This window comes from Lepisma saccharinum, chromosome 19, assembly GCF_977018435.1.
Source record: "Lepisma saccharinum chromosome 19, izLepSacc3.1, whole genome shotgun sequence".
Lineage (NCBI taxonomy): Eukaryota > Metazoa > Arthropoda > Insecta > Zygentoma > Lepismatidae > Lepisma > Lepisma saccharinum.
Window position 1 is genome coordinate 66,770,000 of NC_139247.1, and position 288,358 is coordinate 67,058,357.

General features: G+C 39.2%; 2 protein-coding genes across 2 annotated transcripts in view; one reads left to right on the forward strand and one right to left on the reverse strand.

Moving 5' to 3' along the window:
- The first annotated feature begins 19,306 nt into the window (after window positions 1-19,306).
- LOC146002906 (ras-like protein family member 12) lies at window positions 19,307-176,471 on the forward strand. Its single transcript, XM_083141004.1, has 6 exons — window positions 19,307-19,404; window positions 21,993-22,049; window positions 67,670-67,743; window positions 135,712-135,902; window positions 161,367-161,569; window positions 173,173-176,471. The coding sequence occupies exons 1-6, from the start codon at window positions 19,323-19,325 to the stop codon at window positions 173,304-173,306; spliced, it is 741 nt and encodes a 246-aa protein (XP_082997130.1). The 5' UTR covers window positions 19,307-19,322; the 3' UTR covers window positions 173,307-176,471.
- Window positions 176,472-208,245: 31,774 nt separating this feature from the next.
- Window positions 208,246-288,358, reverse strand: part of LOC146003046 (adipokinetic hormone/corazonin-related peptide receptor variant I-like) — a 571,777-nt gene continuing 491,664 nt past the window's right edge. The window contains exons 4-7 of the mRNA XM_083141210.1: window positions 260,882-261,072; window positions 245,757-245,831; window positions 225,296-225,384; window positions 208,246-208,491 (exon numbers count right to left, since the gene is read on the reverse strand). Of these exons, the coding sequence (XP_082997336.1) occupies window positions 208,246-208,491; window positions 225,296-225,384; window positions 245,757-245,831; window positions 260,882-261,072 (601 nt within the window). The remainder of the gene's footprint in view (window positions 208,492-225,295; window positions 225,385-245,756; window positions 245,832-260,881; window positions 261,073-288,358) is intronic.

Here is a 288,358-nt window from a genome sequence, read left to right on the forward strand (position 1 = left end):
AAATACAGTAAAATAGAGGAAGAAATAACAAAGGCAGATAAAGTGATATGAAGAGACATGGAAAATGGAAGTTGTACGTAGATAACACAGAGAGGACGAGGAGAGAGATAAATAGAACTAAAAGAGAGAGAAAAAGGGAAGAAAGGACTGTTTTATCAAAATATGTCATAAATAGGACTCTGAAGTTGAGGAAAAATACTTTTTTTTTCTAGTGCCCGAAGACGAGGCCCAACATAATATATGTTCATTTTGGGTCATTGTAGGCCAGAAAAGGGTGGGTTTTATTTGTCTTTTTTTGCCTTTTTCGGCTTTTTTGGTTATTGGTCCTTTTTAGCCATTTTTTAAGTATAACACCATTAAGCCTTGTTTCCATGATTATGAAAAAATATAAATATGCTGACCAAGGCAGTAATTTATTTTATTAAAAACATAAACTAAACGTAACGTTTCAACCTTCTAGCAAGGTCTTCATCAGACTCTGTATCAAGTACAAAAGTAACAAGATACGCAAAAAAGGGCATTATATATACACAAACATTACTCCCTCCAGGCTATTAGAAAGTTGTTAGGAACTTTCTAGCAGGTGGCTTTCACTTTCCAACTGTACTTTCACCTAAAAGGCTAAACATAATTACTTTCATATAGAATATCTCACGCTCTTTTTCCTTCATTTTTCTCCCTTCTCCTCTCCTCTTTCTCTTTTGTCCTTTCCACTCTTTCTAACACCTTCTTCCATTCTTTGTTTAACTTCAGTCCCCCATTCCATTTCATTGTGTCTTCTTCACCTTTCTTCTCTATTTCCTTGGCTTCCTTCCATTTTCTCACTAGCATTCTCTTCTCCCTTCCTATCTGCTTAGCCTCATCCCACTCTATGTCATGTCCTGTTTCTCTCGTGTGTTTAAATATCGCATTTCTCTCTCTCTCTTAAGTCGTACATCATCCCTATGTTGTTTATACCTATCTTTCAGTCTCTTTTTTGTTTCTCCTTTGTACACACTCTGACATTCTTTACATTTTACTTGGTAGATAATCCCTTCCTCTTACTCTTCTCTGTTTTCTTTTTTCTTGTTTGCATTCTTCGCTATTCCTAAGATGCTTTTTTTTGCAACTTCACCTTCTTTCGACTACGTTGTTCCTGCCCATTCTCAATTCAAATCATCATCAGTTCATCACCTCTTAAACATCCTTTCTGTAGTAAAGAAAAAAATAAATAAATATATATCAACCACTCCTGAAACGAGAGAAAAACATTTTTGGACGACTGAAGCAGGTACGGTACAAGGTCCTTTAACCGTAACTTGTCAGGAAGGTCACGCTGTAAGTGGCAACTTTCTCTTGCCTTGAAGCTTTGTTTTTTCGGACTGTGTGTTCCATACCATCAGAATGTTGAATTTTTTTTATTCATTAAATATGTAATTAAAACTGAAGTTATTAATTAATTTGGATCACATTTATACATCCTTTTTTCAGTTTTTAGGTCCTTTTTTGACATTTTCAGGTATTTTTATAGGTATTTTTTTTGGCAATTTATAGGTCTTCAACTTCCGAATCCCAGTCATAATAATTTGATGTACTCCACTATGATACTTTTCAGCGCCCTATATTAATTACACTACACATGGTCACATCGTATTTAGGCAAGTAATGGAGGAAAGGGTTTATAACCAGGATGAGGAGCGATAGGCACTGAAAACTCTCAAACGTAGGCAAGAAAAAGAAAGCACAGAAAAATAGAAAGTGGGTACTAAAATTGATCAGCATCGACAGACTTTTACATAACTTTTCCTGATTAAGCACTCAAAAAGCAGATATCTTTGATAGAGGCACTTATGACTATAATAGGCAAAAACCGCCAAACATTCATTAATTCTTATCAGAAATGGCCTAGAAATTTATTTTTAAAATATACTACATTCTCTGGTTAAGGAAAAAACAAAAAAAAGGCATTTTTAAGCATATCCTCAACCTACTCATGACCCATATCAGTGCACACAATTCTGAAACAACCCTCGTAGATCAACCCACCCACTTTTTCCTCAAAATTTGGCGCTACCCTTCCTGACACGTCACTGGTTGAAAGAAAACATGTTTCAGCTACAGAAGGGAAGGGAAGTATTTGATTGTTACATTATTACAGGCAACTTGCTCCTTCCGACGATTGATATTAACTACACCTTGAATGTATGCATCACGGGTGTGCAGTACAGGAAGCTTTCACCACGAACAGCAAATTGCATCATCACAGTTGAGCAGTTAGCATCAAAATATTTTGATTCAAAACGACGCACGCCATGCGCAAGCAAATCCTTTAGAAGCCGAACCATAAACTCTGAAATCCTAAAGTGAAACACCTTCACTGTTATGGTTTAATCTCGGTAATGCTCCATGTGTGGGTTTTCAGCTCTTCCTACAGGATTGGATTTAACTTTTCCCGGTGTGTTCATTGCAGGATTTGGCAAGGTTTGGGGTCAGGACGTGCCCTTCTTAAAAGGGGTGTTTAGGTATTTTGAAAAGAATGGGGCACAAAGGAAATTTTCCAAAGGAGAATAGGAGTGATCAAAATCCGAAGGTTGTGTTTTCTTCGATAGTCTTTTTCCTCGTCTGTTTCTTCTTCTCTTTCTTTTTCATTCGTCCTCTGTTTAAATCTCTCTAACCTCTTAACCTCAATATCTCTATTCCTCTGTTTCATTCATTCTTTCTTTATGTCGTTATCTCTATATCCATCCCTCATTCCTCTATTTTTATCTCTTTCCTTTTCACGTTCACATTCTATCCTCCTAGTCTATTTTCTTTCTCCCTCTTTCTTCTTTACTTTCACACTCATTCCTCCTTTTTCCTTTCCTTTTTTCTCTGTCCTTTTCTTTCTGCTCCTTTCCTTCATATTTTTTTCCTTTTCACTTCACCCCTCTCCTCTTTTCCTTTCTCCGTCTTTATTTCTTTGTTTCATTCTCTCCTTTTCCTCTTCTTTTTCACTCTTACCTTCAAGTATCTCTCGTTCTGTCCCTTTTCTCTTCACGTTCCCTCTATTTCTTCTTTCCCCTTTCTTTCCTCTGTCTGCTCCTTTTATTCTCTCTTCTCCTTATTCCCCTGTATCTTCCTCTCCATTTACATCTGTCTATTCTCTTTCTGTCCCTGTTTTCTTAGTTTTCTGTCTTCCTTCCTATGTCTCTTGCTCCGTTCTTGCATGTCCTAACACTTCCTCTCTCTCTCTCTCTCTCTCTCTCCATTCCACTGGAAGTGTGCTCTACTGTGAGAAAGCTTTCAGATTCAAGCGACTCGGGCACCAAGGCTACACGATGCACGCCATTGAGGAAACGATCCAGCCCGAGTAACGTGCAGCTTGTCGTGTCGCTTTGGTTCGAAAGGTTGCATTGATTACTGAGGGTTCGTTTCCAAGCTACCTAAATGATTCTGAAAGAGTTACTGCTGTCCCATTATCGACTCAATATTTTTCATACTTAGATTAACATTGAAAATACAGAAAATAAATAGTCTACACGTTGGACCGTTGAGTTTTAACTAACTCCAATTATATCACTCAATAAACGCTGCCCTTAATTTGGCTGAATTTCTTTGGTAAAATAAGTGGGAAGTGATTTCAAAATTTAAGGCAAGTACAATAATTAGATTAGGGGACGCAACGGAGAAGAGATTGGCCTTGATTACCACGCCATCTCTACTTTAGTTTTGAAGGAAATGCTCCTGAATGGAAGACTGTAGGATGACGTAGGGGAAGGAAATTGGAGGGGATAAGAGGATTTCCAATATCTTCTGCAAACGTCTCCGGCGCAGAAACGCCAATACCGATCGATCGATTTAGGGGATGAGTGTCGCGTCTATTATGCAGAGTAGATGGAAACACTTTTCCCATCCTACCATCCTATTTAGCCGATAACGTACTTCTTATGAAAGGTGTTGGTCAAAAAGTTGTAATTTCTCTCATACAAGGTCTACGTTTATAAGTAGAACTGTTGACTGACACATGAGTCGAACACTCAACATACTTGTCCATCGCAGCAGCGTGAAGGTACGGAATGTGATTTCATGAAATGTTCGGGTTATGTTGTAGCGTTCCTATATGTATTTTGCTGATTTTTCTGCCACTTTGCAGCTAGCGAAGTAGTATAATTGATGCTATAATGAGCGCACTTATAGCGTAGAAAAGAAGAGGTCATTTGATTAAACAGCCAGATTTGCCTACACTTAAAATTATGCCAAGATGCCCTTATTCCCCATTTCTTCAAGTGTGATATGCTCTTAATTCTAAGAATTTTGAATCCTAGTGTAGAAAAGAAGAGTTCATATGCCCCGATTTGCCCACACTTAAAATTATGTCAAGTACCCATATGATTTTATTGTTTATAGTGTGTTATTCTGTCAAAATCCCTAGAATCTTGAATTCTAGTGTAGAAATGAAGAACTCCCCTCAGACAGATTTGCCCATGTGTGTAAAAGCTACATCTGCCAGATTGTTGTCCATAAACTTGTCAAAAATATGCCCTCTTGATATTTTTTTTGGCTACACTTAAAACTAAGCCAAGATACACACACACACACACACCTACACACCCACACACACACACACACACACACACACACACAAAGCACATTGTTGAACCCAACTGATATTTTTTATTAAGTATAGAGTTTTGATTTGAACCCCAAGAAATTTTATATAAATACCAAAGCCAAAAATATTTACACACATACACACACACACACACTAAATATACAAAACACACTGCTGAACCCAACTGATATTTTTTTATTAAGCATAGAATTTTGATTTGAACTCCAAGAAATTTTATATAATAAACCAACAACAAAAATGCCAAACAAAAATATTGTAATCAATGCAATAAGAATATATCCAGCCCCAATTGGGTTAAGCACCAAAAGAATTGTAATCCAGATAAAAGCAGAATTCTCACAAAAATATGCCCAAAATGCCATAGAAAATATAACATGAAATATTTCACTTATACTTGTTCTGCACAGTCATCAACATTTCCAAACAAAATTGATTGGAAATATTTGTGTGATTGCCCTGTATTAATTAGATTGCAAGGCCATATTTTGTAATTTTCTAGACCAGGAGCTAGACCCTGTGCACCAGAAACAGGCCATAAAATGCCTCTCTACAAATTATGTGAGCATCATGGAGCACACAATACACTTTACAATTTTGAGAATCTCAATTTAAATTCAGGAACAAGAGATTTGGATTTGGTGTATCTGGAAATATCCCTTTTTTCAAAAAATGTTTGCATCTTGAATCAACCTGCAAACAATATTACATATTAGGCTGGGCTATCTCAACAGCAGAGGCATGCAGCTTAGTGGTTTCCCGCACTCACACTCTGTAAATACATTCCATGATTTTATTATCCTATTAAAGCACCCAATGCTGCAATTTTTAAATTTTTGCTGAAGAAGATACATGAATATCTCAGTCATGTTCAACATCTGAGAATTGTATGCATCAAAATATTGCAGGTGATGATTGAAATCTGCACCACTATACAACATCCCACTGTCTGTTGTGACAAATTCTGACCTATGGAACCTGTCCAGATGCATCAGCAAAAATCTGAAATGTTTCCAGTTTGAGCTCTGATTGGGAAGGATCTCAAAATCATAGAATCTCCCCACACTTGCATGATTTGAAAACCATCCGCCATAATAGGAAAAATCAATATAATAATAAAAAAAACAACAAACTGTCCCACAATTCTCCTGCAAGAATTATACTTGTGGCACTCAAAATCAGTGATGTATCTCAAGTTTAGATATTTGAAGCTTTGTGTGCTGTGCAGTGCCCAGTGGAACTCTGTCTTATTGTTGATTGAAAATATTGAGAATCTAATTTTGAAATCAGGAATAAGAGATTCAGACCGAATATATTTTGCAACATTTCTTCTATCAAAAAATGACATGTAGCTATTACTCCAAGAATATGTGAATATTGCTCCTACCCAAAAAACTTTGCACAAGACCCAAACTGAACAATCCCTGTTGTGGAAATTGGTACTCACAACAAAATCCAACCCAGAATATATGAATCCTGTGTTTGTAGTTATAAACTCAAATATGTCAAAATAACATATGGACAACATTACGTGCAAAATGCTTAAACTGGCCCTTCCCTTCATACTTACGGCACTCACGCATACCATAAATTTTTCTCTGAAAACCAGCCAATTTCCAAATGCATGGAAAGAAGCTCGAGTTATTCCGCTCCCCAAAAAGCAGACGTTAACCTCTCTAAGCGATTTAAGACCAATCAGCATTCTATCAATATTTTCAAAAGTCACAGAAAAGATAGTATCTGTACAATTAAAAGAGTACATTGCAAAATATAAAATCTTACCTGATTCTCAATCAGGTTTCCGTACTTCTCATAGTACAACCACGGCATTATTATCTGTCACGGACAATATTTTACGTTCGATTTACGATAAAAAACTAACTATACTAGTATTATTAGACCTTTCTAAAGCTTTCGATCTTGTCAATCATAACCTTCTCCTAGCAAAAATGAAATACTACAGTTTTTCGAAGCCTGTAATGAACTGGTTCCAATCATATCTACACGAAAGAAGACAAAGGGTTTTTTACCCTGCCGACACCGGATCAACACCGATAACATTAAATGGAGGAGTCCCGCAAGGTTCCATTCTGGCCCCCTTTTTATACACCTATTACGTCGCTGATATATCAAAGACCATCAGCCATTGTAATATACATTGTTACGCAGATGATACGCAGTTGATGATATCGTCATCACCATCGGATTTGTTAAACAAGATAGATAATCTAAACAATGATCTACATACCCTTAACAAGTGGCTCACTGCAAATGGGCTCGCAATTAACCAGAATAAATGCATATACACAATTTTAGGCTCTAACTATTATCTTGAAAAAGTAAATTATGATACAATTAACATCAAAATTAAAAACCAAAACATAATGTATGCACCAACCGTTAAAAATCTAGGCCTTACTTTTGATCCCAAATTTTCCTGGGCAGGACATATCTCAGCGCAATGCACAAAAGCACTAACAATAATGAGATCACTCTACAGGAGGAGAGACTTTTTCACTAGAGAAACTAAATTATATCTAATCGAAACTCTAATATATCCTATTTTCGATTACTGTGATGTGGCGTACGGCACGAATTTACAACGTAAAATATCGAACAGAATACAAAAAATACAGAATTCTTGCATTCGTTACGTTCTCTCGATCAGGAGAAATCAGCACATCCTACTCTTGCTCAATACATACAAAATCCTTAACATGTCTAGGCGACGCCTACTGCATCAGTGTTCTACAATATATAAGGTATTAAAATTGCAAACACCTATCTATCTCCACGAGAAACTGACATTTAGAAATTCCATACATCCATACAATACTAGAGGTCGGCGAAAAATAGACATTCCCCGCCACTCTGCTGTCAGTTTCGAAGGCTCATTCTCCCTCTGGTCTGCAAAGGTTTGGAATGCTCTTCCCGATTATGTTTCTTTTGCTACAACACCCCAAAACTTCAAAGAACAAGTCGTATTATTTTTATTGCAAAGACAACAATTGAGCATTAGCTCGTACGGCTAAGCAACAGGAATCAAGTAAAGTAAAACCATGTATTTTGCAAACACTTATCTGACACAACGAATATTTCAACCTGTGTGCATGCTATTTTAGTATCGATCTGGAAATTGCGTATGTACACGTGTGTATGTGTGTGTATGTGTGTGTGTGTGTGTGTGTGTTAATGTATCTGTCATTGTATTCTCTTATAATTTTATTATTTTTCATTTATGTCGTATTCATTCATGTTATGTTATTTGATTTCAGTATTATTCAGTATTATAAATGTATGTATTGTAACTTTTATTCACCAGAGTTAGGTGGTAGAGCAGCCCAAGGCTGAATCTCGCTCTGTAGTAAATAAAAAGACTTTTCAATTCAATTCAATTCAATTATGATTGAGTTTGAAGTCTGATCAAAGGGCATATATAAATTGTACATGCATTTGTGAACCAAGTAATTGTTCCTGAAGCCCAACAATTCTCTTATGTGTGAATTCAACCTTTCCCAAATATCCCAGATTCAGGAATCATACAATTCTGGCATATCTATTATCATAGATTTATCAACATGACTACTGTATATTCTTAATTTTAATAGCATCTGGAATTTTATCGTAATCTACATATATACTCTGCTCATCCATGTTGAAATTGCCGGGTGTGCAGGGCTTACTGTAGAGGCCTGGATCCTTGAATTTCTTACCCTGTTGCATGTTGCTTGGGGGCTGATCGATCTCAACAGGTTCTATGTTGAAACTGCCGGGTGTGCAGGGTTTATTGTACAGGCCGGGATCCTTTAATTTCATATCATGTTTCATGTTGCTTGCAGGTTGATATATCTCAACAGGTTCTATGTTGAAACTGTCGGGTGTGCAGGGCTTATTGTACAGGCCGGGATCCTTGGATCTTCTACCCTGTTGCATGTTGCTTGCAGGTTGAATTCATGTCCACTGTCAAGCAACCACCTGAACTCTGTTTCTTTCCTAACTGCAAACAGATCATATTCCCGACAAGTCAGAAAGAAAAAAAAAACAAGCCTGAAATCACACAGCAGTGAATCTGATTTTATGTATTTTGAGAGGTTCCTGCTGTCAAAAAACATTCCTACATTAACTGCTCTATAGATATGTTAAGATTTGAAGGTTGCAGAAAATTGCACCTCAAAGGTTCAAAATACCTTAAATCATGAAATTTTATCTTCTGGCTCAGCAGATACAGAATAATCTCATTTGCATTGATAACACTTGTGATGTATTTTCCTCCCCTAACAAAATCCACACCAGAAAACACCAAGCCTGTATCTGTAGTTACAAATTCAAAATCATCATAAGATTTCAAATGAATATCACAATTTAAATGTTTCCAGTTCTCAGATATGTTAAATGGGATATTAAAAATTTTTTGTTGTGAACCAGTAATTTTTTCTGTAACAATCATAAAAACCTACGAAGAGCCCAACAATTCTCCTGTGCAGCAGATATATGTATTGTTTCTTCCTGCCCAACAATCCCAGATGCATGCATCCAAATTCACGGCCACAGTCAAGCACCCACCTGAATTCTGTCACATTTCTAACAGCAAACACATCATATTCACATAAATTGGAAAATACAAGCTTGAACCTATCTACAAGTGATTCTGATTTTACATATTGTGACAAGTTCCTTCTGTCAAAAAACATAGAGCAATCAGTGCTGTGTGTCATCCCTCTAGGACAATGACACATTCAAAAATGCAATGCTGTAATTTTTTAAGGGCATGTTCAACACTATGCCTGAGGATATTGTTCCTCTGCTGCTGATAATCTCTGTTTATTTCCAAATCCCACTGCCGGGGATACATGTTTGATTGTTTGCATTGCGGGATTGATTCCCACTGTACCAACCTATGTATGTATTATTGGGAGTTTAGATAATTGTTTCCCGCACCTGCATGTTTCATTCCAAGAGGTTTTGTCTAGGCACAGTGCAAGGCACTTACTGCTGCAATTTCTGAATTTTTGCCTCAGAAAATACAGAACAAGCTCTTTCAGGCATTTGTGCTTTAAATACCCAACAAGATCCGGGTGGAAATCATCTGCACTGAACAAGTGCCCATCATCTGTGGTCACAAATTCAATATTCCTATTAAACAGATTGGGATTGGAAATTATTCTGTTCAAAAATTTAAAATGCACCCAATTTAAGCTCTGATCAGCCATGAGCTCTAAATCATAATCTTCATACCCATCACAACAATTGCTGTACCAACATTCATCAAACAATTTCAACCTGCAGAAATAACAATAGCTCCCAGTGTGGTGATGCACAAACAATCCACAAATTCTCTTAAACTTTTTGTACATAAATTGTGTGTGGTACTCTAAGCATATATACTTGAATGAGATTATTATGTATTTCATAAGAGAAAAATTCAAACATTGTGACTCTGATTGCATTGCAAAGATTCTAGGTGGGAGCAATCTCAGCGGAACATGCAATTGTGGGAAACAATTATCTAGATTAAAAATTTAATTTCAGATAGAGCAGAAACAGCAGAGAGAGAGCAGAAACAGCAGGGAAAGCAGAGCAGTGGGAGAGAGGATTGAATCAAAGGTATGGAATTTTTTGACAGAAGATCTATTTACAAATATATAAAATCAGAATCACTTGTTGGGGATTTCAGGCATAGGTTCTCTGGACTCTCTGAGCATGACCTGTTCTCTGTGCAGAATGAAACTGAGATGCAGTGGGTGCTTTCAAGTGATTTTGCTTTTCACTACCTGTCCCTGAAATCCCTGACAAGATTTGAAATATCCATGTTCAATACATGCAAAAGAATTGTTGGATTTTTTGTGCATTATTCTGTAGAGTGTTATTATTGGCATTGTGGATTTGCAATGTATGATGATTACTGGTACAACAATTGCAATAAGAATTGTTTTGTGCACAGAATGGGCATAATTATGCCGCAGAGTCTAAACTGGGTCCATTATAAAATCTCAAACAGAGTTTATGTGGACCTGAATCCTCTTGAATATGTCACTACAGATGAGGGCAATTTATACCTACCTGAAGATTTTAAGCCAGGCATGAGCAAATTTTTAAAACATACAAACTTCAATGAAATTCTCATGTTTATGTTTAGGCAAAAATTTAAAAACTGTGAGCATGAATGCATATGCCTGTCACTTGAAGCACACAACATACAAAATACATGCCAATGCGGCAGGGAATTGTTCACACTGCCATTGTGCCTGTCATAATGCAGAATGTTTTTGACAGGAGATCAATTTCAAAATACATTAAATCTAAATCACTTGTTGGGGATTTTAGGCTTAGGTTCCTGAACCTGTCCGAGTATGACCTGTTTACAGTTCAGAATGAGACTGAAATGCACTGGGTGCTTGATAGTGACAAGAATTTTCAATACTTGTCACTGAAGAGCATCAGCAAGTTTGAAAAATTTATGTACAACAAGTTTAAGAGAATTTGTGGATAGTTTGTGCATCACCACACTGGGAGCTATTATTATTTCTGCAGGTTGAAATTGTTTGATGAATGTTGGTACAGCAATTGTTGTGATGGGTATGAAGATTATGATTTAGAGCTCATGGCTGATCAGAGCTTAAATTGGGTGCATTTTAAATTTTTGAACAGAATAATTTCCAATCCCAATCTGTTTAATAGGAATATTGAATTTGTGACCACAGATGATGGGCACTTGTTCAGTGCAGATGATTTCCACCCGGATCTTGTTGGGTATTTAAAGCACAAATGTATGAAAGAGCTTGTTCTGTATTTTCTGAGGCAAAAATTCAGAAATTGCAGCAGTAAGTGCCTTGCACTGTGCCTAGACAAAACCTCTTGGAATGAAACATGCAGGTGCGGGAAACAATTATCTAAACTCCCAATAATACATACATAGGTTGGTACAGTGGGAATCAATCCCGCAATGCAAACAATCAAACATGTATCCCCGGCAGTGGGATTTGGAAATAAACAGAGATTATCAGCAGCAGAGGAACAATATCCTCAGGCATAGTGTTGAACATGCCCTTAAAAAATTACAGCATTGCATTTTTGAATGTGTCATTGTCCTAGAGGGATGACACACAGCACTGATTGCTCTATGTTTTTTGACAGAAGGAACTTGTCACAATATGTAAAATCAGAATCACTTGTAGATAGGTTCAAGCTTGTATTTTCCAATTTATGTGAATATGATGTGTTTGCTGTTAGAAATGTGACAGAATTCAGGTGGGTGCTTGACTGTGGCCGTGAATTTGGATGCATGCATCTGGGATTGTTGGGCAGGAAGAAACAATACATATATCTGCTGCACAGGAGAATTGTTGGGCTCTTCGTACGTTTTTATGATTGTTACAGAAAAAATTACTGGTTCACAACAAAAAATTTTTAATATCCCATTTAACATATCTGAGAACTGGAAACATTTAAATTGTGATATTCATTTGAAATCTTATGATGATTTTGAATTTGTAACTACAGATACAGGCTTGGTGTTTTCTGGTGTGGATTTTATTAGGGGAGGAAAATACATCACAAGTGTTATCAATGCAAATGAGATTATTCTGTATCTGCTGAGCCAGGAGATAAAATTTCATGATTTAAGATATTTTGAACCTTTGAGGTGCAATTTTCTGCAACCTTCAAATCTTAACATATCTATAGAACAGTTAATGTAGGAATGTTTTTTGACAGGAGGAACCTCTCAAAATACATAAAATCAGATTCACTGCTGTGTGATTTCAGGCTTGTTTTTTTTTTCTTTCTGACTTGTCGGGAATATGATCTGTTTGCAGTTAGGAAAGAAACAGAGTTCAGGTGGTTGCTTGACAGTGGACATGAATTCAACCTGCAAGCAACATGCAACAGGGTAGAAGATCCAAGGATCCCGGCCTGTACAATAAGCCCTGCACACCCGGCAGTTTCAACATAGAACCTGTTGAGATCTATCAACCTGCAAGCAACATGCAACATGATATGAAATTAAAGGATCCCGGCCTGTACAATAAACCCTGCACACCCGGCAGTTTCAACATAGAACCTGTTGAGATCGATCAGCCCCCAAGCAACATGCAACATGATATGAAATTAAAGGATCCAGGACTCTACAATAAGCCCTGCACACCCGGCAATTTCAACATGGATGAGCAGAGTATATATGTAGATTATGATAAAATTCCAGATGCTATTAAAATTAAGAATATACAGTAGTCATGTTGATAAATCTATGATAATAGATATGCCAGAATTGTATGATTCCTGAATCTGGGATATTTGGGAAAGGTTGAATTCACACATAAGAGAATTGTTGGGCTTCAGGAACAATTACTTGGTTCACAAATGCATGTACAATTTATATATGCCCTTTGATCAGACTTCAAACTCAATCATAATATTGTTATATGTTATTTTGACATATTTGAGTTTATAACTACAAACACAGGATTCATATATTCTGGGTTGGATTTTGTTGTGAGTACCAATTTCCACAACAGGGATTGTTCAGTTTGGGTCTTGTGCAAAGTTTTTTGGGTAGGAGCAATATTCACATATTCTTGGAGTAATAGCTACATGTCATTTTTTGATAGAAGAAATGTTGCAAAATATATTCGGTCTGAATCTCTTATTCCTGATTTCAAAATTAGATTCTCAATATTTTCAATCAACAATAAGACAGAGTTCCACTGGGCACTGCACAGCACACAAAGCTTCAAATATCTAAACTTGAGATACATCACTGATTTTGAGTGCCACAAGTATAATTCTTGCAGGAGAATTGTGGGACAGTTTGTTGTTTTTTTTATTATTATATTGATTTTTCCTATTATGGCGGATGGTTTTCAAATCATGCAAGTGTGGGGAGATTCTATGATTTTGAGATCCTTCCCAATCAGAGCTCAAACTGGAAACATTTCAGATTTTTGCTGATGCATCTGGACAGGTTCCATAGGTCAGAATTTGTCACAACAGACAGTGGGATGTTGTATAGTGGTGCAGATTTCAATCATCACCTGCAATATTTTGATGCATACAATTCTCAGATGTTGAACATGACTGAGATAATCATGTATCTTCTTCAGCAAAAATTTAAAAATTGCAGCATTGGGTGCTTTAATAGGATAATAAAATCATGGAATGTATTTACAGAGTGTGAGTGCGGGAAACCACTAAGCTGCATGCCTCTGCTGTTGAGATAGCCCAGCCTAATATGTAATATTGTTTGCAGGTTGATTCAAGATGCAAACATTTTTTGAAAAAAGGGATATTTCCAGATACACCAAATCCAAATCTCTTGTTCCTGAATTTAAATTGAGATTCTCAAAATTGTAAAGTGTATTGTGTGCTCCATGATGCTCACATAATTTGTGGAGAGGCATTTTATGGCCTGTTTCTGGTGCACAGGGTCTAGCTCCTGGTCTAGAAAATTACAAAATATGGCCTTGCAATCTAAGTTATACAGGGCAATCACACAAATATTTCCAATCAATTTTGTTTGGAAATGTTGATGACTGTGCAGAACAAGTATAAGTGAAATATTTCATGTTATATTTTCTATGGCATTTTGGGCATATTTTTGTGAGAATTCTGCTTTTATCTGGATTACAATTCTTTTGGTGCTTAACCCAATTGGGGCTGGATGTATTCTTATTGCATTGATTACAATATTTTTGATTAGGCATTTTTGTTGTTGGTTTATTATATAAAATTTCTTGGGGTTCAAATCAAAATTCTATGCTTAATAAAAAAATATCAGTTGGGTTCAGCAGTGTGTTTTGTATATTTAGTGTGTGTGTGTGTGTATGTGTGTGAATATTTTTGGCTTTGGTATTTATATAAAATTTATTGGGGTTCAAATCAAAACTCTATACTTAATAAAAAATATCAGTTGGGTTCAACAATGTGCTTTGTGTGTGTGTGTGTGTGTGTGTGTGGGTGTGTGTAGGTGTGTGTGTGTGTGTGTATCTTGGCTTAGTTTCAATTGTAGCCAAAAAAAATATCAAGAGGGCATATTTTTGACAAGTTTATGGACAACAATCTGGCAGATGTAGCTTTTACACACATGGGCAAATCTGTCTGAGGGGAGTTCTTCATTTCTACACTAGAATTCAAGATTCTTGGGATTTTGACAGAATAACACACTATAAACAACAAAATCATATGTGTACTTGACATAATTTTAAGTGTGGGCAAATCGGGGCATATGAACCCTTCTTTTCTACACTAGGATTCAAAATTCTTAGAATTAAGAGCATATCACACTTGAAGAAATGGGGAATAAGGGCATCTTGGCATAATTTTAAGCGTAGGCAAATCGGGCTGCTTAATCATATGAGCTCTTCTTTTTCTACGCTATAAGTGCGCTCATTATAGCATCAATTATACTACTCGATGAGATTAAGTGATGATTACATGAACTTGATGAAGGAACATGCTTAAAGAACACCCATGCTCAGACTTGGACTCAAACTAAAAATAATTGGGTACAACTACTCATTTCATAAGGTAGGTAGTTACAGTCACTCATTTTATAAAGTAACCGAGTTACAGTTACTCGTTTCACGAAGTATCATAGTTATAATTACTCGTTTCACAAAGTAACCGAGTTACAGTTACTCGTTCCACAAAGTAACAGAGTTACAGTTACTCGTTTCACAATGTAACCGAGATACAGTTACTCGTTTCACGATGTATCATAGTTATAATTACTCGTTTCACAAAGTAACCGAGTTACAGTTACTCGTTCCACAAAGTGACCGAGTTACAGTTACTCGTTTCACAAAGTAACCGAGTTACAGTTCCTAGTTTCACAAAGTAACAGAGTTACAGTTACTCGTTTCACAAAGTAACCGAGTTACAGTTCCTCGTTTCACAAAGTAACCGAGTTACAGTTCCTCGTTTCACGAAGTATCATAGTTACAGTTACTCGTTTCACAAAGTAACCGAGTTACAGTTACTCGTTTCACAAAGTAACAGAGTTACAGTTACTCGTTTCACGAAGTATCATAGTTACAGTTCCTCGTTCCACAAAGTAACAGAGTTACAGTTACTCGTTTCACAATGTAACCGAGATACAGTTACTCGTTTCACGAAGTATCATAGTTATAATTACTCGTTTCACAAAGTAACCGAGTTACAGTTACTCGTTCCACAAAGTGACAGAGTTACAGTTACTCGTTTCACAAAGTAACCGAGTTACAGTTCCTAGTTTCACAAAGTAACAGAGTTACAGTTACTCGTTTCACAAAGTAACCGAGTTACAGTTCCTCGTTTCACAAAGTAACCGAGTTACAGTTCCTCGTTTCACGAAGTATCATAGTTACAGTTACTCGTTTCACAAAGTAACCGAGTTACAGTTACTCGTTTCACAAAGTAACAGAGTTACAGTTACTCGTTTTACGAAGTATCATAGTTACAGTTCCTCGTTTCACAAAGTAACCGAGTTAGAGTTCCTCGTTTCACAAAGTAACAGAGTTACAGTTACTCGTTTCACGAAGTATCATAGTTACAGTTACTCGTTTCACAAAGTAACCGAGTTACAGTTCCTCGTTTCACAAAGTAACCGAGTTACAGTTACTCGTTTCACAAAGTAATCTAGTTACAGTTACTCGTTTCACAAAGTAATCTAGTTACAGTTACTCGTATCACAAAGTAACCGAGTTACAGTTACTCGTTTCACAAAGTAATCTAGTTACAGTTACTCGTTTCAGAAAGTAACCGAGTTAGAGTTCGTCGTTTCACAAAGTAACCGAGTTACAGTTACTCGTTTCACAAAGTAATGTAGTTACAGTTACTAGTATCACAAAGTAACCGAGATACAGTTACTCGTTTCACAGAGTAATCTAGTTACAGTTCCTAGTTTCACAAAGTAACCGAGATACAGTTACTCGTTTCACAAAGTAATCTAGTTACAGTTACTCGTTTCACAAAGTAACAGAGTTACAGTTAATCTTTTCATAAAGAAACCGAGTTGCAGTTACTCTTTTCATAAAGAAACAGAGTTATAATTACTCATAAGGTAACTAGTTACAATTGCTTATTTCATAAAGTAACAAGTTACAGTCACTCGTTTCATAACGTAACTGAGTTATAATTACCCGTTTCATAAAATAACTGAGTCACAGTTACTAGAGAAAGTAACTTACTTGTAAGTAACAAATAACACTTTAAGGCATTCTCAAAGGAACATGTTCCCACACCAGGATTCGAACCCAGGACCGTCGGTTACGAGATCTTGAGTGACACACTGGAAGCACTCTACAACCTAGGTGGCGACATGTTGGTATCGATACACCTCTTCATTTTATTTGCAGCTTAACTGATTGATAGATGCCAAGCGTCGTACTGAAGAACTGATATACCGCGTTATGTATCTCCTTAACCAACCCTGGTGCATAAAGGTGAGTGTCGTTTTTAGCGCCCAATCCCTCTAATGGGAGGAAATTCTCCCAGCGCGACCCACGTCACTGTTCAAGCAAACAATTTAGAGCTTGTTAACAGACTGAGTAAACAGCATGTCTCAAACATGATTAGTGCTCGTATGCAAAGTTGGCTAATTGTCTGCACACTGGGGCAACCAAGATGGACAGATAGACGCATGTGGCCTCTCGCTTCTAGGCTGATCGCGACGATGTGGATGGTTGATGAATTTGTCAAATGGTCGAGAAATTAACCACAAACACGGTATCTTATTTGATTGATTGAAATGAACATTCTGGACGAAAGAACATCCAATATATATAAAGCCCCAATCCCACCTACTCACCCACTTATAAATGTCCCCCATGAAGGAAGCCCCGGAGGCAAATAACGCTCCATTTGCACTTGTTATTTGACGGGGAGGATGAGTGCTCGTAGATGAAATTCAAGAACGGAAAATCACGAACAAGCGAAACGTTGGCAGAACCTCCCCGGTGGCGGTGGTGCAACGTCGTCCCCTTGTAATGAAGGGGTCCCGGGTTCGACACGCTGTGGAGACACATAGAGGTTCTGATCCCACTTTAAACTTTAGGTCCAGTCCCGATTAGCATAAAGTGGGCTGAAAACGTAAGTAACACTCGGCTGGTTGGTGTTTTAAGGCCACTTTATGCATAGATGGGCTAATCGGAACTGAACCTATAGTGTAAAGTGTGATATGAATCACTGTGCAATGTGACTCCACCTGGTATCGAACACAGGACCCCTTTATTACAGGGCGACGACGTTACCACTACGCCATCAGGGAGGCCCAAAAGTCAAGCTCAGAAGAACGACGACTTAAGCTTAACGCGCACGGGGACGCGGCAACAGAACTTCTGTTGTCTGCTTCTATTGAAATCAAATGATGGAACGCCAGCATACAGGAAAACTCGCAGAATTTCCATGCCAGAAGTCTGCGGTTTATCTTAAAGGTTATCTAGGTCTCGGAAGTTGAGGAAAAATCCTTTTTTTCCCTAGTGTCCGAAGACGGGGCCCAACATAATATATGTTCATTTTGGGTCATTGTAGGCCAGAAAAAGATGGGTTTTATTTGTCCTTCTTTGCCTTTTTCGGCGTTTTTTGGCTTATTGGTTCTTTTTAGCCATTTTAGGTCTTAACGGCTTTTTTTTTTTTTTGCAACTTCACCTTCTTTCGACTACGTTTTTACTGCCCATTCTCAATTCGAATCATCGTCAGTTTATCACCCCTTAAACATCCTTTCTGTACTAAAGAAATAGAAAAATGAAAAAACTAAATTCTGACCAAGGCAGTAATTTTATTTTATTAAAAACATAAACTAACGTAACGTTTCAACCTTCTAGCAAGGTCTTCTTCAGACTCTGTATCAATGTACTTGGTACAGAGTCTGAAGAAGACCTTGCTAGAAGGTTGAAACGTTACGTTAGTTTATGTTTTTAATAAAATAAAATTACTGCCTTGGTCAGCATTTAGTTTTTTCATAATCATGGAAACAAGGCTTAATGGTGTTATAAGAAATAGAAAAAAAAATAATAAATAAATATATTTGAACCATCCCTGAAACGAGAGAAAAACACTTTTGGTCGACAGAAGCAGGTACGGTACAAGGTCCTTTAACCGTAACTTGTCTGCAAGATCGCGCTGGAGTTGACTATTGTGATATACTGCAATGCCAACTAAGGTAAGGTTTACGAATTCCTATTTCGTGTAACCCTAGTGTGGTTAGGCCAAATATGATTCTTCAAATATGATTTTTCAAATTATGTTAATCTAAAAAATATATAATGTCTGAAAGAAGATGCATTTCATTCATATAGTTTTTTCGCACTGTGTGTTCCATACCACCAGAATTTTTTTATTTTATTATTGATTAAATATGTAATTAAAACGGAAGGTATTAATTAATTTAGATCACATTTATACGTCATTTTTTTCGTTTTTAGTTTTTTTTTAGTTTTTTTTTTTTTGCGTCTTTTGGATTCTGTTGCCGCGTCTCAGTGGGCGCTTGGCCACCGAGCAAGCAGAAAGAAAGAAAAACAGATGTATGGAACGAACAATTTACTTGACGAAACTCAAGAACAGAGCGTACAGCTAGCAGTACCTGCACCAACGCACCGAAAGGATTAACTGTTCCTGTCCCTCGTAGAGGGGACTGATAGATGCAGTTCGTTATTAATAATCCCAGGAAGCAAGGTGTAGGAGACCCGTTATTTCAGTCTTTGCCTGGAGTCCTGCCAGAGACCGAGCAGTTTCCGTCGAGTGCGCGGTTGGTGAGGACGTGATGAATTCGCACAGGAATAGCAACTCTGCACCCGTCGAAGTCAACATTGCCTTGGTCGGGGCCCTTGGGAGTGGGAAATCAGGTGCAGTATATCTCCACCAAGCGAATACTAACAAACAAAACGCGAATAATATTCGGCGTGTACTAAAACTCTCAAGGGTGTCGATGATTCGAAATGTGCTATTCGTCCATATTTCATTCAGGAAACCACGTTTATTTTACAACACCGTGCAAAATGATTTGCCACGTACACTCATTGACACTTGTGGGTTGTAACGATCACATTGAAAGTTAATGGGATTGTTACAACCCAGAAGTGTCCCTCACTGTACAAAAGGGAGACTTCAGACCGAAGAAACATGCGTTTCATGCTTTTTCGGATTGCAAGTACATGCAATTCAACACCGGCTGTTGGAATCTGAGAAACTCCCCGAATAATAATAATATTAAAAACATGTATTAAGTGTAGTATGCACATTAATTTAATGTAACACGGTTCCTTTGTGTCAAGCGGATATTTTCTCCTTGTATTTTCAAACCCTTGCAAAATAATTCCTGTAAAAAATTAGTCTAGAGATAGCGAAATCTGAAACCGAAGATGCACTTTATTTAACTAACTCTTCTTCTCACTAATGTTTAAATATAGTCAGTTATTACCAAGAACTATGAAACTAGAAGTACAATTGTACGGAAATATTATGTCTATTTTTCTTTAGTAAACCAACTCACAATGATAAAGCACTAAACTTGTGAAAATTGCAATTGACGTAAATACAATGCAAATTTTAACACTTTTTTGAGTTTGGATATTTCCTCTGTCCGAAGCGCAAAGATAACTATCGTGCTGCCACCTACAATTAGCCTTGCCTAACCAGCTCCATAGTATATTTAGTTACAATACTACCATTGTACTGGTCTCATGTAATACTCCAGCAGTATTTCGGGTTTCTCTTTGTTCCACATTTTTCAATCCCCTCTCCTTAAAAGACCTGGGGACTGGCGTACAAAGAAAACATATCGGGTACCCCAGAAGTCTTTCCCTGATTACAAACTTTATTCACATCCGCTATATACAAGGTAGAGATGTGAAAGTGGTGCCAAAATGTTGGACAACTAACCAAGTTTATTTGTTGCAGGTTTCAGTAATGTTGCTGTAGTGTAGTAGTGTCAGTGCCAAGAAATCCGGAATTAATGCGCTTGACATCGGGTGGCATCTTTCCATACAATGTTTCTTGGACTTGACAGGATTTGGGAATGAAGATAAATTCCATTTTTTTAATACCAACTTATTGATGTCAGATATTCTAGACGAAAGAATTCAAGTTCCTCTGCACTGTTATTGGTGACCGGGTCTCGTGATACCAGAGGACATGCTGAGCTTTTTTTTGATTTGTGAACATTTCCGGTTTCCTGGGCACTGACACTGCTACACTACAGCCACGTTACTCAAACCTGCAACAAAAAAACTTTATTAGTTTTCCAACATTTTGGCACCACTTTCACATCTCTACCTTGTATATAGCGGATATGAATAAAGTTTGTAATCAGGAAAAGACTTCTGGGGCACCTTGTATACCATCTCTTTATAGTATAGAACAGCATAGAAGAGGCCTCATGAACCCTATCCAAGCAAACCTTACTTCAATATACTAGTTACTATTAGATCCAGCGCGTGAAATAGTATGACAATAAAGATTTCTGGAAATGGTACTCAACAATAATAAATACAATAATATGCCACTATTGTGCTTTGCCTGTGCCACCTGGTGTTCAGGAAGTATAAAACATAACATGACATGCGGATGTAAAGTGACATGAATGACATCTACCGCCAGTTCCAAAACTAAAGAAAAAGAAGGAGGAAGTGAATTCTTGAATTCAAAAATACACCGCCACTAACCTAGAGATAAGCAAGGAAGAACTCTGACGTGTTTATCTCATGGAACAGACAGCAGAGACTCGAATCAAACAAAGCAGCTACAGAACCTGTTGGATTGTTTGGCAAGAGAAAGAATTTCATTGTTGCATCCTTTTTGAAGGTGACCTTGTGCATTTGAGTTCAAGAATAGAAACATTTAGCACGTGACTAAGTCGTGTTCCTAATATTCCCTTGGTAACTGATAGTTTTGAGAAAAGCGTTCAATTATTGACAGCTGTATTAGAACTATACAGTGCCTTTTTGTTCCGATGATGTCATTCACAGATATGAACTCATCCACGACAATTGATATGAGAGTTACTCAGTTGTGTTGAAAACTAATACATAGAATAAGGCAAATAGTTGCTAAAATATTTATCATAATATTTAATTTATAATATATACTTGAAAATAGTTAAGCATTTTGTGTGTGTTATTCTACTAAAAATATGCGTTTCATGTGTTTAAATCCTGCATATTGCAACACTGGCGTTTCACATTTCATTGATACATTAAATTAATTATTATTAATTATTAAATTAGCCAGCATTACGTCATGCGCACAATGAAGTGAAAGTGTCACTTCTGCGCACTAGTTACTACCCGTCGCTGTTGTGGCGCACGTGTGCAATAAAAGTATTTTAATTGCTAAAAAAGGATAACCTCTGACAATCTAATATTGAAGATGATGACTTCTTGTTAAATGTGTAATCTATCTAATATTTATTCCATATTTTTTATTGTCTTTACAGCTCTTACAGTGAAATACATAACAAGGAGGTTCATAAATGAATATGATCCGGACTTAGGTGAGTGTTTGCAATCTTAATTCCTATAGTTTTTGTGTTAAGGTAGTCACTTCTTCAAACGAAGGGCCATTGGTCGAATGCTTGACACTCATCGTGATTTCTCGAAGATTCTGGAAAAAGCTGAATTAGCTAATTCCCCCCGCATCCTATTATTCCTTGTTTCTAATGGTGTTGAGGAATATGTCTGTTCTGGCACTCAACAATTACTAGCTTACATTTGACTTTATCAGTTGTTACCTTTACATTAATATTTCACCTAAAAGCATTCAAATCAGGAGATACAAAAGTTAAGCATAATGAAAGTATTACTGCTAGCATATAGGGCGTGCCTTCCATGTCTTTATGCTAATCGTGACGATGAATGATGATCTTATGAAAGGGCAATCCACGGTTCAGTGGCTGTTCCATTCAAGGGGTTCTTGGAATAGTTCAGGCACACACAAAACTATTTACTAGCCTGTGCAATCTCACTATGACAAGGTACACTTATGGGAAACGATTTTATAGAGGCAAGACTGAATCCGAGAAAGAGAAGATGGGGAGACAAACAAAGAGGGAGGGAGAGAGAAGATAATGTTAAATTTGGAGTAACAAATAGAAAGGACATAAGAAATGACAGAGATGAGTGAAATGAATGATACACTGAAAAAAAACCTGTTGCAAAACGGATACAGTCAGTCAATGGTCACACTAAGTCTACAGAACATATTGGTCAACCATTACCCTCAGTGGTGTTACAATGGTGTTCATCACAACCACTTATCTGTTCAATTTTAAAATCATTGAGGTTAAAGTTGACTAAAATTTGGCGTGGACTTCCTGGGACCAATCTCTGTAGCCTTTAACATCATTTTTTACACAGAGATAGGTGGGAGGAAGAGTGAGAGATAGGAGGAGAAAGAGAGAGTGGAAGAGACACAGAGAAAAAGAGAGGGGAGAGAGAGAGTGAGATGGAAGAGAAGGAGATAGGGGAAGAAAGAGCGAGAAGGTAGAGAAAGAGAGAGGGGAGAAGGAGAGCGAGAGGGAAGAGAAAGAGAGAGGGTGATAAAAAAATATAAAGAGGAGGAAATTTTCGTGAGATAATTTCTAATTATAATTTAATTTAATATAATACATAATATGTAATAATAAGGAACCTCTCTTTATGTTTTTAGATTAAGTTAGGAAAGAGAAAGGGAGAGAAAGAGAGAGAGAGAGCAAAAGTGAGAGAAAGAGAGAGACCAAGAAGTGAGAGAAAGAGAGAGACCAAGAAGGGAAGAAAGAGAACGAGAAGGAAGAGGAAGAAAGGGAGAGGGGAGAAAGATTGAGAGCAAGAAGGGAGAATGAGAAACAGAAAAGGTGAGAAAGAGAGCGCAAGAAGGGAGAGAAAGGTAAGAAAGACAGAGAAAGATAGAAATGGGAGCGAGAAGGGAGAGAAAGGAAGAGCGGAAAAGAGAGAAGCACGGAGGGAAAGGAAGAGAAAAGAAAAGAGGGAAAAATAAGAAAATGATAAATTGGGAGACAAACAGAAAAATAAGCAAGAATAGAGACAAATGAATAAAGGGTATGGAGAGAGTAGAGAAAAGTCAGAGATAGATAGAAAGATACGGGAGATAAAGAAGAAATGCAGACATAGAGTAGACATGGAGACTCATCACTAACAGCAAGTGAACGTTCTAAGATCAGATACATTATCCTGTAACGAATACTTGTGTAATAAATTTTAACACCGCCGTAACGCCTCTAGGTTCAAAAAACTCTCGTCCACTGTGTATTCTTTGAACTTCCAATAGCCGGAGACACTCCATACATATTCATGAAGATCAGTGTCTTTTCTGAAACTCCACTTCCTTGTCTTCCTCGCCCACCGTCGCTCAATTTCCTTTCCATTTCGATCTCCTGGCAAGTGACAAACGGCGGGGGAAAAAAAATGTAAAAAATGGATTCTAGGTCAGCTTCGGCACGTGACTGTTCCTAAAGTAGCAGTTTTCCCTCTTTAGGTCGTCGAACCTGGAGGAGCACAAACAAACCAATCAAGAAAGCCTCTTGTGTGGACGATACGATTATTAGGTGCAAAAATTAGATGAGCAGAAGATTGTTATGTATATTTGGATTTTCAGTTTTCATACCCATCCAGAATTTCGAATTAACTAACTCACTCACTCTCACGCTTTCTCAAACCCGAAGGTTTATGGCTGCAGCAACACAAGCCTTCGTGGGCAAGATCTTTTCCATCCTTACCAATTTCCTCAACGTCATCCCTCCATCTACGTCTTGGCCTTTCTACAGGTCACTTACCATCAGGTTTCCCAACAAGAATCCTGTAAACTCTTCTTTCCTCTCCCATTCGTGCCACATGGCCTACCCAACTAAGTCTTCATCATTATTAGGTAATTGTTATTGTTTTCATGTTATTAACAATGGAAATATAATGTTTCTGTTTTTTGTAACTTGGATAGAACGATGCCAATTTCCATGGGGGGAGTCGATTGACAGTTTCGACCCCCCTCCCTTCTCGACACCCATGGACATAGTAAAATTGTTACTTCTCTGTGCCCTAGAAGATCTTACTCTCAGTTTTGAGAGCTGGTACAAAACAGGTTTCTGATTGGCTAGTAGACCTAAATAGAGAATTGACAAACACCAATTGGAGCTCGGTGGAGCTCGCCTTAATGGTTTCCTCTTGTAAGGCATGAGCTCCATTTTCTCGCAGTGTTGCCAACTCCTACCTACACCCTTTTTTTTTTTACTTGGCAAGGGCTAGAGAGAGAGAGAGAGACCTATAGCTGGGGGGGGGGGGAGTAATGAGCGAATGCACCTTATCGTAATTTTCCAACTCCGGCAATGTTCGTAGATCGTGACCTTTGTAAACCTACCTCTCTCGGGGGAACGACGTGCCACACACACACACACACACACACACACACACATGCGTGTCTTGTGACGCAAGCAAACAAACAAATAATAATAATTGTTGTTTTTAGGATGCCTGGCCCCTATAACCTCGCCAGGAGTGCGTGGTGCCCAACCAAAAATGTAAAAGTTTTCTAATGGCCTTCGAACGTAAAATTGATTGACGTGGGGGCGAATCTCTTCGGGGATGTCTTTCAATTCGTACATTTGCCCGTACATGCTATTCATCATTAATTTAGCCGTGTTCTGTTTGGCGTCTATTTCGAGCAGTTTGCCCGGCGGTAAAGTTTTATTGTTTTTAAATTCTTTGATTTTTTTATGCAAGGCCATAATCTTGCAGATACACGTAGCGTTTAGCGTGTCCTGTGAAAAATACACGTGAATATCTACTTCCATGCAGCTGGTGTGGGATTTGTGACGCCGCGATAAACATCAACTTTTGTGCCAGGCGGGACGTTTGTTCCGGCGTGGAATTCGCGCCACTCCCAAAGTTCACGCTGAAAGGGGAGAGGCCAGATGACTTTTGTTTCTGTGGTGTGGATGTAGGTCAAATCAAACACAGTAGTGTGAAAGCTTTTGGACAGAACAGTGAAGTTTTTGCGACTGTACGCGATTATACTACCATTTGTGAGTGTTAAATTGCTAGCAGCCTTTTGTAGGTAAGTTTTGTTTCTTGTTATTTCTCTTGCATGTGTGTGTGTGTTAATAATAATAATTTCGAGTGGCGTTAGTGAACAGGAAGTGTTGTTTTGATTAAACATCGAAATTTACGATAAACAAAACAAAAATATGAGCATACATAACGTGCGCTTGAAAAAACTATTCTTCATCGCGAATAACATAAAAGCGAGGTAACAATCGGAGGGAGGGGAGGGACGATAATTATGATTATGTTAGTTTACTCATGGTGGATGGTATTGACGCGTGTACTCTGGATTGGATTTGTTGTTTTAAGTCTACTTTATGCACAGTAAGGCTAATCGAAACTGGACCTACAGTGGGATCCGAACCACCTCCGCCGGGTATCGAACTTGGAGATTAAAATTATACAAGTGTACAGGAGAAACTTTATTTTTTTGAATGTGTTGATACTCTGGGCTGGATTTGTTGTTTTATGCACAGTAAGGCTAATCGAAACTGGACCTACAGTGGGATCCGAACCACCTTCGCCGGGTATCGAACTTGGAGATTAAAATTATACAAGTGTACAGGAGAAACTTTATTTTTTTGAATGTGTTGATACTCTGGGCTGGATTTGTTGTTTTATGCACAGTAAGGCTAATCGAAACTGGACCTACAGTGGGATCCGAACCACCTCCGCCGGGTATCGAACTTGGAGATTAAAATTATACAAGTGTACAGGAGAAACTTTATTTTTTTGAATGTGTTGATACTCTGGGCTGGATTTGTTGTTTTATGCACAGTAAGGCTAATCGAAACTGGACCTACAGTGGGATCCGAACCACCTCCGCCGGGTATCGAACTTGGAGATTAAAATTATACAAGTGTACAGGAGAAACTTTATTTTTTTGAATGTGTTGATACTCTGGGCTGGATTTGTTGTTTTATGCACAGTAAGGCTAATCGAAACTGGACCTACAGTGGGATCCGAACCACCTCCGCCGGGTATCGAACTTGGAGATTAAAATTATACAAGTGTACAGGAGAAACTTTATCTTTTTGAATGTGTTGATACTCTGGGCTGGATTTGTTGTTTTATGCACAGTAAGGCTAATCGAAACTGGACCTACAGTGGGATCCGAACCACCTCCGCCGGGTATCGAACTTGGAGATTAAAATTATACAAGTGTACAGGAGAAACTTTATCTTTTTGAATGTGTTGATACTCTGGGCTGGATTTGTTGTTTTATGCACAGTAAGGCTAATCGAAACTGGACCTACAGTGGGATCCGAACCACCTCCGCCGGGTATCGAACTTGGAGATTAAAATTATACAAGTGTACAGGAGAAACTTTATCTTTTTGAATGTGTTGATACTCTGGGCTGGATTTGTTGTTTTATGCACAGTAAGGCTAATCGAAACTGGACCTACAGTGGGATCCGAACCACCTCCGCCGGGTATCGAACTTGGAGATTAAAATTATACAAGTGTACAGGAGAAATTTTATCTTTTTGAATGTGTTGATACTCTGGGCTGGATTTGTTGTTTTATGCACAGTAAGGCTAATCGAAACTGGACCTACAGTGGGATTCGAATTATACATGTACACAGGGGGAAATTTTATTTTTTTGTCTGTGAAGGTTCTAAGGTTTTGTGAATATGTTGGAAAAGCACTAGTATATACATAGAGCAAAGTTACAAGGTTTTACGCCCCATAGGAGTCCTATTGGAAACATAATGATTAGTGCTTAAACAAGAACATTTTCATAGTTTCACACCTCTACTAGATTGGTAGAAAAATATACTAGTAGGCAATAAAATCTGAAGAAGTTTCGTGTCTAGCAAAAATAAGCTAAATAGAATTACACATGCATACAATATTTATTGTGTTTTTTCTATCTACAATCATATTTTTCTTATATATTTTTTTTTATTTTTTTTATAGGGCTGATTAAAGCACATATTTGAGGAAGACAACACCACCCATATATAAATAATCCCTCAAACTAACACTAATTAGAATTAGCTTACAAAATTTTCCTCATAAGGCATTTTTGTCTTGTAAACACTCTACCACCAACAGATCACATATAAATAAACATACCCCGAAAAAAAGGAAAAAAATGCGCTCCATGAAAAGTTGCCCTGTGTGCAAGAGAACCATGTCAAGCCAACATTTTGCAAGACATTGTCGCACCTGCGTGCCAGGCAAGCATTTGGCTGCCACCGAACCATGTCCCAGGTGCGACAAACATATTACTATTGGTCATCTGAAAAGGCATATCACAACATGCAAAGTCGTCGTCGGAGCACCTGTTCCACAACCGTCGACCAGCTCGACCAAGAGGAAAGCGGTAGCCGACTCGCCACCACCCGCCAAACGCGTCAAGCCTGCGATGAAAGCAGACCGGTCTGCTTTCGGAGGAATATTAGAAGATTATGTCCGATTGTCGGACGGCTCTTGCGATGTTCGTAGCTTTTTAGAGGAGAAGCGAGCAGAGATAGTTTCTATTCTTAGTAATGCACTGGCTACGCACTCCTCCACTAAATTCTACGGTACGCTATGTTGCACATACAAGAAGCCGACCGATGAAAGATACACTTTCTTTCATGCAACGAAAGCAAAAACGCTGCATCTGGCGGATGGTGACAGCATTGGGGAAATTTACGACAAGTTTACCGAAGAGCTGCTTGTTAAACAGGAGGAGCACGAGGCCACAGGCTCGGGCAGTTCGCTGTGCGGAGAACCCCATAAATTGTGTGTTACTTTTAGTCAGTTTGCACCAATGTCCGGGTCTAGTTACGTCGCTCTACCACCAGATGTTGCAGCAAAGAAGGCTGTTCTGAATATTCAGAACAGGGATAACAAGTGCTTCGTCTGGTCGGTGCTGGCAGCGTTGCACCCCGTCGACTGGAAAAAACAACCGCGTCGCGTTACCCACTACATGCAGTACGAGTCGGAGTTGGAGGATGCAATGGTGGGAATAGATTGCCCCGTGGCGCTTTCGGATGTTGGCAAGTTTGAGGCACGTGCTCGCAACTTACAATTAGCCATAAACATTTACGGTTTCACCGAGAACAAAAATGAGGTCTACCCCATCCGGGTGAGCAACGTGAGCAACAACAACGAGGCACGAGAAGTCAACCTCCTGCTCATGAAGAATGAGACACAACACCACTACGCCCTTATTCGCTCGCTCTCCCGGTTGGTGTCGAGTCAAAAAAGCAAGCATCATGGTAGCATAGAAGTTTGTCGAAGGTGTCTGATCACTTTTGACAACCAACAACAAAAACACCAGAGCTTACAAGGAGAAAACATCGCTGCCGAGAAGCTCGCTCGCCACATGCTATACTGCAGTACCAACAAACCTGCACGAACTATTCTACCCAATCCTGATGCGACAGAAAAATTTAGCATGCATAGCGCCATGGCAAAGCATCCTGCCATCATTGTAGCAGACTTCGAAGCCTTCCTCGAACCCCTCTCCACCTGCTATCCCGATCCCGAAGTTTCTTCCACCACCCCTTACCAACTCCACGAGGCCTCGAGTTACGCCTACGTTGTGGTGTGGCGAGACCGACGTGTTACCCCCGAGCCGTATGTCTATCGCGGTCCCGACCCGGTCAAGCACTTCTTGCAGAGGATGGTAGAGGAGGCCCAAAAAATAGGAAAAGTGTTGCTGTCCCCCAAGCGCATGCGACGACTTTCTCCTAAGAATAAGCGTAGGCACGAGGAGGCAACCAACTGCCCTGTTTGCAACTTGGTCTTCACCGACGATAACAGTAAAGTACACCACCACGACCATTATGGTACTGGTAGCTACATCGGTCCGTGGTGCAACACGTGCAACTTAAAAGCTAGGGACCCGCGCTTTATTCCCATCTTCTTTCACAACGGCTCGGGATACGATTTTCATCACTTGGTACCCCATCTCGGCTACGATGATAGTCGTATCAGGGTCTTAGCACAGAACGAGGAGCGCTACATTAGCGTGAGTAAGTGGGTGTCTATCCCCGAATTGGAAGCAACTATCGAGCTTCGGTTTCTTGACTCGCTGCGTTTCCTCCATGCAAGCCTTGATGCTCTTGCAGGCAAGCTTAGGGACGAGCAGCTGACTATCACTGCAGCTAGTTTTCCAAACTTGGATGTTGGGCTCATCAGACGTAAGGGGGTCTACCCCTACGAGTACGTAACGGACCCCGACAAGTTCAAGGAAACATCGCTCCCTCCACAGGATAAATTCTACAGTCGGCTGAGAGGCTCTAACATAACAGATGAGGAATACCAGCACGCCCAGTCCATGTGGAAAGAGTTAGGTTGTCGAAATTTTGGGGATTATCACGATGCATATTTAAAGCTTGACGTGACGCTCCTCGCGGACGTTTTGCAGGCGTTTCGCGCGACAGCAATAAACATCTACCACCTAGACCCTGCCTACTTCTACAGCCTCCCCGGACTGGCATGGTCGGCCATGCTGCTCACGACCAGGATTAAACTCCAGCTTCTTAATGATGTGGAAAAGTTACTTTTTTTGGAACGAGGCATCCGAGGCGGTATGGTCCAGGTGACGCAACGCTATGCACGTGCTAACAATCAATACATGGCCACCGGTTACGATCCCTCTAAAACAACAAGCTACATCCTCCACACAGATGTAAACAACCTGTATGGATTTTCCATGATGCAGAAACTTCCGTACAAGGGATTCGAGTGGGTTAATCCTTCGGATTTTGACATGAAAAATTTCGAAGATTGTACATACGGATATTTTGCCGAGGTGGACATCAAATTCTCTGAGAACCTCCATGATGTATTCAGCGAGTTACCACCTGCTCCAGAATTTAAGCGTTTACCTAACTCGAATCAACCCAAGCTTATCATGGATGTTGAGCCCAAAGAGAGGTATGTGCTACATTACCTGAATCTTGCTTGGTTGATGAGGCAAGGTGTTACAATTGGTAAAATTCATCGCATCCTCAGGTTCGAGCACAGTAACTGGTTAGTACCCTACATCAAAGCCAATACCGAACACCGCATCGCTGCAACCTCGGAGCTTGACAAAAACTTCTTCAAGCTGATGAATAATGCTGTGTTCGGTAAAACGATGGAGAACGTGAGAAATCGCGTGGACGTTAGGCTGGTTACCAATGCGAAGCGATGTCGTAAGCTGGTTGCAAGCCCGTTCTTTAAATCAAGGACTATTTATAATAAGCAGTTGGCTCTGGTCCACATGGATAAACCGGTGGTGCGCCTGACAAAGCCAATTTATGTTGGTGCTACTATTCTGGACTTGAGCAAGTTGCATATGTTTGAGACACATTATGGTACAATGTGCAAACATTATGATCGTGGCATTTCTCTTTTATATACAGATACGGACAGCTTGGTCTACCATGTTCGCACAGTTGATGCATATAAGGATATAGCGTCGATTCCACCTTTCATCGAGCTTTTCGACACATCAGGCTATCCCCAGCCGAACCAGTACGGCATCCTGCCCCGAAACAAAAAAAGTGCCCGGTAAACTCAAGGACGAGAAGGACGGGGATGTTATTCTTGAGTTTGCTGGACTTCGGGCCAAAGCCTATGCAATTCGGGCCGGGGGATCTGTCCCCAAGAAGGCCAAGGGTGTAGGTAGGCAGGTTGTACAAAAGCATCTCGCATTCGAGGATTATGTTGAATGCCTGAAAACTCGCTCACCTGTACTACGAAAAGAGTATCGAATCCAGAGCGTCAACCATAAATTGACAACCAACATTGTCAGGAAGATTGCTTTGGATGCGCGCGATGATAAGAGGTGCATCCTGAAGTGCGGAATTCACACACTGCCGTGGGGGCACTATCGCTTAGCAGAAAGCAAAACCTGCAACATATGCCCATCTTCAACAGAAAATTCATAAAAACAAAACAAAAAAAAAAAAAATCATTTTGTTACTCAGTAAAAAAAAACAAACACTTTGACTGTCATTACAAAATAAAACTTTGACCGTATCCTTAAATAACCAGCATGCCTATGAACTTGTTCGGTTTCAAAAAACAGATCATCATGGAAACTGCACCGTCCATACCAGATCATGAAGTCTTACCTTCTGTGTTACCTAAACTCAACGGTCTGTTGATCATTCACCTCAACAGCATTTGGACGAAATTGGATGAAGACGTCGGCAAAACTTTTTACATTTTCAACAACAATTTACATTTTTACGAAATTCCGATCGACGGGAAACTTCAAATCACCGTGAATCCGGAGAACGCAGGCGAAATCAAAATTTCTACCGGCAAGAACATTTTTCGAATCAAGCACGACAAGATGCTTTCTAACATTACGTACGATGTGTCTGCAGGAGATTATTTTTACATGGAACTCCTCGGAGATTACGACAAACTTATTCCTCTCTTCGTAGAATTACGAATCGTCTATCCTATTATAAATAACCGTTAACCAAAAATGCCTAACGACATTTTCGGCAACACCAAGCGTGTAGACCACGCAGAAGAGATTCTCATGTTGGACATTCGAGTTAAGAAGTTGAGGACCGATTTGATCGCTTTGCAGGAAACCTTAAACAAAAGTTTAGAGTCGGAAATCGCTACGCTCCAAACGCAATGTCTCGACCCCATTCTGAAAATCGATTCCGAACTGAAGACGCTGATAAAAAATTATGTCGACGTACCTTCTTACGACAGCGTTCAAAATATACAGTTGAGCGTGGATTCGCTTCAAAATGATTTGGCCAAATTACAGCAATTTCAATCGAAAAATGAAGATTTGGAAAAACTGAAACTCGAAATCGAAGAACGAACTTCCGCAATAGAAAAGAATTTCTCCGAACTTCAAACCGTCGTGAGCGATATAGACGCAGAACGCTTGCATGTCGTCGTTTCCAAATTACAAGAAGAATTCACCGGCACGTTGGAAGAAATTAAATCCAAGTTGCAGACTTTGGAAGATACAATGACGAACCTACCATCGTCGGACGAACTGCAGGTCATCGGTAAAAGCGTCGCGAACATAAAAATTCAATTGGAGGCCTATCAAGATTTCGAACACATTCAAACCACCATCGCTACGCTTCAGGCGTCCTTGGAATTGATCAACGAAGAAATTAAAAATATTCACGCTGAAGCGAGAGCGTTGACGAGCATTCAAGACACGTTGAGCACTGTTCAGCAGAAGATCGAATATTTAGAAAATTTAAACGTCGAAACGAATCTCGCTCATTTTCATCACGTACTGGACAACATACAGGGTGACTTGGAATCGTTACGAACGAGCGTGCCTTCGAGCGAAGATTTGGAAAAATTGAAAACGGCGGTGACGGCACTATCAGATTCGAGCGACATCAAAAGTTCGTTGAGCGATCTCGAAAGTAAAGTGGCCAATCTCCCCACCTCCAAAGAATTGCACGCTTTGAAAAGAAACATATCTCGAATGCTGAAACGACTGGAAACGGAAACGGCGAACGTGGAACAGATTCGAGACGAACTTGCTTCGCTGGTGTCGACGCTGCCCACTTCCCAGAGCGTAGCCGACCTTCACACGCAGTTTACAGAGATGCGAAGCATCGTGAACGATCTTACCGAGAAGAGCTCGAAATTGAATCAAGTCGAGAACCTTCAGAACATCGTCGTCAACATCAGAGATCAAGTTGGAGTGCTGGAATCAACGCAGGAATCGACGCTGGCCTCTTTCGGTGCCAAGTTGCAAGAACTCAACGAAAACTACAAGCAGTTGAACGTGGAAGTGAAAATCAAACCGTCGTTTTCTACCGTAACGGATACCATAGTCGAGCATTTGCTGCCCATCGAAAATAAACTCGGACAAGTTCACAGTAATCTGCTCGGCGTCGACACTAAATTCGCTAAACTGCATTTTCTGCAAGCCATCGAAATCAACAGCGTACCCAATCAACAGAGAATCTCCACGTTCGTCGAAGGTAACAAACTGTACATGTTGCATCCTTATCATCCGTACTACAAGTTTCTCCTCGATGGGACAATTCAGATAAACGAATTTTCGTACTGGTCTCACGGTAGAAAAGCTAGCGTTCCCACCATGACTTTGATATCGAATCGTGGTGTCCAGAAAGCAGGAAACATTCCTCTGGCACGTTGGAACGAAACGCGCAACATATATGAAATACACGAAGACGAAGATCTCGCCGTTTTCGACGTGAGTGCCGGCGATAAGCTGATCATTCAGAACACGAGCGAAGTGCCGCCCTCTTTGAATCCCATCACGCTTGTGCTTCTCTTGAAACGTAATCTCTAAACAAAAAAAATGTCAAGGCAAGCCATCGTCGAAGAATTGCATAAACCTGCACGCCGTAACTACGAACGTTTGGCTGTGGTAACCAAGGGCATCGACGACCTCTGGCAAAGCGACCTCGTGGAGATGAGCAGCGGCAATTTGAAAAACATACATAAATGGAACAAGGGCAACAAGTACCTTCTCACCGTCATAGACACGTTTTCGAAATTCGCATGGGCTCTACCTTTGAAGGCGAAAACGGGAACGTGCGTCACGGAAGCATTCAAGACAATTTTTCGCGAAAGCGGCGGCAGACGACCACGGTTTCTGCAAACAGACAAGGGTAAAGAATTTTACAACGCCGTATTCCAAAAGTTTATTCAAAAACACAAGATTCGACATTATTCGACTTTCAGTCACGTCAAAGCCAGCGTCGTGGAAAGATTCAATCGAACTTTGAAAACACACATGTGGAAACGATTCACGCTTCGGGGAAATTACAAATGGGTCGACATCCTGCCGGAACTCGTCGACACCTATAATGAAACGGTACACAGAACGATAGGCATGAAGCCAGCTGACGTTACCAAGTCCGACGAGCAGCGTTTAATTTCTACCGTTTACTGTCCAAAGTACACACCCACGACAAAAAAAGCTAAATACAAAATTGGAGACCGGGTGAGGATCAGCAAATTCAAACGCACCTTCGAGAAGGGGTTCACAAAAAATTGGAGCACGGAACTTTTTACCGTGGTTCGAGTTTTACCTGGAAACCGACACACGTATATAATAAAAGATAGTAGCGGCGAGATTTTGAAAGGAAGATTTTACGAAGAGGAACTCTCTAAAACGAAACACCCCGACACGTACCTCATCGAGAAAGTATTGCGTAGGAAAGGTGACAAACTGTTTGTCAAATGGCTGGGACTTCCGGAAAAGAGTTGGATCGACGCGGACGAAGTGATCTTGTGAGTACGTGGAACGTGGTGAAGCGTCTACCGGATCCGGAAAGTCAAACGAAGAAAAAGAACGGCGAGTTGCTTCCCGACAGCATCCGCTGTCTGATCGTAGGTCCTTCGGGGTGTGGGAAAACAACACTGCTCGTGGACAATTTTCTCCTCGCACCGAATTGGTTAAATTGGAAGAACAGGTACCTGTACGTGTTCTCGAAAAGTTTGGAGCAATCCAAATAGCAGCAACTGATGAAACTGTACGATGGTCTGGACATTGCAACATTCGCCTCGGAAATAAAACCACTCGACGATTGTCGTGAAAATTCAGTTGTTGTGTTCGACGACGCCATCCTGGAAAATCAAAATGAAATTCGCAACTTTTTCACGCAAGGTCGTCACAAAGGAATGGATTGTTTTTACCTAGCTCAAACGTTTTCCAAAATTCCAAAACAGTTAGTGCGCGACAACGCCAATTTCATATGTTTGTTTCGTCAAGATCACACCAACCTCAAGCATGCGTACGATGACTACGTAGGCGGAGACATGAACTACAATCAATTTTCGGAAGGCTGCTCTACTTGCTGGAACGGTGACGATTTCGGATTTGTGACGATCGACATGACGAGAAAACCCAACGATGGAAAATACAGAAACAAAATCAACGATTTTCTAAACGTTGCAACGTTGTGAGAAACGACGTATATAAATAACGTCATGACGAAACGAAAAATCGAGGATGAAAATCTCAAGCTTCGCGATTACCTCGCGAAGCGCTTCAAAGGTTGGAAATCCGAGAATCGCGGATTCTACGAAGAGAAGAAACGTCAGGATCAACCCGTGATCGATGCCATCAGCAGTCTAGGTAAAGAAATTAAAAGTGTCACGGAACAAAATAAAAATTTGATTAATGAACTCGTACCGCTCGCAGCTAAAAGTTACGCCGTACCCACACCCATTTCGAGCATTCCTTCGACGCCGTTCGAACTGAAGGATGCACCGGCACGACGTCGAGCCATTGGTAGCACGTCGTCTTCGGATAAAATCGAGTTGGGTCCTTTGGCACGAGACTACCTGAGCACGGGGAAATTCGACAAGGATGAAGTGTTCGGATTGTATCCCAGCATGGAAACCAGCGAAGGCGGCGGTGTGGTGTGGAAGATTGGGAAATCGAAGGTGACCTTCGAAGGCAACGACATTAAAGTCAATTTAGGCGACAAGGACAGTTGGAACAGGTATCCGGGTACGGTGGGACTGTGGGAACTCGTTGCCAAAAAGCAGCCGAAAGATTACACCGACGAAGATTACCAGAGTTACAAGGAAATTCTGATCATGACGGATGCCTTGTACCAGAACAACGACGCCTCGCAGAATAGGGTGAAATCGAGCAGCGGCGAGAAGTACAGGAATCTCATCAAACCGATTTGGAACCAGGTCAAAACGGGCAGCGGCGTCAAACGCTACAACACGTTACCCAAAGAATTCGTTTGGGTGGACGACGTTAGGAAACTCGTGGACCGATTGTTGGTGATAGCCGGCGAAGAGAATGCAGGCAACCGTAATTTCTACAACGAGAAGGTTGGCATCGTGGACATGATCAGCACGAAACTTTCCAACTTCATCGTGAACGACGACAAGGGCATAGGTTACCTGATCAAAATCATCAACACGCTGCCTCCGAAATTTTGGAACGTGGCCGAAGGAAAGGGACTCGTGAACGACATCATCAACAAGTTACCTTTCGAGATGCATCTACCTGGCTACCAGTACTGCGGACCGGGTACCAAACTCGAGAAAAGATTGGAAAGAGGAGACAAGGGTGTGAATCCGTTGGACGCGGCATGCAAAGATCACGACATCGCCTACAACACCACGCAGACGGATCTGGACGCACGTCACGAAGCAGACAGAAAGTTAGAGCACGCAGCTTTCGAAAGGTTCGTGAGCAGAGACGCATCGTTGGGTGAACGGGTCGCCGCACTGGGTACCACCATCGCCATGAACACGAAACAAAAATTGGGGTGGGGTATATAAATAACATACCGTAAAAAAAAAAAAAAAAACAACATGGCTTGCATAACTGATTTGCCACCCGAGCTACTATCTAAAATATTCAAAAAAGTAGTAAACGGAGATGTTAATAAACTTGTAATCATAGCAAGAACAACGCCGGAATTTCGCATCCCTTGTGAAATAGTTCTCAAGGACCATCTTCGGGAGATCAGCGGCCTGAGGTGTGGTGATCTCAACATTCTGCTTTCGGCTGCAGGGGAGAAATTAAACGATAGGTTAGATGAATTGCACGAGGCGATGCAGGGAAGAAGACGGTACACAGTAGATTGGTACAAGTCTGAGCAGGAGAAGAAAAATATCATTACGCACATCATCGCGTTCTCCGAAGCACGGACTTTCTTCCTCTGTTAAAAAAAATAATAATATATATACGATACAAATCGCAAAAAAAAAAAAACTTGATATATAAATAACACACATCGTGAAAAAAAATAATCTTCGGTATATATAAATAACACACATCGTGAAAAAACAATTAAATTTCTCTCTAACACTTTGAAATTTTTTTTGATATGACGACCGAAAAAATAAGTGATCTCCAAGCATTAAAACAAATGCTAAATTTGTCAGTCGAGTATGTAAAAATTCAGGAATTGGAAGTCGACAAACCTTACACGATAACTTCCGGTTCAATCGTTTCTACCCAGTATGGTCCCAAGGTACGCCTGTTGCTCAACGCACAATACAGTCTATTTTTACCAGATCGATACGCTAACATGTTATCCGATGAGAAGCTATCTATTTTAATCGAGAACAAAACTCGAATCGTGTACAAGGGGACAAAGGAACTTCTTGGCAAGAAAACGAAGCACGTAATAGAATTTGTGTAACGACTGCGAGGCCTTGAAAATATATAAATAACATACCGTAAAAAACTACACAAGAAAAAATCTCAGAATATATATATAAATAACATACCGTGAAAATAACACATAGAGCATCAACATGAAGCCCAAGGGTGTCGTGTACCAGATACCATACTCCAATCTTAAAAATCTAGGTGCCCTCGATGGGTTACTCACCAAGAAACAACGCGAGAAGAAACGTTCTTGCTTGTCGAAAGGACACGGAATGAAATTGCTGCTCAGCACACCTCAATTGAAAAGATTGCAGCGTTCGCGGAAACAGCAAAAGGTCGGAGGTTTCATATTCAGCATCCCGGCCATCCTGGCAGCATTGGGGGCCGTTGGAAGTTTAGCCGGCGGAAGTGCCGCCATCGCGAAAACCGTCATCGACTCGAAGAAGAACAAGGCCGAGTTGGAAGAACAGAAACGTCACAACCTGGCCATGGAGAAAAGAGGCAAGGGTGTGATGAGAAAGTTTAAAAAAAAGAAACAGAAGCACTCACCAACCGAGACATTGAATCTCTGATCGAACCGTTACAAATCAAGCACTTCAGAGGAGTTTTCATGTCCGACTCGTTACCTTCAACCGTCAAAAGAAGAGAATGCGGAGTAGTCAACTTGGACGGTCAAGAAAATCCAGGCACGCATTGGATATGTTACCACAAAAACGATAATGATAAAGCATTCGTTTTCGATTCTTTCGGAGGCGTTCCACCTACAAATTTAATTCATTATCTGAAAACGAACAAAACCTCCATATACTACAACGACGAACGCATTCAAAATTTCGGAGACGTGAACTGCGGCCATCTCTGCCTCTCCGTGCTCGCGTTTCTCTCTAAAATAAATAACCCTACGATCGAGGATTTCCAGAAAGCACTGTGGAACCTCAAACAGCATCACTAGGATGGGCGTGTTCCATCTCACGAGCGAATCTTCAATCTTGAAACTCACGCTGCACGACGACATCGTCTATCCTAAATCCGTGGCTCTGCGTGCATTCTACAGCATGTACCTCATACCTAACGTCACGCAGCACAACAACAAAATTAGCGTCGGAAGCGAACACATCGTCGTCACGCCAGGCCAATACAATCTTTCCACTTTGCAAGCTCAATTACCCAAAGGCACGTACTTTTCTCAAAATTCGGTCACGCACAGAGTGGAAATCCTATCCGCTACGGAGACCGTGGACCTGGGCACCATGGGAGAACTTTTAGGTTTCGAGAACGACACCAAACTCGAAGCTGGCATCAAGCACACGGCAACAAATATTCCTAAATTCTTGGCCATAGAGACTCTGAACGTACACTGCAACGTGGCGGAAGGTATGATCACGAAATCTTCGGACGGATTGTTAGGAAGTCACAAGCAGACGGGAATCATAGCCACTTTCAAACCAAGTTCCGAGTTCATGGAACCGATCATCTACACGCCCTCTTCGCCGATCTATTTTCCAGTATGTCGCAACCGCATAGACGACATAGAGTTGGTGGTGACGAACGAGAAAGGAGACGTGGTGGATTTCGCAGGTGCCACTACGACGGCCATCGTGGAGATCAACGTATAATAAATAACCATACATGTAAAATGGAGCAAATCGAAAGTTACGAATTGCAATCTTTCCCTCCCAACCGTCGCACGTTCGCCAATCTCAACGAGGCGAACAGGGAGATCGAATACGACGTGGACGTAGGCGATGGGTTCGTTCATCCTCACAGAGCGGACCTCTACCTTCAATTCGACGTGGTGAAGAAGGAAAGCGGAGACGCGTTTCCTGCAGCAGCAAACTTGATACTCGTGGACAACTTCGTGCCTCACCTGTTCTCGCAGGTGGAGGTGAGGAAACACAACACCGTCATCGACAGAATAGATTATCCAGGCATCACGTCGACGGCAGTGGGAACGTTGAAATTATCCAAAACGGACGCAGCGTACTACCAGGCCGGGGGATTCGAAGCCGGGACCAAAATATCGACGAAAAGTCACACGGTGCTCTTTCCCATGCGTCTGCTGCCTGGTTTCTTCTCCGATTACAAGGAGATCATGTGGAAGGGAGGACTGAGGGTTACGTTTCGAAGAGCGGCCAACGACAACGACGCACTGATGCGATACGCTACTTTGGGTCCGGACGGCACCACGCCGATAGCCAACACTCTACCCGAAGCAGCCAAGTGCGTCATCCAAAGCATGGAATTGAGAATGCCGGTGGTGGAATACGAAACGAACTACGCCCTCAAGTACAAAGCGGAGATCTTGAAAAGTCCGCAGGTGCCGATTCACTTTCACGGTTACCAGTGCGTGCAGAAGGTGGCGTCGGGAAGTCACATGGAATTCGACGTGACGACGCAGTTCAACAACATACAGTTCGACATGCCAGATTTCGTCGTAGTGCTTTTTCAGACCGGACGCGATAACGATCAGGAAAAAGATTCCAGCAAGTTCGACGACTGCAAGATCAAGAACGTTTATCTGAAGAACGGTAGGAACGAAGTGTTCCCGCGCGAGAATTACAACCTCGACGTGACCAAAGACGATTACCTCAAACTTTACGAAGCTTACACCGCTTACAAGAGGGTAACGGAGGGAAGCGTGGACATGTATTACACGCCCAGCGAATTCAAAATCCGCAGGCCGATGTTCGTCATCAACACCACGAAGAGGAAGCAGGTGGTGGTCAACGATCGCACCAACATCAAAATCGTGTGCGAGTTCCACGACGCGCTGCCCGAGGATACCCTATGCAGCGTCATCCTCATTGCAGAGAAGTCCTTGGCGTACGACGTGAAGAACGAGAGGGTGACGGAGCAGTTTTAAAAAATTCCTAAAAAAATTGCCACGTACTAAAAAAAAATCAACACCCAACACATTTTAGGTTATATAAAATTTGTGAAAAACCTTAAAATACTGAAATATTAAAACAAACAGAATCCCTTGTAGGTTAGTTCGGTGCGTAAATAAAAAAAATGATAGGTTAAGTTATATCACTTAGGATCGTAAAAAAAAATTAAAAAATCGTAAGAAAAAAAAGATAGGTTAAGTTGTATCACGTAAGATCGTGATATACCTACCAAGTATGAGTGGGGAAAAAACGAGAAAAAAGAAAAATTTTACTAAAACATCGCTAAACGCTAAAACATCGACAAAAAATTGTCAAAATATGTCAAAAACTGATATTCAATTGATAAAAAAAGACGATACCTACAAAGTATTGCGTAGAAGCGCTCAATCTCCACTACTTTGGCTGCTGGGTCATTCCATCAAATCATCCAGAATTTTGTGAAAATGTCACCCACCATCTCCGATTTTGATGAAATTCGGTATACTTATAGAACTTTTCATGCTGATTACAAAAATGACAACTTTTTTTAGATTGGTCAAGGGGTTCAGAAATTACGCGATTTTAAAAATCTCCCTGTACGCCACATGCGGCTCCACTTTGACTGACACGCATTAGGTTATAAATTATAGTATCTTCTCTCAGGTTTGCCGTAGAAACTTCAAGTTTGATTTCTTTTGCTCAGGATAGTGTAAGCTTTCATTTAAATAAGGTTTCTGATCAGTGTATCAATAATCATGTATTTTATGTGTAGTTTTATGTATTTTTTTAGAAAAATAAATGACTAACTTCAAGAGCGAATTTCGTGCAATGCCCCCCTTCAATTTCACCCAAATTTTATATACAGGTATCTCAGGGTGGATACTAATGCTTGATGGAAAAATTGGGATGGGCGGTTCAGAGAGAGGGTGATAAAAAAATCATATGCATTAAAAGTTAATCTTATTAAAAATACTTATGTATTTAGCACAAAGTCTGAAGTACAATATGTTTTGAGGTATAATATTCAAAATTTCTGTTCACTATGTGTGAAGGTAAGCATAGGCGTAACCTGGTGGGGGCAAAGGGAATCATTTTCCCTATCCAAAATTTATAGATTAATTAAAACCTACAAATAATAATTGCAGTGGTACCCCCCCCCCCCCGATTTCAAGTTCCTCGATTTTACATTTCCCTGCATTTTACATTCAATATTGGTGGTCCCAACATAGCAAATTTTCCTCGGTTTTACATTTTCTCGCATTCTAAGTTTTTTCAGCTTGGTCCCCTGAACAACGTAAAATCGAAGTTCCACTCTATCTAAGTTAGTTTCAACTGTCTTCAATTTTAAAAAAAAATATTAGAATCATAGTCATTAGCATTCCCAAACTTAGCAAATTTTCTTCGAGAACCTTCTTCTTTTTGTGCATTTTATCTCAATATGGAATTTTTTTTATACTCTTCACGGAGATACGTAATATGAAGTAAGAATAAATAATATACATTTGTGCTGATTGAAGTTTTTCCAAATGGAGCTTTTCTTGCCACATACCAGAAAAAATCTCCTTGTGATGGGGTGGTTGGAACACTTAGAAGACTTGTATAGACGTCAACAGTATCAAGTAACAAGTTCAGCAATTCCATAGAAATAGTATTAGAGGCATAAATTTCTTATTAATCACGTAAGGTGAAATGACAACAACCCACAGTACAATGTGTCAGCGATTGCAAAGTACTATACAACAGCACCAGGAAGTTTAAGTATGCACTGCTTTGAACTTAGGCTACAGGTTATTTACAGTGTTCGGTAAGTTACTTTTTACAAGTAACCGTGTTTCAGTTACTCATTTAAAAGTTAACTCTGTTACAGTTACTGGTACTTTGAAAGTAACTGAGTTACTTTACAGTTACTGTGAAAGAAACTTACAGTTAATGATCATTGATTTGTGTAAAAATTACAAATTGTGTTTCTAGTACATAATGCGTATGTCTTCATAAATCTACATTACTACTGCAAATAAATGATGAAACACAGAATCAACTTTGCTTGAACGATTTTAATTAAGAAATCATTTGAATGCTGACCACGATATTTTGAATATGGTGTCGTTGATTCCACTTGCACCTATTTCTTTCTCCTCCATTCCAAGTTCAACAAAATCCAAAGATCCACTCCTTCAACGATGACTGTTTCCTAGCTCGACAGTAAACCTAAAACACTTAAGTTTTCACATACAAGTACATATGAATTGAAGTAAAGCGTGGATGATGTTAGCATGCAACAAAGCATAGCTTCCTTGACAGGCCAGCAATTCCAAGAAAATCCTTTTACATAGCATCCAGAGAAGGTACAGATATATTTTTTTTACAGTTGGGAAAAGAAAATGTGAACGGCACAATTTATAGTGCATGAAATTTTGGCAATGCACAGAATACAATCGAGTAAGTATTTTTCAGTACTATCTTCATGGGCGTAACTTGGGAACTTGGGAACTACCTTTGGTTGAGAGAATCAAAGTTTTCAGTCCCATAAAAATAGTGTCAAAGATTATTTGCTAAATACATTTGAAAAATTACAATAATTACTCTTTTTTTGTTTGTTCCTCAAGTGCCAGGAGGTTCACAAAATATATTTAACTTGTAGGTTTTAATTAATCTATAAATTTTGGATAGGGAAAATGATTCCCTTTGCCCCCACCAGGTTACGCCTATGCTCACCTTCACACATAGTGAACAGAAATTTTGAATATTATACCTCAAAACATATTGTACTTCAGACTTTGTGCTAAATACATAAGTATTTTTAATAAGATTAACTTTTAATGCAAATGATTTTTTTATCACCCTGTCTCTGAACCGCCCATCCCAATTTTTCCATCAAGAATTAGTACCTACTCTCAGCTACCTGTATATAAAATTTGGGTAAAATTGAAGTTAGGGCATTGCACGAAATTCGCTCTTGAAGTTAGTCATTTATTTTTCTAAAAAAATACATGAAACTATACATAAAATACATGATTATTGATACAGTGATCAGAAACCTTATTAAAATGAAAGCTTACACTATCCTGAGCAAAAGAAATCAAACTTGAAGTTTCTACGGCAAACCTGAGAGAAGATACTATAATTTATAACCTAATGCGTGTCAGTCAAAGTGGAGCCGCATGTGGCGTACAGGGAGATTTTTAAAATCGCGTAATTTCTGAACCCCTTGACCAATCTAAAAAAAATGTCATTTTTGTAATTAGCATGAAAAGTTCTATAAGTATACCGAATTTCATCAAAATCGAGGTTGGTGGGTGACATGGCCTGGATGAATTGACGTGGAATGACCCTGCTTTGTTTCTCTAGGTTCGACGACGTAGAGAGGAAAAGCTGCTACGTAGGCAAAGTCACGTGCCGAAGCTAGCCTAGAATGTAAAATGAAATTATTTTCACAGCTCCACAATATTTTTTCGAGATTGTTCAATATCGTGGCGTAATTAATCAGTTGCTTTTCCTTTCTTTAGTCTTTTAATTTCATCTGCGACGAAAGGTTTCGAATGGGACGAGATTTTCGATTGTTGGCATGTCGTGCAGTTGTAAGCAATGTCGGCTCGTAACTTTCGACTTGTGAACTTTAGTTATAGTGTTGAATGATTTTAGGATTTGTTACGATTGTATGTATTGCTGTGCTACAACTGACTGGATAATTGTAAAATACCGTCAGTTTTCGTTGTCTAAAGCTTACTCATTTCGAAAATTTATTTAAAATAATCAAATTATCGACATTCAAACAAAAATCAATTACTGCGTATTTATTCAAATTATTTGGGGGGGGGGTTATGATGAACAATTGTTACGATTGAGAAATTCTGGTGAAATTTAGTGTTGTTTTAATTACTTTTCGGCAGCCCTTGTATATATATTTTTGAGAGTTTTTATTTTTACTAAAACGTATAAATCTTTCTTGTTAAAAGTTGTAACGCAGTTTCTGCCGGGCAAGAAAGAGCGCAGAGGAAGTTGGAGCTAGCATTCTTTCTTTTGTGCCAACAATGCGTTCTTTTTCGATCGGCGCTGCGCGAGTTTATCAGTAGATTTTTTCTTTATTGTGTTTCTTGTTGTGTTTCTGGAAAGGGTAATTGTTAATGTGCTAAAAATAACATCGTAGAACTCTGACATTTGGTGAATCCACTATGCAGACCATGGGAAAGAGGGTGGCGATAAATTTTCCGCCACCAGGTTGAAATGTGGTGCTGGAACAATGAATATTGAAAAACATAAGTCAGGTGTGACAATCCTTATTGTTGGTTTCTGCCAGTACAGCAGTGTTCAATATGCGTGCCAGAAGTGTGACAACTTCTGCTGCAATCGGTCGGCGGCCCCTTCCTGCTGCAACACCCAGATCTCCAGTCTCCTCAAATGTCTTCATCATCTTTCTTAAACCATGCGTCGTCATGGGCCCCTTTCGAAGTCCTTTCGCATGACTATAACCTCCCAGTACAGCTGCACTATTACTAACGGTCTGATAAAACAACTTGACTAGAAATGAACGTTATTTCTTATTTAATGGCATGGTGATCACTTCCGAACTTTTGTTCAGCACTCACGTTAAGTGATTTAGCTGAGTTATTAATTAGAAAGACATTTGTTAGTGGCTGGAAGCTGCGAGAAAATAATCTCTTGTTTTTTGCAAGATTGCAAGGTAAAGGCAAATCCATAACCAATTGGATCAGTTTACGTCATTATTACAACCCATCATGGAAGTACAGCGCCACATTTCAACCTGGTGGCAGAAAATTGAACTATTTTTATGGCCATTCTCTTCCCCATGGTCTGCGTAGTGGATTCACTAAATTTCAGAGTTCTACGATGCCTCAAACAAGCTACAGAGGACTCTGAGTTGGGTAACTTTAATTCAAACACAATTTGTATTGTAATTATTTCCAAGATAACTATTTTTATCCACTCCGTTGTCTGTACTAATAACCACACTGAGAGAATTTAGGTAAAAGAGGAATTGGTGTGTTTTCAGTTTTGCTAGCAACAGCCTCAGAACCGGTTTTGAATTAACATCTGTTACGTACCCAATAGGACCAAGTAATGTAAATAGTTTGCCAAAGAAGAATAGAGATGGCAGCACCAGGCGTGCAAGGTTAAGAATTGGCATAATATATGTGAATAATTTTATAAATAAGAACAAAGCAAATTGGAAAGATGAAAAACAATAGAATATATTATAAGAAGACAAAGAATAAATATGAAAGAAGTAAATTAATATATATATATTATAAATCAAATCAGTGATCACATGTAAGTTAATATGAAAATTAAGGAAGTCAAAGCACTGATACAAGTTTGTGTCTTTGAACAGATATTGCATCTGTTTGGTTGATTTATCATTCCCGTAGCGGAAATTTTGTTTACATCAGTAGCGAGCGCGTTCCGATCGACGCCCCACAGCACTTTTTGGTTGCGCGGTTTAACCGTAGCACCTACTTGGATGCGCATGTCAATCGGCTGCACCAAGTATACACTCTGTTGTACCTAGTTAGTGGTGGCGCGTTCCGATCGCAGCCCCAAGGGAGGATATTAGTATTATTCCCAAAGCTTAAAGGGAAAAGGGTAAAGGAATTCGTTAAATAGTAAAAACATAAATAAATTGAAATCCAGAGGGAAGTTCACAAAGAACATAAGAAGGAAGTCCAGATCCAGAACGAGGGAAGTCCAGATCCTCCCTATTGAGAAGGAAGTCCCGATCCAGACCGCCTATTGAAAAGGAAGTCCCAATCCAGACCGTCTATTGAGAAGGAAGTCCCGATCCAGACCGTCCACCAAGAAGGAAGTCCCTATCCAGGCCGTCCATTGAGAAGGAAGTCCCGATCCAGATCTGCCCATTACGAAGGAAGAATATTGAGATGAAAATTGAATGTAAACAAGAAAATTATAGAAGAAAGTAGCTTCTCATCTAAATATTCTTACTCCATGTATCATGTGTTTAAATAATATATTCGTTTAAACGTCTCCATTGGAAGGCATCCTGTCTGGTTTCGTTGTCTACAAAGAACCCTACCCTGTAGATAAGCTAGCTGAGTTTTAAGATTAAGGTTTATGTACCTTTGCACCAAATGAAGGTAGCACATCCGGTGAAAGAATGTGCATACGAAGCATTCCCAAGAATTGGCTCTCTGGAGGAAAAGCCTTTGATCTGACCTAATTATGCTGCTGAAAGTGTCACCCCAGACCTGTTTGCCCGAGTTGCCCGCAATCCGACAAAATGAAAGCCATCAATGGTTGGCCGAGCCAATTGAAAGCACTCGCCTCCAAGATGAAATTCGAGCGTCTGCAGACATTAATGACGTCCTAGATTCGTCTCCCGTTACTAGGGAGGAAACTCATTGATTGAAACTCCGCGATGCGTAGCTAATCTATTTATCGGCGGCGGGGTTTGTCCAGTTGAACGGACCGACGTGGAAGGACTTAAGTTCATTATGTGCCGCGAACGGGCGGGGAAGGAAGTCAACAGAACTAAATGGCCATTGTGTATTGCAAGGATTTGGTTGCAAGCTTGTAAAGTAGCATTAGGCTCGTGGAGAAAGGCACCCCTTGGAACAAATGGATGGATGATTTCTGTCGCAGAAGCTCCTTGTAGAATCCAATCTAATTACCAGGGCTCGAAAGTTGATGAAAAATAATTTCTTATGATCCTTGAAAACAATGCTAAATCTGGTAGTAGTTCGTTTACCTTCAGTTAGAGCCAGAAAACCAGTGGCGTGGCGTGATTTTTTGAAAGTGTTACCGGCTATCAGTACGACAACTATGCCTGCTAGATGTTATAACCCCCCTCCTCCCCAAGTAACGAAAACACGTCTTCGAGCTAGACATTTGCTCACTTCGTTCTTGTTTTGCAATCAGCACAGTGATTTAGCCACAAACACTCCTAGAAAGAACTACCACTCATGAGACAGTTACCACGAAAATCCAATGAATAGTGGTAGACCCTTGTCAATTCTTCATCTGATTCTGTTTCTTTGCAATGAGGTGCGAAGGGGAAGAAGAAGATACACACTTTTCTCTGGTCAGTTTGACGTTTATGTGGTAGGCACTGAGCAGACGACAGAACTCCGCTCCTTTGTGGAAGAGAAGCTCAGCTGTACGCACTACTGTTGCCAACTTAGTATTTTGGAGCAAGCTTTGTCCAAATCACGAATCACACCAAGGAACTATATTTTCGTCTATTACCTAACTGGTCTCAGTTGTAGTTCAATCCAGCCTTGGCTCTGCAGTCTATCTCAAGTTGCTTCACAGAAATGGTATTCCTAATTTAGGCGGGATTTAGTTCTTTTCTGCCAATCCGATGTGACAACACTGGCTGATCCGGTAGGTCTGAACGGCAACAGGGCCCCTTAACAGGTATATCCCTTAACAGGAAGTATGTGTCTGACAGACACGCATGGTTTTTCTTTTAGTTGTGCTGGCAACCCTGTATGTTTCTGTGAAGCGAGCTCCTCAATACCTTCATATTTTTTTTTCTTAGTTTGGTGGTGTGATTCATTGTTGTCGGTCGCGCTTGTGTGTTAGCTGATAAGACCTTTCTTGTAACCTACCGTGTCTGAGAGGCACATACTTCCAATAACGTAAGTTTTTTTGCGTGTCCCGTGGACACATACTTCCAGTAGTGTAGTTTTCTTACACACAAGTATTATTGATGTTGATGATTAGAACTTAGTTATAATGGAGGAAGGACCTTCTACATCTAGGAAAAGGAAACTAAGCGATGTAGCTAAACTGGGTGAACCCAATTTTTGCGCCAAGGTTTTAAAAATGTGGGAAGAAGTGGAAGAAGAAGATGGGCTAGAAGAGGAGATGGAAGATCTATTTTCTGATGATGATTCCGATGTGGACCCCACGTTCATTCCTGATACATATGGTTCTTCCACTGATGATGAAGATTGTCGTAATTTCGAAGCTAGTATTTCGTCTGTAAGTTGCAGAACAAATAAAGAGAAAGACGTTCCGGCTTTTTTTCAAGGGAAGAAAGGATATTCTTGGGAATCTAAAGAACCAATAAAGACTAGACGTGTTCCTCGTCAAAATATAATACGAGGAATTCCAGGCTTGACAAAGATTGTTAGAAATTTAGGTGAAAATCCTCAAATGGAAGATATTTGGTCTCTAATTTTTGATGACGACATTATTGATCATATTCTGTTGTGGACAAATGTAAAATTAGAGAAAACAAGAATTAAAGTCAAAGAGCATCAAAAGAGCAATTACAGACCAACTCATAAGTGTGAAATAAAGGCACTTTTAGCTCATTTTTATGCTTACATCAATTTGTAAGTCTGGACATGAGGATATGGTTTTCCTATTTTCTACTGATTCTATGGGTAGACCCATATTTAGATCAGCTATGTCAGTGAAGCGTTTCTAAATTTTGTTACTCTGCCTCTGATTTGACGACTCTGAAACAAGAGAAACACGGAAGGAGACAAGCAAAGTTGCATTTTCATAAAAAAAGAAAAGTTTTTCTCAATAATAGTTATTTTTTCTTACGTAGCACTTGCGTTGTGTATGTATTTTGAAATAAATTTTATAATATTAGATTATAAGAATAAATCTATGTAATACTTTGCAAGGAAACAAAAGTTTCGGCGTTCCGTGTCTGTCAGACACATACTTCCAATTATGTAATAAAAAATCATACTTCCTGTTAAGGGTTATGAATAACCCCATAAAGTCCTTCCCCGCTCTTCCCTTGCATTGGCGCCCTCTTCTCCCTTGTTGCCTCTTCAGGGTAGCGGAACGGCCTCCCTCATCGCTTCTGTCGGCTGCAGAAAAAATGTCCTAGGCAATATCTACTCGGCGGCAACGGTGTTCATTAACGTATTTAACAATGTTGTCATTTTATTGAAACAACTTTTTAATTCTTTACATTTTGCTGTTACCTGCTGTAACACCGGCTACATGCACGCCACGCCTCTGCAGTAGACATTGTTAATACTCCGTTGTCTTGTAAATTTTAAGCGCATTTCACAAAAAGGAACGGGTACACATAAATTGCATATATTGCTATCATTTGTGCATTGTGTCAAAGCGACGTACTTTTATCAATCGATTCGTTGATATTAGACCAATATACTACGGCGGCGGGTTTAGTAATAATACATGCACTATTGTATAATAATTTTATATTGATGGGGACATTCTCCCACTTTGCTCCCGTCTAGAATTCGGCTCAGAATTAAGGAAAGCTGGAGTATAATTCAAATTTGGAACATGTATGTTTCGGGGAAAATATTTTGCGCTTCCATAAGGACAGAATTACAAAGTCTCACCTGAACAAGTATAATGCCGCAGATTGAATTTTAAACATTAACACATTTGTATCATACGACGAGAACGTAAGGTTGATGGAAGACACATTTTGAAAGACGTTCGTAATTTTGACTGGGATTTGGCAAGTGCTGGAACAGCTCTTACACTGCACCATTGTACCTAGACGAACTGCCGAGTTCTGGCTTCAGGAATTGCAACATAATACTCCCATTACATCAAAAGCTTGGCTCACTTAACGTGGAAAGATATTTTGCCATTGTACACGCAACTTTGCCACGTGAACAATGATGGCTCCTAAAACAAAGTTTCCAACTTCGTATCCGTCAGGAATTCTTCAGAGAACACAGGGAAAGTTACTAAAATCCGTGTAATAGTCCGTAAAGAGCTCCTTTAATAAGAACATGACATATTTGATGCGAAATGGAAATACATTTTTAAGAAGTAAATCCTAAATTTGCAACACATTGAAAGTTACACGGAACTTTCTCGCATGGAGTTCTGGGAAATTTGTATTCCAGTGATCATTACTTCGCTTGACGATACAATAGGTTAGCCATGAAAATGTGTAATGTATATTCTGGATGAGGTTATATTCGGTATTTGTATTGTATGGAAGAACGTTAGGAATAAAAATTGTTTTGTTACGAACGTTATGGTAATAATATGACATGAGAATATGCTACTACATGGGAACAATACTCTGACATTCATTCAAACATTAGCAGATATAAATCAATGTTTCATTAATCAAATTCAGAACGTAATACGTAGATTGCAACAATAAATTATGGTTAAAAATTAAACTAATTAAACACGAAGAGTAATATTTCATTAATTAATGACTTCTTTGTTAAGGAACAGTTAAAATGGCTTGTACGCAGGTTAATATTAAAAGAGGTATATGTTTATATCTACGGTGTTCTGGAAATAGCACCTAAGTCACAAACTGCAATTTTCTGTTACTTCTATTTAAGCCACACTGCATCAATTACAGAAAATATTATAATTTTATATTGGACAAGTGTAAAGATACTTAACAGTGATCTCCAGCATTCCTGTAATGTTTCATATTCAAAGAATTAACATAATTAACTGCCTGCTGTAAAATTTCATTTTTCTAATTAAGTGCTTCTTCCCGAACACACCAGATGCATTTCTCTACAAATGATCAGAAACGCTGAATAAATCTTTATATCAACTCTCTTGCAATCCTAAACCTGAAGGTCTGCCAGATCTATCTGAACATTGTTGCTTCATCCTTTTCTTGTTCTAGGTCTTTTACCATCATATTTCCCAACAAGGATGTTGTTTGGATGTTCATTTTCCAAGAGTGCAACGAAGTCCCTTCATCCGATCATTTACGAGTAATTCAATTTTGATTTGATTCGTTCCATTTCACCTCGCTATTTGCGAAGATGAGGATGAAAGGTGGTAAGTGGAAACTGGCGAAAGGACAATCACAAACACACATTGACAGGACACAGAGGATTATAGTGGTTGTGAGTCCAGACGCCAGCGCTTCGCTAGTATGCAAAATGGAGTCCAGGGCGTACTACGCGGAAGCGAGGTTGACATTTGGGTGTACTGATAAATGTCACTCACAGCTTATACCCCTGACCATTCGAAACAAAGTACAACACTTTTTTTTATATATATATATATAGGTCTTTTCTACTCTTACGGCGGGCGCCCTATATGTTGGCAAGGGAAGTGGGGAGCGGGGATTACGCCGCACACCAACCAGACAACAGCGTGTCGCCGAGAACTACAAGGTCGAGGAGGGGAGGTGCAGCGCGCACCTCGTTCTACAGGCTGCCGAGTTTCTTATCGCGCTGGATTGGTCGCTTGCCCGCTCCCCACTTCCCTTGCCAGCATATAGGGCGCCCGCCGTAAGAGTAGAAAAGACCTATAACAATGTTGTTATTAACGCTAATTAGTTTTTAGAGGCATCTCCTGGAATGAGAAACCTGAGGAATTATTCGCAATGGTTTCTCTAAAAAATTCCTATTTTATAAGTTTATATATACGTATATATATATATGTGTACGTGTGTGTGTGTGTGTGTGTGTGTGTGTGTACATATAAATGGAAGTTTCTACTTTGAATTCCTGCTTTTCCATCACTGTCCTTTGTGTGTTCATGCAGACGATATTCCGAAATCTGGTTTCTTTTGCTGTGAGGGAACATAAAAAGGCTGGGTTTTTTAGGCTGATGATATTTCCTGGAGCAAAAGTAAAGCAAGTTATCATCGTCAAAGTCAGACAGATATAATTAGATGAAAACATATATTGACCTTCAGGGTCTGGAAGTCGAAATAAGTATGAATTAAATACGCGGTATAAGGATGGAAAGGAGTAAAAACTTTTAGATTCAAGAAAAACTGAAAATTATGTAGAATATTTTCTAATAAGCAGGTCGCGGATTTATATGTAAATACATATCTTTATAAGATATTAAAATAAACGCCATATTATACTTTTTCTTCAAATTTCGGTATGTAAGCTCCAAAAAATGCTATTTTTATTCTCCATATTTTTACATACATTAGCTTTAAGCATATGGTTTAGGCATTTTCCTTATAATTTTCATATTTTCGAACATTCTCCGCAATTTACTCGTATGTTCCATATTCATGTTACTACTTACCCTTTCCTTCTTTTGTTCAGTACCAAAACTTTTCTGTTCATCTGTATCTGTTAGTTTTGTGCTCTGTTTATTTTTAATCTTGACACCAGATATATTATTGTAACATCCTCCTCAATAATAGAGAATGCAAGCTCACAATTGCGCAGTGTAATCCATTCGCATATTTTAAATATCATTTCATTACCTCTCGAGACATTAGATAATAAATCAAATTTTCATTAAAATTAATGTTACTTAGGACAAATGCATTTTATTTATCTAGGTGAGTTGTTTGCTTAATAAAAATTGCCCTTTTTCACGACTAAGTTTACACAACACTTTCTTATACGTATTAATCTGTTCGTTGTTAATAAGGATTTGAGTAGTGTGATTTACAATACTACTGGCGCGAGAAAGTATGAACCCCCCTCAGGCAGATTTGCCTACACTTAAAACAAGCTCAACATGCCTATATGAGCTTTTTGCTCAAGTGTGGAACCCCGTCTAATCCAAGATTTTTGTAAAAATGCCCTCGGGAATTTCCTGAGAAAGTATGACCCCCCTCAGATTGATTTGTCTACACTTACAAAAGGCACTTCTGTGAGATTGTTGTCCATAAACCTGTCAAAAATATGCCCCTCTTGATATTTTTTTTGGCCACACCTAAAACTAAGCCCCCCTCACCCACACCCACACCCACACATACACACACACACACACACACACACACACACACACACACACACACACTGACCTTGACCTTGACCTTGAGATGACCTTGACCTTGATCTTGACTATTTTTTCGATTATTTTTTTCGATTATTTTTTCGATTATTTTTTCGATTATTTTTTCGATTATTTTTTCGATTAATATTTCCATTATTTTGATCTTGACCTTGACCTTGAGATAACCTTGACCTTGACCTTGACCACACCCACCCACATACACACCCACACCCACCCACACCCACCCACATACACACCTACACCCACCCATATACACACCCACACACACACACACACACACACACAAAGCACATTGTTGAACCCAACTGATATTTTTATTAAGTATAGAGTTTTGATTTGAACCCCAAGAAATTTTATATAAATACCAAAGCCAAAAATATTAACACACATACACACATACACACATACACACACACAAAATATACAAAACACACTGCTGAACCCAACTGATATTTTTTATTAAGCATAGAATTTTGATTTGAATCCCAAGAAATTGTATATAATAAACAACAACAAAAATGCCTAATCAAAAATATTGTAATCAATGCAAAAAAAATATATCCAGCTCCAATTGGGCTAAGCATCAAAGGAATTGTAATCCAAACAAATGCAGAACTCCCACAAAAATTTGCCCTAAATGCCATAGAAAATATAATCCGGAATATTTCACATATAAACATAAAAATACTTGCTCTGCACAGTCATCAACATTGCCCCCTCAACCATCTACATCTGGTCTGAAAAGGAAGCATGAAACACCTGTTAATGCTGAACCGGCAAAGCAGCCACGCTATGAACCCATCCATAGCAGTTTTAACGGCCAATTAAGGGATTACCGGTTTGTATCAGAGCCAAAATGTGACATTAAGAATTTTTTGAACAGTATAAATCCTGATGTGCAGGCAATTCTAAATGCACAAAATGGCTCTTATAAGCTGTCCCTCAAATTGTTTACACAATATAAGAAGCCAAATGGCACAAAATTTACACAGCCCCACATAACAGAAACTGTACCTATATATTCAAATGCAAATTCAGACAAAATAATAAGCAGTTTGATAGATCAATTAAATATTAAACACTCTGAATTTGCTGCAAAAGAGTCTGGATGGAGCCTATGCGGATCTTCACACAAGTTATATATTAATATTTCTGAATTCAACCCATTACAAGGTTCCACTTATGTGCCATTACCTACTAATATTAAAAACAAACAAGCCGTGGTTAATATAAAAAATAATGATAAGAAATGCTTTTTGGGGTGTATTTTAGCTGCTTTGTATCCAGTTTCAAGGGATCCTGAGAGAATAACTTATTATAAACAACATGAAAATGATTTTGATGAAGCAATGGAGGGTTTAGAATATCCAATGTCTGTTCAGAATATTGATAAATTTGAAAAAAAGGCCCGGGATATCAATGGCAAACAATTATCTATTAATGTATTTATTTGTTCTACTGGCCGTGGCAATTGCTTGATAGCACCTCGCAGAATCAGTACATTTGATGATGATTCTGCTGTTCCGATTGATCTGCTCTTAATTGAAGGGGATGGCACATATCATTACACTCTGATACACAGTCTTGAAGCTTTAGTCAGAAAACAATTAGACAAATCTAAGACAATATTCAAGTTGTGCCGAAGATGTTTAACTGTATTTGATGGTCAAAAAATGGTGAATAGGGTTCGGGAAGTGAATGCAGAAATTGCTAAAAACAAGTTAATTGAACAATTAAAATACTGTGGCAACCATAAACCTGTTCATATGGTGATGCCTAATCCAAGTGAAAATGCAAAATTCAAAAAGTTTGAAGCCTTGTTGGAACACCCAGCATATATAGTCTGTGATTTTGAATCAAATCTCAAACCTCTTGCATTCTGTAGCCCAGACCCTGATGAACCTTCAATTACATCATACCAGTTACATGAACCTTCTAGTTTTTATTATGTGATTGTACAGGATGGTGTTGTTAGTAAAGAATATTTATACATGGGAGCAGATGCCATCAAAGAATTTGCACATAGAATAGAAAATGAGTGCCATGACATAGCATCTAATGTCTTATTAAAATCAAAACCTATGTTGCCTTTAACAGAGAAACAGATTGAAGATTTCAACAATGCAGAAAAATGCCCGGTATGTGATTCTGAATTTTCAGATACAAATATCAAGGTTCATCACCATTCTCATACAGATGGTAAATTCTTAATGGCCCTGTGTAATAGCTGCAATATTCAGATCCAGAGACCAAAATTTGTCCCTATATTTTGCCATGGAGCATCCAATTATGATTTTCATCATTTGATCAGGTACGAGGGGTTTGACAAGCAGAATTTAAATATTTTAGCTGAAAATAATGAGAAATATATTGCCATTAGCAAAATAATTAAAGTTAATGGTGTTCCTATTCACTTAAGATTTCTTGATTCATACAGAATTTTATCGGCTAGCCTGGCTACACTGGCCACTCAATTATCTGATGATCAATTCAAAATCACATGTGCTTTGTTTCCAAATCAGGAGCTGAAATTAATTAGGCGGAAGGGTGTATATCCATATGATTATGTTACAGATTTTTCTAAATTTGATTAGTGTTCTCTGCCACCACAACAAGAGTTTTACAGCAAAATCAGAGGATCTGGAATCACAGATGAAGATTATCACCATGCCCAATTGATGTGGAACAATTTAAAATGCCAGACATTTGGTGATTATCACAAGGCATATTTAAAACTTGATGTGACCCTCTTAGCTGATATACTGCAGGCATTCAGAAAATCTTCCATGCAAAATTATAAACTGGATCCAATGTATTTTTACAGTGCTCCGGGCCTAGCATGGTCTGCAATGTTTTTAAACACTAAAATGCAATTGGATCTGATCCAGGATCAAGATATGTATCTGTTTATGGAACAATGTATAAGAGGAGGCATGGTGCAATGTTCTCAGAGATATGCCAGAGCAAATAACAAATATATTCCTGATTATGATCCAGCACTGCCATCAAATTATATACTGTATGTAGATGCCAACAGCCTCTATGGTTATGCTATGATGGATAAACTGCCATATGCAGGGCTTGAGTGGGTTGAAAATTTCAATATTGAAGATCTTAAAGATTTTGATGATTTCTGGCACTGTATATACTGTTTCTGCTGGTGACTGCTTATATATTGAGGTCCCTGGATCATATGACAAGCTTTTAAATTTTTTTATAGAATTAAGAATTAGATATTCAATAATAAATAACCACTTAAACAAAAATGCCTAATGATATATTTGGCCATACAAGACATGAAGATCACAGTGATGAGATTCTGATGCTTGATGTCAGAGTCAAGAAATTAAGAAGTGATTTACAAGCTTTACAAACCACACTGAATGCCAGTCTTCAACTAGAAATTACAAATTTGCAATCACAATGCATGGACCCTCTTCTTAAAATTGATTCCGAACTGAAAGTGCTGCTTCAAAAATATACTGACTTGGCCACATTGGATAATTTTCAAAGTTTAGAAGAGGCTGTAGCAGCTCTTCAAGCCAAATTTAAGACCCAGGCCACCAACTCTGAGCAATTGAAACAGCAATTGGAAGAGCAGATAAATAATGTCCAGACACAGCTCCAAACAATTGTCAAAAGCATAAAATCACAAGAAGATTTTGATCTAGTGATTTCCACTCTAAAGGAACAGATTCAATCACTCCAAATACCTAATCTGGACCCCTTGAACAATGCCATAGCCGAGGTTAAAGAAAAAATTGAGACACTTGAAAATTTTATGAACAACTTGCCATCTTCTGATGCTTTGAGTGCAATAACTCGGAGTGTTGCCAACATTAAGCTGCAACTTGAAACATATGAAGATTTTGGAAAAATTCAAAGTACCATAACCCATCTTGAGGGTACAATAGCAGCAGTGCAAAGTGATTTGACAAATGTACAAGAATCCCGCCTGCCCGGTATTGTAGACACTCTTGTAAGTATCCAGGAACAGATCACAAAACTTGAAAACCTCAACACTGAATCTGAGCTATCTCATTTTCATCACTTGATAGATGATATCCAAACAAAACTTGAAATTTTACAACAATCTACACCCACTCAGGCAGATATAGCGCTGCTCCAAAATGCTATGCAAAATGTAGCTGATGCTTCTGAATTAAATAATGTGAAATTGGCACTTGAATCTTTGCAAAATACTGTATCAAATCTCCCTACATCACAGGAACTTAAAAATATAAAGAGAGCTGTGAATCGCATATTGAAATCAGAAGATATCAAGAATATCCAGACAGAGATCAAACAACTTACTCAGAAAGTGGCCACTCTACCAACTAATCAACATATTAATGAACTGCATGCCCTGTTTGAGGATATCAGAAGACAGGTCCATGATCTTACTGCTCAAAATTCAAAATTGGCAGTTGTTGAAAATTTGCAACAAATTGTAGCTAATATCAAGCAACAGCTAGGGACCATGGAATCCAATCAAGCAAATGCTCTGTCTGTTTTTGCCACCCAGCTACAAGAGATTGTGCAACAATACAAGAAACTTGTTGTGGACATAAAGATCAAGCCAGGCCATGATGATGTTGTTAGGACCATCAATGAGCACCTTGAATCTGTAACAAGCAGATTGCTTAGAGCAGAAAAAGAAATAACAGGCATAATCGAGAATCCTAAACATACAGTAATTCTTGAATTGTACAGCATCCCCAACAAAGAATATGATTCACCATTTACACCAGGTGGCAAAATATATATGCTGTCCCCTGCACAATTTTATTACCAGTTTTTTGTTGGGGGCACACTGAGACCAATCAAGATCAAATATTGGCTTCAACCACAGGCACACCACTACCCCACCTTATCAATAACAAATGCTGACAACAAACCAAAAATCACCAGTGTAGAGTTAGAGGATTTTACAGATCCCAATACATTAGAAACAGCTTATGCTGAAGATGATGGCTCTCTGGAATTTCATATACAAATAGGAGACAAACTGTATTTAGAAAATCCTGTAGTATCAGCTGCTGAACACCCCATAGTTGCAATATTCTTGTTTTCATATTATGTCTAGACAAATTATTGTTGATGAATTACACAGACAAGCCAGACATAATTATAAGAGACTGCCAGTAGTTACAAAAGGCATAGATGATTTATGGCAGAGCGACTTGATTGAGATGGCAAGTGGACAGCTGAAAAACTTAGACAAAATCAACAAGGGCTACAAGTATCTACTCACTGTCATAGACACATTTTCAAAATTTGCCTGGGCTGTGCCACTCAAATCCAAGACTGGAAAATGTGTTACAGAAGCCATCAGGACAATCATCAATCAGAGTGGAAGATCACCGCGCTATTTGCAAACAGATAATGGCAAAGAATTTTATAATTCTGTGTTCCAACAATTTATTAAAAGCCAGTCAATACAACATTATTCGAGTTACAGTGATCTCAAGGCCTCAATTGTAGAGAGATTCAACAAAACCCTAAAAAATCTTATGTATAAACAATTTACACTTCAAGGTAATTATAAATGGCTTAATATTCGTCCAGAACTTCTACATAAATATAACAACTCGGTCCATTCCACAATCAACATGAAACCCTCTGAAGTAACTTCATCTGATGAGCAAAAATTGATCAGGACTGTTTATTATCCTAGATACCAGCCAACAACAAGAAAGGCCAAATACAAGGTGGGTGATCAAGTAAGAATCAGCAAATATAAGCACTTATTCAAAAGAGGCTTTACAAGAAACTGGAGCACTGAATTATTTACAGTGGTTCAAATTAAACCTGGGACCCTTAACACATATATAATAAAAGACCACCGAGGAGAAATTCTCAAAGGCCGGTTCTATGAAGAAGAACTCAGCAAAACTAAACAGCCTGACACATATCTCATAGAAAAAATCATCCGCAGAAAAGGCAACAAGTTATTTGTCAAATGGCTAGGACTTCCAGAACACAGCTGGATCGATGCAGACAAAGTGATAATATGAGCACCTGGGATGTTATAAAAAGGCTGCCAGAACCTGAACAGCAGATTAAGAGAAATGGCAAGTTGCTGCCTGAAAATATTAGATGTCTTATTGTTGGGCCATCGGCTTGTGGTAAAACTACACTAATGATTGATAATTTTTTATTGGCACCCAACTGGTTAGACTGGAAAAATAGGCACTTGTATGTCTTCTCTAAGAGCTTGGAACAATTAAAATATCAGCAGCTGATGAAGCTATATGATGGATTGGATATAGCCACTATTGAACCAGATGTTAAGCCACTCCATGAATGTCTCGATAATTCTGTTGTTGTGTTTGATGACATTATACTGGATAATCAAAACAAGGTTAGAAATTTTTTTACACAGCGGCGACACAAAAACATTGATTGCTTCTACCTGGCACAGACTTTTTCTAAAATACCGAAGCAGCTGATCCGAGACAACAGCAATTTTATATGTGTGTTTCATCAAGATCATACCAACCTCAAACACATACATGATGAATATGTAGGTGGGGACTTGAGCTACAATGATTTTTCCAAGTTTTGCAGTAGGTGCTGGAACCAGGACAGTTATGGGTTTGTCACAATTGATATGACAAGAAAACCCAATAGTGGCAAATACAGAAATAAAATCAACAATTTTCTAGACATTGAAACATATATAAATAACCATGAAAAGGCCAATCATTGATGATCTTAAATTAAGAGATTATCTTGTAAAAAGATTTAAGGGATGGAAATCACAGAACCGAGGAATTTATGAACAACACAAACAAACAGAACAGCATATTATTGATGCTATTAGTGAATTAGATAAAAATATCAAAACTGTTACAGAGCAAAATCAAAATTTGATCACAGAGCTTGTACCTGTAGCTGCTAGGAACATATTAGATTATCCAATCACCCCACTTTCTAGTATTCATACACCTAGTCCTGTTGCTCCTCGAAGAATTGAAGCTACTCAGGATCCTATTGAATTGGGTCTTCTTGCTCAAAAATATTTAAGCACACCTAAAGACAACAAAGATGAGGTCTTTGGCTTATATGCTGACACAGAGCGTGATGGTAGCATCATACATAGAATGGGCAATTTCAGAGTAACATTTATGGGAGATGATCTGATTGTTTATTCAGAATCTCATCTTGGAGAAAGAGGTGCTTTTGTTAAGTATCTTGGCACACCTGGATTGTGGGAACTGATGACTAGGAAAAGGCCTGGCAGCTATACAGATCAAGATTATGAGCATTACAAGGAAATATTAATAAAATCAGATGCTCTATACCAGAACAATGATCCCACACCAAAAAGAGTCAAGTCAAGCAGTGGAGCAAAATACAACAACTTAATCAAGCCCATATGGTCACAAATTAAGACAGGCAGTGGAATCAAACAATACAACACCCTGCCTAAAGAATTTGTCTGGGTTGATGATGTCAGGAAACTTGTAGATAGGTTATTGGTGATAGCTGGGGAGGAAAATGCTGGCAACCACAATTTTTACAATGAAAAGTTTGGAATTATGGACATGATAAGCACCAAATTGTCTAATTTTATAGTGAATGACACTAAGGGGATTGGATATCTTATAAAAATTATTAATACTCTACCACCTAAATTTTGGAATATTTCTGAGGGCCGGGGGTTGGTTAATGACATTATAAACAAGTTGCCATTTGAACTACACATTCCAGGCTATCAGTATTGTGGTCCAGGCAAAAAATTGGAGCATAGATTAAACAGAGGTGATCCTGGTGTTAATCCCCTAGATGCTGCTTGTAGAGACCATGACATAGCATACAACACAAATTCTGATCTTGACAAGAGACATGTTGCAGACAAGAAATTAGAAGAGGCTGCATTTGGTAGATTTGTAAGCAAAGATGCTTCTTTAAGTGAAAAAATAGCAGCATTGGGGACCACCATAGCTATGAACACCAAACAAAAACTGGGGTGGGGGCTGTGAATATGTATATAATAAACCTAGAATGAAGGCCAAGGGTGTTATGTATCAAATACCTTATGCAGGTCTTAAATCTCTTAAAACTATTGATAGTCTTTTAACCAAAAAGCAGCGCAAGAAAAAAAAGCTCTTGTCTTGCAAAGGGCCATGGTATGAAATTGTTGCTTAGTACCCCCCAATTAAAAAAATTACAGCAATCCAGGAAAAAATCACATGTGGGGGTTTCATATTTACTATCCCGGCCATCTTAGCAGCACTTGGGGCTGTTGGGAGCTTGGCTGGGGGATCAGCTGCCATAGCAAAAACAGTAATAGATGCCAAGAAGAATAAGGCAGAAATAGATGAATTGAAGCGCCATAACCTGGCCATGGAGAAACAGGGCAAAGGTGTTAAGAGAGCCATGAATAAGTTTAAAAAAACAAGAGCCGCTTACAAACCAAGATATTGAAGCTTTAATCAAGCCACTGGGCATCAAAAATTTTAGAGGTGTGTACATGTCTGATTCTTTACCAGAACAACCACTCAACAAAGAGTGTGGCATTGTTAATTTGGATAAGTACAAAAATCAGGGCACTCACTGGATTTGTTATCTTAAATATTTAAACAATGAGGCATTTGTGTTTGATTCATTTGGAGGTGATCCACCTGAAAATTTAATAAAATATCTAAAATCAGCTAATCTTTATTACAATAATGCCCGTGTTCAAAATTTCAAAGATGTTAATTGTGGATATTTGTGTTTATCTGTTCTTAGATTTATGTCTCAAATAAATAAACCATCAATTGAAAATTTTCAAAAAGCCTTGTGGTATTTAAAACATCATGGGGGTATTCCATCTCACCAGCCAAAATTCAATATTGAAACTTAAATTACATGATGATATAGTGTATCCCAAAACAATAGCTCTCAGAGCATTTTATGGCATGTACTTGATCCCTAATATTACACACCACAACAACACAATTGCAGTAGGGGATCAAAAAATTGTCATCACTCCAGAGCAATATAATCTATCCACTCTAAATGCTCAATTACCCAGAGGTATAGTATTAACTCAAAATTCTGTCACTCACAGAGTAGAGATTGTATCTGCTACAGAAACAGTGGATCTGGGTACTATAGGAGAGCTGTTAGGCTTTGAGAACAACACAAAACTTGAACCAGCCATCAAACACACTGCTATTAATATACCTAAATTCTTAGCCATAGAGACTCTAAATATTCACTGTAATGTGGCCGAGGGTATGATCACCAAATCAAATGGCATAGGCACTCACAAACAAACTGGCTTCATTGCAACATTTAAACCTAATTCTGAATTTATGGAGCCAATCATCTACACTCCATCCCCAACATTATATTTTCCTGTGTGCCATAATAGAATAGATAACATTGAATTGATGGTCACTAATGAAAAATAAGAATTAGTTGATTTTGCTGGAGCCACAACAACTGCAATCATAGAGATTAATATTTAAATAAAAATACATACAAAAAAAAATGGAAAATATTGAGAGTTATGAGCTACAATCATTCCCCCCAAACAGGAGGACATTTGCAAATTTAAATCAACCCAACACAGAGATTGAGGTTGATCTTGATGTAGGGGATGGGTTTATACACCCCCACAGAGCAGATCTATACATCAAATTTGATGTTGTAAAGCTCGATGGAACAGATTATCCGGCAAATTCAAATATAAGATTGGTGGACAATTTTGTGCCGCATCTGTTCTCTGAAATTGAGATCAGAAAGCATGGTGTTGTTATAAACAGAGTGGATTATCCCGGCATTACCTCCACAGCTTTGGCCACACTAAAATTATCCAAAACCGAGGCTTCCTACTACAAAATAGGTGGATTTGAGGCTGGTGATAAAATTTTATCTAAGAGCCACACAGTGCTGTTTCCAATGCGCCTGTTGCCAGGATTCTTCTCAGATTACAAAGATATTATGTGGAAGGGTGGTTTAAGAATTACATTTAGAAGAGCTGCCAATGATAATAATGCTTTGATGAGGTACAGCACATTAAACTCTACAGGGGAAGCTCTGCCCAATACCCTACCTGATGAGGGCAAGTGCATTATTCAGACTATGGAGCTAAGAATCCCGGTTGTTGAATATGAAGCCAGCTATGCTCTTAAATACAAAGCAGATATAATAAAAAATCCACAGATTCCTTTACAATTTTATACATATCAATGTGTACAGAAGCCTGCCCCTGGTACCTATTATGAGTTTGATGCTGCAAATTCATTCTCCAGTATACAATATGACATGCCGGATTTTGTGGTGGTACTGTTTCAGACTGGAAGACACAATAATCAGGAAAAAAATTCAAGTAAATTTGATAACTGCAACATCAAGAACATATATCTTAAAAATGGCAGAAATGAGGTATTCCCTAGAGAAAATTATAATTTAGACATGTCCAAGGATGATTTCCTCAAATTATATGAAGCATTTACAGCATACAAAAGGGTCACTACTGGCAATACTGACATGTATTACACACCAGATGAATTCAAAGCACAGAGACCCATGTTTGTCATCAACACTTCAAAAAGGAAACAAGTTGTGGTTAATGACAGGACAAACATTAAAATTATCTGTGAATTCCACGATACACTCCCCGATGACACCATATGTAGTGTTATTCTTATAGGTGAAAAATCATATGTTTATGATGTAAGAAATGAGAGAGTCACAGAGCAATTCTAGAAGAATTACATTATCTTAATACTAGATATACAAGTTGGGCCTGGTGTCCAATTAAACTTAAACCAGAAGTAAATATATATATATGTGTGTGTGTGTGTGTGTGTGTGTGTGTGTGTGTGTGTGTGTGTGTGTGTGTGTGTGTGTGTGTGTGGGTGGGTGTGTGTGGGTGTGTGTGTGTTAATACGTTTGGCGTAGTTTTAGGTGTGGCCAAAAAAAATATCAAGAGGGGCATATTTTTGACAGGTTTATGGACAACAATCTCACAGAAGTGCCTTTTGTAAGTGTAGACAAATCAATCTGAGGGGGGTCATACTTTCTCAGGAAATTCCCGAGGGCATTTTTACAAAAATCTTGGATTAGACGGGGTTCCACACTTGAGCAAAAAGCTCATATGGGCATGTTGAGCAAGTTTTAAGTGTAGGCAAATCTGCCTGAGGGGGGTTCATACTTTCTCGCGCCAGTAGTATTGTAAATCACACTACTGATTTGGATCTTGGTGTGAAAATTGCAGCAAATCGTTGCTTTTTATGGTAGCTGGGAAAAGAGTACACGTCCGTCCGTGTTACTCATAGGCAACTCGGAACCTACAAGGGAAGAAATGATAACTTCATCGGTCCGTTGCTCTGTCCCTGACAGACAACAACCCATTCAAGGCGACATGTCAATATATTCCAAACAAGGGAATGGGAGGATTAGGAATTGCATCGAAGAGAGGCTGGGAGGTTCCCAGAACAGCTAACCCAAGAGCTATCGGCACCAAGGGAATCCAATTACATAACCGAAATCGAACTTGGATCTCGTACGGGGGAAGACCTAACCACCGCCGTTTTATGTACGGATAATCAAATAAATAACAATTTGGGCTTTGAGATTGCAACGTGGGAATCATCTCCATACCTTCATGACGCAATAGGTATTGTGCCTTGAGGGGAAATAAATCTGCGTATGTTGAAGAATACATTCTATTGGAAAAATGCATAAGCTGGATTCCTCAATATGTACGTACCTCTCTGATTGTGTGTACAGAAGTGGGTGGTTCGCAGCGCTTGAGGAAACGACTTCTTGTTAGAAACTGCATCTATGAGGGAGGAGCATTTTACAATTTCCTTGTAACCCACGCTTCGAATTTTGTTGAAACAAACTTTAACATGCAACTTCACAGAGTTGTTTTAGTGTCTTTTTTTTTTTTTTTTTAAATGAAAGTTTCCTTTCAGTTATATTCATATTGATTTTTCATCTCTTAATTAATGATAATTTCAACAGCGACGCCAGCTGAGAACAATGAGTGGGTTGGGAAATGGTGATGTTTCCTGAAGGCCAGTCGTATTTAATGGCTAAAATTGTATTTCTTGCCACTTTTGTCCAATGAATGGTAATAAGATGAAATGGGTTTAGACACACAAATGGACGACACAAGCCCCACACCGGATTAAGCACATAGTCCACTGAGACGCGGGGAAACGCGGCAACAGAACTTCTATTGTCTGCTTCTATTGAAATCAAATGGTGTAACGCCCACTACAGGGAAACGTGCGGAATTTCCTTACCAGAAGTTTGCAGGTTATCTTAAAGGATGTCGCCCACTGAGACGCCGGAAACGGGTCTGTTGCGTTCGGTTGCAGCGTCTCTTCAGTGGGCGTTAAGCTTTACTCTCGCTCCGAGTCCAAGCGCCTGGACTTCGCTGGCCTGCAACATCACGATTACCGGAGTGTGATACGTGGAAGCGACGTTGAATTTAGGATGCCTTCAGCGAAGGTAACACCTTGCACAACTAAGAGGCATTCACTTATCTAGTTTTTATAGTTTGTAGGGGGCAACAAAGGTGGGCGTATCCCCGTGTTGCCCCCTGGTTGCGTGCCGCACTGCATCCCTGGTGGGGCGACTGCAACCGGCGAAATCAAGCGGACCGATCACCCAGTAATGTAGTGACTAAAGCTATCACCTTGCAATCGAGGGGATCCGAGTACGATTCCTTGTGGAGATTCTGTATCGATTACCCTATCTGAGTGGACTGAAGGCAAACCCTGGCGTACGCAAGTGCTAGCTGATGGGGCTACAGTTCACCAAGCGCCATAGATTAAGGGGGAGAGGGAAAATTTCCCCTAGGTCTTTCTCACTGCTGCAGCTGTCGATCAATGTTGCCAACTCCCCTCTTTGGGAGCCAGATGTGGCTCTTTCGTGCATTCGTTTGGCTGTGAACTGTGGTACCCGCTCCCTGCCCCACAAATATGATACCACTGGCTAACTTTTGCCATCAGTGTACATTTTGCATAGACGTGATATTGTTATATTGGCTGCGTCGCCCGCCCCTTACCTCTGCACCTACTTTTATATAGCGCCGTGGCTGAGGTGAAGATGACAATATTTTCATAATTCTTGAAGCTTTCCTGGTGGCGAATATTGAAGAGGTTTTTCTCTTCAATCCCTGAAGATGAGAGTCAGATGTTATCTCTCGTAATATCGGAAGCCCATCCAGAAATCACCTGGCTGATTGCCCGAGAAAACCTCTTCGACAATATTGTTATCAGGGAATCCTTTATTTTCGATTTCATATGAGCATCAGTGGATTATTGAGATGGGTGATGCCGCCAAATCACGGCAATAGCAGCGCCCCTTCCCCTCTGACACCTACATTACCCTAGGCACTTCATGCATCCTTCGTTAATCTAGCTCCTTGAAAGTAATCTTTAGCTCTATTAATGGTGAAATGTAGCTCTTTTATGGCCATAGGAGGCAAGTAGAAATGCATTAGGCTTATGGGACCATTATTTTATTCGTTCTCTCGGAATATAAAACATCCAATGACATAGAAAAGTACATGGACGGAAAAAAGGACACTTTGAACCATGTCATAGTAGTAGGAAAAGTCGAAACTCCCATTTCATTAGCCGTAATTTTAAGTTGAATTTGATTTCCCAAAAGGAATACATGGGATTCTGTAAATACGTATTAATCATATTTTTTCAAACATCGTGTCTAGCATACTAATCAACTTGAAAAACAGTTTCCACTTGCAACATGGAGATGTTGATTGTTGTTGATTTGGTGATTTAAGTCCACTTTATGCACAGTAAGGCTAATCGGGACTGGACCTACAGTTTAAAGTGGGATCCAAACCACTTGTGCCTCCACGGGGTATCGAACCCGGGACCCTTTGATTGCAAGGCAACGAGGCTACCACCGCGCCATCGGGGAGGCCCTTGCAACATGGAGAGAAATTCATACTATATTGCATACTAATCCCTTTTTTAAATAGCAGTGCCCAATCCGACGATATTGAAATAAATGCACAACTAGTGCGTAATTGTCCCTCTTCGCCTGAAGGCAACACATTTAACGCTATGCAGAAATTTGTGTATTTCAGGATATACTTCTTGTTATTTATTGCTGTTGACTGTACACCTATCAATAAACTCAAAGATAGTTCAAAACTGTGTAGTTCCTTACTTCATGTAATGCTTAAATATTCCTGCTTGATATACAGCTAACTTAAGTTCATTCTCAATTAATTTGTTACTGACAAACGAGACTGGTTTAAAATGACTTAATTTAGCTCACAGAAAGAATTTCGAAAACCGAAACAAGTTTCAGTATACATTTGATTCGGTAGTCTACTTTTAAAGTTTAACCGAGTTATATGAACTCTGGTTTGAAGCGATGATACCACGATGTCAAACATTCATGTCCATCAACAGCTACGTGAAGTTTAAAACCAATATTTGTCTCTAGAATCGTTACGAGATTATTAATATGTTCTTTCTTTATTCACAGAGGATACTTACTGCAAACACGAGGTGCTAGACAACCAGGATATTATTGCTAATATTATGGACACGTGTGACAAGGTAGGTCAAATACTGATAAAGAATATGCACGTAATAGTGCGGTTGGAAAGCAAGAAAAAATGGAAGAATATTTCACTTCCGGCGTAGAAGGAAATATATCGTAACCAGCAGAGGTTAAGGTCCCCAGTTATGCAGAGTATCTCCAAAAATGGGACAAAAGATTGGATATGGATATCAACGCTCTCCGCGCGTGCCACTGGTCCTTTGGGCGTGTGGCAGAGGCGTCTGGAGGAGAAGCAGCGTGATGACGGAAGATTGGAACCCGTAACACACGAATCATTACATTTTTAATATTTTTTTCTGCTGGGTTTGGTCCACTCCACTGCTCCCTTCCTTTTGATGAACGGTAGCAGATGTCTTTCCGTATTAATTGAGACACACAACTTATTCGATACGGCGAACCTAGGACACCGAAGGCGAAATCTGCGTGAACCGTTACCCTCTTAATCTTCAGTATTGTTGGTATTTCTGTTTTGCACCAACAGAAGATATTGTCTGAGCCCAAATATATTTTAGTGGTGATCTACCCTGATTATAAGGGAAAAAATTAAGACCCCTTTCGTTTCGAAATGTTATCCTTTGTTGATATCAGTATGGCTCTAATGAACAACCACTATTTCAGATGCCACAATTACAGGTTTTGTACTTGTGTGCTTGTGCGTATGTATGCGTGTGTGTTTCTGTACACACACACACACTTCTTACTTTGCCTCTAATTTTGCGTCATCATTCTCAATTTACCGAGTACAGAACGGTGTTTCCATAGTGTAAATGCCCCCTTAAGGACGAAGTATGTGGCAACAAGGCAATGCCAGTTCTCATTGATGTTCGTACCAGCGAATAGCCTCAACGGTGTATACTACGTTGAAAATTCAAGCCCATTATATTGAAAACCTCATATTTCCAACAACTTTCACCTCCTTCCACTTTTCGCCATCTGCACTAATATCGCAGTTGTCTTAAGGTGTCAAGACTTTTGAAACACCCTGTACATATACAGATTGTCAAAAATTGAACTATTGTTATTGTTATTTAATGGGCTTAGTCTGACATTATTTTCTATGCTACTGTTCAGTTCTCGAACATCCAAAATATGAGCAAATAGCTGAAAGGGTTATTTTTATACTTTTCGCGGCCATGTTGGCCGCCATATCTAATATTTTTTAATAATGTGGGTATTTTTAATTTCTTATTATCATAATACAGTTATAAACTGCAAATTAGGTGAAAATAAGATGTCGCAAATGATAAATAACTGCAATAAACAAAGATGTTTCATGTTTAGAATCTCCGTCATGACCGCCATTTTGAAGACGCCATTATAGACAAACGAGGGCTTAAGAACTTGGGGTCTGGGGCGTTTTAGGTTCGGGAATAAATATAGTATCGGCCCCCAAAGGGCACGTTCTCCGCCGGAAGTGAAATATTTTCCGGCATTCCAACCGCACTATAACACCAAGTGTGTTGCATAATAAACATACTTGGGCCAATCCATGACAAAGTGATCCTACCTCTAAAAAAGTAAAATTAGTGCAAATAGTATTTAAACAACATGAAACTTAAACTATAGCTTTAGCTTAGTACGGGACAGTTAATAGTTACTAATTTGATTTTTACATGTCCTTGAATGACATTAAGAATACAGATTAACAAAGAGAAGTGGAAAATGTGATAAAGGTTGCCTTTATTACATTAAGACTTGAGTGTATAAACAATGCTCTATAAATTTGTAATTTTCACAAATAAATTAGGTTATTATTAAAATTTATGAGTTCAGGAGGTTCTTTTCCCCTTTGATATTGTTCAGTTAAAATATTAGATGAGTAATATGGTATTACACGGAGTTAATAAATGAGGTATTCACATAGGTCACACCCGAAACTTTTTTTAAAAAATTAATAACAGTGAAAATAAAAATGTTTTCGCTGGAATAAAAGGCATGAGATGAAAGGTTACAATCTACATTTCCACCCTAAAAAAATATGATGGATGAAAAATTGTAAAAGTTTACAGAGTTTTCAAGTTGTGTGGTGATAGATGAAGCTTTCACCGCCATGTAAGTCACACCCGGAAATCCAGTTATTCTTGAATCGCTCCCAAACAACGTTTTTCACAGAGCTCACTCTTCAGGGCAGTAACAATGTCATGATTCTGAATATTGTAATGATGATATGGTTGAGCTCAATGTCTATGTTCACAAAATATTTAGATTTGAAGCGTGTGATTGTCACACCCGGAACTCATGGATTGGCCCATATATATAATTAAGGATGGGGAAAAAACCAATTTACACTCTTGAGGTGAAACGAAAGTTAGGGAAACCTTTCGTAAATTTAGGATGAATGATGATTTTATGAAATGATGAAGCAACACTCAAAATACCAGGTATGCATCAGATGTGTTTTCCTTCATCAATTTTGTGTAAACACAATTTCACTCTTATCGTTGCGAGTAGCCAAAAGTCACAGAAAAATTCAAAATACGTGATTAGCTGGTAAAATACAACACGTATTGTGCTAGACGTATCTCATGTTCAAATTGCATGAAAAAAACAACATAAAAAATCGCAGCTGGCAACACTGAAATGACGATTGTTTCTTTATGCGGGTAAGCATTTGCCGGAAATGGGTAACAGTGGTCAAACATCGTCGTACAGAGTATTTAGCACATTGCACATATTAAAAACGGCACGCAATCCAGTAGATATAAAACGGGCATTTAAAAACAAGCCGGTTATAACCGGTTATACAAGTGTCATGTGCCATCGGGCACTTAACAAGTGCAATCAGGTGACCCTGTGTCGGGATGTGTCATGTGCCCCTCTTGCATCTTGGAACATGCATGTTAGAACATGTTATTTCCCAGTAGGGAACAGTGCATCTTGGGCCAAACTGGTTATAACTGGTTATACAAGTGTAACTTGTCATCAGGCACTTAAGAAGTGCAATTTAAGGCTATGCCTACCCCTCTGCAAGAGGCTACCCCTCTGCAAGAGGCCACCCACATCCACTTCCGGTCCACTTCCGGTCCACTTCCGGTCTACTTCCGGTCTACTTCCGGTCCACTTCCGGTTTACTTCCGGTCTACTTCCGGTTTACTTCCGGTCCACTTCCGGTTTACTTCCGGTTATACAGTGTAACTTGCCCCTATCGGCACTTAACATCAAGTGCAATCATGCGACTCTGTGTCAAGGGTGTGTTGCATGATCCCTCTTGCATCTTGGTTCAAGTTCACCCACACCTATTTTTTGCATCTTGGGCATAAAGTTCTGATACTTATTTCATGATTATAAATAACCCAATGAAAAATAATGCCAATGAACCTGTTTGGATTTAAGAAACATATTAAACCTGTAGAGAAAACAGCTGTAAACATGGATGTAATTAAAGAAATTCATCGCCAATTAAAAGGAATAATTATCATCCATCTGAATAGTATCTGGTATCAGGTTGATGAGGATACAGGGAAACAAATGCTTGTGTTCAATAATAATCTTGCATCTTACAGAATTCCTGTCACAGGTAAAATTCAAATATCTGTTTCTTCTAGCACAGAGGAAGAGAAGCCCCCTACGGGGGTAAATATACATATAGGTAGAAATCTGTATAGAATTAAACACAATAATATGAACCCCGACAGCACATACGATGTAGAGAAAGATGATTATCTCTATGCAGAAATTATTGGCGAGTATGATAAGCTAATCCCCTTCTTCATGGAAATTAAATTAATTTATTCTCTCATGAATATATAAAAATACCGTGAACAAAAAATAAAATTAAATAACACATATTCGAAAATTAATATACATAATGGATATATTTGGAAACAGAAGAAGACAAGAAATACCAGATAATTCAAGTGACATTGCCAGACTAGATGAAAGATTAAAAAAGCTTAAAGCTGACTTGTTAATCTTACAGAATTCACTAAGTTTAAACATACAAACAGAGATTACTAATCTCCAAACTCAATTGATTAACCCCATAGTGAAAATTGATAGTGAACTCAAATCCCTACTTGAAAAATATACAAATTTAGCATCCATAGACAACCTTCAAAGCTTGGGGGAGAGTGTAGGCAAATTGAAAATTGAACTTGAGAAATTTAGACAAATACAAACAACTGCTACAGAGCAATTAAAACAAGAATTAAACAATCAAGCGAATACTCTTCGCACAGAACTGCTTTCTATTATTCAAAATATCAAAACTCAGGGGGAATATGAACAGCTCAATGCCAGTATTGCAGAATTACAAGAGCAGTTTCAATCTTTTGAGACCCCTTCACTGGAAAATATTAAAACTGAACTCCAAACAGATCAGTTGCATACAGCTATAGCAGAAGTTCAAGCTAAACTACAAATATTAGAAAATTTTATCGATAATCTTCCTTCATCTTCAGAATTAAATGCTATCGCACACAGCGTTGCCAATATCAAGCTACAGTTAGAAACTTATGAAGATTTTGGTAAGATACAGGGTACCATAGCTCACATTGAGGATACTTTGACTACTATGAGAAATGAATTAACAAATGTACAAGAAACTCTAGAATTCAAGTTGCCAAGTATAACCGAAACTTTAAACATTATTCAAGAACAAATCACCAAATTGGAAAATCTGAATACCGAAACTGAATTATCGCATTTTCACCATCTCATAGATAACATTCAGAACAAATTGCAAATATTACAGCAATCTACACCAACCCAAGATGACTTAAAGCACCTTCAGGATGCCTTGAGCAGTGTTGCAGATGCCAGCGAGTTAAATATTGTGAAAGAAGCCTTGACCACACTTCAAAACACTGTAGCTAATTTGCCCACTTCCCAAGAGTTAAGATCTGTAAAAAGAGCAGTGAATAGAATTCTCAAGTCAGAGGACATCAAAAACATACAGGAAGAGATTGGTGTAATTCAAAATACTATTAATACTTTACCTACCAACCAGATAATCAATGAACTTCATGCATTATTTGCGGAAATCAAAAATCAAGTGCACGATCTTGCAAGCCAGAGTACCAAATTGAAACTTGTAGAGAGTTTACAAGAGATTATATCAAACATCAAGCTACAGCTTGCTACTCTGGAATCTACTCAAGAATCAGCATTATCTAATTTCACCATACAACTCCACAACCTCAAGGAAGAGTTCAAACGATTGTATGTTGATGTGAGAATCAAACCTAGCTACAGTGAAGTAGTACAAATCATAGAGGAACACCTGGAACAAATATTAAGCAGGTTGGAGGAACAAGAATTAAAACATTTTTTTACTGTTGATATTGTTAGACTACAGAGTATTCCAAATACTAGAGGTCGCTGGACATATGTCAATGCAGGCAATGTTTACAAATTGTACCCTTACAATCAGTCTCATGAATTTTTCCTCGATGGTAATATTAAATTTCTCAAATTTGGTTACTTGAAGAGTGGTAAGCATTTTGAAGTACCACAGTTCACCATACAAAGAAAAGATGGTGTTCATAGAGCACTTCAGATACCTGTTGCATACTGGGATGAATCTGCAAAAAGATATAAAGTACATGAGGATGAACAATTATCTGTTTTTAATGTAGAAGCAGGTGATCAATTATTATTTGAAGTGAAACAATTATACCCAGAGGATAATCCATTTTATGTCATATTCTCTTATACTATTAGATGTCAAGACAAGATATAGTTTATGAATTACATAAGCCAGCTCGTCGCAACTACAAGCGATTGAGTGTGGTGACAAAGGGTGTAGATGATCTGTTTCAAGCAGATCTGATAGAAATGTCAACAGGAACTTTGAAAAATTTACATAAGATAAATCATAATTACAAGTACATGCTTACAGTTATCGATACATTTAGTAAGTATGCATGGGCACTTCCCCTAAAATCCAAAACAGGTGCTTGTGTTGTTGAAGCTTTTAAATTGATATTTAGCAAAGGCAGGACACCAAAATATCTACAGACAGATAGAGGAAAAGAATTTTATAATTCTACATTTAGCAAGTTAATGGAACAGTATAATATTAAACATTATTCTACATATAGTGATCTCAAAGCAAGTATAGTGGAAAGGTTCAATAGAACATTAAAACATCTAATGTGGAGGCAATTTACTCTACAGGGTAATTACAAGTGGATAGATATTTTACCTAGCCTAGTTCATAATTATAATAACTCAGTACACAGTACTATTCACATGAAACCAGCTGAGGTAACCAAAGCTGATGAGGCAAGATTGATTTCTACTGTTTACTGTAATAAATATAAACATACAATTAAGAAACCAAAATTCAGAATAGGAGAACAAGTAAGAATTAGTAAATTTAAACATTTATTCGAGAAGGGATTTACTAAGAATTGGTCTACAGAGTTATTCACTATAGTTCAAGTTTTGCCAGGGAATAGAAATACCTATATGATAAAAGATAGTAGCAATAAAATACTAAAAGGGAGATTTTATGAAGAGGAGCTCAGTAAAACAAAATATCCAGACACATATCTAATTGAAAAAGTATTACTTAAAAAGAATAATAAATTTTATGTTAAATGGCTTGGATTAGCAGAGAAAAGTTGGATAGATGCAGACAAAGTTATTCTTTGACACCAACATGGAATGTTGTACAGCGATTGCCAGATATAGCAAAAACTACTAAGAGAAATGGTGAGTTGCTGCCTGATCACATAAGATGCCTCATAGTAGGGCCTTCAGGTTGTGGGAAGACTACCTTGCTTGTAGATAATTTTTTGCTGGCCCCTAACTGGTTACACTGGAAAAATAGACACTTGTATGTATTTTCAAGAAGTTTAGAACAACCAAAATACCAGCAACTCATGAAGGTGTATGAGGGACTTAACATATCTACATTTGATTCAAAAGTAAAACCTCTCGATCACTGCTTGAAGAATTCTGTTGTTGTTTTTGATGATGTGATTCTAGAAAATCAGAATGAGATAAGAAATTTCTTTACACAGGGTAGACATAGGGAAATAGATTGCTTTTACTTAGCTCAAACTTACTCCAAGATTCCCAAGCAGTTATTAAGAGATAATACAAATTTAATTTGTTTATTTCGCCAAGATCATACTAATCTGAAACATGTTTACGATAACTATGTTGGGGGAGATTTAAATTATAATCAATTTTCAAAATTCTGCTCTTCATGTTGGAACACCGATGATTTTGGATTTGCTACGATCGACATGACAAGAAAACCTAGCAATGGGAAATTTAGAAATAAAATCAACGACTTTTTGAACGTCGAAACATTATAAATAACTATCAATCAAAAAATATAAATATGTCAAAACATAAAATTGAAGATAATTTAAAATTACATGAGTATCTTGCTAAACGCTTCAAGGGGTGGAAGGATGAGAACAGAGGCTTTTATGAGCAGCGCAAGCATCAAGATCAGCCTATTATAGATGCTATCAGTGGTCTTGGTAAAGAACATTAAAAGCATCACAGAGCAAAATAAAGATCTCATCAATGATTTGGTACCTCTCACTGCTAAAAACTATGCAGACTTCCCTCCTACCCCCTTATCTAGCATTCACACACCTTTAGCACTTAAGGAGTGGCCGCGGTGGCTCAGTCGGTAACGCGTCTGACTACCATGCTCAAGGTCCCGGGTTCGATCCCCGGCCGGTTCAAATCCGGGAACTTTTCTAACGGTGTAAGCGGCCCCGGCGCCCACCCAGCGTCGAATAACATGGGTACCTGGGGGAAACCCTGGGGGGTAAAGGCGGTCAGGGGCGTGATGCTGATCACATCACCCCCACTCACGACCGGATCAAGAAAGTGTGGGGCGTTACCCCCACACACCCTATACGCCTTCATGGCGTGGTGCTATGCACAGGGGAACACTTTACCTTTTTTTTTTTTTTAGCACTTAAGGAACCTCCTAGACCAGCTATACAACAAGAATCAGAGAAGAAAATTGAGTTGGGGCCCTTGGCAAGAGATTATTTGAGTACAGGCAAGTTTGAGAAAGATGAAGTCTTTGGACTGTACACTACTATGAAACCTAATGAAGGAGCAGTTTGGAAAATAGGGAAGTCTAAAGTGACATTCGAGGGGGACAACATAAAAGTCAATTTGGGTGATAAAAACAGTTGGTCAAGGTACCCTGGTACCCCTGGTCTATGGGAGCTCTTAACCAAGAAGCAACCAAAACATTTTACTGAAGAAGACTATCAAAGTTATTCAGATATTCTTATACTATCTGATGCCTTGTATCAAAACAACGATGCTAGTCAGAACAGAGTTAAATCAAGTAGTGGAGACAAGTACAAGAATCTTATCAAACCCATCTGGAACCAACTCAAGACTGGAAGTGGTATCAAGCAATACAACACTTTAGCTAAAGAGTTTGTGTGGATTAATGATGTAAGAAAACTTATAGACAGGCTGTTGGTGATAGCAGGGGAAGAGAATGCTTGAAACAACAATTTTTAAAATGAGAAGATGGGTATTGTAGATATGATTAGTAACAAGCTAGCTACTTTTATTGCAAATGATCCTAAAGGCATAGGATACTTGATTAAAATTATCAATACTCTACCACCTAAATTCTGGAACATGGCAGAGGGTAAAGGCTTAGTTAATGATATTATTAATAAACTGCCATTTGAGGTACATGTTCCTGGCTATCAGTACTGTGGTCCAGGTACCAAACTTGACAAGCGATTGAAGAGGGGAGACAAGGGAGTTAATCCTCTCGATGCAGCCTGCAAGGAACATGACATTGCTTACAATAGACATGCAGATCTTGATACTCGACATGTGGCTGATCAAAAATTAGAAGAAGCAGCATTTGGAAGATTAACCAGCAGAGATGCTTCGTTGGGTGAAAAAATAACTGCATTGGGTACAACAATTGCTATGAATACAAAACAAAAATTAGGGTGGGGTTTGTAATATAAATATATATAAATACCCTTAAATAATAATAATAAACAACATGAAACCTAAAGGTGTTGTCTACCAGATTCCATATCATAATCTTAAAAATTTAAAAATTAATCCAATTTTAACTAAAAAACAACAAGAGAAGAAGAGACAATGTATAGCCAAAGGGAATGGAATGAAATTATTACTTAGCTCATCACAATTAAAAAGGTTGCAAAATAGAAGAAAAAAATCACATAGTGGTGGGTTCATATTTAGCATCCCTGCCATCTTAGCTGCTCTAGGGGCTATCGGGAGCTTGGCTGGCGGGAGCGCTGCTATTGCCAAAACTGTAATAGATTCAAAAAAGAATAAAGCAGAACTAGAAGAACAGAAAAGACATAATCTAGCTATGGAGAGCCCCCTACGAGGGGGTAGTGGTGTAAAGTCTAGGGTACTCAGTGGTATGAAATCCAAAGCTCTCAGAAAATTTAAAAAAAAGAAGAAGCACTCACCAACCAAGATATTGAATCTTTAGTTAAAATATTTAAAATTAAGTATTTCAGAGGTGTTTTCATGAGTGACGCTCTCCCTAAAAATAGTTCTCCCCCCTCTTGGGGGGCTCGAGAATGTGGTGTGGTTAACTTGGATATGTCCAAAAATATTGGTACACACTGGATATGCTATTATAAACAGAATAACAATGCTTACATATTTGACTCCTTTGGTGGGGTGCCCCCTACAGAATTAATTAATTATTTAAAAAAAGTAAACATTTATTACAATGATGAGCGTATACAAAATTTCAATCAAATTATATGTGGTCATGTTTGTATTACCATGCTCAGAATTTTGAATAAAATACATAACATCAAATTAGAAGATTTTCAAAAAGCTGTGTGGTACATTAAGCATGGGAATTTTTCATCTTTCTAGTGAGACATCGATCTTGAAACTACATCTCCATGATGATATCATATATCCAAAATCCATTGCTCTCAGAGCTTTCTACAGCATGTATCTTATTCCAAATGTAACAAATTATAATAATTCTATAGTTGTGGGCAATGAGAAAATTGTTATTCCCCCTGGACAGTATAATTTATCTACTTTACAATCAGAACTTGGCAACAGTGTACTCCTATCTCAGAATTCTGTAACACACAGAGTGGAGATTGTGTCTGCGCAAGAAACGGTAGACCTGTCTAGCATGGGTGAGATTTTAGGATTTCCCAACAACACCAAACTAGAACCAGGTATCAGACACATAGGTAAATTCATACCAAAATTCTTGGCTATAGAGACATTGAACATTCACTGCAACATTGCTAAAGGGATGATTATCAAAGCTGAAGAAAATTCAGTTGGTAGACACAAGGAAACAGGTATCATAGCTACATTCAAACCAAATTCTGAATTCATGGAGCCAATTTTCTATTCCCCCATCCCACCAATCTATTTTCCAGTTTCACATGACAAAGTTAATTACATAGAGATAACAATTACAAATGAGAAGAATGAGATAGTTGATTTTGCTGGTGCCAATACCACTGCAGTAATTGAAATAAATATTTAATAAATAAATATATAAATAAATACCCAAAATGGAAAATATTGAAAGTTATGAATTACAGTCCTTCCCTCCAAACAGGAGGACCTTTGCAAACCTCAATGAACCCAACAAAGAGATCGAGTTTGAAATCACAGCAGGAGATGGGTTTATTCATCCACACAGATCAGATTTGTATATAAAATTTGATATTGTTAAGAAGAGCACTGGTGAAGAATTTCCTCCTACTGCTAATGTGAAACTTATAAATAACTTTGTACCCTTCTTGTTCTCACAAGTTGAAGTCAAGAAGCATGGCACAGTCATAGACAGAATTGATTACCCTGGTATTACATCCACTACAATAGGAACTTTGAAACTATCTAAAGCAGAAAGTGCTTACTACAAAGCTGCTGGATTCGAAGCAGGTACAAAAATTCTAACAAAATCTCACACAGTGTTGTTCCCTATGAGATTGCTATTTGGATTCTTTAGTGATTACAAAGAGATCATGTGGAAAGGAGGTCTTAGCATCATATTTCGTAGAGCACCCAATGATAACAATGCCATCATGAGGTACAAAACTTTAAATGCAGATGGTACAGCAAATGATGCTAGCTTGCCAGAGGCTGCAAAATGTGTTATACAGTCCATGGAACTAAGAATGCCAATTGTTGAATATGAAGCAAATTATTCTCTCAAGTATAAATCCAACATCTTGAAGAATCCAAAAATTCCTTTAGTTTTTTATACTTACCAGTGCATATCTAAAGCTGTGGAAGGCAAGTTTTTTGAATATGATATTACAACACAGTTTCAATCTTTAAGATATGACATGCCAGAGTTTGTAGCTGTACTTTTCCAAACAGCAAGAGATGACAATCAAGAAAAAGACAGCAGCCAGTTTGATGACTGTAAAATTAAAAACATATATTTAAAGAATGGTAGAAATGAAGTGTTTCCCCGTGAAAATTACAATTTGAACATAGCAAATCGAGATTATTTAAAATTGTATGAAGGATACTCTGCTTTTAAGAGAGTTACTGAAGGAAATATGAATATGTATTATGATCCAGATGAATTCATAGCTCATAGGCCAATGTTTCTAATAAATGCTTCAAAAAGAAAATTAGTAGTTATAAATGATAGAACTAATATTAAAATAGTATGTGAATTTCATGATGCACTACCAGAGAACACTACATGCAGTGCAATTTTAATTGTAGAGAAGTCATACATATATGATGTGAAGAATGAAAGAATAATAGAACAATTTTAATTTCTATATGTTTAACAAGTTATCAACCATCCTCCTAGCTCAATTAGGGATGGAGATATAACAATTTTTAAGTTACATCTATCTATGATGAACATTTGTTGCAAGATTTGCTTGTATTATAGTGTCCATACTCTCTTGTATGAACATTGCAATCTAATATTTGCAATTTATTATCATTGCCATTGAGTGCTATTTTGTTTTTTATAGTGGTATGGACACCATCTAATCTACTAGTAAGATGACGAGCTGACATTAATAAGGTTTCATTTTTCAATAGGCACTGTTTGAAATCTTCTATTGTGAGTTTAGCAGTACAGCTTAGACTCACACCCTTGGCCTTTTTTATTTCATTTTTGCCATCTATCTTTAAGAAGTACATTTTTGGCCTGAGGCCAGCAAATTCTGATATTATGGACCCTTCCACCTCATCTTTCATTTTTCCTGGGATCATCTGATTTTCAACACTGTACAGTGGATGATCTTTTGGATAGTTACTAAAATCAAAATGTTCTCTCATAGAAAACAGATCACTGTATAAATCATCTGTTTTTATTACATATACAAAAGCATCAGTATCCATGTAGGCTATCTGAATATTATTTTTGGGCCTCATAACATCATAATGGAACTTATACATCTCCAATTTAGCTAATTCTAGAACAGCAACACCCACAGCTATTGGTGCATCACATATTACACTGACAGGGTTCCTCTCAATAAGAGTTAGATCATCAGTGATGCTGTTAAAGCTCTTGTATGTGGGGTCATTAATAAGCTTCTGGATTTTTTTAGGATCAGACACCAAAGAGCATCTCACCCTATTTCTTTTATCCTCTAGACATTTCCCATAAATAGAGTTGTTTATTAATTTATACAGATTTTTCTCAACCTTGGAATCTGTCTGTATGCGACGATTTGTATTTTCTTGAATATAAGGGGCTAACCATTTTTGTTGCTCAAATTTCAATCCCTTGTGGATTTTGGTGAGTTTCAAACCATGCTTGACATAATATTGTAACAGTCGATAATGAAGCACATAATTATATTTGTTTTCAAAAGATAACACCAATTTTGTTTCCCCTGTACCTGGAATCTTCTGAGAAACTGGAACCATAGCAAATCCATGGTGTTCATCATGAAGATCAGATGGATATTCTAAATCAACTTCTAATAGACAACCCACTGGATGATCTTCACCCCAATTTAGAAAATCCTGGTTTTCAAGTTCTGCATTAGTCATCCATTGATAGTTCCCAATTGGGAGTGATTGGGTCATGACATAACCATATAGATTGTTCATGTCAATGTATAGTATGTATGTAGAAGATTTGCCAGGATTGTAATCAGCTAGATATTTATTATTGGCTTTTGCATACCTCAAAGGACACTGTACTATACCACCACGTTTACCAGACTCAATAAACATGAACTGCTCAATATTGTCAACAAGACCAATTTCAACTCCTGTATACTTAAACATAGCCTGCCAGGATAGACCAGGTGTTGTGTAATAATATACAGGATCTAGTTGATATATGTGGAAACACCTACTTCTAAAAGCCTCGAACACATCAGATAATAGGAGGGTATCCAGAATCAAATATTTGTCATGATAATCTCCCATTGTTCTACAATCTAGTGTATTCCAAATTTTCTGGGCATATTGATAATCTTCCTCACTACACTCCTCATCTTGAAGATGATTATAAAATTGTTCTCGTGGTGGTAACTGTGTCTCATTAAATTTATCAAAATTATCCATGTATTGATAAGGGTAGACACCCTTTCTTCTCAGCAATTTCATGTTATCATCACCAAAATATTTCTTCGTGTGAACAAATTCACTATCGGTTAATTGTTTCACCAGAGTTGCCAAGCTACTAGATAGAAATTGGTATGAATCAAGAAACCTGAGAGAAACAATTTTTCCATTTTTTAATCTAATAGTTTTCTCTATGGTGATATATTTGTCTTTACTGCGTGGTATAATATTAATATCCTCTGCATCATATCCCAATTCTGAGATAAACAAGTGTGCATCAAAATTTTGCAAATTGTGAATAAATACTGGAATAAATTTGTATCTCTGTATTTTCAAGTTACATGGATTGCAAATACTGGCAATAAAATCCCCACTATAGTGATTGTGATGTTGAATTTTTGGGCAATGGGAATCAAACTTATTGTTACAGTATGCACACTGTGTTGCATTATTATGTTGGTCTTGTTGCTCTGGTGTAAGATCATTCATCAGTTCTGTGTTATGTAAAATTGGAGCAAGTGTTTCCACCCACTCTCGAAGAGTTTGGATAAATTTTTGGGCTGCATTTTCACCTCGATAAATATAAGGGGGTGGACTGTTTGTGTGATATGTGTTTACCAATTTCAGAGCAAAACCACAAGCAACATGTTTAGCAATATGTGTTGTGTATGATGAATTTGAATCTGGGAGGCATACTGCCATTGGTTTCTGTATTGTCTCAAAATCAGCATAGATCACAAATGGATGCTGCACTAGTGATTTAAAATTTTTGAATTTTATAGTTTTGAGTGGAAACTTATAAGTCACACAGGGGTAGAGGTAACATTTTTCAATATGTTCCTTTAATTGTTCTTCTCTTGTTTTCATACTTGTGCCATGAAATATTGATAGGCAACAATCACATATGGTAATTCTATTATGATGTAATGTTATTTGGTTTCTCACTAATTTTGGGAGATCCTGTATCAAACAATAATGCTTTTGATTTCCCTCAGAAACATACAGCAATCTAATAATATGTGCATCATTAGCTGGTGGATGGTGTCTAAGTACATTAATGTGGAATTTTTCATCATAGCCATAAACAAACACAGCTAATGGTTGATTGTGGTGCTGTTCATATTGTTTTTCAAATTGCTGGATAGCTGAAATACCTACTGGATATTGGATACCAAACATTATTTGTTCAAACTCATCAAAATATTTCATATAGTGAGAGACACGATGTTTATTATTTGGTGCTGGATAAAAATGTGCTATAATACACCAAAGAAAACACATATCATCTTCATTTTGAATATTTAACACAGCATGTTTGTTTCTAATCTTTTTGGGCAGCTCAATATAACTAGACCCACCACCAAGGGGAGTATATCGAGCTAATTTAATTTCAAGTTTATGATCAGTATTACACAATCGCCATCCTGAACCTCTGCCTTCAAATTCTTGTTGTTTTAGTTTAAGTGTTTCACACATTTTATCATAAATGTCATTCAAACAAGTGATATCATCACGGTGTAAAATTGACACACGGGTACAATGAGAATATTGTTCTTGTTCACCACGAGGATTTATATACAGTGAGGATAGAGTGAAGTATATTTTGAGGGAACATTTCAAAAGCATGCTTTGAATTGCTTAATTGAATTATCTATAATTTTTTGCTTCAGTTTAGCCAGAAAATTTGGAATATCTGAGAGATCATCATCTATGTCTGTTGTAGTATATTCATTTCTATACAAGATTTCTTGTTTTTGGTTTGATCTAATTATTTTGTTACTCATTTTTTTACCTATTGTTTATTTATATACAATTAGAAAAATTTGTTGGAATAACTCACACTTAACTAAAATTGTTATAATTTTATGTTAATAAAAATTATAGAAAAAACAACAAATATCATGAAATAGAGTTTATACTGGGGTATATGTTTATTTTTATAGGTTTCTTTTTCAAATTGTATAATTTCAGGCAATAAATTATTAATATACAATGTTTAAGAACAGAGCTTTATATTCACACACCTTTAGCACTTAAAAAACCTCCTAGACCAGCTATAGAACAACAAGAATCAGAGAAGAAAATTGAGTTGGGGCTCTCGACTATAGTCTACAATGATAGAGCACTTGAGTACCAGGCAGACAAAAAAAACTGCATAGCTCTATGTCAATTAGTTCTTGAGATTTTGTATTTAGGAACCACTTTGGCCCCCCTGCCAAAAATTGGCTTTTATTGTATCAGTGTATATTGTCTCTATGACCTTACTTGGGTTATTCCGCCAAATTATATGCTTCAAGTCTCCTATACTTTGGTGGAGCCTGTTCAGGTTCTGCCCCCCACTTGTGGGTTCCACTGCCGATCCAGCAATGGTGAAGAATCTGCACTGTGCCCTGGCTTATATAGATTTACAGAGCCAATAGAAACACTGCTTATTTAAACGTAACACATAATCACATTATGTCATAAGCAACCAATCAGAAAACAACACGTATCTAATAATTTATTGGATAATAATTTGTTGCACAGCATGATGCAATATATATAAACCAGAAATAGGCCACAACTTGGCCACAAGTGGACCGGAAGTGGACCGGAAGTAGACCGGAAGTAAACCGGAAGTGGACCGGAAGTGGACCGGAAGTGGACCGGAAGTAGACCGGAAGTAAACCGGAAGTAAACCGGAAGTGGACCGGAAGTGGACCGGAAGTGGATGTGGGTGGCCTCTTGCAGAGGGGTAGCCTCTTGCAGAGGGGTAGGCATAGCCTTAAATTGCACTTCTTAAGTGCCTGATGACAAGTTACACTTGTATAACCAGTTATAACCAGTTTGGCCCAAGATGCACTGTTCCCTACTGGGAAATAACATGTTCTAACATGCATGTTCCAAGATGCAAGAGGGGCACATGACACATCCCGACACAGGGTCACCTGATTGCACTTGTTAAGTGCCCGATGGCACATGACACTTGAATAACCGGTTATAACCGGTTTGTTTTTAAATGCCCGTTTTATATCTACTCAATCCTGTAGGCTAACACTTGTTAAACTTCTGATTCATCTTATTGCGTAAGTTCTGGGGCAGAGTGTGATGATGCTCTTGTGACATTCGAGGAAGAATGGGATTCTCGCGACCGACTTGTTAAACACCCGCAGCAGATACGCTTCCAGAATGTTGATTTTAGAAGCTCGCTCGAGTTGCCGCACCCACGGCTGAGACTGCTAAAGAGAGACAGAGAGAGATTGGTTCTCCCCGATGAAGCAGTGGTAACGTCGCCTTGTACTCAAGGGGTCCCGGGGCACATTGTGGTTTGGATCCCACTTTAAACTGTAGGTCCAGTCCCAATTAACCTTTCTGTGCATAAAGTGGACTTAAGAAACAAAACTCTAAATCAGAACGAGGGATAGAAGGGAGAGAGGGAGACAGAAATAGGGAAAGAAAGAGAGAATGAGATGAAAAGGAGAGATAGAGAGAGACAGAGGTGTATATACGAGTAGATACGCAGACACACACACACACACACAGAGATAGGGAGAGAGAACAAAGATGTGAAATGTGTATGTGTGAGAGGGAGAACAGAGACAGGGAGAGACCGAGAGAGATAGAGAGATGGTGAGAGAAAGAAGAGATAGAGAGAAGGGGTGAGAGAGACAGAAATAGACACACGCAGAAAGGGAGAGAGGAAAAGATGAGAGATAATGGGAAGGTGATAGATATAGAGGTATGTAGATAGGGAGACAGACACACTCACACACACTCAGAAAGAGACAAAGAGAGCAGAAGAGGAGAGAGAGAGAGAAAGGGGGAGTTAGAAACAGAGATATACAAGGATAAAAAGAGACAGGAGAGTAACAGACAGACACACACACACACACACACACACACACACACACACACACACACGGAGAGAGAGAGAGAGAGAAGGATGGAGACCTCGCGATTTGGAAGGACTACCTCGTTACCAGGAAAATGCGTTTTCCGTCCCTGCTGATAACTCAAATATTAAACTTTTGTAAACTACTTCTCTTTGTGCGCTTGTTCCTCCAAGGTGTTTCAACATAATTTTGCTCTGCAAATGTTGTTTCCTGTCAAATTAATTGGATTTTTTTCCCTGGGAAAACCCAAGAGGAAGTCTAATAAAAATACCAAGGCAGTGCGGTTTCACATACTGTAAAACGTGCATGAAAATTAAAAGTTGGTTTGCTTCAGAAACACGGCTCACGGTAGTGACATACTGAAGCTGCTTCTGTTTCACTTTTAACCTCCTTGCTGCAAATTGTATTACATGTGTGCATGCTTGAATGAGAGAGAGAGAGATAGAAATAAAGAAAGGGAAATTGAAAGACAGATAGAGAAGGGTGGGGACAAATAGAGAAAGAGAAAAAGATAGAGAGAGGGAGAGAAAGAACAAATAGAGAGAGGAAAATAGAGAGAAAAAGATAGAGATAAATAGACACATTGATACCTAAACAGGGAGAGAGATACGTAATGTAGTTAAAGAGAGAAAATGAGAGAAGATGATGGAAGGAAGAGAGATACAGTGACAAAGGGAGAATACGAGAAATAGTAAACAAGATAAGAGAAGAATGAATATGAATATAGGGAAGAGAAAGAGACGAAAGAAGAAGAAATATTGGGCAGAAAGGTGTTACGTTCCCAGTAACTCTTCTTACCCTTTACTCCTGTACTCGTGGACATGAAGATTCTAATGGTCTACAATGAAACTATCTCAAGGTAGGTTTAATACTAGGGACGTTCAATATATAAGTTTCCCTGTGCTATAAAATATTGTATAAAGCAATGCCATTAAAAAGAAGCACATGATTGACAAGCGCCATCCTTCGTCTACAAGAAACAACAATCAATTCGTTATCAGACGTGAAGGCGCATGCGCTCAAGGGCGAAAAGTAAATGCTTGTTCGGAAAACGCGGGCTCGCGTCATAAGGAGTTCAGAAGCATGGATGGTGCATGAGTGTTGTGACAGGGAATGAGACATTTGTCCATCATTACACTCCCGAATTCACGAGAACATCCATGGAGTGGAAGCACAAACAGTCTCCTGTGAAGAAGTTCAAGACGGATCGATCAGCTGGGAAGGTGCTTGTGGCCGTTTTGTGGGATGCTAAGGGCGTTCTGCTTATGGACGTTTTGGAACGAGGAAGAACAATTAATGCTGACCGTTATTGTCAAACATTGGATAAACTGAAAAACGCAATTCGACATAAGCGACCAGGTCTCCTGTCAGCTGGTGTCATTCTTCTTGACGATAACGCTCGCCCCCACTCAGCAGTGCAAACACAATACAAAATTGAAGAATTGGTGTGGGAACGGCTGCCCCACCCTCCATACAGCCCCGATTTAGCGCCAAGTGATTTCCATCTTTTTCCGGTGTTAAAGTCTGAATTGCAAGGTTACCGTTTCGAAACAGATGAAGAAGTGAAGCGGAATGTGAGAATAGTGCTCAATAGCCAAAGCCCTGATTTTCTTGCAAAGGGTATGGACAAATTGGTGCAACGGTGGGACAAATGCCTGAATCTCTATGGGGATTATGTGGAGAAGTGAGGACGGATCCTCCTACACATGCATGTATAGTTTTCTAATATATCTTAAAAATATTTTTTTTTCAGCATACGGAAACTTATATATTGATCTACCCACGTAAGACTCCAACCAAGGTTTGTAAAGTTTTTAGATATATGTTTATCACTTGAACACTTACAATGAGTAGGTACATGACTCGTAACTGGAACTTGAAAATTATTGGTTCTTGTAGATAAAATAATACTCACTGGAAAGGTCAACACTAAGGTGGCCTAAATCTAGGTTTTACAGAAGAGCAGCTTGAACCTATAGGCTTGAACCTATATCACTTCTTCCTAGATTGACACAGACATCCTTTTCAAGCCAAAATGCGTCGTATTTATACTCAAGTTTTCAGCCTCAAACAACGGCCTTGAAGTAATTTCCTGATACAATATTCTGAATTATAACAGATAGATATTCGAAAAATACATAGTTTTGTTTTTAGTAATATATAAAGAAAGTTTACATATTAGTTTGAGTTAACAATTATTTCTTTAACGTTGATAAACTTCTTACATTTTGGAAAATATACACATTTAAATGTTCCTCCATTATCTAATTACAATTTGGTTATCTCCTTAACATTGGTAATCTTTGATTGGCGAGTTTATATTTACATCATAATAAATGCATGTTGCGTTAAACAAGCTGACTTCATTAGACTAATACATAAAGGTTAATACATTAGACCATAAGCGCCCTAGTAGTAATGCACCCGCGTTCGGGTCGATAAATCAATTGATTGGAAAAGATCGATCAAAGATCAATTGATGACGCAGCAGTTTTTTTTTTTTTTTTTTTTTTTTTTTTTGATGACGTCATAAAAGGGGCGGGGCTTATTTTGTAAGGATGAATTTGATTGGTCGTGACGTCATAAATGGGCGGGGCTTATTTTGTAAGGAGCGTTTTGATTGGTTGAAGGAATTCGGGTTTTTCCCGCGGGAGTTTCCGGCGTCTGAAAACAGATGGCGTTGATGAGTCAGAAAGTCTGGGGTGGGGAGGAGGAAAAGTACGCGGTGACGGTTGGTTTTCTCGGAATTGGAGTACGTGTTTTCGGGGTCTGAAAACAGATGGCGTTGATGAGTCAGAAAGTCTGGGTTGGGAAGGAGGAAAAGTAGGCGACGCGGTGACGGTGGGTTTTCTCGTAATTGGAGTACGTGTTTCCGGTGTCTGAAAACAGATGGCGTTGATGAGTCACGGGTTTTTCCAGTGACGGTTGGTCGGTAGTTTCCGGTGTCTGAAAACAGATGGCGTTGATGAGTCAGAAAGTCTGGGTTGGGAGGAGGAAAAGTTTTTGTTATGTTATTTTGGCATGTGACGTCATATATAAATTGGAGTACGTGTTTCCGGTGTTTGAAAACAGATGGCGTTGATGAGTCATTCTAGGGAATTCCAGGAATTGGGCGTGTCTGTTTTCTGTCTGAAAGGAACATGTTCGAACATGTTTTAGGTTGATGAGCCATTCTTGGAAATTCTTGGAATCGGGTGTGGTTATTTTCTGTCTGAAAGGAACATGTTCGAACATGTTTTAGGCTCGGTCTTCTAGAGGACTATTTGAAGTATGTTTAACGGAAATTTGACGTAGAAAAAAGGAAGGTATAAATAGAAGGGATACATGATAATAGCGTCATGCGAGGATGGATGTGTGCGGTACAAGACTGTCTGATAATGGCGTGAATTTCTACGAGGTTAGCTACGAGGAGTTCTGGGAACTTGTTCGATCTTGCGGCGACCTGGACAACGATCGAACGGCCCTGCATCGGGTGCTGAGTTATTTCCCGTTTATGTATGTAGCGATACCTGAATCTCCCTGGTGTGGATGTTACCTGTTCAACGGATTAGGAAAAGGAGTCCATCATCACTGCGAGACGTTGAAGGAGATAGAAGAGAGGAAAAGAAGAGCGGACGAGAGAACAGGATTTCCAAGTCACAGGTGTATGTGCGAACTACGTCGCAGGAAGGAAGAGGATAAGATCGGTGAAGCTTTGAAGGAGAGAGTGAAAGAGTGGCTGTCTTTGTTGGCGAACAGAAATTCCTTGTGGTGTTCTGGCTGTGATCGTCCTTTGTTACGTAAATTAGAAGGACATCCCTGTTTCCCTGTGGTTCCTGCAGAAGGTTTCGGTGTCCGCAGACGTCTGTTCCCCGACGATCCTCTGGCTGTTCCTTTATCGCCGATACCTGGGACGCCGTCACCTACAGTATCCGATTACTTCACCTTTTATGACGTATGAGAGTGTTTACTTATCACGTCTGCAGGACTCACGCCGAGCCGTATGTTATCAATTACTTATCAGTGAATTCGAGATACAGAACATACAGAAAGTGGCCTATAGGATTACGTCAGACTCCGGAAGAATTAGTGACTGCAGGATTTTACTATTCAGGCTTTAGCGACAGAGTATTATGTTTTCATTGTTCGTACGGACTTTGCGATTGGACATCCAAAGATTGTCCGATTCTAGGACATTACATGTTGGTACCCCAGTGTCCTTTTATACAGAGTGTTGCGGCGTTACATCGTAACTCCAAGAGCTGCAAGTATTGCGACAGTATAGAGACTCTTGAGAAAACGTCCGATAAACCTAGTGTGGATTCTGTGTGCAAAATATGTTTTGAGAATCCTAGCAGTGTTGTAATTCTCCCGTGTCGACATTTTGTTTCCTGCGGATCCTGTGCTTCCCAATTGGACAAGTGCGCCGTATGCCGGGGTAGCATTGAGGATACGTTGACAGTTTTCACCTGATGAACAAAATGGATGTCTGTTTTTTGGACGTTCAAGGTCTTCGAGGAGCAGGAGGAGAATTTGTGTGGAAAGAAGTCGGAATTTTAAAATTTCCTTTTGACAATGCATTTGATTGTTTAGTGAAATCTCCATATGGTTTACACTGTTTGAGTGAAAAGTATCGCCGAGTGAATTACTGGCTCCGTGCCAACAAACACGGTCTCAACTGGGGAGATGGATGGCTGCCGTATGAGAAATTAGGAGATCTGTTATATGTTGTGCTTGTGAATCAAATAGTGTACGTTAAAGGTACGGAGAAAGTGAAATGGTTTGAAAAATTACTTGGAAAAAAAGGTAAAAATAAAATATCCGTACGTAACATCGAAGAACTTGAATGTCCAAAATTGAATAGTGTGAAAAACATTTCAGGAAGATGCAAAGAACATAGCAAATGTGAAAATGTAAAAAAAACCTGTGCAGTTGAAAATGTCTGGAAGATGTACAGTTTCTATTGTAATAAGTACAAGAAATAAAAGAGTTTTTTAAAATATACAAATGTTTTATTTACAATCGGTAATATGGGTTTAAATACATAGCATAACACAAATGTTGTATTTACAATTGAATATGAAAGGTTTACAATACCTGAAGGGTTATATTACAATACATAAAATAACAGCGGTTGATGTACAATACATAAAAGAACAATGATTCATTTACAATGGCTACTTACAACATCAGATACATGAAAGTAACAGAACTTATTTACAATGTCAATGTCTGCCCAAGATTGTTCTCAAGATATATTTCAATCATCAGTTCGTTGTACCAAAGAATATAAAAATAGTTCAATAAATTGGGCACTTCTTTTTTTTCTGAAACCATATTTTTCTTGATGCAATATACAAAGGCCTCCATTTCGGGTTGCAATTTATGATAACGTTCGTTCTTTAATTTCTGCAGAGGCCAAAAAAGGTTACACAAAAATAAGTGTAGTTCAGAGGCTGTGAAAATAAAAGCATCGGATGAATGATGCTGATACATCGAGATACAACGTTTCCCGAAAAAATTTACAGCACTGACGGTGATATTTCCTGTAACCAAGTAATTGAATCGACGACCTGTTTCGACGTAATTCAGTAAGTCAGATTTCAAAGCCCACAGTTCTCTAATCTGCTTAGAATCGATGCGTACGGGTGATCTCCCCTGTTGCGAAAACTCCCACACCAAATTGAAAGGGGATTGCTTTTCGAATCCTATTGCCACGAACTTGTTTTTTTCCTTGTTCAGAAAATATGTGTTAGCAAGATAGAGATCTAAACACGCCTCTACGTTGTGTAGTCCAGGACATTCGATTGTATCTGGGGAAAAGCCGATCTCCCTACGACGTTTCATGAAATCACAGTCTGTAGTCACATCTACCCCCTCGTCCATCGGTTCGTTCTTGATAGGGACAGTTTCGATTTTGAGGGGCTGCACACGTTTGCGGGTTTTACGTTTGGAAGCATCATCCTGATGGGTCATGCGTTTCACTAGTTTATTGTGTTTTTCCATTGTAGAATCCTTAGTAGGCTCCATGATGTTTTCACTAGAGCTGTCTCGACGACACTGAGAGAAAGCTACAGCAGCACACATTTATATAGCTTTTTGCATAACACGACACCGGATCGTGTGGATGGAGCAACACGATTGATCCCCTCTCGGGCACTTGGAATGGGGTAAACATTTGAAGATCTGACGAAAACGGTGTAGGATATATCCATCTTTACTGACACCGGGCGGAAATGCTTGAATGAAATCCTTGGTCGTAACATGGCGTGCTTTGTAATAAGCATACACGCAACAGTAATGTCCGCACGTCGTGGCCAATACCCCCTGTAAGGGAATGTTGTTGTAAGTCCACACCGAGGAATGACGATTCAGGAAAGTTACGAATTCTGGATAGAAAGGATGAAATCCGTATGAATCGAAATATTCAGCAATATTGTTTTTGCCAAAATAGAAGGCCACCCAGTGTGTACCCTGGAAGTTGGAAGTGTCAGTGTTTGCGATTATCAAAGCAGGGGTAGGAAACGTCCGAGGTAAAAGATCTCTCGAGTAAACACCGTAGAAAATGTTCTTGGTGGAACAGTTTTGAGATAGAATCTCCCTGATCTGCGACGTGTTCATGCTGCCTATGTTTCCGAAAATGTAAAATGAGAGTAAGATGATATTCTTCTAATATTTTGGGGGACGGTTGCGTGTCAACAGGTTTGGCGGACAGTACTTCCGAAGAATCACTATTATAAATATCATCACAGGTTAACAGTTCGATGAGTTTTCCTATCTCACGTTACATATGTTTTCATATGTTTATAATAATATTTCTGTCTTTGGTTATTTCTATGCTCCCAGGGCTGTTGTCAAGTAGTTCGGGAAACGATTGTATGTTCACAGGTTTTGAAGTTGTCACTTTCGAAGAAACACTACTATGCTTAATAGTACGGGTTATCACTTTGGTAGGTTTCTCCATCACAGGTAGTATAATGTCTACGTCAGAACTGTCTCGATAACACTGCGAGCCAGAAACACAAGCACACATATTTATAGACAATTCGGTCTCACTGATGGAGGATAACACTTCTGTCTTTTGTTATATCTACTGCACATTCGAATTCAGCATACAGAAGGCATGTTATATTTTCCGACAGCTGGGGAGAAAATTGCATCTCGGCTCCGATGATACCTTGTTCCTGGAGACTGGTGTGCGTGTCGTTTCCTGAAGAGTCAGGTGTTATGTCGAAAATCAGGAAAAAGGATCCGTTCTCGAACATTTTCCTTGTGATCTGGTGTCCGTAATTGGCGTGGTGAATGCCTGTACCGGAAAATAGAGTTTGATAGGCACGTGTTATCAATCCTCCGTTTCCTCCTGTGGTGACCCGCAAGGGTTCGTAAGGTACGAGTTCTCCATTTTTCACAAGATGGAAAGAAGATAGATTGAAACTTCTAAAGTCGAACGGATTTTTCTTAGAGTCTCCGAGAAAGCTGGCGGTGGATACCATAGCAAAAAGAACAACATTCGGAAAAGCACCTTGAAAAGCATTATCGATCGAAATCTGCTGCGTTCCGGCAACGTAAGAATAAGCTTTGATGACGCTTCTGGTGAACGGATAATGGGCTGGAGCGTAAGAGAGTGCTCTGTCTATGGCCAAACTGGTGGTAGGAGTAGGAATGATGTGATTTATTTCGAGAACAGCCTTTAAAATTTTTATTCTGGTGGTTGGTGAAGTCTGATCTCCCCAGATGTAAAAAGCATCACGTGACCTGGCTAGATCGATACGTACTTCAACGCCGTTGACCAGGTATTTAGGCTGGTGGAAAAAATCTATGTGCAGTTTTCCCATAAGTTAGACTACGGCAGACACTTCCGTAGGACTTCCGGTTGTCGGAACGTGCTGGAAAAAGTCTTTTCTGGTGGTGAAACCTTTGTTGTCGGCTGTGATTGCATCTTGATGTCCAGGTGTGTCCAAGTACCACAAGGCATTTGTGAGATGCGTGTTCGCAGCATCGCTGCCGTAATTGATTTCTGCTTCGAAGATTGATTTATATGCGTAATTGTTATCGGCAACTGTTACAGCGATACCGTTGAGAGCCACTGTAACTTGTGAAAAAAGTGAATGGAGAGGATAATTTACGACCCCGCAGTTTTTTGTGAGGGCGTTGGAAGGTTCGGAAGCACTCATGGGAGACCCATCTTGATTGACCATCTGCGTTAGCAGACGGAGATAGGCAGATGAAAGATCTAGAAAATCTGTTCCTGCCGGCGGAACGGCAAATTGAAGTATGTTCTGATTATCGATGGAAGTGATAGGCTTGTAGGCGACCGTGTAAGTTTTTTCGACATTTTGCTGAATAGGTTTTTTGCTGAAAAGATCGAACTGTGAGATCATGCAAGTGTTATTCTCCATCATTATCCAAAAATATCTTTTCCTGCCGCCTTCTGTTTAATTTTCCTTTTGCGTGTTGTCCTAGATTTTGTGGATGTTTTTCTCCGCTTTTTGGATGCGCTTTTTTTACGGATCGCAGATGTTCTAATACGGGTGGCTGAACGTTTTAACATCGACTGAGCAATTTTTGTTGCAGGTTTTGTTCTTATACCGGAACCTACCAGAGAGTCGATTTTCCGTTGTGCTTTACTTTGAAGATTTTGACCCGCTTCACGTACACGTTGACGAACGATAGTTCTTGGAGTTTGCTGGCTTGTTGCAATGTCGGTGACAATGTTAGCGCCTGTTTTCAAAGCTTCTTTTCCGATCGCTTTTGCACCACTCCAGAGTAGAGGTTTCACCATTCTAAAGAGTCCTGCGAAGAGAGACCCCAATCCTCTCCCTTTTTGAATTCTAGTTGAACGATAGATGGGTCCAATTCCCCCACGGATCTGATTACTGTAATATTCGGTCTGCGAATTCATGGTGATTCATCAGCTTTTCGACATAGACTGAGCAAAATGATTCCTTACTGTTTTTTAAAAGGACTTTGCTTTCCTACGAAAATGTAAAACAGCTATTGTAGGTACGGAGCCGTTTCTCAAAGGCAGAAAATATCCTTTTCTATCATACATCGCAATTTCTATTGTTTCGAAAGAACCTTTATCCAGAGAAACGTAATGAATCGGATTAAATGTATGATGGGCTACGGGTACTGTGCAAGATGATTCTGTTTCCGAATACTGTTTTCGGGCAAGACGTAAAAGACGTAGCATTTCTCCTCCGACCAATTGCTGTTTCACGAGATCGGAATAAATGAATATGTAGGGGTTTTTATCCACGACGTTATTGGACACTACGTGCGTAGAATAAATAGATTTCAATACGTCATATCGAAATTTAGCGTAGTCATCAGTTTCGTCTATGGGTGTAACAGTATTTGTTGGAACACCTTCCAATTCAGGATCGGGAACCCCTATCACGGACAGATGTTTGTTCACAGCCTCTTTAAAGAAAAATCTGAGATGAGTAGGAACAACGGCGTTAGCAGGGTTTGTTTTCAGGAACTGAATGAACTCCTCTATTGCATATGTTGCTGCAGGAAAATAAAATGGCTGCTCGTTAATATAGAGTGTATTATCCGTAGAAACAGAAGATCCCGACGCGTCCCATTGCGCTTCCAACAGAAAATGCCAGAATTGTTTAAGAACGTTTCTCCGTATTTCCAGGTCGTTGGGGAGGGATTCTTCGATGGTAGAGATCAGGTCCTCAGCACTTGCATACGTCCGAACAGGAAACGTCACCGTTCCGTAATCTGTTTCCAAAACATTGTCGTATAGAGTTGAATAATGCAGTTCTGCTAATCCGACTTCCCACAATTCTGGAGACAGATCGATCCGTTTTGCAAGTTTTACGTTGAAATGGGTCAGCGTGTTGTTCGGAAAATAATTCTCCGATGCAGATGACGGAAGGTAAACATAGAAATTATCGTCCATTCTCGTCGAACACAAAGAATTCACTGGATCGTGGTGACGATATATTTTGATATAAATATGTTTTGGAAATTATTTTTCTGATAACTGTTTTACGGAAGATGCCTTGATCCACGAATCGAAACTAGGTGGATATCCGAGCCAGCGAACCAGGTATTCCAAATTTTTACCTTTTCCCCGGCTGTTCAAAATCTTATCAATTTTATACTCTTCGTCAGGATCCGAATAAACTTTTTGCAGTTCATGTTTGTAAAATGTACCTTTTACAGGTTCTTCATTTAAATCGTCTAATATGTATACAGGTACAGGTGATCGCTGAACAAGGGAGTGGATTTTGAAAAGTTCTCGTGACCACGATTGTTCGTATCCCTTCTCGAAATGTCCTTTGACGACGGAGATTCGTACGATATCACCAACATTCAGATCTGAAGATGGCTGTGAAATATGTTTGTCAGCTTTGTTGAGACGTTTCCACACGATGTAAACGTTAGACTCGTTCACATCTCGAGGTGCCATTCCTATGGAACTGTGGATAGTTGTATTGTAACCTTCGAGAAGTTGCGGTAAAATGTCTACGTAACGTCTTGTTTGTTTCGATGTGAAATATTTCCACATTCGTTCTTTCAATGTTCTGTTGAAACGTTCCACTACACTTGCTTTCACAGGATAATTTGAAGCGATCGAAAAATTTACATCTTTATTTTTTAAGAACTTCTGGAATGTAGAATTCGTGAATTCCGTTCCTTGGTCGGTCTGTAGTGTGACGGGTTTTCGTCTGTTTCGTCCGAAAATAGTTTTGAAAGCTTCGGTTACCGAATTGCTTGTTTTATTTTTTAGCGGTAATGCAAAAGCATATTTTGAGAATACATCGATCACTGTCAGAAGATATCTGTATCCATCGTTATGTTTTTGTATCGAAGTCATGTCGTTGAGATCAGCTTCCCAAAGCATGTCTATGTTCCACACATTGTAATGATTCCGGAGGAACCTTTTTCTCGCAGGTTTGTGGAGAGTGTACGTTTCCTGGTGCATCAACCATTTTTTCACCGTATTGCGGGATATATTTTTATCCCGTACCGCGTTCCATAAACGATCTACAGATGAGAATGAAGCCCTGTGTCGGGGATCGTAATATATTTTGGTGAGGATTTTATCGTGTTTTAACTTAGGGACTCCCATGACTGATCTCTCTGTCTACGGCTTTTTCTCAGAGGAACCAGCTTGTATGCGTCAGGTGTTCTCAGAAAAGGTGTAGTTTTTCTGGAAACACGGACGGCCACTTTCTTCTTCTTTTTCTGTTTCTGTCGATGAGACGGTCCAGGGCTTTCCGTTGACGACGCTGAGAAGTTCAACGTCTTCGGATCAGGAAGTGTTTTTTCCTGACGTTCGTCTATCAAATGTTGAGCCGTAGATTGGTACTCGTCGATGATATTTTGTAACTGATGACGTGTATTACGGGGTAACGTCTCTGCTAGGTTCGGAGGAAAATACGTCGATCCTGGCGAAATAGTAGAAGAACCGTCGTTATCTTGAACAATAGGAATTTGTAATGGTTCTTGGGATTTTCGACTTAGATATAAATACTCGTCCAGTTCTTTTCTGTAAAGCCGCCATTTTTGATCGTCTGTTATATTTTTCATTTTCAGAATATCATTCATTTTCTTATCCAGAACAGATAATTTTTGAGTTACAGATAAGTCGGAACCGCGAATACGTGCTAGTTGTTCCGGTGAAAGGACGATCATCTTTTTGTAAGAAGATGCCATTTTTCAATGAGGAATGAGAGTACCGAGAAGACCCGATAACAAAGACCCTAGAAGTAAGGGTAGGAATCCTCCTTTCTGCACAAGAAGTTTTCTTCTTTTTTCGATGTTCACTTTCGGTTTCACGAGATTGCGTAAGACCGACTTGTAAGGTGTCAGACGACGTTTTGTGGACGGTTTAATCTTCACGTTTCCTTTTAAAACGTTCAGGCAGCATTCGCTGATGAAACGAATTGTCTTTTTCGGAGCACTTTTCAATAATGATTTACGGATTTTGGTCGGTGAATTTTTCAACACGTGCAAGAAAGGTGAATGTTTCTTGAAAGAAGACGAATGTCTATTCCTGTTAGAACGTGATTTGGTACGTGTCTTCCTCGTTCTCCTCATCTCGAAGTTTTAAACATTCCTGAGGAAGATATGCAGTTGAGTAATTCTGGTTAAAAATGTCTGTCTGATAACGTAAAGGATCCGGTGTTGACTGTGAAAGATCAATATACAAATAACTGAAAGGTTGAGTGGTAGCATCTATATATACTTTTTCGAGTTCCTTCATGCGGTGAGGATGAAGTTGTCGTGCAAACACAGTGAATTGGTTCATATCTCGCGGATTTTTAAAAATAACAAAATGCTTTACGTTCAGCGAAATGTCTCTGCAATTTCTCCCTTGATGAAAAAGATTCTGTGTTATGAACACCACCGAAATGTTTTTGTGATGACTGCCTTTTGTGAAAAGGTCGGCTACTTTTTCTCCTTGAGCAACCATCATAAGATCATCCAGGATTATGAGAGTAGGGGTTTTTCCGTTCCACGACTGCCAATCGACGATCCCTTTATGATATTGCACATCTCGAAGATTTTGCGGAATACTGTTTTCCTGATCGTAACACCATACGATTTTCTTGACGGGTCCTTCGACAAGATGAACGATGGAGTCGACTATATTTGTCACAAAAGTAGTTTTTCCACTTCCTGATGCCCCGCAGACCATCATGGTGAAAGGATGGGAAAGTTTAGGAAACATGTTTTATACTGGAGATTTGGAGAAAATGAAGATCTGGCACATTGTAAACACATTTTATACACTGACTGTCCGAAGAAGGGTTCAAACTCTGGACCGCTACAGACATATTTTAGTCAGCACAGTATCCGAAGGGATACGATAAATGTTCATCGTCGAAACGTCGTTTCAACAGTACCGGTTGAAACAGCTTTTTTTCATATGTACTGATTACTTGGAACTGTTTTGTTCTTCTGATTCTGAAAATATTTTCGACCATAACTTCAGGTTGCTCATTGTTTATCATGTCGCACATGGTATCAAAATTGACCAATTCCGATGTGGAGGTATTCAATGTGATTCCTTTCACTTTACAGATATACTGCGGTTCGGAGAACGGTTTTGTTATTTTCATGCTGTAACTTTTCGGTCCCGTTGAAACAAACTGTTCACAAACTGCATCGGGTCCGAAATCTGCCAATTCATCGGTGAGTTCTCCTAGTGCGTCACCTGTCTGGGGATGATATTCCATTTCAGGACTATCTACGTAAATTACAGAATCTGTATCACAATAACATATCCTGTCATCCAATTTTTCGAGAAGTTCATACAGTTTCAGACGAGCATGGCATGTTGTGAAGGCTCCGATAGGAACATTTACTTTCCTGTTCAGACTGACAGCCTCTTCAACATATTTCCAGTTCACTAAAACGGTGTCCTGATTGATGAATACGACTCCTCCAATCATTATATTTGGGTCAGTCATTTTATCCAGAAAATCTTTCGATTCCTTGATGATGGTCGTCTGGGAAAGGTTGTCCCGTTGACAGAACTTGCCCCATAAAGAATTAAGGCAAAGTTTAGCCAGAGTACGTTTACCAGGATTGACTTCGATACTGTTTTCTTCCAATAGAATACCCTCCTTATCGAAATATTTCTGTATGTACTTCTTCTTATCCTCGTCGTTCTGACACCATGAAGGCCAACCGCTCGCTTCCTGTTTTATTTTCAAGAAGGTGTTGACATAACCAGCAAAAAGTCCTCCAGTTTTTGTGACAGGGTCGTACTTCGATGTTTCATACTTCCACACTTCCGACACTGACAGTACTCTGTAGCCTAAACTGTACGCTTTACGCACCTCGGCGATGACCCAAGTCCCCGAAAATGTGCGTTGTTCATCGGAATGGCTGCATGTACCTTCACATTTTAATCTGATAGCACATTCGTTACACAAGACAAACATCAGTTTTCCATGCATTTTTGTAGGTAGAACAGGATGTAAAAGGGCTTTTGGTGGCAGAATAGTACATTTTATGAGCCCCTCCATGTTCAGAACCTCATTTACCGAAGGAATAGAAGTTCCTAGAAATATGGTAGGATGTCCGACAGGATAGGCACAGTATTTGTTCACATAAGGGTACAAACTTGTAAAATCATAGTACTGTAATTTTTCATTTTCCTTGATTTTGTAATACGTCCTGACTGTTTCAACTCTTCCTCCATATAAGGCGTCTCGTGGATTTAAAGGAATGCAGCAAACGATAGGATGCGTCGATAGATGTCTATCGAGTTCAGGATCGGCTTTCAATGTTTTGTTAAAATCACATTCCCACATTGTAACGACACGGTATCCTTCAGAACGTAGAGCCTCAAGTTTACGGCATGTTGTCTCGTATCTGAAGGCTGCTGTGTTCAACATGTCGTTATATTTCTGACTGTTACTATCCTGACCTGTTTCTTCTTCGTCGTCGTTTTTCGGATACATATCTCTGTTAATTGATATGCAGCGTTGACAACCATGCCAGTAGCATCCAAGTGCCTCGTACACTGTCTGCGTCTCCTCGTGATAGCCGTCCACTTTGTAACGCCCTCCTATGACATATTTTTCACGAGTACGTCCACCGTGAAGAATTATTAGATGATTCTGTTCTTCCACGTAGGTTAACCATTTCAATGCGAACTTGGACATCTGATCTGCATGATGGTAACCTCCTTTAGGGATTATTCCAATAGTGTTAGACGGCATAAATTTCTGTCTGTAAATTAATGAACAGACAGATGCTATCGTGATGCAGTCCCTGAAAATGTCTATTTTGCATATGTCTAGAAAATTCTGTCTCAACTTTAGACATCCTTGTCTCAACAGGGTCACATCCTTGATGCAATATTGGAGAAGTTCGTTTTTGTTGTTAAAAGGTATATTTTTTTCACATTCATTGTTGTACCAGGACATGAAACGGTGTTGATCTTCAACCGTTTTCATATATTCATATCCGTATGCAGAAGGAGGAGGTGGTGGTCCTATGTAATTTCTATTCTTGTAAGTGTTCCACAAATGCGGATAATGTCCTTTCTGCACAGGTAAACCAAACAGTTTTGAAAATCCTGCAAGATTTGACTGAACATAGTTGAGACTGTCTACAAAATGGAGATTTTGGTATGTCATGCAGACAATTTTGGTACCATCTAAGATAACACGAGGTTTCATTTCTCTTTCCAACATTCTCCGTAATAGAAATGTACAATCGTAACCTCGTGCATTGTGTGCACAGATGGTTATGTTGGAAAACTTATGTTGCAATTCCAGGTAGGACAGGAATGTATCTACAGGGTCATCCCAGAATATAAACTGCCTTGTTCCACAAACAGAACATGGAGCTGTTAAATCCTCTTTTTTGTGACATGCGTGACAGGCTGTTTGCACCACGATAAGATTCGGAACATGAAGAAAAGTTTTTTCTTTGTCAGAATAAGGAATATCGGTGTAGCATTCGAAATCGTAAAACACAAATAGAAATTTTGAGTTCTGTTTAGGTTTCGGTATAGGCATGTAGCAGAAATGATTTACAGGTTTCACACAATTACACACAGTACAATATTTCATGTTGCATCTATGTACTTTCTCATATCTATTGTTTGTGAGAATAATTCTGAAACATCGGGGACACTGTTGGATTTCGCTACAGACAGTACCGTTTCGGAATGGTGTAGAAACATGATTTGTGAAACACTGTTCATTTCTGAAATTTCGGTGACATGTCTGACATGTTCTACGGACACCTGGTTCAGGTACACACGGTGGAGTTGCACGGCACATACAACATAATTGCTTACACATGTGACTATGAGGTTTACCAAATATGAGCTGGTTACACCCATGACATTCTTGCTTTGCTGCAAATGCTCCAACACGGTTCACTATCACATCATAATGTTGTCTGGTATTATCATACAGAAGGTATATAAATTTTGAAACATGTTCAACCTGTCCTTCAAACAGAACATCTTTAGCATCATGAAGATTGTTGTATACAATAATTTTATGATCTGTGAGAACTTGCTGAAATTTTCTCAGTTCAGGAATTCCGCTTCCGGCACACGCATTGTCTGTCAGATCTACTTCTGCTTTCCGCATAAGTTCGAAAACAGGTTTAAGAAGATTTCTATTTCTTCGATACTGTGAATAGGACGGATCATTATCAGCATGGGCTTTTCCTATTACCAAAGCTTCAGCTAAACAGAGTGGTTTTTTCCTATTCGGCACACCGACGATGCTCTTTTTTTGCGTGCTTAACATGTAATTAGGTAAACAATATGTTCGTTTACCTCCACCACCTCCGACAGGTATATCGACATGGTCGGCTCGCAAAATTAACCGATCTGTAGCCGTGAATGTTTTCGCACTCTGCAATATTTTATACATGATGTTCCACACCATATCACTGTGTAACTGGTCGCTTCTGTGCCACCCGATATAAATATCTTTCACGGTTGGGTCAGATATGTTAGAGAGAGTTAAACCTATCTTGTCTTCATCCTTGGTGTCTTTCTTAACGTAGGTGAGAAGATTTTCAACACCTTCACGGATCCATGTGTGAGGATCGACATTTTCTGGAGGGTGCGAGAAACTGAATTCCACACGACGTCCTTTGGAACGGAATTTGGGATATTCACGTTCTTGAATGTTATGTAATATTATGTTCCCTATTTGTTCACGAGGCACTGTATCACGTTTTCTTTTCTTACCTCTTCTATCTGATACAGAAGCACTTTGGGATAACGGTTCTGCTGAGGGTAAAGCGTCCGGTCTCCATGACGGTCCTGGTAAAGGTTCCGGGTCTGATCCGGATGCGGTGTTTCTGGAAGTTCCTGGTGATGTGACGGCTAAATGCTTCTCCTCGGCAACTCTGGATACAGGATCAGGTGTCGATGACAGGGCTGGCGACTCTTCGGAAATATCTCTCCATCCTTCTCCGGTAAGATCGGGTACCAATGATGTCACGGTCTGTAGTAGACGGTCATACTCCTCTACTAGGGAGATACTTTCTCCCGCGATGATTTTTTGCGCGATGATCGTCAACACTTCCCGCAACTGTCCATGTGTTGTGTAATACCCATCACGATAACGTGCTAACAGATCGTCAGCGGATCGTACATCCATGATCGTACGATGACTGTTTCACGAACACTGTGTTGTGGAGAGAACGCCTTTCTTTATATACGCAAGCATGACAAAGCAGTTATTTCCGTTCCTAACGGTTCTACTGCGGCTAGTTAACCGTCTTCACCAGATGGTTTCCTGGGAGATATGACAACTCATGTAAAATCCTCAGAAATCGTCAAACGTCTTCAGCAGATGTTTTTCTGACTGATACGAAGGCTCATGTAAATTCTCGGAATCAATTAACCGTCTTTACAAGATGGTTTTTAGCAGTGACACATTCTGTTATTCAACGCAGATGTCTTCCTGACTCATATGAGTTGCAAAAACAGAAATTTTCAAATCGCTCTAGCTCCTCCCCTAATTGACGTAGAGCGGATCTGATTACATATTCGTAATCTGCACGTCGAGACTTTTCGTTAGAGTGGTCGGAAGGTGGGTCTACGGCTGAAAATAAAGAAAGTAGGAAACCGCCGGTCCTAGAACAATGAAACCTGGTTCACCGGGAAGAGGACTTCACTCCGAGTCCAACAAGCTATGAATCATCCTCCTAGCTCAATTAGGAGGCGAGATACAGCGATTTTAAGTTTTAGCAAAAAAAAAAAAAAAAAAAAAAAAAGTAAAAAAAGTCGAAATTTTCAAATCGCTCTAGCTCCTGCCCTAATTGACGTAGAGCGAATCTGATTACATATTCGTAATCTGCACGTCGAGACTTTTCGTTAGAGTGGTCGGAAGGTGGGTCTACGGCTGAAAATAAAGAAAGTAGGAAACCGCCGGTCCTAGAACAATGAAACCTGGTTCACCGGGAAGAGGACTTCACTCCGAGTCCAACAAGCTATGAATCATCCTCCTAGCTCAATTAGGAGGCGAGATACAGCGATTTTAAGTTTTAGCAAAAAAAAAAAAAAAAAAAAAAAAAAAGTAAAAAAAGTCGAAATTTTCAAATCGCTCTAGCTCCTGCCCTAATTGACGTAGAGCGAATCTGATTACATATTCGTAATCTGCACGTCGAGACTTTTCGTTAGAGTGGTCGGAAGGTGGGTCTACGGCTGAAAATAAAGAAAGTAGGAAACCGCCGGTCCTAGAACAATGAAACCTGGTTCACCGGGAAGAGGACTTCACTCCGAGTCCAACAAGCTATGAATCATCCTCCTAGCTCAATTAGGAGGCGAGATACAGCGATTTTTAGTTTTAGCAAAAAAAAAAAAAAAAAAAAAAAAGTAAAAAAAGTCGAAATTTTCAAATCGCTCTAGCTCCTGCCCTAATTGACGTAGAGCGAATCTGATTACATATTCGTAATCTGCACGTCGAGACTTTTCGTTAGAGTGGTCGGAAGGTGGGTCTACGGCTGAAAATAAAGAAAGTAGGAAACCGCCGGTCCTAGAACAATGAAACCTGGTTCACCGGGAAGAGGACTTCACTCCGAGTCCAACAAGCTATGAATCATCCTCCTAGCTCAATTAGGAGGCGAGATACAGCGATTTTAAGTTTTAGCAAAAAAAAAAAAAAAAAAAAAAAAAAAAAAAAAAAAAAAAAAAGTAAAAAAAGTCGAAATTTTCAAATCGCTCTAGCTCCTGCCCTAATTGACGTAGAGCGAATCTGATTACATATTCGTAATCTGCACGTCGAGACTTTTCGTTAGAGTGGTCGGAAGGTGGGTCTACGGCTGAAAATAAAGAAAGTAGGAAACCGCCGGTCCTAGAACAATGAAACCTGGTTCACCGGGAAGAGGACTTCACTCCGAGTCCAACAAGCTATGAATCATCCTCCTAGCTCAATTAGGAGGCGAGATACAGCGATTTTAAGTTTTAGCAAAAAAAAAAAAAAAAAAAAAAAAGTAAAAAAAGTCGAAATTTTCAAATCGCTCTAGCTCCTGCCCTAATTGACGTAGAGCGAATCTGATTACATATTCGTAATCTGCACGTCGAGACTTTTCGTTAGAGTGGTCGGAAGGTGGGTCTACGGCTGAAAATAAAGAAAGTAGGAAACCGCCGGTCCTAGAACAATGAAACCTGGTTCACCGGGAAGAGGACTTCACTCCGAGTCCAACAAGCTATGAATCATCCTCCTAGCTCAATTAGGAGGCGAGATACAGCGATTTTAAGTTTTAGCAAAAAAAAAAAAAAAAAAAAAAAAAAAAAAAAAAAAAAAAAAAAAAAAAAGTAAAAAAAGTCGAAATTTTCAAATCGCTCTAGCTCCTGCCCTAATTGACGTAGAGCGAATCTGATTACATATTCGTAATCTGCACGTCGAGACCTTTCGTTAGAGTGGTCGGAAGGTGGGTCTACGATTGAAAATAAAGAAAGTAGGAAACCGCCGGTCCTAGAACAATGAAACCTGGTTCACCGGGAAGAGGACTTCACTCCGAGTCCAACAAGCTATGAATCATCCTCCTAGCTCAATTAGGAGGCGAGATACAGCGATTTTAATTTTTAGCAAAAAAAAAAAAAAAAAAAAAGTCGAAATTTTCAAATCGCTCTAGCTCCTGCCCTAATTGACGTAGAGCGAATCTGATTACATATTCGTAATCTGCACGTCGAGACCTTTCGTTAGAGTGGTCGGAAGGTGGGTCTACGATTGAAAATAAAGAAAGTAGGAAACCGCCGGTCCTAGAACAATGAAACCTGGTTCACCGGGAAGAGGACTTCACTCCGAGTCCAACAAGCTATGAATCATCCTCCTAGCTCAATTAGGAGGCGAGCTACAGCGATTTTAAGTTTTAGCAAAAAAAAAAAAAAAAAAAAGAGCTGAAAAAACGAAATCTTCAAATCGCTCTAGCTCCTCCCCTAATTGACGTACAGCGGATCTGATTACATATTCGTAATCTACACGTCGAGACCTTTCAGTAGAGTGGTCGGAAGGTGGGTCTACGATTGCAAATAAAGAAATTAGGAAACCGCGTTGCAAAAAATGATACCAGATGTCCGTCTCTATAAGGAAGTCTTGTTCGTAGAACATGTGCTGACACGGAACAAGGAACTTCTGTGAAATTCATCAAGGAACTGTTGTGCCTCACAAAAACGTCGTGATCTCATATGCAGACTTCTAACGTACGTTGCAAAAAATAATTGCAGATGTGTGTCTCTATAAGGAAGTGGATAGAATTCCTTCTGCAGGCATCCTTCCCTCCAGTTAATCTCCTTTTCATCTGGGCAGCGTTGCAAAAAATGATACCAGATGTCCGTCTCCATAAGGAAGTCTTGTTCGAAGAACATGTGCTGACACGGAACAAGGAACTTCTGTGAAAATTATCAAGGAACTGTTGTGCCTCACAAAAACGTCGTGATCTCATATGCAGACTTCTAACGTACGTTGCAAAAAATAATTACAGATGTGTGTCTCTATAAGGAAGTGGATAGAATTCCTTCTGTAGGCATCCTTCCCTCCAGTTCATCTCCTTTTCATCTGGGCAGCAACATGGATGGCCAAGATTTATTACATGTTGTAAGTACTCTTTTACATTTCACAACCATACCTGAGCAGAATCAAACGTGTTTTTAGGGAACCTTAGTTAATTGCAGGATTCGAATCCAGGGTCTCCGTCGAAATTCGCAACCATACCTGAGTGGGATTCGAATCCGGGTTTTCTTTATGCAAACATTGGCAATTCCAGGATTCGAACCATGTCCGGAGAGTTTCGAATCCGGTACCTCTTTTATCAAAACATAGTTAATTTTAGGATTTGTGGTACTTTTTTCATTAAACTTTTAGGGTTTGTATCCTGTCTTAGGTATTCTAATATAATACTATTTATATACAAAAACAATATTGTTCTGTACAAAATCTTTTATTAACACATTGAACTTCTACAGAAAATTACAAGTTTTCTACATATACAAACTTTTTATTTCAACTCGTACTACAGGTTATTAGATATTTTTACATATTTTGTTACACTACTGGTAGATGTTAGTGTATTAGTATGTGTTTGTTACTCGTTCAGTTTTCTTTTTTTCAACATCTCCATCATTCGTTCATGTATATTTTCCCCTGTTTCCCCTGTCTTCTTATTTTCACCCTTCTCATTTCTCACACCTTTAAACACCTCCATCAATTCGAAACATATTCTTAAAGATAGATGGGAAGGTACATATTGCGCTCTTTGTATATTCTCTACAAAATCGCCAAACACTGGCGCATCTCGTTTCTTGTCAACAATGTAAGTAAATATTTTGACCAAACAGTCCACCGATACCTCGATATCTTTACATGCCTCTTCTAATTTTGCCAATAACTCTTCCGCCAGTCCATTTTCTTCACAGAAATTCACATAATTGCCGATGTGTTTTTCAACCTGTCTTGCATGTGTTTTGCTCCATAAGTTCCTTCGTTCTGTCGGACTTGCTGTCGTCTCCTTGACATCGCCGTACACCAAACTGAATCCAAGGGGAAGTGTCGACATCTGAAATTAGACAGAAAATATGTTAATTATGTTTTACACAAATTAATCACTTTCATATATTAATTCACACATATTTTTAGGAACACATAATCCATCACGGGGAGGCTCTGCGAAATGCATATTATCGACATCAGGTAGGCACTGAAGGCGCTGCGCATTTCGCAGAGGCTACGAAGTACATTGAGCGGTACCTGGAGGAAGAAAATAGAATTGAGGAGGCCCAACAGCGTGCCTCCGCTATTTTCCGGGATCGACGTACCCGGAACAGGGAAAGGCTCCACGCCAATCTCCGTCGGTATAGAGCCAGATAATTATTTTTTCAGTTTATTTCTGATAACATCGTTTATTCTAGCATGCTGTTTTTCCGATTATATATGCTACATATCTGATAACTTTTCTTTCTAGCCGATATCTACATGGAACGAAATATATTTTAATTCTTATATTTTGTTTTTCAGAATGCGTAACCGAAATGACGCTAGAGCCAATCGGCAGCGCCAACTGGTGCCTCCTGTTTCTCGTTCTATTTCTCCTACTGTTTCTCCTGTTTTGTCAGAGCAGGAAGAAGAGGACGACGTCACCGATGTGGTTCAAGAAGAGGAGGAGGATGGACGCTATACGCCCCCTCTCCCACCCCCAGCAGAAGAGGACCGGGAGCCGACCCCGCCACCATCGATCACTGTTAAACGTCATCCTCTTCTGCATTAAACTGTTGATGACACAGGTACCGTTTCTATTTTCACACCTTTCAAGCTGTCTGCTTCAAAAGAAAGATGTATTTATGTTTACGATTCTCACTGTGTGAAGGTGATGATAGTCTTTGACCAGCGATTTGCATTGTTCTAGGTAGAACATTAAAACTAAATATTTGTCTCTTACCTTTTCAAATTTCTTCACTCTCGCAACAGATGTGCCAGTCTCGGTTATGATCTCCGGTCGGTAGACTTCGATCAACAGTTCTGTGGTACGGTACACAATTTTTCTTTTTTATATAGTACTGTCTCCGTGACGTATTTTCGAATTATATTCGGTACGCATCGTTTTGCGCAGAGCATCCAACGCCCACGTGCCTCTCCTATCTTCTTCCTGCCCTGGTACACTATGCACAGTCACCCCCTCCGTGAAACCTACTTTTTTTACTCTATTTATTTTCTTTACATCTAGACGCTCTCTCTCCTTTTTCTCTTTTTGCCGTTTCTCCATCACTCAAATTCATCAACGACCGCCCGAGAAAAACATCTCCTCCCCAGAATGACTCATCAATCTAAAACATGTTCGGGCATGTTTCAGACCACACCCAATTCCTGGAATTTCAAACTCATCAACGCCATCTGTTTTCAGACACCGGAAACACGTACTCCAATTACGAGAAAACCAACCGTCACCGCGTCGCCTACTTTTCCTCCCTCCCAACCCAGACTTTCTGACTCATCAACGCCATCTGTTTTCACACACCGGAAACACGTACTCCAATTCCGAGAAAACCAACCGTCACCCCGTACTTTTCGTCCTCCAGACTTTCTGACTCATCAACGCCATCTGTTTTCAGACGCCGGAAACTCCCGCGGGAAAAACCCGAATTCCTCCAACCAATCAAAACGCTCCTTACAAAATAAGCCCCGCCCATTTATGACGTCACGACCAATCAAATTCATCCTTACAAAATAAGCCCCGCCCCTTTTTAAAAAAAAATCAAAAAAAAAACTGCTGCGTCATCAATTGATCTTTGATCGATCTTTTCCAATCAATTGATTTATCGACCCGAACGCGGGTGCATTACTACTGCCCTGATAGGTGCGTTCACGTTTGCGTCACAAACTGACCCATACAACATGTAAATTTTATCAACCTTATCACGACACTATATCTTTCTTTCATTACCAAGTACTAAGTACAGGGTGTACCAAAAGTCCCCTTACCCCCTCTTTGAATTGTACACAAACCTGCAAAATGTTATTTTAACAGCATGCGTATAATGAGAGGATGGTATCAGACCAATGGCCACTATTTACTCTGTGTGCACACCGCCATTTTCATGGCACAGTATTATTCGCCTCCAGGTGCGATGTGAAATCCTCCGTAACTTGGCTGGCGTGAAGGAAGCAAACGCACTGCGAACAGCTTCTTGAAGTTCCTCAGTTGTCTGATAACGATTATGGGCGACTTTCTGTTTGATGTGCCCCCATAGCGCATTATCACAAGATGTCAGATTTGGACTTCGAGGTGCCCATTTTAAAGGTGCTGGCGATATTCGTCCAATCCGTTTGTCTCTGAACACATCATTGAGGAATTCTCCTAAAATGGCCACCCCGAAAACCAGATCTGACATCTTATGTTACGGAGGATTTCACATCGCACCTGGAGGCAAATAATACTGTGCCATGAAAATGGCGGTGTGCACACAGATCCTCTGGAGTAAATAGTGGTCATTGGTCTGATTTAATGGTATACCATCCTCTCATCGTACGCATGCTCTTAAAATAACATTTTGCAGGTTTGTCTACAATTCAAAGGGGGGATGGGAGTTTTGGTACACCCTGTAGATGCAAAGTTGCTAATTGTGCAAGGTTGTAACAAAGGGAAGATGAAAAAGAGACAAAAGATGGAAACGAGAAAAACCAGGAAAACATAAATTTAGAAGACAAGAAATATAGAGAGTGTGGAAGAGAAAGAGACGGGATGGGAGTGAATGAATGATAGAGCAGGTCGAGAACCAACATTAAAGAAATGAGTCCAGAAACAAATTACATGTACACAATCACTAATGTTGCTGCTATTCGAGCAGTTTTGTATAAATCATGTAATAACTTCCGTAAGCAGCGCCATCTTCCATCGAATTAATCAACAAATGTCAGTGGATCCAAAGAGATGTAGGTTGATGCGGGGATACATCCTCCACATCGTATATGCAGAAACAACAAAATTGTACATGTTCTCTTACACCGGAAATTCCTTTGCAACTTCATTTATTTGTCACCCTACATAACTTTAACTTTGTGTGGGAATTTAACAAGGCCGTAACTGTTTACTTTAAAATCTCGTTATTTTTTACGTTACTTTACAATAATGATTCACAGTGTACACGTTGCAATAGACAAACAAGGTTGTAATTGTACACGCCCATGCACGTACATTGTGTAAACATAGCGAAATGTTATTGCGGGACATCAGTTTCAATTACGTAGTACGGATAAACTTTGTTTATTCTTTCTATCGTATAAACAATTTCCCCCTTAAATTGTTTGTAGTTATTTTGCAAGTGTAGATATGCATGTATGAAATGAACACTGTACAGGTGTTTGTATTTCAATCGACAGTCATAAAAAGTTAATAGTTTATTAAATAATTTAAATAACACTATGCCACTATGTCTAGCAACGGTGTTCTTTGATAGTCTCTCTTCTTCGATTTAATCACACAATCACTCATCCTCATCGTTTCGATTAGCCAAATGTGACAGAAAAGCGACGCTAAATAAATCTAAATCAAAATTGTGCATATTGCAAGAGTTTCTCAGTAGGAACTAGCAAGGGCGTAACGAAAAAAATGGATTAAGGGTTGAACCCCCCGCCCCTGTCTCCAATAAAAGAACGAAAAAATATAATTTTGAAAAAAATGTTTATGTGGAAGATATAAGTAGATATAATGTGTACGAATATACTTGCATTGGGAAATAGGTAATTCATTATTAAGAAATGTCAGTGGAGACTAAGGTTTTGAATCATTCGTGTCGTACATTGCAATACCTTGCTATGAAAAGTGAACTCTTACTAATTATTTTGTATCAGGAACTGAGCCATAGATAGGGGTTCAACACCTCATCAATCCCCTCTGGGTTTCGGTTACTAGCACAGGTCCAAAAATAAGTGGAAATCTCAGCATAGGATAGGTAATTATCGTCCATTTCATGTTCCATCCCCTTTTTTCTTACTTTTGCAACTCGAGATGGCGCAGCTGTTCTTCTTTAACTTCAAAGCATTTTTAATATCAAAAACTTTACATTTATTGGTGTGTTTCACTACTTGAACTAGTTTATTTGTTATTCAGTTATAATCTTTATTCGTTATCTTCTGAGCTTCATGTTTTAAAATAGTCTTTTCGTCGTTAACTCACTATTAGGAAAGTTAATTTTATATTTTTATGTGAAATAGAACTATAGCAGGTTATATTCTGTTTAGTTTTTGTTTATTTCCTAACGATGCGTTATTCTTAACAAATTCATTCATAGAAAGTGACGTCATATTTAACCAAGGCATTATACACACTTCGTTCACAAAGCAAACTTGCCAATTGAAGGAAGAATATGATATTGTGAGTATCCCTTAATCAATTTGTTAGTGTGTTTTTACACTTGCCAGTCTGTTCCTGTTCGATTTTCTCATTGGGCAATTCCTTTGTTCATAAAAAATGGCATTTGAGAGACAAAATAAATCAATCAATTAATCCAAAATTAGAGAGTAAATCTCAACTAACGGGTTGTTGAAGGGTTTGGTGACTGAAAAAAACTCTACTCATGTTATATGTAACACGAACAATGCATAATGTATTGGGAAAACAATATGAATAAGACCACCGATTTCGATTGGAGATGTGAAAGATGAATGTTTCCAACATTTTATCCTCATTTCGTCTCTTCTTGGTATTTCGTGCTTTCAGAAGTTTTGTTAAGTTACAAATTTCTTGGGAGACTGGAAGAAAATTTGCATGTGACTCTAGAAGCCAGACAAGACACACACACACACACAGTATTGTTTCAGTAACGCCCTCAAGTATCAACTTAACGACGCATAGCTTTTCCACCCATCTAGGTTAATCACAACGATGATGATGAATAGTGAATTGAAGAACTAGATGAAAGAACAAGAAAAATGAATTGTCACGATACGAACTTAGGACCACTGGCGTTATAGCGCTCTACACTAACCACTCTGCCATGAAGACTGGTTATGACCAAACTCTGAAATATGAATGATATAATTTATAAATTCATTATTGACATAGTGGATTATTTATACTGGCAATAACAGGCAAACGTTATTTGTATTTTTTCTTAAGCGCCGCTATTCTGCCACGTTTGACTAATCGCGACAATGATTAGATGAGACTGATGAAACCACACCCGCAAAGAACACCCTTAACAAGAAATACAGTGCCTTTCACGGTCGAGTTTTCCGCGGAGCGGTTGCTATTACACCGGGCAGCGAGAGCGCGTCTGTCGGCAAACTGGATGCTATATCCGCGTAAATGAAACCGCTAGCTATGGACCTGATGGTCGTAGGTTCAAACCCCTCCGGTGGCACAAAATTTTCGTAAGTTCTAGATATACCACATTGCGTTCTTTGTCCACCCAGTGTGAAACGGAATGATTCTGTTAGGAATAAACGATGGGGGAGGGGAAATGTTAAATAACAAAACCTGAGAAGTGGAGAAGAATTGGATAATTCTTATAAATATGAAAATTACATTCATATTTTTAGTGGGATAATCCCAGGTAGAATCAAAAATCTTACGTGGTAGAGTTTATCTCGCTCTGAACTCAGCCAAAAGGCATTTCGCACCAATCTAATACATTCTCCAATTCATTTTAAAATATTATTGAATGTCGATATTTTTATCAATGGATCAATTCTTGACGCTGAGACGATATTTTCTACAAATGCCTCCTTTCTCTTTCTCTTCTCTCCTTCTCCTCTCCTTCTCTTCCCTTCTTCTCCTATGTATTATCGCCTTCCCTCCTGTTCTCCTCTCTTGTCTCCATCCCATTCTTCTCCACTCATCTTATCTCCTCTCCTGTCTTCTATATTCTGTCACAGTGTTCCTGTGGAACAAGCGAACGAAAACAAGTCCTCTGCGTAAGTAAGACTCGAGAAGGCACGACCATTGGATGCGTGGGAGGAAAAGTGAATACATGGAGGGGAAAACGCGGTTGCAGCCACCACTAGCTTTCTCCCCTTCTCTACCGTTATGCGTGAAGTTTCTCCACCTTATTATACACTTGTGGGTATGTGACAGTGATAAAGATGTCGCCTTGTGACCAAGAGCCCAGTGTTGGATCACCGATGGATCGATATTGCAAAGTGATTCGTACTTTAAACTGTAGGCTCAGTTACTTTGCAAATAAAGTGACTTAAAATGAACTTCGACTGTTAAAACATTTGTGCCCTGAATTTTCGTATACATGCCCATATTTACGTTACAAGTGCTATATCTCGTATGTCTATGTCTTTTACGTAACTCCTTTCTTTTCGCGGGGATTGTGAGGCAGTGTGGAGATATGCTTCCCTCCATAAAACCCTTCACCACTTCCGTTGGAGAAAATCAAAGTAGATATTTTTCGACCTTTCCTTTGTACCAGTTTTCATGTCAAATTTGCAAGCGGATCATGGTATATTCTTAGACAAAATATATCTATTTTGAAAGCTGACAGAACGTGGCGAATTGACGAGACAGGGTGAAGCCAAATCAGATATCCTCGGCCACAAGTTGCATGGGTTTGGCTGTTTTCCAAGAATGCGGTGCGACATGACAGATCGCTTATCCACCCCCAACATCTTCCTTCTTTCACTTGAGGTCTCAGTTTTAGGTCTGGAGGCGAAAGAATTTTGCGTTTCACAATTTGGCCCATCTAGGGGTTATTACACGTAATAGCATCAACATCTTCTGCTTCAGTTCCCATGGGTAAGTCGATCCAAGACTGATGCATTGTATTCTTCCATGTCATCTGATGGAAAAATTTGTCATCTACGAGGCGCATCCAGAAAGTAAGTTTCCCTATTTTTTCCCCGTGAAAGTAAACATAAAGAGCCGTGTAAATTGCGCATGCGCAGCAGAGCTAAGACGTATCAATCATATGCCAGGTGGATAGATCCCGCCCGGCGCCAGTAGCGAGACAGCAGTGGTCGGAAGTTGAAGCGTTCAAAAAATTGTGTGCCAGGTGGGTGCTGAAAAACCTGACACCCGAACACAAAATGAAACGTTCAGGAGCAGCACTGACATTCCTGCAACGGTACCATGATGACGGCGATGATTTCCTCGACAGGATCGTCACGTGGATTTCGCACTTCACCCCGGAAACCAAGCAGCAGTCAATCCATTGGCGGCATAGTGGATCTCCGGTAAAGAAGAAATTCAAACAGACGCTGCCGGTACAGAAAGTGATGTGCACCGTGTTTTGGGATATGAAGGGCATTTTGCTCATTGACTTCCTCCCAAGAGGTGAAACGGTGAACGCTGACCATTACTGTGAAACACTAAGGAAATTGCGACGTGCCATTCAAAACAAGAGGCGTGGCATGCTTACTACAGGTGTTGTGCTCCTCCATGACAATGCTCGTCCACATACGGCTCGGCGCACAGCAGGTGTTTTGACGGAATTTGTCTGGGAGTTGTTTGAGCATCAACCTTACAGTCCTGATCTGGCTCTCAGCGATTTTCACGTTTTCTTGCACCTCAAGAAATTCCTGTCCTCCGGTGAGCGTTTTGGCAACGACGAAGAGCTGAAGACGTCTGTCACACGCTGGTTCCATTCACAGGCGGAAGAGTTCTACGACAGTGGGATTCAAAAGTTGATACCACGATACGACAAGTGTCTCAATTCTGGTGGTTGCTATGTTGAAAAATAGCTGAACCTTTGCTGTACCTGTTGCCAATAAATGGTTTCCTGAAACTGTGTTGCTTTTTTTTAAAAAAATAAGGAAACTTACTTTCTGGATGCGCCTCGTAGCATCGCTTTTCTGCCACTTTTGGTTAATCGCCACGATGAGGACGAGTGATGAAATTGATTAAGGGACCCTCGCAAATATCGCCCATGGAGAGGTGCAAGGGGCGACCCTCTGGTAAGGCAGCCAGAACTCCACCTCAAGTCCCCAAGTACACCCCGATAACGGCTTCTTCCAGACCAACGGGGATCTGGTGGCTGGATCCACGGCACGGATAATAATGTGGTTGTCCGTTGTCACGGGGATGATATCTAAACTTCCGAACAGTTGGATTGGTCGCTGTGGATGTGGTCCGTATGGTCTCCGGATTATGTACTCTGTACCATTTTTTGTTTGTATTTTGTTAATTTGCGTTGTTTTCCGCTACCTTTGCTAATCGCGACCGTGAAGGTGAGGAGATGAAATTATAAAGGGACACTGTACACCCATGACCAGGTCGAGATTCGAACACGGGAACTTCGGTGGCGACATCAATAGCCGAATATTTGGCGTACTCGGCCACCGAGTTGGGTGTTTCGGTTTTGAACAACGCTTTTTCATCCCTTTAGACTAATAGCAACGGCGAAGATGAATGATGATTACACAATGAATGAATGAATTATTTATTTTACTTCGCGTTTGTACCACTTTTGGCCAATTCCAAAGATGAGGATGAATGCTGATAAGATGAAATAGATGCGGGGACTACAAAGACATATGGACAGCACACAACCCAAAGCCCACAGAGGATCATACTTGCTGTGAATCCAAACGCCAGAGCCTCGCTAGTCTGCAAAAATGCAGTCCACAGAGTACTACGTGGAAGTGAGGTTGAAATTTGGGTGTATTCGGATAGGGTAGGGTCACCCTTACACCCCTAATGATTGGACGAAAGAGATAAGAATATGTCCTGACAAAACTGAGAATCTTCTGTTGCCTGCTTTTCCGAATATGAGTTACTACGTAACGTTCTGCAAGGATCGTGGGATCGAACCAGGAACCTTAACCGTCCTGGTGGGTGATGTAACTCAAGGTTTCATTCATCGTCGTTATTTGAGCACTCGCTTTTCATGGTAAGCTTGATGGTAATAAGCTAGAGGTGACAATCACACACACATGAATGGCAAACCACAATTATTTGGATCTTACACTTTCCAATCCGGATCACACATGGTTATATTGGGTTGGTGCGAATGAAATGTCCGCTTTGACGTCTGGTGGGAAACACACCTCAACAACACAACACATGGATTGACTGAGGTCACGGGTCTAAGGTCATAAACTCTGTATACGTCCAGCAAACAGGCTGGAGCACCCAGACAGTCAGGAGGCAGTGTGTTGCTGAATAGGGTCGTCTGAAAGTGCACCATGGAGAACACACAATTGCGAGTGATTTGTCTTTACGAATTCAAACTGGGACATTCTGCTCAGCAAGCCGCCAAAAACACTAACAGTGCATTTGGGCCAGGAATGGTAAATGAACGAACCACTCGCCGCTTATTTGTCAAATTTCGTTCCGGTGACACAGCATTGCAAAATGAACCCCGTGGCCATCGACCAACATCATGTTCGGATGAGGTCCTCAGGAACTTCGTGGTAGTGGACCCTCGGAAAAGAGTTCGTTCCATTACAGACGAGTTAGGCATACACCATACCACTGTCGTTCGGCGGCTCTGTGCGATCGGTAAAGTGAAGAAGTTGGACTCATGGGTACCACATGATTTGACAGCGGTCAACAAGACTCGCCGTCTGGAGGTGTGCAGTTCTCTGAGTGTAAGGAATAACCGGGATGGTTTCCTGCATCAGATTGTCACTTCAGATGAAAAATGGATCTGCTGTGACAATCGTAAATGATCAGGACAATGGTTGGATCGTGATCAATGTCCAGGGCAGTTTCCGAAACCACCTCTCCACCCACGGAAGGAGTTATGGCTGGTATGGTGGTCTATGGTGGGTGTGATCCATCATGTCTTTCTGAGGCAAGGTGAAACCATCACTACAGATCGTTACAGTGCTGAACTCCATGAAATGCACCGCAAACTTCTCCGTAAGAATCCAGCAATGGTCCACAGACATGGTTTCCTCGTGTTGCACGACAATGCTCGTCCACATGTCGCGCAAAGGACGGTGCAGGCTCTCCATGAGTTGCAATATGAAACCCTTTCTCATTCAGCATTTTCTCCCGTCCTCTCTTCCACTGACTACCATCTCTTCCGGCATTTCGATCACTTCCTGACAGGGAAGACCTTCGCTGGTGATCGGGCGGTGCAACATGCCGTTGAGGAGATCTTTGCGTCGCAGACTCCAGACTTCTTTCGCCATGGAATCCAATTGTTGGCTGAGCGATGACAAGAGTGTGTGGCTGTAAATGGCGACTATTTTGATTAACCAGGTATTGTAGTTTTGATTTTTTTGGCCTTTGGCAATGACGCACCTGGGCCGGACATTTCATTCGCACCAACCCAATATATAAGGATAATTATGTTTCAATGGTCGATGAAGATCTCGTCGTGGAGCAACTTAAGCGTACAATGTTCCCGAGACTTCTCCTGTTGTTCCCTTCCTTTCCTCAGGCAAACACTGACTGCCTCCTCCTTAACCACGGACGAATTTCTAATAGCTGACCCCTCACTGTCCGTTGCACTCAATTTTATTATTCTTCCTTATATTCCTTGTGACTGACTCATTACTTTACAATACCTTTTAGGTCAGCAACATGAGCACTTGTATGCAATACTAATTTCAGGAAGATTGATTAATTACGGATGCAAGCATTCTTGAAATACCTTACAGTACAACGGCTAGTGATAAGGTTTAACAACTTTTATGCTTGATGAAAATTCTTTGACATATGATTTATAGCATACTGTTACGACTAAACAGTATAAAAAGGAAAAGAGAAAATTGTTAATACGAGGGTAAGTCAAACATTATCTACACTTTTGATACAACTTTTCTCAGGTTGGCCACACTGCCTTCAGCGGGTTGTACGTTCTTTTGTGGTCATGTGGCCGAGGTTTGATCTTAATCGCTCCATTTTTCTATCTTTTGTTACAGATTAAACATGACCGCTCCACTGGCAGTTTGCACCAAGGAAGAACAAGGATCAGTGATCTGAAGGTGTGTCAAGGACTGAAATTCATAGCAGGCTTTCAGTACAATAAAGAGACAGCACTTTATCACGTAGAATTGTGAATAAGTTGATCGAGAGGTTTAGAAATGGCTGGACAAGCGTGAAACACGAAGCGTAGGATGCCCATCAACCTCCACCACTGAAGCTTGAGAGATGATTCCGATAAACTGTTGGTCACCCATCATCCAAAGAGATTATTCTGACATCATCAGATGTACTGAAGGCCTGCGATGAATTTCAGTCCCTGACACACCTTCAGACCAGAGAAATCGGATCACTGGTCGCTGTTCTTCCTTGGTGCAAACTGCTAGTGGATCAGCCATGTTTACAAAGAAAGAAAAATGGTGCGATTAAGATCAAACCTGAGCCACATGACCAGAAAAGTACAACCTTATAGCACACAAGCGCTGAAGGCAGTGTGGCCAACCTGAGAAAAGTTGTGGCAAAAGTGTAGATAGTTTTTGACTTACCCTCGTATATTGAACATCATATGCATTCTTGAAATCTCACCAGTAAAAGAGTGTAAACTGCACGAGAGATTTTTCTGGAAGCTTTCCCAAAACTGTAGCTCGAATATCAGGGATTCTGAGGTCCGGAAAGCAGATTGCTTGTGACATCTTCCACGGAGATCACAAGTGAAGCTCTCAAGCCCTCCCCTTAGGCTGAAATCAAGCGCCGGTCGAACAAAAGTCTGCACTCATGCATGTCACTCGCAGATGTCAAGTGGCGGATTCAAAACTTCGATCTACCATCAGTTAGGAGTCAGTGCTCGCAACTCCCAGGGAATGTTTTCGGATTGATTGTTACGTTCCTCTTTCGATTCCTCACTCTCGTGAACTACATCCCTCCCGCCTGCCGACCTCCGTGGCGTAATGGTTAGCACTGAGCGATACGACGCCAGGGGTCTCGGGTTCTAATATGAGTGTTTTCTGTGAGAGTCCCTACATCAACTTCATCACGTCAACACTCATCCCCATTGTCGCGCTTAGCCAAGATGGAAGAAAAGTGACGTTAAATCACCAAATTCAATCAATCCATGTATCATAGCCGTTCATAAGGGGAGGTTCTAACGCGTCCAACTCCTTCTCACCGTTTTAGTAAATATTTTACACCAATTGTGTACTAAAATAAGAATTTCAAAATTCGTCAGAACACTACGCTGGTTGAAAATGTTTTCAAAGTTACATTAATATCACAAACACACGTACAGTCTTAGAAAAAAATACCTTGGCCACGGGACGTAGAATTTCGTAACGTCTTAAAGCCTGTTGTTTATGCAACCCAAATAACATAATATTCGCTTAAGTTTGCCTGGTGATTCTGAGTTCTCGGGAAGGATTGAGCTTTGATAGCATGAGTCACATGACTCGTGCCCCAGCCACAACAAACAGCTGGGTGCTACGATGCCTCCAGAAGAAAATTTCAGGAACTGGTTTCTTGACAAGAGCTACTCGTAAGGAAATACTATTCTATCAAGTGATATTAGAGTCATTGTCAAGAAGGTTCGCTGAAATGATGGTTCTCATCACAGACCACACGTTAATTGTTTAAGTCCAGATCATGCACTGGACCTACAGATTAAAATGGAATTCGAACCAAATGCCTCTCTATTTGGTATTGAATTCGGAAGCCTTTCATTACATGCCGAAGACGTTACCACTACGACATCAGAGAGGCAATGGAACCCCTTGAGAAAGAGATAAGCGAAAATTGCTACGTGACAAACCATATTTGCCCGTAACTTTTAAAAATAAGACAATATTTTGTACTGACAGTTTTGAACCGTGGGAGAGGCATATATTTTTTTGTACCATCGTCCATTTCACGAGTTTATAATTCTTCCTCACCGACACGAGTAACGCGAGTGGTAGAAGAAAAGCGAAGTAAAATAACTGAAACAGAAATAAAAGGAAAAAGCTAAATAAATTTTATTCATAATATTCTGCAGTCACTTGAGTTGTATTCACGGGATGCTATCTTTAAAGAAAGCCGTGGTCTCTTCCTTGTCTTTTTCGCTTTCTTTGTGCTCTTGCTTCCCCCGTCACGATTGGTCTAAAACTAATTAATGCGACGTTAATTAAACAATCCCAACAACGAAACAATGCACAATCAACTGCACAAAACAACATTCCAAATGTTTTCGAATCGGAAAACAATTGAGATGCTGTAAAATGACTTAAGATGCAGTAATAAAGTGGGAATTCGGTACCGTATAGAATTAAATCGGTAGAGATGTTGGATTTGATTGGATGTTTGTTATTTAGATTTGCTATTCTTTCACTTTTGGCAAATAGCGACGATGAAGATGAGTGATGCTATGATGAAATTGATGAAGGGACACTTACCAAGGACACCCACGCCCAAGTCGAGATTCTAACCAGGGACCCATGGCATCGTAGCGCGCTGTGCTAACCACTCCTCCATGGAGTGGACATTATAGCATATTTTGTGTGCTCAATTGGGATCAATCAATGGAATGAATAGGCATATTATATGATTAATAAATTCATACCATAATACCACGTCATATTATTCGGCACGAAGTAACATCAGACACATTGAATCTTGCATGTTTGCCTTTCAACTAATTCTTTGAATTCAGGTTAATCACAACAATAAGATAAATTATGAAGCAAATGATAGTGAATGTGGGATATTGACAGTTATTACGAATTACCTGACAGAAACAACATTAAGCAGGCTCGGTGGTCAAGCTCATTAAGTGATTGACATTCGATATCGTCGCCAAAGTTCCCGGGTTTGAGTACCGTCCTTGTCGGAGGTGTTTGACTATTTCGTCATCAATTTCATGTAATGGTCACTCGTCCTTATCGTCGCGATCATCGAACAGGGAATAAAAATTATAAAAATAAATACGATGGAAGAGTACTTATTTCATCTCTCACGAAATCTCCTAAAAAACCGGAATATATAAAATACATGTATATTCATTCACATACATTTTCGATTTCTATATTTAACTAATCGAGATCGAGAACGGAAGAGCAATTTTCAGTTCGACAAACCGAGAGACGGAGAAACTGTCAAGTCTCGTTTCTTCTTGGCATCTCCGTAATCGAGTTGTTCTGTTTGTCATTGGCTTTGTATTGGCAATTATTGTCATAATTCTTCCCCTGCAGGTAAACCATAATAGCCGCGGTGGCTCAGTCGGTAACGCGTCTAACTACCATGCTAAAGGTCCCGGGTTCGATCCCCGGCCGGTTCAAATCCGGGAACTTTTCTAACGGTGGAAGCGGCCCCGGCGCCCACCCAGCGTCGAATAACATGGGTACCTGGGGGAAACCCTGGGGGGTAAAGGCGGTCAGGGGCGTGATGCTGATCACATCACCCCCACTCACGACCGGATCAAGAAAGTGTGGGGCGTTACCCCCACACCCCCTATACGCCTTCATGGCGTGGTGCTATGCACAGGGGAACACTTTACTTTTTTTACTTTACTTTTGCAGGTAAACCATAACGATGAATTATGATGAAATGAAGCAGATAAAAGGGCAATAACAAGAAAGTCATGCCTGTTCGGGACTCCAACCCTGAACCTTATATAACGAGATTTGAAATTCTGGAGAAGGCGTCCGTGTTTCGCTTGGTTTTCTCTTTCCTCTACTTCTCTTATATTATCATACATGTATAATAAAAATGGATCTCATACGATATGTTGCGATTCATAATTGTGCTGATTAGATGCTACAGATGTGAACTCCAACCTGCAATATATTATTCCCTTTTGTTTCGTATCTGGTTGAACATGAAATTTTCTTACACTGTGACAATTTCTTTCTTAGTTTTGGTTTGGTGCACAGATATGCTAATCTGGACTCGACCTTCAGTTTAAAGTGGGATACTAACCACTATGTGCATCCATCGTGTATCAAACCCGGGATCCACTGATTACAAGGCGACGACGTTATCACTACGCCATCGAGGAGGCCCCATGACAAAATGTTATTCACTCGATCTCTACCATAATTTATTTCAGGATTTACATTTTCGTTTTCTTCTTCTTTTTTCCTTTTGTTAACTACTCTTATACAACTCTTTTTGCGTCTTCGAATTTCTTCTTGTTTCAGGAAAAAATAATACATGCAGGCTGTATAAAAATCCCCCGTTCAAATAGATAAAACGTTCACTCTCGAGAACTAATTTACATGTTTATCACTAACGTAACCATTAGAAAGCTATTGAAATGTTAACTGATATAACTGCAGATGAAACAATACTTACATCCACTAACGAAATATCTATTCTTGTGTAGCCTCACAGACAACAAGTATCTGGCGAGTCATTCACTCTTGCTGACTACGGGCGAAGGTCACTGAACTAAAGGGTGGTGGCAAGCAAGCAGGCTTCTGCTCTATCAAAGACGAGGTCACGTGTTCCAGTTATCAATGGCGTACGAAATAAGGAGGAACACAGCTATCTGACGTATGTTTTGGTCCCGTCATTGCACTAGAACACTTTATCGTCGTGGCCTTGAAGTTCCCTCAGGGCACTCCTACGTAAAGGCTTCTCAGCTAGAAGGATATCTTCCCCATTGAGTGGAGGAAAAGTGGTTGCGTATAGAGGTCCTTCAACTTTCGTATTCTTTTTCATTTCAGAACCCGTGCTGTATCGTCGACTTAATCCAATCTATCCGATGTAGGTTTTAAGTTCTGTTTGTGTTCGGTAATTTCACATTGTCTTCCTGCTTATGTTATTCGCGACGAAGACTCTGGATTCGATAATCTGGACAATAACGGGATTGTGTTGGTTGCTTGATTTGGTGTCTTAAGTCCACTTTATGTCCTGTTAGGCTAATCGTGAATGAACCTACAGTTTAAAGGGGGATCCGAACCACTATGTTCCTCCACCGAGTATCGAAACCCGGGATCCCTTAATTACAAGGCGCCCACGATCCCACTGCGCCATCGGGGATTGTGTTCGAAACGAATGAATCAAATTTGAGTGATATGATATGCAACCATTGGAAGACTATTGAAAGAAAAGCTATGGGAACCTGCCAGTTTTTCTACTGCAGACAGGAAACCATAAACATGGAAGAGAAGCTTATATTCTATGAAACCTGATGCTATGTGCTCGAATACTGGCTAAATATAATCGATAGAGGCATAGCAACGTTAAACAACCTCTTATATGATACATATAGGTTTAAAAAGGTCGAAATAGAAAGATTGTGTGCGCCTCACTGATGGCGTAGTGGTAAGGCCTTGTAATCAAGGGGTCTCGGGTACGATACCAGGTGATCGCACATAGTGGTTCGGATCCCACTTTAAACTGTATGCAGTTCAGATTAGTCTATCTGTGCCGGTGACTCAGTCGGTAACGCGTCTGACTACCATGCTTTAGGCCCCGGGTTCAATCCCCGGCCGGTTCAAGCCCGGTAACTTTTCTAACGTTGGAAGCGGCCCCGGCGCCCACCCAGCGTCGAATGACATGGGTACCTGGGGGAAACCCTGGGGGTAAAGGCGGTCAGGGGCGTGATGCTGATCACATCACCCCCACTCACGAACGAATCAAGAAAGTGTGGGGCGTTACCCCCACACCCCCTATACGCCTTCATGGCGTAGCGCTAAGCACAGGTGAGAACTTTACCTTTTTTTTTTTGCATAAAGTGGACTTAGAACAAAATTTAAAATTGCGATAAAGATTATGATAAGGTATTAAAGAATTGGGTCTAACACATTTTTTTATTGTTTACCAATGACATTGTTAACTAATATTCTTAGTTTCAGTCTCAAGATGAAATCGGCTACGAAATAAAAGGAGTGGGTTCATATTTCTGTTACGAAATTCCACTTTTGTAGTAGACCTGTGCCACACTAAGATGTGACATAATAAACAAATCTGAGACACTTTCAAAGTATTAAATTGCTATCTACGTATTTGGGAACAATCTTTCAATATAAAACTTTTTTTGGACGCGTCAAATCATAGTATTTAATTCCTGTTTTAGCAGCTTTAAGAAACCTGATTTGGGGGGGGGGGTTACAAATGCCCTTTCTGCTCCCGTCAAGTTACGCCTATGACAAACAGGAATTCAAAGTAAAAGACTGTCCCGAGAGACACGTCTGATAGATTTACAATTGGGAAAATCATAATTAAGCGTGTAGTTGAAAACAACCTATTTTCATATATTGCATGCAGCTCTACTTTTTCTGCAATGTGGATCAAGAACTGGGGACGTGGAGAAGCACAACACTCCACGTAACCAATAGTCACGTGACCCTCTTTGCTTCCCTGTCATGTTGACCTTCGCGTGGAACACATTTCTCGGTGTTAAGACAGGCAAAATCACCCGATCATCGAAGGGTGCAATATGTGTTGCCTACCCTCCTGCATTACTTGCTCCTATTAAAGCCTTATGGGGAAGAACTTTTTTCCATGACTGTACACAAAAGTAGGTTTTAACAGAAGTAAATTTAAAACACTATTGTTAAGGTAAAAAAGGTAAAGTGCTCCCCTGTGCTTAGCACCACGCCATGAAGGCGTGTAGGGGGTGTGGGGTTTACGCCTCACACTTTCTTGATCCTGTCGTGAGAGAGGGTGATGTGATCAGCATCACGCCCCTGATCGTCTTTACCCCCCAGGGTTTCCCCAGGTACCCATGCAATTCGACGCTGGGGCCGCTTCCAAGGTTAGAAAAGGTCCCGGATTTGAACCGACCGGGATCGAACCCGGGACGTTTAGCATGGTAGTAAGACGCGTTACCAACTGAGCCACCGCGGCTACACTATAATATAATAAGGTTAATATCCTCAATGTATCAAGCTAATACTTACAACATAATTGGGCGCCTCCAGGATCGCTCAACATGGTAGCAAATGTTGACCTACTACGTCACACAGTTTTATGGCCTTTCCTGGATGCAGAGTTGAGAAGTAGCGACGTTCCAGCCGATAACAATCGAAAATCGCATTGCGTTGCCTTGTGGCGTCTGCAGCGAAAATGGCAGGACGTATTGGGCTATTGAATACAGTGCCACTATTCATCGATTACGAATGGATGATGACATATATATCGGATGCTATTTTCCCAATGAACGTGTGTGGTTAATCTAGAAGTAAAGCATGAGTAGATCTAGATCTGTGACTAGAGATACAATTGGGAGAAAATTTGATATTCCTGATTTGAGAACTTTGGATAGCTACAACAGATTCTCTGTGGTTACAATTTTCTTTCTCCGACCAAAATAATACGTAATGGCCATGGAGGAGTGACGTTGAGTGTAGAAAGGTTGTGGCCAATTTTATTTAAGGATATATAAGTATGTTATACTTATAGATTATTTTCGTATAGGAGCGCAAGTTCGACACAATACTCTGCTTTTTTTGTGTGCGTGTGACCTTATTGGTTGTAAACCTTTGTTAAAACACTTATAACATACGCTACACTATAAGTGAAAGAAAGATTAATTTCGAGAATGTGCTTTGAAATAAGATCATTATTCCTTAAATAGTTTCATACCATTGTTAATAGGCCCCCGTGGTGGGCATGAATGTTTGTGAGTGTCCTTTCATCAATTTCATCATATCATCACTCATTCCCATCTTTGCAAATTAACCAAAACTGGCACGAAAGCGAAGTAAAATAAAACAAATCAATCAATCTGCCATTGTTAATAGGACAATAATAAATATGATTTAAGAACAGTAATTTTGTTTTTTATCGTCGCTTTTCTGCCACTTTTGGCTAATCGCGAAGATGAGGACGAGTGATGATATGATGAAATTGATGAAAGAACAATCACAAAGAACGCCCAGGCTGGGATTGAAACCTGTGACCCTGGCGTGGTAGCCACGGAGGGCGGCTTACGAACAGAAATGTTAAACAGTGAGTATAAGTTGCAAAATGTGTGCAAAATTGTATAACGATGTTGTGTCCATAAGAAATCACGTTGTTTTCACGCAATAATGTTTGATATAGTTTAAATTATGAATTACTGATTAGCTGCGAAAGAAAATGTAAATTAAAGCAATATAAATAAATAGATACGAACTGGCGTTTATACATGAATATGCCACAATATGTTTAGTTGTCTTGGTGATTAACTTTGCATGATCATCGTTTAAGTCATTGTAATACCACCCTCCTTCCAATGGATTTTCAAATATCACACTTCCTAAACGATGCATTTTTTTATATCACGCTTCCTTAAAAAGTATATATTTCACATAGGAAATAGCCTCGATACTTGTTGCCAATTTTTCTTGCAAAAAGAAGCTGGACACGTACTCGACATTCACAAATAACATCCCGGAGTGATTAACACATCGCGCTACGACGCCAGGGGTCCGATTCAAATCCCGGCCTGGGCATGCTGTTCCTTGTGAGTGTTCCTTCACCATATCATCACTCATCCTCATCTTCGCGATTAGCCAAAAGTGGCAAAAATGCAAAGTAAAATGAATTAAGTCAATCAAATAACATCCATGTTTATACCGGAACTCGAATCCTGAACTTAGGTAGCGATATAAAAGGTGCTCTCGACTTCAAGCTGGACACGTGTTTGCAAGAGCATGCTCACCCGTTTTGCCAAATAAACTTAATGTTCATTATTTGGGTTCATTACTTTTTTTTAACTGCGTTATTCGGTTGGATTTTTTTTTAAATATACCTCAGGTGAAGCCAGTGCATAATTATCCGTTGACAGATGACTCATTCTCCGAAAATATAGTGGCGAAATAGTTATTACTATTTAAATCTATCGGATGCGCGACCTAGAGGTGCACTTGGGCTACATAATCAAAACTTGCAAGTATATACTTTTCACTCCACGCATCTTGTTCCGCCGCGCCATGTTGCAAAGCAGACTACCACAGACTTGCAGACGACAGATGACCGCAGGCAGCGAGAGAATTTTTTGTTGAGTGAAGCCGCGGTCGCTCCTTCTCAACAACCAGGTAGCAAGCACCTCCAGGGTTCTTGCTACTCAACAATGTTGGGTTGCTGAGTGATCCTGGAGGCGCCCATTGTTTAGAGAGAACATTTTACTGGTTATAATTTAAAACTGTTTATTAATAAGTAAATAGTAACAATTAAATCAACTATCGAAGTTGTGGAATAAGTTGATTGATAGATTTGGTTTATTTTACTTCGCTTTTCTGCCACTTTGACTAATCGCGACGACAAGAATGGCTGATGATATGAAATTAATGTAGACACACTCACAAATAACACGCATACAGAGGTCGGCAGTCGAATCCGAAAACTTCGAACGGTCACCGAGACGGATAAATTTCAACCTTCAGGTCACAATTGCATCGACGAAAGTAATCTCTACACCGCAAGGCATATTTGTATTTCTTAACAATTATATAAATGACAAGATACCAATAAACTCGATGATATGATTGCTGCTATCGAACACACAAACTAACACCTACCTCACCTTGGAATGGTACATCACCTTGGACAACTTCCATCCCGTTGACAGGCATATTTTTTCTGATGAACCGCGATGACGCAGGAATGTTCTGGCTAAGAATACCAATTCACGTCATATTTCTCTTTGTGAGGTCCATTGTACCCGTCCTTCGCACTTCCTTGAATGAGAAACCAATGCCCAGTGTAGTTCAGCTTTCACTTCATGCATTTCTGAGTAAACAGAGTTGCATGGCCAGCGCCGTTGTTACAAAAAGTTAGGGACCGAATGAACTAAACAGTTCGGCCTTAACTTCGTTTGTTATAATTTCAAAGTAGACAACATCAGTAATTCACATAAAATTTCTCGCTACGGTTATGATAATTATTATCTTCATTATGGCTTTTACTGACTCTGGCTCAATTTTTAGACTTACGCACTTCAACTTTAGTGTAAATCAGGCCAACATTTGATGATGTGAACTATAATAATTGTAAGCCAACATATTATAATATACATTACAATTGTAAGCAAACAATTGACGACAATCATAACAATTCAAAGCCAACAATTTATAACCATAACAATTACAGGCAACAATGGATGGTAACCATAATAATTACAAGCCAACAATATATAGTAACCATAACAATAGTATGCCAGAAATTAGATAAACGTAACGATAAAACAACAAGCAATGATAACATAACAATTCTAAACCAATGAAAGATGATAACCATCAAAATTCGAAGCCAACAATGGATAATAACCATAATAATGACACCCCAACAAGTAATGATAACCAAAACAATTCTGTGCCATTCCCGATCGCGTACCGGTAACACAGCCTTCTTGTAATCAAGAGGTCCTGGGTTGGATACCCGTTGGATGCACATAGTGGTTCAAATGCCACTTTAAACTGTAGTTCCAGTCCCAATTAACCTAGCAGTCCATAAGACAAAATTCAATTCATAACAATTCCATACCAACACTAAATGATAACCACGTAAAAATTCAAGCCAACATTGGATGATAACCATAACAATTTCAAGCCAAAAATTAGATAACCACGACAATGAGAAGCCAAAAAGTGAAGGATAAGGATACAAATTCTAAGCCAACAAGAAACGATAACCACAACAATTCTAAGCCAACAATGGATTATAACAATAATAGGTTCGACAACACTTCGGGGAAGGCTCTAGCCCTCATTAAATATGCCCTGTATCTAACAAATAGCAGTCGCATTGTACTTACATCCATAGTCACAGTCGGTGGAATGAATCGAAGGAGAGAGTAATATTGTTGAATTGAATGCAGTTTCTTGCGTAGCTAGATCTTTCCTATTCCCTTTAAAGACTTGACGACAAAACCTTTTGCGTGTATCTTGGCTCCTTGAGCTGAAGTCCGCTTGACGAAAGCACAAGGGTGGCTGCAAAAGACAAGGAACCGCAAAACTAGACAATAGTGTCAGTTCCAGCCTTTGTCCATACAGGAAGAGACCCCCAGCGGCACGTTAGGAATCGTTTCGAAAAAATAGAGGCTGAACGTCCTCGCGAAGTAAGTATACTCAGAAATCATTGAAAATTCACCTTCACCTTGTAGCATATGACATGAAATGCAACGCTAGCGTCTGTTACGCTAGAATTGGCGTTTCAAGGTCAAACTCTAGCTCCTCACTCTAGGCTGCTTCTTTCCATCTTTGCAGTGTTGCTAGTGGCGTGCCCACGATATGCATGCTCGGCAATTTTATTGGAAACTAGCTGGTTGCCCAGGTATTTATTTATCCCAATTTTCTATTAGACAGGAAAATAATGAATTCTAACTATAGTGTAAAATGAACTTGGAGTTGAACGGCATTGGGAGTGTCACTATTCATTTTAACGACCCCGAAAACTATGGATTCCTCACTAATGTTGGTAGTTTACGGTTTTTTTTTTATTTATTTGAGAAATCCTGAATACAGAGAGAATCCATTTTATATCAGGATATCAACAGCGAGAAAATAGAAATTAACAAATGAGAAGCACGCACACATATGTAACAAGAATAATAAAATAAAAAAATTAAAATTAAACAATAATAATAAAACAATAACAAGGGTATAACAAATATTAATTTCTCTTCAGCTGCATGATGCACGCATTTCTGAAAGCATGCTTAGATAAATGGAAGCCTGGAGGATCATTTAGTGTATTGTACCTTGTTTGTAGCCTATAGAGAAATTACCTTTGTTCTAGGGATAGCCTTGAGGCTTTTGTGTAAAAGAAGTTGTTGCATTTGCTGTTGGTACGTGGGATCCGGATGTGAAGATGTGGCAAGAGTTCGTTAGTGAAAAGTTGTCCATTCGTGATTTTGTAAAGAAATGTTAGATCTGAAACTTAACGGCGAAGGGAAAGATCGTGAATTTGAAGAGTGGATAGAATTTCATGTTTGGAAAAGTTTGCAAGGGCTGGGCATCTATGCTTGACTATTCTGATAAAGAAATTTACCACTTTGTTTGTTCTCTTTATATTGCTATCACAGGCCATTGACCAAATACAAGAAACATATTCAAGAATAGGTACGACGCACGATGTAAAGTAGGTTTTGAGGGCAGAAACATGTGTGATATCTGTAAATCTGTAAATTAGCCCAAGAGTTTTCATGGCTCTCGAAGTTATGTAATCTATGTGGTGGCTGAAAGTGAGTTTGCTGTCGAAAATGACTCCAAGATCTTTGTGCTGTTGTACGAACGGGATGATTTTGTTGCATAATCTATAGGATGGTGCTGTAAAATTGGATTTGAGGGTAAACCTCATAAAAACAGATTTCTCGGGATTTATTTTCAGATTCCAGTCTTAGCACCAGCGTTCAATGTGTTTGAGCTTGTCTTGCATGCAACAAGTGTCTTCAACTGAAGCGATGCTTTTAAATAACTTACGGTCATCAGCATACAATAAAATTGAGCATTCTGGAGAAATATATTCATGAATATCGTCCATGAAAAGAGTGAAACACAGGGGCTCTAGAGAACTTCCTTGAGGCACACCGGAAACTACAGGGAGCCATGACGAAGAGCAACCAGATATGATAACCTTTTGCTTTCTATTGTGAAGTAAGATGAGAGTAATTTAAGAAGAGATCCGTGAACGTTGAATCTGTTTGAAAGTTTATGGATGAGTTTTGTATGAGGGACAGAGTCAAAGGCTTTAGAAAAATCTAAGTAAACGACATCCATGTCTTGCTTGGCACTCAGGCAGTTAACCGCGTTGGTGAGCAAACAAGCAAGGTTTGTGTCACATGAAGCATGAGGAAGAAAACCGTCTTGAGTGGGAGAGAGGAACGGAGTAGCATGCGCAAGGATACGATTGGAAATTATTTTTTCGGCTAGTAGTGCAAGTGCAGGAAGTAAGGAAATCGGACGATAAGAAGTAACGTGAGTTTTGTTTCCGTGTTTGAGTATAGGAACTATATTTGCTTGCTTCCATGCAAGAGGAAATACACCCTCGGAAAAACATTTGTTAAAGATTATGCTGATTGGTTTGGATAGAATATGGGCTAATCGTTGTAGAAATATGCCAGGGATATCATTAGGAGCGTTAGCTTTAGAACATGAAAGAGATTTTAATAATTCGTGGACTTCATTGCAGTTAGTTGAGATTTGAGAGAGTGTGTAAGGAGTGATGGGCTTGACTTCAGGCAGTGCGGTAGCGGTATTATTTGCAAAGTTGCTGTGAAAATACGAGTTAAAAAGTGAGGTGCGCTCCTTCTTTGTAGCAGACTTACCGTTCCAGGAGACTTGAACAGGAATACGGTCGTGTTGTCGGCGTGAGTTAATTAGCGTCCAGAACATTTTGGGGTTTTTAGCAGCACTTTCCGTCACAGTTTCAATGTAATTATTATAGTCTCTTTGCATTAAGTTTTTGCTATGTTTTCTTAATTGAGTAAAAGTGTTCCGTGTATGAACGTTTGGGACTTGTTTCCACAGGATTCACGCATTCTTTTTGTTCTTCAGCGTAAGTTTTGTCTCTTCACTATACCACGATGGGAATCGGGATGTTTTTGTTTTCCTTAGAGGCACGTGATCTTTAATTATGGCTTGCACACAGTCCACGAGGAAATCCACTGCTTCTTCCGCTGGGAGGGGGTCCATCATTGTCCACGGTACAAGGCTGGTGACAAGAGAAAGCTGCTCCCAGTTGACTCTTTTCCAGTTGTAGACTGGTCTGGAGGAGGGGGAGGGCCTGGGGGCTTTTCCAGGGACTCGGATTTCGGCATGGACGGGGGTGTGGTCCGAGGCGATGAATTGCTCACCGGGAGTGGCCTTGACCTTTGTGTACGAAGACAACAACAGGTCGAGAGTTTCTGTGCGTCTTGTGGGGAAGTCTACAAACTGATGAAGTCCAATCGCTTTGATATAATGATCAAAAAATCACCTGTCATCATTGTCTGTGCGTCACCCCTTCCTACCCCCACCCATAGGGGTGCCAGAGGTTCCTTGGAGTTGAACGGGATTGGGAGTGTCCTATTCAGCTTAGCGACCCCGAAAACTATGGATTCCTCACTAATGTTGGTAGTTTTCGGTTATTTTTAAATGTCACCCCTTCCCACCCCCACACCTAGGGGTACCAGAGGTTCCTTGGAGTTGAACGGGATTGGGAGTGTCACTATTCAGCTTAGCGACCCCGAAAACTATGGATTCCACACTAATATCGGTCGTTTTCGGTTATTTTTACGTCACCCCCTTCCCACCCCCACCCGTGCCAGGGGTGTTTTACCCCCACAGTATTTATTTCCATGTTGCAAGTGATACGTGTTCCAGGTTTGGTTGAAATCGCTCCAGGCGTTCGACAATTATGCCGGAACATACATACACACCTCGTATATACATTTTTATATATTAGATAAATACAGGGATATACAAAATGTATCTCTAACAACTGAAGCAAAAGAACTCCATAGTTTCCATTGTTACAATCGCTGATCTCCGTGGCGGAGTGGTTAGCACAGCGCGCGCTACAATGCAAGATATTCAGGGTTCGAATCCCGGCCTGGGCGTTCTTTCCGAGTGTCCGTTCATCAATTTAATCTAATCATCATTCGTCTTTATCGTCGATGTGAGCAAAATTGGCAGAAATGCGACGCTAAATAACATTAAATACATAAAAAGTACATATAGACTCTTAGAGTCGGTCTCATCGGCAACACCCTTGTCTCGAGTGGTAGACAGGTGTCACTTCACGCTTACACAAGACTGCAAGCAAGATAAATATGTTTAGGATGGTTGGAGAGTAACTCCCTAGCGAGAAATTCTTATAACTTACCACCACATTTTCATGAAACAAAAGGTTTTGCGATCCATGAAGTGGTAGAATTTCATTGCCGATTTCATTTCATTTTACACGCGCTGTTCGTCAATGGCTCGACATCCAATTTCCGGAACGTTGTGTGGATCGTCATGAGCCTCACGAATGGCCATCAAGGGTCCCTGACCTCACGCCATCTGACTTTCTTCTCCTATAGGGTTGGACTAGGGAAGCCAATTACCTCACCAAACCAAGAACTACAGATCAACTGAATCATCGCATTCGGTATGTTCTAACCAACATATCACCCGAGTTCTTGCTGCAATCAGTCGGAGCAGGCAATTATATAAACTTGTGGACAACGCTAGTACCTATGTGGTAGTTTAACACACCAAGCGGTCTACCATTCTACCGTCCACTTTAAAGCTTATTTAACTGTAATCGAAGATAAACTAAATAAAGTTATTTAACAATTTTAAATAGGGAGTTTCTTTTCAGCCACCCTGTATAACTATGCCCATTTGATTCCCCCAAATAAATTTTACTTTCTTCTACAAAAAAATCGTATTAGGTTGTAATCAACATTTTCAATTTTCTAAAATCAATATATTCTTTTATTTGTAGTTCATGAGACAGGTCCGATATTTCATCATTGATAAGTTTCTTGTTCTTATACGATAGTCCTGGAGAAAAGCACCAGTTCTGGAGCATACCTAAGAAGAAATGAAGAATCTACGTATTTGCGAAACATTAAAGTAACAAAATACGTTCAGTGTATCTTCACAAACAAATATTGAGTGTGGATGCTAAACTACAATTTCATACATTTTCATCACTACAATTAATTGTGAAAAGCAGTCAACCAAAATTAAAAAGAAAATATTTACCTTAAAATGATGAGTTTGCACCCTGCACATCGTCCAAACGTCCTGGACCAAGTTGCAACACATAGACAATTTTCAATGATTACGTGTAACACATTCATGAATGATGATAACATCAAATGGATGAAGCGACAATCTTAAAACATGTGTGCACATCACACAACACAGCCCCACAGAAGATTATACTGGCTGCGAATAAAGACGCCAGAGCCTCGTTAGTTTGAAACAATGCAGTCCAAGGTGTAATACATAAGGGAGGTTCGTATTTAGGTTGCTTCCGAAAAGTCATCCCTTACACCCCATATATAGGGCGAGACAGTGAAACGGGAAGATTGAAAAAATTCACAAAAAATAGAGAAAGCGAATATTAGTTAATTGAACATGAATGTACTGTACATGAGTTGAAATTGCTAGTGTACCTGAAAAATATTATTGTTTTTTTTTAATATGGTGACAGTAAGATGGCGTCCCTTGTTTTGCACACATTGTCGGGGTCGCAGAGTAAATCCGCCCATGACGTTATGCTGACATATTGGTAACCTTTTTCCTGCCTGTCCTCGATGACTATGACCCAGATGAAGAAACACTTTTCCAGCAAGATGGTGCAACTAACCATACTGCCAGAGTGTCTATGGATGTGCTTAGACTCCCATTTCATGATCGTTTCATCAGTACATTCGGCGATATTGCGTGGCCTGCACGTTCACCCGATTTGCCGGCTCCTGACTTTTCCCATTGGGGTTACCTCAAATCCAAAGTATTCAAGGACAACCTTCCAAGAACCAGGGATAATTTGAAGGAGCGAATTCGGGAAGAGATCTACAACATTCCGTTGGAGATGCTATGAAGCATCATGGGCGGATTTACTCTGAGACTCCGACAACGTGTGGAACACCTAGGACGCCATCTTAGTGACAGCATATTAAAAAATGAACATTTTGCAGGTACACTAGTAACTTCAAGTCACGTACAGTACATTCATGTTCAAAAATTAACTAATATTTGCTCTCTCTATTTTTGTGAATTTTTTAAATCTTCCCGTTTGACTGCCTCACCCTATAGGAGAAATGAATAACTATAAGTCACCGCAGTCAAAGAACATTTTGAAGAAAAGTATGATAATATTGGCAGAGCCTAAGATTTGTAACGTTTAGTTTCTAATTTTACGTTGCATTCCTCCTTCCTTAGACAAATTGAAAGGCTAAGGATGGAAGTTTACAACGAAACACTAATGCCGAGGTTCAAAACCGAACCCTTTGGTATCAAGTTCGGGACCCAATATTATATGGTGTAGAAGATGTTGCTCAAAGAAAAGACAAATTAGATTTCTAGCAATGAAAATGCTATTGACAATACGCACAACAAAAAAGGCCATGCGTCTCTTTGGTTTACTGTATCGTTTCACTGAAATTACTGACATCTCAGCCCTCACCTTGTACTTCAAATCATTCATATCCCCAATAATAGAATACTTCTCTCCTGTCTGGTCCATGGCGTATTCCACGCAACTTTCTAGAATCGATTCAGTTTTTCACTTCTTCCTATAGCTATAGTTTGATACAGGGTTCCCTCATTAGGCAATTTTTCATCTCCGCATCTCTAGTCTTTTCTAAACCTACAAACTGCTTATCAGCGACGTTTGCAGAATGATTTAAGTTACTTATACAAAATTGTGAATGGCAAAATCCGCTGCAACACACTTCTTGAGGAATTCCACTTTCGAGTACCTATGCGCACAACTCTCAACACAAGATTATTTTATACAAAGAAACCTAGACTACAAATTAAAAAAGATCCCTCTTTTACACAATACAATGACCTCCCATCAAGAATCGATATATTGTCCTCCGAGTTTGCCTTTCGGTCTTCTATTAGAACAAATGTTTGTAAATAATATCAAATTGTGCCATTTTTTGCTTACTTTTTGTCAATTTTCTATTCTCTTTGTGTTATTTTGTTACTTTTAATTATTATTTTTTAATATCTTTTTGCTTATTATTATTATTATTATTACGTTTTCGTTGTTGGCAATTTCAGTGTAATATGGCCACCTGTGCTGTATCTGGAATTTTCTCAATAAATAAATAAATAAATCTATCTGATTACCTTTCACATACAAACACTAAACTTCGAGACACACAACTTGATATTATATACGAGTAATCAAGCTTTTCATGTCAATAAAGGTTTCAACCTTTAAATCTGTAATATAGTAATTTGTGGGTTGCAAGGGGTAACTTTTGCTGAAGGCATTTAAGCGTCAACCTCATTTCCACAGAGTTCATCCAGGGAAACAGCATTCTTGCAGACTAACGAGGCTCTGGCGTCCGGACCTACTGTCAAGTACAATCCTCTGTAGTGCTGTGTGTTGTCCTCTGTTTTGGCATTATATGTGCTGACTGGCAACTTTTAACCTAGGTAAGGAAACATGCATTGAGTTTACTTATGGTAAGTGGTTTGATTCAAATATCCCAAGTGCTGACACACCCAAAGTTTCATTTCAATTAGTTGTAATTTCCGAGTTTTCAGGTCTCTCCAAAATTTAAAATTTCGAGGTATCTACTAGGATTTGCATTTGATTTTTTAATGTTGTTCATACCAATAAATGAATAACCATTCCAACGGTATAGTGACACATAATAACTGCACCAAAACATTATCCCCGAGAGATCCATTTGATCAGGTAAAGTTACAAGCAAATTATCCGAATTAAGCTGAATAATGTTAATGTTCTATCTTCTAGGAGGGCAGAGATCCCGAGAGATACCTGAAGTGGGCTGATGGCTACATTGTTGTCTACAGCGTCACGAGGAGGGAGAGTTTCGAAATAGCCCAGCGCTACTTGGAAGCTATTGGCCAACACTTAAGAAACGTCACTTCCTACGAAGCGCCTCTCATTCTGGTTGGAAACAAAGTTGATCTCGAAAGGTACAGGTAAGTCATGGATTCGCGCAAAGAAAGTACGAAGGAACGACAGCAATTACTGTCCTTCCTCGGAATAATTGTACTTTTTCTGATCCAGTTTCTCAGGAACGTATAGTACTTATTACGATTACCTAGAAATTAAGCGTCTTGACTGTAAGCGTAGCCACTCATGGACAGTTTGCTTCATCTCTTCATTGGATTTGAAACACTTTATTCTCAGCGCCTTTTTTGTGCGGCCCAAAGACGTGACAATCACTGTAGGCGAGGTCTGGCGAATATGATGGATGTTGACGATAGATCTAGGATGCTTGCAACAGCTGAACACACAGTGTAGGGTTGATAATTGTCATGTTACAAGAAACAAATTACCATCATATGGTGGACATTTTCAAGATTAGCTGTAAATTACTCTTTAGTATTGCAGTTCAATTGATTCACTGCAGTCAATGTGAACCAGAAAATGAATAATTCTGCCAAATGTGAAGTGGGAGCTGTCATACTGTCTTTTGCACGCTAGAAAAGCTCGACCTTCTAAAATTCATAGTCAAGTCACGGAGGTATATGGGGATCAATGAACTGCACTTCTCAATGGACTGACGCCAGAAGGGTATTGCAAAGATATACAAAAAAACTTCTCTCTGCTGGTGCCATGGGTGCCGATGTACGAAAATAGCTTAAGCTTTGAACATTGAAAGTAAAAATGTTTCGTTCAACTAACTTCTTTCGTTTGTATTTTTGTTTTCAAACAGGTAATACTTTCTGGACCTACCTTGTATCAACCCTTTGATCCTGCTGATACCACCCTCTCGCTCTAAAAGAACTTCCCACATTTTTTTCTTGGCTGAGAGTGGTAGAACGTCCTTGCTCAATATTCCTGGGAGAATGTTGGGCGAATTTAATTCCAGATCACGTACCCAACAGGGACCTCGGCTATCTTTGTGAACCTGTGCAAGTAGGCCTTCCCGTGGTTCTATAAATTCCCCAACCTTCAAAGGTATACAGCTGTCCTCTACCTACGTGAGAAAGCATATCTCACCTGTGTTTGCCCTTCTGAATTCGAGAACCAGCGATCTTCTAGAAAACCCACAGGCTAGTTGTACGGGATGATTAACCGGAAGTTTCCGGTTTGTTGTACCTTCGCTACATCCGGTTTCAAAACGGAAATTATATTAGAGTATGGCTTTAGTTTCCGGTTTGATAAAACTGTAACGTCAACAAATGCATTTCACGAAAGTCATGTGTATTTTGAACAAGAGCAACACACTGAGGCTGGAATTTAGATTACACATTTGTTTAATAGGAAATTCTACCCACTTAAATACGTATATTGTAATAATAATGGCTACAAATGCATCGGTTCATGGATACAAAAATGCACAATAACAAAAACTGGAAAGACTTTTAGCTGGCCTACGTGGCTAGCATAGTGCGCTGTGGCGCCACGGAGTCCCGGGTTCGAATCGGTTCGGGCTTGGCATGGATGTTCTTTGTGAGTGTCCCTTCATCAATTTCATCATATCATCACTCCTCCTCATCGACGCGAATAGACTAAAGTTGTAGAAAAGCGACGCTAATTAACAAATCAAATCAATGTTCTCAGCTTATAATATCACATGACAAATTAAGTACCGGATGATTCCGATATGTTATCCAGGTCCGGCGCCATCCTATATTAAGCTTGGGTTTTTCAACTCCTTCGAACGTTAAGACATCCATTTTTTCACACGCGTAAAAACTTCTCAGTCAATTAATGAAGGACGAAGTTAATGATAGCGTGAAGCCAGCTCTATAATTAGGATCCCATCGCAACACTCAGACCAGGACCAGGAATTTTGGCAACCGACCCAGGATGCACCACTGCAGGAATTGGTTCATTGTACCCAGAATGAGCAGCAAATTTGCCCCTGCAATTGCGCTAATAACGGGTCTAGGTGGATATTTTTAGGCGCAACCGGATTACATTTAGGTTAGACAGATACAATGAGGCATTATATTTGATTGAGTGAATTGAAAATTGTGGGTTTGCGCTCGTACATTTTACGTAGACCATCATCCCCTTACCATAACTAAAATAAACTAGTGTGTGAGTACTAAAATATTCTTACTTAGGTTAAAAGCTGAGGCTGTGATGAGGGAATCCGCACATATAAGGACAAAACAAGGACAAGATACACACAGCCCTACAAAAGATTATACTGGCCGCAGGTCCAGGCGCCAAACCCTCGTTAGTCTGCAAAATGCGGTGCCGAGTGTACTACGTGGAAGTGAGGTTGACATGTAGGTGTACTACGTAGAAGTGAGGTTGACATGTGGGTGTACTACGTAGAAGTGAGGTTGACATGTGGGTGTACTACGTAGAAGTGAGGTTGACATTTGGGTGTACTACGTGGAAGTGAGGTTGACATGTGGGTGTACTACGTGGAAGTGAGGTTGACATGTGGGTGTACTACATGGAAGTGAGGTTGACATGTGGGTGTACTACGTGGAAGTGAGGTTGACATGTGGGTGTACTACGTGGAAGTGAGGTTGACATGTGGGTGTACTACGTGAAAGTGAGGTTGATATGTGGGTGCACTACGTAGAAGTGAGGTTGACATTTGGGTGTACTACGTAGAAGTGAGGTTGACATTTGGGTGTACTACATAGAAGTGAGGTTGACATTTAGGTGTACTACGTGGAAGTGAGGTTGGCATGTGGGTGTACTACGTATAAGTGAGGTTGGCATGTGGGTGTACTACGTGGAAGTGAGGTTGACATTTGGCTGTACTACGTAGAAGTGAGGTTGACATGTGGGTGTACTACGTGGAAGTGAGGTTGACATTTGGCTGTACTACGTAGAAGTGAGGTTGACATGTGGGTGTACTACGTGGAAGTAAGTTTGATATTTGGGTGTACTACGTGGAAGTGAGGTTGACATTTAGGTGTACTACGTAGACGTGAGGTTGACATTTAGGTGTACTACGTAGAAGTGAGGTTGACATTTGGGTGTACTACGTAGAAGTGAGGTTGACATTTAGGTGCACTACGTAGAAGTGAGGTTGACATTTACGTGCACTACGTGGAAGTGAGGTTGACATGTAGGTGTACTACTTGGAAGTGAGGTTGACATTTAGGTGTACTACGTAGAAGTGAGGATGACATTTAGGTGTACTACGTAGAAGTGAGGTTGACATTTAGGTGTACTATTTGGAAGTGAGGTTGACATTTAGGTGTACTACGTAGAAGTGAGGTTGACATTTAGGTGTACTACTTGGAAGTGAGGTTGACATTTAGGTGTACTACGTAGAAGTGAGGTTGACATTTAGGTGTACTACGTAGAAGTGAGGTTGACATGTAGGTGTACTACTTGGAAGTGAGGTTGACATTTAGGTGTACTACGTAGAAGTGAGGTTGACATTTAGGTGTACTACTTGGAAGTGAGGTTGACATTTAGGTGTACTATGTGGAAGTGAGGTTGACATGTAGGTGTACTACGTAGAAGTGAGGTTGACATTTGGGTGTACTACGTGGAAGTGAGGTTGACATTTGGGCGTACAACGTGGAAGGTTGACTTTTTCTAGGTGTACTTGACTTTTGTTTCAAGTACACCTAGATAGGGCTAATTTAGGCTGGATCTAAAGAGAAAATCACACCAAATATACTTGTAATATGCTGACCAGGGGTCTTTATTTTAGAAAAAAACACTTAACTGGTAACGTTTCAACCATACATCAGGGTCATCAGACTTTAGGCTTGAAACGTCACGTGTTAAATTAAGACTGCCCAAGTCGGCACATTTTTTTTCTATCATGAAAACAAGGCTTTATCGTGATACCAGTCGACCTACGGTATAAAATAGGTTTAGAACCCGGGATCACTTGATTACAAGGCGACGTAAGTGTAAATTGACTAATTATGGTCTTGACGTTTGACAGACATACAAATTGGCTCGAAAGATAATATGGTAATTAATGAAGACTTACTCAATATACTTTTTTAATGAACTCTGGTGTATGTATGTATATATATATATATATATATATATATATATATATATATATATATATATATATATATATATATATGCATATATGAGATTCGCAGGATTAGTTCATAAAAAATATGGTGTTCAACTAAATATGAGAAATATTAAATACACTGGGAATTATAATAATAAGGATTTTCAATATAGGCTAGTCACATTTGTAGTGTACAAATCTAATCGATTTGGATAAATTCCTAAATATTAATGAACACGAATGCATATTATCTTTGCATCGAGAAGCGAACAGACAAGCAATACTCAAAAGCTTTCCCTTACCAAACTCACAGATTGTTTATCTTCACATCACCAAACTCGCTCTGAATTGCTGTTACCATAGAATCTAGCAGAGAAAGCCAGTTTCAATTAGAACACTGTGCAGTCGTCAAAACCAGTCTAGCACCCACTCTGGCAACCATCCAACCAGGTAGCCAGTCCAGTACAACTATACTCTGTCCCGGGAATTTGTAGAGCAAGCGAACGAAAACAAGTCTGTGTGCAAGTAGTGACGCGAGACGGCTCCACCATGAGCAAACATGAGAGGGAATGGGATTGCGTGGAGGGGGAAAGCGACTGCAGTTACCAGCCTTCGGAGCAGCGTGTACTGCTTCGCTCTATCCACTAAATCTCCCTCCTTCTCTGCCACTATGCCCGGCCTTGCTCCAGAGATGGCCGGGAAAGAGTATAGGGAATTCCTACTGAAAATCCAGTTCCGAGTGATTCGGCCTTTATACTCTATCGCGGGAATCTCTGGAGCAAGAGAACGAAAACAAGTCTCTGCGCAATTAGTGACTGTAGAGGGCACGAACAATGAACGCGTCAGAGGGGAAATAAGTGCATGGAGGGGAAAACGGGGCTGCAGCTATCAGCAATTCGTACTCTTTCGCTCCGCCCACTCGCTCCCTCCCCTCCTCTACCGTTAGGGGAAGTCGGGGGAATATTAAAAAACTAAAAATTCGTATTTGTTACAGTTTTAAACGCTTCTCCGTTTGATTCCTCAGCTTATGTTCTACTTTAACCCAAAACAGATAGTTTCTTGTAAAAACAATATTTTACAAAAAAATGTCAAGTTGCTCATCACATATGAGCATAGGGTAATATGGGCCACTGCAGATAAAGCTGGATATATCTCAAAAATTTTATATTTTTCCTTAGTGCACCTGGTAGTTATCACCATTTATACTCTACCCAAGCACAATCCACCACAAAAGGAAAGTCTGCATCATCACCACCCAAAAAATCATTTGCAGTTTTCACATACAAAGGTGACTCCAACTTCCTCAATGTTTACACAGTCCTCATGTAACCACTCGCTGCTATTCACACCTTAACCATTTTTCTCCATTGAAGTCATTGTTTCCTCCGCAAACAGGACACATGCAATCATCATCAGTTAAAGAATGATTAAATCATTCATTAATGTATTCCATTGTTATTTGTTTATTTACTTATTTGTTTATAATATTGTTAAATTACATTTATTTCTTTAATTTAAATGTTCTGAAGACCAGAATAATTAATCTATTAATCTAATTTTGGAATATTGTACAGTCATATTTCCCCATTTCTGCTCATATTACCCGGAACACCTCTGCTCATATTTTTTCCAGACGCCATGATTTGAATTTCCATCTCCTGTGCCACAATGCTTACAAGCAACGAAACAGTTTCATTCTCAATAGAAAGACTAATCACTACGTTTTGAAATTACTATTATGGCATTATGTCAGACTAACAACTTACATGTTATTTTAGCTTATACAAATATTCCTAAACAACTATCAAGACTACATTTTGACAAAAACCTTTCACAGACTTACATTAAAATGACGCTGACACGACAAAGACTGTCGCTAGGCTCACGACATTTAGTGGGGCACTGGTAGAGGCTTCAACGAAGTGCTGCCAACTGTCGGTCTCGGAAACGCGATTCTCCTCTTGGCGGTGTGCGCGATAATGCTTCAACCTGCTCATATTCCCCAACTGCCCATATTCCCCCGACTTCCCCTATGCGCGACCTTGCTCCACAGATTCCTGGGACAGATTATAGTTTCCTTTTTTCTGGCTTTTCCAGTCTTTGGGAAGGAGAAGAAATCGTAACAACCTTTACTTTTCCCCACCAGTTGACCAGAAGACAGGAAATGTCGCGCCAGACTCTTTCACTGGAAAGTGCTACCAGCGACACAGTTCAGGAACCTCTCACAAGCTCCCGACCAATTTGGAAAATTGGATTGGGATGGAGAGGCTGATTCCCTGAGAACTGAGCCCTCCAGGCAATTAAGTAATTGTGGAGGGAGGCTTCCCCCGCAGCTGGGTAACAGGTCAGGTAGCAGATGTCGCCACTGCTCACGAAGCGGAAGTTGGGATCAATCTGAACGCGTGGAAATCCTTGAGAATTAACTACCGTAATTTAACTGAATGGTAATAACTTTCCGTCGGTGGGCCCCGATGCAATATTCAATTACTGTTGAATTATCGCTTAGCTTACTTCCTGATAGATTGGGCGCGCGCGGGAAAATAGGTCTCTCTGTTCGAGACAAGATGCATTTGAAGTAGAGTCACGATGCAGAAATCGGGCTCGTAATTAGACCAGGAATACTCTGACAATCTTCTCATGTAGTCGTGCTCAGGTGGTACGTGGCATGCCACTTGCAAAGCAAGGTGCAGAATCAAGCGCAACCTGACACAACGTATCCACATGACCCGCCGCGCGTAGCACATACAGCTTAACCAAGATAAGATTGCTCCCAGCAAACTAAAGTTCACAGTCATTTGTTTTCTACTCTCTCGTGCCCGTTGACAATGCTGCACAATTTGGCAGTCTGTGAATCCAAGAAAAGCAGACAAAATATTAAAATCCAAGGATATAAGGGAGTTAAATTTTGCGGTACGCATAATTGATAACATAAAGGAAAGTACTGACATTTATTTAAGTCCACTTTATGCACAGATAGGCTAATCGGAATTGGACCTGCAGTTTAAAGCGAAACCCAGATCACCATGTGCCTTCACTGGGTACGGAAACCAGGACACTTTGGTTACAAGGCGACGACGTTACCACTACGCCATCTGAATGAATAAATTGATTTATTTTACTTCGTCTTTCTGTCACATTTGACAAATTGCGAAGATTAGGATGGATGTGATAAGATGAAAAGCACTAGATGGAGGCACAGGGCACACTAGTTCGGGTCGCACTTTAAACTGTAGGTCCAGTACAGATTAGCCTTCCTGTGCATAAAGTGGCCTTAAAAGAACAAATCAATCAATCATGATGAAATGCATGAAACGACAATACATTCGGACAGCACACAAGTCACAGAGGAGGTTATATTGCCTGAGAGCCCAGGCGCCTCCTAAAACCCTGGGAAAGTACTGAAGCTCATCGCCTATTAAGATATGAGAATTAATGTAAGGTACCAAAACACGTTTACACAGATCGTTAGGTGTGCGTCACATCTATGTGGATCAGTAATGATGCAGTTCATATATTTCATGCTACCGTAGAGATATTGCCCACCACTTGCGATGTACTATTTAAATAAACTTCAAGGGTGGGTATTTGCATATGAACTCCGTAAGTCATCGAAAACAAGTACTAGGATTATAACAGTTGGGCTGAAAAGTTCGTAGGCTGACTCATAGATGGCGTTACTAGAATTAAATCCGTGTGATTTTTACTTAGTACTAACCTTCAAAAGATACGTGTATAAATTTCACAGCTGCCGGATAATTAGTTCGTGAGATATAGCATTGTGAGTGAAGCAGCTTTTGTTATTGTGAAAAAATGGATAAAAAAAGAATTTCGTGTGTTAATAAAGCATTGCTTTTTGGTGAAAAAAATACTGTTGAAGCCAAGGCTTGGCTTGATAAACATTATTCGGACTCTGCACCAGGAAAATCAACCGTTGAGAAGTGGTTTGCTAAATTTAAACGAGGCGAAATAAGCATCGAAGACGATGCACGCAGTGGACGCCCCAAAGAGGCTGTTACCGACGAAAACATCAAAAAAGTCCACAAAATAATTTTAAATGATCGTAAAGTGAAGTTGATCGAGATAGCTGACATTATTACATAGCGTCGTTGGAGCGTTTAAAGGATGAAATCACGAAAAAACGGCCCCATTTGAAGAAGAAAAAAGTGCTGTTTCATCAAGATAATGTACCGTGTCACAAATCAATGAAAACGATGGCAAAATTATATGAATTAGACTACGAATTGCTTCCCCATCCACCATATTCTCCAGATCTGGCCCCCAGTGACTTTTTCCTGTTTGCAGACCTTAAAAGAATGCTCGCTGGAAAGAAATTTAGCACTGATGAAGACGTAATCGCCGAAACTGAGGCCTATTTTGAGGCTAAAGAGAAATCGTACTATAAAAATGGCATCGAAAAATTGTATGACCGCTATAATCGTTGTATCGCCCTCAAAGGCAACTATATTGAATAATAAAATCGAATTTTGTCAAAAAAATATTTTTTACTATGTTAGCCTACGAACTTTTCAGCCCAACTGTTACTTTATATAATATATATATATATATAGTATATCTTTTAATATATAAAATTGGAGTGGCCGCCGTGGCTCAGTCGGTAACGCGTCTGACTACCATGCTGTAGGTCCCGGGTTCGATCCCCGGGAACTTTTCTAACGTTGGAAGCGGCCCCGGCGCCCACCCAGCGTCGAATGACATGGGTACCTGGGGGAAACCCTTGGGGGTAAAGGCGGTCAAGGGCGTGATGGTGATCACATCACCCCCACTCACGACGGATCAAGAAAGTGTGGGGCGTATACGCCTAAGCACAGGGGAGCACTTTACCTTTTTTATATATAAAAATTGATGTATGTATGTGTGTGTGCGGGTGCGTATATTTGTTTGTTCCGGCATAACTCTCGAACGCCTGGAGCGATTTCAACCAAACTTGGTACACGTATGACTTACAATCTGGAAAGAAATACTGTGGGGGTAAGACACCCCTGCCATATCTAGGTGTGGTGTGGGAGGGGGTGACATGCAAAAATAATCGAAAACGACCGATATTAGTGTGGAATCCATAGATTTCGGGGTCGCTAAGATGATTAGTGACCCTCTCAACGCCATTTAACTCCAAGACACCCCTGGTACCCCTAGGGGTAGGGGTGGGAAGGGGGTAACATGTAAAAATAATAAAAAACGACCGATATTAGTGTGGAATCCATAGTTTTCGGGTTCTCTAAGATGAAAAGTGACACTCCCAATGCTGTTCGTCTTCAAGACACCCCTAGCACCCCTAGGGGTGGGGTGGGAAGGGGTAACATGTAAAACAATCTACATTAGTGTGGAATACATAGTTTTCGGGGTCGCTAAGATGAACAGTGACACTCCCAATACCATTCAACTCCAAGACACCACTGGTAGCCCTAGGGGTGTGGGTGGGAAGAGGGTGACATGTAAAAATAAAAAAGACGACCGATATTAGTGTAAAATCAATACTTTTCGGGGTCGCTAAGATGAATAGTGACACTCCCAATGCCGTTCAACTCCAAGACACCCAATGCATCCCTGAGGGTGGGGGTGGGAAGGGGATGACATGTAAAACGACCGTAATTAGTTTGGAATCCATAGTTTTTGGGGTCGCTAAGATGAATAGCGATACTCCCAATGCCAATCAACTCCAAGACACTCCTGTTGTTAAATTTATATTAAAATGTATTTGTAAATGATATTACTTTATAATTTGTTGTACTTATACTTTTAAATACCTGTAAATAAAATTAGTTACATATCACGCGATAGTTAGAATTCATTAAACACCCGGGCAACGCCGGGTCATCAGCTAGTATATTATACCGGGTGGTCCAAAAGTCCCGGAACGTTCACATATCGTGAGAAATACACATCGAATCGTAAAACAAAAAAAAGAGTTTAATAAGTGAAAGATAGCTACTCAATGATATCACACTTGATTCCCCAACCCCAGGGGACCTTTCAATAGAGTATATGGAAAGGGGGGTCTACCATATACTCTATTGAAAGGTCTTGACGTGCAGATTCCGAATCTGCAATTGCATTCACTCTAGCTCAATTAGGGGCAGAGCGTCCCTTTGATATTTTTTGGGGTTTTATGAAATTTTCACTTTTTAAATTTTAAAATCGCCATATCTCCGTTCCTAATTAAGCTAGGAGCATGGTTGATAGCTTGTTGGACTCGGAATGAAGTACTCTTTCCGATTCTACAATACAAAATGAGTTTCCATTTAAAAGTTTACAGTTCCCCCCCCAGGGGGCAGGGGTGGGGAATCAAGTGTAATATCATTGAATAGCTTTCTTTCACTTATTACACTCGCTTTTTTGTTTTACGATTCGATGTGTATTTCTCACGATATGTGACCGTTCAGGGATTTTTGGACCACCCTGTATATAAGTATATATATGTGTGTGTGTATATTTGGTATTATACATTATAATTGTATTGCGATATGTTTAGCGGTGGTAACAGACACAGCTTCAACTACAGTAGCTCTTTATCAGCCCAGACTGCTCAGTTGCCACTACCCCTATTTCTGCATCGTTTAGTGACACACTGCTCGTTCATTGCAGCCGCACAGACTCTTCAAAATGAAATTTATAACCCTTTTATCGAGAATCTTCCTAGGCAGGCCATGTGTTTCTGCTTGCCTTCTTGTGTTCCATGAACATAAATAACTCCAGTTCCAAGGGAGACCTTTCCCCTCTTTCCCCTCTCCAAGACTAAAGTCTCAATCTCCAACTGTGAAGGCCCTGGATCTATACCTTCTTCCTTTCTTAAATGATTTCGCCAATGCAGTACCGAAAACGTTACTTGTAACTGCGTTAGAAGTAACAGTTACTTCCAAACACGGACACCGGAAGTTATAAACACACACACACACACACACACACACACAATGGAAACTACTCCTTTAACTTCCCCTCTTCTCATAAAATTTGTATATTACAAAACTTTAGTCTATAGGAATCTTTGTTAAGTCAGAAAGCATTAACATTCCAATTCTAATAGCAACAGATATTAGAGATTAAGCATATTATTCGGTCAAAAGAGATAAATTATATAATATATTAGTAGAGTTTGGAATACCTAAGAATGTTGTTAGTATGATAAAAGTATGCACCAGTGAAACAAAGTAAAATTCGTGTGGGTATTAATGTGTCTGACAAATTTACAATTCATGATGGGTTAAAACAAGGAGATGCATTATCTCCATTGCTCTTTAATTTTGCCTTAGAATATGCTGTTAGGAAGGTAAAAGAAACTAAAGAAGGACTAAAATTAAATGGTGTGACTCAGTTGTTAGCATATGCAGATGATGTAGACTTACTGGGGGATGATGTGAATACAATTAAGAATAATGCAAAAATATTTTTCAAAACTGCTAAAGAGATAGGTTTGGAAGTTAACAAAGAGAAAACTAAATATATGCTTACAGGCCGAAACCAAGTGTTAGGTAATAATCAAAATCTAATTATTGATAACAACTCGTTTGAACCAGTTTCCAAATTCAAGTACTTAGCAGTAATATTAAGAAATGAAAATTATATTAAAGATGAAATAAATGTAGGCTTCATTCAGGAAATGCATGTTACTTCTCTCTTCATAAACTTTTGTCTTCTCGTTTAATATCTAAGAAACTAAAAGTTAAAATACACAAAATAGTAATTTTGCCTGTAGTATTATGTGGGTGTGAAACTTGGTTCCTTACATTGAAAGAGGAACATAAATTGAGAGTATTTGAAAATAAGATCCTTAGGAAAATCGTTGGACATAAAAGGCATGAGGAGACAGGTGAGTGGAGAAGGTTACATAATTTAGAACTACATAATTTGTATTCATGTCCAGATATTATTAGAATAATTAAAGCAAGATGACTTAGGTGGGCAGGCCATGTGGCACGAATGGGAGAGGAAAGAGGAGTTTACAGGATTATTGTTGGGAAACCTGATGGTAAGAGACTTGTATGAAGGCCAAGACGAAGATGGAGGGACAACGTTGAGATGGACCTAAAGGAAATCGGTAGGGATGGAAAAGAGTATATAGATCTTGCTCAGGATAGGGACAGATGGAAGGCCTGTGTTGCTGCAGCCATGAACCTTCTGGTTTAAGAAGGCTAGAGAGTTAGTTAGTTAGTTAATATATATTAGTGTTGAGCAAGCATTAAAGTAACACAGGTACACGGAAATTGCTAAAGGCTTGATTAAGATTGGAATGTGAGGAGTGAATGACTTGGAGTCAGGAAATGTCAGTGGACCGAATAAATATAAAATATAAAGTAAATAAGGGGCCTTTTGTTATTGGAATGATCAGGAGGAGGGAGTTCAATTAGTGCTCTTAAAGGTACTGGAGTTTGAGTTGAATACGGATCAGATACATTCATCTACAACAAAAACAGATATATACCTTTTACTTCATCATCGCAAGTCAGTCTTGAAGAGTGTAAAATCCATGTTTAGTGTTGCCATTCCATTATTTGTGCACCTCTCGTATTGGGCCAGTTGTGCCCTAAACTGCCAATCGAGTAGTTTTAGGCAACGCCACTCAGAACTCGATCAACATACTGCAGGGTATGATACGATCCCTCAACAAACAGGTTCATGGCTATTGGTTTAATTACATAATCTTCTATATATATAAAAATGGATGTGTGTGTGTGGTGTGTATTTGTTTGTTCCGGCATAACTCTCGAACGCCTGGAGCGATTTCAACCAAACTTGGTACACGTATCACTTGCAATCTGGAAATAAATACCATTGGGGTAAGACACCCCTGGCACCCCTAGGGGCGACGTGGGAAGGGATGACATGTAAAAATAATCGAGAACCACCTATATTAAATTACGCACAAACAGACATCCGTGACTCTATGCAATCAGCACAACAATAGTGTTTCTCGGGTTGTCTAACATTCAGGTTGATCAGATTTTGTGTTGCGAAAACGACCGATATTAGTGTGGAATCCATAGTTTTCGGAGTCGCTAAGCTAATTGGTGACATTCACGATCACATTTAAAATTACTTACATTTTACACTATAGTTAGAATTCATTATTTTCCTGTCTAATACAAGATTGGGATAAATAAATACCCGGGCAACACCGGGTAATCAATTAGTAATAAATAAGCAAATTCACGAAACAAAGATACATCTTGGATACCTTAGGTGATTATTAATTTTCCTCTATATGAATGAGTTTTGTTCGTTCCCTCATCATCCCTCCATTTCCGTGATTGGCGTAGAGAAGTAGAAATCGAGATACCAATCTAATAGAAAAATGCATTTCAAAAGCTAACAGCAGCATTGTTTAAAGTAGTATTATGAAATGCACTTTTCTTGTATTTTTAACGGGGTACGAGAGTGTTTTTTTTCCCTTCAGAAAACACTAAGGTGTCAACCAGTCTTCCACACGGTACACACTGGACTGTATTTTGTAGACTAACGAGGCCCTGGCGCCTGAACTCATCCTCTGTGGAAGTTATGTTTTGTCGTGCTTATTTGTTTGGGATTGTTCCTTCATCCTCATCTTCGCGATAAGCTAAAAAGAGGCAGAAAACTGAAGTAAAATAATGGAAATCCATCAATTGTACTTTTAATGCTAATAACGCCGCTTTTATACGTGTTGTGTTAAGGGGGATTATGATAAGTTAAAATGCAAAGGAAATGTAATGGAATACTGAATGCTATGGACGAGGCGAACATAGATCGTAAGTGAGATGACATGAAGTTAAATAGTACGAGCGACACTAACATCATGTTATCCATATCCTAAACTCATTTCCGTCTTCTCCATTTAGCTAATAACGGAAGAGAATTATTATCTACATCCGAAGTTAGGAAATAAAAGATCTCAATTATGAAGCCAGTATGGAAGCAATTTTGGTTTTGTTAATCCAATCTCCAATCCATTATCTTCTCCATCTGAATGTGTCCTTCAAACCAGGATTTCCGCATGCTCTCATCTCAATTTCAGATTAGTTCTCTAATTTAAACAAACACAAAAAAGCATCATCTTCCATTTTCGTGGAATGAGGAACCGTTGGGTACAACCATACAGAATAGTCACACCGCTCTGCACACTGTTCTTACGAATTATCGTTAAATTTAAGTTTCACTGTATGAATGAGCTGCAGTTCCCTTTTCCTTGTCGTTATAACTTCTACGTTGACTTGTATAACAATTTTATCAATAATTAAGCCAAGAACTTCCTTCTGCAATTCCAATGTCCTTCAGACGTTTCAATGAAGGCCTAAATTCATTGCATGAAGTCTTATTTTTGTTTACATTGTTGTTATTAATCGTCGCTTTTCTGCCTCTTTTGTCTAATCGCGACGATGAAGATTGGTTATGATTGGACAAAATTGATGAATGGATACTAAAAAATAACACCAAGGCCTGGAATGTCAGGTAATTAACAGATTGGAATGTAGTTCAACAAGTAGGATGTAAAATGATATTTGTATATCTACTAGATACATAAGACTGTATGTACAGCATGTGAAAAGCCGCTGTAGTTCAGCCGTTAGGGCGTTTGACCGCCAACCAAGAGAGTCAGATTCGATTCCCGGGCAGAGTATTTTCAGGTGGGAATTGCACAAGATTAAATGTCCCATAATGGAGCAGCTATGGTGTCGGGAAAAATGCGCCCGGGAAAATTGCGCTCTCGCAATAAAAGTGGGAAAAATGCGCCCTCTCAAGAGTAACCACAATGAAAAGTGGGAAAAATGCGCCCAGCACACACAACCTTCACCAATATTATAATATGTTGATTAAAGCAACCTTTACGCAGCTTCCCCTCACACTTAACACAGACTTGGGACTGTCAGGAAAGATCATTTTGTTTTTAAAGTACAGTAAAAATATTCATTTTTCTGGCGTGTTTAGAAGCTGGAGATGATGTCCGTTGTCATAATTTTTTTTGAATTTTACTTTTGTAATTTTTTTTTAATATGTTATAATTTTTATTTTATTTCATTAAAGTTTTTATTTACATTTGTATTTCCATTTCTTGTGACCTTCGTTGACGATCATTTACTCCATTTTTTGGGTGTACGCCAGACTTCTCAGGCACTTGGTAAGGTCCTTGGGTGTGCTTCTTTTGTAAGTATGTAAAATTTTGCTAATCAGTTCATCCAGTTTTATGTACGTTCGTTTCCTCTTCGTTCCTTCCAAACCGATGCTAGCCTTGTCATATTTGTATCCGCTGTATTCCGCTTCCTGCTTCAGCGTCTTCAGAAGGGTGTGGAAGTTGGGATGAAGTCGAACTTTCTCCTGCAACTTATTGTTCCACCCTTCGGCAGCATTGTTGGTGCGGTGCTTTGCATCTCAACAGTGCCACACATCAACTGGTAGATTTGGATTTTGCAGCCATTGTTGCACAAAGTAGTCAAGAAACGCTGTCAGTTTCTCTCCTGCTGACTGGTCATGTGTGCTGGGCGCATTTTTCCCACTTTCTAATGTGGTTACTCTTGGGAGGGCGCATTTTTCCCACTTTTATTGCGAGAGCGCATTTTTCCCGGGCGCATTTTTCCCTGATTCGCAGCTATGGGGTTCATACAGCAATTAATAAATGGGGGGGTAAAGGTGGTGGAGAGTGGTGTCGATCACGTCACATCTACAAATGACCGATATTGTGTGTATCTGCACATCCCCAATATGGGTTCACCTATATCGTCTTCTCCAATGACAATGAAATAGAACGAATGCACACTCCTGTTCAGATAAAGTGGCACATTCTTTAACTGTTGAAATCTATAAAGTGTGTCACTTTATGTGAACATGAGTGTACAAAATAATCAAAACCTTTACTTCAACCGAATTCAGTATGACACTGGTTCCAATGTATCTTGTGCAATTAAGATGTAAAATGTGTAATTATGCAGTATCGCCCGAACACCTCTCACTCGTTACTTTCGTTAATTTTAGCATTGATACTTACCTATTCTGCATTGCGGAAGATTCTTTAAGGTGAAGTTATGTCTTTTTCCATAAAATAGTGTGAACTTTTCATATTACGAGTCATTATTTGTCTTCCTTGTTCCGCTTGGGCAACAGACAATATGGCGTGCACTCGTCATGGATCATCGCGCGTCGTGCTTGTGTTTTGTCGATTTGCAGAGCGCAAGCAGTGTTTCAAACCTTAATGACCGAAAATTACGTACTATTACGATTTTTTTTACATATTTCCATGATTCTTGCATGATTACCTCCACGAACCATGCACGATAAGTTTAGGTTAGGTTTGGTTAGGGTAGGCAAGCACAGTTAAAATTTGAACACGTTAGGTTATGTTAAGACATAAACAGCCACTACGTGTCGAACAGATGGTTTTCGATTTCACGAAACAAACGCGTGTTTGGAAACACTGACACGGGGTTACGTCATCGAACGCAGGCAAATAGCAAGGAAATGGCTGCAATCGCCTCTGCGTGATGGAAACATTTCTCAGGAAAGAAAAGGAATTCCGGCTCAGAAAGCATAAACGATCAAAGAAAACACCTTCACGAACTTCCACAACGTCAGAGAAATTGATTGAAGTAAGTAGTTCCTTCTGTAAAAATGAAGAAATCCGTTCGGGCGATACTGCATATTTACTGTATAATGTAACAAACCCCCTTTCTCCTCATTTCTAACGAATCGGTCCGTTCACGCGTATGCCAAACTTACAGGTCAGCACAATTTGTCTCCTTCGTTTAGCGCTACCATTCCGCTATTAAGCACACTCTGGACTTTTCGCATCGCTGAATAACCTAGAGAACTGATAGATGTTTTCAACACAAAGCTGACTCAGTAGTGCAGGCACTGACACTCTATGCGAGAAACTCTGGTTTGACTCATAGTCAAGCAGTATTCATGGGAGCTAAGTTCTGAATTATGCTATACACTACATTATAATAAATATAAGTTCATTTTCATTTACGTCAGAGGAACGATATATATTTTTATTATTATTATTCATAATAATAACAATAATAGTAGAGAGAAAAACAATGTCTGCGAGAAATGTTGCCTGTTGTTACGTCTTAAAGGTCAAGGACACTGCATGTAATAACTGGGTTACTGTTAGCATCATCTTACAGAGATTCATTAGTGTGGTTTAACTAGAAGAGATATGTTCTAAGTTTGTTCTTGGTTCACAGTCTTCCTTGTTCCCAAACTGCTGCTCTCATGTAATGCATATCTCTCTCTCTCTCTCTCACCAAGAAAGTTTGCTTCTAACGACTCGTGATATTATCAGTCTTCATCAGGAAAGCTAAGGTGTCATCATCATCATCTCTCTCTCTCTCTCTCTCTCACTACATTTGTTTTACTTCACCAGCGCCTACCATTTCTCTTTGCTGTCCCTGTCTCATTAACGGTTTCTGTCAAACAACACTTCGGGTAAATTAATATAAAATGCACTGGCAACCTGAAGTACGAATGCATTCAGGAAATATTTTGAATTGACTAATTGCATAACCGACATAATACTTAACTTTTGATCTCGATACCGAGTTCGAATCCCGGTGTTCTTAGTGAGTGTTCGTACATCAATTTCGTGTGATAATCACTCATCCTCATCGTCGCGATTAGCTAAAAATTGCAGAAAAGCAACGTTAAATAACAAAAATACAAATGCGTTCGGTATATTAGGATCCATATCATCTCTAAGAATGCATTGTGGAATATGGAAACTGTGATGCGTCGGTATGACGTCATATATCCAGTCGCGATTAGCCTATCCGAGCTTAAAGTGGACTTAAACAAAAGGGAACGCATTGCTAAAGAGTGCTTCCCGTTCAGTTGAATGTAAAAAATACGTGACAGACCACCAGTTTTCTGGTAGTTTGTAGGTATCACGTAAGTCACGCTCCAATAAGTCACTGAATCGGGAAGTGGCATCAGATTCAGAGAAAAATGGTGCCAAAAATCGACACTTTATTTACTTCATTTCTTGAGAAATGTGAGACCGGATTTATATGAGATTGTGCATCCAGCGATGCAATTAGGGCATAGAAATATTTTACAAATTTCTGAACTTGGAAACTTGCACGAGAACCATCGCTGACAAATTTAGTAATGTGCTTTAAACAGCACAGATTGCATGATATCCTGCAAGGTAGACAACCTACTTAACTTTACTGTTTCCCGGGTTGCAGGCATTTCAGGGGTACATGATGAAATGTTGGCAATGCAATACGGAGATAAACCAGATATTTCGAAAGAAGCTATACAAGTTTCCGCGCAAGTACTGACGCGATGTGGTTCCACCAATGAACAAGTGAGAGGGCACCGGATTCTATGGAGGGGAAAGCGACTGCAGTTACCAGCATTCGCAGCAGCGTGTACTGCTTCGCTCTGCCCACTCGATTTTCTCCCCTTCTCTGACGCCATGTGCGGCCTTGCTCCAGAGATAGTTGAGACAGGGTACAGGAGTTTGGAGTTCCTCGCTGCAGTAGCTCTATTAACGCGCAGAAAAATATTAATTATACTTTATTCCTGAGACCAGTAAATCAAACAATGCTTACTTTTGCTAACTAGAAAATAAAAATATTTCAAGATTTGTTGAACATTTTAGAGAATTTTGCTACAGGAAATTCTGAAGATAGCCTATTTGGACTTCATTGCGAGACTTGAACCTTTCGCTAACTTGTCGACATTGGTTAATGTGTGATGTATTAATTAGTAGCGTGATTTCTAAGTGGATGTCACTGGGCTAGAGTGCTGCAGGAAGAAGATTTCGCCCTAGCGCCAAATAGTTCAAACGGATGACGCTAGATAGCGTACGGAATACACGCTCGAAGACCAGTAGTATAAAGTGGACTGAATGGAAAAAATCAACTCAAACTTAAAAGTGAATTTAATAACAAAATTCAAACTCAAACTCAAAACTGGAGTTAAAACAAAAATTCAAACTCAAACTCAAAAGTGGACTTAAAACAAAAACTCAAACTCAAAAGTGGACTAAAAACAAAAATTTAAACTCAAAAGTGGACTAAAAGCAAAAATTCAAATTCAAACTGAAATGTGGACTTAAATAAAAAATTCAAACTCGAAAGTGGACTAAAAACAAAAATTCAAACTCAAAAGTGGACTAAAAACAAAAATTCAAACTCAAAAGTGGACTTTAATCAAAATTTCAAACTCAAAATCAATAGTGAACTTAGAACAAAAATTCAAAATCAATCTTTCACTTCCTTAATGCAGTTTATGTCACTTCTTATGGTACATCCCTAACTTTTCGGCGGATATACTCGGAGGGCTACGAATTTAAATCCGTCCACTGATTTACCTCATTGGCTGTACCGCTCGAGGCAATTATTTATAATTACCCGCCATGCTTACAATTACGCGTGCGAGTCCACTAAACGACCAGCCTTCACCAACTCTGCGGCAGTCAGTCATCAACTTTTCAAGCGTCTCCATTGGGTACAGATTCTTTCGCCATAACAGAGCCAGTCCATTGTTGTCTTTGTTGCAAGACTTCTCGTGTCGCGCTGGAGCAAAATTGCTTCCCGCAGTCGGCCAAACGGTCGGCAGAGCGATACGAGTCTCAGAAACCCTGGGGCCATCATTGTTGGGGTCCCAATCTACAACTCGCCACGAAATATCTGGACAATGTCAACAGAGACCTTTGGCTTTTCGTTTGGGAACTGCAAACAATGGCATAACCCTCGGGATTTAAACAGTTCCAGCAGTCAACGCTAGAATAATATGTGGGTCTCTTTTGTTTTCTTTACAGGCAAGTAATTTCCATATTTAGTCTCGGGGAAAATCCACTCAATTACAGTTTATGTACAGAGTGTTTGATAATTTTCTGTCCCTTTTCGAGTCGCTTTCTTGAATCGTTTCCTGACAGATTCACATGTTTTAATTTAAATCTGTGCAAAGCAACACGTGAAAAAAGATTAAAATCCTTAGAAAAATATTTGGACCTAAGAGGGACGAGGAGGCAGGTGCGTGGAGAAGGTTACATACTTTAGAACGGCATAATTTGTATTCATGTCCAGATATTATTAGAATAATTAAATCAAGGAGACTTAGGTGGGCAGGCCATGTGACACGAATGGGAGAGGAGAGAAGAGTTTACAGGATTCTTGTTGGGAAACCTGATGTTAAGAGACCTGTAGGAAGGCCAAGACGAAGACGTTGAGATGGACCTAAAGGAAATCGGTAGGGATGGAAAAGATTGGATTGATCTTGCCCAGGATAGGAACAGATGGAAGGCTTGTGTTGCTGCACAGTTCGTAGTTAGTTAAAAAAAGCAACACGTCTTAATTTAGTACTATTAATTCTGAACGTTGTCAAATATAAGGTGCAGTTTGTGAACAGGCTTAGATTTGGAAGTATGCTGCCCCTGAAATATATCCGTGGTATCTTTGATTATTAATTTATTTATCAAAGGATCCATTTTACATTAGAATGTACTACCAACGACAAATGACAACATAAAAATTATATACTGTCCAGTAAATTGAACAACAGCTTTCTAAAACGTGCCTGATTTTCAAAAAAATATATTCTTCGGTAGATTAGTGTATCGGCTGGGAAGTCTGTAGAATAGGGAACGCTGGATATTGGCTTCTGACAAGCGAAAACTTTAGTGTTTCTTGTGGTGCGAGACGGCAGAATATTTCCTGGAGTAGTTGCTCGCAGCTCATGTTAGCACTGACTACTTTATGTAGAAATATATGGTCTGCCAATTTGGGCTCTTGTAAGTGTTATGTATATGGAATTCGGAGACGAATAATAACCAATAAGGAATTTTGAACAGAGTTTTGTCTATGTAAATTTGAGGGGGTATTCCATGGATCATATCCAAGACGCCGATCGACCTGTGTAAAGTTGTTATACGTTGTTAATACGCAATGTTATTCTTCCTCACTCCGACTTATCAGATTCTGGCAAAGAGGGTAACACTATTTCACTTCACATTACCATTAATATTTGTGGTAAAACCTTATCAGTTCGTGTTGGGCTCATATATGCTCATGCTCATGTCTACAACGACGAACATTCTACATTATAATCTTTCGTTCTAATTTTTAAAGAGTTTTACATACAGGTTGGTTGTCAACCATAAACTCTCAAAAATGCATCACACGGTTGAAATTCCCGTGATCACTGACAAGGCCGTTACATATCGGAGAGCAGTATTAGGTAAAAAGAAAGATTTGGTGAAAGTGCTGAGAGCAGAGATATTGTTTATTTCAGTAATATAGCAGGCGAAGCATCTTCATGGAACCCTTAGTGAGATGTGCTGAGAGAAGGAAAGTTTCTCATCAAGCCCAGATCCTTGTGTATAACGCTATGGGCCAGAAGCTCCTCGTTGGAGAGTAGTGAACCTAAGAATCGTGGGTTTGAATCAATGAGCAGCACTGAATGTTTCCTCCTACATAATCCATTCCCACTTCCGCGACCAGAAAATATTTCCTTATTCTCATTCATAATTTTGTTTTCATTTTGTTTCTTTTTGTTATTTTCTTCCACTTTTGGCTAATCGCGACGATGAGAATTAGCTGCAATTGATGAATGTAAACCCACCAAAGAACACTCATGCCCAGTCTAGGATTCAATCCGCTAGATCCCTGGTGTCGTATCGCACCAACAAGGAGGTCGGCTCCCCTTCATAAATTTAATGCATACAGCGTTCAGTCACATTCCACTTCTTCATCCAGATAGGAAGAGAACTCACGTAAAAAAATAGCAAAACGTTTAATGAGAAAAGCAAAAAATAAAACATCTAAAAAGTCTACATTACACAGAACGCATATGAGTAAAATTTCCAGAGAAGTACTAGGATAGAAATCTTCATTTTGGTGTCTAGGAGAATAATAATACCACTTGTACGTATTATGATCCTTGAAGTTGCATTCCGGACGTTTTCCGTTCCAGGAAATAAGAGAATGAAGGATCCAACCAAGGGAAATTTTTGTGAGCAAATTTCAAATTTTCATTAAAATGTTTTCCAGACTAGAATGGGTACATTTGCGACGCAAAAATAATATGAATAAAGAACTGATTCATTATGCAAGATACGAAACAAGAGAATGAGATAGAAGTTGGTGTCAACTGAAATGTATTTTGCTTTCTTTAATGAGGAAGCTACGCAAGAAAATATAAGTTGACTGATTCAAAAGAATATGAGGAAATAAAAAAATTCACAGTGAATGTTTCTAAAGCAAAATTGTTACCCAACAATGACAGAGTCGTTCGAACTTTTCCCCGTAGCTCATTTAACGAGCGTAGCAATTGTTCTGTGGAATTTAATTTTGTTTTAAGGAAAAGTCGATATCTAACCTAAACGAAACTACATATTATCTTCTTTTCCTTGTAAAACGTGAATATCTTCAGGAATCATCAACATGTTCCCGCTAGCACGAAATAGAAAGAGGATACCAACACAATGCACAATCCTACGACATCTTTCTTGCTTCCTAGAAAACCATTCACTGTGCATGCGCGATCCTCAGACCCGATGAACGATAGAGAAAACGGCCCAGACTGAGCGACACGCAAGCGACATGTATAACATCGTGGCACTACGGTAGAAGATATTCCATTTATTTCTGTAGTTTAATTTGCAAGTAACGTATGTCGCTTCGGCCAGAAAGCTCCCTGGCGGCCTCCGTGGAGGAGCGGTTAGCATATCGCGGGTTCGAATCCGGGCCTTGGCATGGATGCTTGTGAATGTCCATTCATCAATTTCAGCATATCACTCCTCCCCATTGTGACTGACCCAAATATTCACATTTATTTAATTTATTGTTTCATTTTGTGTTTAATACGCACGATATATTTGTAGGGCCTCCCGATGGCGCAGTGGTATCGTCGTCGCCTTGTAATCAAGAAGTCCCTGGTTAGATTCCCGGTGGAGGCTCATAGTGGTTCGGATTCTACTTTAACTGTAGGTCCAGTCCCGATTAGCCTTACTGTGCATAAAGTGGACTTAAAACACCAAATCAATCAATCAATGTATTTGTGTTGTTATGAATTTCTATTATGTTATGTTCGCAAAACGTGATGTATAATGAATTATGATCACATTATTGATAACGTAAAATTATGATGTACAAATTTCTATATACATTTTGACCATAGCAACGATAAAGAAACAAAAGACAGTAGATCAAAAAGTGAAAAATATATTGAAATTTTATATAGTGACGTCCGAGTTTCAATGAAGTTATCAAATTGTAATTGCTATTTGGTAAAGTGAAATACTAGGATGTTTCGTTGAAGTTCAAGTAAAAGTTCACCATCTTTGAAATTAGCCAAAAGTGGCACAAAAAGCGAAGTACAATCAATCAATCAGAACGGTCCATAGAGTCCTTTGTCAATAGAAGCAAGTTTCGACTTTTCCATAAGAATATACTCAACGAGATGTAGTATAAGTCGAAACTGGTGATCCGTTGTACTGTCTCGACCAGATTGACAGAATTCCATAGTTAGAAAACAAATGTTTCTGCTGATTACATATGCACAAGGTATCACCATACAACATGGATAAACTCCCAATATGTGGATGGCATAGGTGGACATATTCTCTTTATAACAAAGTTGCCCGTTCTGGACTGTTATCGATGTTATGAGACCTCGAAAAATAAAAGTTCTATATCTTGAATGTATACAACCGTTCGTTATGAATTCAAGGTTGACACTGCCAGTTATATTTTCTGTCGGAAATGACAATACTTAGTACACTATGTAACCAATGAATGCAAAAGCCGATCCCAGTAGTGCACCTCCATCTGTACAAAACATATCAAGCTCTTCTTTAATGAAATAGAAGAGAAAACAGCATATGCACCTTATGTATGAGTCGACATCCGTGATTAGCACAACGCGCTACAACTCCTAGGGTCGCGGGTTCAAATACCGACCTGGGCATGGGTGTTATTTGTGAGTGTCCATTCATCAATTTCATCATATCGTCACTCACCCTCTACGACGCGATTAGCCAAAAGTGAAAGAAAAGCGACGGTAAATAACAAAACTCAAATCAAAAGGTTTAACCTCCGAGTTTTCTTGTAGCATTATGCTGTCTCATACCTGTGTTTTTCGGAGGAAAAATAATGAGTGTGGCAACCTTTAATATGTGACGCGCGGTTGCATACAGGCAGTATAAAACTTCCATTCTTTACGAGCTGTTGTAAACACAAAATAAAGTATCATTGTTATCAACTACAGGGGTTGGACAAAAATAACCACACCCACCTAATATGGTGTGGGACCGCCTTTCGCTTTGAGGACAGCCTCAATCCTCCTGGGAATGGATGCATGCAAGTCATGCATGGTAGTCAGTGGGATGCTATACCATTCCTCAACAAGAAACTGCTCCAGTTCCTTGAGATTGGCTGGCGGAGGGAAACGGGCCCGTACTCTGGTTTCTAATATTGACCACAATGGCTCGATAATATTCAAATCAGGTGATTGTGCAGGCCATGGAAGATGTGTAAGTGCGTCATCGTGCTCATCAACCAATCTTGGACAGTGCCAGCGGTATGAATGGGGGTATTATCATCCTGGAAAATGGAATCCCCTGCTGGGAACAATGCCTTCGCCATTGGATGGACATGGTCACCTAAAATGCCTTCATTCACCTTGACAGTTACCCTTTCAGTGTGACAATAGGACCCAATGAATGCCATGAAATTACCACCCACGCCATTACACTACCGCCATCACTGTTCGCACCAGACAGTCTGGATTGTATGCTTCGGCCGGTGTTCGCCATACCTAAACACGTCCATGGTGAGGAATAGTGTGAAGGTTGATTCGTCGGACCACATGACATGTTTTCATTGGTCAGTAGTCCAGGTTTTGTGCTTCTGACACCACTGACGTCTCCGTTTGGCATTATCCTGCGTTACAACAGGTTTGGCAATAGCGGATCTGCCATGGATATTCTGTTTATGCAGTTCTCGGCGCACTGTTTTCGTTGACACTGCATTCTCGACACGCATATTCATCTCAGCAGGCACTTTGGTTGCGGTGGTCTTCCTCTGAGAGCCAACAATTCTCCTTAATGCCCTCCTGTCTCTCTCTATGAGTTTCGTCTTTCTGCCACTATTCTGTTTCGCAGACGTCATTTTCCCTCCACTCAGTATGCTGTCATGCCGGTAGATACAGTAGCTCGCGATACCCCTACTGACTTTGCGACCGTTGTTACGGATTCACCAACTAATCGGGCACCAACCATTTGTCCTCGTTGGAAGTCTGTAAGGTCAGACATAATGGTAGCGCAACACAACACGACGCCGTGCACAGGCTTCCTGGTGGCTCATACCTCTAGTAGAGGGATCATAGGACACGGAGAAGACAAAAGACGCGTTCCGTGCGGCCAGTGCAATCAGCACACAACTCCAAAAATGGGGCTCATCTAATCGGGTGTTCATATTATTTTGTCCAACCCCTGGAAGTCGAAAATGTTATTGTTGCTAATGGATCATTTGAATTCTTTCAGGCAGGTGAGCAAAGCGGAAGGACGGACATTGGCCAATTTCCACGACGCAGCCTTCTTCGAGACCACGGCGGCAGAGGAGTACGAGCAAGTCGATCGCGTGTTCCACGAGACGATACGCGAGATCCTGCGAGAACAGGAGCGGTTCCTGCCCCTCCGGTCGCTCTACATCGAGGAGAAGAACTCCATGTTCAGTTCCTACCAAGGTAACAAGGTTTACCTTCAAGATCTGCATTTTGCCTACTCTGAATGTTTACTTCCGTCGATGCTACTAATACAGTGGAACCCCGATTTTACGTTACCGGGTTTAAATTATCTCACCTTACACAATCACTTTTCACGGTTGCACTAAAGCAGCATGCAAAAATTCTCGGATTTATTATTTTCTAATTTTTCACCTTGATCCCCCGAAGAACTTGTCATTTGTCATTTATTAACATAAGCAATAGCAATTTTGAAAACAAAATGCATTGTATATGGAACACACACCGTTAGCAGTAACAGTGAGATACCGAAATCCTGAAAGAAGTAGAGAGTTTAAAAATCAGATCTATTACTTCTCCAACAAACCTGACTGTGATACTGACCCGACCACATTGTAAACAACTTATATGTTTGTTCATCAGATGATAGATAACATCAAAATCAATAACTCAAAATCAAATAGTTGAATTCGATCAATGTAGCACGAACATTATTACACATTTTCAAATTTTTACAATGTATCGAAAAATGAGCGTGCATACAGGTAATATTATATTCTGGTTGAATGTATACGGAACTTAATAATGGATTTGCGGGGATGAAGTCTTCTAGATCATTTAGTGTTATAGGGAATGTTATGAAGAGTTGTATTAATATTGAGAGTGAACAAGAGTAATCATTAGTCCATTGGTGCAGATATCAAGAAATAACAATCGCATTGAGATGTAAAACACACGCAGTGCCATCTGTTGAGAACTTTTGTTTATAACATAAGCATTATGTTTTCCAGGTTCAGAGATTTGGACTGCAAACGTATCAAAACTTAAAATATCAACGAAATGAGGACAAATCCATTTACATACAGACTGAGATAAAAGTCGATTTCCACAAGAATTGTAACAAATTGACATTCAAACATCGCAACACACAGAACAACGATGCAAGTTGCCCAGTTTTTTTTGTTCAAGTTATGACAGCTGTATATATGTTTACATGTGAACAAGTGCGACAACTGAAAATGAGTTTTTGGGGAAAACGACCTCTTTCTCGCCTTGTATAAAGTATAATGGTGAAAGTATATACGATGGAGGATCAAATGAAAACCTTAAAAGTTTATTATAAATTTCAAATGTTGTGGTATTGCTATGAAAGTTGGCAATATTGTTTCTAACAGTATTCTCTTTCTTTAGTAGGTGGCAGAAGAGTCTAGTCAAACATGCGCCAGCACAGGAGCAGTTTCAAGATGGCCGCCCCACTGTCCACATGCACCGCATTAGAACAGCGTTCGGTGATCCGGTTTTTGAGTAGAGAAGGTGTGAAACCAATTGAAATTCACCGCAGGATGGCAGCAAAGTATGGTGATTCGTGTGTGTCCCTGCAGCAAGTATACGAGTGATGTAGGAAGTTTAAAAGTGGCGTAACATCTGTGGAGGATGCTCCTCGACCGGGACAGGCTCACCGCGTAGTGACCGACGACAACATTGCGCTAGTGGAACAGCTTGTAAAGGACAACAGGCGTATTACCCTGAAAGAAATCTTAACAATATTGAATATGAGCTTTGGTTCAGCTCAACACATTGTGCATAATGTTCTGAATTTCAATAAGGTTTATATATATATATATATAATTTGAATACCACGTCAGTTGACCGCTGAATTGAAAGATCGTCGCGTCGACGCCTGTAAAGAACTTTTGCGTCGTTTCCACGCCGAGGGTGATGCATTTCTGGACAGGATTGTTACAGGCGATGAGACCTGGGTTCACTATCATCAACCAGAATCACCATACTTTACTGCCATCCTGCGGTGAATTTCAATTGGTTTCACACCTTCACTACTCAAAATCCGGATCACCCGAACGCTGTTCTTATGCGGTGCATGTGGACAGTGGGGCGGCCATCTTGAAACTGCTCCTGTGCTGGCGCTTGTTTGACTAGACTCTTCTGCCACCTACTGAAGAAAGAGAATACTGTTAGAAACAATATTGCCAACTTTCATAGCAATACCACAACATTTGAAATTTATAATAAACGTTTAAGGTTTTCATTTGATCCTCCCTCGTATAATGCAATCAACTTGAATTTTGAAATGATAATTCCGTGCATATCTGACACCTCTATACGAACTTGAGTTCGGTTTCTACCTATGCGAACAAGCACATTACAGAAGATTCTCATGATGGGATTGAGAGGAGAGACAGTGTCGCCATTAAAGTTAATTCCCCCTTGCATGTACTAACAGCAAACGGTAACACAAACCCAACTGTGACAACGGTAGAAACCCAGGCGAAATTTGAACAAAGCTGCTGAAATGGAGAAACAAAACACTCCATTGTTGTCGTTACCTGATGCTGATGACAAACTTTATATGCATATATGAATTTGCAATCAGATACTCCTTGCATATCTTGTACATTCCAAGTTAAGCTATCGCCGTGTTTTGCTCTTCCTTTCAGATTAGATTAAACCGTAGTGAAGAAGTACTTGTTCCGAGAACTATCGTAGCTAACTCATCCTCTTCGATATCGTGCAGAGCCTCTCTTCCTCCACCTATTAGCAATCATCAACCAAAAAGTCCCTTGCCTCACGATTTGTCACTTTTGCTTCACCTGTTCCCAAGGCAACCGTCTCGCCGCTTCCTGTAGCAAAATTTCTTTCTCAACAAAATCCAACTACAGGTCTGGGCCCGTTAGGGTAAAATTTCCATATCCGGAAAACGCATTTTTTCAAATTTACAGGAGAAATTACTTACCGAATGCAGTTTCTTTAGAATTGTGGAAGTTCGGGGAAGTGTTTTCTGGCATCGTTCATTGAATTTTGCCGGTAAATCATATATTTTTCGATATAAATGTGTGACCGATGCACGAAAGCTCTTGCATCCATTTACTTCCAGGTGAATTTATGATGACGTAATCCCGGTCAGTGTTTCCAAACACGTGTTTTTGTAACTGAAGAAGGTACATTTCCGCAAATGGTTTGTGGGGCCATGTGCCAATGGTTCGTGGGGCTATGCGTCAATGGTTCGTGGGGCTATGTGTCAATGGTTCGAGGGGCTATGCGAGAATGGTGTGTGGGGCTACGCGTATTTTTTTCGAAACCAATTTTTAACTATTGTAACCTATACGTGACCCTACCTAACCTAACCTTATCGGAAATGGTTCGTGGGGCTATGTATGAATGGTTTGTGGGGCTATGCATCAATGGTTTGTGGGGCTACGTAGGTATTTTTGGGTGGAGTGGGATGGAAACACTGCATGCCGACTACCGTAGTGAAACTGTGACCGCCATTAGCGTGTTACAGAAAGGAAAAAGAAACCAACAAAACTTACTTCATACGTCGAAAATATAGATTATTTCCGTGAAAAAAGCGAAATGCCACCTTCAGCAATGTTTCTCAATGCAGAATACGTAAGTAGGAATATGGAAAGTGACATAAATAGAGAGTTTCAGGCGTTTTCCGGATACGGAAAATTTACCCACTACGGAAAAGAATTACAGAGTTATTTGATATTTAGTTATGATTGGTTTGTTTTGAATAGTTTTGTGACACTTCTTCGGCTTAATCGCTGCATTTGGGATGAATGATAAGATGAGATGGATCAAGGACCACCCCCCGTGACGGAGTGGTTAGCACATCACGTCGTCAGGGATCCCGGGTTCGAATCCCGGCCTGGGCATGGATGTTTCCGAGTGTCCATTCATTCATTTCATCATGTCATCACTCATCCCCATCTTCGCAAATTAGCCAAAAGTTGCGCAAGATGCGAAGTAAAATAAATCAATACAATCAATCGAGATGTATGAAGGGGCAATCTTAGAACACATATGGACGACACAACACAAAACCCAACAGAGAATTATACGGGGTGTACGTTCAGACGCCAGAGTGAGGGTGTACTACGTATACGGAAGTCAGGTTGAAGTTCTTCACCGAAAGTGACTCCTTACACCCCATTTGTTAATAAACGTTGCTTTTCTGCCACATTTGGCTAACTGTCACGATGGGAATGGGTGATTATTAGACGAAATTGCTGTAGGGACAATACTAGAAATTTTTATCTATATTGTTCATATTTGCACATGGCTTTTCTGCCATTAAGGCTAATGACCATGAAGATGAATGATGAAGAAACTCATACCCAGCAAGAGTCTCGAGTCCCGAACCTTAGTTGGCGAAATCGTCAACAGATCACTATAAGGCGTCGACATAAAAAAAATGAATACAATAATTGATATTGTTGTTTTGTACGATTCTGGCGAATCGAGTGCTACTTAAAAGTGTTTTATTCTGATTAAATAACACCAATAGATATTTAAGCTATCAGCACAATCTGGCAGAGATTTCACGCAAAAGAGAAATTCCAATTAATATCCAATCTTAGGGAACAAATACAATATTTCACACATGAGAGTTTTTGTTTAAGTTCACTTTAAGCACTGATAGGCTAATCGGGGCTGGCGAATACTCTCTAAAGTAGGACCAGCACTACACCGTGTTTCGAACCTAGAATCCCTTTATTAAAATGCGACAACGGAAGGCCCATAACACTAGACAGGTGTGGTAGGTGACGTTAGCACATCCCACGCTTCCCGACTTACACTCTACGACAAGCACAGTGACCGGCAATGAAAATGGGGCATCTATAGGCCTATCCTTAAAATCTCCCTTCCCCTGCAATGCGTTAAGTGTATTGCCTAACTCAACGGCGATGAGTGAACTTCAACAGAAAATTTTCAATGGCAATTTCCATCACTGCCGTTAAGTTAGGCAACAGACAAAATACATTGCAGGGAAGCGAGTGTCAGATTATATATATATATATAATGTAAACACTGTAGGTCACGTCCCGATTAGCCTCTTTGTACAATGCATATGATGCCTTTAACGAAAAGTACTCTCACACGTCCTCACATTCTGAGGAGGTATATGGTTATACTGAATATTAAGTGCAATATGTGTTTGTGATTCTGAGCATGGTGTAAGGAATGGAGTATGTAAGTGGAGATTGAAGTCAGTAAGTATTTCGGGACTGAGAACTTAGGTCAGGACCGCAATCAGGACGTAAGTAAAGACGGAGGGAGGTTAGGTTTTTCAAGGTTATGTCCAGCGTGTAACGTACTTTCTCAATAACATCACTTAAAATCCCACAATTTTTACTTGGACACCCTATATATATAGTCACATTGGAGAAACAAGAAAACTATAATATATACATGTAACAAAATTAGATTCTACGTGGATAAGGAGCCCCCAACTTGTACATACATGACTTTTCTACAAAAGATATCAAGGAAGGAAATATCAAAATCTAATTTTCTTTCACCCCATCCGTGGGATTATCTCAGTTCCTATGAAAGGAACACGGTGTTCCAATAAAGGGGCATGGCGAGTCAATGCCTCTCAATGAAAAGCAGCGCGGAATCAATACGTCATTAAACCCTTCCCAAGGAATTCACATATTGGAACAGCTAGGACCAAATGAATGGAGAGAGAGACAGAGGAAGAGGGAGAATTTCCGTAGCTGGATTCATCTCTTCCGGAAAATGTGTCGAACAAATTTCTCCAACAAGATGGAAAGATGAACGAGTTAGTTGATGTAGGTCCATAACCCAACCAGAATCGGTGACCATTAACTGTAACAAAATAAATATGTGAAGACTTAAATATGTTTTACTTATCTTTCTCTTCATATATTTATATTATTACAACAAACAAAAGCTGGGACAAGGAATCAGCTTTGCTTTAACCCTCCCGTCGCCAAGCTTTTCGACACCTTTATTTTACCAAGCGGGGTATTTTGACTACCCCAATATAATTTTGTGATTTAGTGTAATATTTGTTTTTAGATTCTATTATTTTCAATGAATATCTTTATTTAGTATTGAAATACAGTTTTTCAAATTATTAAAAGTATTTAAACTGAACATAAACACCGTATGGTGACACTAGTGCAGCGTTGCCATGTGTGCACGCTCTAATTCAACTCAACAATAGTAACCTGACACAATAGAGAACAATATATGTTATTTGAGCTAAACAATGGATGTATGGTAAAACTCAACAATGAAAAATCAAATAACGAAGATGAATGAGAGACATATTTCGTAAAACCTTCATTTTTGACAAATAAGAAGATAAGACATTTCATACCAAGCGGGGTAGTCTCACAACCCCACCAATATATCCCGTCAATAATAACTATAAAAACAAAAAAATTGAGTCAGTCACGAGTGTGAATAGAATTTCAATCATTTTAGGACAAAGTCATGAAACCACAATTATGTAGCTCTTCAGATAAAATTATTATATGGAAAAATTAACCTGGGATAGTCAGAATACCCCGCTTGGTAATGCGAGGGTTAATGATTCTAATTCGAAAAATCCTTCCTATACCAGTGTGGTGGCATCAATTTCATTGCACCTGTTTCCTTGCCTTCCATTTGAAACTCAACAAGATACACTCCCTCGACAATAACATATCTCTGGATCGACTACTACTTAACTAATGAATGTAGCAGTCCACTGAAAACACTAAAATGTTCGGGCGCAATTAGAAATCATGAATTCTATAAACCATGGATGTTCTAAATTTGAGGTCGTCGCCTTGTAATCAAGGAGCCCCGGGTTTGATACCCGGTGGGGGCACATTGTGCAGTAGTTCGGATCCCACTTTTAAACTGTAGGTCAAGTCCCGATTAGCCTCTTTATGCATAAAAGTGTACTTAAAGTGTCGTAAATTATTATCTGTTGGTAAATTGGAAGGGCGTAAATGACCATATGTGCATATTCAGCCAGAAATATGAACTCGTTCTTTTTCCATAAATAATAGTAACTGCCTTGGTTCTTTCAGTACCGTAGTATACCGTTATGCATTTTCTTGGTCTAATGTTTTCTGTCTGAAACTATATTGGCTTCGGCAAATGGACCTAAAAGGGTTGAGTAGACAGGTGAGTAGAGAAGGTTACATAATTTGGAACTGCACAATTTGTATTCATGCCAAGATATTATTAGAATAATTTAATCAAGAAGACTCAGGTGGCTTAGGAAAGAAGAGCTTATAGAATTCTTGTTGGGAATCCTCATGGTAAGATACCTGTAGGAAAGCCAAGACGAAGATGGAGGGTTAACGTTGAGATGGACGAAAAGGTAATTGGTAAGGATGGAAAAGATTGGATTGATCTTGCCCAGGATAGGGACAGATGGAGGGCTTATGTTGCTGCAGCCATAAACCTTCGGGTTTAAGAAGGCTACAGAGATAGAAAGAAAGAAATTAAAACAACACTCGAAAATAAATTTTGGATTACCCCCACTAAGTCTAATGTGTTTGTCTTGTGTAGTAGTTCCTCCATTCATATTGGGGGTTAGGCGTAGAGCTGACAACTCTGCACTGTAAAAAGACATGTCAACAAACAGCAATATAAGGCCATGGATGTTCCCAAGGTAAAATATTCCGGAGGTAAAATAGTCCCCCGTTCGGATCTCCGGGTGGGGACTACTTTGGGATGTCCCTGGACTAAGGATAAGATCTACATTAGGAATAAGGATATTAAATTAGGCACCTGGAATGTTCTGAGCCTTTACCGGCCTGGGGCATTTCAGTGTACAGTTAAACAGAATGTAAAATTCGTGTGGGTATTAATATTTCTGACAAATTTACAATTCATGATGGGTTAAAACAAGGAGATGCATTATCTCCATTGCTCTTTAATTTTGCCTTAGAATATGCTGTTAGGAAGGTAAAAGAAACTAAAGAAGGACTAAAATTAAATGGTGTGACTCAGTTGTTAGCATATGCAGATGATGTAGACTTACTGGGGGATGATATGAATACAATTAAGAATAATGCTAAAATATTTTTCGAAACAGCTAAAGAGATAGGTTTGGAAGTTAACAAGGAGAAAACTAAATATATGCTTACAGGCCGAAACCAAGTGTTAGGTAATAATCAAAATCTAATTATTGATAACAACTCGTTTGAACCAGTTTCCAAATTCAAATACTTAGGAGTAATATTAACAAATGAAAATTATATTAAAGAGGAAATAAAAAGTAGGCTTAATTCAGGAAATGCATGTTACTTCTCTCTTCATAAACTTTTGTCTTCTCGTTTAATATCTAAGAAACTAAAAGTTGAAATATACAAAACAGTAATTTTGCCTGTAGTATTATATGGATGTGAAACTTGGTCCCTTACATTGAAAGAGGAACATAAATTGAGAGTATTTGAAAATAAGATCCTTAGGAAAATCTTTGGACCTAAAAGGGATGAGGAGACAGGTGAGTGGAGAAGGTTACATAATTTAGAAGTACATAATTTGTATTCATGTCCAGATATTATTAGAATAATTAAATCAAGAAGACTTAGGTGGGCAGGCCATGTGGCACGAATGGGAGAGGAAAGAGGAGTTTACAGGATTCTTGTTGGAAAACCTGATGGTAAGAGACCTGTAGGAAGGCCAAGACGAAGATGGAGGGACAACGTTGAGATGGACCTAAGGGAAATCGGTAGGGATGGAAAAGAGTATATAGATCTTGATCAAGATAGGGAAAGATGGAAGGCCTGTGTTGCTGCAGCCATGAACCTTCGGGTTTAAGAAGGCTAGAGAGTTAGTTAGTTAGTAGTAGTTAGATTACCCCCACTAAATGTAATCCTTACAGAAAACGCTCAATTACTCCATTAGCACTAAAGCTTTGCATTCTTAATGGTCTTCTGGTGTTGAAGCCAGCTGATCACCATTTTAGGGTTGGATCGATGGGTATTTTCCGGGCCAATAGTTCACACAATCAATTTCCCGCCTCATATCCTCTCATTGACACTTGATATGACCACAATGGTTTCCACTCTCGGTTTCGATTTTGTGAACAATTGAATATGTGGTAATCTCGTTGTATATCCGTACGACACTCAGAGCTCCATTAGTCCCCGTAGAGTTGCAGATGTTGGAAACCGCTGAGGTAGAACGAAGCTCTGGTCACGGCACTTGCACACATCGAAATCACACTCAGACGGATACACTGCAAGTTCGATTTATTGCTTAACTAACTAACTCTCTAGTCTTCTTAAACCCGAAGGTTCATGGCTGCAGCAACACAAGCCTTCCATCTGCTCCTATCCTGGGCAAGATCAGTTCAATCTTTTCCATCGTTACCGATTTCTTTTACGTCCATCTCAACCGTTATCCCTCCCTCTACGTCTTGCCCATCCTGCAGGTCTCTTACCATCAGGTTTCCAAACAACCTTGAAACTCTTCTCTCCTCTCCCATTCGTGCCACATGGCCTGCCCACCTAAGTCTTCTTGATTTAATTATTCTAATAATATCTGGACATGAATACAAATTATGTAGTTCTAAATTATGTAACCTTCTCCACTCACCTGTCTCCTCATCCCTTTTAGGTCCAAAGATTTTCCTAAGGATCTTATTTTAAAATACTCTCAATTTATGTTCCTCTTTCAATGTAAGGGACCAAGTTTCCCATCCATATAATACTACAGGCAAAATTACTGTTTTGTATATTTTAACTTTTAGTTTCTTAGATATTAAACGAGAAGACAAAAGTTTATGAAGAGAGAAGTAACATGCATTTCCTGAATTAAGCCTACTTTTTATTTCCTCTTTAATACAATTTTCATTTGTTAATACTACTCCTAAGTATTTGAAATTGGAAACTGGTTCAAACAAATTGTTATCAATAATTAAATTTTGATTATTACCTAACACTTGGTTTCGGCCTGTAAGCATATATTTAGTTTTATCTTTGTTAACTTCCAAACCTATCTCTTTAGCTGTTTTGAAAAATATTTTAACATTATTCTTAATTGTATTCACATCATCCCCCAGTAAGTCTACATCATCTGCATATGCTAACAACTGAGTCACACCATTTAATTTTAGTCCTTCTTTAGTTTCTTTTACCTTCCTTACAGCATATTCTAAGGCAAAATTAAAGAGCAATGGAGATAATGCATCTCCTTGTTTTAACCCATCATGAATTGTAAATTTGTCAGACATATTAATACAACATTAATGGCTACGTGCTAGAGGTGATAAATGTACACATAAATGGCAAAAAGCAACACTTGAGTTTTATACCCTTAAAGAAAGGATCAGCATGGTAAAATGGAATGATATATACCTGTCTCTGCTTGGAGATGGAAGTTCGGCGTTGAGCTATTATGATCGTGACTGTACGATATCTCAGGGTTTGACTTGGAACTCGCTTCTACGTTTCCTCGCTCAATTCTCGTTCTGCCTCTCTCAACGTTCTCTCTAAAACCGGCTAATGACCTCTGTTGTCCCAGATATTTATTGTCATAGATTTTACTAAGTAATGCGGAGTCAGTCACTGGTATCCTCTTCGTGAGTTTCACCTGTTTACGCCGTTGGTGACCCAGTGAAGCTTAGGTAATATCTGTCACCGCATTCCTTCTCGGGTGTGCGGATATTACGTTCCTCAGACATTGTTCTAACCTCCCAAAGATTCATCATATGTTGGGAATTGACGACAGTGTTGTAACAAATGTTTTTAGCTTCTTGAGAAGAACGGGTTTTTTTAACTGTCTTGCGAGGAACTTCTTTCATTGTGTTCTTACCATTTTAACGTGTTGTGTTCGTTCTGTGCAGGTAACTTGACAACCTCACAATTTTAACTTTTCTCAAGTTGTTCTTTACATCTTTTTTTTAACTTGAAGACAAGGGGTTTTAAATAAGATGGTTTTTTCTTGTGTACTTAGAAGGGTGCAAAATGTCCATACATGTCGACGCACACAAAAATATATTCACTGATTCATTCATATTACCATGCGGAAACTTTAATGTTTTCCTATACGCAGATGATTTTCAAGGAATCTGATTCACATCCCGCTCCACTCCAATTTTGCCAATAGACTCGTCCATCAGCGCATGCGCAATTGCGTCAATGGTATAGAGTCACGCAGACGGACTATAGATTGACCAATTATCCCTATATCGCGGCGTTTTTTTAGAATTTGGGTTAATCGCGGCGATGATGTAAAGGCAAAAAAGGTAAAGGTAGCCCTGTGCGTGTGCACGCATGCCATGAAGGCATAAGGGATGATGCGGACGTATAGAGCTCCACATATTCTTGATCTCGGCTATGGTTGGAATGACGTGATCACCATTGTGTCCGGCCGCCTTTACCCCTCAGAGATACCGATTAATACAAGGCTGAGTGGGCCTCAGAGCCACGCATAAACAGGGAACTGACTTGAAAAATTCCTGGTCTAGATCACCTGTCCCGGGATTCGAACCCGAGTCGTCCGCATGGTAGCCAGATGTTACACCGCGACGGCGATGTTGAAAGACAAGTTGATGTATGATCACAAAGGCCGGCGCTAATAACTGGTCAACTTTTTTTACAAATGTACACAATTTTTTGGACACCCTGTATATATAAAAAATCAAGAAAACATCAAACGGGTACCCATGTTGGGTCGGAGAATTTTATAAAAGTAAAGGAATGAATGCGGAGTAGCGGGGAATGATGGGTGGTTAAAAGGAGAGAAAAGAGAGAAGCGGAGAACGAAAGGTATTCAATAAAACTTGAGGTTCTTCGGAAATTTAATAATGCCATATTTGTTTTCAGATCGACGACCCCGTTCGCCTGGGCAGCGGCTGAAGACAGGGGGCATCCGGAAGGAGAGCAGGGACCACGGGGTCAACTCCAGGTTCTCCTTCCTGAAGGGGAAGGGCTTTAAAGGAATTTTCCAGTCAACTTAACTCCAGTCCGAATCCACTCCCAGCTAAGTGCATCTCGTCAGGAGACCCCTTGGAGCGTGGGGATTGAAGTCAATAAAGTTACTTTTTTTATTATTATTTCTTTTACGTTTTTAAAAGGCAAGTTCCAAGGCTCTTAAAATTCTCTTTTCAAGACAAGATGACGTCTTACGCCTTGTGCTAGAAAAGAACGGTACACGACGAACTTCTCGTTCGTATCATCAGTAGGGGTGTGCGGGATTCCGAAAAGTCGGGACCGGGACCCGTCCCGATCCCGAAATTTCGGGATCCCGAGCAGTCGAGAAATACCGAATGGACATTTTAAAAAGTTGTCAATTCTCCATGATTTCTGAATTGTAAGTGTCTGAAACTTGTCAGAAATTGTTAAGTTTTTTTTCCACAAATGCCAAAACAATCACGTAATGTGAAAATGACTTGAGGAATTCGATATTTTCAGAGCTTCGGGTAATTGCGAAATTTTCCCGTCCCGAATGTCGGAATTTAAAAAAATGTACCGTCCCGACCCAACATTTTTTGACAACTTTTGGCAACACTGAGATCACGTGAGTCCATCTGCCACAACAGCCCGCCGCCATCTTGGAATGGCTTTTCCCTTTGCTTTCCAAAAGTAATATTTTGTGTTCTTTGACATGCGATTGTATTACACGAATCAATAGCGCTTGAAGATGTAATGGTAGAGTTTAGGCCACAGATTTCTGAAAGAAATGTCAATACAGATACAGATGGCGAAACAGAACTGATTGGTAAGCACTAAGACCCTTAAAATTCTCTCAAGACAAGATAACGTCTCACGCTTTGTGCTAGGAAAGCACAATACTTAAACGATGTTCCATCAGATCTGCCACAGCGTCTGGCAACACTGTAATCACGTGACTCCATCTTCCACAACAGTCCGCCATCATGGACACAATTTTCCCCTTTATTTCGTAGAAAGATGAAGTATGTATGGATATTTTCACGTGCAATTAACCAACAGCGCTACCAGAGGTATTTGTGGAGTTTAAAACCATAGGCCCAAGATTTCTAAAAAATATATAAGTTGTTGATACAGGAAAAGAAGGCGAAACAATATTTAACTGCTACAAAAAAAAAAAATTATCACTTATCGCACGTAAGTGTAATACCGTCTTGGTATTTTGTGTTCTGACGTCATGTTAAATGCTCTCGTTGTTAACAAGCCTAGCTTAACCACGAAAACATTCCGCGTCAGATGAAATACGCCGCTTGAGCGGGAAGGTGTTTGACTCATGTGCGATGAATCATACTCTGCGAAAAAAAAATCCTAAACTTTCGACAATATCACTTAGTTACCCCCTGATGATACAACGAGATGTTTGTCAGAATAATCAACTGTAACCTGTTCTTAGGGCCTTTATTAAAAATAAACAATATCTATATTTCACACATGTTCAATGTTGCATTTAAGCAGGTTAACAAACCTGAGCACTAGCATGCGAAGTATTTTTTTTTCGAAGGGGGCTGGAATTGTAAAGGTAAATATTACATCTTTGTTCTAGGTGTTGGCCATTACACACTATAAAATATTTCGAAATTGCTTAACCTTAGTTTTAATAGTTGTTAAAAGACAAAAATGACAATCGTTTTTTTTCGGGGTTTTCCAAGATCTTTACTACTTTCCATTTCAAAATTTGATTTTCGCAAAATTTCGGAAGGGTAATAACTAGGAAACGGAACTTTATGTGCTAAAAAACTCAGAAATATTTATTTTTGTGTGTCATAAATGTTGAAAATATGTGATAAAAACAGGAAAATATGTGGCAAAAATAAAAAACATTTGGTAACAAAATAAAAATATTACATGCATTTTAAACACCTGAAATCAGTTTCTAAATTCTTACCTCTTAGCGAGCTATTTTTTGGAAGAGTTGGATCACAATAGTTTTTTTCCAAATTCTCCATTATAAATCTGTGACGATTATCTCTAAAAAGCATCTTATATTGTGAGAAAAACGCTCCACGTCACAAGAAACAATTCTTGCATATTTGAAGCACGAAATGTCACTAATGCTGAAGTTTTCCAAAGCTTTCTCTTCCTCTACTTGACCTTCCAAAACACGTGAATTTTGGCACAAAGTTTGAAAACCTTGGTTTTTTCCCCCAAAATGTCTGTACATTTAGACATTGGCACTTGTGCGTTAGATCCAGTGGGGATAATATTTTCCCCCAATAGGATCGTAGGCGAGGCGCCAGAAGTCTGCCAGCGAGCGTGTTCAAAGACAAAACAAACCTAACACTCTCGATATGAAAGAGGTTCGGAGAATAAACATTTTTCCTTCGTGGATTTCGAGGTAGCTGAAGTCAATGAGCGATTTCATGTATTTAAAATGAAAATTTGCAAAATATGTATTTACATATGGAAAACTGGAAAATATGTGTTTATTTATGTAAAATAAAATTAGCTGTGTTGACATATAAGGCTATGATCAGAATGTTGACAAAAACGAGGGTCTCTATCTTATTGCAGAAAAAAAACATTTATTTACCTAAACTTCCGTTCCCTAGTAATAACCCCATCAGTCCCCCTGCGTACGCCAGTGACTGTGAGCGATTGAACAATGTGTTTACGAAATATACATAATTTTAGTATTTTTTAACAAGGCTACAATATACTGTATCTACTTACTTTAAGAAAAATACAGTAAGTAATTATCAAAGTAACATTAAGACATAGCAATATCTCTAATATAAAACGTAAAAACAATATGACTTACTAGATAATTAGTTTGCAACTTATAGTTTTGTAAATACGTTTACATTTTCGTATTTTAAGAATTTTCAAATGGTTTTGCATTTATTAAAGCTCCTTATATTTATTTCTAGTCACTCAGAGCAACACTGTTATATTGTTTCATTTAGAATGTACATCACATAGTAGAATAGAGAAAGGCTGTGAACTAAGGAAATGTATGTTTGTACAGTATGTTGACTGACATATGATGAAACGAATTGTTATTTGTAGTACATTGTTCGCCATAAATTGAATGGTATGTCTTACATGAGGGAAGGAATATTTATTTTTGCGCTGTATAGTGGATGTTTACATATGTCGAGGAAAAACATTAAAAAAATCAAGTGAATTTTATGATTTAGTTATTCACTGGTAAATATATAATGTAGTGTTGAGTCTTTGGATCTAAAATGGATGAGGAGACAGGTGAGTGGAGAAGGTTACATAAATTAGAACTACATCATTTGCATTCATGTCCAGATATTATTAGAATGATTAAATCAAGAAGACTTAGGTGGGCAGTTCACGTTGTACGAATGGGAGAGGAAATAAGAGTTTACAGGATTCTTGTTGGGAAACGTGATGGTAAGAGACCAGTAGGAAGGTCAAGACTAATACGTTGAGACGGACCTAAAGGAAATCTGTAAGGATGGAAAAGATTGGATTGATCTTGCCCAGGATGGGGACAGATGGAACGCTTGTGTTGCTGCAGGCAAAAACTAGAGAGTTAGTTAGTGTTGAACGGGATATTTTTATATATAGGATCGTGAATTATGATACTCTAACGATAATTGTGTACTGCTTCAAAGACATTGACAAATATTAATGAAATAACTATTTATATGTGTGGCAATTCAGGACATGCTAATTTTACCCCTTTTCCCACTCGAGTTCAATGCAAGGATACCTCCGCAAATATCGAATGAAAAGTTCTCACCGTGCAATTCTCCATTAAATGTTTTCGCCGAGTAATACTACCTTCGTTTTCTTTGTTACAAACAATACTTGTTTGCACGTTACATGCAGGAGAGTTACATCTGCATTTCACATTGGTCAGCTCCTTCTACTTGGGTTAAGGAGCGAAAGCTTGTAGGGTAGTGGATACCGTTCAGGATTGTCAATCTGATGGTCGTAGGTTCAAACCCTTCCGGTGGAAGAAAATTTTCGTAAGTTTTAGACATATCACATTGTGTTCATTGTCCACGCCGTGCGAAACGGAATTATTCAGTTTGGAATTAACTATGGGGGGAGGGGAAATATTGAATTACAAAATCTTCATTTCAACGAACCGAGAAGTGGAGAAAAATTGAATAATTCTTATAAATATTAAAAATTACGATCATTTTTTTAGTGGTGTAATCGCAGGTAAAATCAAAGATCTTAAGTGGAAGATTTTATCTTGCTCTGAACTCAGCCAAAAGGCATTTCGCACCGATCTAATATATTCTCCAATACATTTCAAAATGTTATTGAATGTTTCATGTCGATAATTTGACCAATGCATCCATTCTTGACGCTCAGACGATATTTTCTGCAACTACCTCTTCTCTCCAGTTCCTTCTCCTTCTTCTCTCCCCTCTTTCTGTTCTGCTTTTATCTCATATCGCCTTCCCTACTTTTCTCGCATCTTATCTCCATCCCACTCTTCTCCACTCCTCTTATCTCCTTTCCTGTCTTAGATTTCCGACTCCACTGCACTTTTCTCTCTTTTTTCGTTCTTCTCTTTTTCTCTCCTTTACTCTACTGTCCACTTCCCTCTTCTCGTCTCCTCCTCTCCTCTCCTCTCGTTTTCCTCCTCTTTTCTCTTCTTTGTTCTTTCTTCCTCATCTCTCCTCGAATCTTTTTCCATTCTCCTCACTACATCTCCTCTCTTCGTTTATCCTCTCTTTCTTCTCTCCTCTACTTTTCCTCTTCTCCTTTCGCTTTTTCTTTCTCCTCTCCCTTGTAACCTTTCGTTTCCTCTCACCTCTTTTCCTTACTGTAGGTTCATTAGCGATGAAATACTAGAAAACCTATTTTTTTCTTTCAGAAGGAATTTTGTCATTTGCGATATAATAGTGATATTTTTAATAATTTTATACAATAATACTTGTTTATATTTCTTTCGCGTATTTTATAAATATCTATTGTGCATGTGGCAACCCTGAAATTGAGCCTAACTCTGCACGCAACCCACCAACGGCTTGCGTAAATTGGGTTGCCTAGTTTAAAATGTCGTTGTCCTAAAACTTTTGAGAGACACTGTACAACATATTATGTTTTATACATGCAACATGGAGCGGCGTAAAATCTGAAAATAGACATGAAACATGTTAACACTAAATTGTGTACGTATTCAAAGTTTCTTTACTACACACATGCATACATATGTAACGAACGAAGGGTAGAGAATAACCACGATTTCGGCTGGCATGGGAGTGTCCCTTGTGAGTAACCCTTCACCAATTTTGTACAGTCATGATCCATCTTCGAAAAGAATGACGTAAAATAACAAAAAATCGAAATGTAATACTTTCGATATGTAGGTTACAACAATTAAATAATTATCCCAAGCCGCTCCCAGAAAATGCATTTCGTATCAGCAGTGCATGATCAAGACATCACTTGAAACTAAAGGCTCGCTGACTAACTGACAAGCACAGCAGAGGAACAATGGGAACTGACGAGCGAGTCTGTGGAGTTTTCTGTTCAAATGGCCAAAACGGAAAGCAAAGTTTTGGCTGCTTTTGTTGCGAAAACTTTCAAGACTCAACCGTCAGTCATATTGTTCTCAAAGTGAACTCCTACCTTACTCTCTGCATTTCACGCCCTGTTTCACGGATCAAAATACAAAGAACTTGTCCATGTCTAGGCAAGAGCTTTTCGAAAAGGCAACTTCATATTCTGATTTCTGAAACTCACAAATCCGTATTTCCAGGATTATAGATTTTTACACTACCTCGGAAAATCATGAAAGTTCCGATTGCAAGATAAGTCTGTCGGTCTGTCTCTCTCTACAATAGTTTCCGAGTAATCAATACATCATTCATTCGAAGATACAAATTTCAGTGCTGCAGGAAGAGGATTTCGTTCGAACTTCAAATAGTTCGCACGGATGACGCTAGATAGCGTAAGGAATTAACAGCTTCTTCTCTCAAGCGAATAACGCTAGAACAGGCAAAACGAGCGGTATACATTCCAAGTCCACTAGTACACATATAACCGTAATTTGTCTGTGGTAGTGTGCCCTCAAATATGGATCGTGATGTAGAAGACACATTGAAATTGAAACTTAAATAAGCATAGTCATCTCCATGTTAAAATGTAGTTCAGTCTATCTTACCAATACACAGTGATATATGAAAATGAAATGGATGATTGTGGGCTGAAACTGTCAATACGGATATTTTACATATATATGTCTACGATTATTGTCGCATAAAAATTCCATTCCATTGTAAACGCTCGAGCGTGGGAGACTCGAACGATCCTCTTCTCTACTGCGTATAGAACCCTCTCCAATGGCGTAGTTGTAACGTCGTCTCCTTGTAATCAAGGGGTCTCGGATTCGATACCAGTGGTTGCTCGGATCCTGCTATAAACTGTAGATCTATTCCCTATTAGCCTTACTGTGCATAAAGTGGACTTAAAAAACAAATCAATAAATCAATCAACCTATTAGCCTAGTCTTAAACAACAATTCAATATACTGCGTATATGGAACGATTCATGCCCGTTTCGCCCAGTTCCGAAGAACTTCATTTATTGGCCCAAGTGATAACACGCGCCAGAACGGAAGTACCGTTTCGCCCTGAGGGAAATGTGATAGTAAAAATTTCAAATCGTGTAGAACCACGTGTCCTTAACCAACGAGGAGTTTGCGAGTTAATTCCCAATTTCAATGGCGTTAAACACAGCCTTTATAATGTGCGAGGAAGACATCGACCTGCAATATCTAGAACAGTGGAAAATTTGCCTAACCTAACCTCACTGGCTAATACTATTGTTGATATTGTGTTTGTACTGTTATTCTTATGTACATGTATCTGTATTTCTGTTATTAATGCATTAAACAATGCGACAAGGCTTCCCTTTGGAAGCCACACCTTGGCTTTTTACGTTCACATTTCCCTTCACATTCAAACCATCTTTTAAAAATTCCCTCTGGGCGAAACGGTACTTCCGTTCTGGTGCGTGTTATCCCTTGGGCCAATAAAACAAGATTTTCGGTACTGGGCGAAACGGGAAGACACGATATGGAACGTATAACAATCCTTTCACAAGAGGGTTCTTCAGTTGTTCTCGAGCGAACAATACGATATCGTTCAGAATGATTTTGATCTCTCCTCCCTTTGTGAACCATCAGCAGTTGTTCCGATCTTCTTTTCTTGTAATGTCCAGCGAAAACTCCCTCTAGAGGGCATTGATTCTCCCCAGGGATCTAAAGGAAGGATACCAGGTGTGGATGAAGACCGTTCCATTCAATGTTGAAGAGAGTTCTGGCATTTCTTGCTATAATTACTCTTCTCTGACTACTTGTGATGGTTTTCAACATTCCCTCTTGTCATGATGTAATGGACGTAAGTGTTGCGCACACAAAAATATTGATTGCTTGATCGAATATAAAATTGAGAGTGCATTAGCACTTATGCACCCAATTACATTATACGGGGTTAGGCACCTTTAACGTAGATAAAATAAATATCTGTCTCCGAGGACTAAAATGTACTTAGCTAGTAGGTATGGTCATAATATCATAATATCCGGAGAGAACAGATTTGATGAAGCATTTGTAGAAAATTCGAAATACGAAAATGACTAATAAAAGAATATGTCGATATCCCGTAAAACGAATAAAAGTTAAAATTGTCTGGATAATGTATACATTCGGATCATTCGAAACCTTGGATTTATTCTTAGAATGGGGCGGGATTTCAAGAGTATAGAGACACTAAAAGTTTTGTATTATTCATATGTAAGACCAAAACTCGAATATGCATCTGTTATATGGAATACAAACACAGCAAAGTACGGTGAAGCGATTGAAAGAGTCCAATCAAGATTTCTTAGATTTTTAAAATACACATTTCAGAAACTTTACCCCACCTTTGAACACTACCACATCCTAATATATGGAAGTCGGTTTACAAAGCTGTGTCATAGAAGAACCTTACAGGAAATAGTATTCTTGTGGAAGTTGTTAAATCACGAAGTAGATGCTGAGCATCTACTCTGCCAGATTAATTTTCGAATCCCGTCGTCGAAAACTAGACTCAAGAATGAAGTTTTTCTTATAAAATAAAATTAAAAAAATAAAAATATCCTGATAACTCGGATATTAGGATACCAGAATATCATATATTCGGATATTTGAAATACGGATAGAAAATTATCCGATATCAGAATGAAAATTTATGCGGATTTGGCCATCGATAGTTAGAAGCTGAGGGTGTTTAGGAGCACACAGTACATACAGAACAACACACAGCCCTACAGAGGATTATACTGGACGTTGGTCCAGGCGCCAAAGCCTCGTTTGCCTACAAGTCTAGTTTACCGGGGTGTACTACGTTGAAGTGAGGATGGGATTTGGGTGCCTTCTCAAAATGTCACCTTACATCCGGCAAACAAGAAAAAAGTACTACTACTTCCAATGTTAATGGGTTTCGTCTTTTGTTCATCTGTGGTCAACTGTGATAATAGTTCTCTATTACCTGTCATTCGCTGGAAGATATTAATGTAAACTTTCTCTGAATAGATGTCGATATTCTCTTCCGGGCAAATCGAGCAAAATAATATCCCAAAGTTTACATCAGGTAGCTCATTCCAGACTTATACAGCAGAATGATGTGGTAACTGGCAAAGTTTTGCCACAGAAGAAATATATCCCATGTAAACATTCAAATCTATACACCAGGATTTTAATTGTGTTCTTGTTTTTTCCTGCAGCGTGCTTGAGATATTGCCATGGCAACCACACCTACACGTGGAATCGTGCTTCAGAATCATGAAAAATGAGTGTGTTTGTGTCCTGAGACCTTTGACATTTTAAACTGACACACATACTTGTCTCTCTCTCAACGATCCTTCATATAATGGTGTAACAGACCAGGAAATAGGGACACTTGCATCATCCTCGGCATGTGTGATACAGCCAAGGCCCTTCCCTCCCTCCTATACTATCAAGGGCAAGGTTTCCGATAAGGTAACCTACAGCAAGTTTGGTGGCTTAGCGTCACCAAGGCCAGAACCTTGGCCGTGAATATTCTGGAAATAATCCTGGTGATAAGCTTACAGGTCTACTGACCACAAGCCTACGTCATGGCCAGCAAGGCCATCCCTCTCCCACAGAATGGACAGTCACGAAAATAGCCACAAGGTTGTGAGGTATCTCAGCTGGGTTGAAGATACAGATAAGGTCGTAACTTCAATAAAAAACTCCAGAAACAAGTCTAGAGTAATTGAGTCCTGGCACATCCAGAGACGCTGCTATCTTAGAGAGTAAGCCTAAAATTCCCGAAGTGGTGACACTTCGGAATTCTTACTATTATAGGGTAAGATCAAGTCACAATGGCCAGATAGAGTCATATTATAAGCATTATACTTGTTAGCCACTTAGACCAATAAATATATGTTATATATCAAGCGAGTGCGTTTATATGTCCACCATCAACTAATGTTATAACCCAAAGTAGCGCCAGTTGCCCCCATAGCGTTACAATGATTAGCATTATTACGTCAACAGTTATTGGCCTACCTTAAACAAATCAAAAACTTATATTAAAAGAGTGAAATGAAAACCTTAAAAGTCCAATAAAAATTGTAGGGCAGAATGTAGACAGCTCAAATTTACATGAGGTATCAACTGTTATTTACAAAACGACGTCAAGGTTGCAACATTGAACGAGTGACCTTCAAAACTACACTTTTGTTATTTTAAAGATGGCGCCTGCTATACACACTTGCACCAGTGAAGAGGAGTGGTTTCTTAGCTCTGTCAGTCTAAGAACTTACAGAAAATTCAATATCTCTGTGCATGCTTACCACACCAGCAAGTTTACTAATGGAGGGGAAAGTTCGACAGTGGCCTTAGTTCGCAGGCTAATGGGTGGAAAGGCCTTCGCAGTGGCTCATAAGTGACTGCACGTGGACCACAAAGACGTATTCTTCTTAAGGTATACAGGCACTAACTCAAAATTAAATATATATGTAGATCAGCAATAGGTCTGTGCTAAAATGCAGCAAACGTGTGCAACCCTACATACAGAAATCTACTGGGTAAGAAACAAAAACAAATTAAGGTTTTCATTTAAATCCCTCTTGTAAATTTCTGTAGAATTTAGATCAATGTGGAATATCGGTGTACCTTATGCAATTCTAAACCTAAACGATACAAGTACAAGTAAATTATAGAATTTAGTTCAGTATAGTATATTGACCTATCTAAAGCAATTCTAAAACGAATACATATTTTGGTAGAATTCAGATATGCTGAAATTATTGATATATCTTAAGCATTTCTAAAGCAAATATATTTTTTGAAGAATCCTTGGTACAATATTGACATATTTTAAAATTCCAAAACGACTATATATTAGTAGAATTTAGATCACTTTAGAATATTGACCTATCTTGAGCAATTCTAATCCTAAACAATCATACTTTTATATTTTAGTATATTGACCTAGCTTAAGCAATTCTAAAACGAATATAATTTTGTACAATTTAAATCATTGAAAACTATATACTTGTCTTCCTCCGTCGCCGTGCGGTCTAAAGCTGCGTCCCCACTATGCCAGGTGGCAAGGCCGCGCGCAAAAGCCGAGCAAGTGGGTACGTGTCGTCGGCCTCTGTTGACAGGCCTCTTGACAGGCCGAATCCAATCCGACTAGTAGCGGTTTTCTTCAAAGGAAATCTTGCCGAAGCTCGAAGTGGGGGTTCGCACCGACTGGCGCCGAGCATGTCTGGGAAAGGATTACGTCTTGTTTCTTCAACTTTTGATCGTGGAGTGGAGTGAAGGAGTGGACTCGCAAGTTACAGCATTATAGAAATATAGAACAACATATAACTTATTTTGAATCTTTAAAACTCACGTCATTGTTTTTTACAAATGTTTAAAACGTTTAAAACACATAGGGATGATGTACGACTTAAGAGAGAAATGCGATATTTAAACACACGAGAGAAACAGGACATGACATAGAGTGGGATGAGGCTAAGCAGATAGGAAGGGAGAAGAGAATACTAGTGAGAGAATGGAAGGAGGCCAAGGAAATAGAGAAGAAAGGTGAAGAAGGCACAATGAACTGGAATGGGGGACTGAAGATAAACAAAGAATGGAAGAAGGTGTTAGAAAAAGTGGAAAGGACAAGAGAGAAAGAGGAGAGAAGAAGGAAGAAGAATGAAGGAAATAGAGCGTGAGATAAAGAGTCCAACAACATTTTCTTTCAGGTGAAAGTACAGTTGACAAGGGAAAGTCACCTGCTAGAATGTTCCAGAACAACTTTCTAATAGTCTGGAGGGGAGTAATGTTTGTGTATATATAATGCCCTGTTTTTGTATCTTGTTACATTTGTACTTGGTGCAGAGTCTGAAGAAGACCTTGCTAGAAGGTTGAAACGTTACGTTTAGTTTATATTTTATAATAAAATAAATGACTGCCTTGGCCAGCATATTGAGTGTTTCATATCATGGAAACAAGGCTTAATGGTGTTATAATTCAAGCACAGTGTTGTAATGCTTTTCTAGACTTGTTTAAAACGCATTTTGATAGTTGATTCTCTAGTTATTTGTGAACAGAAGTCTGTTCAGTGGCTGAAAATGTAATTTCAATTAACAAAAACATATCGTAATGTGTACCCGTGGGGCACGTTTAAAACATTATTTACTTTTTTTTAGAAGGGTTTATACTATATGGATGAAACAGCACATAGCTGTTAATGTCAATATTTTGTTGCATTCACGATTAAATGTATTTCTTAAACAAGAGTAGGTAGCACGTGGATAGTGTGGATTAGTTGAAGTTTCTCGAACAGCTTGCATGCTAGATTTGAGAGTACCTTAAATAGGTATTTTAAGAAGTTAATCAAGTGTTTTCTTTATAATTAGAAACACAGTACTTCCCTTAATGATTTTGATTCGTTATTAATCATCATTCTTAGAAAATAATCCTTTTTAGCATTAAAAAGCAAAAAAAATAATTATTTGTTTAAAACATGTTTTTGTTCTTCATTAAAACATGTTTAAAACAAAAAAACTCTTTTATTTGTTTATTTTTTTTAAAAAAAACACAAATTTTCCCTCCCGTCTAGTGATGCATTTTCACCGAGTATTTCGCGCGTGCTGCCAACAAGCCGCCGAACCATACTAATGCACGTCTCCACAGCACAGTCCTGTGGGGACGTCTGTTGAGTTCGGGAAAGCAGAACGACTTTTGGGCGCGGCCTTGTCAGCTGGCATAGTGGGGATACACCTTTAGACGCTGTGCTTTGGACTCAGACTGCGAGACGGCATGGGTTCGAGTCCGCCTGGGTTCTCGGCCTGTGTATAGGACAGGTGGCAACCCACCATCGTGAGGAAATTGGGGAGCTACGAGTGAGTAGCGTTACCCGGTCTCTGAAATCTCCAATAACGGCTGAAGGTTCAACGTGCTGACCCCACGTCACCCCATTACCGGTTGAAGATCTCCACACCTCTAGGTAGGATTGTGGGAGGGAAACTGGCAGTCGGGAGATGGGCCAAAACCCTTACAGGCCACGGGTTATTATTATTATTATTATGAACTATTTACTTACCTTAAGCAATTCTAAATAGAATATAATTTAGATCTTGATAGAATATAGACCTATTTTAAACAATTCTAAAATTAATATATTTTTGAAGATTTTTGAACATCCGTGAGAGTTTGCGAGACAGGCAGAAGTTTGAGCGGGACAATTCACTAATGAGGAATTGAAAGCAAGCTGTACAGCTTTACGGAAAACCGTCTGCAGCTATTCATTTACAGGAATTAAAAGAACCAATGAACCATAACTTGTAAAACTCGACAGCTCAATTAGTATAGAATACAAAAACATTCGATTTTACATAGGTGTGCAAATGACGTACTTTCTCTTTTTTCATTTTCTAAAATAAATAACATATTATTGACTGTACAAGCAGTCCAGAATCAGAATTTCTGTTTTAGCATGTCTCTCTTTGATTACGGCCAGTTTCACCTTAATGCATTTTCACCTCCCCCAATACAATTTCGTGTGATTTATGTGACACGAACTTTCTAAGGCGAAACGGGACATCCCACTTCGCCTTACCCTGCTTCTCGCCTTACACACAAAAAAAAAAATTCCCACCGGGGAATATTATTGACATGAAGGGTAATTATTATTAGTGTATTATTAACCTAACCTAACCGACAGGACAATGGAAGCCAAGGTAGGCAACATCACTAGGTCTGCGCTACCATTATGAATATGGAATATTCGATAATAATCCCAGGTGCCGGCCCCTGTGGCGGAGTGGTTAGCACGCCGCGCTACGACGCGAGGGGTCCCGGGTTCGAATCCTGGCCTGGGCATGGATATTTGTGAGTGTCCATTCATCAATTTCATCATATCATCACTCATCCCCATCTTCGTAAATTAGCCAAAAGTTGCACAAAAGGCGAAGTAAAATAAATCAAATCACACAATATTCCAAGGAGGGAAATTTTTTGTGTGTAAGCCGAAATGGGATGTCCCGTTTCGCCTTAGAAAGTTCGTGTCACATAAATCATTTGAAATTCTATTGGGGAGGTGAAAATGCAATAAGGCGAAACGGGATAAGGCGAAACGGGAGGACACGATCCCTTTGTTGCAATTCATTATCAACTACTGTTTGCTGTGTAATCTGTCTCCGGAACTGAAACCAGGGACAAGAAAAGAAACAGGATACCGTCAATGCGTATTTGCTGAAGCCTGTCGATTAAGTGCACCGTGATATGCAATAAAAGAATTCACAGAGACGGGTCTGAAATAATAGAGGAAATGCAGAAACTAAAAAAGTTATGGTGATTACAATGTAAGGGGTGCCTCTCGTTGTGAATAAGCCTATATTTTGTAGTCTTTTCTTTCGCGTTCGAAAGTGTTGAACCCAAGGTTACGGGTTCGAAACCTTGTCCGGTCATTTCACGTATGCAATAAATAACAAACTCTAAGCTGGCACATAGACGATTTCCTTACAAATTAAATGCACGAAGTACGGACTAACCATCAATCATCCTAATCGCTGCGATTGAACATAGTCGCAGGAAACCGACACTAAATAACAGAAAGGTTAATAGAACATGTCCTTAAGGGAGACAACATTTTTGTTTGACGCCTCGTTGCGACGCTACGAGACCTCGAAGGGGGCTTTTAATCCTACACACACAATATTATATATATATACAGAGCATTCCCTGACATTCGCTACGAGACTCGGCGGCAAGCGGCCCGACGTCAGCGCTTATCTTTCCCGGTGAACGGGGTACATGACAGTCACTAGAGTCGGCTATTAAAATTACAGTTTTCATATTGTGTACTAACCTTAACTACAGAAGGTGTTGAAAATGATGTCACACATTCCTGGCATCTCCGAAGTAAATTGGCATTTACACGTGCAAGTTCGTCTACTGTAATTCTCCCGATTTCTCGTAAAGTCCTCTCTTTTAACTCACGGATGATGTGCAGATTGTCTTTGTATACTTTATTTTTTAGATTTCCCCATAAATAAAAATCGCAGGCTGATAATTTTAGCGGCTATAAATACTGTGGTTTTTGAAACACCCGTTTCTTGTGAGAGGCGGCGGATAGATTTCCGAGGAGACTGTTCTAACCTTTGTCCTATCTCATCGAGTTTTTCCTCAGTAAGTACACGTGGGTTTTTCTTTCCACTTTTATTCAGAACTGACCCTGTTACTCTAAACTTTTTTGCAAGGTTTAATATAGTGGTTCTATTTGGAACGGGAACACCAGGAAATTTCGTTGCAAAACGTCGTCGCACTCTCCACAATTCATCTTTCCGAAGTAACACTCGACAAGTTAAATCCTTTGTTGCAATGTAATCTTTTGTGGTGTCAGATTAAGCCACAATCTTCAACACACGGACACGACACAACACAACTTCCGAGGGAGGATTATACTGGCGTCAGTCTGCAACGCCAACAGAAAGGGAAAGAGACCGAAGGCAGGGAAAGCGAAAAAAACAGACTGTAGCGTGTGACTGTCGCGGACCCGTTCACCAGGAAAGACAATCGCTGACGCCAGACCGCTTGCCGCCGAGTCTCGTAGCGAATGTCACGGAATGCTCTGTATATATATATATATATATATATATATATATATATATATATATATATATATATATATATATATATATATATATATAAGCTGTTGTGGCATGGATTTTAGCTTAGAAATAAAATTATTGTTAGCTTTAAATGAGTTGAATGTTTAAACAAAGTGGTTCCTGCATTTTACACTTAATTTTCCCGATGAATAGTATTCATACTAAGTTATTCTGTGGTCGAGGGACCGGGTCGATCCCCCCACCCCTTTCGACGCTCAGAACGCATACTAAAGTACTAAATTCGGTTCAAAAACTTCCATATCGTACAAAATTGTCGAAACGATTCAGAATCTCGAATTATATTTTACTTCCGGTTCATTCAACAATCGAATTCCGTAGTAGAGTTACGGACACTTCTGTGTTGTAAGGGGTTCAAAGACTATGTATTTGTTACAACCTCGCAAATGTCCGTGATTGTTCAAGAATCCAGTGACTGAAGGAGATAAACTGGAGACTAAAATTGGTAAACGCTGTAAGTGCCAAAATAATTCAAACACAGTTTTCCACGTTAAACTGTGAAATGTGCCATGCTTTATAATGTGGTAAACGTGAAATGTGGCTGGTAGCCCTCTAAGTAGTTCAAAGGGCGTGTAAAGAGGTCACTAGTGTGCACGTTCTTACGGGCTGATGTGCGGAACGATGAGATTTCCCAACACTTTCGCTTTTGGCACTTACAACGTTTACCACTTTTAGTCCTCATGAATTTAAATTCTGTGTGTGAAGACATTTTATTTTTTGTTTGCAGCCCTTGTGTCTTACATTGGATCAAAAGCTAAGCTACATCCAATTACACAGAAAGAAGAAGAATCTCAAAAGTTTCCTTCTTAATTGCATTCCTTGTTTCTCCTAGTTGCACTGGATGCTCAAAGGATCTTGGCTCCAGATGTCGCCAATTGTTGATTTTACCCAAGAGCGGTCAAAGAAATGACGCAAGGAATTACACTGCGCCCTCCTTTCTGTTTAGCGAGATGTTACGAGAATCAATACAACTGTTTTGTGCGAAAGAGCAATGGAACTACACTGTTCCGGGAGTCTGTAGGGTAACGCCTCGCGGAATTGTAGAGGAGGGGAGAAAGTGAGTGGGAGGAGCGAAGCAGTGCAGTGTGTGCTGCTGCGAACGGATGGTGGCTGCAGTCGTGTTTTCCCCTCCATGCGCTCACTTCTGCTATCACGCGTTAATTGATTGAGCCCTCTTGAGTCATTACTTGCGCAGATACTTGTTTTCGTTCGCTTGCTCCAGAGATCACCGGAATGGAGTATCCACGATGATACAGGGAAAGAACAAAAAGAGGAGCTAGAGATAAAGTTAAGAAAATATTAAGGGCGAGAGGGAAAATTTCCCCTACTTTCTTCTCTCTTCGGCAGCTGCCGATCACTGTTGCCAGCTTCGTTCTTTTGGAGCCAGATCTGGCTCTTTCGTGCACTCGTTTGGCTGTGAACTATGGCACCCGCCCCCTGCCCCATTATGATGTCATGACTGGCTCCGGCTTAGAAAAGCCCCGTCTAGTTGCCTGCACTTTTTGACTCGCTTTGACTCTCTTTGCACTGAAGCGTCTAGAGTGCGCGTCAAATCTTCTGCATATGGCCTTGAACGGCTCAACAACACCAGCGAATCACAGACGTGCGGCGTTGCCTAGTTCAGAACCTGTTTCACCTCGTCATGTACACGATTTAGTGAGATTTCGACATGGCACCGCTGCAGTGCGCTGCTATTGGCTATCGCCATATGCAGGAGATTTGACGCGCACTTTATTTGGTTGCACGGTGCAACACCGAGTCATCTAGTTCGTTGATTTGGAGTCAAGTAGTGTATTTGGTGTCTGCACCGCCTGCACTACCTTTCGGACCGGTGTATGTTTGGTGTATGGTCACGTGGTGCGTGCTAACTTATCAAATCACCGTTTAAAGCAGCAGACAGGCATTTGCTGAATCTTCTGAACTTGAACACCGCTTTCCGTCTACTTGGTTGAACGTAATTTCCTTGCACCACTCTTGCACCACCCTGACCCTGAATACACCTGTACTGCACCGAGTGTCAAAAAGTGCAGCCATCTAGACGGGGCTAGTGACAACTTCTCTCATAAGTACACATTTTGCACTTGACGTGATATTGTTATATTGGCTGCGTCGGCCCACCCCTCTTACATCCCCAGCTATTTTTTTCTTTATAGCATCTTGGCTGACGTGAAAAGGACGTAATATTGTTATCCGGGAATACTTTATTTTCGATTTCATACGACCATCGGTGGATTATTGAGATGGGTGATGCCGCCGGATCTAGACGGTGAAAACTAAGAATAAGTCGCCATCACTTTAAAGCTAGCGCTTCCTCACTCAAATCCCCACTCATTTGACATCTAAAATTACCCCAGGAGGCACTTTATCTAGTTTCGTAAATCTAGCTCCTTGAAAGTTATTACTCAGTTTACGGTGAAATTTAGCTCTTTTATGTGCATCAGGTTTGGCAACACTGCCAGGATGGCCGTAGGAGGAAAGGAGAAATACATTGCTCTTATGGAAGTATTATTTTATTTGTTCTCTTGGGAATATCAAACTTTCGATGGCATAGAAAAATATATCAACGGAAAAAGGACAGACTGAAGTAGTAATTGGTAGGCGGAAATGTCGAAACTCCTATTTGATTAGCCGTAACTTTAAGTTGAAGTTGATTCCCCATAAGGAATACATGGGTTTCTGAAAATTCTTATTCATCATATTTTTCAAACATTGTATCTAGCTTAATAATCAACTTTGAAAAACACTTTCACTTGCAACATTAAGATAAATTCATACCATTCGGACGATATTGAATTAAATGGACAACTGGTGCGAAATTGTCCCTCATCCCCTTAAATGGGCAATTATTTCTCCCTACAGGGGGGGCGGGGCAAAGCAACCTCACTGACCCTCCCTGTGCGCGCCAATCCTAATTAAAAACACATTTATTCAACAACCGTGTCCGTCCGTCAATGTATGTTGCCATTTCATTTAGATTCAACTCCACGAGGACTTAACAGTAGCCTACTTTCATTTCCTAAAACGGACGCTATTGGTGGGAAAGGTTTACCACGTGGACTTACGAGAGACATATATACTCTGTCCCAGCTAACTGTAGAGCAGGAAGAGGAGGAAAATCGAGTGGTGAAAGCGCAGTGTTGCCAACCGTACGGTCCAGACCTTAGTCCGTACGCTAAAAGCACGGCTTATCAAAATTTGCACTTGTTGTTTTATCCCTAATATTTCCCTAAGAAATTCTTAAACCAAGCGTATGGACCTGGAGGCAAAAATACGGCCCGTTTGCCATGTGCGTACGGTATTGTCGCTTTCAAAAGTTTGCAACGCTTCCAGAGCGAAGGAGGAAAATAGGGTAACTCCAGTCGCCCATTACGCAATCCCGTTTCTCTCACTGTTCATTGGTGGAGCCGTCTCGCGTCACTACTTGAGCAGATACTTGTTCGCCTGGTCTACAATTAGCTGGTACGGAGTTTAGTATCTCGTCCTTTTGCACATTTGAAGCAAACCCTGGCTTGTGGACATTGCAAGAAATCTTTAAAATCGTTAAATTTCTCTATTAATTTGGAACACCCTGTAGTAGTTTGTGAAATGTGCAAGGACTTTGGTGTTTTTGCAGAGGAAACATTAGCCGAGTGACGTTTCATGGGAAAAAGGGAGGTGTTAAGGGAAAATTCATTCAGTGTTGCCAAGAGAGAGAAAAGGAGATAGGAAAATCGTGGAAGAACATGAAGTGTAGGCTTGCGTTAAGCGACATGGTGTCAACGACCGTTAAATAACGTAATAAAGTAAAATTGCTGGGCGAGTGAGGACAAGGCGGAAGAGAGTCTATATACACACACTTTGAAAGCCACTTTGCGATGGGAGCGCCACTTGAGAGAGACGGTTAAAAGGAGAACTTCTAGATTGGGTCTTAATTTACATACAAAGTCCGCAAATTAGAAACTTGAGTTGAATTTAATTTGTGGGCATTATTATGAAGCCATCTGGTATGAGGGGAAGGGGACATTTTGCATAACAGACAACATATAAAACGTTGCTAAAACTATGCACCTGTGCTTACTCCATTATCGCTACTAAATAAGCTTCAGCAGTGGCGGCGATTGCGTTCCAAAACTGGGGGGCAAGGACAGTTTAATCTCCCTTGGTAGATAAGATTTAGTCCTCCTCCGTAGTCGAGCGGGTTAAGGCGTTCACTCGTCTTGAGATCGTTCGCTGCGGGACGGCGTAGGTTCGAATCCGGCTCTGGTCGGAATTTATTCGGCCTGCGTATAGGGCCGGTGGCAACCCACCATCGTGAGGAAATTGGGGAGCTCCGAGTGAGTGAGCGTAATCCGGTCGAGAAGACCTACTATAACGGCTGGGGATACGTCGGGCTGACCCCCCGACTATTCCAATACTGGTTGAAGATCTCCACGCTTAGAGGTGACGAAGGAAAGCGTGGGAGGGAGATCGGCAGTCGGTAGGTATGCCTAGGCCCTTCATGGGCTGTTGCGCAACGGATTATTACGGTAGATAAGATTTAGCATAGTGGGGAAACAGTGGCAAAAAATGGTGTTACAACTGCCCCTCACCCCCCACTAAGTTTCAGCATTATTAGTATGATAATTATTTCAAACTAACGAGGCTCTTGCGTCTGGAACTACAGTTAGGGTGATCCTCTATAGGACTTGTCCTTTCTTATATCATGTTATCAACATTAATTTTCATCGTCGCGATTAGTCGAAAGTGGCAGAAAAGCGATGCACAACCAAAACAATCAACCATCCAGTATATTTATCTGATGAACAGTGTGGATATTTAAAAAACTCTGTTGGTTTCGCTAAAGGTACGAACCCAGCATTCGCCTGTAGTAAATGAGAGAAACCACACATACACACACACATGAGATGCGTAAAGTGATTACTAGTGCTAGGAACTTTTATGACATAAATATAACCAATATATGCAAAATTAAATATGCTCTTATGACCTAAAATTTTACAAAATATGCACTATAGTTTGAAAAATATGTCCCTATAACTGGACATCAATATCTAACTTATGCTGAAATATTTTCATATATATACAGTTTTTAGTTCACTTTATGGGCCCTGATGAGTTGAAATGCACATTGAATACTTTCTGTAAATTTTCAATTAAAAATTTAAAAGATTTTGCTGCAGTCAAAAAAAGACGAAAATGCCTCGAGTGAAAATGGGAGTAAGAACGAATTCACTTGGAAAATGACTATGTTTCTTGAAAAAGCCAAAATATGCTGAATATGACCGAAAATCCATCAAAATATTCTTTATCACGTAGAAATTGCCAAATATGCCAAAACATGCCCTTAAAAAGCATCTTAATTCAATTAATTTCTACTCATTATGAATTTCTATATATTTAGGGAACATATCACCCTTACCAAAAAAACATATGCTAAGTCATAAAAATCCTAGATCTAGTGATTGCCTTACCAGAGGACACCCAAAGTCAACTTCACTTTCACCAAGTACTGGTAATTGCAATCTTGCAGGACAACGAGGCTCTGGCTTTTGGACATACAGTCAGTAGATGTTCTGTTCAACCATTTACAGCTCAGCTTTGAACTTGATAAGAGAATTTTAGACCTCGGCCATTTCATTTCAATCAATCAGCCTACATGATCAGATTGCCACAAAATCTACACCTTCCTGCAATATTTGCTTTACTTTTATCAATTAATATGAAAAGCTCTTCTACCGTGTGTACAGTCACGGACACTTCTGACTTTCAATGGAAACGTCACAACCCAGCAGTGTCCGTGACTGTACAAAGAGGGAAATATAAGTGTGTCAATATACCACGTACAAAACATATCGCATTACTAAATTCGTTGATCCTGAACTACTACTGCGATGACAAGCATAGCATTTTATTATCGCACACGTCTCAAACACCTTTGTGGTCAAACCCCTCCCTACGTCTTCTGACGTCAGGCTAAATACCGGGTGTTCCATAAGACTGGAACCATAGGTATTTTTCATATTACCCTTTTTTCTGTTACAGGTAAACTATGGCACTGACTAAGAAGGAATGCAAGGGGACTTTGAACACATTCCTGAACTGTGTTGTACAATGATAAGTACCCAACATTAACTTATTTTGTTCTACTTCTATGGTTCCAGACTTATGGGACACCTTGTACTTTCGTTGTTAGGCTTTGTCTCTTGGCATAAATACGAGGGTTGCTGGAAAAGTTTCTGCAAACTACCACCAACAGTGGCGCTAGTGTTCCGCTATTATAAAAATCGGAAGAATAGACCTTTTTTATGTTTAGATTGTCTTTGATTGTTTGTTTAAGCCTAATCGTTTATTTTTCACAGCAGTTTGAAGAAGTAGTTTCGTGTGAGAAATGGAAATTTCTCGTGAACACTTTCGGGCAATGATTTTTTATGATTTCAAATGTAGTTTAACACCAAAACAATGCATCGAGCGACTTCATTTGGCTTTTGGGGATGAAGCACCATCTCATAGGACTGTGTATAATTGGTTTTCCGAATTCCAGCGTGGTCGTGAATTTCGTGAAGGTCGTCCATCCACATCTCTTGTTGCTAATGTTGATGCTGTGCGTGAAATGATTGAGAGAGATCAGCATGTGACATACCGTGAGATTCAGGCATCCTTGAACATTGACATGAAAGCAATACATACAATTTTGCATTGTCATCTGAACGTATGGAAACTTTCAAGCCGTTGGATCCCACACAACTTGACCGAAGCTCAAAAACAGGCTCGCGTAAATTGGTGTAAAGAAATGCTCAAAAAATCAACGGAGGCAAGTCAAATTTGGTTTACTACATCGTTACAGGAGACGAAACTTGGATATATTCATACGAACCCGAAGCTAAACGGAAATCTACTGATTGGGTGTTTCAAAGTGAGCCGAAACCAACAAAAGTTGTTCGTTCGACGAGTGCTGCCAAGCAAATGATTGCTTGTTTCTTCTTATACCGGACATGTGGCAACAATAGCTTTAGAAGATCGAAGAACTGTAAATGCTGAGTGGTACACAACAATTTGTTTGCCAGAGGTCATCAATGAATTGCGTAAAACAAACCCAAATCGTCGCATTATTCTTCACCACGACAACGCCAGTTCCCACTCAGCACACCAAACTGTTGATTTTTTTGTTCAGTAAAAATGTCGAATTAATGACTGATTGTCCGTACTCACCTCATTTATCACCTAATGACTTCTTTTTATTCCCACACATGAAAAATAAGATGCGTGGTAAGCGATTTTTTTTGCCTGAAGCAGCTATTGACGCATTTCGAACATCGGTTTCTGAGGTATCAGCTTCAGAGTGGAAAAAGTGCTTTCAAAATTGGTTTGAGCGTACGCAAAAGTGTATCGATCTTAAGGGTGAATACTTTGAAAAACAATAAAGCCATTCCCAGAATTTCACATGTCTTTTTTTCATATTGATTGCAGAAACTTTTCCAGCCGCCCTCGTAATACCTTTTTGTTCAAGCCACGAAAAATTTCAGTGTATTTATGCTGAGCCCTGAATCTAAAATGCCTAACAACGAAAGCAATCGGCGATTAAATCAGAAAACGAAAGACGGGGCTTGACAAAAAAGGTGTTAGAGAAGTGTGTGATACGCGAGACTTCATTCACTTATCGCACAATTATCATGCAATGGGTAAAGCATTCACATTGCAAAAAAAAATCATAGTGGGCGAGAAGTGGTTACGGTAAAGCGTGTCCGCGACTCGGATTACCACAATTCCATTAAGATCTCAACACTTTCTAAGTCTGACTCTCAGCAGTTTGCTGATCAACACAACAGCTGTTTCCTTTCACTAGACCTTAAAGTGTCATCTGTTGACAGTTGAATGAATCTTTGATTTACTTCACGTTTTCTGTTAGCAGATTGACTTATAAAGATCTGGTTTCTGTGTCCAAGTCATTTTTTAAAGAGTGACTTACATCACTGTAACTTCAGCCCGTCCAAATTATTTTTGCTTGGCAGAATTTGTAACCGGAAACACGTTTCGTTTTATCTTCCCAACAATCTTCTTTTTTGGGTAATATTGCTTATAAAAAGGTTCTTTCAATTATTTTTAAAAATGTTCAACAAACATGATTCATTTGATTAACTTACAAAGTTGAAGTGTAACTCTTATTTTTAGCATATTAAATCTCTACACAGTTATGTAAAATACCTGGAAAAGTCAGGGACTTTGCAAAGTGGGTGTGAACCCTCATCTATCAACCCCACACACATATCTATGTTGCTTTTCGTAGGCTATTTGAATTGTTTGCATTATGTACACATGTAATTTGCCCCTATCACACAATTTTTTTTCGCTCTCTGACAAACAAATGTCAGTGTCAACTGCAATATTTGTCACGTGGTTGCATACATATAGGTTAGAAAATGCTGTTCTTCAACATTTCGTAACAAAATGAGCAAATTTGTCTACCCACCCTCTCCTATACGTCCCACACACACACACACACACACACACACACACACACACACACACACACACACACACACACACACACACAATATATATATATATATATATATATATATATATATATATATATATATATATATATGTGTGTGTGTGTGTGTGTGTGTGTGTGTGTATACAACACACACACACCGGGTGTCCGAATTGGAACACCCTAATTTCAAATACTTATATTAAACATAATATACAGGCAAGAACAGTATGGTAGGTGGTACATGGTAGCTTAGCTGTGAAAATTTTAAATATGTAATGAATAGTAAGGATTTCGTTTTTGTATCGTTCAAGGTGGTGACAAGTGAAACATATCTTGATATGTTAAACAATTTTGTGTTCCCTCAGATAACCCATCGACACCAAAACCTGCTTTTCCAGCAGAATGGAGCACCTCCACACTGGCATTTGGCAGTCTGGAGCATATTGAATGAAGAATTCCCACAAAAATGGATTGGGAGAGGTGGTCCGATTCCTTGGCCCCCCCGGTCGCCTGACATTACTCCCCTGGAATTCTTTCTGTGGGGGTATGTTAAAGGACACGGTCTATGCAACAAATGCGACAACTGTGGAACAGCTTCGTGAGAGGACTCGCGGTGCTATTGAGACAGTTACGCCACAGATGCTGTAGGCAACCTGGAAAGAAATTGAGCATCGCTTCGACATTCTCCGTGCCACTCGTAAGGAACACACAGAAAGTTATACTGATTGCACAGACAAAACTTCATACCTATGTGTATTCATTGTTGCATAAATCTTTTCAATGCCTTAAATACGTGCGGTACTGCAGTCGTTTTGGATCCCACATTAAACTGTAGGTCCAGTCCCGATTAGCCTTACTGTCCATAAAGTGGACTTAAAAACACTAAATCAATCAATTAATTGCATACCCAGTACCATTCATCTCCATGAATACACTTGCTTCGAAGTTCATCTTTTTTATTTTCCATTTCAAAATGTCCCATATTTTTGAGACACCCTATATATTTCTTTCGTGTTTCACCATCAGCATTTGTCTTAAATAGGTGTTTCTATACTTTTCAACCACCCTGCATTGAAACTGCACCAGAAACCCATTGATTACAATGTGACAGGGCAACAACCTTCTGGTAATTCATAATTACATACCTTACCGAGAAATGTTCCAGCATTAAACTTTAGCTGTCTTTCGCTTGTAGAGCCATTATTCATTAAAAATTTCATAACTATTGCTCCTTCAAACAGTGCGCCTTAAAGGAAGGCTTACGTCAAAAGATTCACGCTGTATCTCCCCCGTCGGTTGGGAGCGAAAGTATAAAAGATGTACCGAGGATTCCCCTTGAGACGAAAAAGAAGGCAATAGACCCGGAGTTTTACGGAGTAATTACTCATTTAAACTGACAGGGGAATTTAGTCTAGGTCTGTCTGCAAACGACGTGCGGTCCACGCTAAACGCATTCCCGCGGAGAAAGATTTATACAAACGCATTGTGTAGGTGTCAGTTCTTCCAACGACGTTGTCCAACAGGCTGGACGCAATTTGTTATAGTCTCGCTGCAAAATAGCATTTTGCACACCTCAACCAAGACTGGATGCACCTTCACAATGCACTGGTGTGTTCAGAAAGGACAATTAAGGATGATTGTATGGCGCTAATCATAAAAAGCGAACAAAGTGCGATCTACACGTCCGTCAGGAACTAGAGTACAGCTAATGAGCCTACCAATGACGTAGAGCGCGACAAAGATGGTTGGCGATAGGTGCTGGGTTGGGATGACGACAGCGGTTCACTTGCTGATTGAATGTTTCTGGAATTCTGACTCGTTCCCAAGCTCCAAATGCATATTCTCACTCCGTCTAGCCAGCAAGCCTACAAACGTCGCAGAGCATGAGTACAGCGCCTTGAATAACGTAGTGTGGAAAACGACCCAAGATACTGCTTCCCGAGACGGATGAGAACATAGATGGCAGTGCGATCAGTATCGGTGCTAATTTTCTTATGAAAGTAATGCGGCTTTGTTAGTTTTTGGAATATATTATGTAGATTTGTTTGTATTGAAAGGCGGTACGTGAATTGATGGAAACAGTTATATTTGTGGAATGATTTGCAGTCACGAAATGGCATTAATTTGGAAAGAAAAGTAAAATAAAATGAATAAATAAATAGCATGCGTGCGCAACACAAGAAGAAACATCACAATGTGATTTCGGACGTCAGGTCTTGGACTGTGTATTAGAGTTTATTTTTTATGTTATTAGAATATAAATAGTATCCTGAGAGATATTTCATACCGAGGTGACAATCCACAAGTGTCGCTTGAAAGCGAGCAGTCGGTAATCAATGCAGCCTTTCGAACCGTAGGGACACAAGCTATGACTGCACCGTTTCCTCAAGGAGATTTTAGACCATAGCGACACGCGACAAACGATACGAGGATTTCACACCAGAGCGACACGAGTCCTCCGGTTTAAGGCAACTTTCATACCGTAGCGAGACGCGACACATGTCGCTTGGAAACAAGCCAATCAAGAGCAACGTTTCACATTGTAAAGGTATGAAGGGTAGCACAGGCCATCGTTCGGTTGATGAAATTCCTCAAGCGATAAGTGTCGCGTGCCGCTTTGGTGCGCAATATCCCTAAAGCAAGACACTCATTGCATCGCGCATGCGCGAACAACAAACCACGGCAACACGTTGCAAGCTATTGAGGAAATGGCCCAGTTTGAGCGACACACAAGCGACAAAGCGACACGTGTGGCTTATCGTGACGCCTAGATCTATTGTTCGCACAATTAGCAGTAAACGCTTGCTAATAGACTGAAGTGCCGCTTCAAGGCTGAAGCTTGTCACTTAGTTGGGAACTTCCCCTGTAGCGCGTCGCTTCGGTCTGAGCACCCTTCCTTTAAGGAGCTTTCCGACCGAAGTAACAAGTAGCATGCGAATACGACATATGAACGTGTCGTTTGCTGTTTGGACCCTCGTGCGCAATGAATGCTATTTTACAGTCTGGAAGTGTCTGTGTCACTAGTCACATCAACATACCGTGTCGCTTGTTCCATTGGTCTGAAAGTTTCCTTACACTCATGTCAATGGCATTAAGGACGTTTTGTGGGTTTCCCCTTGTCGTTTCAAGCAATCATCATTATCATCATTTCCGCGATTAGTTTAAAGCGGAAGGAAAGAGACAGTAAATATAAAAAAATATAAATGCTTCAGTGTGTATATCTTTAAAAGAAAGAATGATGATGATGATAATAATTATGAATCTAATTCATACACAAAAATTTAGTTACCAAGAGCATTCCACGCGTATTTTTTCTCCCGTATTATTAATGAAAGTATAACGATAACAGGACGTGGTCGACTGTCCAGAATGTTCGTTAATATCTTCGCGGCCACTGTACCAAATATCATATCAATTATCACATTCATAGAATTGCTTCATGTAAAAGAATCAGACGTTGCAGCGAAAACTCCATTTACTTCCATTACAAGCAGACGAATACCATGCACCGAGACCAACACCAGCGCCTCTAGCGGTATCATATTCGAGTGGAACCAGCCAGAGAGCCCAGAACCGTACCGTTTTCCATACTACGTTATTCAAGGCGCTGTAGCATGAGAAGGTCAGCGATAGGTGCAGGGTTGGGATGACGTCAGCAGCTTGCTTGCTGATTGGAGGCTGGGTAAGAATATAATATTTTGTCGATATCACTAGAGTTACATTCATATTCGAACCGATAGAAGTACCTACTTGTAGTGACTTAACAGTTTAATAGCAATCGTTTCTACACATTTCACACTAGCTTTATCAAAAGTTATAAGTAGTTTTTATATACCAAATTCTGCTTATAAATCTTGACGAATACGCTATTAGTTGAAAATTAAAAAAAATAAACATAGTATTTTAATTAATTCTGCGAAGAAGATATTTAACTTGATTTTTCCCTTAAAATAACTTTACAAATACTCTATAAAATAAATATAGATCGTGAAGATAAAATAAATTTATTCGTATATAACCAAATACATCACCTTGTACATTTTCGAGACATATAAGCACCATTATATCACACAATACGTTCGAAATTTCAACCATCGTAGATATCATATGATACATATTTATATATGTTAAACGCGGCAAGAAATATGATGCACATGCTTCATTTCTTGCTTATGTGTGAGTATATACACAATACGTATAATATATGTAGCATTATATAATTGACTAGAGTATCGTATCTTACATTATATGTATGCACGTTGTAAATAGTCTTTCAAGTTAAACACCGATATATAGACACAAGAAATGTTCTTAAAAATCAATGACCTTCATCCATATCATGTTCCCAAATAGGTTTTATGCTCTTTTGAACTGATAAATTAAGAAACACGCCTGTCTGGCTCTAAATATTCTAATTGTACATACATTTCAATGTATGCACACTTATTTCTACATCAGTGTTCTGAAATTACAAAGAATTTCTGCAAACCCGTAGACAGTATAAAGCTCATAATGTTCTAAGTTTTATTACATACTACTTTACCAAGAAACAAAGATTGTAAAATGGATTTCTTCTCACAAATTCATACCCGATAAAATCTAGATTCAAGATTTCTTTCATACCAATAGCCTTTTCGAGTTCGTTCGTGGCAATATATAGCATGTATTTATTGTACTTGTCTGTGCGTACATCTCTTACATATATTTACTTAGAAATATAACATGTAGATTCTTATTTCGTGCTGTAGAAAATGCACGGTTTTAAACTATCCTCACATGTCTTACATGATGTAACTTTATTGAAAGAAGAATATGAAAGGTTTATTATTAAAACATTAATTCAAGAAAAGGTACAACAGAGATTGAACATAACAGAGAATTTTCATATATATAAAACACATTTAATTTGTAATATTAATATATTTTACAACACCTCATACTCTTCCATAGAATATGTTCTTACAAAAATATTATAAAATATTAAAATTATAGCTGATTATATAGACATTTCCCTTACGACAAGGATTTGATATTAACGTTTAACCCATGTAAAAGTAATTAACGATTAAGTGTCTATTTTAAAATAATTCAACAACAAATCATTTTTAATTATTTGATCAGGCTTTGAGAATTGTCTCAATTTGTGCATTCCACTTAAATTTCCTATAATGACAATACCATAACACATTATGAAAACATCACTAACAATTTTCATTTTTCTAATCTGGAGATTAAAATTCACATTTCCTCCATCCTCCTTCATTTGTGTTCAAAGTCGTATTCTCAATAACAAACATATTTTAAGGCATTAGAATACGTATATTTGGAAGAACCAAATACTTCGAAGCAAAGAGTTATCAAGTAATGGAAAAATAATCCTGCTTTCTATGTTTCTTATGTATAGAAAAAAATCCTAAGCATTGTCTCGTTATATTTTTTCAGGTAATAATTTCAGATAGCTCGTTATATATATACACCAATGTTTATGCATAGTAATTAAAAATAATAAGCTAAGACTTCTATGCGAAGGTGCTAGTTTACAACTACGGTCCAGTTTAAATTGTCTTTCCTTTCAACTATGATTAAAAGAGCACAGAATATAATCAACATTATGTTTGAACGTTTGATAAAAATGCAAGTGCTTTACAGTAGAATGCTTCCCAAATAAACACAATTATGTTGATGTTACTGGATACTTATGATAGATTCTTTCAATGTTTTCCTTAGTCTCCTGAATCGTTTTTAAGCAGTTGGCTACATAAAGCTGCAAATTATTAGAAGAATAATTAAAATTAATTGACTCGAGATGCAATTTGGTATCATCAGTACTGTACGTAGTACTTCAACTTTCAAGAAGCAGAGATTTACAACGTCCAATGTTCAGGTATAAATTTTGTGCATATTAAATCAAGCTGTACAGTGGGATCCATGAGTATTACCTTGCAAATTGTCCATCACCATGTTCGTGCACTTTATTTGACCAACTAAGATCTTCAAGAATTAAAATAAAACTCAAAACAAGCTGTTGACAACTTCTGCAGAAGCATACATAAAAATCTATCGCCTAAAAACACATAGGATGTAAAAGAAAAATTAATGAAAATAGTCATGGACAATTTGCACGATAATAATCATGGATCCCACTGTACGATACGAGATATTATATCTAAAAAATGTTTTGTCAGGAACATGTACAGTATACACACACATTCATTGCATTTATTCTCCAGTGCTGTAAAATTAGGAACAAAAGTGCATGATAACTAATAATAGCAATTTGGTATTTTATGATCTTGTATTTTGAACTTATAAACTCTTAAGGCAAACACGCTGAAACCAATAAAATTAAGTTTATTAATTGTAAATGGGAAGTAATATTTTCACCCCATAAATAAAACTTAGTACAGTACTTTTAATTTTAATTGCACATGTCATACAGTTCAAATTAAGGGTGTATTTTAGAGCTGGGAAACAACAGTGTTTCCTGGCATCATATTCTATCGCATATCTTCATTTTCAGTAATTTTAATTTCTGAAAATATATTTTCTATAATAGTAGCTGAAGCTGTATAAAAGGTCAGGCAAATTAACTTGGCTGCTGCTAAGAATTTCGTGAATACATTGTAATCGTAATCGTTGTGTAAATAATACTACAGCCCAAAAATAGCAAAAAAAGAAATATTTAAATGTATAACTATGTCAAACGTACTCACAGATAGTGGAGGCTTAAGATAAAATTGTTGCCTTAAATAGGATAAATTTTTCCCCCCGTACTTTCCACCCTGCAATCCTCCAAATTTCTACCGTGGTATCACCACTTTCCGCCTTAAGAACATAAACATGACCGTGTTATACAGGGTGTTGCAAAATACCTGTTACAACGCTTGGGAGGTGATTCGACAAGTAAAAACAAGGAAAAAATGCCATGTGAAAAAATGTCGAAATCGGCACCGTTTTCGAGTGACAGGCGTGCGAAAATCGCCTCACACCATGTTTATGGCACAATAACTCAAGAAGGAAGAAAGATATCAATGTCGGAATAAAATAATACAAACAAAATCGTACCTGGCGAATACAATGGTGCATCAATTGAGGCCCAGTGTAAATTGCGCAAGGGGACTCTCAAAGAAAGTGGGGAATCCTCTGATGGAAAATACAAGAAATTTACTACTATCTTCTACATAATGTTGAGATCGGAATGTAGCCAGTAAAAAAATTGCGACGTATGTCCACATATCCAACTACTGCTGGGACACCGTCCCACACTCGGGAAATAGGAAAATAACTGCAAATCTCCTGTTGTACACGGTTCACATTGAGGTACGAAGAAGAAAAGAAACCAATTTGTTGCATGTCTCACTACTGCTGGGACACCATCCCAAATGGAAAAAAAAATACGGGAAAATCATAAATAAACGTTTTCAATCCCTTAATGTTGACACACTACTTTGCAGTATGAAAAACAAAAGTTAAACAATGGCCACATGTCGTCAGTCTGTACATACTACAAGAGAGCTCCCCAAAGAAAGTGGGTAATCCTCGAAGGATATGAAGACAGAGAATGGCGAGAAAATGCACACAATGGCATGTAACATTTCCAGGCACAGCACATCTGGAAGGGATTCCACTGAGAAGCGCACAACCTCCGCACATGCAGATCGACGGTATGAAGTACAGCAATATCCAGCATCTTCACTCGCACCTTTCACTAAAGGACACTATGCGGTGCTGATAGGGGCTCACAAACACCGGTATACTCAGAGAGGTTGTTGAAAATGTCCGCCATTGACTTCAAGACAAAGATGGCATCGGCGAAGCACTGATTGTCTGGTACGCACTGGACTTGTCTGGCATGTCACCAATTGTCCCAGCAGCGGCACTAACACGAGCAACGAGGTCCTCAGCACTTTCCACATGGGTTTCATACACGAGCCTTTTCATTTCTCCCCACACAAAGAAATCCAGTGGTGTGAGATCGGGGGAACGAGGTGGCCACGGTAAAGGTCCATCCCTGCCAAGCCAACGATCGCCGAAAATATCGTTGCGTAAGGCTCTGACTCCCCGGTCGAAATGTGCGGGGGCGCCGTCGTGTTGAAACCAGATACGTTGTCTACCTGCCAGTGGCACGTTTTCCAAAAGTTCAGCTAACACGTCATGTAGAAACACCCGATAATTCCCACCACACAAAGTACCACACAAAAATTTGTATGGGTGCAATCCCTCCTCCTGAAGAACGCGGAATACATTGCTATGGTAATTTTGTTGAGTACGAGCAATGACACGTGTGCTGGTGTCAGGACGGTCTCGTATCGCGTCCAACACGTCCTCTTCAAATTGCACAGTGCGCACAGTGCGGGGTCTTCCACAATCCCACCTACGGTGTAGTAGAGATCCAGTTTCACGCAGTCGAGCATCAAGTCTTTGAAAGAGTGCATGTGCTGGAAACCGCCTATTGGGAAATCGTTCGTGATACGAACGCCGTGCTTCACGGCTGTTTCGGTTTGCCTCTCCATAAACGAGATGCATATCAGCAAGCTCGTGGGTAGAGTACTCCACCATTGTCCTGTTCGAGAACTGCCCAGCAACAGGGGCACTTTCCCTCCGAGTGACGGATCACAACTACCGTGATTAGCACCCACGTAATGTCACACAGGTGTCCACGCAGTTGTTGCAAACCGAGAAAGAACACGGGAATACGTACTCTACGTACAATATTCCTTGGCGCAATTCATCCATACACACACGCCAGACTAAACTCCACGCTGCGAGACGCAGAACAAGACAGGAAAAACAACGGCCGACTACACTCTCTACGTAGTATCCACCAACACTAATACGTAACAGGTGACCTACACTCACAGCGCCTCTAGTGGGGCTTTCTGTATCAATTAGCTGAAATCAATCTGAGCGTAATTTGACGGCATAGCGTCATGTTCGAGTGAATTTCCTATTTCCCGAGTGTGGGACGGTGTCCCAGCAGTAGTGGGACATGTGGACATAAGTCGTCATTTTTTACTGGCTACATTCCGATCTCAACATAATGTAGAAAATAGTAGTAAATTTCCTATATTTTCCATCAAGGGATTCCCCACTTTCTTTGAGAGTCCCCTTGCGCAATTTACACTAGGCCTCAATTGATGCACCATTGTATTCGCCAGGTACGATTTTGTTTGTATTATTTTATTCCGACATTGATATCTTTCTTCCTTCTTGAGTTATTGTGCCATAAACATGGTGTGAGGCGATTTTCGCACGCCTGTCACTCGAAAACGGTGCCGATTTCGACATTTTTTCACATGGCATTTTTTCCTTGTTTTTACTTGTCGAATCACCTCCCAAGCGTTGTAACAGGTATTTTGCAACAACCTGTATATTTACGGCTTAATGACCAAAAATATTAGCCCATTTCTCAAATACTTTAAGTGTTACTGTTGAAGAATGCTTTTATTGTAAGTATGCGTTTCCTTAATACCTACATGACATCAAAATAACAGTAATCTCTTAGCTTAAATTGCTACATGATTTTGCAATATACTTAATGTGTTATGCAGCAGTTACTTCTTATATGCACAATTACAACTCTTGCTTGTTGAAACAAATAGCCACGTTTATGTAATTTGAAATAAGGTTTTGGTGCTATTCAAGGAAGCGTCAGGTCCTTAAGCCGCCTCTACTCATATAGTCACTTACAAGACTATATTTTATGTTGTTTAAATGGTAACTAATGGTCAAGAACAACAGGATTATTTTTCATTAGGACCTTGAGCTGTTTTGCATTAGCAGCTTAAGGGTGAATTCAACACTCCTATACTACCAATGATGTTGCACGATACCCGGTAAAAGAGGTAGAAAAAACATACAGGGCGCCTGAAAATTTTCACCTGGCGCATGAATTTTCAAATTCAGTTCTACTATACATACAGGGTGTCTCATAAGGCGCAAACTGACACAGGTGAAGGTACACGATAATAAAAGCAAAAAAAGTCTCAGTAAACATGGGTCTGCAAATGAGTCGTTTTCGAGTAGTGTTGCCCACGGGACGAGACGGGACAGGCTTTTAAAAATTCGAGACGAGACGAGATTGACCATGTGTCATAAGGCAAACGAATATTTTCGAGACGAGACAGCATTTCCACGAGACTCCACGAGACGAGACAGGCCAAAATCTCGTCTCGTGGGCAACACTATTTTCGAGATAATCGCGAATATGTGATTACAAGCCGCCACTGACTTCATTGTTTGTAAACGTCGTCCTATTTGGTAAAATGCTAATAATGTGTGCGAATGTGTGGTTAGAAGCCGTCACTGTTTGCATTTTGTAAACACCGAGTGCTGTACTCCTTGCGCGGTCCGAGGTTTGCTCTTTGTTTACAAAACAGAACATTTCCGACAGGTGGCGTTGTAATCAAACAACATTTCCGAGAGGTGGCGTTGCAATCAAACATTACAAGCCGTCTAGTACCCACACATTCGCACACATTATTAGCATCTTGCCAACTAGGACGACGTTTACAAACAATGAAGTCAGTGGCGGCTTGTAATCACACATTACGATTATCTCGAAAGCGGCTCGTTTGCAGACCCATGTTTACAGTCACCTGTGTCAGTTTGAGCTATTACTTATGAGACACCCTGTATACATTCGAGCTCCCTTATGGAAATTTCCATTATTCTTTAAAAATAAGAAGTACAATTGTGTTCTTTTAATATGTGTGTGTTTACTGTATCACGTGTATTGTTAAATCAGAATAATGAACATGCCATTATAAATTTTATGCAGTGTTGCCAATCAAATTTTAAAATGCGGAGATATGGTATACTTGGCCATATATTTGAATGTGTAGTATAGTTGTTCATGCTATTACCGGTAGAGCCCTCTGTAGGAAGGCCACTCCGGTGCAAGAATTACCTACTTTTAATCGAATCTTGTATTAACTAATTTATAAATTAAATGTTTTAAGGTCGCATTCAAAATGTGTAGCTTTAAGTTAGTTGGATTCATGGCTTAAACAGTATTCGAAAAAAAGCTGGCTTTTGCTCCTGAGAGACAGTGATGGCGTTTGAATTATTTGAAGATTTTTCTACCCCTGCCCGGTAACCGCTGACGTTAACTAAACTCAGCACCCACCCTTATTCCAACCCTAGCTCAGAAAACATATTGAAAAGTAGCCTGACTCTCTTAACACTGGCCATGAAATAGTTGTTAACTTATTGTAAAATATTACTGCGTCACTGAGAATCTCTGTTATTAACATTGAAAGAGAAGAAAAACATTTAGATGCTAACGCTTATATGTTGAGCAAACTTCAGTTTTCCACCCTGATGTAGACACGCTCGGATCATGAGAGTGGGTAGGTGGAGAGCGAGAATCTGCCTTCGGAGAGATCTCTCGGCGAGCGAGGCTCCTGGGTCCTCCTGCAGCACAGAGACCACCTCCTCCTCCTGCGACGGGCCTCCAAGCTCTGGCAGGAGATGTTGACGACCCCGTGCACCTGAAGAACGAGGACCATCCGCGGGGAGTCGTTGTGAGTCGCTAGGTTACCTTGGCTCGCCATGGACAGCGTTCCATTCGGGGTGATCGATACCTATGAACGACGGAGAAAAGATTATTATTATTATTTATTATTTCCATAGGGTTACAATTAAGCCATACAACATTTCATTTCGAACAAAATTAATACAAATAATGACTTGATGCCCTATATAGTAAAACAAAAATATATGCAAAAGATACATCTAAGGAAAATGTGATGAATTTACATTAGTATATATAGTGTTCTATAGTAGCAATGAAATAAAGAAAGTTTGAGAGTTATACACATTTAGAAGAAAAGAAAGTGTAAAGGTGTGTGGGTTTGGATATTAGTGTGTATGGAATTGCTGTTCGAAGTACAGGGATGAAAATTTTAAAATATATGTGTGTGGGTGGGGGATGGTGAGGAGGGGGGGGGGGGTAAGCACTGAAAATAATATTACTGGAGTTAGAATTTATAGACATGTGAACGTAGAAGACGACAGAACTGCACTTTGCTGGTACTGAGTTTGATCTTCGTCGGGAGTGAATTCCAGGTTACCGCTGCTAAGTACGAGAAAGACTTCTGACCAAATCTGCTTTTGTTGGGTTTGGGGATTACTAGGTCCCTATGTAAGGGCGATCTGGTGTTTCGGGTGCTGAACTCAGAACGGAGCTTAATCCTATGATGCAATGGAGATGATTTGTTATGTATGCTATGGGATACCTTATTCAAGTAGATGTAATGTATTCTCGAAGTGACTGTAGGTATATTGTAAATCTTGCGCAATTGTTGGGAATTATATTCTTGGGGGTGCATGTGTATGATTCTTAAGCAATTGTTTTGGATTGTTTCAAGTTTCTTCAGATGAGTTATGTTACTGTCAAAAATAAGACTAGCACCATACTCGAATACGGGACGAATAAATGAAAGGTAGAAATATCTACTCAGATTTCTATTGAGATATTTTCGAAATATGTAAATATGGTGATAGATTCTACGAATATAGTTATTTATTTGATAATTAAAATTTAGCTGAGGGTCGATAATGATTCCGAGATATTTTAAATGATTGCTCAAAGGTACTCTGGCGTCATTAAGGGTAATATGTATCGTGTTAGCCGGGCCTTACCGGTGTGAAGCACCATGGCCTTCGTCTTTGCAACGTTAAGTTTCAGGTTGTTCATGTTGTACCACGTTAATACTTTGGGGAATGGGTTTTCCATTTTCTCCTTTACATCCTGGTACGTATCTCCAACATGGACGAGAAGGCAGTCATCTGCGTACAGAGTAATCGATAAATCTGAATTTATTAGTGTGATATCGTCAATAAATAGGTTGAATAATTTTGGTTATTTCATTTGTGATTAATAACGTCTTCACAAGATAAACGCTTATTATGGCAAGGTTAATTGAACAGGATTGTTCGGGATAGCATCATCAATTATTTTCTCATCACAGTTTGTCGCCGGACCATGTGGCCGAGTGGTCTGCCGACCTCCATGGCGGAGTAGTTAGCACAGCGCGCTGCAACGTCAGGGGTTCCGGGTTCGAGTCCCGGGTAAGGCATGGATATTTGTGTTTGTCCAGATGATAAGAAATGAAAATTGAGTAAAACCGAGAAATGAACCACTGTGAATAAAAATGAAATAACGGGGAATACTACCCCTTAGGGGTATTCCTTTTATTAGGAAAAAAGTGGTTAGCACATCGCGCTGTGATGTCAAGGGTTTCGGGTTCGAATCCCGCTCGGGCATGGTTGTTTCTGAATCAATTTCATCATTTCGTCACTCATCCCCATCTTCGCAAATTAGCCAAGAGGCACAAAACGCGAAGTAAAATAAACTAAATCAATCGATAGTTTGTGGTTGAGCATAGGTTCGTACCCATTGAGTGATTTGGTTTATTTCACTTTGCATTTCTGCCACTGTTTGGCTAATCGCGACTAAGAGGATGAGTGACGAAGTTGATGGATACTTTCAAAGAACACCCACGTCCAAGCCTGAATTCGAATTCTGGGCTCCTGGTGTCGTAAGGCTCTGTGCTAACCACTCCACCACAGCGGTCGGCATGTAAAACAGTTCTAAGTTCAACGTAAAAATTCAAATAGTAAATGTGTTTATTTAACTGATTATAATACCGCTGTTGCGTTTTCTTTATTTTTCGTCGCTTTTATGCCATTTTGGATAAATGCGACGGTGAGTATGAGTGATGATGAGATGACATTGATGAAGGGACACTAACAAAGAACACCCTTGTTTATACCGGGACTGGAATCCTGGAACTTAGATGTCCACTTTACCCACTCGGCTACCGCGCCGGCTGCTATTTTTTGAATTGGGTATGAGTGAGGATTAACCTATGTGGTATCTACATGCCCTCTCTTGTTGGTAATTTTCGGCACTTGCGAGACACCCACATGTATATAATTTATACATACTAATATACTGATCCGTCAAGAACATTTACTAGAATTCTCCCCCACTGTAAATTTTTCAAATACTACACTGGTCGCAGCTGCTTGAATATGAACTGGAGCAAATTATTTTCTTATATGGTGCTTGTTGACATATCTTCCAAATAAAACGATCTCGGACACGTATAAGGTTTTGCAATATGTAGATAAATGTGTGTTAACACGAACAGTTCCATTTGTATTCATGCTAATATAAATAGGTAACTTTTAAGGGGTTTATGCCCCCAGTGTCCTCCCTAGTACCACCCCTGAGAAGAAACCATTAGGTAGATCTTCATCTTTTGGTCACAATTCTTAAAAGCATTCCATATGTGTATATCGTGCTCGTATGGAATTTTGTTTACCTCGCAACTTTAACATACTTTACAATTTTGAATTCTTGCTGTCCAAGTAACCTTGTTTGGTAATCCAACGTGTGTTAGCAAACATTTTACAACTGTACCTTCTATTAGCAATACAACCAAAAACAACTACAACTAATTAACAATTGTACCTCTCACAAACGTCTGATTGTGTGCCGTAACAGTTGCATTAATCTTATGGCCCAACGGAATTGGACAAGTACATTAAGCCGTGTCTCACACCAAGAGTTCATTCTCATTCTTAAGTATTTCTGCACAGTTTAACATAATATATTTTCCAATATTTTCGTTGGTGGCAACTTGTAACTCTTTCCATGGAGATTTCTTAAGTGAGGGAATACATAAGCTTAACGACCTTACACGAGATGAAAGCGCCATGAAAGAAATTCATTTACATGCACAACTGACATAGTATGAGAAACATATATCGCACACGTATATTATGATAAGTTTCCACTAAACGCAATTGATAGTAGCTGTAAGGTAAGTACAAACGGAGGCAATTGAAATTTCTAACAATATATTTTCAATATTTGAAAAGCTTTTGTCATTATTATCCTAATATCACAATGGAATCAAATCAATCCAAGTCGTTATATCACAGTATAAACTATTAAATTAAGGAACAATACTGCGTGATAATTATACGTTTACGCATCATTGCATAATTCGTCGTATGTATTCACGGGTGTAACTTGGGACCTAATTTTGAGGGGCAGAATCAAATCTGGAGCTTAAGTTTGTGGGAAGAGACTAGAAAAGTTTTCCATCCAATATAAACAGCATTCAGATTTATTTGCTACATAACTTGTACATTTTAATAAACAAACCTGAAAATTTTGGGGGGTAAGTGCGCCTCCTTGCCCCCGGCAAGTTACGCCTATGGGTTTGTTTAACGTATCTCCTCTGGAGAGCTGCGTTTGGAGTCCGATCGACGAATCCCCACTTCTTATCCTTAGCGTCAAAGTGAAGTCACGCATCTTCAATTCACTTGGCTTTTTTTTTTAATCAGACATTGCTAGAAAAAACATAATTTCCCCTCTCCTGTAAATTTGCTACAATTGGAGTTCAGTCCTTCTGGTCCTTACACGACGAATTACTGTTTAACAACCAGAAATATAATGACAATATATCCACATGGAAAAGTTGGAGGCGAGATGGATCAGAGAGAAGTAAGTGATTTTACATTAATTGTACTGATATTTATGGAAATCAGTATTTAAAATAAATTCCTTATTGTATTTTGGCTGTTTTACGTCGCTTTTGTACATTTTGGTTAACCGCAACAATGAAGAGATGAAGTAGTGATTGAGCAAACACAACGATACACCTTTGCCGAGGGTTCGAATCTGGGACAGCTTGTTACGTTGACCATTTCGTCACAGATGCGGGCAAAAGATAAGTTAATGTCTCTCCAAGCTATCCTCATGAACTTTAAGAAAGCGTTCAACTCCCGCTTCATGTGCAAGGATTCAATATGAGCGTGACGACATGAGAAACTTTGCAACACTGAATCGTTTTGCATGATCTTTGTTATCTAGTTCTGTTTTGTATGCAGCGTCGACATAGAGTGCAACACTATGCTGGCTACCATCGTTAGGTATGCTAAGTTCGCCATATTCGCTACACCAGACGGTTACATACGAAGCAATGTTTTGTACGAGATTCGTCAGTTCTGTCTGAGATTCTAGTAGATATTGTGCCCAAGGAGAATAGTGATGATTTTGACCATGATTTACTTTACTTAGCTTTTCTGCTACTTTTGGCTAATTGCATACAGGAGGATGAGTGATGATATGATGAAGGGACCAACACTAATTCCCAGTCCGGGAATCGAACCCTGGACATCGGCGTCGTAGCTGTGCTAACCACTCCCCCAAGAAGGCCGGCAGTGATGATTTGCTTTCGTAGGGTAAATGCAAAAGAAAGTGGATATACGACGTGAATTTGGAAGGAACCAAGTTTGGTGATTTTTATCATACGTAAAATTTAGACTATTTTCGAATCAATACGAACCAGTTTGGTCCACAAGCATGGATACTTCATTACTTCTTAAATTAAACGCTGAAAAAACGTCTTTTTTCGGCGTTGAGTTTCAGCAAACACACTTTACTCCCACTGCTGAAGGAAAAGTACTTGAGGCTGAGATATGGCACGTAGCAGACATCTAGGTATAGTCTACAGCAAATTCTCCGCCACATCAACGTTTTCAAAAAACAGACGAGAATCTACACTAGCTGGATGTAGGTAGGGTATAGCTGACGTAACTCTGTGTGGCCAGTCACATTGTCAATAAAGGGAGCTAATTTTTCTTGGCATGACGAACGTGGTCTGTGACCGTTTCTTTAGCAAATTGTATTTAGTGGTAGACATGACTAATTTTGTTTATGAGGTATAATGTCATCACTAGTAAGGATGAAAACTCACGTTTATTGTCGGGGCTAAAGATCTAATGAGTAGGTATCCGTGATATTCCCTTCCTACCAACATACACGCCTCGCGCTCCGACCACTAGCGCCGCGTACGGACACTAGCGGAACTTTCTTTCTGGATGCGCCTCGTACATCGCCTCCAAATATAAATTTATAATTCAAAGGGTGTGTGTATCAAAGTGCTGGAGGCGCATCGTCTTCAGCCATGTCAGTTTACGTTAACTGCACCTACTCTTCCCTAACAGCATTCCATTACAGAGTGCAATAGCATATAATCGCAGTACAAGAATAGTTGAAATCCAGAAACAAACTTTTGACAACATGTGGGCGAATGGAACGAGATCTCGGCGCTAACGTTTCATAATCCAAAGGCTTAAGCGGCATGGAAAGCTTTCAAAGTTATAATACACCGACCTTTGTGCAGATGAGTTCATCGTAAAGGGTGCATAATTCATTGCAGAATTGCTGTAAGGTCAATTTAGTAACAAAATTTCAAGCATATTTCATCGAACAGTTTGCTCGTTACAGAACATCAGTTTGACAGGCATCTTTCAGCGTTCTCCATCCAAGGTCGGGAATGCATATTCTAAATTCATGAAGCAACAAAACTTCAAAAGTTTTCGCTGTTCATCAACGATGAGAAAAGATAATTCAACACACGAAAAATAAAAAACTGTTACTGTCACTGAGTGTACGGTTTCCTCCTTCATGATCACACAACCACTTGGCACTGAGTAAAGGTGACCACGATGTGTTGAAGAACACCACACATTTTGGCAGCTGAAGCGCAGGGTAAGTAGCTGATTGCATCGCCCACGCTCCCTCTGCTGACTTATGGCCAGGAGTTGGGAGGGTGAGGGTACTCATATTGGTCGCGCTTTAGTAAACCTGATTGACTTTCAACGATTCAGAATGCAGTGAAGTATTGGAAATATTATTTCAACTAAGGAAGGAATAAACCCATTAATTGATAGGTTTTCAAACTGGTTTCCATATTTTACAAAATGGCTGTTTAAGACGAATTTAAAAGAAACTCTGCGTTAAAATGCTCCTCCTTTTGAAGTGGTGGTTCTCTAAGCTCTTAATATTCGGATTGTCAATGAATCATATCCAACAGCATGTAAGGCATTCAACCTCACGCTTCTCCTCTCTCAACTTTCCTAACATGATTACAAAGTACAATTATTACGAAAGTGTGGCCGCTAAGTTAACACGTTTGCGAGATTCACGACCAACCAATTCTCTTTTCTGTGTTAGGCTTATACAGGTATATATATATATATATATATATATATATATATATATATATATATATATATACAGGGTGTTGCAAAATACCTGTTACAACGCTTGGGAGGTGATTCGACAAGTAAAAACAAGGAAAAAATGCCATGTGAAAAAATGTCGAAATCGGCACCGTTTTCGAGTGACAGGCGTGCAAAAATCGCCTCACACCATGTTTATGGCACAATAACTCAAGAAGGAAGAAAGATATCAATGTCGGATTAAAAACATACAAAGAAAGTCGTGCCTGAGGAATACAATGGTGCATCAATTGAGGCCCAGTGTAAATTGCGCAAGGGGACTCTCAAAGAAAGTGGGGAATCCCTTGATGGAAAATATAGGAAATTTACTACTATTTTCTACATTATGTTGAGATCGGAATGTAGCCAGTAAAAAATGACGACGTATGTCCACATGTCCCACTACTGCTGGGACACCGTCCCACACTCGGGAAATAGGAAATTCACTCGAAAATGACGCTATGCCGTCAAATTACGCTCAGATTGATTTCAGCTAATTGATACAGAAAGCCCCACTAGAGGCGCTGTGAGTGTAGGTCACCTGTTACGTATTAGTGTTGGTGGATACTACGTAGAGAGTGTAGTCGGCCGTTGTTTTTCCTGTCTGTTCTGCGTCTCGCAGCGTGGAGTTTAGTCTGGCGTGTGTGTATGGATGAATTGCGCCAAGGAATATTGTACGTAGAGTACGTATTCCCGTGTTCTTTCTCGGTTTGCAACAACTGCGTGGACACCTGTGTGACATTACGTGGGTGCTAATCACGGTAGTTGTGATCCGTCACTCGGAGGGAAAGTGCCCCTGTTGCTGGGCAGTTCTCGAACAGGACAATGGTGGAGTATTCTACCCACGAGCTTGCTGATATGCATCTCGTTTATGGAGAGGCAAACCGAAACAGCCGTGAAGCACGGCGTTCGTATCACGAACGATTTCCCAATAGGCGGTTACCAGCACATGCACTCTTTCAAAGACTTGATGCTCGACTGCGTGAAACTGGATCTCTACTACCCCGTAGGTGGGATTGTGGAAGACCCCGCACTGTGCGCACTGTGCAATTTGAAGAGGACGTGTTGGACGCGATACGAGACCGTCCTGACACCAGCACACGTGTCATTGCTCGTACTCAACAAAATTACCATAGCAATGTATTCCGCGTTCTTCAGGAGGAGGGATTGCACCCATACAAATTTTTGTGTGGTACTTTGTGTGGTGGGAATTATCGGGTGTTTCTACATGACGTGTTAGCTGAACTTTTGGAAAACGTGCCACTGGCAGGTAGACAACGTATCTGGTTTCAACACGACGGCGCCCCCGCACATTTCGACCGGGGAGTCAGAGCCTTACTCAACGATATTTTCGGCGATCGTTGGCTTGGCAGGGATGGACCTTTACCGTGGCCACCTCGTTCCCCCGATCCCACACCACTGGATTTCTTTGTGTGGGGAGAAATGAAAAGGCTCGTGTATGAAACCCATGTGGAAAGTGCTGAGGACCTCGTTGCTCGTGTTAGTGCCGCTGCTGGGACAATTGGTGACATGCCAGACAAGTCCAGTGCGTACCAGACAATCAGTGCTTCGCCGATGCCATCTTTGTCTTGAAGTCAATGGCGGACATTTTCAACAACCTCTCTGAGTATACCGGTGTTTGTGAGCCCCTATCAGCACCGCATAGTGTCCTTTAGTGAAAGGTGCGAGTGAAGATGCTGGATATTGCTGTACTTCATACCGTCGATCTGCATGTGCGGAGGTTGTGCGCTTCTCAGTGGAATCCCTTCCAGATGTGCTGTGCCTGGAAATGTTACATGCCATTGTGTGCATTTTCTCGCCATTCTCTGTCTTCATATCCTTCGAGGATTACCCACTTTCTTTGGGGAGCTCTCTTGTAGTATGTACAGACTGACGACATGTGGCCATTGTTTAACTTTTGTTTTTCATACTGCAAAGTAGTGTGTCAACATTAAGGGATTGAAAACGTTTATTTATGATTTTCCCGTATTTTTTTTCCATTTGGGATGGTGTCCCAGCAGTAGTGAGACATGCAACAAATTGGTTTCTTTTCTTCTTCGTACCTCAATGTGAACCGTGTACAACAGGAGATTTGCAGTTATTTTCCTATTTCCCGAGTGTGGGACGGTGTCCCAGCAGTAGTTGGATATGTGGACATACGTCGCAATTTTTTTACTGGCTACATTCCGATCTCAACATTATGTAGAAGATAGTAGTAAATTTCTTGTATTTTCCATCAGAGGATTCCCCACTTTCTTTGAGAGTCCCCTTGCGCAATTTACACTGGGCCTCAATTGATGCACCATTGTATTCGCCAGGTACGATTTTGTTTGTATTATTTTATTCCGACATTGATATCTTTCTTCCTTCTTGAGTTATTGTGCCATAAACATGGTGTGAGGCGATTTTCGCACGCCTGTCACTCGAAAACGGTGCCGATTTCGACATTTTTTCACATGGCATTTTTTCCTTGTTTTTACTTGTCGAATCACCTCCCAAGCGTTGTAACAGGTATTTTGCAACACCCTGTATATATATATAGTTTCGATCTACTATTTAATGGTACACTACCGTTCCCCTTTCACCAAGAATCTACTCTACTCTACTATAGTGAACTATCCAGATATACTACGGTTAGGCAAATAGAACCTATTCTAAGGTCATGTTATATATGGTGCCCTTCACCAAACTTGAACTCACCCGGTAGGATTCTTTCCGTGAATCTTTTCATCTGTCTTCACGCACTACTCGTGCATCTTCTGCTATAGTGAACATTCCTAGAATGCTCTCCTTCTGTTCTCGGAGCCGAGTTTCCAGTTTCTTCTCAACTTCCAAAGTTAGCGTCGCTTGTTTCCTGGCAACGAACTCAATGGGAGCTCGGGTACTCCGGCCGCATGCGTGCACCAGTCTAAGTTGCCTACCCTTTACTTGCGCCTAGATTAGTATTAATATTAGCCTCGAACCATGTAAAATCGCGGGAACGCTCAAAAGAATAACCTTGCGTGATTGGCTCCTACTCGATACAGAAAACACGATCACACATAACTACCAATCACGTCATCTATTTCCTCCAAACGGCTAGCTAGCACGACTACGACACTACTAGTAGTGTGCCAATCCTCCAACGGACAAGTTTGGGTGAGTGGTTACCGTGACAGACTCATACGCGCGGAAGGCATCAGTTTTGGAAGCGCACAGGTGGTCATCCTAACTGAACATGATTGCAAGTAGATCTTATTGCTAAGTCAAGATGAATATTCTGGAACTGTACCCTTAATTAAGTCCAAGGACGCTACACCACTATCATCTTTGCTTCTTGTCAAATGATACAAAACAGCGATACTCATATAATTAAGTGACGGCAGTCCTTTAACTAAAAGTTATTCAATCCCTGTACTTTCTCCTCTTGCTTAACCACATTTTATCTGCAAAGAATGAAGATAAATTCTCTAATATTTTATTTCAATATTGATGTCCCTTTATCGTTGCTACTCTTTGCCAAAATGATGCAGTATGAAATGAGAAGTAGCATAAAGTCCGTGCACAAGACCACTAAGGTCAGATTTTACGTAGCGACCAGCACTACATTACGAGGAAAGATCCCAACTCAAATACGTCAAGATTTGCTTCAAGTGTATGGTGTTAGAGCAGTGGATCGTAATACAGCATCAGTAGCATGTTAGATTCCCATTTCCAACTTTCCTGTTTGTCTATTGAGAACCGAAAGTAACCCTGAGGGGCATTGGTGTATGAACATTGGAAATTACAATATATTGACATCGTACACAATGTATCAATTGGGCGCTACGTTTTTTACAGCAGTACTCGTATAACAATTGTATAATATAATGTAAAATCATACAAAACAAATTATATCTTTAAGTTTCTTATTATATAGTGCACTAGTGTTGTAAAAGTACAATATCATATAATGTATACAATGTTATACCTGAAATTTTTCAACTGAATATAATGTTTATTCCAATAGCAATTTTCACCTTACTTTTAACACCGTGCTTCTCTCAAAAGTTTTGTAACGTGTTGTATAACTGGATGCCTGTGTACGTTGATGTTTCGCTGAAGGTCAGATAACTACTGAGAACAAACCCAAGAAGTGGAATACAACAGATGTTATTCATTGATTGGTTGATTTGGTGTTTTAAGTCCACTTTATGCTCAGGAAGGCTAATCGGGACTGGACCTACACTTTAAAGTGGGATCCGAACCACTATGTGCCTCCACCGGGTATCGAACCCGGAACCCCTAACAGACGTTATTGTTAACGACATAGTAGTAATTATCTTGGAACGAATCTCCCTGTTTCACTTCTGAAAAATTTGGTTTAGGTCTCGGGTATGTTGTATGGCCCAGCCTTTTAGATAACACCGGCAGAAAGCCTACATCATTTTTCTTTCATTCAGAAAAGAGAGGCTGGGTTTTCAGGTTGAGTAAGATCCCAAAGAGGACAAAGCAGATTCTCCGTTTGAAATCTCCCTTCGTCTTTGCCATCCTTTGCGTGGGTGCTTCGTAGGCGGGAAAGAGAAACACAAATGGCCACGCTAGAGGGCGGAAGGAATAGTTCAAAGGTTTGACACGGAGGAAGGGAAGTCGCCACTGCAGCGGAAGAATTCTCTCCAAAATGTCTCGCTGTTGGCTCTTTGGAAGCTGCGCCAAACATCTTTGGTGCGTGACGTAATATCAAATTAGTGTTGCTACGACTTTTTTTATTATGAAATTCCCTTGATATTACCAGATTATTACCAGGCTTTCCAGTCTTAAATATACAAGTCCGTCAATTTTCATGAATATTCACTTTTTACCACTTGTTTTAAAGCAATTTTCATTCTACAGTATACTATATATTTAAATCGACACGACGCCTTGTTTATGAATCATATCTATTCTCTGTCCACATCTTCGATATGTTTGTTCATATATAACCATTGCCTATCCCAATCAAATTATTCGAAGAAAGAAAACATTATATTTTTTTGTTTCGAATAAATGTATGTCTTTATTTGTTATGTCGTTTTTCCGCCACTTTTGGCTAATCGTGGCGATGAGAGATGATATGATGAAATTGATGAAGGGACACTCACGAAGAACACACATGCCCAGGTCGGGATTCGAATCCGGGGCAGAGAATTTGAGACAGAAAAGGTAGGAGATTTCCAAGAAGAGAGTAAATAGAAAAGACGATACATTAAGAGAACTTTCAGAGCGAAGTAACAAGCGACATTTGTCACTTGGAACCGAACATATAGAAATAAATGCAACCTTTCTTACTTAAGTGACACGACAAGTCTGTTGCGTTGTAATCGGACTGGTCCGTTTTCCCAATAGCATGCACCGTGTTGCATCGGTCTGTTGGTTGCGTGTGTGCAGTGAATGACACTGAAAGTGCCCGTGTCGTAAATTGCAGAAGCAAAATTCAGAAAGAAAAACGTAACCAACTAACTCTCTAGCCTTCTTAAACCCGAAGGTTCATGGCTGCAGCAACACAGGCCTTTCATCTGTCCCAATCTTGAGCAAGATCTATATACTCTTTTCCATCCCTACCGATTTCCTTTAGGTCCATCTCAACGTTATCCCTCCATCTTCGTCTTGGCCTTCCTATAGGTCTCTTACCATCAGGTTTTCCAACAAGAATCCTGTAAACTCCTCTTTCCTCTCCCATTCGTGCCACATGGCCTGTCCATCTAAGTCTTCTTGATTTCATCATTCTAATAATATCTGGACATGAATACAAATTATGTACTTCTAAATTATGTAACCTTCTCCACTCACTTGGCTCCTCATCCCTTTTATGTCCAAATATTTTTCTAAGGATCTTATTTTCAAATACTCTCAATTTATGTTCCTCTTTCAATGTAAGGGACCAAGTTTCAGAAAGAAAAAACATAGAATGGGAAAATAAAACGAGGGATCAAATGATACAAAAATGGAAGGGTAGGATGTAATGCATATTGAAAATAAATGTATAGACAACGACAATAAAGAACGAACGATATTAAATATTTGAGCAGGAAATAATTTTAATGACGTTGATAAAATGTCAAACAAAACTCCGTAGGGCTACTGTCCCTCATCGTGCGTCAAGTGGCCAGTACATAGAGTTCCATCCCCCTTGTTTTGAATTTGTTTCTAATTTTCCGTCACGTTTTCACCACTTTTGGCCAATCGCGAATAGAGGTGAATGATGAAGAGATGCTCACAAAGGTCTAAGACAGGAATGGAACACACAACGTTTGATGGCAAGTTCTTGGTTCTTCATTTGCTTTATTTTACTTCGCCTCTTGTGCCATTTTTGTCTCATTTGAGAAGAGTGATGACATGATGAAACTGACACTCACAAACATCTATGCCCAGGCCGGGATTCGAACTCGGGACCCCGGCAAGTCGACAACTCAACTCGCTCTGCCACTGCTGTAGATGGTCATTTGTTCATTCCTTGCCCACACCGACATTTTTATATCACAACGGAATGAACTACTGTTGATCAAAAAGTACTCAATTCTGTGAACTATCGATGGTATAGTTTCTTTTGAGTTTACATTATGCTAAAATACGTCGATCGGGACTGGGCCTACAGTTCAAAATGGAATCCGAAACAATGTGCAATATGCCTCTACTAGGGTAACACCATTAAGCCTTGTTTCCAAGATATGAAAAACTCAATATGCTGACCAAGGCAGACATTTATTTGATTCCAAAGCATAAACTAAACGTAACGTTTCAACCTTCTAGCAAGGTCTTCTTCGGACTCTGTACCAAGTACAAATGTAACAAGGTACAAAACAGGACGATATATATATACACACAAACATTACTCCCCTGCAAACAAGAAAAAAGAAAACAAGAAGAGGAAGAGGATGGGATTATCTACGAAGTGAAGTGTAAAGAATGTCAGTGTGTGTGCATGGGAGGAAAAAGAGGCTGAAAGACAGGTTGAAACAACACAGGGATGATGTACGACTTAAGAGAGAGAGAGAAATGCGATATTTAAACACACGAGATAAACAGGACATGACATAGAGTGGGATGAGGATAGGCAGATAGGAAGGGAGAAGAGAATACTAGTGAGAAAATAGAAGGAGGCCAAGGAAATAGAGAAGAAAGGTGAAGAAGACACAATGAACTGGAATGGGGGGCTGAAGTTAAACAAAGAATGGAAGAAGGTGTTAGAAAGTGTAAATAGGACACGAAAGAAAGAGGAGAGAAGAAGGAAGAAGAATGAAGGAAAGGGAGCGTGAGATAGAGTTCAACCACATTCGAGATGAAAGAAAATATTTAGCCTTTCAGGTGAAAGTACAGTTGACAAGGGAAAGCCACCTGCTAGAATGTTCCAGAACAACTTTCTAATAGTCTGGAGGGGAGTAATGTTTGTGTATATAAAATGCCCTGTTTTTGTATCTTGTTACATTTGTACTTGGTGTACTTGGTCTGAAGAAGACCTTGCTAGAAGGTTGAAACGTTACGTTTAGTTTATGTTTTATAATAAAATAAATTTCTGTCTTGGCCAGCATATTGCGTTTCTCTACTTGGGATCGTACTCAAGGCGAAAACTTCACCACTACACCAGCTAATACTAGTAAAAATACAACTACCAATATTTTCATTAATACTGTACATCTCAAAGTAGCGATCCAATCATTATAACCATTTGAATATTAGTAGAGAAAATTGGCAAATTATGCTAATGCCACAGTTTAAATGATTGTTCAGAACGCCATGTTGAAATTCCTTTGTCTTCTTGCAGCTGTATCAAGGGTAGACCTGGGGATACTATCTACATCGTTGTCTCTCTCTCTCTCTGTACCAAAGGCTTGTTTGTATCAGTCGACTCTAATACAAGTGACAACAGCATAGGAGGAAGGAAGACAACGCGAGTGGATGGGGGACACGGCGGGCTGAATTAATGTGGTTTGGAGCCAAGAGCAAATTTCAGTGTTGCCATCTCATATCACAAATTTAGTAATAAAACCCCATTATGAAAATGGCTTGAAGCAAGCTTCGGAAAACTCAGTGGAGAACTTGTCATTCACATAAATATGACTTCAAGCTTCCTAATTAGGCCACTAATTAACGAAAAAGAATACGTAATACCATTATTTTCAATTAAATTTGCAAATGAGTAGCCACAGTGATTACAAGTATTATAATAAATAATAACTTTAAATTCTATTGTGGTGAAAATTCAATCACTTGCTCAACCATTCTATGTATTACGCATAAGTCGAGACGTTGAGCAAATTAAAGAATTTTTTACTAATCAAACATGTGTTTCAGTTTAAAGTTTTTGTTTCAAGTTCACTTTGTGCACATATGGGCTAATCGGGACTGAACCTACATTTTAAAATGGGATCCGATCCACTATGTGCCTCCACCGGATTTCGAACCCGTGACGCCTTGATTACAAGGTCACGACGAGATGTTCTCGTGTTAAAAACCGGGTATTTATTTCCAACGTTTCATCATCATTAAATCACTTCTGGAATGAACTTCTCAGTAAAAGCATGACATCCGCCAATGAAACACAGGGATCCAAAGCGAACCAATCACTTAACAGATTCTAAGCTCCACCTCCTAATCCTTACACTGGGTTCACTCAATATTCCCTGAAGATGAGAGCAATGCATGAGCTCGAAACGTTGGAAATAACACCGACTTAATCTGACTGATAAACCGAGAACACATGTTTAAATCCCGTCGTCAGGAAAGCTACAATTACAATTTTAGCCATTATGGACAAACTTCAAGAAAAAGAAGCTGAGGTGAAGTATCTCATCTTCAGAATGCTTTCATCACCGCATTTTGACGCCCACGATGGTCAGTTAAGTGTTCGATTCGCGAAGTTTCCGAAGGTTCCCGCTTCGAGTCCCGGCTTCTCCAACTGTGTTTCTTTGCGTTTTCACTTTGATTGTTATTGTCGTTATTAGGCAGAAGTGCGACTAAAGTAATAACAAATACCATCATCTCAGTTTAACACTACATATTCAATCAAGGGGTTCCGGGTTCGTTTCCCTATGATACTACTTAAACAGTCCCAAATTAGAATAACTAATCATAAAGAGGAATTATATTTACCAAACCGCACATGGATCGGAGGGGTAACAGATAATTTTAATACAGTCAATAAGTAAACGATACATATGAATCGAATAGTGTTGTAATTAAACAGAAATTATGTTAAGGGTCTATTTAGAAAAAGTGTAGCATATTAAACAGAGTTGCCAACTCTGGTAACAAATTGCTTATGCCTATACTGTCTGTATGGGGAAAGTAGTGTTAGGTGTATCGAAATTCGAACAAGAGTGAAGCAGATTTCTTAATGAACAGAAGTTCTGCAGCAGCGTTTCTCAGTGGGCGTTAAGCTTTAGAGATTTTTTTAAAGTCGATCTGTTGCCATTGCATTGGAACTTCACTACACAAATCTCTTAGGATACGCTATGTAAACAGAAGTTTTAAAATTTAGGAATTAGATACGAAATATTGAAAACTCGCTAGTGTCTCCGTTGGTAATTTTCCGTTCCTTGGCCGGAGCTAAAAATACTTGGCACTTTGTACTACTGCTCTCATTTGCGATATATGCACGGGAATTCCGCGCTTCGCTGCCCATGAATATGCAATTCGAGTGAGGATCACGGATCTTGTCAAAACCACACCTTAGGGGGGGAGGGGCAGGATTTGGCTTCACACTGTCTCAGCCAGCGCTCGTCGCCCGTCAGCCCGAAAGCGAATTTCTAGTAGCTCTTTGTCATTGGCTCAAATCACGAAGAAACCGTGTCCTCAAGTGACAACATATTTCTGTATGTTTCCAGATGCAGACTCGGACGATGTCCAGATATTATTAGAATAATTAAATCAAGAAGACTTAGGTGGGCAGGCCATGTGGCACGAATGGGAGAGAAAAGAAGAGTTTCTTGTTGAGAAACCTGATGGTAAGAGACCTGTAGGAAGGCCAAGACGAAGATGAAGGGATAACGTTGAGATGGACCTAAAGGAAATCGGTAAAAATTGGATTGATCTTGTCCAGGATAGGTACAGATGGAAGGCTTGTATTGCTGCAGCCATAAACCTTCTGGTTTATGAAGGCCAGAGAGCTTTTGGGGGGCTCTCGGTCAACCAGTGTGCCCCCAGCAAAGAAAAACTAGATAAATAAATACTCTTTTAGTCAAAATACAGATTTTTTAAACTAGGAAAGTTCTGTCCAAAATACAAATAGGGGTACAAGCAGTGCTATGTACCCTGTTCTACCGCATCTTTGTAAATTATATGTAAGAGAATAATTATTGTACTCACCGCTCTTCCATTGTACACCCCATTAGATACAGCTCTCGTGTCTCTGTCGTTACTGCAAAGAGTTGTGCTGCGCGTGGTTGCCGAACCAACTGAAACAACAAAGAAAACACTCTCAAAAACTAATACGAAAATCACATATCCAATAGACAATATGCTCTTAAAAGTAGGAATTTGCAAATTTCAAAATATGCATGACAGTCTCAAAATATTTTTTTTACGAACAATGAGAAGTTAATCAATTTGATTTTTTATTTGAATTTAAAATTTGGGGTGCGTCAGCACTAAGGCTATTTTGCACCCGTCACATTATACGGGGTCCAGCCCCTTATCGTTACAAATAACAACACTAACGTTGCATAACTAAAATCATCTGACTTTCAATAAAAGCTGAGGCTGTAAAGGAGCACTCAGCACAAATAAGGATAAAACACAGGACAACACACACAAAATTATACTGGCCATGGGCCAGTCGCCAGAGCCTCGTTAGTCTGCAGTCCAGGGTGTACTACGTGGAAGTGAGGTTGACTATTGGATGCACTACGTGGAAGCAGCACCCCTTACACCCCGTGAAGTTAATCAATGTTATGCTTTATCATGAAGTAACAATAATAGTTATAACTGCACAAAAAAATATGAATCTCATTGTTGACTTTTTATTGTATGTTCGGAAAACTTCGAAGGTGAAGATGAAACAGGACATGTGGTACAGGTAAGAATGTGAGATCCGAAGCATTATTTCCCCCTCCGAGTATGGAACCCTTGATTGCACGGTCTCAGATATTGCACACCGTATACGCTGGTCTAGTGAACGTCACTTCCGGCGCTGTTGCCATAGCAACGGTATACCTGGCAATATACAGCGCGCTGTCCGTACTTTCCCCATGCAGATAGTATTAGAAAACGGATCGCGAGGGATACCTTTTGTTCTTAGTGACAGGGTTTTTCAACGAAAATGGTAATATGTATCTTACACCATTGTAAAGATTAGATTCAGAAGAATATGTACATAAAATACAGGTTGCTTACAGGTGACAAGTTAAAGAAGAAATGGAAGAACAACAGCAGGCACTTTCCATGAAAGTGACCGGCAACTTATGATTTCTTCGGTTTCCGCTACACAGGCTTGCTGACGGGTAAATGAACGCAAATCGCATGGTTTTTTTCTGTGCTCAGATAAGTTTGCTATTGCTATGCTTATGATTACAATCATTGTGCACATTAGGCATATTTCGTGCCTTTGCACTAATGGGTAATCAAAAACGACAATGCATTTTCTCGATCGGAAGAATACATATGTGTAGTACATAGTCATAGACGTCGAAAGAAATTCTTGTAGGGGTAATCAAGCCATTGACATATTTTAATAGTAGTAGTAGTAATATTGGGAGTGTCTAAAGTGATTTCAGTCAATAGCCGGAACAGCAACCACAAATGAATAGGGACGAGTACTGCTACTACAAATATCAACAACAATAATCAATGCATATGAAGATAACAATGGTATATTATTATTATTATTATTATTATTATTATTATTATTATTGATTGGTTTATTTGGTGTTTTAAGTCCAGTATATGCACAGTAAGGCTAATCGGGACTGGACCTACAGTTTAAATTGTAATCCGAACCACTATGCGCCTCCACCGTAATATAGCCTAATTATTATTATTATTATTATTACATCCAAAGTAAATGTGTAAACTCAAGGTGTATCACGTCCGTTATTTCAGGAAATTAGGTTCGCATTTACATCTTAAACGAATGGCACTTTCCAAAATATATTATGTTCTTGAATTTCCAGAAATTCTGAATAATCGTAACTCGTAAATAAGCGATTTCTAACCGAATATATTTTACTACCAATTTATAGATTATGAGGAATTGAGATAAATAAAATCACGTTGAAACAATTACGTTATTTTGTCACAGGAACGCAACACAACTGACAATGGTAAACTGACAGCAATACGAAAGAAATCTCTCCCCTACAAGCTTATCTTCCCGCTTCTAGGAAATTCACCCCTTTTCCGAGTTATGCATATCGCTGTGTGCATTAAGGACTATTGAACGAAAGATTGAACATGTGATAAATGCACCCCCGCATCCCCCGCGGTGCGGGGTGGGGGGGGGCACGAGCTTCGGGGTGCAATAAGAATGATAAACTAAGAAAGACCGAAAGTTCACAAAAGGTTTACTTTCCGCGTTAAAATATATTTTCAACCGAACATATTATATTTTATGCCCCTAACTGCAAACAGAAAATGTTAATGACAAGTAGAAAGTGGATTACCACATTAGAAAAACAAAACTTCATTAGCTGAAGGTTTACGTAGCCGAAGGGTAGACTAGACGACACGCTGGCAACGCTGATTTTCGCCCTACTTACAATTTTTGCCAAACGGAAAAGAGAAGTTAAGAAATAAATCTTCCTCGACGAAATGATTTTCCAGGCTAAAATTCATCAAAAATTACTTGAGAAGCACAATGTCAGGAGTGAGAGTGATCGAGCTCGAAAACTAGCAAACAAGAATTTGCTTCCATGAAAAAATGCAGAGGACTGCTAATGATCATTTGACAATATCGTAATTTTTGTAATAACAGTCTGTTTTCATATATAATTATAATATATATTTTTTTAGTTTCTCTGTTGTCTTAACCTTTCGTATCAGTTTCTACATTGATTCAAATTACATGTATGCATTTTCATATTTTTATATACCTAATAAAAATGTTGGGGTGAATTAATATTTTAGAAAAGAAATATATTTGTATATTTTTAAACGAGTATGGGCAAAGAACTGAAAGTTGCGGAGGGGGGGGGGGGGCGCAGAGCATGTTAGTTATGCTACTGGACCCTACTGATAGACCTGAAGGTGTTTTCAGCTTGGGAGCCCATTATTAAATACAACAAATTCTTTTCATTCTAATATGTTTGCATAAAAGAACATGATTAAGTGATATGTTGGAACAATAACAAGATAATAATGGACAGAGGAAACGGCACATGTTGTGTTCAACCCTTTTGTCCTCGTAATAGGCTCATAACAAAGGAATGGAGGCTACACATTGGTTATGTAAAATATTTAATCTGGTTCACGTAAATATAAAGAAAGGTAATAAACATCTCTTCGCACATACACAAAGCTATTATTAAGAAAACCACTGCAAAATTTTCGAAGAAGTGCTAGTCACAACACGTGCGACATCTAAGTATCGCTTTCCTTAACATCATATTCTTTCCTTCATGCTTGCTTTCACCCTTCCTTTGACGACGCCTTCTTATCTTATGCATCTGAAACCATTGAAAGTGGGTTTCCTAATATGCTAACTCTCCCTCCTTCATTGTTTTCGGCTCATCTTTCCAAAACCTCAGCAACGTTCTAGAGATAACGCCATGTTACCGACCTTAGCAACGACCGTAGCAACCGGTTGTTTATTGCCAACATGGCCGCACCCATGCGCGGGCCCAGCAGACGACTTGACCAGCGTATTGAGCACCGTCGTCTACTGACGTCAGCGCGGAATGCCTTCATTGATACAGTCCCGCCGCCCACATAGCCGGAGCGGGGACCGCAGTGACTCTCTGTTGCCGCGTTTACCTACGAAGTAACTTGCGGTCAAGCTAATTAGACCTACCGCTGCCTCCCTCTTTGGGAAACAAGCGGCAACTTTTCAAACACTCCTCCCCGAAAAGCAGCCAGCAGGGGAACAGAATTTTGTCAAAATAGCCTTTCTACGCTGTGATTGGGTAGCGGTTCGAACGGCGGCACTATTATAGGTTTAGGCATGGCAGGTTTAGTTCTCTTAACATAAATACACTACCGCTTCTCGGGGCTTGATCAAACAGGCATTATTTATGTTAAAAGCTTTCTAAACCTACCATGCCTAACCTAACAACGAGAACATTTATAGTGACGTCAGTAGATGACGCTGTTCAATACGGTGTCCGATAAGTGAGACCCTAGATCATAAGGCCAGACGTAAGCACTCCTTTTGATTTTAATGTTACAAAGGAAATATTACGCAAACATGTAAGGCCGTAAGACGTTCTACATCAGGTCCAATAATAATAGCAGTTGGTGTTATGAAACATAACATGTATAGTATTTTGTATTATTATGCTTGGTGAACTGGCAGCTATGACCAAGTTTAATAGTCTGTGCATAGGAAGTACATTTGACTTTGTCCTTATGTGTTAAGAATGTAAATCTACCTTGTTATACGTTCGAATATATCTATTTACGAAGTTCCACTCTTGACATGTGTATTCCTGTTGATGTCATGAATATTAAGACATAACAAAAATGGCGACAAGTTGCAGAAAGGAAATTTTAATATTTGTGTTCACCAGTTCATTCGTATTTGGATACATTTCCCAACGTATCAATCCATTCTAAATTTCTTTTCTCGTTTCAAATCTTGCTTCCCCAGCCACAGAAATCGATTTGAGAAGTAATCCAATTTCGAACGACAAACTTCGTACTCTGCCCCCCCCCCCCACCAAAAAAAAGAAGGTGAAAAAATGACAGGAACTGCGGTAAACTTTTCAAAGTTTTAACTCTCTCCCAGACGTATTAAATAACAAGTCTGGGAGTGCTCGCGGCTTATGCATTGATTAATACGTCGCTGAAGAACCCAGACAAAATTTTCTGTCTTCCAGATATGCCTTCGGGAAGGAAGGAACCAGATCTGATTTCTCTCAGGAAACATTCTTTTAAACTATGGATCATTTCCAGCGTGGAACAATGTATCTCCAGGAAAGAGATGATATTCATTAATGCAGCCATATTAAATTTAACTATCCAAGTGGTTATAGTAAGGCAGAAATTATATTTGCATTCATAGAACAAAATCTGTTGTAGTGCAAAGTATAAGAGGACATATACAATTATTCCCTGGAGAGATAACAATGAGATTTAATAGTTAGGCTAGGATAGGATAGATGGATTGGACATGTTGAGAGAATGCAGGAAGGAAGAATACCACCGTGCCAAGATGGAAGGCAGAAGAAAAAGAGGAAGACCACGAAACCGCTGACTAGATGAAGTGGAGAGTGATCTGAAAACCCTAGGAGTTAGAAATTGGAGAAATGCTGTAAAGGATATAGAAGAATCGAGAGCTGTAATTGGGGAGGCCAAGGTTGATCCAGAACTGTACAATGTCTGAAAAGTAACTAAGAAAGGCAAGGACAGGACTGGACCTACAGTTTCAAGTGGGATACGAACCACTGTGCAACGTTCCTCTAACGGGTATCGAACATGGAACCCCTTTATTACAAAGCGACGATTTGCCTCTTCGAGAACACTCAAATGCCAAAAATTACAAGAGGCTATGAATGCAACATATTATGGATGGACAAGTATGCTTTATTGGTGGCTGCGGTGGCTCAGTCGGTAACGCGTCTGACTACCATGCTGATCCCCGGCCGGTTCAAACCCGGGAACTTTTCTAACGTTGGAAGCGGCCCCGGCGCCCACCCAGCGTCGAATGACATGGGTACCTGGGGGAAACCCTGGGGGGTAAAGGCGGTCAGGGGCGTGATGCTGATCACATCACCCCCACTCACGACCGGATCAAGAAAGTGTGGGGCGTTACCCCCACACCCCCTATACGCCTTCATGGCGTGGTGCTAAGCACAGGGGAGAACTTTTTACTTTAAGTATGCTTTATTGACCAACATAGTTTAGACCGAGGGGATTGAGACCTCCAAGTTGCACAGAAAATTTCATCACGGAAACCAACGTTTGTTTTAAGTAAACATTATGCACAGCTAGCTAATTAGGACTGCCTGAGTGCCAAGCAAGACATGGATGTCGTTTACTTAGATTTTTCTAAAGCTTTTGACTCTGTCCCTCATACAAAACTCATCCATAAACTTTCAGACAGATTCAACATTCACGAACCTCTTCTTAAATTACTCTCATCTTACTTGCACAATAGAGAGCAAAAGGTTTTCATATCTGGTTGCTCTTCGTCATGGCTCCCTGTAGTTTCCGGTGTGCCTCAAGGGGAGTTCTCTAGAGCCCCTGCGTTTCACTCTTTTCATGGACGATATTCATGAATATATTTCTCCAGAATGCTCAATTTTATTGTATGCTGATGACCGTAAGTTATTTAGAAACATTGCTTCAGTTGAAGACACTTGTTGCATGCAAGACAATCTCACACACATTGAACGCTGGTGCCAAGACTGGAATCTGAAAATAAATCCCGAGAAATCTGTTTTTATGAGGTTTACCCTCAAATCCAATTTAACAGCACCATCCTATAGATTATGCAACAAAATCATCCCGTTCGTACAACAGCACAAAGATCTTGGAGCCATTTTCGACAGCAAACTCACTTTCAGCCACCACATAGATTACATAACTTCGAGAGCAATGTAAACCCTTGGGCTAATTTACAGATATCACACATGTTTCTGCCCTCAAAACCTACTTTACAACTTGCGTCGTACCTATTCTTGAATATGGTTTCTGTATTTGGTCAATGGCCTGTGATAGCAATATAAAGAGAACAAACAAAGTGGTAAATTTCTTTATCAGAATAGTCAAGCATAGATGCCCAGCCCTTGCAAACTTTTCCAAACATGAAATTCTATCCACTCTTCAAATTCACGATCCTTCCCTTCGCCGTTAAGTTTCAGATGTAACATTTCTTTACAAAATCACGAATGGACAACTTTTCACTAACGAACTCTTGCCACATCTTCACATCCGGATCCCACGTACCAACAGCAAATGTAACAACTTATTTTATACAAAAACCTCAAGGCTATCCCTAGAACAAAGGTCATTTCTCTATAGGCTACAAACAAGGTACAATACACTAATTGATCCTCCAGGCTTCCATCTATCTAAGCAGGCTTTCAGAAATGCGTGCATCAAGCAGCTGAAGAGAAATTAATATTTGTTATACACTTGTTATTGTTTTATTATTGTTTATTTCTTATTTTTTATTATTATTATTCTTGTTATATATGTGTGCGTTTTTCTCATTTGTTGATTTCTATTTTCTCGCTGTTGATATCCTGATATAAAATGGATTCTCTCTGTATTCAGGATTTCTCAAATAAATAAATAAATAAATAACTTTTTCACTGAGCAAACGCGACATAGGAAATATTCTAGTATTTTATGGCGAAAAAACTACTTTTACCTCACTGTCCAGATGTTAGCTTTCCCCACATTTCATAATTTGTTGTCGTTGTTGAAAATACGATTCATTTCAGCTGGATAAGAACAAAAATAGTTGAAATATTTCACTTTACTTTCACAATAGCCTTCAAAATTAATTTTTAGTGTAGCTTACATTCTTTACTTCGTAAAGCATATGCTGAACCTCCCCGATAAATAAAGATATATAATATTATTATTATTACACTAAAATCCAATGTAATATACATATAAATCAAGTGTAGAAAACGCATGTAAACGTAGTTATATTCTACAGGCATGTCAATGAATGTCAACACAAAACCAAATAGTTCACACATATAATTTGATTTAAGTCACAGCAATTTATGTCAATTATTACAAGGAAAATGATATATTCGAACTGAAGGAGTGATTTTGTGAAGGGCAACGCTAATGGAGACAAATATGCCTCTTTTGCCCTCCCTTGCAAAAAATAATACCTTTCTTGCCTCTCCCTGGGAAAACCCCTGTATACGTCCATGTGTAGGGCGTATTACTGATCTAGACCATGCGGTTGACATCCGATCCATTCATTGCCAAAGTAAGTCTAAAGCAGTTCGTAAGATGTCCTCTTCTATCAACGTGTCCCGCAAATGAATCCGACAACACTAATTACTAATTGGTGCAGGCAGAACAAATGATGCAGTTCCATTTACAATGCTAGGCGACAAAACCGGAAGCATTAACACAGTGAGGCCGGGAAATTTTCTCTCCTTCTTTCCTGACATTTTACCCAAACTTCTAGCTACTTGAGGAGATTCCTTGTGATGCTTACAGCATTCTCCAAATGGCCCAAGCAGCTTCTGGTTTAATGAATCCGAAGGAGACAAAGAGGAGGGAAGCTGCATGACAATTACGCAAAGTTAGGAAAGGGTGACCTGCGATGTAAATAATCTTGAGAAAGTCTGTTTTAGTTTCAAGATTAAGCGGTCGGAATGTGCTCGTCAAGATAAATTATCATTGCAAATTCTTATGATCCTTTTCAGGTCTCTGTCTCCAGCGATTACCTACGTCGTTCCTAATAATTATGAGAGCATTTGAAATGCAGCCGTGTTGAGTGAAATTTAAATCTTGAAGACTCTGCGTTTAAATTTAATTTAAAACTTCCTCAACATGGATAACAGAAACATCAAAATAAAATAATTATGTTTTTCATCCAAGGTTACTGTGTGGAATATCACTTATGCATCACATCATATATGTCGTTCCTACCGAGACAAAGAGGCGTATCTCAGTTTTCTTGATTTTTCAGGAGAGCATTGTAAAGTTTGTGATCATACATTATCATTGATTGTACTTTTGTTTTCAGGGGTATTGAAACGTGTTGAAGCATACAGATAGCTCAAGTGCCGTGCTTTTTGGTGAGTGTCTTTGCATTTTTGCAAATCAGTAATAATGGCTTTTTGGCCGTTGAAAACAGAGACGCCTTTTTGTCTTGTGAGAGAAACTTGTTCCAGTTGAGATATTTTCAGTTACGCTACAGATACGCCTTTTTGTCTCGTAACTGCAGATCACACAAATTATGCCATGAAGTGGGGAAGAAGTGAGTTACGCCCAATCTTCTCAATGTTTTCCAAGCTCGATACTGTGTGCAAAAGCATGGTTAGTACAATGGAATTATTATTTTGTCAAGGACATCCATCCGCAAATAAAGTTACTTCTTTGATATTATGTGCGGCATTGAGATTTTCGAGGTACATTTTCAAGCAAGTGGTGATTTCACATGATCCTCTTTTTCCCTGTCCTTCATGCCACGTAAAACGGTGACATTTCTTAGTTATGAGGTCGTAAATAGTAAAGTTGTAGTTCGATAATCTCCGCTTGTAGAACAACTGGCTTTCATTTGTCTTTGGCAAGAGAATAACCTGCTGCAGGTCAAATGTCCCCACTGCTTTCTTAGGATTGGTATGGTTTCTTGCTCCCATCCTCTTTTCCTTACATCATCTTTTTGCATTGTATGTTGTTGAAACTGATCTTCCAGTTGTTTCTTTTTCTCAGCATTCCCTTGTCTGTAATATTCACACAATTTACACCGGTCTTTCTTATAATTATGAAACGAAATATTCTGAGCTTTCAGGACATCACAGTAGGTTGTGTAACTTGCTGTAATTCCTTTTGATGCATATTCTTGTACAAAAATGTCATACGTTCTCTGCTTATTCAGTTCTGGATGTGGATAGTCTGTTTTTGACATTTGTCGACAATAGTGTGATTCCATTCTTGGAAATCGACCAATGTGTTCCACGATTGCATCTCTTCTTTCCTTATCCTGTGACTGACGATTTTCTGGCCTACCACCTCTGTTATCTTTATCAACAATTTCTGTGGGCTTCTTTTTAGCTATGGCTGTTCGCAGACTTTTTATGATATACCAAGAGTGTTAAGGAACAAAGTTTTACACACAGGTATTGGCTGTCCGTTTTTGGGCAACGAGTAGTAGTACGACACAAATCTCCTTGAGTCATGATCTTTTACAGTTTCTTGTTTCATTGCAGCTACTGCCACAAAACGAACTACGTATTCTCTTTGTAACTGCACTCTCTTCGTCCCATAATAACGAAGGATGTCCTCTCTTTCTTCTTCTGATAGTGAAGAACATTTTTTACCTAATTTACTGCATGATATTCCACTGCATCTGGGTCTCAGAATATTTCTTGCAGAAATAGTTTTTCCAGTTTTAGGACTTACATATTCATTACCGTGAAGTCTATCCTCATGGGCTTTCTTCTGCTTATTCTCGCTTCTGTTTAATTTACGAGGCAGTGTTCCTTCCTCCCTTTCTGATCCTTCCAGAAGATAATCTTCAGGTACTAAAGTACTCGAAGGGTTTTCAGTCTGTAAGATTAGGTTTTTTCATTTTTTCGCACAAGTGTTAACTTGGGTGAATCTTGTGGTCGTTTTCACATGGTCCCATATTTGTAAAATGGTTGTGACACAATAAAGCAAGGCAAATGTGGCATGAAAAAAAAACACTTTGTTTTGGCAATTTGATACTTCACAGGTTTGCACGTAAGGAGGATCTGCATCACTGCCATAGATGACTGAATCAGTTTTTTCACTAAAAACATTTTCATCACCGTTGTTGTCACTCACGCCTAAGTCCCTTCGCCATCATTACCGCCCTTCATGGTTGAATCTTCAATGTCTACAATGGCTCCATAATATTTTGTTTCCTCAATAACGTTGTCACATTGTGTCCTTTGTGAAATCCTTTTCCATCTACACATTCAAATTCATCTGTAGAAACAACGTTTCCAGTATGGTCTTCCCATTCTATTAAGGCATCCATCATTCTCCTACTATTATTCATCATTCACTCTGAAAGGAAAGAGTATGTCATTTCATTGTAATGCAATGGACAGTACAAAAGTTTGAGAAACAGCAACGGAAATATTTCGAAATTGTATTTAGAGAGACGTAAGTCAAAAATATCTTACAACTACTTACAACTCAATCACGTTTTGATGTTGACCACTGTGTAACGTGACAAAGGGCCGTAACTCGAGTTACTCTCTTCTGTCTTGCGACAAATGCTTGCTTTTTGAGATGCGTCGTCACTCATGGAAACCGTATCGTTGCATCCGTTGAGTTTTGCGATACGCCACTACGGCATTTTGTAGACGTCACAAAGAGGAAAGCCCCGATGGACTTACTACCTCAATTTACCCTTTCTTTGAGATACGCCCCTTTCTCTCGGTAGGGACGATGTGTTATACATATATGAGTGTGAGTGTTTTAAGCACGTGCCCACAATTTTAGTAACGCACATATATACTCTGTTGTATTTCAGCGTCTTTAATTTTTATATTGCGTGCATGCTTCGGTGTTGGTGTGACTAGAGCATTAACTTCACAAACATCCTTTGTCCGAACCTATATTTTAACACTTTTACATATTATAATTACTATTCGTGTGGGATATAATTTTCTACATTTGTATTCTTGTAATTTTACGTCCATTTTCTGCCACGTTTGGATAATCATGACGTTGAAGATAAATGATGATAACTTATTGAGGGATACCCTCAAATAACACCCAGACCGGGACTCCAACCGGGAAACTTCGGTGCTGGCTTACATACACCCACTCACTATCACTATGAAGCCAATTTGCGCAAATAATTGAAAAAAAGCAAATCGCATTAATAACAAGAGATTTTCATTTTGTAAATAAACATCCATCATATTTTTCATTGTAAAAATACATCCTTAAATATGTATTTTCCTATCTTTTTTAGAAAACCATGCAGATCCTCTTCTAGCGATTGGTGTCGAGGTTTTGCAGAGCTCGCCATCTGCCACAATCTTCTACCAACTTCCTTCCTTCACTCCACAAGATGTTCCTCCTGCTCAGGATATCCTTCATTCCTTCATTCCATGTCCTACGAGGTCTTCCTTTCGGTCATATTTGTTATTCAGTTTCGAAATTACAAATTTTGTATCTAAGCCATTGTAGTTTCTCGTGTGTTCCCTTCCCCTGTCAGGTAGGCTATTGCGTCTCTTGGGGGCAGTAGGCGATGTGATTGGTAACTTGCAGGATTGCCTTTCCTACAAGTTACAGCAGGCGCCAGAAACAGCCAATCAGATGAGCATGTTCCTGAGATTTGCCCAGGCTCTAATGCTATTGGAGGCCGGGAATAACACCAGGCGCTCGAAACAGCCAATAAGAGGAGCATGTTTTTTAAATATACTCGCGCTGTTATGCTATTGGAGGTCGGGAACAACGCCGGACATACTTTAGAAGCTCCCGTGAAGAGAAAATGGCCGGACATCTAATATGGCGCCAATATTTACGATGACGTTTTCTCTCTGGCACCACCAGCTAAAAACCAATCTCGCTGTAGCATTACTTAGCCATTGAGGCTTCCATAGTTCTGACGAAAGTGTCAGTATGATGGAAAATCGCAAAAAAGGAACTGCATTGCAAAACATGAGCTATGGCCACATGCTAACCGGAAGCCATTGGGAGAGAGAGATTTCAGTCTGGCAACTCACGTCGCTCAGCTGGACGGGAGAGTGTCTGTATGTTTGCATGTTCGATTTTCCTAAGCCCGAATCCGCAGAGGGAGGATTCCGTCCCAGAAGTCTTTCTCGCCTCCCGAGGATCGAGGGAAACCTTCGGAGCGCCAAAACCAATTTGGGAAAACAGAATTCCGCCTCGGGGAAGGATTTCCAACTTCTGGAAAATACAGTTACGCTTGCCACCCACGCAAACCGCCCGGATGTAGTTGGATCAACCTCGCATGACCTTTTCAGATTTTTTTTCTCATCATGCGACCTCGCCTACTGTATGTGCTTCAGCGTAACTTAGTTGAACATATTAGTAAATATGCTGATAAATATGTTCCACACACGACCAACCCGCAACATAATGCTCTTTCACAATCCCACGACAAGGCTCTCCCTTCTACAGCGGTATTTTTTCTACAGGCTTCCTCGCTCATAAAATAACCTGCCTTCAAATATGGACAAATTCTTGCCAGAACAAAGTTTTAGAAAATTGTTAACGATGTGTGTATAATATTGATTCTGTGCCATCTTATAGTCTATTTTGTTGTTCTCTTGCTGTTACTGTTTCTGTGTAAAATGGTCATTCAGTACTGTATCTGAAACTTTAGGTAAAGGAAATAAAAAAAAATATACAAGGTGTACAACTTTGCTTCCGCCGTTTTCCGACAGGTGGCAACAACAGGAAGTAGCGGTCGAAAGAAGCAGATCGCAGACGTCACGCAGTTAGCTTGGACCTCTGTCAAGATAACCCCATTCAAACATTAGTCGAGTGGTGTGTGCATCGTGAAGTTGTTCGCGATTGAAAATGTCAGTGTACGAGCCAAATTCTCGCCATTTGCGGGAGGTTCTACTTTTTTGTTTCAATATGAAGAAAACTGCGGCTGAGGCTCATCGAATGCTCTCCACTACGTATGGTGAGGACGCTATAAGTGAGAGAACCTGTCGTGAGTGGTTTCAACGCTTCAAGAACGGTGACTTTAACGTCGAAGACCGGCATAGTGGTGGAAGACAGAAAGTTTTCGAAGATGCAGAATTGAAGACATTGCTGAGTGAAGACTCGCGTCAAACTCAAGAAGAATTGGCTACATCATTGGGAGTGACACAGCAAGCCATTTCAAAAGGTCTGAAAGCCATGGGTATGATTCAGCATGACAACGCACGACCCCACGTTGCGAAAGTGGTGAAAACGTACTTGGAAACATTAAGATGGGACGTCCTACCCCACCCCCCTTATTCTCCAGACATCGCTCCCTCTGATTATCACCTGTTTAGATCAATGGCTCATGAACTGGCTGACCAACACTTCCGATCTTATGAAGAAGTCAAAAAGTGGATCGATTTGTGGATCGCCTCCAAAGATGAACAATTTTTTAGACGCGGCATTCGTACGCTGCCCGAAAGATGGGAGAAAGTAGTGGCCAGCGATGGACAATACTTTGAATAATGCCTGGGTAAGCAATGTTTTTCATTCCAGCGTCATATTTTTGGGGAAAAACGGCGGAAGCAAAGTTGTACACCTTGTATAAAAAATAAAGAAAATATATTTGATTAAAATAAGGGTGAAATATTTACAGAGGTGGCTTAAAGACTTTGGAATTATTCTGCAGCTTGTTTGTCTGTTTGAATTTCTGTTTTTAGACTACTTTATGCACAGATCGTGACTGGACATACAGTTTAGAAAAACTCAATATGCTGACCAAGTCAGAAATTTATTTTATTTTAAAACATAAACTGGAGGGGAGTGATTTTTGTGTATATATATCTTCCTGTTTTGTACCTTGTTTCATTCGTACTTTGATACGTCCAAGAGCCTGTATTATTATACTATTCTTAAACGTATTAATATATTTATTAATAACTCAATAATACTCAGCGGTGAACGATGAGACTCGGTGAAGTACACAGACTCCTCTCAGGTACAGGGATAGTGTTAGTCAAAGACAATATTCACAGCACATAGAAATAAAACCACATTGCTGCAGTAGATAAACTAAAATGTTTTATATAATGCGAATATACTTGAGACGAAGGCGATGATTTCGCTTTGTCGATGAATTGACTCAACTAAAACGCATAAACTCAATGCGTGGCTATCGGCATACCTATTATGATCACATAGGCCTAGCTTACGCCCCGAACTACCATACCAAGATGTATGCACAACACCGAGGAGTTCCTTTTTAAGTTTAAAAGCTTCGTCGATCCGTGGTGAAAGTGTGTGTTATTTCTTACGCGATATCCTCGCTTTTATACTATTTCGAGAACACAGATTCAAGTACAGATGAATCACTCACTATTTACAAAAATATTCTACCAACAAAACTGACATCTATGCATGTTTAGAAATACAAATTCGTATAGTGCACTCTCTCAAACAAAGATACATTAAATTACCCATAATGAAGCATAAAATACAATAAACAATAAACAAAAGATATGCATTACAAACAAGGTGCATTATTACATATAATAACAAAGAAATTACGCTTTCCTTCACAAAAATAAATACATTAGTGACATATTTTCTACTGGTGACGTCACATAAAAAATGTGGATCATATCAACTTGATACAGAGTCTGGAGAAGACCTTGCTAGAAGGTTGAAACGTTACATTTATGTTTTAAAATAAAATAAATTTCTGCCTTGGTCAGCATATTGAGTTTTTCATATCATGGAAACAAGGCTAAATGGTGTTATAATACAGTTTAGAGTGGGTTCCGAACCACTCTTCCGGGTATCGATCGCGGGACCTCTTCATTACAAAGCGACGACGTTACCACTATGTCATTGCGAAGGTCTGCATGTTATGCTAATGACTATAGAATAAATTTTATGGACTTAGAGCTGAGTTTTGGTTTCCAGTCCACTTTATTCATAAATAAGGTAATCAGGACTGGACCTGCAGTTTGAGTGGGATCGGATCCACTGTGCAATGTGCCTCCAGGGTATTGAACCCGTGACTTATTGATTACAAGACAACTACGTTACAAGTATACCATCGAGGTCTTTATTGGAGCAAATAAAGTATAATTAATATTTATAACGGAAATCGAAATGTTTTTTCAGTGAACATCTGTTAGGAAAACCTTATTGGTTATTATTAATATCAAAGTCACATAATTATTTGTAAAATCAGGAAATAACAACATCAATGCAGACTAAGAAGTGACCACAAGGAAGCCTGCTCCACCCTTCCCCTCCCCTCCACGCGGGAGTACGGTGCACAGGAATCGTGGGTATGCGCAGGCTCTTTGCATGTGGTTCCACTATACCGAATTCCAAAAATATGATACATTCTATACATCATACATAGAAATACATATATACTCGTTATTTAACAATCTTTTTTTTAAAAAAGAAAACAATAATTTCAGTACAAATAAACGCAGAAGCAAAGATGAAAAGGAACGGTTGTTTTCCCTAGATGCGACCTTTTCTGGACTCCAAAACAATGTGTGTGTGTGTGTGTGTGTGTGTGTAGAGCCCCGACGAACAAAGACACTTGTTCCTTCAAATATACATAGCCTTATCATATTTTTGCAATTCGGCAATCTGAATTTATGTTATACTTAATTAATTTTACAAAAAAATATGTGACTTTCATGTTAATAAGAATGAATAAGGTTTCTCCAACAGATATTCACTAAAAATGTCACCTTCGCACTTAACCCTTTTTTCGATTGCTCTTATGACCCTGAATGGATGGTGTACATCGCGCTTGCCGTACCCCCGTATATGGTGTCGGTTCGGTCTGTAAGCTCCCTTAGGGTCACGAGAAACACAGACAGATACAGCAGAACGGCCTACGGAGAAACAATCGAAATTGTACTCATGCGAACCACAATCCTGATCTTCGTTGTCACATTTGGGCTGGTAGCGAGGCATGATGGACATATAAATTAAACGACGGACATATGTGGCCCATATGAATTTGATCCCTGTCACTGATACCGACGAATGTGTGGAGAAGTGGTTATATTCAAGTAAATTCCACCTTTGATAACCCTGACAGGTTGGAAATTTGAAACCTGACCATTGTGGCGTGTTGGAACAAGACAAAACATCTTCCGTGCATCAACCACCGCGAAACGTGTTTTCCAAACGGCCGACATCAAGTTCACGATCTTGAAACCAACTGACTGATTTCGCTCCAATGCAAAACCAAACTAGTCCTTAATGGTTTGGGATTGCAGATGGTCGCTCTAAGACCATGATAAAATTAAAGTAAAATTCTCGGTTATCAATGGAAACTTTCCCAAAATTCAAGAGTGCAAGCAGATGTTTTCACTATTTCAGCGCCTCCCCGGTGGCGCAGTGGTAGCGTCGTCGCCTTGCAATCTAGGGGTCCCGGGTTCAATATCCGATGGAGGCACATAATGTCTCGGATCCCACTTTAAACTGTAGGTCAAGTCCCGATTAGCTTTACTGTGGATAAAGTAGACTTAAAACATCTACTCAAACCAACTCGTTTTCAACCTTACGTATTACCTCTTGTCACTACCCAACACACGCACACAAATATATTTACGCCATAAAGGGTCCGTGTGAAACTTTCCTTTTCTGAGCACATCTCTACAGTCTCAAGGGGTTCAATGCGTATGCTGGGTCTTCTCTATCGTTTCACGGAAATAAACAACTTGACTGCCCTCAGCACCTTTTACAAATATTTTGTGTCACCTAAAATTCAATACTGTTCTCCGATCTGGTCTATGGCATGCCCCTCAAATTCAGATAGACTTAATTCCGTCCTAAATTTCTTCCTGGCCATTGTTCGACACCGAATTCCGTCCACAAAACACTTGCAAAAGTCCATCCTCCTGCAAATGTTAAATATCCAAACTCCACAAGAGAGACATAGACTGACTGACCATATATTTCTACATAAAATAGTGAATGGCAACATCAGAAGTGAGCGCCTTCTTCAGGAAATTCACTTTCGTGTGCCTTCCCCGTTCAACAAGAAGCACTCAACTTTTTGCTTCTCAGAAGCCGAGATTGTACCTCATCCAGCGCTCTCTGTTCCATAGACTGCCCAGTCAATACAATAATCTAGGAAGCCAAATATACATTTTTGAAAATCTGGACAGTTTTAGAAGAAAGTTAACTAAAAGTATGTAAGTCTGATAACCACATGTAATTTTTCTATGTTATTATTTTTGTTGTATTGGGTTATTATTTTTTTTGTCTTTATGTTCTATAAAATCGTTCCAATGTAAAATGGCTATCGCTGTATTTGGAATTTTATATTAAATAAATAAATAAATAAAATAAATGTATCTAAAAAATCTAATATAATTCAATTATACGGTATATATATATATATATATATGAAAGTATTTAATAGCTTACATTTAAAAAAATACTCAGACTAGATTGTTCTGCAAAGGACACTAACAAAGTTGACGGATGGAGAGAATTCTGTTTTATTTTTCAAGCAGCTTTCTGTCCCTTGCTCGATAAAAATTAAACCTGAACTCTAAAAAGCTTGCCTCAGGGCATTTATAAATATGTATCAATTCAATAGGATTTGGATGAATAAAAGTTCTAATTTTTCACGTGTACGGGGGAAAATTCACACAGAATTCCCGACCCAATAATTCACGCATAATTCCAAGAATTGAGAGAATTCCCGGTGAGTAATCACCTTGGACTGATACAAACTTTTGCATTGCAAATCTCTAAATTTGCGGAAGTTAACGTAATCAAAATATTGGTGATGTGCCCCCCCACATCCTCCGGTCTCTATTCGCTTCTCAACCATTACCACTAGTAGATGTGAGCACGCTTCAAGGGCATTGACCAATTTAATATTCCAAATTGCGGCTATATTTCTATTGTTATTTAATTCACCACACATGCCATTAATTAAGACAGGGTGATCGCTCTTGTTAATTCATTAAGAAGTGAGATATGGGGAATGTGTGTGTAAGTGGTGATGACTCATTGTGACTCACTCTGCAAAAGCACTTAAAGCTAATAGGTTTTTCATTAGTGTACAATAGCTACTCATCTCTCTTAATTAATGACACGTATCATGTATTAGGGTACAATAGAAAAAGTGCTGTTATTTTGAATACATAATTGATTAATGTCGTTCAAGCATGACCATATCTACTGCCATTACATTTCAAACTTAAATAACTTTAAATTATCGACAAGTAGCTAAAGTCATGCCATGTTATAAAACATTGCTGAGTGTTTAGTTTCTAAATCTCCAAAAGACAGTCTAGACATGTTTTCTACACAGAAGTTTTTACACCATAGAATTTGCATATGGAAAACTGTTTGCATTCGCCACTTTGGCCAGTTTATTTGAACTATGACAATTTCAGCCCAAAAGCTATAAATTGAGGATTATGGTACTTATCGTGGTAAATGACGTACCCTTCCACGCCCCTATACAATGCACTATATTTTAAATATTATATCGTCAATTTGTAGCTCAAATTTTTGTCCTTGTTATCATTATTCATGTTCCTCATCCTCCGAAAAATGTGACATGCTCAGATTTTGAAAATGTAAAAAATGAAGACAGATGGAAATATATGGGCCTTCTTCAACTCGACACACACACACACATTCGTGTTCAGATTTTGCCATAACGGTGGCAAAGGGGGCACTTGCGCCTCCCCTAAAGATTTTCAGGTTTATGAAAATTTACAATGGTACTTTTGTTAACCTCGTGGAACATGAGGACTTAAGGAACGAGTATTTTTTTATGATTCTACAAATGTAACAGTTATTTTTCAAAATAGTCCTGGATGATATTTTTTATGGACTTGAAAACTTTTTGATTCCGACACCAAAAAGGTAAGCTCGAATTCGATTCTGCCTCTCGCCCCCAAAGTTAGGTCTCAAGTTACGCCTATAGATTTCGCTTTGGAACTTTGGACTAGCGTATTTTCCCATGAAGAACACGTAAACACTTTGCTCTTAACAAAGTTCTTACAAAGAGATTACGAAGAAATGTGAAGATAAATTTGTTAATTTATGCTTTGTGCCATGTGTTACCAAATGGTTCGTGTGTATGATATGTGACGATATGAATTCAAATATATTAAGAGAAAGCTTGATTAATATCGATTTTGCAAAATGTCCTGTATGGTAACATACAACACATTTGCTTTTGGAAATCCACCCTGTCCTTCTACAGCCCAGAAACAAGTTGCACAAAGTTTCAAATCTGATTGAAATTTTTGATTTCGCACATTTCTTCGATATTAATAACATTTTATCACTTTGCACTTTTGTCCGATTCTGCTATTGATTTGCATACTCGGGAAATATAAAGATTGTTCTTTTCAAAACTCGTACAATTGCCGTTACCCCTTTCACCACAGTTCACTTTGGGAAATGAAAAAAAGCATTCAATGGGTACCTAACTCGTTTCCAATTAGTAATGTGGGGGATTTTTTCAAGTTGTAAAAAAACCAAAACATCCACCGAACGATAATGAAAATGAGAAGTTATTTTCTTTTAATTTGCAGAAAGGTACAGTAAATAGAAATACGCGAACACACACGAACACACACACACACACGCACAGAGAGAGAGAGAGAGAGAGAGTCAGAGTCAGGAAAAAAACATTAATTGACCAAAAGTTAAATAATAAATGAAGATACGCGCAAGTCAAATTTGTGTGAAAATTACCACAAATTGAAATGAATAAATTTGGCCTAGGATACATTTAATTTAAATTCCAAATTCTTGCTATTTTACATAAACGATATGAAACACTATGGTGTTAATACTGAGCGTATTAACACATGAAAAAATATACTGTAAGCATGATTGGATCTATTTTGCTGAGGATTTGTTTCAAAATACATACAATCATAAAATGGTTAGACAAACATGCTTGTTGTAAATACAGTTACATAATGATTTGTAAAATTTCATTACTTTTGTATGCATGTATGTTTTTATGTATGCATGTATGTGTGTAATAAGGAACAAAAACATGATAACATGATTTTGACCATCATAATGAATGTATTGTGTTCGTAAAAATATTAAATGCACTGTATGAACAATTTTTCTTGCAAATGAGTTTGTTACATTTGCCTAACTAATGACGAATTGTGTCGTTCAATTTACGTACTTTGAATGAAAACTGTCCATTTATGTGTGTGAAGGAAAGGGAAAATGCTGAATGTAGAAAACCTTCAGAAACGAAACAAAGAAATGAAATACACCTTACGGACACAGACACAGAAATGACGACTGAAACAGTGACACGTTGACTTATCCTTACCTTTGGCCATAAATTGAATAGATTTTCGGACTTGAGTTACAAAACTGGTAGGCTGGAGAATATGCAAAACTGCACCTGAAAACCAAACGAAAAAGCCTGACTTGTTTCACCTCACAAGAAAATCAGATGGATATTCTACAGTAAAACTCTGGACTGTCTGTAATACTAATATGATGGGAAAAGCGATGGAGATGACGGATAGTTTAAGTAACATCATGAATTAAAATCATGGTTAAATGAATCATTGATTTTTAAGAAGAGAAAGGGAAAGGAGATAGTTACTTTTAAAGTACGGTTATTTGAGAGTTTACTGGACAGTCTTACTGAGAGAGCAACTGAGATGGAACATTGAACAGAGTCATGGAAACTAATAATTAATACACTAGAATAATTAATAACATGTGTATTTAAATGTTTCAAGTTTTTTGATTATTTTGAAATTAATATAAAATGATATGCACACAGTGTTGCCTTAAATCAGGCATTAGTAAAAATTCAATTGACTTTACTTGTGGACCAGGTTCAGCTGTTACTGGTCTACCGCCTCCCCCCACCAAAAAGTACAGATCACAACAATGGGAAAATTAAATATTGCAAAGAAATTAAGAAACAAAACAATACAATAAGAATAAAATTATAACTATAGAAACAATCTGAGTAATAAATTAGAAAGTAAAATAAATTAAGTTGAAGAAAGTTAAATGTGATGTAAAAATAATTTCTGGCAACTCACAGGAATTTCTGATTATTCATATGTTGATGTATCTTGCTTCTGATTGTTTATTAGTGATTCACGAAGCATGTCGCGTCATATGAAGATACACCGTTGAGAGATGAGGAATTTTTTGTGGACAATTTTTCTGTTGTAAGAGTCAATTTTAAAAACGTGGTAGTAAGTAAATTTTCATGCGTGTGAAATAGGAAATTATAAAATTTTAAGTAAATATCTAAAATTGCTTTGTAAATAACATCTCAGCAATTGATTGTAATTGCACACTGTAAGCATGTTGGTGTAACATCTACCACATTGTTCTGTGTTATTTCAATACTACACAAGATAAATTGAGAGGGTCTGTCACTCATTGCACCAGCAAAATGGTGCTAAAGTTGTGGTTTTGACCTTCTGAAGCCACTGTCTAGTGTCAGTCTCATGTCTAAACAAGACACGTTTTCTGAATGATGATGACGTTTATTATTGGAAAATCGATCTCCAAGTTACACGATATAAATCCTGTCCAATAAAACAAATGTTTGCTGACATCAACACGAAATATCAATTCTCATCACAAATTCTGGTTAGTGTCTCTTCTGAATTTCTACTTGTAGCAAAACTTGTCTACGAAGTGTCGCCAAGAGTCAAAGCCATTGTTATGTTGAAAGGTTCGCAACTAGTATTGAAAGGCTTGTAAACAAATGTGCCATTGTTATATACACGATATATTTCAACCTACACAAGCACCGAAACCATAAAGCAGGGTTTCCCGAACTTTTCCGTTTTACGGCGCCGTAGTGTTTCAAGATTTTTTCCGCGGCGCCCAAGACAAAATGTAGTCCTATCTAACAATGCTCAGTTAGTGTAGTTAGTTTGCTTGCCTTAAGTTAAGAAATTAACACACATTTCAAATTCTGAAACATTTTACATGTATACATGTAAAAAGTACTAAATAAGCACATATTTCAAACAATCATATCATTGATCGAATTTACCACGTATAGACTAACAGGCAAGTGTCATTTCAGTTAAAATTTGGAAAATTTTGCGGCGCACAGTTTGGGAACCACTGCCATATCGTGTTGTGTAGTCCTTATTTTCCCTGAGAGAATCTTAAAGCATTCACATTAGATGCATAGACCTATCCCAAATGGTAAAGATACCAGAAAATATTTGTGTACGGGCAGAGAGGAAATTGATTATTTTCTGCTGGAAAGTCCCTTTTAATGCACCCTAAATACTACACAAAAAAACAATGCTTGCTTGGTTAAAAGAGAAAATACGTATCCAGCATTTCTAATTGGTGAGGGAAAATCCTGCCCAACTAGTCCCCCCTATCCCCACTCTGGCGCTGTCACTGGGTCCAGCAAGATTTATAATTCTTGTTTCAAGGGAGATAGAAGAATATTATAATGCTTTATGCATTACATCTATCTGCATGTTAAAAGCACCTGGTGTGTAACAAGAAGATGGCTTGTTAAACATTAGTACGGATAATAGATCGACAAATAACTTAATTTCCAAATACACTATTCTGCATCTTCCCCTTTCATGTCTGAGAGGGTGAGTAAGAAACCTCTGACAGCTACTGTATTAACACAAATAGTATGTATAACCTCTGTGATTGGTTTATTTATAAAACTTCATTCTATGTAACATATGCACCGTTTTGCATTTAAAAATATTAAAATTGGATTATCAAGCAAGTTAGCTTTCTCCTATTTCTAACAAGTAAAATGATAGTACAAATACTTTCATTAAATATGCTTCAAAGTAAATAAACATAAATCTTCACATCAAAATGTGAAAATCAAACATGTATTTTCACTTTAAATAACAGGTGAGGTACAAGGAAAAAATAATTAGAATGCTGGAATTTTTCCACCTTTAAAAATGTATATAGTCAATACATAGTGCATTGGGAAATTAAATATATTTGTCTCCTTTATTGTATATATTGAATATGCAACATCATGGTGAAACATAAGTTCATTACATATTTAATCAGTCCTCCTAACACTGTCAAATTGACTTTCTTTAATGCGATTTATAACATTAACATGGCAAAAATGCCATTCTTTTGCAAAATAGACAATAAATATTTTATCGCACCAGAAAATACGATACTTTTTAAACCAAAAGTCAGTTTCAAGCCAATTGTAAATCATGCTGCATGCAGAAACCACATTTTTTATTCTTTAGTCATTTCCATGCAGATACATGAGTTGCAGGCTAGGCAAAAAAAGCACAAGAGAATTATTAGGTTTTCCGTGGACTGTAACTTTTTCACATGATTGTCACAACTACTTGACGTTTTTACACTTCTTCCATAATTGGTACCATAGTGGTAGCACATGTGGTGATATGTGAATAAGATGATAACGCATGAGTTTTTTGAAGGAGTTCATGCTGTGAGTAATCTCTTGTACATATTGAGACAGACAATCACGTGGATTGATGTCTGTTGACCTGGGACCACCCTAGACGACCACAAGCGCCATACCAGAAAAAAGAGACAATTGAACTAAGCACGAAAGATTAACCCATTCCTTGAACTGTTTTCCTTAATGGAAATTGCAGCCTCTTCAAATTCATGACCAGACTTTAAACAAGGAATAATTTAGGACGATTTCTATGCAAATAATGTCATTATGGTAATGTTAAAGTTAAAGATGTCCCCTTATGAATGCCACAGTAGCATGAAGCCACGTTTGGGATGTGGAAGAAGAATGTTCTCCATCTTGCCGTATTAACCCCACCACCTCTCCCCTGGTTACTCCTACGTAACAATCAAGGGCACCCGCAGAGGGTGACAAGGGGGCACTTGCCTCCCCCTGAGATATCTGGGAAAATGTAATATAATTCGTGGTAAAATTGTAGAGTGAAACAATAGGTAAGGGTGTCATGAAAGACAGCAGATTAAGTGGTCACTGGTGTATGTACATCGTGAAAAATGTACGAAAAGACAATGAACTTTTCATCATCAACAAAGTGACTGACGTTTATGGAAAGGAAGCACGGTGACTTCTATTTCTATTTACATAGAGGACTCAAGTCTGAACTTGACAACACCACCAATGTATTTTCAACTAAATTTCAATTTTTATGATTTGTAAGAAAATAATAACAATAGAAAATAAAATTTGAGTTTCTATGACTGGAGGGTAAGATATGAAATTTTACTCTGTCTCCCAGCGCTCGAAGTTGAAATTCCTAGCAGGGGAATGCTTTGAAAAATTAAGGAAAATGTTGGGGGATACTGTATTGCTCAACATGGATAAAATTCAGTGAGAAAATGCTTTGTGAATTTTCTTAAATGGGGGGAAATCATCACTCTACGTTCCCCCAAATTTGAGCACTGTTGCCCCTGTCCCTTTGTGGATGCCCTCGTTACCAATCAACGAGAGGCTGCGTGAACCACACGGCAGCTTCAACAGGGAAATCAACGGCAAAATTTCATGTCTGGAATATGATGAATAGGATACGAATCTATCGTGACACAGTGATACACCATACGGACTCAATAATTTTGGCTTATTATAATGGATTATCCCTAAAAAGGTAAGCAGGATAGATATTTGACCATGGATTAAAATGAATTTTTCGTTCGAGAAGGAAATGTAATAGGGTACAAAAAGCTAGTAACTCTCATGCATTTCTGCATGCATTTACTTTTTGTTGCAATTTTCAGAGCATGACACGGAATGAATATGGAAGCCTTTTCTCTTCATTATGCAAAACTGCACATACAACTCTCGATCCAATTGTAATATTGCATGTTTTTACGATTTCGCTTCTCATATATTTTCCATTTCAGCTCTATTCCGCCTGACCTGATTGCATTTACATGAACCAATCTACTTAGTAATGATGTGTGGCAGGCACAGAGAGGCTTGTTGCTAAGGAAAGAGTGCAAAGTTTTCAGACCCTAGCAATGCTTAGAACGTATTGGTCAGTTTGCGGTGAACGTGAATAGGATTTATCAGAATTTTTAAGAACTTTATGTTCCAAGTAACAAGAAGGTCATGCAGAACTGGGACGGGGCGAAATTAAATTAAATTAGTAGATTTAACAATTAGTCATTGTCCTGATTCAAAGTAGAAGTCCGTAAAAGACGACATTCCAATTAATATTTCCCTCACAGATCTATTATTTCCCTAAATAGTGAATATGATTATTAATAAAAACCCATGGCGCAACTGCCCGTGAGGGGCAGTGATCACCCACCGACTGCCGGGCTAATTCCAACAAGAGGTGGGCGATCATCGAACCAGTTACGGAGTGACGTGTGGTCAGCACGACAAAACAGCAGTCATGAATGCGATAATTTTAATATTTTAAACCGATTCATAATGCTCATTTTGGAATCGAAATACATATTTCTGAATCGTTAACTATAAAGAAGACTGTATTTTGTAAAGAGATTTAAGTCTTTGAAGATGGTCAAAAATACAAATCAAATATTTAAAATTCACATTGATTACTGTTCTCTTGAGATCAATAAACTGAGCTATGACGCCAGGGGTCCCGGGTTCGAATCCTGGTCTGGGCATGGATGTTTGCGAGTGTCCATTCATCAATTTCATCATATCATCACTCATCCCTATCTTCGCAAATTAGCCAAAAGTGTCACAAAAAGCGAAGTAAAATAGATCAAATCAATCAATCAATATACTGAAATATCTGTATCAGCTGGACAAAGTATATTTTCTAAAAATCTAAGATTAAGTCCGCCATCTTGAAATTCGTTGAGCGATTTCGTTCAAATACAAAAAAAATACATTCATCTTTATTTGAATTTTTGTTATTCAGCGTCGTTTTTCTGCCACTTTTGCTAATCGTGACGATAAGGATGAGTGATGAATGAAATTGATGAAGTCCGCACCGATCGAAAACCGACCATTTAATGTGCTCCTCAATGCATAGGTGTGTAACTTAGGGGAAGTGGGCATAATCGAACTTGTTTATTAAAATTTGGAATGGGTGCATCAGCAATTAAGGCTATTTGCTCCCGTAGATGGGAGGAGTATAATAGATCTTGGGTGGAGGGGGGGAGGTATAATCGGCCTTGGAACTTAACTTTGGGGGGAGGTGGCTGAATCAAAAAGTTCTCAAGCCAATAAAATTATCATCCAGTACTAATTTGATAAATAAATTTTAATTGCAAAATCGTAAAAATTACTCTTTCCTTTGGTCCTCAGGTTCCACGTGGTTAACGAAAGTACCATTAAGCACTCTGCTTTTTTTATTTTTTTAAAAAATAATTTCCATTACGTAACTGGTAAATTTTCATAAACACGCCATGTTACGCCTATGTTTCAATGTATTTATTACCTCATTGCCCTGCAAATAATAGCCTAAAATTACGTACTATGAGCTCCATTTGTTATTTTTTTAAAAATGTTCTCTACAGGGAGATTTGAAGAAATCAGCAGAATGTCGAGCACAAAGAAACTGGGAAAAATCCCTTTTTCGTCCACCATCTCAAAATGTAATGGCCAATTTTATTCAAATCCAATACCGAACTAATAGATCAATCAACTTGTCGACCATATACAAGAGCTCTAAATTTATGAGCCACGTAACAACTAAGAACTCAAATGTGAAACAAGCAACATGGTTGTTTATTAATTTAACAGAAGATCTTATCAAAATGTAAATATGAATCCCAAGTGTCATCATGTAATTCAAATTCATCATCTTCAAAGTTTCGTGATGTCTTCCGTCGGATTACATTTCAAAGATGGTGTTCTTCTGCAGTGTTCATTGCTTCTTTAACAGTTGAGTTGTTAGTTTCAAACAATGTAACATTATTGACAAGATTCATTGTAAAGTTGCTTCTTTTTGTTTTTGTTAAGTTTATCTCATTGTTATATCTGTAACACTGCGCAAACTAAAAATAAATATCTGACGAAGGGAGCGCGTGTTCTTCCAAAACGTCACATCAAAAAGTATTTGAGTGCTTGTGACGATCGTAATGGAATTCTTCAATGCAATCAATAAGTACACACAAAAAATGGATTTTAGTAGTCAGCTATGCAAATACAGTCACCCAACAACGATTTTGAACGTAAGTAACTTTTGTACAAAAAGCAATAGCGCACCCTTTCACTAAATATTAACTCTGTTTATCTGAAAGTTTCTTAAACATTGAACAAGAAAATTTATCTCTACATGAATGTTCAGTTTGCGGGAAAAGTTACTTAGGTGTAAAAAAGTTTTTGTATGAAGTAAAAAAAACATGAGTAAATGACAGCTGTGGAATGACTCTTTTCTTACACCTTAGTAACTTTTCCCCCATGCTGAACGTTCATGTAGGGAATAATTTTCTTGTTTAATGTTTAAAAACATACACATGGAAAAAGTTAATACCCAGTGCAAGGTTCATGTCTCTATCGCTTTTTGTACAAAAGTTACGTACGTTCAAAATTTCGGTTGCGTGACATTTTGGACACCCTGTATTTCCTAATTTTCACATATCTTGCGTAATATTTATAACGAAAGCTCGACCAAAAAATCGATGGGAATTGAACATGAAGTAAGTTAATCGATTCGAATATCTTCATAGTCTTGAAAAATAGGTTGGTCAAATGTATCCTTCCCACATAAAGAAAATGCATATTTTATAATCGAAGCAGCACAATTCAAAAAAGTTTCAAAATTTGAGTCACCCAGCACCAGTTTTGTTCCTGTTACGAACCATTAGTTGTTTGAAACTCTTACAAAAATTTTGGATTATTGATTAGGATTTGTTTTTGAAAATCCCTAAAGTTCAAATATTATTCAGTCAAAACAAAGTAGTACATGGACATGTCCATGTTACTATTGGTATTTGATACCTAAATTCTATAAAGAAATTATACATATTTGTAGAAAATTGTATGCTACTTAATAAAAATATTTCTAATGGTCACAAGAGTAAATTGAACATGCCTACGTGTATGTTAGTGTAATCAATGAGGGCCCGGGACTTTATGTTATAACATATTTTTTATTTGGCATAGGATCGTGTACTGCGGCGAGATCATTACATATCTGTTGAAAATCAGCCGAAATAGACCAACTTGATAAAGCATATTTTGACATATTTTACCAATTTCGAGTTTTTACAACATATTTCTTCAATTTTCTCGTAATAAGACATATTTCTGTATAATTTCGTAATTGTCTTGCAAATACTCTGTTATTTTATAATTTTTCTTCGTATATTTACCGCAACTGATAGTTCACATTATCGATGCCAGGATAAGGAAATTACGAACGAAGAATTTAAAAGTAGATGGAGTCTTTTCTTACCAATTAAAAATAGAACAATAATACCCCCTTTTCTATCCCGCCGACAGTTAATAGCCATGCAAACATTATTGAGGGAAAATGTTATCTCATTGTTGGGTAGGATTCTGGCTTCATTTAATAGTCTACCCCCATCCTATCGATCTTACCTGGAAGATCCGTACTTAATCCCGTATTATGAGAAATTCCAAAGTACTGTTGTGCATATTTTTGGATTTACTGGGAATATTTCTACCTTTTTCTGACATATTTTTCAATTTTTATGACATAATTACATACATATTTTACCGTTTTATAAGACATAATGTTCCGGGCCCTAGTAATCATACATAAGGATTTCGTTATTTAAGTTTCTATTTGAAGGTATGAGGAATTGGTAAAGAAAATATCGATGAGAAATCCCCTGAAAGTTAAAATCATAAGTAGTAACATTGTTAGCTATCACAGATTTGCTATTATAGATAACAATTAGGTTAAATCTTGCAACAATGACGTTAGGGGAAAACGAACTTAAATAAACCAATCACAGAGAATATATCACGCTATGCAAAATAAGAAGAATGACGTCATAACTATTCATGTGACACAGTAGCATAAACAGAGAATTTCCACACTCACCCTTTGCTCTCGCAGACCTCAAGCCTCGGTCCAGACGTCCGCTTGGAGGAAATGTTTCCCAAAATTATCTGCCATGATTTCCTTATGTCTTCGTGTTCAGATTCTCATCCCTTCGGTAGTCCGCTGAATTGTTGTTATGTCGCCATTCGTAGGGTGACACCGAACGTCATACATGCTGGAGAGGAAACGCCAGAGGAATGTTGGCTCTGTCTTGTATTCTGAGGCCTGGAGCGAAGCGAGAAAGCGAATATCACTCATGGATATTGAGGCATCTTCTCTCTTTAAAACAGAAAGCAAGAATTGGATTAGTTTAAGTTAGGATTCAGTGTTGCTTGCACCGAAAACGAATGGTAAATTTCCCTAGAAATGTGATTGGATTGAATTTAGAGAACGAAATATGATGATGTGAAGTCCTTGAACGTTATAAATATTATTGTTGTAGAACGAGGCTACCGTGATTAACCATAGTCCGTTAAGTGTCAAGCATGACTACCAGACAGGGGCGGTGCCAAGGGTGGACCAGTGGGCCGTTGCACACCCAAAATTCGGCTATCAAAAGGCAATTGGCAAATTTCGAATAAAAATTAAATAAACGCACATAGACAATTATGAATATGATGACAAACCTTGGAAGATTCGAACCCGGGATCTCTAACGGAGCGCCCTCTATTAACCCCTTTATTATAGGCGAATCCAGCGGAGGGCAAAGGGGTACTGGCCTCCTGGAAAACGAATACTGAAAATTCCATTCAGTTCATTGTGTTTTCTTAAGTGGAAAGTAAAAATAAAACGTATCTGACTTTCGATTTGGTTCTATTTATCGTCGTTTATCTTGCACTTTTGGTAATCGCGACGATGAGAATGAGTGATGATATGATGAAGGGACACTCACAAGGAACAAAAAGGAGCAAAATAACAAATCCAAAATTTTTGACTTCTTCTTGACCTCTTCCCTTTTTCTTAACATTCATTTAATCGCTCCTTACCTAGGTATGGTTGAAAATTAATAAAATAGATATTTTTATTGAATGAAAACCCCCTGCCACAAGACTGGATAAGATGAAAGCTGAAGCTATACTGTAACAAGATATTTACACTTTAATTATTAATGGACGTAAAAATTGATGCTACAGACTTCATCTTGGATGGGGAATGGTCACATGACTTTAATATTTTTACAAAACTTCACGCATACAAGAATGTAATTCTTAAGAATCAAAGTGAATAAATCTTAACCACAACTCAACTCAGATTTCCAAATATTCCATTTTATCAAATCCCAGTATAGGTATATAACAAGGTAAATTCACTATACTGTAGAAAAATATCAAAACTTCTTGAAAACAAGCATAATTTCTTAACTTTTTCTTGCTGGTAGACACACTGTTAATACGCAGGCCTGGATTCGAACCCTGAACGGTTGTAACAATGTGAACACGATTTATTTTTCTATTTACGTATGTGGCACACCACAATTTTTGACAGCCATCCAGAAGTTTATCCACACAAGATATTATGATGCCGCCTCTGCTACCAGATGCCTTCTTTCTCCGTGACATATTACCCGAGGAATTTGAAAAGAAAATCTTAAATGTTCTAAGCATTAAGTCACATAATTTCCTCTTAAGTCACCTGATTTCATTGTTTCTGATTACTACCTGTGTGGGTAACCTGAAATGCAACGTGTCCCCAAGTCGGCCTCAGGTCAATGGAGAGTTAAAAAAAACATCCACATGGAAATGAACAACATTCCTTTTGAGATGTTAGAACGCCTAATGATTCAGGGGTTTATTCTGAATTTTCCATCTGGGAATGGATGTAAGGCAGTGATGTGCCGTATACTATAGGTTTGCGTCTACATGCGTTGTCTACACGTAACCTACGCGTAGGTTACATTGGGTTGTAGTTTACATAGACTACGTAGACAATCTAAAGTGCATTAAAATTAATTTTCAAGAGTTTCATGAAAGAAAAGTGAATTCAACTATTCTGGTTCCTAGCGAAATGAAAAGAATCCTATTTACAACAAAATTTCTCCTCTCTTCTATTATCAACTATGGAAGTAGATAAATAGTATGCAAAAAACAACAACAGATGGCAGTCGTGAGGCAAGAGTGGTCTTTTTCCCATAAAACATTATAATATTTCTTATATTAGGTTTCTTCCTAGGTGAGGAATTGTTCGAATTTGGAAGGAAGAGTATGAGAAGTTCTCCTCACACATCAGCAACTGATACGCAGTATAATTTTCTTTTAATTCCACGGCGCTCTTTGCTAAGTTATCACCTTTCGCCATGTTGATTACATAGATTACGTAATCTACGTGTATAAAATAGTCTACGTGCAGAATGTAGACTATCGTTGTTTACGCGCAGACGCACATCACTGATGTAAGGGTTAATTTAGAGCCAACATTATCAAAAATTGGATATTTGTGATAATTTTAATGGATATTAAAGAACTTCTCGAGCTGTTTGAGTATGAACGCCGTCATGGTTATCGTTGAATTTTGTCAGGCATAATTATGAAAACACCAAGATGACTGCGGTTGCTTCACAAATGGTAAGCGTAAGGTTGCAAGCACTGCATTTGTCTCATTAAAACAGGTATCTATTCCCTTCAAAAAGTGTCAATTTTACTGAAACACCCTGTATAATTATTACTAGTATTTCCTAAATTTTGGATGAAAAGTTTTAAGTAAATTCCTCCTTAAATATATATGCATGCACATTGATTGACACCCAGTAAAGTACTAAAATTGCATTAAAGGCAGAACCACGTAATGGAAATGTTTAATACTTTATGCGAAAAACATGTGTGGAGTCGTGATATTAGCATGTAGGAAAAAAAATATACGACTCTATTTATGTTATGCAAATATGTGGGCATAAATTTAATCTGGTAATAGCATGTGACATTTAACTAGCAACTTAAAACTGTACAAAAACCAGTACTGCAATGTGAGCAATTTCCTATGCGAACTGTGCATTTGGCGGAAATGTGAGTGCCTAGCATCTGTACTTACATAAAAACGGTTGCTATGACGACGGTAACTGGATAACGGACTACTTCCGAATCGAACCCATGGAGTAGCAGCTTTGCAGGAGGTTCCAATATCCGCTTATCACTGGAGTAATGTATTTAAGCGAACTTGCTTTATTTATGGGATGAGCTTGTGTGCTGTAATCGCATTGCTTCTAGTATTCTCAGTCGAGCGAAATGATTGACTGATTCGGTTTACTTTACTTCGCTTTTCTGCCGCTTTTGGCTGATCGCGAAGATGAGATTGGCATGCCCAGGCCGGGATTCGAACCCGGGACCCCTGGCGTTGTAGCGCGCTGTGCTAACCACTCTGCCAAGCAGGTCGGCTGCAATGATTGAATTGAGAAAAAAAGGTAGTAGTGAAGTAGAAGTGAATTTAAGCCATGCAATTTCAATAAAAATGCACAGATAATAAAGTTTGTTTGTTTTGATAAGCGAATGATTGTTAAATAGGCACAAATTCCTTTAGTCATCATTTAAATTTAGTTAGAGTTACCAAATAATTTGGTCAAAATTATGAAATTAAGCACAGGGTAACAAATGTTTGTTATTAGTTACCAAAAAAGATAAACTAAATGTGTTTAATTAATTCAAATAAATTAATTACTTCTGTGAAGTGACAAAGTGCATTAACATGTTAAAACTGCAGACCATTCTATTTATAAAACAGAATTTTGTACAGTTCTAGGATTTGCATTCGCCTAAAAATATTTAACATTCAAATAGTACAATTGTCACTTTCTCACCTCAAAATTAAGTTCTAAATACTCAATTCAAATGGATAACATATATACAGAGCATTCCCTGACATTCGGTACGAGACTCGGCAGCAAACTGCCCGGCATCAGCGCTTGTCTTTCCCGGTGAAAGGGGTCAGCGAGAGTCACATATTGTGTACTAACCTTGACTACAGAAGGTGTTGAAAATGATGTCCCTCTCCTGCAACACATTCCTGGTATCTCCGAAGGAAATTGGCATTTACACGTGGAAGTTCGTCTACTGTAATTCTCCCGATTTTTCGTACAATACTCTCTTTTAACTCACGGATGGTGTGCGGGTTGTCTTTGTATACTTTATTACCCCATTTTTCTTTCCATCTTTATTCAGAACTGACCCTGTTACTCTAAACTTTTCACGAGGTTTAATATAAGCGACTGTCGCGGACCCATTCACCGGCAAAGACAAGCGCTGATGCCGGGCCGCTTGCCCCCGAGTCTCGTAGCGAATGTCAGGGAATGCTCTGTAGTATATTACACACACACACACACACACACACACACACACATCGTTGGGCAATCGTGCCAATTGCTGTATTGATGCAGGAGGGATGTACTTTGAGTAATAAACAGGCAATGTTCAAATATTTTGTTTCCTTTTCATTTGATAAAGACTGTCTCATTACTTAATGGAACTGTATTGCTATTAAAAAAATGCTCATGTAAGAATAGTTTACAGATGAAATTGAACCTTGAATTTCTTAATTACTCTCACAGCCTAATTTAAAATGAATAGAATTAAAAGTAAGAAAGAAATTGGTCCATCAAAATTCCTAAATGTGTTACTTACATTGACCAAAATGTAAACAATCCTGCACCAAATTTCTCCATCTTCCCATAAAGAGTAACATTTCTCTAAATCCCATTTCCAAAGTAACTGTACATGGTTTTAAAAAACAGTTCATTACTTAGTAAGAGTGATACCAGTTCGAAAGAACATTCGCTTATATGTTAAGAAAGAAGGCTGTTATTCGAAGACAGCTCTTTGATCCTTGACGTAGAATAATTTCTTCCCTGAGAAAACATCTCTTGAGACGAGGTCTTGGGAATGTCCAGCTGATGCTGTGTTTTTAGAATGAATTGCAGAAGATTGTCTGCTCGCAAACTGGTTAATGGGCATGCTTGGTACATTGACGGTGGAATATAGTGGTGAAATTACAATAATCTTAAGAGTATCCTGTATATTATAAACATATACAGGGTGGCCCAACAGTCCCGCACCAGAGGCTGGACCATTGGATTCAAATCAGGGGATCGGGGAGTCCATTCTACGAATTTCTTACGTACAATCCATTGAGGGAAGTTCTCATCCAGCCACTGACGTAATGGGGCGTCTTGTATGAACCACTGCGGGCGCAAGCAATTAAGTCCAAGTCGGGAAGTAACGAGTCTTCCAACATACACACACACACACACACATACACACACACACACACACACACACACACACACACACACACACACACAGTTCACATAGCAGAATAACTTCTACCCGCTTTCCAGTAATCACCATGCAATAGAGACATTTCACAATAATTGCCATTTACCTATGGTGCGGGACTTTTGGGCCACCATATATTGCAACATGCAGTTTCTGTTACGTAATTTCATTGAAATAGTTACTCGATTTAATTGGCTCCGATTACATCGTGTGTGGGTCACTTGAAAAGTAAGGTATTTGTAAGATGCCTACAGAGCAATGAGGAGCTCATAAACACCACCACGCTCCAGCCGCATTTACTCCCCGGTTCGGATTTCATCAGAGGCTGGATGGATCCCAGAGTAGCTTTATACAGCGACATGGTCTGAACAATTCTTACACGAGATCACCTCCCCCAGGAATCGAACCGGGGGTTTCCCGCGTGGCAGACTCAACACGCACGCATGCATTTAGGGCGACACTGTGAGTTCGTAGCTAATAGTTTAGAAACGGATGATCAATTACATGAACTATGAATGCAATCTCACAAAAACGCACGGAAGGAGGCGAGATGGTTGACTGATTGATTGATTTGGTGTTTTATGTCCACTTTATGCACAGTAAGGCTAATCGGAACTGGACCTAAAGTTTGAAGTAGGATCCGAACCACTATGTGCATCCACCGGTTACGAACCCGGGACCCTATGATTACAAAGCGAAGAGGGAGACCCAGAGGCGAGATGGAATTATGTGGAGCTCCGTTAGACGGGTTGCTCAACGTTTTCAAATGTAAAAGAGGCACATTGTAAGATCTACTAAACAAACACTTTTTGTAGGAACTTGTAGTTCAATGGATGTTCATGTGGTGACGTTATCCGCTTTGTTATCCTATTACGAAGCTACCATTTAATTTAATCGGTAAAACAACTTTTGGACACCCATTAGGATATTGATGACCAAAAAAAAAAAATATTATTGAATTGATAGTGCTAGAATTAAGCTATTTTCCAACGCGTAGGTAAGAAACTCAAAATCTGCACCCTGTTTCAATAGTATTTTACATCAAAAGTTAAGATTTCGATGCATTATCCTCCAATTGTGAGGGTTTTTGCTGTATAGACTCTATGTTACATCACATGCACGCCAAACGCATACGAAAATTGAAGACAACATTATGCAAGAGATATGAATCCTTGTAAACGCACACATTCCCAACAGAACATCAAAGCACACATCGAAACTTCAGCTCGAGCGTCGTAACTTACCAGTGGATTTCCTGCTGAGGGAGCCTCCCCTCCCGGCACACCCGAAGCAGCGGCGAAATTCCTTTTTGAAGTTCATCGCATACGTCCCATACACGAGCGGGTTCATGCAGGAGTTGGAGACCGCCATAATGAACAGCGCGTTCTGCAGCCTCTTATTCACTTGTGATGCGCTTTCCCGATCAAACATGTACCTGAAATGAAGCAAGTAATAAGAAAAATTAATGTTTGAAATAAACAATAAGCAACAGCATGCACGCAATTCAATTCAATTAAGACTCGCTGAGAAAGAAACAAAAAAGGATCGTGGAAAATTTATTGGTAAAGTCCCAGCCTTCTTTGGAACGTAACTTTAAAGTAAGTTCCGAGCGATCAGTTGGTCTTTGACAACCATATGTCAAGTCCACGTGGAGCCCAGCAAATCAATTCTCGAAACTTTCCCACCAATAGCGTCCGTTTTAGGAACTGGCAGTACTTGTCAAGTCCACGTGGAGTAAATGAGATCCTTGCAGGTATGTTTAGTAGGTTTGTTACTGTGTTGTGGTAATTTTGTTTTACACAATGTGGAGACCTTGGGAGTGTAAAGGCGTCGCAGTTCGTGTTGCATGTCTAAACACTACAGGTAAGAGTGACAACAGCGCTTCTCAGAAAAACACATGCTGGATCGAAACCAGATACGCGTCCTGTCAGCTTCCTCTCGAGCTATGTCAAAAATACCGAACTGACGTTTCAATGAGGACTTAAACCATAACCGAAACATACAACTTGTTAGTACGGAATAGCAAAATAAAATATTCAACTATGCGAAGTTCTATTATTATGAAAACTGGTTGGAAATGCACTGAAATTTAAAAAAAATGAATAACTCCAGTAAAGTATTCAGGTTAAAATAACAATTGGTGCTGTTCTCAAGGCGTGCCCCGTATGTAGAGCTTGACATTTGTTTCGGATGGCCATATCTAATAGCTATGCTCTGCTCAGGGAATCTGTGGAGCAATCGAACGAAAACAAGTCATCTGCGCAAGTAGTGACTCGAAAGGGATCCGGCAACGAATACGCTAGAGGGGCAGGGATTACATGGATGGGGTAACGAGACTGTAGCTACCAGTCTCGTTGGCAGCAGCGGCCACTGCTCCCCCCTCACCTTCTCCCCTTCTTTAGCGTTATGTATAGAGTTGCTCCACAGACTCCTGGACGGTGTAGAAGAATTGACAAGTTTTGAGGTAACAATTTTTATCGTTTTCATTCTCATAGTTCCTGAGATATTGATAGATCACTTTCTGTGGATTCTTACGATTGACGGACAACAACACAAGAGCCGCATCGGTGAATATTGGGTGTTTGTCTCACCATTTTGCTACTGAAGGTGTTACGGTTTCGACTCCCGGTCTGTGCACAGGTGTGTCATTTCATCAATGCACTACAGGGTGGACCAAAAGTCACGATCGGATATTGATATTATTATTGTGAAAGATAATGTGGCAATAGAAAATATTCAAATCCGTTTTACATTGAGCAAAAAGCTCAGTAAATAGCTCAGAAAATATTTTATTTTTGTTCATGAATTTTGCAACTGCAAAACAACTAAACATCTTTATCTTCGCTTCTTTGTGACTCCAAGATCTATTGGAAACATTAGTCCGCAAATTTGCAACAACTAGAATTCGCCAATATATTTGCATTACAAAGCAACATGGGCTAATTTTCGTGCCAACTGGAAATTTAACGATACGAATGCAAATATATTCCAGGTACTGAACGCTGGAAGTCGAAAGAAACAATTACCATCACAAACAGATATTTAGGGAAATCAGAGAAATTCCAGAAGCTATATGTTCTTAGACTTCATTCTTGTTGATTGCTTTACTTTTTCTTGACACTCTTGACTTTCTAAGCCATATTTGACAAATTTAACATCAGCTTGTGGTTCTAATTCGCGACATTCATTGCGTGTTATTCAAAGCCTTCAACTGTCCACAAAACTTTTTCCTCCGATTCTGGGACGAATATCTACCGTAGTTGAAGCAGTGATCTAATATTGTTACTGCGTATTTCCTTCTCAGTTTTTCTTATTGGTCGACGTGAATTGTGGAGGCGGCTTAATTAGAAAACTTTTTCAAGGACTGCTTTCTTTTTCAGGTATGAATCTGCGCCATGACATTTGTAGTTTAGCGGAGTTAATGAGCAAAAAATCATTCCCAGTCTCGAAACGTGAGGCCAGGAATTTCTTTTATCTATTTGATGTTCTAAAATGTTGCCGTTGGCTGCGTTTCTCGATAAAGCTGGGAAGTGGGGCGGCTGGAAAAAACAACGTTAATCATTTCGGGGTGGCTTGGCTTGGCGTGGATAGCGGACGAGAGATAAACCTTGGAAGATACACAATCCTTTTTTCTCAGCCAGTATCCTTTCTGGAAGTTGCAAGTTCAGTTCTCGAATGTGCAAATTTCAGTTGTTTTTTGTTCTTATACAAACTGGTATTGTTCTTTCACTCATCGAATTTCTGATATTCCAGGTCGCTTTTATTCTTGGTTTAAGCGCAAGGATGAGGATGACTGATGAAATGTGTGATGGGAAGCACCCATGACTGACAAGGATTCGAATGATTAAATGAATGTGTTAAGATTTCTGGGGTGTGTTGGCACATGTGGTAATTTCGCAAGAATACAAGAAAAATTCCGCTTCTCTAAAATGGTTAACTTAAAGTTTAAAAGTGGTTGTACAAACCTCCTTGATTGATTGAATTAGATAAGTAAACGATTAACGTAAGAAAGAAGATGAATAATGTGAATTAATTAAAAACATGAAAAGCTTGATTGGTTGATTAAAAACTTTTTGGTGCTTAGGCTTGTATGGCCATTCTGCATCCTTCTAAGTACACGAGGAAAAAATCCTTTTATCTAAGAAACTTACCTTAAAGTGAAAAAGGAGTATAAAGGCCCACTTGAAAAAATACAGGGTGTCCCACGAACGCGCAACTGGGAATTAAGAGTGGCGTTACTTTGTAACCGAAACCTGTACATACATAAGTCATACACCAAATGTTAGCCCTGTCCAAGTAGATATTTTTAAACATAGAAACAACAAACGGGGTGCAGTGTTGTTGCCAAATGTAAGTGAAAGTGTAAATTTATTTTTCCACAAAGCATGAAAAATTGCATGTCAAACATTCGTACGGAAATTTGGACGTCAATTTCCACACTTTTTTCACCATAATTTTCATTTTCTTTTTTTTTCCTGTTTCCAGTATTTCCATGTCATAGAACATCACTAAACACAACTTTTGTTGCCTTCAAACATCAACAGTGTTGCCACCGTACCTCATATTTTTTTTTTAAATACCCATTTGGACAGGTACGCCTTTACGAGGCATTTCAGGATTGGCTATACGCGAAAACGATCGGTTTTCTTCTCTGAACTATAGATGGCGAAATAGTCCACCTACCCAAGGTGGAAATTGACGTCGAAATTTCCGTACGAATGTTTGACATGCAATTTTCCATGCTTTGTGGAAAAATAAATTTACACTTTCACTTACATTTGGCAACACTGCATGAACAACACTGCACCCCGTTTGTTGTTTCTATGTTTAAAAATATCTACTTGGACAGGGCTAACATTTGGTGTATGACTTATGTATGTACAGGTTTTGGTTACAAAGTAACGCCACTCTTAATTCCCAGTTGCGCCGTTAGTGGGACACCCTGTATTATACGTTAAAGTTGTAAACGAACTTCCACGGGACGGACACAACACATTAAAAAGGCAAGGACATCCTAAAAACCTTCTGAGAAACAGTGCATAAGCTAAAAGCATTTGCTAAAAAACATGAAAAATTGTGTTCAGGCAACGAACCTACGCTAGTCTCTTCTCAACAACAAACATTTCTTTGTGGTTCTTGTTCTTTGCTTATCACGCAAACAGAGAAACTTTCTACAACTGTCCAAATCTCCATTTAAACTTCTTCCTTCAAAGAGGATTGGCCGAGAATGAGGTTGTAATTGCGATAAGAACTTGAGAATTAAGTTGTCGCTTACACCATTGACCTGCCCGCTTCCTTAAAACATTCCCCTTCCGGCGTTTTCCACTCGAGCGATAGCAAACAGGAAAAATAATTTAGAAATCTCCCGGAACTGTAAATGGAACTTTGCTTTCATTCCCATTGTGCGCAGTTTCTTCTTATTCGTAAGACGCTCCAGTGTGGGATAAGCTTTTTCCCGAACCGCCGCAGCGTTTCAATATACCTCAAGTTAAATCCATTGTTCGCCATGAAACTTTATCTCGTATTTCTTTTGATTAAAAGAGGATCATAAGTTAAGAGTATTTGAAAATAAAATCCTTATGAAAACATATAGATCTAAAAGGGATGAGGATACAGGTAAGTGGAGAAGATTACATAATTTAGAACTGCACAGTTTGTATTCCTGTTAAGATATTATTATAATAATTCAATCAAGAAGACTTAGGTGGGCAGGCCATGTGGCACGAATGGGAGAGGAAAGAGGAATTTACAGGATTCTTGTTGGGAAACCTGATGGTAAGAGACCTGTAGGAAGGCCAAGACGAAGATGGAGGGACAACGTTGAGATGGACCTAGAGGAAATTGGTAAGGATAGAAAAGAGTATATAGATCTTGATCAGGATAGGGACAGATGGAAGGCTTGTGTTTCTGTAGCCATCAACCTTCGGGTTTAAGAAGGCTAGAGATTTAGTGCGTTAATAGGACAGTTTATCATGTTCTGGGTTCAGCTTTAAGTTGACACTTTTATATCCTTACACAAACGGAAAAGTGTTTGTATCAATTCGCCCGGTGGTCAAAAGTAGGGCTGCATCGATTCAGAATCCGGAAAAAGATAGGATTGGAAACATATTGGCATTCAATATTTTTCTGCGCGAAAGAAAAAAACATTCGCGTTTACAGTTGTATCGGAGCGTGATTTTCTGCATAGATAAATTCTTTTGTTCATCCGTTGCGAATGAGAAATGCCGCTGTGACGTCACATCAACGATTAGCGCGAGAAGATCGATCGTCGTCCGATTGGCCAGGATATTGAAGATACGAGGGTTGATGAAAAGGTAGAGGATTGTTATAGTTGACTGGTGAATTGCTGCAAGCGTTCAAGGGCCAACTCAGGCTAATAAGGTGGGTGTCTTTTAAAGGATTCCACACAAAACCAAACGGAAAAGTAAAACATGTGGACATTAATAAGGTTAGTTTCAAAATACTTGAAGTGCATATGGTTACAATGCAACGCCTACGTATGGCTCTTACCTTAATATTGCACAATATTGCAAAACTAAGTCAATTTATCTTGCATTAATAATGAGTTCTTGTATCGGATGCATAGTACATTACTAACAGCCGTCCTCCGTGGCAAGTGGTTACTTCAGCGCGCTGAGACGTAAAAGGTTCCGGGTTCGAAGTGTGGCAGTGGTGTTCTTTGTAAGAATCCTTCATGAGTTTCATCACATCGATATCTACGTTCTTGCAGCATAAATAGTATCGTATCATGGCCTCGTTCCAACGGTGTACAGTCACTCGCAATAAAGATGGGACACCTATATCCTGAAATACACGCTTCAGTTCAAGGTGTTGTGTGTTGCTTAACTCTAAGGTGATAAGTGGATTTTAATAGCGAATTTTCAATGGCAGCTTCTACCAGCGCAGTAGAGTTATGCAACACACATAACGTCTTGTAGGGTAGAGAGTATTAAGGATCTCGGTGTCTCGCCTTTATTGCCGGTGACCGTACATTCACGTGAAATCTCATCAACCTACTCCCCATTAACAATTATCACACAGATACAGGAAAGCAAAGAGAAATGGGTTAACAAAATTTTCGTTAGTTTATACGTAATAGTTTGAGTTTTCATTACGATACAATGAGATCACTTCATCAGGGTTGATAAAGGTCGAAAAACACATAAATTCTATTGGATTCCGCTGTAGGACCGGAATCTTTTTTCTTGCACAATTTAAATTCGGTCCAAGTTGCGTATTATTACGTTGAAAAAAGGTTCCTGGACCGTATTTAAATTCATCCGGAAGAAAGGTCTCTGGACCGAATTGAAATACTTTACAGATAAAAAGGTTCTTTACGGTCCAGAACCCATTTACGCTTGCTGATTTCCTCTCCTGGACCGGAATTGAATTTATTTAAAAATTCCTGGACCTTTAATAACCCTGCATTTCTTACTTCGCCGGCAGCGGACCGGAAAACGACGTAGACCTTGACTTAATGGAACTCGGGATAGAAATGCTCTTTCATTTCTTTAATTGTCTGCAGGTTGTCTTGTTCCAACAACCACTCTTCGATCGTCAGTAACGAGCAGATTCAAATAAGCTGCTTCAGCGAAAAACAGGTTTCGAGGGCAAAAGATCTTTCGTCCGAGATAACTCAAAATACACACTTGGATGCTTCTTTCTTGAAAGACAAGTTCTCTCATTGGTGGAGCAGTTGAGATGTCTCGCAATTTTACTAGACTCAGATGCCCTGGAGGTCTTGCTACAGTCTTCTTATTCCACCAGGGGCGGCCATTGAAGAGGTGCCACTGAGTTCCCACAAACATCCCGCGTGTCTCGTTGCAGCTCAGGTCACGACGAACACTAAGGAAGCTCGCTCACGGATGTAGAAGCTACGTGACTCCAGCGTGAATGTTTGCATTTGCTTGTCTGTTTTATTAATGAAACTGGCATGCTTTCAGGCTGCTGCTTCGACATGTGAGCAGTGTTCAAATAGAACATAATTTGGCCATAAGGGGATAGTAAAGTAAAAACAAAGATGGCGGCCGTTTCACCACAGAGTTTCCTCCAAGTAGCCGTTTTATACAACGCTTGGTGCTTGCTTGCACGGGTGAAAATAATCCCGGTTTTCCTCAGACGCGGGTCGAACCCGGGTTTCTCGCATGGTAGTCAGACGCGCTAATGATTTAGCTACCGCGTCTGTAGGTATCCCCTTATGACGATAGACTTCAGAAATTTCCCATATTTATTTTCATTTCATTGATTTTCTTGTTGGCGATAGCTATCTTCCTCCCAAGCCTATTTAATGAATAAATAAATAAAACGTTTTGGGTACTGTGGCACCTATGACCATTTCACCCTTCAAGTATTCGAGTAAAAATCTCCTTATCTAAAAGCCTTACCGTAAAGTTACAAAATCGGTGCAGAAAGCACATTGAAAAAGATTTAAAGTTCAAAGCTATGAAGGAACCTACACAGGACATTCACGACACATTAAACAGGTAAGGATACACACAAAACATCTTCAGATACAATGTAAAAGACCCGTGTCTCTCAAGAATAAAAAAAAAAAACCTGTCATCAACTCCCAACATGGATCATAAGGAGTTGGAAAGTTAAACGTGTATCTGAGGAAATTGAATCTTGAACATTCAACAAGGATACGCCGAACACTTAAGACAAGGTTACATCACGCCATTGCCCTTGCAGCGATGACTGTGTCCGATACAAAGCCTAGTTAAAATAAAGTCTTCTCGGCGAGAGAGACGGTAGAAGGAACACCATGCACGAATAGTGGGCTTGATAACGCGAAGCTTGTTCCCACATTTCCTGTCAGGTTTCAGGCAGAGAAGAATTTCATCACTCATCCTCATGGTTGCGATTAGCGTAAAGCGACGCTAATTAACAGAAATGCCATTATTATAAAGATAATTATATTGTACTTAATTGAAGTTCAATCCAAATTGTGTCATTACAATCTGCCCGTGCAGCCGGCTCAATAATACTTGTAATCTATTTTATCCAAGGCTATTCAGAAATGTTGCCTACCAGGTATTCAATTAAATTTGTGTTGAATCATTTTAGAAACGTTTTCAATGTTTCAGACTTCATTTAGACGTTTCAAACATGAAAAATTGCATTTTTATCCTGTTACTATGCAATCTAACTATACCAGATTGCCAGTGCGGCTTATATCTTTTGGAGAAAATCGACAATTCCCTATGAGTTCAGCAAACAGCATGTAAAATTAGCTTTCGCGAACACTCCGCCCCCTGCGTCCTAGTTTCTGGAAAATCCACGGACGAGATGAGTACTTCATTCTGATTTAACTTAATTACTACATCTGAAACGAAATTTTCCATTAATTGATTCCAAGTGGAGATAATGGGTTTAATTGACAAGGTTTCCTTAATTATAACACCATTGACCCAGCGAGGAAAAAATGTGATGTCGATGTTAAGAAAGAAACAAAAACTTCAGCCAGAAAAAAAATCTATCCGCTTCAGCGGCACACAGCGGGATCAAGCAATAGAAGAACTACTTCAATAGCTGATATAACATCTGGCATATTCCGCTGTGAATGAAATGGTTTGAAGCAGACTTCTCAGGATATTTTTCAGCAGGTTTCTTTCATCAATAACTCGCCCTTTCCTACGTCAGTGCAGATGGAAGCAAAGGATTACGACAAGGCGGTTTCGTGTCTTTTGAGTTTGAGAGAGAGTCAATTTCTGATCTTTCGTTTCTAGACTATTACAATGTCAAAACTATTCACACACGAAGATTCTGGTATCCTAGGTAATGTAGTGGCGTTCCCTCATTTACAAATAAGGTAAAGGTTAAGTTCCCCGTGGATACAGCACCGTGCCACGAAGGCACATCTAGGGTATGTGGGGATAGGGCCCCACACATTCTAGATATCGGCCAATTTGGAACCACGCTCCGGTCGCCTTTATCTCCCCAGGTACCCATTGATTTGAGGCTGGGTGAGCCCCGGAGCCGCTTTAAGCGGGGACAAGACCGGATATATTTCGATCTTAGATCACCCACGCCGGGAATCGAACCCGAGTCTGCAGTGTCGAAGTCAGACACCCTACCGACTAGAACACAGCTCTTTTACAAGTCTAATCAAAACAGAATCTTAGTACAGTAAAACCTCGTTAATCCGAACTAATAGGGGGATAAGTTGACCGGTTTAACGAAAGTCCGGATTAACTGAAATAACCTAAAAGAACAGTAGAAAGTGCATTAAAACTCCGTTTATAGCAACAAAACACGTTTATTATGGTGTATTTAAACGGCATAGGCCTAAATACACTATACAGCACAGTACAAAGTCTGCGGGAAACAGAATTTCATCAGTGGTTGACTGCCTTTTCTGTGGAAATTCCTCTTGTTGACTTCTAGCCACATTTAAAACCTTGCATTCTGTTTTTTTTTGTTTTTTTTGCCTGTCCGGATTAAGTGAAGTCAGGTTTATCGGGGTCCGAAATAACGAGGTTTTACTGTATTTCTCTTTCACAATTTGTGACATCCACTATATTTCCTGAAAAAGAAACTCGGAGCATATCTTTTTCCACACAATTTTAAAGAGACGTAAAGAGTCGCCTGGTTAACAAATGTTGAAGTGGGTGTTACAAGAATTATCACCATCGCCTCGTTAAGCTTGCGAAGAACATGGCTGAGAGTCTTTTCAATTTCGTTCGATACTATACAACATACGTTCAGACAATGAACATCCATTAAATTAAAACTAGTTTTAAAAGGTACCCGCAACAAATTTTTCAAAAAATAGATTCTTTAGAGATAAAACTTGAGATGCGAATTTTGCATTTCTTAATAAATAGTTTATCATAAATTAAAATATAACTGAAATAATGTAGAAGACGATGGTATTGTGAAACGTTCAGAGAACCATTTCATTAAAATATTAATATAAACAATGTAATGCGATGCCATGAGACCGGGTTCGAATTCCGACATGGGTCCTCTTTGTGAGTCACCCTTCATCAATTTTAATCATATCATCACACCCCCTCATCTTAGCCAAAAGTGGCAGAGAAGCGAAATGAAATAAACTAAATCAATTAATCAATAGAACAAACTGTCATCAGGTTGTCAGCGCTTTGAGCTAATCCCTGGACGACGTAAGCAGGGATTGTAATTGCAATCACTTCTATACTTTGATTGATTGATTTAAAATTGTTGGGAGCGTCGGCACCTATATCCATGTTGCACCCTTCAATGTATTCGGGGAAATATCCCCTTATATAAACTTCTTACTTAAAAGTTTTAAAACAATGGGTGTAAAAAGCCCCTTGAGGAAAAATTGAAATGCGAGGTTGTAAACCGGCCTTCACAACACAAACACAACACATTAAAAAGTAAGAATAAAGTAAAAACCTCCTCACAGACAGTGGAAGAGAGTAGCTCTTCCCAAAAAGCAAACAACATTTGTTAAAACATTGTCGTAAACTCCCAACAGGGATGACAAACAGTTTGGAAGATGAAAAGTTTGCCTGAGGAAAGCAAATTCGGAACATTGATATAATTATTAAGCGTCACAGTCACACATTTCCAAACGTAATTCTTATAGTTATTAAAAAAGAGTAAGTACTCGTTACAATTATTAAAAAAAAAAGTGACTGTTACTTCTAACAAGGGAAATTATCTAAGTGTCGCCCTCCGATTTCCATGAAACTTGGCAGGTGTATAGAGGGGCCCAAAGGAAGAAATATGTGATTTTTTTGTTTCAGCTAAAATACTGTCTTAGGGATCAAACCCCCCTCAAAATGTCAAGATGAGAACAAATTGACGTGCGGATCTGGCCGCTGTGTCCCCTCCGATTTCCATGAAACTTAGCAGGTGTATAGAGGGACCCGAAGGAAGAAATACTTTTTTTTTCGGCTAAAAAGCTGTTTTAGGGGGCAACCCCCCCTCAAATGTCAAAATGAGAACAAATTGACGTGCGGATCTGACCCGTGTCTCCCCATCCGATTTCCATGAAAAAACACATACTTCTTCCTTTGGGCCCCTCTATACACCTGCCAAGTTTCATGGAAATCGGAGAGAGACACTTAGATAACCTCCCTTGTAAGTACCAACTTCCCAACACAGACCACAGTTCTCCACAGGTAGTAGACGCGTGAAGGTTCTGCAACCCTCAAAGCATATCCAAACATCCCATAACGAACGCCCATGTATTTTTCTAAACCGTGCCCCTTCCTGTGAACTGCCTACTGAACGCCTTCTTGGCTCTAAGGATCGTATTTCCATTTCCAGCCTACTTGTTTTCCGGGTAGACCTGAATCCTTTCAGGCAAATTCCCACAGACGCCCTCCTTCATTTGCCAACATTGATGTACTGCGGTGCATTTTCTCGGCGAATCTTTCGCGAATTCCCTCACCCCGTATCCTCATTTGCCATTCCAATTGGGACTAAGGCGAACGGAAATTACCGCCAGAATTATGCAAGGCCTCATTAAATGCGGCTGTTTCCATCGGGGCGGAGTTTTTATTTATTTACGCAACGCCACGGTTGCATCTAGGGTTTCTGTATTTCACGCGGCGCCGTGTGCTGGTTGTCAGGAACATCTAGCGTAGTCAAATTACAGAGATGCCGTGGCCCAGCAATTGAGGCAAGATCAGCTTTCCACTCAGAATTGCTCCTTTTCCTCCATCAGGTATAACTGATAACTAGAACACCTTGTAAGGTATTAGCAGGAGATGAACTATGTATAGAAATTTAAGAACACAATGCAGGTTGGACCAGGGTCTCAGGCATACGGTGTCATTTCTCTACCCACCTTTTCGGCAAAAATGAAAACTCTTAAGCACTTTTTTACCCGTTGTTCTTTTCTTCCGTACATCAGTTTGTACTCAATTATCTAACTCCTCGTTCTCGTACCTGGGATTCGATTGAACTGAGCCAGCCTCCGTGGCGGAGTGGTTAGCACAGCAGGGATCGAATCCCGGCCTGGGAGTGTGTGTCCCTTCATCAATTGGCGTTTAGCCAAAAGTGTTAGAAATGGGAAGTAAAATTAACAAAATCAATCATTCTTTTGAATTGTTGTTTTAAGTCCAATTTATGCACAGATAGGCTAATCGGTACACTACCCCACACCTTAAAGTGGGATCAAAATCAGTGTGCAATGTGCCTCCAATAGGTATCGAACCTGGTCCTCCTTGATTAAAAGCCGACTACTTTACCACTACGCCATCGGGAGTCCTTAAACACAAAGAACAAAATGCATCATATCGATTGATGCACTAAGGTGTGTTTTATGGCTTCTTCAAATAATCAGATTCACATTTGATGCATTTTGGTGCATTTTTGTATGTCGGGAAATAAACACCAAAGTGTATCATTTGATTCAAGTGAGGATTTCCTTCAGTCGAGATGCACTTCAATGCATCAGTTGATGTTCCTTGATGCACTTTCCTGCATCTTTTTTGATGATGCACTTAAACGTTTGGTCTGAGCTACAGAGTTTATGTAGCTCAGACGAAACGTTTAAGTGCATCAACAAAAAATATGCAGGAAGGTGCATCAAAACGCATGAAGGTTAATGAAAAGCATCAACTGATGCATTGAAGTGCATCTCGACTGAAATAAATTCTCACTTGAATCAAATAATGCACTTTGGTGTTTATTTCCCGACATACAAAAATGCACCCAAATGCAAATGAGAATATGATTCTTTGAAGAAGCATTAAAACACACTGTAGTGCATTAATCGATGCATTCTGGTGCATCAATCGATATGATGCATTTAGTTCTCTGAGTGTACCTAGGATTCGAACCCTTCCCCTAGCGTTGTAACACCCTGTATTAACCACTCCGCCGCGGAGGTCAACTAAGACTAAAATAAATGTAGAATACAAACATTTAAGACCCACGGCTGAACCAATTTGGAATTATTTAATCCTAAAATAGAGCCGTTCATTACTGATACTTTTCACCATCTTCCCTTTCTACAACTCGTAGTACCATCCACATTGAGCGCACTCGCATAAATTTCCGAATAGCACGGGTGTTATTAATTTTGCTTCTTGTCAGCACTACACCTTCATTTTCCCAAACGTACAAGGAAATACTGAAGCGATGAGGACAATCAGGCAGCGCAGCTGTTTCCCAAGCGTAATGGTGCGTGCGTGTGGCAGGCAGTGAGATTCATTCGACACGCAAAACCTAAGTGAATGATTCTTCTATTTTTCGAACATCCATTGCTGAACAACACCTTGTCCCATCGCGATTTCATACTTCTTTATAGAGGACATTGCTACTGTTACAGTGTATGCTGCACGGAAACAGACAGTATGTAGTCTCTTCCACGATTAAGCTTCTACTACAATCGGATTAAAAATTATAGATACTTGAGTTTGGACTCCAATTAAAAACTAACCAGTAGACCTACATAAAATCGAGTTACATCAAAATTTAGCTTATTCAATTCTGCGTTATAGTATGTTAACCAAAATGTTTTTTTGAATATGTCTTATATCTTTTATCGGCGTGAGAACAAAAAAAGGGCCTTTTTTTTGGAACGAGCATTGACGAGCGCCAGCCCGAAGTTTTCACGGTTCAACGGACATCCCTGTGGGCAGTGTTGCCACGTTCCGCGTACATCTTTACTCTGTTAAATAAAAATCTGTATAAAATCGGTTTCTCAATGTGAATCGACAATGATAGTGCATTTTAAAAACAGATGCAAAGAGCTTCAAAACAAGACCAATATTGTATTTGTAGGACTACCCAATACTAAGAAAAAGTTGTTTCGCAAAATTAAAAATAACTTTTTTTTGACAAATTTTGAAAACCTGAAAATTAACGATTGTATTAAAAACCTTTCTGCCTGCACCCTACTAAAATTTCATAACGATCAGACAACAAGTTTTTGATTTACAGAATTTAAAAGAGAGCGATCGTATGCTAAACTAAAAAAAAGGCCCTTTTTTGTTCTCATGCCGATAAAAAATATAAGGCATACTCTAATTTTTTTTGTTAGCATAGATTGACGCAGAATTGATTAAGCTAAATTTTGATGTAACTCGATTTTATGTAGGTCTACTGGTTAGTTTTTAATTGGAGTCCAAACTCAAGTATCTGTAATTTTTAATCCGATAGTAGTTCTATGCGTCCAATAAAGATCGCTGTGAAAGACAATTGCCAACGTGTTATGAGTTGACTGACGGATTTATATTCAACTAATTGATTGGTTGATTTATTTTATTTTAATTATTTAATGAGGATGAGTGCTGAATTGGTGAAATTGAAGAAGGAATCTTATAAGAAACACTATGTCCAGGCTAGGATTCGAAACCGGGAACCCATGACGTCTTAGCGCGGTGTGTTAAGTATTAAACTATTTATGACTTCAGAAGCACTCTTGTTACGCAAACGCTTAAGTGAATAGTTGGGCATTGAACCGAGAACCCTTGGCACGTGAAACTGTTACTCTACCACATAGCTACCAAGCCACTTGGCAATCGGACTAAAGCTTCGCATGGAAAACATAGAAAATTTGTAGCCCTTTTCTTCGGAAATGGCTGGCTAGAGCTCGCTAGTTCTTCGGCATTTAAATACCTATAGGGTACCCCACCACTGCAAGAAGTCCCGTCCTGAACACAATTTCCCAAGACATGCCTTCTCCTTGTTAGTCACATCCTATAATACATCAGACTGTCTACCAAAATAACCAATCCGAAATCCTTGACCTTTTTTCGCGTTTTCATTAACTTTTATTTATTTATTTATTTAATATAAGATTCCAAATACAGCGTTAGCCATTTTACATTGGAACGTTTTTATAGAACATAAGGACAAAAAAATAATAACATAATACATCAAAAATAATAACATAAAAAAATTACATGTGGTTAAGAGAATTACATATTTTTTGCTAACTTTCTTCTAAAACTGTCCAGATTTTCAAAAATGTCTATTTGGTTCCTAGATTATTATATTCACTGGGCAGTCTATGGAACAGAGAGCGCTGGATGAGGCACAATCTCGGCTTCTGAGAGGCAAAAAGTTGAGTGCTTCTTGTTGAGCGGGGAAGGCACACGAAAGTGAATTTCCTGAAGAAGGCGGTTACTTCTGATGTTGCCATTCACTATTTTATGTAGAAATATATGGTCAGTCAGTCTATGTCTCTCTTGAGGAGTTTGGATATTTAACATTTGCAGGAGGATGGACTTTTGCAAGTGTTTTGTGGACGGAATTCGGTGTCGAACAATGGCCAGGAAGAAATTTACGACGGAATTAAGTCTATCTGAATTTGAGGGGCATGCCATAGACCAGATCGGAAAACAGTATTCAATTTTAGGTGACACAAAAGATTCGACCCCCACTTAGGTAAAGTTGGAAATTATTAGTTAAGAAAATAAATATTTTTTACGTAATGAAAAGCCCGTACCAAAAGACTGGTTATGACGAAAAATGAAGCTGAACTTTTAACAAAAAAAAATAGACTTGCTTTATGCATTATGCCTAATGCATGCAATAATTAATGTTCCCTTCCATGTAGAGACTTAGGCGTCTGCGCTCGCAATATATATATATATATATATATATATATATATATAGTATTGGGGCTTGTGTTATCGTCCCTATATGTTTGTGAATGTCCCTTAATCCATTTCATCTTGCCGCCATTCATCCTCATCTTCGCGATTTGCCAAAAGGGATAGAAAAGCGAAATAAAATAAACTAAATTAATCAATCAATACATTGTAATACTATTTTTTTTACCACAAGGATGATATGATCCATATTTGTATGTGACGTCACAACTTTAAAATATGTCACTGATATACTTTTATGAAAGGACACGTAAATGTTGTGTTATTATATGTAATATTGCACTTTGTTTGTAATGTATACCTTTTGTTTAATGTTTATTGCATTTTATGCTCTATTATGAGTAGTTTAATGTATCTTCATGTTTGCGAGAGTGCACTATGTGAATTTGTATTTCTAAACATGTGTAGATGTCAGTTTTGTTGATAGTATCCTTTTGTAGATAGTGAGTGATTCATCTGTACTTTAATCTGTGTTCTCGAAAACAGCATAAAAGCGAGGATATCGCGTAAGAAATATCACACACTTTCGCCACGGATCGACGAAGCTTTTAAACTTAAAAGGAACTCCTCGGTGTTGTGCATATCTCTTGGTGTGGTAGTTCGGGGCGCAAGCTAGGTCTATGTGATCATAGGCATGCCGATAGCCACGCATTGAGTTTGTGCGTTTTAGTTGAGTTAATTCATCGACAAAGCGAAATCCTCGCCTTCATCTTAAGTATATTCGCATTATAATTGCAATAAATAAAGAATAAAACCTTTCAGTTTATCTACTGCAGCAATGTGGTTTTATTTCTCTGTGCTGTGAATATTGTCTTTGCGTAACACTATCCCTGTACCTGCGAGGAGTCTGTGTACTTCGCCGAGTCTCATCGTTCACCGCTGATTAATATTAAGTTATTATTAATAAATATAATAATACGTCTAATTGTATAATAAGATATGTAGGTTATGAACGTGACAAGTATAATTTCTTGACTTCTTGACCTAATTGTCGATTTCATTACTCTTTTCTCGACTTTTATGTCTGGTAGACACCCTGTATATAAAACTACTCTTAGACTGGACAGTCAGAGACCAATGTCGTCTTCAATCCGATGCATCCAGCATATCTGAAAAAATGTTTCTCGCACACGCACTGCACATCTGTGATTAGCATTAGACGTATCGTACGTGTTTGTTGGTATCACCGCTCTGAGGTTTTGTGCATGATGACCAGCAGTTGGTTCCAGTGTGCACCGTTACCTGGCAACGCATATCGCTCCACCACAGGCGCGGCATTCAGTCCATATTGCGCGAAAGTGTTACGTCATTCCTATTGTGTATTTTCTAGTGATATTTCGTGCTTTTTGCCACATGCCTTTTCCGAAATTCATTTTGTGACGTTCCCGGAATTGCTTTAAACCTCGTTACGATATTGCTTCTTTTGTGTATCTTCGGTTTGTGCGGTGAAACGAGTTAATAACCAGCAGTGTTGCCAACTGCATGAAAATTTGGTCGATAACATTGCAATAATGACAGTCATAATGATTTTGGCTATGCCTGATTTCTATTGCTTTCATTATTGATACAGATTTACCTGAGTCGGGGACCAAACATTTTCAGATGTCGACTCATCTCACCACGAAAGGTTTCGGGTTGAAGTCTTGATTTGGGCATGTGTGTTTCGTACTTTAACGTGCTTATATGTTAATGATAAACACACTATCCAGTAGGCTGTTTATTGAATCGTGTCAAGAAGCTTATTCTACATTTCAGTCGCCATGATATTCTCATGACGTCACTCATGTTGCCAGAACATATAATTGTTTTATCACTGTAAAGCCCATATGTTACAATGTGCATGCCTTTTTGTAAATTTAACTTCTTCATCAATCATCGCCATTAGCCAAAGGTGTCCCCCTGCTTATCAAATACCACAGTATGTCCATAGTATATTTCATTACATTGTAACGAACTTGAGTGTTTAAGGTTTTATATTTGTAAAATTTGAAGATTTTTAAATGTTTGTTATTTCAAATGATGTTCAGAATATCACAGGCAACTATATATAGACTGGTAAAGCTGTTGTTGGAACTTGTACATATGCTTTGAAATGCGTCATAATCCGCTAATGTTGACGTCACTTTTCCATAACGGCAGAGAAAGTGTAGGAACCCGCCTGAATATCTTCAACTAACGACGGGCAGTGTTGAAAAACAAAATAAGGTAGGGGACTCAACAGGGACGTGGTAACGGAAAATGAAATGCCAGAATAGTGTTATTGGTTTGCATTAATTTAGTTTATTTTTGGTGATACGCTGAAATATTGATTACTTGCAGAAATTTTCGTGTATTTTCATTTGTTTTGCCCAACGTTAATACTATATGAAGTTGTGTGTTAGTGATTGTGATTTGAAATGCTGTAAGAATGGTTCTTTTCGCTTCTTCAGGCAAGCAAAGAAACGTGAGTAAATCTGTACATTGCTTGTATGTCCACATACAATAGGAAATATAAGTGATTATGAAATATAAGTGATTATAAAGCTGCGTTTAACTTTGAATACCGTGTTGTGTTTCTTTTCTACCCAGCAAGCCCTGATAAGTGATAAAGAGTCTCATGTTCCCGACACAAGGAGCAGCGGACTAACTTTGTAACGACTATAGTGTCCAACTGGAGGCCGTTGCAACATTATGACCAATAGTTCGATTTTCATAAGCGAAAATCATGGGCCGAGAGCGAGTGAAACACCCTGTACCTGCCCCGTTAAGGTGCTCATCCTTTCACCCCTTCTCACCTCTCCTCTAATTGAATGTAAGTGTGGCGTTCTTGTAGTGTTAACTGGTATAAACAAATTCAATTGACACTGTGAATCTTAAAATTTGCTGTACATCTGTCTCGCCGCCAGGATAAAGGGTCAAATCCGATACGTCTAAGGTGAACGACCCATTTACGCCTCCAGATATCTAGCGTGGAGGAATGCTTAGACCGTAACGATAAAGTTTAAAATGGTATTTGCTCCACATTGACAAACACTGTTTAAAATCTATTAAAACTTGATTAATCGATCAAATCCGAATAACCGATTAAAATTTTTAAGTCGATCGACAACTTCAAGAAAAACTAATTTATGTTCTAATTAGGATAATATTAAATATGTCAGTTGGCAACACTTACAAAGCGGTAAACTACATTATGCAACACGGACTAGGCATGCGGCATCAAAATTGGATTCCTCTGCTAAATATCCTGAATATCTGGCCGATTATGTAGAAGGCTTCAAAGGAAGTTATTTTTTTATCCCTTCTAACTGCAAACAAGGCACGACAACTGTTGGATATGTTTTTAGCGCGATTCTGAAATAGTTCTCTTCTCATTTCCTGTCTATGCAAGATTTAATGGGGAATCCTGTACATTTTTATTTTTAGCGAAACTTAGCACTCGGGGCCCATTAAGCGCGACGGTTTTCCCTGTGCGACGACCGGATGTGACGTACGGAGTTATTGAATACAAGCGCTAATGCATTTCGACGTGTCGAATATGGAAACATTTTCGTGCGTGTACTTCTATTCGATATTAAATTTGTCGGTAGTGTTGCAAACCCTGGAAACCTAATAAGCTCTTCTTTCTTAATTACAAAAGCCCGAACTCCGTAGCTGGGAGCAGAAACAAATGTGTTCAAAAAGCATACAGGGTCTTCCAAATAATCTTGAAAGTGTGCGAGATTCGAAAGGGGGACGGGAATTTTCCCCTCACCATCGATGTTGTCCGAATAAATTCTAACAGTAAATTTTCAGAGGGGAAACGTTGCTATGACAACAAAGATAAGCAGTTAGTTTTAACTTCAAATATACTAAAAATAATATCGGAAAGATACTCAAAGAACGATTGATAATTATCTGCATTTGTGTTTGTGCGTGTTCCGCGATTTTCATTCTACATCTCTCTCCTCTTTAGTGGCCCAACCTCTGTAGTGCAGTGGTTATCACAGCGCACTACGCTGTCATGGGTTCCAGGTTCGAATCCCGACCCCGGTGTGAGTTTTCTTTGTGAGTTCCCCTTCATTAATTTTATCAGGCCATAACTCATCCTCATCGTCGCCATTGGCCATAAGTGGCAGAAAAGTTCCGCTAAATATCAACAATAAAAAATCCAACCCCTGAACGTTGGTTTCGAAATAGTGTCCCAGTACATTGCTTCAAAATGTTATTTTATGGAGCTTTGTGTTGTTCATAGTAGTTCTAATTCTATATACATCCTTTGCTAGTTACTTAAAGTATACAAAACAGTAATTTTACCTGTAGTATTATATGGATGTGAATCTTGGCCCCTTACATTAAAAGAGGAACATAAATTAAGAGCATTTGAAAAAAATATCCTTAGAAAAATCTTTGAACCTAAAAGGGATGAAGTGACAGGTGAGTGGAGAAGGTTACATAATTTAGAACTGCATAACTTGTATTTATGTCCAGATATTATTAGAATGATTAAATCAAGAAGACTTAGGTTGGCAGGCCATGCGGCACGAGTGGGAGAGGAAAGAATAGTTTACAGGATTCTGGTTGGGAAACCTGATGGCAAGAGACCAGTAGGAAGGCCAAGACGAAGACGTTGAAATCTGTAAGGATGGAAAAGATTGGATTGATCTTGCCCAGGATAGGGACAGATGGAATGCTTGTGTTGCTGCAGCCATGAACCTTCGGGATTATGAAGGCTAGAGAGTTAGTTAGTTGTTTTGTTAGTTCCTCCAATGAAAATGGAAAATTAACTCATCAAACGAATCAAGGAAAGGGTACATAGTGTGGACAGAAAGGGAGATCTTGAAGTAGGAATGCAGGTGCGACTTCCGATTGGGCATTGTCGTGGCTGAGTAATGGAAACTGGGAGACATTGGACGAGAGGAAGTCCTGGCTGATCGGGGAGTAGCGTTTGAGGAAGCGTGAGGAGAAGATGGTGTTGAGGAGAAATTGGCGTGCAGGAAAGGAGGAGGTGCCAGGACCGGAGATAGAAACTATTAGGTAAGACTGAAGGGTCTACTTCTAGTCGACATTCGGGCCCGCATGGTCAAGGTGTTTTAATAAGTATTGAAAAATGAACAAAAGAGAGTGTCTCTACTGTTACGTCCCAGGGCTGCCAATAGGCAGTTCAATAATAGACACACCAAGCCTTTACCAAGCATGTGAACCTTCTCCCGCCCTCGCAATACGTGCTAGTCTGTCCGCAGGAAGCAAGCAAAATTGATCATTCCTGGAACTACACAAAAGAGCACCAGACGGTAAAAAATTATAATTAATTTCATTTTCCCTAGGTTTTGCTCTTCTGTCCGCTCATGCAGAGTGGCATTAACATTCCGAATGCACTTTGTATTCGCATATTAATTCGGAATCCATCTCACTTTACTGCAACAAAACCTCCGGGCTATAGATAACTATGTCACGAACAGTCCACCTCATTAGCGTTTTTTTGTATGCGTAGCAGTTGGTCATTAGTTCCATCGTGTGATTCAATTATTACATTAGTCATTCAATTCTGTTGCTAGGCGGTGCTCGGTTCGGTTTCTATCTGTTTGCGTGTAAATAACAAAAAATTGTAATTACACTTTATTGTTACGAGGAAAGATTACTGTGATAATGCAAGGTAAAGACGCCCCTTCGCATGTACCATGAAAGCATATAGGGGTGATGTGGAGTTAGAGCTCCACATATTCTTGATCTCGGCCATGGTTGGAATGATGTGATCAGCATCACGCCCGGCCGACTTTACCCCTCGTGGTTGCTCCCAGGTACCCAATGATTTGAGGCTGGTTCCAGAGATTATGCTGGGACAAGGCCAAATTCCAACCTTCGATCATCCACCCCGGGTCTCCCACGTGGCAGTCTGATAATCTACCAACTGAGCAGGAACGTATCTAGAAATACAGTATGCGCCAAAATATACAGTACTGAAGTGAAAAAATGAACAAAAGTATAAGACATGTTACAATATAGTGACTGGTCTATATGCAACCCAAATAACAATCGTGCCTTTTGGGTTGCATAACTGTCAGGAAACCTAGGTAGGCATGTGGAGTGGACGATTGTCATTTGGGTTGCATATAGACCAGTCACCTTTTTCAAACTCGGTCCACCTTCACGACCGCTTCCGTATGAGCGGAAATAATGCTCAACTATGAATACTTTTTCCTCCGTCGAGAGACCCATTTTCAACAACAACTGCACAACACAACTTCCTTTTCACTACTGCGAACACGTACAGCTGGAGCAATGCCCCGTCGACAAACGCAACCACGTGTTCGAGATTCGCGAGTTTCAGTACTGTATATTTTGGCGCATACCGTATGTTTGGGGGAGGGGATCCGAACCAAGTCTTTCAGGAATAATAATAATAATAATGTTTAAATTAAAATAATTATAGTAAATAAAATTAATACTAAATACATAAATTAATATTATATTATTATTACACGAATAGGTAAAAAGACTGTATAAGAAAAGAGATATAACAGCGCATATTCATTACGTAGCTTACTTGTAGTTCAGATCGGAATAATTTACATAAAAACAAGTGCTCTTGCAATGAACTTATTGTCAAATAGATGAATAATTGAATATTTATCGAATAACAAAAATGATGTTACAGCAGTCGGAGAAACGTAAGTTTCTGATTAATATTTTATGCGTAATGAGTAGTGGTGTACATAAATCGTCTTCGTAATGTAATTCAAAGCCGTATGGTCCCAACATAATCCTTGTGTGTCCAATATCGTAGCACATTGGCATTATTTGCTAGTGTACCTTCTTCAATTTAATCACATGATCACTGATCCCAATCGTCGCGATTCGCCAAAGGTGGAAGAAAAGCGACGCTATATAACACAAATTAAAAATTCGAGCCGAGACGAAATAGTTACTTTATGAAACCTTGTGTTGTTCCTTGCATTTCCAATTGAATGAATGAATTTATTAATTTTACCTCGCGTTTCTGCCAGTTTTGGCTAATTGCGAAATTGTAGTACAGAGCATTCCCTGACATTCGCTACGAGACTCGGCGGCAAGCGGCCCGGCGTCAGCGCTTGTCTTTCCCGGCGAACGAGGTCCGCGACACTCGCTAAAGTCTGCTATTAAAATTACAGTTTTCATATTGTGTACTAACCTTGACTACAGAAGGTGTTGAACGTGATGTCCCTCTGCTGCAACACATTCCTGGCATCTCCGAAGGAAATTGGCATTTACACGTGCAAGTTCGTCTACTGTATTTCTCCCGATTTCTCGTACAATACTCTCTTTTAACTCACGGATGGTGTGCGGAGTGTCTTTGTATTCTTTATTTCTTATATTTCCCCATAAATAAAAATTCACACGACTCGCATTATCTCTAGGCTGTAATTCATGCACTATTGTCACTCGGTAGGGCTTAACTGTAAGAATTTTAGCCGCTCTAAATGCTGTGGTTTTTGAAACACCCGTTTCTTGTGAGAGGCGGCGGATAGATTTCCGAGGAGACAGTTCTAACCTTTGTCCTTTCTCATCGAGTTTTTCCTCAGTAAGTACACGTGGGTTTTTCTTTTTACTTCTATTCAGAACTGACCCTGTTACTCTAAACTTTTTTACGAGGTTTAATATAGTGGACCTATGTGGAACGGGAACACCAGGAAATTTCGTTGCAAAACGTCGTCGCACTTCTCCACAATTCCTCTTTCACACTCGACAAGATAAATCCTTCATTGTAATGTAAACTTTTGTGTTGCGATATTAAGCCACAATCTTCAACACACGGACACGACACAACGCAACTTCCGTTGGAGGATTATACTGGCGTCAGTCTGCAACGTCAACAGAAAGGAAAAGAGAGCGAAGGCAGGGAGAGCGAAAAAAAAAAGACTGTAGCGTGCGACTGTCGCGGACCCCGTTCACCGGGAAAGACAAGCACTGACGCCGAGCCGCTTGCCACCGAGTCTCGTAGCGAATGTCAGGGAATGCTCTGTACTAATTCTTTATACATACTTTGTGACTACTCTTTGTTTATAGATTCCTATGTCATAGTGGAACCAAGGCAAAATAGCCTGCGCAGACCCACGACTCCTGTGCATCGTAATCGCGCATGGTGGGGAAGGGTAGATCCGCGAGAGCTTTTGGCCAGAGTTTCTTTTGTTTGTAGTCTCTCTATAACACATATGACCTATTAAATAGCCATACGTAAGGTGCAAAATTATGTTCGGGAAAGGAAAAAAAAAAGATTCTGAAAATGTTTTCAAAAAGGTGCTGAAAAAATGCCTCTATTCATGTCAAAACATTATTTATTCAACACTGTAGCAAATAAAATAATTTATGGTAAACATGGTACATTTTATATTATACCATCTTTTAGCTCTCGCCCTGCTCTACAAAATGACACTATAGAATTTTATGTAGCTGTTCAAGAAGAGTGAAAATCATTAATTTTTCTGTACAATTTTTTATAACACTACTAAGCCTTGTTTCCCTGATATGTATAACTCAAAATGCTGACCAAGGCAGAAATTTATTTTATTTTAAAACATAAACTAAACGTAACGTTTCAACCTTTGAGCAAAGTCTTCTTCAGACTCTGCACCAAGTAAAAATTTGTCAGGTCCGCCTTGGTCAGCATTTTGAGTTTTCCAATTTTTTAACAAAACATGAAAGAAAAGGAAGGGAAAAGGTGCAAAACGGTGCAACAAAGTGTATTCATTTTACTTGATATCATGTCCTAAAATATACAGAGTGTCCCGCTTATATGTATAATAAAAGAAAAAATCAGAACTTTTTTATTTACCAATATTTTTTGTTCAAACTTTGTACAAACATGTAACAACTCAGAATTTTTTTTTACAAATCAAGAAAACTAGCGTACTTCCACATGTGAACCGTTAGTGGCACGGAAAATTTCAAACCGGTTGTCCGCCTCAAGTCACACGTTTTGAAGCATGTGCGGGGTAATGTTGCTTACTGCAACCACAATTCTTTCACGCAAGTCTTGCAAATCTCTAACCGGTGTACAGTAAACTTTGTCCTTAACACACCCCCACAACAAAAAATCACACACAGTGAGGTCTGGTGACCGTGGGGCCCGTTCAATAAAATTCGAACCTCTTCCCATCCATTTTCCATTGAAATGTTCGTCCAGGAGGTCTCTAACGAGATTTGAGAAATGAACCGGTTTCGCGTAACTGTTTTTCCCATTTCTTTATTGAAATGTACGATGGAACTCCTTCTTTAGCACCCAAACCATAACGTGCACGAAATCGTCTGTGCACAAGTGTCACAGACTTCACTCCTGACAACGTTAAAACACAAAACACCATTTCTTGTGGCGGCCACATGACGAATGGCTACTGAGGAACTGATAATATCAGTTTTCAAGACATTCTGGCTACTGCGCATGCGCAACTACCACTGAATGTGTTGCTAAAAAAATTTCTGAGTCATTCTTTAAAATAAAACAACAATCATATCATTCTGACAATTTGTTTAGAAGTTATGAATTTTTCTTTTATTATACTAAGCGGGACACGCTGTATATCTCAACAGATCGACATGAACACAGCTATATTTTTGGAAAGTTGCTGCGCTGCACCTTAAAATCCGTTCATAAGTATGCACACTTTTTACAGGTTACAACATTTTTACAAATCTAAAACCTGTGGCCCTTGTTAAAGATACCATTTGCCTTGAGCAACTGCGGGAAAAAAACACATTTCGGTCGTGTATGACCGAGAAGTGAATTTGACACGATAAGGCTATGTATCTTCGTTTCCAGCCGCTTGTGAGAGCAGCCTGCTTTTACGACTAAAAAAAAGCAACCTCAACCCCGAATGTCTCTCATCTCTACAGTCGTGGAGTGCCGGCTTTGTAGATACCAGGAGCTGTCCGACCGTATGCCGCAGACGCCAAAGGTCGGACAGCTCCTGGACAGCAAGGATCGATTAAGATCTGCCCCTTTCGTTCCTAAGCCGACGCGAAACGGACTCGTCTGGGGGGCAGAGAGAAGTGTACATTTTTATTGGACGATGGAATGTGGATCAAGTGACAGCCAGTTTTGAGTTGCAGGAGAAGTCTGGAAGTTCCACGAGTTGCTCTACGCGAGTGGAATGGAGAAAACCTCACGTGTCACGAGTGACGTAGAATCTTGTTTGTTAAAAAGGACCGCAAAGTACTTTCTGGGGAAAAAAGTTACTGGCTTTGTACGAAAAGGAAGTAGAAGGTGTCAGAAAAGAAGATTTTCCATCATATTTACTTTTCTTCTCTTGTGTTGTTCTTCTGCCGCCCTAGGACCCTCTCCCGTGGCGTGGTGGTAAAGGTATTGCCAACCCGGTGGAAGCACATAGTGGTCCGGGTTCCATTTTAAACTGTAGGTCCGGTCCCGATCAGCCTTTCTGTGCATAAAGTGGACTTATAAACAATCTCAAATCAAACTCAAATACTGCCTCTCTGGTGGCTAATCCCACGAAAAGCATTGGTATAAATTTTCAAATGAAACAGTAAATTGATTGATTTGATTCATTTACCTCGCTTTTCTTCCACTTTTGTCTAACCGCTGTGTGATGATGATGAAATTCATAAAGGGCTCACAAGAATACACATGCCCAGGCCAATTGTATATTTTTAAAACACTCCTGTAATAAAGTTCATTTACATTACTTTTCTCACCAAGGCCTGTGATACTATACAACAATAATTAAAAAAATATTTTGATATAATAAACGAAAAGGTCTAAATATGGGCCCCCCTTTTTATGTCGTCATTTTCGGAGGAAAAAAATTAATATATCAAGCACATGCCTTTAAAATGCATATCTATGAAATATATACTTAAATGTAATAGCATGCTAAAGTATAGAAGGTCTCAATTTTTTTTAAAAAAAAAGCAATTTCCAAAAAATGGTAAAATGATGTATTTCAAAATTGTGGTCTAAATATGGGCTACTAGTGGCAATATCACAAAAAGCAATAAAATTTAAAAAAAACAGTAATTTATCGCTAAAACATTGTGAAATTCATATTTATGAATAATCAGTTGTTTTGAAAATCACGCGGAATGGGAAAAATCGAAATTAAGAAAAACATCCAAATATTTGTTAAAAATGTGATCTCAACATTGGAGGTCATGTCATAGCCCATATTTAGACCATCACGCTATTTTTCTTCTTCAATTTATTTTCGCTCTCTGTGGTACATATTTAACAAACAAATCATGGCATTATAAAAGTCCACATTTGTTTTATGTACCGCTAATATCATAACCTACACAAAGCAGATGAGAATTCAGAAAACGCTGAGTTAAAACATACCTGCAAAAAGTTTTCGGAGGTCACAATTCTATAACAGCGTCCAAGGCCGAAACTAACCACCACTTTCTCTTGCGAATGGGCGCCAACCTTTTTTTCGTTGACAGATAACCATTTCCAATAGCCTCTGCCAGGCTGCAGCACCCAGCAGCGCTGATAACTCCAAAACCCATATTTAAACCTTCGCCCATATTCAGACCTTCTCCTCTACTATAATTCACATCTGGAGTGGCATTTTCCAGTTAGTATTAGATATATAATTTTGCACGTGCAAAAATTCGATTCATACTTTGTCTCCTGAAACAACTGTATTGATGTAATGATGACATCCATGTCTTGCAAGGAAACTAAAAAAAATGTTTTACTAACTCGATATGCTAATATTTGAAAATAAAATGCTTAGAAAAATATTTGAACCTAAAAGGGATGAGGAGACAGGTGAGTGGAGAAGGTTACTTAATTTGGAACGGCATAATTTGTATTCATGTCCAGATATTATTAGAATGATTAAATCAAGGAGACTTAGGTGGGCAGTTCACGTGGCACGAATGGGAGAGGAAAGAAGAGTGGTAAGAGACCAGTAGGAAGGCCAATATGAAGATGGAGGGATGACGTTGAGATGGACCTAAAGGAAATCGGTAACGATGTGAAAAATTGGATTGATCTTGCCCAGAATAAGGACAGATGGAAGGCTTGTGTTGCTGCAGCCATAAACCTTCGGGTTTAAGATGGCGAGAGAGTTAGTTAGTTTGATACGCTGATATACCGTTGCGGTGGACAAGATGTTGAATTTGTAACCATTCACCCTTCAATTCATGACAGCTGATCAAGGTTCTATTGCCTAAAGCGTGGACACATATATTTCTTATGTCTTGCAA

Bases quoted from the DNA above. Each gene is read 5' to 3' on its own strand.
- LOC146002906 (XM_083141004.1), top strand. From the start codon at position 19,323: ATGAATTCGCACAGGAATAGCAACTCTGCACCCGTCGAAGTCAACATT. The intron at 67,744-135,711 runs GTAGGTCAAATA...TCTATCTTCTAG, and splicing joins TTATGGACACGTGTGACAAG to GAGGGCAGAGATCCCGAGAG. The intron at 135,903-161,366 runs GTAAGTCATGGA...GAATTCTTTCAG, and splicing joins GTTGATCTCGAAAGGTACAG to GCAGGTGAGCAAAGCGGAAG.